The sequence below is a fragment of the Silene latifolia genome, chromosome 10 (assembly GCF_048544455.1).
Source record: "Silene latifolia isolate original U9 population chromosome 10, ASM4854445v1, whole genome shotgun sequence".
Taxonomy (NCBI): domain Eukaryota; kingdom Viridiplantae; phylum Streptophyta; class Magnoliopsida; order Caryophyllales; family Caryophyllaceae; genus Silene; species Silene latifolia.
Genome location: NC_133535.1, coordinates 153,422,764 through 153,686,675, shown reverse-complemented (window position 1 = coordinate 153,686,675; position 263,912 = coordinate 153,422,764). Strand labels below are relative to the sequence as shown.

General features: G+C 39.4%; 19 protein-coding genes and 5 long non-coding RNA genes across 46 annotated transcripts; all 24 read right to left on the bottom strand.

Moving 5' to 3' along the window:
* Positions 1-31,356: 31,356 nt before the first annotated feature.
* On the bottom strand, positions 31,357-32,175 carry LOC141608607 (F-box/kelch-repeat protein At3g23880-like). The gene has a single exon (XM_074427948.1). It carries the CDS (start codon positions 32,173-32,175, stop codon positions 31,357-31,359), a length of 819 nt encoding a protein of 272 aa, XP_074284049.1.
* Positions 32,176-33,145: 970 nt separating this feature from the next.
* Positions 33,146-51,591, bottom strand: LOC141606438 (F-box/kelch-repeat protein At3g23880-like). 6 transcript variants are annotated; one of them, XM_074425560.1, is made up of 7 exons: positions 49,114-51,589; positions 39,661-40,404; positions 38,725-38,789; positions 37,454-37,600; positions 36,229-37,350; positions 34,693-35,498; positions 33,146-34,583 (listed from the first exon to the last, which is right to left on the bottom strand). In XM_074425560.1, exon 1 carries the CDS (start codon positions 51,053-51,055, stop codon positions 49,694-49,696), a length of 1,362 nt encoding a protein of 453 aa, XP_074281661.1. In that variant the 5' UTR covers positions 51,056-51,589; the 3' UTR covers positions 33,146-34,583; positions 34,693-35,498; positions 36,229-37,350; positions 37,454-37,600; positions 38,725-38,789; positions 39,661-40,404; positions 49,114-49,693. The 6 variants fall into 6 exon arrangements, with proteins under 6 accessions (XP_074281661.1, XP_074281666.1, XP_074281663.1 ...); XM_074425565.1 differs by lacking the exons at positions 33,146-34,583; positions 34,693-35,498; positions 36,229-37,350; ... (1 more) ...; positions 38,725-38,789; positions 39,661-40,404 and adding an exon at positions 43,640-47,919 and having other exon boundaries at positions 49,114-50,607; positions 50,793-51,591; XM_074425562.1 differs by lacking the exons at positions 33,146-34,583; positions 34,693-35,498; positions 36,229-37,350; ... (1 more) ...; positions 38,725-38,789; positions 39,661-40,404 and adding exons at positions 44,049-44,972; positions 45,273-47,919.
* On the bottom strand, positions 38,797-154,853 carry LOC141606436 (F-box/kelch-repeat protein At3g06240-like). 14 transcript variants are annotated; one of them, XR_012526716.1, is made up of 5 exons: positions 152,495-154,853; positions 151,883-151,947; positions 150,586-150,730; positions 149,360-149,557; positions 148,087-148,627 (listed from the first exon to the last, which is right to left on the bottom strand). XR_012526716.1 is itself a non-coding variant. In XM_074425554.1 (5 exons), the coding sequence occupies exons 4-5, from the start codon at positions 150,726-150,728 to the stop codon at positions 148,519-148,521; spliced, it is 1,440 nt and encodes a 479-aa protein (XP_074281655.1). In that variant the 5' UTR covers positions 150,729-150,730; positions 151,883-151,947; positions 152,495-153,272; positions 154,723-154,853; the 3' UTR covers positions 148,087-148,518. The 14 variants fall into 14 exon arrangements, 8 of the variants coding, with proteins under 8 accessions (XP_074281655.1, XP_074281654.1, XP_074281653.1 ...); XR_012526718.1 differs by having other exon boundaries at positions 148,087-148,586; XR_012526717.1 differs by having other exon boundaries at positions 150,604-150,730.
* LOC141608606 (F-box/kelch-repeat protein At2g43270-like) lies at positions 46,742-47,344 on the bottom strand. The gene has a single exon (XM_074427947.1). It carries the CDS (start codon positions 47,342-47,344, stop codon positions 46,742-46,744), a length of 603 nt encoding a protein of 200 aa, XP_074284048.1.
* LOC141608605 (F-box/kelch-repeat protein At3g23880-like) lies at positions 52,995-54,158 on the bottom strand. The gene has a single exon (XM_074427946.1). The coding sequence runs from the start codon at positions 54,156-54,158 to the stop codon at positions 52,995-52,997; it is 1,164 nt and encodes a 387-aa protein (XP_074284047.1).
* On the bottom strand, positions 57,504-58,643 carry LOC141608604 (F-box/kelch-repeat protein At3g23880-like). The gene has a single exon (XM_074427945.1). It carries the CDS (start codon positions 58,641-58,643, stop codon positions 57,504-57,506), a length of 1,140 nt encoding a protein of 379 aa, XP_074284046.1.
* On the bottom strand, positions 71,403-72,867 carry LOC141609383 (uncharacterized). The gene is made up of 2 exons (XR_012527397.1): positions 72,746-72,867; positions 71,403-71,953 (listed from the first exon to the last, which is right to left on the bottom strand). It is a non-coding gene; the product is annotated as an uncharacterized LOC141609383 (long non-coding RNA).
* Positions 126,207-127,151, bottom strand: LOC141608603 (F-box/kelch-repeat protein At3g23880-like). The gene has a single exon (XM_074427943.1). The coding sequence runs from the start codon at positions 127,149-127,151 to the stop codon at positions 126,207-126,209; it is 945 nt and encodes a 314-aa protein (XP_074284044.1).
* LOC141608602 (putative F-box/kelch-repeat protein At1g13200) lies at positions 131,038-132,249 on the bottom strand. Its single transcript, XM_074427942.1, has 2 exons — positions 131,754-132,249; positions 131,038-131,645 (listed from the first exon to the last, which is right to left on the bottom strand). The coding sequence occupies exons 1-2, from the start codon at positions 132,247-132,249 to the stop codon at positions 131,038-131,040; spliced, it is 1,104 nt and encodes a 367-aa protein (XP_074284043.1).
* Positions 145,696-146,978, bottom strand: LOC141608601 (F-box/kelch-repeat protein At3g23880-like). Its single transcript, XM_074427941.1, has 2 exons — positions 146,638-146,978; positions 145,696-146,101 (listed from the first exon to the last, which is right to left on the bottom strand). The coding sequence occupies exons 1-2, from the start codon at positions 146,976-146,978 to the stop codon at positions 145,696-145,698; spliced, it is 747 nt and encodes a 248-aa protein (XP_074284042.1).
* A 6,463-nt stretch (positions 154,854-161,316) lies between the features above and the next one.
* Positions 161,317-162,465, bottom strand: LOC141608599 (F-box/kelch-repeat protein At3g23880-like). Its single transcript, XM_074427940.1, has one exon. It carries the CDS (start codon positions 162,463-162,465, stop codon positions 161,317-161,319), a length of 1,149 nt encoding a protein of 382 aa, XP_074284041.1.
* Positions 162,466-166,687: 4,222 nt separating this feature from the next.
* LOC141609381 (F-box/kelch-repeat protein At3g23880-like) lies at positions 166,688-167,971 on the bottom strand. The gene has a single exon (XM_074428448.1). The coding sequence runs from the start codon at positions 167,871-167,873 to the stop codon at positions 166,710-166,712; it is 1,164 nt and encodes a 387-aa protein (XP_074284549.1). The 5' UTR covers positions 167,874-167,971; the 3' UTR covers positions 166,688-166,709.
* Positions 167,972-172,130: 4,159 nt separating this feature from the next.
* LOC141608598 (F-box/kelch-repeat protein At3g23880-like) lies at positions 172,131-173,261 on the bottom strand. Its single transcript, XM_074427939.1, has one exon. The coding sequence runs from the start codon at positions 173,259-173,261 to the stop codon at positions 172,131-172,133; it is 1,131 nt and encodes a 376-aa protein (XP_074284040.1).
* Positions 173,262-187,396: 14,135 nt separating this feature from the next.
* On the bottom strand, positions 187,397-188,581 carry LOC141608597 (putative F-box protein At1g32420). The gene has a single exon (XM_074427938.1). The coding sequence runs from the start codon at positions 188,579-188,581 to the stop codon at positions 187,397-187,399; it is 1,185 nt and encodes a 394-aa protein (XP_074284039.1).
* Positions 188,582-189,631: 1,050 nt separating this feature from the next.
* Positions 189,632-190,563, bottom strand: LOC141609380 (uncharacterized). Of its 2 annotated transcripts, none has more exons than XR_012527395.1 (2): positions 189,983-190,563; positions 189,632-189,839 (listed from the first exon to the last, which is right to left on the bottom strand). It is a non-coding gene; the product is annotated as an uncharacterized LOC141609380 (long non-coding RNA). The 2 variants fall into 2 exon arrangements; XR_012527396.1 differs by having other exon boundaries at positions 190,330-190,563.
* A 762-nt stretch (positions 190,564-191,325) lies between these two features.
* Positions 191,326-192,210, bottom strand: LOC141608596 (F-box/kelch-repeat protein At3g23880-like). Its single transcript, XM_074427937.1, has one exon. It carries the CDS (start codon positions 192,208-192,210, stop codon positions 191,326-191,328), a length of 885 nt encoding a protein of 294 aa, XP_074284038.1.
* A 16,862-nt stretch (positions 192,211-209,072) lies between these two features.
* Positions 209,073-210,032, bottom strand: LOC141608595 (F-box protein CPR1-like). Its single transcript, XM_074427936.1, has one exon. The coding sequence runs from the start codon at positions 210,030-210,032 to the stop codon at positions 209,073-209,075; it is 960 nt and encodes a 319-aa protein (XP_074284037.1).
* A 1,052-nt stretch (positions 210,033-211,084) lies between these two features.
* LOC141609379 (uncharacterized) lies at positions 211,085-212,016 on the bottom strand. Of its 2 annotated transcripts, none has more exons than XR_012527393.1 (2): positions 211,436-212,016; positions 211,085-211,292 (listed from the first exon to the last, which is right to left on the bottom strand). It is a non-coding gene; the product is annotated as an uncharacterized LOC141609379 (long non-coding RNA). The 2 variants fall into 2 exon arrangements; XR_012527394.1 differs by having other exon boundaries at positions 211,783-212,016.
* A 762-nt stretch (positions 212,017-212,778) lies between these two features.
* On the bottom strand, positions 212,779-213,663 carry LOC141608594 (F-box/kelch-repeat protein At3g23880-like). Its single transcript, XM_074427935.1, has one exon. The coding sequence runs from the start codon at positions 213,661-213,663 to the stop codon at positions 212,779-212,781; it is 885 nt and encodes a 294-aa protein (XP_074284036.1).
* A 19,155-nt stretch (positions 213,664-232,818) lies between these two features.
* On the bottom strand, positions 232,819-234,003 carry LOC141608593 (F-box/kelch-repeat protein At3g23880-like). The gene has a single exon (XM_074427934.1). It carries the CDS (start codon positions 234,001-234,003, stop codon positions 232,819-232,821), a length of 1,185 nt encoding a protein of 394 aa, XP_074284035.1.
* A 1,050-nt stretch (positions 234,004-235,053) lies between these two features.
* On the bottom strand, positions 235,054-235,979 carry LOC141609378 (uncharacterized). 2 transcript variants are annotated; one of them, XR_012527391.1, is made up of 2 exons: positions 235,399-235,979; positions 235,054-235,261 (listed from the first exon to the last, which is right to left on the bottom strand). It is a non-coding gene; the product is annotated as an uncharacterized LOC141609378 (long non-coding RNA). The 2 variants fall into 2 exon arrangements; XR_012527392.1 differs by having other exon boundaries at positions 235,746-235,979.
* A 1,130-nt stretch (positions 235,980-237,109) lies between these two features.
* Positions 237,110-237,994, bottom strand: LOC141608592 (F-box/kelch-repeat protein At3g23880-like). Its single transcript, XM_074427933.1, has one exon. It carries the CDS (start codon positions 237,992-237,994, stop codon positions 237,110-237,112), a length of 885 nt encoding a protein of 294 aa, XP_074284034.1.
* Positions 237,995-254,071: 16,077 nt separating this feature from the next.
* LOC141608591 (putative F-box protein At1g32420) lies at positions 254,072-255,256 on the bottom strand. The gene has a single exon (XM_074427932.1). The coding sequence runs from the start codon at positions 255,254-255,256 to the stop codon at positions 254,072-254,074; it is 1,185 nt and encodes a 394-aa protein (XP_074284033.1).
* Positions 255,257-256,304: 1,048 nt separating this feature from the next.
* LOC141609377 (uncharacterized) lies at positions 256,305-257,236 on the bottom strand. Of its 2 annotated transcripts, none has more exons than XR_012527389.1 (2): positions 256,656-257,236; positions 256,305-256,512 (listed from the first exon to the last, which is right to left on the bottom strand). It is a non-coding gene; the product is annotated as an uncharacterized LOC141609377 (long non-coding RNA). The 2 variants fall into 2 exon arrangements; XR_012527390.1 differs by having other exon boundaries at positions 257,003-257,236.
* Between the last annotated feature and the right edge of the window lie 6,676 nt (positions 257,237-263,912).

The window sequence follows — 263,912 nt, the reverse complement described above, 5'->3', positions numbered from 1 at the left end:
AGAAATAAATGTATTTATTGTAAAGAAAAGTAAAAATAATGAAATATTGCAAGTTCCCATCAAATAATTCAAATCTTTATTAACTCAGAACCTAAAGAATAATTATTGTGTAAGATGGTATTACACCGTAACACCGTCTATTATTATGATCTCTTTATAATAATAGACTGTCTTACCGTCTGAGACAATCTTATTCAATAAATTGTGAATTGATTATGGTCACCTCGTTAATCTTATAGAGTAGTAATTAGATAAGAATACGGACCACATTAGAATTTGTGAACAATAATACACCATTAATACACCATTGGTAGAGTGGTAGGTACGTGATTGCAACCAAATGTCAACATTTTTTTTAATAGTTGGTATCTGTCGCTTGTTATGTACATTCCAAACTACAAATAAAAGTTGCAAAAAACAATTTGAAAAAAAAAAAAAAAGGTTACTTTTACTCATCCGTATTCTCGTCCTCGTCCTCGTCCTCATCCTCGGACATTCTTGTAACGACAATAGGTGAAATAAGACTTGCAGAATAACTAGTAATCTCCGACATTATCTCCAAAGACATTAACGGTGTGTGTTTCCACGGCCTTGAACTTAAGTCGATAACCCCTAATTGTGGTACATGACTACCATAATATTTCGTAAAAATCTTGTCACTTCCTTCGAACCCAATCACGTTCTTGCAGGCGGAGCTAACGACGTCCCTAGACAGAACAATTTGTTCCGTCTCTCCGTGACTTCTCAAGATAGTAATAACCCCTTCGCCATTTCTAACAAATCTACCATACTTCGAAAGGCACCCTTTTACGACACATAAGAATTCGTCCATACACTCCCCGGCCATGACCCATGTCGAAGGTGTACACACCTCGAGGTGTGCAAACGTGTTGAACACCTCGAGGGCTAAATCAAAGGAAAGAACTTTTCTATCCGACTCCTCCAGGATGGGTGGTACACCACCCATCCAATACAGAGTCTCATTAACCAGCACTCCTGGTCGATACAAGTGTTCAGTAGTCCTTAAATCGGAAAAATCATTAGAAGAATCATCGTCGATTCTTCTCCATTTATTTGACTTTATTGAAAAAATATGTACCTTAAAAGATTGACCCTTGACTTTTTTACATATTCGAACAATCTTGTAATCATCAACACCAGAAACATACCCGAAACCCCAAGTGACCATCCACCCTCTAGTTGAAAAGTTGGACATTTCAAGGTCCAAATATTTGCGAAAGTCACGGGTTATTGGATTCCATAAAATGAACAAATAACCCGAAATCGATCCTAAACAAACCAACCCATTATAGGTTCCAACCAAAACTAGAATTTCATTCCCTACATCAAAGTCAACCTCAAAGTTTACCAAGTCTAGACCAAGATTAGATTGATCACCATTTTCATAAGACAAAAAATGAAATTTGTTGTTAGATCTTATAAGCAAAGATTGTGTAGGAGAAAAGTAGGGAGATTTGAAATGGGAGTAAGCAAAATGAGGAGAAGAGAGAGTAGAATACCATTGTTTCGAAACTGACTTGAATTGAACAAGAGGTTTGATAGGTAATCTTGTTAATATGTTTTGAGTAATTAGATCATGTGGAAGCTCTCTTTGTTGTTCTACTACATCCTTTTCTTCATTGTATTGGCTTTTCATTTTGTTTTTTCCTCTATTTTCTCTACAATTCCTTTACTATTTTGGCAAGCTAGATATTGAGGGTGTGTGTCAATTATTTGTCATACTTCTACATTATAGAGAACATAGAGAAATACTTTAATGCTAGTGTACTTTTATTTTGTCAACATAAAATAGTTTAATGCTAGTGTACTTTTATTTTGTAGAGAACATACTAGTTTAATGCAAGTATGCTTTTACTATTTTGTTAACTTTATTGTCCCGATTTAAAAAGACTGATCGGAGAATCGAATTGACCCGAATGGTGAAATCGGAAATTTGATCAAAATACGAATTTAATCGACCCAACTCGAAGTTAGTTCGAGCTTTGTCTTACGCGAAACTGACCTGGCTCGAAGTGTCGCGATACGAAATCACTCGGCCCAATAATGACCGGATAATGAATAATTTGAATCGACCTAAAATAGTTTGAAATAAATAACCTGAAATTAAATATAAGTATTATCTACATTAAAATAAACAAGAAGTTGTCAAACTTAATCTATAAATAGGTAATTCTCTTCCGTTTCAAAAAAAATAAATAGGTAATTCTCGAAAACATAATTTCTTAGTCAAATTAAGTATTATAATCTATCTTAGTCAATGACCTAAAAATGACTTGACCCAACTGTTCTAAAATGACCGGACAAAATATACCCAAAATAGCCGACCCAAACTTGACTCGATTAGTCCATTAGTTAGGTTATATTTAGGAGTATATTGTATATACTCCCTCCTATTCACAATAAACTTCCCATTTCATTTTGACACAAAAATTAAGAAAACATACTACCCCATCATATAAATAAATTTGGACCACACAAATACACTACTCCACCATACAATTAAATTTGGATCACACAAACACTTACCAAAAAAGGAAATAGGAAAGTTATTGTGAATAGACGGAAAAGGAAATAAGAAAGTTTATAGAATGCATGGTTTTATAGAAATGACATTATCTTTAATAATGCTCATTTTAATATCAGCAAACTTATTACATTATGTAATAATAGCACTAAGACCTGGAATGAGACTAGACATAGGGATCTCAACAATCCTGAGAAAGACGAGTCAACTAGAAACATTCCTAGTAAGGAAAAAATCTGGTGGGAGAAACCTAGAAACGGTTTCCTAAAGCTAAATTTTGACGGATCGAGAATAGAAGGTAATAAAGTTGCGTTAGGATATTGTATAAGAGATCATAATGGTAAAGTCGTTGTGTTACGAGCAAAAAAGTGCGGATCTAATAGTATTCTTGTTGCGGAAACTCTCGCTTTAAAAGAAGGTGTTTTAGCCGCTAAATACTTAGGAATCTCAAAGTTAATTGTGGAGGGTGATAATTTATGTGTTATTAACTCACTTCGCAGTACTTGGCAAATTCCATGGGAAATCTCTAGTATTATCAAGGATGTGAAATTAAACCTTCATCTGTTCGATGAAGTGATAATTAAACATTGCTTTCGTGAAGCCAACAAGGTTGCTGACTTCATGGCTTCTGTTGGACATTCTTGTCCAACTATTTCGAGCTGGTTTGAAAGCCGGTGACTTCAACTTACCTCTCTCATTCGAAAGGATGAGATAGGTTGGTCCTACCCTAGAGGATCAACCTAGTTTTCTTACCTTATCAAAAAAAAAATATTGAATAAGAGGGAGTATTATTCAATTTAGTTAAGAGGAGGAAAAGTGAAAAAGACCGCGAGAAAAAAATTTGTTCATTAGTCCATCGCATTACTATCTACGCATTAAAATGAGTGTCTTTTTTTTTTTTTTACGATAACAAGTACCAAATGATTAATGAAGCACAAATTTTCATTTGTGACGGAGGTACCCGTCGCAAGCTTGTGACGGGTACCGTTTCCTCTCACAAAATACCCATTGAGAGGTGAGTGGGAAGCACATGAGGGGTGCCCTACCTTATCCCCTCTCTTTTTTGTGAGAGGTTACAAGCTTGTGACGGGATTAGCCCGTCACAAGCAAGACTAGCTGTTAATGAAGAGTCATTTGCGGCCACTACTAATAATAATAAACACAAATTCTCATTATAGACGGGGATATCCGTCTATAATAAGAGATGGTTCGGATCCCTTTCATAAAGAGGAAGTGGAAAATCAAGTGGGTTACCATTTGGCTTCCCACTTGCCTCTTTGTGAGAGGGATCCGACTCCGCGACCCGTCTCTCATTATAGACGGATATCCCCGTCTATAATGAGACTTGCCGAATAATAAAAGGTTACAAAAGATATTGTTAGATGTACACATGACCTGGGTTGCGCCCATCGAGGAGGAGAGTTTCCACTTTATAAGTCCAAAGAGGTTTTATCCCAAAACCAACCAATTGACATATCTCCTTGGTTTATTAAGTAGACCACACCTAGGTAGCACGGACATTTCTCTTAATCAGCCGTCTCGTGTCGGACACCGACACTCGTCGGACACACGCCTAAACGTGTCGGATACCTTTAAAGTGGTGTCTAACTTTCTACTTTTATATGGGCACATGTCCGACGCGTGTCCATGGTATTTGGGCACGTGTCCGGTGCGTGTCCTTGGTATTTCGACATCATTTGGGGGGTGAATGATGTTCTTTACACGAGAAATGAGCCGCCGAAATAGATTGATTAGAATATGGGTTTGGCTCGGAAATGAAAACGAGTTCTAATCAAGGGAAAGTTTTACTTTCACTTATTTAAATGTAATATCAAATACAAAAACAAAATCAAACGTTTATAACTAAAAAATATATATTTTATTAAATTTAAATAACGTGTCCCGTGTCCTAAATTTCATGGGATGTCGTGTCACGTGTCCGTGTCGTGTCCGTGTCCGTTTTGGTGCTACCTAGGACCACACTCCTCTATTTTTCCAATGTAAGAGACCAACATGTGACATCTTCACACGCCCCTCACACGCCTATTCAATGGGGTCGGGCTCGGGCTATGATACTTGTAACACATCTCTGTTCTTGGCCCGCTAGCTTAGTGGTGCGGTTTCTTGGCCTACACTGGCCCGACCACAAATGGGTCGACCATTTGAAACAAGTTGTACTTTTTTATATTAAATTTGGATTCAAATGTAATTGTATTTCCCCCAAAATTTGTTATATAAATACCAGTTACATTCAATCTAATTTCTTACACAGTTCTCTTCAATCTATTCTCTAGTCTACATCTTATTATTCTTCTAATTAATCTCAAATTATCAAGTTATTTCAAGTTTTGAAGTTATAAATTATAATCTAATGTTCTAATTCTCTCTTAATCTATCTTAATCTTTCCAATTCTCTCGTTCAAGTTGTGAAGTTATAAATTATAATCTCAACCCAGCCCGCTAGCCCACCACTCACCCGGGCCGGTTCAGGTGTAATACTACGGATTTTATAGGCTGGTACTCGACCGAGTATGGCCTACTTGGTCGAGTAGAGTGTGTCGTGTAGCCTGTTTGGCTACTGCCCAGGAACACTCGGCCGGGTATGCTGAATACTCGACCGAGTAGAGGGTACTCGGTCGAGTATACTCTATACTCGACCGAGTATCCGGTCTGACGGAGATTATTTCCGCGGTTTGATTAGAGACGGTTAGAGTTATAAATTAAGATTCATTGCTTCACTTGTTACGTTTGACAAAACCTAAAACATTATACGTAACTCTAATCCTCTCTAATATCTCCCAAGAGCATTGATGGTTCGGGAGTCCCTGTGCTTTTCTCTCTTGCGTCGATTTCATTGGTAAGTCTCTTATACCTTGTAATCAGTTAATAGGTTGTCTGTTAGGGTTTTGCCTAATTATTGTTTGGGTTAATTTGGGAGTTTAGGGTTCGGTCATCACATATGTGTTGATTGTTGGTTATCATTGTTGTAGGTGACGATGTGGTATTTGTTATGCATATTGTATGTGATGGGGCATATTCTGCACCGCTGACCAAGTCAAACATACTGAGCAAGGTCAAAAATGTCCACAGTAAGTCAACGACTTAGACAACCTAGCCGATGCCGCCCATCGGCCTGTCAACCTGGGTCCCGGCGTGACAACCTGCCAGCCGGGACACATATCCGCGTACTCATATCCAAGACCCCTCGGCGGTGAGTCAACAGGGCCCGCCGGCCTGCCATAGGTCCCTCAGCCGAGGGGTAGATCAGTCTTTCCACCTGCTAGCCACTTGGCCACTTGGCCACTACGTGGCAAAAGGTGAAGTCTATAAATACTCCTCAACCTTCATTGAGGAGGGGATCCAATCGAGAAATACACAACTTGACCTAAATACACTATTCATCTGGTATAATCTTCCTTACCTCTCTATAATATATTCCTAGCCAATTAGCATACAACTTATACATCTAAGTTTACTGACTTGGGCGTCGGAGTGGGTACGCTTGGCACAAAGCCAAGCCCTCAGTTCGTTCATTGTTGCAGGAGAGGCCGAGAGGAACGATTAAGACCAAGGGGGAATCCAACTCAAGACATCATTCAACGAGCCACGGGTGGTAACTATACTTGCTCTGGAATTACACCCGGAACAATTGGCGCCGTCTGTGGGAAAAGACACTAGAAGCTAGTCACATTCATTCCCAAACAAAAAAAAAACGACAAAAACCCACCCAAAAAGCTAAGAAGATGTCAAAAGAACAAGAGGTGTTCGTAACCGACGAGCCCCTCCACCCAGATGACACCTTCAACAATTCTGGAATCATGCAGCCCTCCACCGGCGGAGTAATCCAACCGGAGTTCGGGATGCCAATAACACCAGATGCGACGCTGCCCGCCAACCAAGTCACCCTCATGGGACATGTGGTCGACGTGGCATTGCTAAAGCAAACTCGGACCTCATCGGTAGGACGTCGGCTCACACCGTCACACCGACAAGAGCGGCGGGACCCGTCCAGAGACCAGGGCCTTAACGTGACTCAAGAGACTTGAACGGAGCACTGGAAGAGGTTGGCCCTGTTGAAACACCGGAGGAGCCCAGAATGCTAGTGATGGACATAAGTCCCGACCGCACTCGCGGGGACGAGCGTCACCGCAGCAGCCCACGAGGCCCACTCCGGAGGAATGAAAGAAGTCCGACCCATCGTAGTCGGAGAAGAAGAAGCCCGACTCGCCGCAGTCGGGAAGAAGTCCCTCCCGCTACGAGGAGAGGAGTCGGGCTAGGAATGCGAGGAGCCGATCGCCACGTGTCGTCCGGCATGTGATCGACAGACCCCTCGGCGCCACGTCCTAGAAGTCCGGTGCCGACTAAGCTCAAGTTGCCACCCATATCATACAAAGGGGAGGGTGATCCAGCCGACCACGCTGAGGCTTTCGAGTCTCACATGTCAGTATGGGAGCAGCCCGATGAAGTATGGTGCCGAGTTTTCCCAACAACATTGCATGGGATGGCTCAAAGTTGGTACAAGGGGCTCCCAGACGGCTCGGTATACTACTACGCCGACCTAAGGGACGCCTTTCTAGCCCAGTACTCTTGCAACAAGAGAAGGGCCGTGGAGACATCGGACCTCCTAACTATCAAACAGGAAGGAGGCGAGTCTCTACGAAGCTACATAAAGAGGTTCGACGGAAAGGTCCAACAGATCCGGGAGATTAATCCCGAACTGGCGGCCTTCGCGCTGATGAAAGGCCTCCCAAGGGGAGATTTGAAAAATGAGCTCATCAAGTGCGGGGGCCTGGGCTTGGATGCCGCCAGGAAGAAGGCTGACCAAGCCATCAAGGTAGAAGACTATCACAAGACGTGGCTAGGCCCGAGCGAGGCCGAGCACTCGAGAAAAAAGAAGAGCCGCGGGAGGACAACCCGCATGAAAGACGCCGTGACAACAACGGGTCACGGTCCGAAGAAAGACGCCGTGACAATAATAGGTCACGGCCCGACAATCTGCCGGGGAACGGGACTCGGCGGGCGCCGGTGGAGTTCGGGAACGTACCACCGAGGCGGTATAACGATAAAACCCCTCTCGTCGTATCGCCCGAAGTCTTCGCCCGAGCAAAAGCGAGGGCCGAAGTGGGAGAGACCCCAAAACCAAAAAGTGACGGTGACACGAGCCAAGATCGTGAGTACCACGGCCACACCGGCCATCTAACCAACGACTGCCGGCATCTGAAGAATGCCATTGAAGAGCTGATCCGGAAGGGGAGCCTCGGCAAGTACGTTGCCAAAAGCCAAAAGACCGACGCCGGTAGTTCAGAGAAGAAATCCGTCTTCGAACGGATAGGAGTGATCCACGTTGTCATCGGGGGCCACGAGAACGGAGGGTCCGCTCATGGGTACAAACGACACCTGAACGAACTCTATCAGGCCATCAACTTTGTGCCCAACACAGCCACCCCCTCTTCCAACATCCCCGACATAACTATCGGAAGAAAGGACTACGAAGGAGTCATCGCTCCTCACAGCGACCCACTTGTAGTCAATTTGGACATATCCAACCACCTGGTCAAGAGGTGCCTGATTGACACAGGCGCATACACGAATGTCATGTTCAGGGAGTGCTTCCTCAGCCTCGGCCTGAAGGTCAAGGACTTAAGCCCCTGCACCAGCCCGCTGTACAGTTTCTCTGGGGCCGGACTGGTACCACTGGGATCAGTCAGACTCCCGGTAACGTTCGGCGAAAGGAACGCGGCCAAGAACGTCCTAGCTGAGTTCGTGGTCATCAACGGCTCATCCGCCTACAACGTTCTCATAGGCCGCGTCACTCTGAGCGAGGCTGACGCAGTGATGTCCATCCGGGCCCTGACATTGATGTACGTCTCGGACCGGGGGGAAGCGCATAAGCTCGTCTCCAAAGACGAGAATGACGAGGTGGTGAACGCCCAGATAGCTGCCAGAGGATGCAACATGCAATCCCTCAAGGTGGCAAAGAAATCGGAGAAAGGGAAAGGTCTATCCTTACAACAGGAGAGCGACCTCATGGATGTAACTAGTGGCTAACTGGGGAGGTACGCCTTCAACGGGCCATTAGGACGCCGGAAAATCTCGGGAATACTCCATGTAGCGTCGGAGGTGTCCAAAACAGTTGTGGGCACCCCGACGCATGTTTTTACCTAAATGAAAAACCATCCAAGTCTTCCATCAGAATGTACGCTCTTCCCATAGTCACTAGGAAGGAGCAGACGCCGGCTCACACTGTCATACCGACAAGAGCGGCAGCCTTTATCAGGAAGCAACAGACGCCGGCTCACGCTGTCATACCGACAAGAGCGGCAATCACTATCAGTAAGCGGATGTCAGCTTCTTCCGGTCACACCGACAAGAGCGGCAGTGTCCTTCAAGAAACAGGCACCGTCGCAGTCACTCCAAGTAGTAGACGCCACGACAGTCACCCCAAGAGGTGTGACGCCGTCGCAGTCACTCCAAGTAGTAGACGCCACGGGAGTCTCCTTCAAGCAACAGGCACCGTCGCAGTCACTCCAAGTAGTAGACGCCACGGCAGTCACCCCAAGAGGTGTGACGCCGTCGCAGTCACTCCAAGTAGTAGACGCCACGGGAGTCTCCTTCAAGAAACAGGCACCGTCGCAGTCACTCCAAGTAGTAGACGCCACGACAGTCACCCCAAGAGGTGTGACGCCGTTAGATACTCCAAGTAGTAGACGCCATGGGAGTCTCCTTCAAGAAACAGGCACCGTCGCAGTCACTCCAAGTAGTAGACGCCACGACAGTCACCCCAAGAGGTGTGACGCCGTCGCAGTCACTCCAAGTAGTAGACGCCACGGCCGACGACGGCTCACACTGTCATACCGACAAGAGCGGCATGCACCCTACGGAAGCAGACACTGCGACGGTTATAACCAGCGCGGTTGATACTCGCTGAAACGATCAAGATGCCTTGGAAGCGTTAACACAATTGAGACACGCACTCTAGACTGCCTCGACCAAGCCGAGGCGGGAACATAAGAGATACTCAACTAATAACGGAAAGAGACAACCCGGACAGAGACGGAGACGCTAAAAGGACAGTCGAGGCTCGAGTACTAGCACAAGGAAAAGAAGTGAAGTAAAAACGAACTCTTATTAACTATATTCAACGAATCACTAGAAATTACAAGGATAAGCCAAAAGACAAAAAGTTACAAATGCTATCTCCCTATGTCCGTTGTTGCTCGCCATCAGCAGCGGCAGCGGCACTTCCTTCGATGGGTACCCCAGCAGCTCCCTTATCAGCCTCAGCTTTAGCCTCGGCAGCCTCAGCCGCCTTTGCCCGCTTGGCTTCCTCTTGGGCCTCCTTAGCCTTCTCAGCCAGAGCTGCCTTCTCAGCGGCCGCCTCCTTCTCTGCCTTCGCCCTCACCGCCTCTTTAGCCTTCTCCGCCACGGCTCGCTCCTTGGCTTCGAGCTTGTCATCAAGCAGCTTGTCATATCTGCCCCACGGAAAGGAACCATCAAGAGGGAAGAGCTCCTCAATCACTTCCCTAGCAGCTCCTTCGGCTAAATCCCGGAATTCAGCACACATGTTAGGGAGCATGACGGTTTGGAGCATCTCAATGTCCTTATCCTTTTGCCTAATGACGGCATCCCTGATCCGAACCACCTCCCCGGGCCTTAAACAGGTCCCCGGATTCATTCCCTCGCTTGAGGTAGAGGTCGGCGTGCCTCGAACGAGTGTACACTTCTCCAGCAGACTTAGCAGATTCACTGCCGCAGCCTCGGCCTTGGCTCTCTCGGCAAAGAAGGACCTCTTTCTCAACGTCCCGCCCGAGTTTTCTTTCACCAAGAGCGCCCTCTCGGCCTCTCCCCTAAGCCTCGCTCATTGAGAAGATCCTGCTTGGCCTTCGCGGCCACCTTCTTAGTGGCATTTAGCTCCAAGGTGGATTGAGCCACGACCTTCTCCTGCTCTACGATACGAGCACCGATAAGACTGTTCCACCTCGCCGACTCTTTGATCAGCTCCGTGCCTTCATCTATGAGCCGGGAGAAGGAAACCTTCCGGGATGAAGGGACAAAGTGGCGACATTTTTATCACCGGCCAGTAGCCGGGGAAGGAAACCTTCCGGGATGAAGAGTTCACGGTGACGTGTTGATCAACAGCCCAAGACAGAGATCCCCTCCACTTGCCGCCCAACCGGAGCGGCGGACGATCGGGGCCGATCTACAAAATTTAAAGCAAGCATAAGTATCGACATACGCAGACATGCCGAAGAGCATCACACAGCGGCGCCTAAGGAACCAGCTAAATCTGAAGCCACAGAAGGAACAATACCGTGCTTGGCCTTCTTGGCCAAAATGCGCGTCTCCTCGTCAGCAGCAGAATCAACGGTCGCGGTATGGGCCGTCTGTTTTCTTTTACGGACAAGGGGCGAGCCCTCCTCCTCGTCGGAGTCATCCCCGTTGGAGATACAAATGACCTCCACCGTCCCCTTCTCGAACGGGGGGATGGAAGGCGGAGCCGGTGTCGACGCCACCACCGCCGAGGACTTCGTTTTGCGCGTATGACGCGGCACGTTACTAACAACCTTCGCCTGGGTCTCCACCGCACTCAAGCTTTTCACCGCCGCTCTATGAGATCGTCGGCGACCTCCGCGGTCATTGGGGAGAGCTCGGGATGTAGGTTAGCAACGGTTTTATCTTTGTTCGATCCCATTCTCCGGAGGATATCCTCGCATGTGTCCGGTCCAAAATGGCCTGCGAAGGAAACGAAGCAAGAGTTAAGGACAAGAAATAAATCAAAATTCAAAGACACAACGAGAACGGTGATGGGCCTCACACCGACCCCACTCACCCTGCGCTAGGGCCGGTATGAGGCCGACATGGCAAAGCGGCTCATCCTGAAGAATGATCTGCGTCGGAGGAATCCATCTTTTCGGCAGCCCACCTTTGTCTACCTCAAAAAGCCGCATTGCCAACCTCTCGTCCTCCGAGAGAAGAACCCTGCCAGCATCCATTTTGAGTTTCTTCCGGGAGACCCATCTGTCATGCTCCGCCTTAGTCTCACACCGCAAGTTAACTTGATCTTTGAAAGGAGCGGGAAGCGGATAGTCGTTCGGCACCTTAACGTACACCCACCGACCCTGCCAGCCCTTGCAAGAGGAAAGTTTGTCAGCAGTGACATAACCCTTCTCCGTGTGCACGCTGAACCACCCGGCGCGGCCAGAGAATGACGGCTGGAGGTAGTGAAGTCGGCGAAATAAGTTCACCGTTGGGGCCTCCCCCTTGAAGAGACAAAGCCAGACAAACCCGATTATGGTCCTCATGGCCAACGGGTGCAATTGGGCAACGGCAACGTTCATGGCCTTAAGGATGGCCACAACATACCCATTCAGCGGAAACCGGAGCCCAAACTCCAAATGCCGCATATATACGCCGGTGTGGCCCGGTGGAGGGCAACAGACAGCCTGACCCTCCTCCGGGATAACGATTTCGTAGCCCTCACCGAAGAAGAAATGTTTCTCGAAAAATATCTCACCGAACAATGCGGGCTAACTTATGGGTCCAAGTACGGTCAAGACGGACTTTACAAGCGAGGCCGTGATCCATAACGTACTTCCTCACGTTATCAGGGCGAGCCTCCTCAAAGATCGTCACCAAAATCTTCGCATCATCATCGACATCGAATCATCCTCCCATTCCTCCGAATTTGAGGATCGACTTCGGGAGAAAGGGGACCTACGGCCCGGCTTACTAGGTCCCGTCGGCGCAGAAGACATGTTTACAATGAAATTACAAAATTAAAAATTGGAAAGTTTGTTTGTTTACCTTGAAGAAAACGCTCGCCGGAGTAACAACTCTGGAAATTAGAAGACAAAGACACCCTTGGGAGTTTAGAGAGAAGGAAATTTTGGAGAATGAAATTGGTGGCCAATTTTTCGGAGCAACTGCCCTATTTATAGGGCAAAGCCCATGAAGCAGGACCAATCAAAAAGCAAACAGACCCATGAAGCGTCAACCAATCAAAGATGCGGACACGTGTCGGACATGCAACCACGGAATGTCAATCGTTGCAACGATTGTGTCAATCAACAACAAGCGGTGACCAAACGTCTTCAACACGCCTATTCAAATCTCTCCGCCTATTCAACTTCCTCAAACAAATTCCCATGCACCTATTCTCCGCCGGCCACATGATCAACCAAGCTAGACACCGCCGGCCGGGGGCAATCAAAAATAACCGGCAGTCTCAACCCCGGTCTCGGCCAGCGTCCCTTTCTTTTCCACATCGGATGCCCGATACACATCCATGCGGAGGGGGGATATGGTACGGCCTAAAAAAGACTAGGCAGAGCAGAAGAAGCCGCCGCAGAAGAAGCCGATGCAGGAAAATTTTCTACAAACCACTTGCGCAGAATATACGCTCAGACGTACATCGAAGCCCATACCACGGCATAGACTACGCTGGGGGCAAATTGATGGGGCATATTCTGCACCGCTGACCAAGTCAAACATACTGAGCAAGGTCAAAAATGTCCACAGCAAGTCAACGACTTAGACAACCTAGCCGATGCCGCCCATCGGCCTGTCAACCTGGGTCCCGGCGTGACAACCTGCCAGCCGGGACACATATCCGCGTACTCATATCCAAGACCCCTCGGCGGTGAGTCAACAGGGCCCGCCGGCCTGCCATAGGTCCCTCAGCCGAGGGGTAGATCAGTCTTTCCACCTGCTAGCCACTTGGCCACTTGGCCACTACGTGGCAAAAGGTGAAGTCTATAAATACTCCTCAACCTTCATTGAGGAGGGGATCCAATCGAGAAATACACAACTTGACCTAAATACACTATTCATCTGGTATAATCTTCCTTACCTCTCTATAATATATTCCTAGCCAATTAGCATACAACTTATACATCTAAGTTTACTGACTTGGGCGTCGGAGTGGGTACGCTTGGCACAAAGCCAAGCCCTCAGTTCGTTCATTGTTGCAGGAGAGGCCGAGAGGAACGATTAAGACCAAGGGGGAATCCAACTCAAGACATCATTCAACGAGCCACGGGTGGTAACTATACTTGCTCTGGAATTACACCCGGAACAATATGATTGATTGCAGCATAGCGGATTGCGAAAAGGTAGGGTTTTCCTACTCAATTGTGTTTAATTAATTTGAGATGTTGTGATTGTACTGTGTATGATTGTTGTCTGCTGATCATCGGAGTGTTGATGTGGTGGTAGTGTGGTGGTTGTGATGGTTGTGGTGGAGTCACTTGCGGGAGTGGCTTCACACCCTAGTTCGCCCTCCGTAGAACCCGTCACGAGAGGGGATGTGCACATTAAGGGACAGGGTTATCGTTCGTTGATGAGTGGGATTTTGGTGGGGATTGGCTGCGGTCCCCCACAGGCGGCGTGGGCTACCTGTTGCAATGGGTAGTCTAGCAGGGCTACACACCTCGGTGTGTAGTCGGTTACTGTGTGAGATCGGGAGTCCGGGGACGGAGGATGATCAGCTGGTTACTTTATGCACTTGTCTTACTTTAATTATTCAGTAACTGACCCCGTTGTTGTTTTGTAAAATCTGCAGTGATCCATTCGGGGATGGTGAGCAGATTGTGACAGATGATGCAGTCGTTTAACTTTGGGGCAGTCATGGGGAGTCACCAGTACCACACAAGCTTAGCTTTCGCTGTCAAGAGTTTTAGTTGTCTTTTATAGTTGTTGATTTATAACAGCACTTTGGTTTGGGATTTCTTTGAGACAATGTAAACATTACTCTTCCTTACTTTAATAAATGTGTTTTGGATTGTTGCTTTTGATATACTAACCTCGGGCAACCGAGATGGTAACAGCCTTTCATGCTAGGGTAGTCCTTGGTAAGGTACCTTGGTATGAGGGGGTGTTACATCAGGGCCACAAATCTTAACCCAACTCGGTCCGCTTTTAGCCAGCCCTCACCCAACCCGTAATGTGGGCTCGGGCTCCCACCCCCAACCCAGCCCGGCCCGACCCCTACTGAATCGGCCCAAAGTGTAGTTCAATTTACATGTAAGGTCTCCTTTTCCGATCAATCGGGACAGGAACACTATTCTTTTCTAACCTATTTCGTCAGATGGGGAACGTCATCGCTTTTCGGACCGACAAATAAATGTTTTGTGAGTGAGAACGGTGTCGTTTTTCGAACTCGTCAATCCTCAATTAATAACCCAATTTCGCTTCACAACCTAAGTGTCACAGCTAGTGGCTCTAATACCATGTTAAATTCATATATGTGCCTGGGCTGCTCCCATCGAGAAGAAAAGAGTGTACACTTTACAAATAACAATTAGTCTTACTGAAGACGGGTCGGAGCAAGTGACGGATAATGCCACTTACAAAACGGATAGGGGGACAAGGTGGGGGCACCCCCATGTGCTTCCCTCTCTCCTCTATTTGGGTCATTTGTGAGGGAAAATGGTATCCGTCACTCCAAAGTAACGGATACGTGCCGTCACAAATGAGATTTTGTGTACAAATAAAAGGAAGTTTCATCTAAAACCAATTGACAATGGATGAGGTAACTCATTGGTTTATAAAATAGTCCACACTTCTTTATTTCTCCAATGTAGGAGAATAAGAAGATCACGTGACATCTTCACAGATACCTAAAAAAAATTGAAAATAGTCTCTCAATAACTTGTTGAGAGATCGTTTCTCTTAAGACTATTTATGACGCTGTTACACAAAAGTCAAAACATAAATATTTACCGTCTTTATAACTTCAGCAAATCAATTTCATAAGTATCATAAAAAAACACAAAAAAGGAGTTAAATATAGAAGAAGGACCTCAACTATCCATAAAAATGGATATAAGAACCTAAACTATAATTGAATAGCTATGGCCTATGAGACCTCTATTAACATCCGTTATGTTTTCCGTTAGTTTTGTACTCCGTATGGAGGGTTTCTCTCCATTTCCTAAAAAGAAATGGAGAGGTCATTTCCTTTCGGTGGTTCAGATCGTATTCTGGCACATCGAACGACTCAAAATTAATGGGTAAAAATAAAGAGATAATGAGGTTTGGTGGGAAAAATATTATTAAATGAGTTTAAGAGAGAAAATGGAGAGAAAGAAATGAAGAGGATCCATTTTGGTAATAATCATCCATTTTATCACCCTTTTCACTTAAAAAAACTTGCTTTTATGAGCAATTATTTTATTCAAAGCATTATCCCTTACTTGTCTTCTTTATCCATTATGAGACCTCATTGAGCCAATCTAATTAAACACATTATCTGGCAAGTGCAACACTACATGAAACAAAGCGTATTGCTTGTGACGGCCACTATCCGTTACAAGTTTGTGACGGATAGTGACCCTCTCGCAATATGCAAGTGGGAGGGTAAGTGGGGCGCTTCATATTCGTCCCACTTGCCCTCCCACTTACAATTGTGTGAGAGGGCCACTATCCGTAACAAGCTTGTGACGGATAGTGTCCGTCAGAAATGAGAAATTGTCATGCCCACTTGAAATGGCTTTACGACTCTATAGTGAATTAACTCGTTTACAGCTTGAACAATGAAAAAAAAGGAAAATTTACGTGGTATCCTTGAATATTGCCACTTTTCACTTTTCACTTGATATCCAATATTTTAAGTTTGTGTATATTATACCGTCCACATTTTATTTTCATGCTCAATATACTCTTTTTGTCGCTATAAAAAATTTTAATTAAGCATAACTCCTACATGGAAATTCGGAATCAACTACTTTTTTGTTCTAAAATAATTATCTTGTCATAATATACGATTTGAGATGAAAAAAAATAAGAATTTGTCGAGTTGCATTTTCTAGTTTTTTTTTTCCCGAGAATCTTAAATCGACCCATAATTTCGATCTTAAATTTCCGAATGACCGTTTTTCGTTTTATAAAATTATAGATCTCGAATAGATAATCAATCTTTAAAAAAAATTGGTCAATTCCGTTTTCTGATCTACGATTTATGCTCAATTGAAAATTTTAAGAACGATATAAAGGCACGTCATACTTAGCTTGAAAATCAAAGTTGAAGAGTATCATGTGCACAAACTTACAAAGTTGGAAACCACGTGCAAAATGACAAAACTTAGGGATACTACGTGAATTTCCCGAAGAAAAAAAACGCTCCTGCTCTTGAGCCACTACTACAAATATAGGCAATAACAACGCCCCATTAACAACGCATATTAACGCGTTATTTATAGTACCGTTGTTAATCATTTTTTTTTTTGGTACATTATAATACCGTTGTTAATCAGGTTAGTGTATTTTGGCGAAATTATGTGAAAAGTAATAACAACGATTTTTTACTTATAACGTTTGTTAATAGTCACTTTTAACAACGGTTTTTTTATATATAACCCTTGTTATTAATTTTAACGGTTTTTTTAAAAATAACCCTCGTTATTATTTTCGCACCAAAATATTATTCGCACTAGTCACTTCTTTTCCCAACGAATAACGCCAAATAACAACGGGTGTAAACCTTTGTTAATACTTTGCACAACGATTTTTTCTAAAAATAATAACCGTTGTTAAAACCTTTAACAACGGCCCGAACAATAATGCCCGGTTTTTTCTATAACAACGGTTAATAGCCGTTGTTGTCCCTTATATCTGTAGTAGTGAGCTCACCTAAATAAGATAAGTAAACTTACTTATGGCATGAACATAAAATAATTCGGTCCACAATTGAAAAAGATACATTGAAATGTCTCTTAATAATCCCAATACTAGACATGTATGTCTCAAACCGCAAGATGATATTGACCCGTCTCACTTTTGACGCGGACTTAAACCAATTGGAATTGTAAATAGGAATAGTGAAGGTAAATCTGTCGGTTAAAAGGAGAAAGTGGATAGAAGCCCTCTAAGAAAAAACATGTGAAACTAACAGAGTGACAGATGGAGTAGCGACGGTATATAGTAGATCCTTAAAGCTACATAATTATACATTAGGTCCGCATTGCTACCTATGTTGCATAGTTTGGGTCCTTATATGGAGTAGTTAACTCCACAAACAAGTGGTATATGAGTATATGACTTAATGACTATATGAGGTTCCTTGTCTTTCTTTCACAAAAAAAAAGGGTTTTGATATATACAAGTAATACAACTCGTTGAGTTCTTAAGATATGCATTAATTATATTGGGTTGTGTATAATTTAGTCTTGAATTCCTAACTTAATATCAAATATGGAAGATATTAAATGCTTAAATACAACCCAATGGATTGTATATATCAAAACCCGAAAAAAAGGGGTCTCTCTTGCCTTGTTATTCGCCTTGTGCAAACGTTGCGCTAGCAATTTTGCAAATGGAGAAGGTCAGCCTAAAAATTCAATTTCAAGGTTGGGCGTAAATTCTCATTTAAAACCGTACTATTTATTTTAATTTTAACTTAAATTAGTGTAGATCCCGTATAATTTGTACGGTTTTTTTAGATAGAATTGTTAGGGATTTTAACTATGGTGAATATATGACTATAATATAAAGTTAAGAATCCCCTTACAATTTCTACTGTTTTTTTAGATAAATAATTTGAGCAACTAACAAGTTAATCAATCTATATTTTCTTATGAAAGTCTAAGTAGGCTCTGTTTGGTAAAATAATTAACTGAAAAGGTAGCTGAAACCTGATAAGGTAGCTGAAAACTGAAAAGGTAACTGAAACCTGAAAAGGTAACTGATAATGTAGCCGAAAATTAGGAGCTGATAAGGTAACTGATTATATAAAAATGTGTTTGGCAAACTAGCTGAAAAGGTTGGTGATTCTGGTAAAATGACGTAAAAAGAAATGATAATTATTTAATATTACAAATTAAAAGGGTAAAAGATGGAAAATATCTCATTTCAGGTACCTTATTTCTCAAATGCTACCCGAGGTAACATTTCATTTCAGGTAGCTTATTTGGTCAAATACGCTACTTACCAAACACTTGTAAAAAAATCAGGTAGCTGAAATTTTGGTCAAATAAGCTACTTTGATCAAATAAGCTACCTAAAGAGTCTTACCAAACGGAGCGTTAGGCTCTGTTTGGTAGCGCATTTCAGGTACCTTTTTTCATCGAAATAGCTTTTTTTACAAAAATTTCAGGTAGCTTATTTTCTTGAACGCGTTTGGCAAGTAGCATTTTATAGCAAAAAAGGTACCTGAAATGAAATGCTACCTAGGGTAGCATTTGGGATTTCAAGTACCTGATTGTATTTTGCTTACCTTTTTTACCCTTCAACTTTTTATATATTACTCCAATATTATTATTTTTTATATTATGATCTCAAATAAACCCAATTAAATAGTTTTTACGGAAATGAAAAGCGTCCGTGATAATATCAATACTTTAATTTAGGGTGCAATTTAATTAACTATTTTTATGTATGGTTTAATAGAAAACTTACTTCGTATACATAAAATACATTTTTTTGATATACTGTGATATTTTTTTTTACGTTATCGTGATACTTTAATTATTGTTTCTTTCATTTTGAAACATGTTGAAGACTTGTGCAATTATAGTGAAAAAAATTGCATTTTTTTCTAATTACTAACAATGCCAACGGCAATAACACAATAATAATAATAAAAACATAAATGACAACAATAATAAGCCATGTCCTTTTACGTCATTTGACCAAATATCAGCTACCTTTTCAGCTAGTCTTCCAAACAGTTTTAATAAAAATCAGGTACATTTTCAGGTCATAATTTTCAGCTACCTTTTCAGTTACCTTTTCAGGTTTCAGCTACCTTTTCAGGTTTCAGGTAGCTTTTCAGGTTTCAGGTAGCTTTTCAGCTAGTTTTACCAAACGGAGCCTTAATCAAGCTGTACAGTTCTACTAGCAGCTTTTATATAAGTTAATCAATCTATCATTTTCTTTTGTTGACTATTGCATATTTGCATTGTTACTTTGTTAGACACATACCGTATATGAGACGATGAATTAGAGTAAATATATGTACCAAAAAAATGAATTACAGTAATTATTGAGCTGGTCTTATAATGTAAAAAGATAATACATTTATTAATATTTAACGAATAATCTTTTCATAAAGATGAGATGTTTTATAATGTAATTACCGTCATATTCTATAATTTGTGAATTGATTATGTAGGAATTTCAAAATTAATTGTTTAAAGTGATAATTTATGTATTATTAACTTAGTTCGTAGTACTTGGCAAATCTATTAAGAAATTTCTAATATTATCAAAGATGTAAAAATTAGACCTTCATTTTTTCGATGAGATAATTAAACATTGCTTTCGTGAAGCCAACAAAGTTACTGATTTTATGACTTCTATTGGATATTCATGTCCAACTCTTTCGAAATGGTTTGAAAGCTGGTGCCATCAACTTACATTACTCATTCAAAAAAATGAGATAAGTTGATCCTACCTCAGAAAATCAATATAATTTTTTGACCTTAAAAAAAAACGTCAATGTTATACTCCCTCCTATTCACCATTTTCTTCCCTATTTCCTTATTCGGATTATTCGGGTTTTCTTCCCTATTTCCTTTTTTGGGTTGATTTGTGTGGTCCAAATTAAATTACATGTGGGGTAGTGTTTTTGTGTGGTCCAAAATCGGTTTCTTATTCCTTGTGCAAAAAGGAAAGGGGAAGAATATAGTGAATAGGAGGGAGTAATTAAATAGGAGTACGGACCACATTAGGATTTGTGTACCATAATACACCATTGGTAGAGTGGTAGGTACCAAATGTAACACTTCTTTTAATAATATAGTTGGTATAGAATTTTATGTAACACCCCATACTCCAAGTGCCTTACCAGGACCACCTAAAGCATGGAAGTGCTACCATCTTGGTTACCCGAGGCAATGATAATTATAAGACAATAACGAAATGTACTTTATTAAATAAGTTTAAGTGATTACATAACAAAACCAACTGTAAAGTAAAATTACAACTGTTCTCAAACTATAAACCAACTAAACAAAACTGTCTTAACAAACACAGCGGAAGACTAAAGACTCTGACATGTGATGACTCCATCCCGACCCGGATCCTCGCGTATCCAAGATATACTGTCAAACAATCGCTCACCACCCCGAATGGATTACCACAAGTTTTTAAAACATTTAAACGGGTCAAGATACTAATCACACAATTTATATAATCCAACAACACAACAAACAACACAACTCAAACGGTCACACACACAATCACACCCACTCCAATCAATCTCCGTCACCGACTCATCCACTTTGGACCGACCCGCGATGGGGGACCGCAGCCGTACCCACCAAATCCCCGCTCATCATATAGAGCGATAACCCTGTCCCATTAATGTGCACATCCCCTCCCGTGGTGGGTTCCACGGAGGGCGAAACTAGGGCGTGAAGCCACTCCCGCAAGTGACTTCACTCAGCCGAGAACGCATCTCGAGAACCAGAGACAAACAATCACAACCATTAAACAACAATCACAACCAACAACCGTCACAATACGAATACGATAACATTCAACAATCACAAACACCAACAATGCATCATGGGACTAATACTGAGTAGGGAAACCCTACCTGGAACAGCAACACAATCAGACGGTCTCAACATCTGTATCAAAATTCCTCTTCTACGAATCCTCCTCCTAACATATAATCACATAATTACTAATAATCACAAAACTAACACAAATCCCCAAACCCCAAAATTAGGGTTTAACAATACTTAATTAAATATCACAAATTCGGTACGTAGATCTTACCCTCGACGCAAGGATCACAAAGATGTAAAGAATGATGCAATCCGACCTCTCGAACTCCGAGATTTGTCAATAACACGGATGAATGCGAAGAACGTAACTTGAATCTCCCTTTTAATGTTATTAGGTTTGTAAAAGTGTATTATGAAAGTGACGGAAAGATTTATATATTAATCCGTGTTATTAACAAAACCCGTCGAATTATCACCCGCTAACCGAGCTACTCGATCGAGTAACTGATGTACTCGATCAAGTGCCGCCTACTCGATCGAGTACCAAAGCTACTCGATCGAGTACCCTACAGGTCAGAAACTATTTTAAACGCAAAACACTCTTACTCGACAGAGTAAGGCCCACTCGATAGAGTACACAAAGGTTCATAAAACCGTAGTATTACATTTTAGACCTGGCAAAACGGGTCAGCGGATCGGGTTCGGGTCGGGCCAATTTGGATCGGGTCAATTCGAGTCTCTCATTGAGTTCGGGTTGATTCGGTCGAGACGGGTCTGTTTCGGGTTTGTTGTCGGGTCTGTTTTGGCTCAAGCGGGTCGGGTTGTTTCGGGTCGGGTCATTTTCGGGTCAATGAATAATAGAGAAATAGTCATTTCAAGTCTTTTCGGTTCAATTAGAGTTATATTTTGTCGGGTCATTTTCGGGTTTGGTGGTTTCGGATCGGGTCATTTTCGGGTCGTGTCAGTTAGGGTCAAGAAAATCGGGTCATGTTCGGGTCGGGTCGGGTCAATTTGGGTTTTCGGGTCACTTCGGGTCTTGGGCCAGGCTTTTCGGGGTCGGGTCATTCGGGTCGGGTTAATTACTTTTTCCAGGTCTAGTATAGATCTGTCGCTTGTGTTACGTACATTCAAAACTCCGAATACAAGGAGTTCATTTTCTCTCCATTTCCTAAAAAGAAATGGAGAGGTCATTTCCTCTCAACGGCCAAGATAGTATTTCGGTGCAATTTAAAGACTCTATATTTATGCATAAAAATAAAGGAACAAGAGAGGGTAAAGTACATTATATTATTTTATAATTGTTAGAGAGATAATGGACTCTCCATATCCTGAATCCTATCTCAAATAAAAGTTGTTGAAAACAATTTTAAAAAAAAGGCGTTGAAATTAACATCTACATAGTATAAAAGCCAAGTTTTTTCTTGGCTTCCCATTGGCTGATGGAATTGAACACACTTTTGTAGTAGGGACCTCCATGTTCATTGTAGCTATTTAATTACTCTCTCTCTCCTATATTCACTTTGTGTTTGTTTTGTATTTCTTTCTTTCTCTTTTTCAAGGGTGCACAACTGAGTTCATCGTATTTTGAGGAAAAAAATCGAAAAATCAAAAAAATATAAGTCACTTAAATACAAATATTTTAAAGAATTAGTAAAAAAATTTAAAAAAACATATAATTCAGACTTGATCTTATTAAGATAAACTCATTAATTAACTAGATTAATAAATACAACTCAGAAACAACCTAATTTTTCTTTATAATCAAATTAGTAAGACATAATAAGAAAATATTAAATACCATATTTATTCAAACCTTAGTGAAATAATGTGAATGAAATGAGATAGAAATGAGGAAATTAGAGTTTTCATCATTTAATAGAAAAATAAAGTTTAAAAAAATTATATTTATTCGTTAAAATTACTGAACCTGGAAAAAAAAATCTAAAAACCTGAAAATAAAGTAAATTTCCATAAATTTTTGAGATTTCAAATTAATGGTTAGAAAGAAAAAAATTAATTGTTAAAATTCGTTAAACATAAAAAAAAAACACAATTGTTTTGCTAAAAAAATAAAAAATTATTGAACCAGAAAAATATGGCCAAAAAAATTCACCCAAGTTTTTTTAAAATTGAAATCGAAGAATACAAGAAAAATTTATGAAGGATGAGAGAGAGAGAGAGAGAGAGAGAGAGAGAGAGAGAGAGAGAGAGAGAGAGAGAGAGAGAGAATTGGGAGATTAAGAGTTCAACTAGCGCACCAATAATCTTGAAGAGGCGATAGTGTTGAGGTGAGACAGAAGTGCGATGAGAAGCAGGTGAAATATAAGACGGCAGGATTTTGGCAGTGGTAGGGTTATATGTTTGACAATTTGAGGCAGCAAAATTTATGAAGAATGAGGGTACATGGTCACATGGAGGTTTATGAGTTACATAACTTATGAATATGGGAGGTTGTGGGTCAAATAATTGGGTTTATAATTTTTTCGGATAAATAAAATGCCGGTTTGGCCCATATTAGGAATGTTGACTAAGCCATTACTAACTAACATAATTTTTAGTCTCATTTTAAGTAATATAAAATGACTATTTGAAACATATTCATGCAATTTTTTTTTTTTTTTTTTTAATGTATGGTGAATGGTGTTAGGTTTGTCTTCAATTAGTCTTTCTTAAAATGAAAGTATCCCGCCTTAAGATTAAAACCAGTAAATACCATTTCATTTGAGCATATAAGACAAATCTAAATCTTTTACTTTTGACCAATTCTTATTACTCGACCCAGTAACCTTAAAATGGCGATACTCGGGCTAGATCGAGCAATTTGGATTTCACGTGTATTATTATATGGTTATTTCTGACAATTTTTTTTTAATATTGATTCACATCAAGTCGCCTATAAACGAGCTTAATCAATTTATTATGGTTGCATTCGGATTATGCAAGTCGGGTTAATTTAGATTACGTTAAACAGATTGGCCATGTCGAGATAAAATACGGGTAAAAGTGAATAGGGGTCGAATCATAGTTAGAATACGGGTTAAAAATAGTCTGAGACACATTTTGTTTACCAATTTTTACATTCTCTTAAAAATATGACTTATAGTCAAAAATTTTAAATATGCCATAATATAATACTTAATTGTGGATTTTCTGACAATAAAATATATGTTCAACAAATTTTATCAATGTAGACCGTGCAATTTCTGCACGGGCCTAAAACTAGTTACTTGTACAGCTAAATAACACAAATAGGATTATACGCCCAGTTGTACTATAAGCATGGTACAATCAAGATATAAGAATCCGAGCTTATATGTATTCTTTCTGAGCTAATTTAAAGTTCATGTTTTTAATGTGTAAATGGATGAACTGAATACTTTCTAATAAGGGATGGTGATAGGGCGCCACCGGGTGGCGCCGAATCTTGGCGCCACCGGTGGCGCCGAATCTCAGTTCCACCATAATTTATAAAAAAAAAATAAAAATAAAAAATAGAGTCTTATTTTCGTTTTTGCGCCAAATGTCAAGGATAGTTAAGTAATTTTGTAGCTATTCAATTAAAATCAAACTTTTAACTAAACCAATTTTCTAAATAATATTTTACACCAAAACAATTTATCATCATCGGTAATTACGTTTCTTCATCACTGAATTATGTTAATTCATCAACCTCGTTCATCTACTAAATTCTTCTCCTACAAGCCAACTAAAGCGGAAAAAAATTTAATATGACCTGAAAAAAATTGATCAGGTCGGATCAATTGTCGACGCACTTGACTGGTTAGCTTACCGGCCACACGGCCCCAACCTCTCTTAACTAATGAATTTGTCTTCTGTTATGGTATGTACTACTTCGTATGTAGTACTAATTTATGCGCATCATTTAGACTTGATCATATTCATGATCTAAATATCAGATGGTCTTGTTTGTTTTGATAAACAACTTAAAATTGCTAAAAATATGGGAAATCATAACTAATTAATTATACAATATTAGTTTCCTAAATTACCATTTTATTTTAATTAGTTTGAAATTCAAAATTGAAGGGAGAGAAGTGAAAATACATAAGAAATTTATTATTATGCCCCGGGTGGCGCCCAGTTTAAGTACCACCGGGTGGGGCCATCTCATTATTCTTCTAGTAAAGCTCATATTCTTTAACATAAAGCTCGAATACTTTATCACAAAGCTCAGATTCTACACCGTACAACATATACAACTGGTTGTATAGTCCATGAATTGGCTAAATAAAGTAGTCCCTATTTCGTACTATCAATCTTTTCTATTTCCCTTCTCATTCTATTTTCCGATCTTTTACTTTTTTTTTTATTATCTTTTATTAATTCTTTATACACCATCTCTCCTTAAAAGTAAACATTTTCACTACTTTATTCATTCTTTATTATTTTATATCTCCCCAACTTTCACTAGTGAAGACTCTAAAAAGTTGAGGGAGTAGTAGATAGCAACACTGCATGGTACGATGAAGCAGAGAACAAAGCTAAGGTTACTTGTTCTCTTCTATATCCTCATCCTCATCCTCATCCTCATCCTCATCCTCGTCCTCGTACGTTCTGGAAACAATACTAGGTGAAATAAGACTTGCAGAATAACTAGTAATCTCCGACATTATCTCAAGGGACATCAACGGTGTGTGTTTCCACGGCCTTGAACTTAAGTCGATAACTCCTAATTGTGGTACATGACTACCGTAATATTTTGTAAAAATCTTGTCACTTCCTTCGTACCCGATCACGTTCTTGTAGGCGGAGCTAACTACGTCCCTAGACAGATGAATTTGTTCGGTCTCTCCGAGACTTCTCAAGATAGTTATAACCCCTTCACCATTTCTAACAAGTCTACCATACTTCGAAAGGCACCCTTTTACAACACATAGGAACTCGTCCATACACTCCCCGACCATGACCCATGTCGAAGGTGTACACACCTCGAGGTGTGGAAACGTGTTGAACACCTCGAGGGCTAAGTCAAAGGAAAGAACTTTTCTATCTGACTCTTCGAGGATGGGTGGTACGCCACCCATCCAATACAGAGTCTCATTAACCAACACCCCTGATCGATACAAGTGTTCAGTAGTCCTTAAATCGGAAAAATCATTGGAAGAATCATCGTTGATTCTTCTCCATTTATTTGACTTTATTGAAAAAACATGTACCTTAAAAGATTGACCTTTAACTTTTTTACATATCCGAACAATCTTGTAATCATCAACATTAGAAACATACCCAAAACCCCAAGTGACCATCCACCCTCTAGTTGAAAAGTTGGACATCTCAAGGTCCAAATATTTTCGAAATTCCCGGGTTATTGGATTCCATACAACGAACAAACAACCAGAAATTGATCCTAAACAAACCAACCCATTACAAGTGCTAACCAAAACAAGAATTTCATTCCCTACATCAAAGTCAACCTCAAAGTTAACCAAGTTTATACCATGATTAGATTTATTATCATTTTCATAAGACAAAAAATGAAATTTGTTGTTAGATCTAATAAGCAAGGATTGTGTAGGTAAAAAATGTGGAGATTTGAAGTGTGTGTAAGCAAAATGAGGAGAAGAGAGAGTAGAATACCATTGTTTCGAAACTGATTTGAATCGAACAAGAGGTTTGATAGGTAATCTTGTTAATATGTTTTGAGTAATTACATCATGTGGTAGTTCTCTTTGTTGTTGTATTACTACATCTTTTTGACTTTTCATTATTTCTGTATTCTCTTCTAATTTCTCTACAATTTTTTTACTATTTTTGTTTTGTAGGTATTGAGAGTGTTCATCTAAATACTACTATTTGTAGAAATGAGTGAGTCCACGTAGAAAAAATGCATCATTTCCTTTTAAATGTGGAATACTTTTATTAAAATACTGTTTGCAAAATGAAAAGGGCATGTTGATAGAGATGGACAGATGGCCGGTGCCATAGATTATACGGAGTATCTTCAATAGCTCTTGTTTTGAAGTACTTAGGATGCTTTAGGCTAACCGTAAGTCTTCTTTAAAATGTTACTATCCATCTTAAATTTAAAACGGGTTAAGTACATAATACTTGTAAATATAAACATGCATAGAGAAAACCATGGGAAAAGGACTTCAACACACACGGCAAATGCAACTGAAACAGAATAGGGCAGTTCAATATCAAGCTACTTCAAGATTTTATCTTTGTATTGTGTTCAAAGACATGGGAATGTTGGATTTGGATTTCTATTAGTCGGTTTTCTTATTTGTGAAAATGGGTTGAATTGATCAGTAAAGTCCACTACAGTTATAGATCCGTTGAGCATAGGTCTGTCTCAGTCAGTATTATTAAGTACATAGTGTGATGATAGTACTAATAAGTGTAGGACCTGCTTAATATAAAGTGGGGAATCTGATGGGGGCCCAAATACCGTTCTATTATGGCTAAGTTTCTCTACCTTTTCTAGAATAGTATTATCTCTAACTTATATAAATAGATTATTGGGATAACATGTCACACTGATTGTCATCATAAAGAAATCCAAAAGACGGAGGAGAATATCTTAATATACTAATCATTATTATAATATATTATATTACGCATTTGAGAGGATCTGGTTATGACTTCCGCTAAAGATATTTAGCCTATACGGTGATCCTTAATAATTATCTTACGGAGAAATCAGCAATGATCCTTAATAGTTCTGTACTTTATTCATCTCTATTCCGTTCGATTTTCTTATTTGATGCACTTTGCTTTCCGATGCGGTGTTCGGTTGTCGCCTTTGGCACATGTCTTCTTTTTCTTCATATCTTTCTATTCAAGCAACCATTGTGATTATATTTAACCATAAATAATCCTTAATAATACTTGTTGTACCATTGTGATTACATCTAACTATAAAATGATCATATATGTCCGTTTAAAGCTTTAGACGGAAAATGACCATCTGAAACCTATTTTCGATATTAAAAAGTGGACCCTATTTACTTTAAAAGATACTCCGTAACTTTTTGTGACGTTGCGATGTAGCGTGGAATTTGCGGTATCTGAATCTCAAGGTCTTGAATTATCTTCCTATTTTTGAACAATAGGTCTTGGTATAGATGAGTGGGGCGAACAGACGGGTAAAGACCTCTAATAAAATGGGTAGGGGGGACAAGGTGGGGCACCCCCATGTGCTTCCCACTTTATGCCAAATGAGTATTTGGTGAGGGAAAATGGTATCCGTCTATACGTATAGATGGATAGTGTCCGTCTATAATGAGAATTTGTGATTTTTGAATGACTCGGAATCCAAGTTATTTTCTAAGTTTGGATAACTACATAACAACGACAATTACCAACTACTTCCTCCATTCAACTCCACTCTACCATATTACCATTTTCATCCATTCAACTCCACTCTACCACTTTCCAAAAAAAAGCATGAAAAATTACCCTTTTATCCTTATTACAATCTCTTATTTACATACTTTGCCACTACTTGGCCCACTAAAATCAACACTCATTTGTACTTTTATTATTTAATAAACCATCTTTCACACACCCATTTGTACATCTATTACTTGTTTAATTACCTCCTTAATATTTGTGCATTTTACAATATGGTAGAGTGGAGTTGAATGGAGGAAGTATATTATTAAATAAAGTGTTGACATTTGGTTGCAATCGCCCTACGCCCCTACCACTCTACCAAATTGTACACAAATTCTAATGTGATCTTTTCTCCTATTTAATTACTCGTATAACATCGATGGGTTGACCTTACATAATAGGTGAAATAGGATAAGATGGTCTTACATTGTAAGACGATTCATTTTTATAAAAAATAAGATTATTTATTTAACGGTAATAAATGAGTTGTCTTTCGATATAATGGGACCGTTTTAACAATGTGAAACCGTTTCAAACAAATGACCGGGGAGGGGGTAATAGTTTAGGGGAAAGATAACGAAACTACACTTTTTACTAATGTCACGGTAAGTTATACAATAACTTATAAGGATGACCCTGTCCTGGTCATTTGTTAATGCCACTACACTTAGTTATAAGCTCATTTTTTCCTTCAAAATGAAGATGATCTTTACACAGTTATAATTGAAGTTATATATTATAGATTATTCTATCTAGTTGTAAGAGGAAAAGATTGAAAACGACCCTGTCTATCAGTCAAACGCATTACTCAAAACTCAAATATTCACGGTCTTAATTATTTTACCAAGTTAATTTATAAAAGTACCTTAAAAATCAACAAAGAAAGGTTCCATTTTCAATGTTGGGGGGCAACCATATTTATTAACAAGAAATTTGGGGGCTGGTTATTGAGAGACCACTTTTTCACGTTACGTAGTTTTCATATTTTTTATTGATGATCGTGACTCGTGACTCAAAGCCGCTCTTTACTTTCATATACATATTTTCACACTACACTTAGTCTTGCTGAAGACGGGTCGGAGCAAGTGACGGGTAATACCACTCACAAAATGAATAGGGGGGACAAGGTGGGGGCACCCCCATGTGATTCCCTCTCTCCTCTATTTGGGTCATTTGTGAGAGGAAATGGTATCCGTCACTCCAAAGTGACGGATACGTGCCGTCTTCAATGAGATTTTGTGTTCACACTATGCGCATTCCTTTTATCTTTAATCGTGCTTTTAGGTTTTAACCTGTTTATTACATAGGGTATCTATTTTTATAGTAAAATGTAACTATTTAATGACAAAATATTATAACTAGTATTTGTCGTTTAGGTAATTTTTTTTGTCAAAAAGCGGTCATATTTGACTGTAAATGGGTCACATATGGTCGTCTGAGAAAGGAGATCTGCTGGTATTCAAAACTTAAATATCCACGGTCTTAATTATTTCACCAGAGTTGTTATTGCGTAAGAGGTCTCACAGTGTAAGACGGTCTCATCATATAAAAAAATAACCTATTTATTAGCAATAAATGAACAACTTTTTCATAAAAGAGAGCCATCTTACGTATACTCTAATTTGTGATTTTTCACCAAGTCAATTTACCAGAGTACCTTAAAAGAAACAACCTTAAAACGAAACACAAACAAATGTAGTTCAACGAGGGTCCCTTGTCTTTGGTATTCGCCTTCTGCAAACAGTTCGCTTGCAAATGGTGAAATGGAGAGGTCAACCGGTCAGCCTAAAAGTTCCCATTTTCAATGTTGGGGGGCTACCATTTTTATTACAATTACTCTCATTATAAACGGATATATCCGTCTAAAAATTTAAACGGATTTAATATATCACCACTTTCATAATAAAAGAACCCATACCATCTCACTTATTGTTTGTCTTATTATCAAAGTGGTGTCATATTTAACCTGTTTACAACCTTAAACGGATAATATCCGTCTAAAGTGAGATTTTGTGTTTTTAATAACACAAAAGAAACATGGGGTCTGGCTATTAAAGAGACACAAAAGAAACATGGGGTCTGGCTATTTTTTTTTGGTCTAAACCATCCGGTAATCCGAACCACATTGGGCCGACTAATCCGGATTTCGGGGTGTGTCCAAGGATTACGGTATTTAAATACCTCCCAATCGCAGTTGTGGGGGATCGATCCGTAGACCTCCCTACCAAGCGCAACCCCATGCTACCACTACGCCAACCAAGGATCGGTGGGTCTGGCTATTAAAGAGATCACATTCTACATCATTTTACGTAGTTTTCATGTCCTTTTATTGGTGGTCGTGACTCAAAGCGGCTCTATACTTTCACACATATTTTAATACTATGCGGGGTTCCTTTTATCTTTAACCGTGCTTCAAACCTGTTTATTACGTAGGGTACCCATTTTGTTTAAAGTTGTAAAATGATCTCACGGTAAATTTGTGAGACCATCTCTAGAGACAGATTATAAAATCTTAAATTTCTCGGCCTCATGATTTAGAGTTGATTTCATTAAGATGACAACACATTTTTATACAAACCTTTGAGAACCAAAACGAAATACAATTACACCCCCACAGTCAAATAGGATAAATTCTTAGTTCTTCGGCTTCTCGTCCTCGTCCTCATCCTTTGGTGTCCCTCTAATGACGGACGAAATAAGACTTGCAGAGTAACTAGTAATCTCCGACATTATTTCAAGGGACATTTAACGGTGTGTGCTTCCATGGCCGTGAACTTAAGTCGACAACTCCTAATTGTGGTTCATGATTACCATAATATTTTGTAAAACTCTTGTCACTTCCTCTGTATCAGATCAAGTTCTTTCACGCCGAGCTAACAATTCGTTCCGTCTCTCCGGAACCTTTAAACACAGTTATAACCCCTTCACCATTTCTAACATGTCTACCATACTTCGAAAGACACCCTTTTACGACACATAAAAACTCGTCTATACACTCTTCACCTACCAGGCTACCACCCATGTCGAAGGTGTGCTCACCTTGAGGCGTGGAAAGGTGTTGAACACTTCTAGGGCTAAATCAAAGGACATAATTTTTCTTTCTGACTCTTCGTGGATGGGTGGTACGCCACCCATCCAATATAGAGTCTCATTAACCAACACCCCTGATCGATACAAGTGTTCAGTTGTCATCAAACCAGAAAAATCATTAGAAGAATCATCGTCGATTCTTCTCCATTTATCTGACTTTATTGAAAAAACACGTACCTTAAAAGATTGACCCTTGACGTTTTTACATATCCGAACAATCTTGTAATCACCAACAGCAGAAACATACCCGAAACCCCAAGTGACCATCCACCCTCTAGTAGAAAAGTTGGACATCTCAAGGTCCAAATATTTGCGAAAGTCACGGGTTATTGGATTCCATAAAATGAACAAATAACTCGAAATCGATCCTAAACAAACCAACCCATTACAACTGCCAACCAAAACTAGAATCTCATTCCCTACATCAAAATCAACCTCAAAATTGACCAACTTCACATCAAATTGTTCATCATTTTCACAAGACAAAAAATAGAATTCATCATTAGATCGGATAAGCAAAGATAGTGTAGGTGAAGGGTGATGAAATTTGAAGTGGGTGTTACCAAATTTAGAAGAAGAAAGAGTAGAATACCACAGTTTCGAAACTAACTTGAATTGAATAACGGATTTGATAGGCAATCTTGTTAATATGTTTTGAGTTATTAGATCATCAAAGGGAAGCTCTCTATGTTGTACCACTTCTTCTTCATCATCCTTGATATGACTTCCCATCTTAGTTTTTTTTTCCTCTACCTCTTCACAATTTCTTCACTTTTTAGTTTTGCTAGTTATTATTCAGGGTTCATTATTACTTTATTTAAATTTGTCCGGGATTAAATTACTTGAAGAAATCATAATATAATAATTAAATACCTATAGAATAATATGTTCATTATAGTATTCTAAATTTCTAATCATTCATTTGCTGACATTTATGCCATAATATTATATTGCTGAGAACATATTAGGTAAGATATGGGAAAGTAGGTTAAAGGAGTTGTTTATCATGCTTCTTAATAAAATAAGAGATGTTAATTAGTCTCAAGCTTCTTAGACATGCTGTAGATTGTGTCAAAACTGCTGCTTTGTGACTAAATTATTTATTCTGCAGTACAATACAATTCCGTCAACCCATACTATACCGTCTCTCCTAAGATTTTGCGTTTACCTTAGAAAGGACACTAAGATGCATATTTCGCTCATTTAAATCAAATAAGCCAATCCAAATGATGACTAAAAGGTTATTAATATGAGCAAACTCACACTTTTATCTTGAGAAAGGGATGCATTTGAACATTATAAGATGCAATGACGCAAGTATACGAACTAATTGAACATCATATACAGGCAATCTTACGAACTGTAGTAGAAGACTGACTGCACCTAAATGACAGCAAACAGATACGGAGTAGTATTTCACACAATAAATCAATGTGCAACCTCTAGCAGCATGTTCCAAATCAGTAAGAAGAGTACATGAGAATATGACATATTAGTTCAGTGTTACCTTGATGACTACGGATCCTTCTGTGCTAGCTCTGAATCGTTCATGACGATGGAACACGTGCTGATCCTGATGGTCCCCGGAAATAAGGACAAGGGCCTGAACTAGAGCAAAACATTCCAAACAAACACAAATACATGTGCACTAATTTTGGTTAAAATGCCCTAAAACAGACCCGGTGCAAATAAATAACCAAGGTGGAGTCAAATTTAGAAAATTAGTTGTCAATACTATTCCGAAAAGTACAACAAAGCCACTTAAAATACTTCAAGCGATTCAGATTTTCGATACACCTTCTTAACTGCATCTTTCGATACGCAGCCACTTTAGTGAGCCATTTTGATTTATTCTATTATAATCCATAACCAAAGAGTAATGAGTCTTTGGCTTCATTGAAAATATGGAAAACTCCAAATCCTTCATAATGATGCAGAATATATAACGTCTTCTAACAGGACAAGGAGCTATGCAACAAGAACTGTATCTATGCATCCAACAGCTCCTGATAGGGAAAAGGCGAGACTAGGCTCGGAATATACCTTGCAATAGTAATTGGCTGATTGAACGTCAACAGCGTCACGTACAGCATAGGTTTTGTAACTGTGTCAACTAACCCCAGCGTTGCTCGATGATCCCTTGGCCATAGATGCATCCCTACATCATCATTGTCGGCAACTGATGCTGTCACAAAAAACTTGCCACTCCTCGTAAACCCAATCATTTCCGAGAAAACGTTTAATTTCAACTCCTTTGGTAAACCAATAGATTTCACTATTGTCGGAGATTCCAATATGTGGATTAAATTGACACTCCTATTTCCGCTACTAGAATTGCACTTGATCAAAGCCCCACCCATGACTCCTACGCAGACAAAGCATCCCACGTCGAACTCAATTATCTCAAACCTCTCAACCCCCAAATCAAAGCTAACCACCGAATTACCAGCATGCCAATATAATTTTTCGCTTATAAGCATTGCTTGTCCATTAAAAGACAGATATTCTTGACCAAAATTAATTTGTCTCCACTTATTTTCGCGGCAAGAGAAGACATGAACAATAGCAGTTATTGAACTTTCCCCAACCTCCAGCGTTATTCGAACAAATTTGTAGTCATCAATAGAGTATCCATACCCAAATCCGTGAGCTACGAAAAAACTAGGTCTAAGCTTTGAACACCCATCTGAGCTAAATTTGTGCAGCTTACGGGTAGCCGGGTTCCATAGAATGAAGTATTCAACATAAACCGGGGTTAAACAAATCAACCCATTGCAGGATCCCGTAAGTTGAACATTATAACTGGCCCCAAAGTCAAAGTCAAAGTCAAAGTCAAAGTCAAGGTACAGTTTAACCAAATTATCTTCAAAATTACCAGAAATTTGATAAACAACGTATTAACAGGAGCGGAAGGGTAAGCCAACGGGGATTTGATAAGGTGGGCCTTGGCGAAATCGGAGGAAGAAAGAGTAGAATACCATTGTTTGGAAACTGATTTAAATCGAAGAATGGATTTAACGGGTAATCTTGCAAGTATTTCTTCAATTATTAGATCATCAGAGAGATAGTTCTGTTGCAGAATCACTTGTTTCTTCATAGCATTAATTGGGTATTTGTCTCCCATTTACTTTTCTACAAATCTGATACATGTGAAGAATAAATGACAAAAATTAAAGGATGTAAATTAAGTTTTTCCCCAAAGTGAATGCAAAAGTATAAATCATGGAACCCTAAAAAAATGGTGCAAACCTGAAATCAGCAGCTGCAGCAGCAGCAGCAGCAGCAGCAGGACGAGGAGGAGGAGGTAAGTGGTTATATCACCATTTTCTATTAATTTGTGCTTTGTGTTATTTTTGGGTCTAACCATCTTTGGATTAACAAATTTATCGGTACTTAGGCTAGTTGGTCATTTGAAAGACTTATAAGACGTACTTGGTGGTGATTTGTAAAACTCTTTATTTTAGTGGAAGTAATATGTAAAACTCTTTGACCATTTTAATTTATGTGTTTAAATGTTACGAAATGTGATTGAACGTTAAGCAATTTGTTTGTTACTCTATTTGTTGAAATGAGCATTATACTGTATATCATTAACACAAAAGCCTCGAAATTCATACTTGACAGCACATCGTCTTAGAACATTACAAACTTGACAACATCGTCTTAAAACATTACTACTTCATCTTCATGCTACCTAAATGAATGCCTTAATTATTAATGGTACTAATACACAAGCAAAAGCATCCCAATAAAAGTGCATAACATAGAATTACCACCCAATTAAATTGTTCTACGCTTCTACGGAAATTATCTTGTTCAACCAACTCTTGTATGTTCCTGAGTTTCAACACTTCATTTTCGCCTACAACTTTTTGAAACCGATCAATGATAAAGGACCTACTAGTAACGGCACTCATAAAACCATTTTCCATCTTCGCCTTCGCATCTATGAGTTGTTCAATTGCATCCTTTTGCCATTCTGTTTCATCTTCTTCAGTCCAACCAAGTCGGCTACTGCTATTCTTGTAAATTACAAATATTTTCAGATACTAATCCTACAAATGAAAAAAATTTAAAAATCCGGAACGAAAAACTGACTATTTCACGAAAATCTGGGACGGAATTATGTACAAACACTGATCAACACACCCTAAAGTAGCTAATTTGTTGTTTGTGGAGGGTATGTTAGTGTAAACTTAATGAAGGTAGTTTTGGTATTTTATGTAAATCGTCACTTAACAAGTCGGGAAATAAGAGAAACAATGTTCGGGGTAAAAATACGGGGGTAATTGGGGAATATACGTTAAAGTTTGGAGGTTATTTGTAAAAACGCAAATACGGGTGGTAATTTGTAAAAAAATCGCAAATACGAGATTGTTATTTGTAATTTATCCATAAATAAATAAATAAGGCACCAGTTACCATATCCTAGAAATTAAGTGTATAATAGGGTATAGATTAAAAAACAAAACCATAGTGATCGCTAAACCCAAAAATGCAAAAGGAAGTAAAAGTTAGAAGTTCGAATCCTCACTCTCGGGCGGCCTTGTAATATGAGCATTAGATAAAATAAGACTTGCAGAAATGCACAATAACTAACAATCTCACATTTGGACTCTCCTACTCAACAGATTTTTTTACGTTTTATTAAACTATTTCTCATAAGAGAACACTAACGTAAAGAACGTGTTGAGTTAGAGCGGAGTGAGTAGTATGACAGTATAAACCAAAACCATGGTATAGCTAAACATACAAAAAGTAAAAGTTAGATATTGGAATCCTCACCCTTGTGCGTCACGGGCGACTCTGTTTTTCTTTTTGATGTAAAACAGGGTGTCCACCATCGACAACAGTGTATAATCCCCTTGTCGCGAGTGCTCTCTGGAAGAGGTAAACGGCTGGCCGAAGAGTTTGCTCCATTCCAATGGACAAGGATCGTACCCCTGACCTCATGGTTAAGGGATGAAGTGATCTCGGGCGATTCTGTAACATGAGACCTAATTGAAATAAGACTTGCACAATAACTAACAATCTCAAATTTGGGCCCTCTATCAAGGTTCATCAACGACGTATAATTCCAAGGCTGCGAAGTTATATCGAAAACTCCTAAACGTACAGCATAATCATCATAATATTGTGCAAAGATCTTATCACCTCCAACGGAGCCAACTAAGTTTTCGTAATGCATCCAACTAGCCAAAACGTTAGAAAGAACAATTTCTTCTTTCACTCCGGGACTTTTCAACACCGTTATGACATCCTTGCCACTTGTGAGACGTCTACCGTACTTGGATAAACGTCCATTTACAACACATAGTAACTTATCAAAACATTCATCGTTATCTGAACCATATAGCAAAGACGGTGTGTTCACCTCAAGGTGAGGAAATGTGTCAAGTGTGTCAGATGCTAAATCGAAGGAAATAATTTTCCTTAGTAACCCATCGAGCATGTGTGGCATGCCGCCCATCCAATACAAAGTCTCATTAACCAATACCCCTGGTTTGCGTAAGCGCTCTGCTACTCTCAAACCAAAGAAATTATCAGAAGTATTGTTGTCGTCGATTCTTTGCATTTTATCAAACCTTGTCGAGTAAACGTGAACCCTTATCGAATCCTTACACACTTTTTTGCATAGCCTGACAATCTTATAGTCATCAACAGCACAAACATACCCAAATCCCCAAGTGACCATACACCCTTCGGTAGTGAAGTTGGAGATTTCCGAGTCCAAGTATTTGTCAAATTCGCCGGTTATTGGATTCCATATAATGAACAAAAAACAGAAGTTGATCCTAAACCAACCAGCCCATTACAACTGCCGACCAAGACCATATTCTCATCACCTACATCAAAGTCAACCTCCCCGTTGACTAAGTCAATTTTGCCATTTTCGTAAGACAAAATCTGGAATTTGTTGCCATTTCGAATGATCAAGGATTCTATGGATAAAGGGTTGGGAAATTGTAATTGGGCAAACGCGAAACGAGAAGAAGAGAGAGTAGAATACCAGAGTTTGGAAACGGACTTGAACCGAAGAATGGATTTGATAGGCAATCTTGTTAATATCATCTCAGATATTAAACCATGTGGCAGCTCTCTTTGATCTGTTTGATGTATTGGATCTTCATCATCCTTGCTTTGACTTTCCATCTCTCTGATAAAAATTTCCCAAATGATATTCCTTCACTTCTTTTTGTTAGTTTATACTTTATTCTTTATTCTTGGCATTACTTTAAAGTTTATATATACTCCCTCCTATTCTATATATTCTTCCCTATTTCCTAAAACGGATTATTCAGGTTTTCTTCCTCTTTCTTATTTTGGAAACTTTTACTCTTATTTTATTCATTTCTCTCTCCTATCACCAAACCCCACCCAACTCTTTTACTCATATTTTATTACTTTCCTTAATGTTTTGGCCCCACCATTTCTTATTTAACTCATAATTATTCATCCCTCTCTCCAACTACCAAACCCCACCCAACTTTTTACTCTTATTTTATTCTTCTCCTTAATTCACGTGCCCACAAACAAGGGAAGAATACATAGAATTGGAGGGAGTATAATATTGTAGAAGATGATAACCTTATAATATAGGACAATAAGCTTTGACTTTTGACAAGGTCATCAGTGGCGGAGCGAGAGAACTACAGTAAGTATTGTAGTCCTCTCTAATGCGTAGTGCGTAATCCTGACACCGCCACTGAAGGTCACGTATCTAACGCAATATGTTGGCCATGGGTAAAAACTTGACTTTGCATCGGTAAATTACATACTGTGTAAATTAGAATAACCTAAGATATTTTCTTTTTAAGACTCAGTTCAAGCTCTTTCGTTTTCATGTTATTCATAGTCTAATGCTCATACTCGTAAAAAGTCTTTAAAACAATATAGAGGACCCACTATCTACCCACATTTTACTATTCATCATGGATAATTTGCCTCTAAGATCAACTGATCAAGTACATTTTGAACAAACCATTGTTATTCCCTTAAATAGGGTTGGAGCTTTGTTAATTGGCTTTTGACAAGTCATATTAGTATTTTCAGGTTGAGTTGGTTTATTTCATCATCTATACAGACTTCTGCTAGCCATAATTGGAATTTTTTTTTTTCTTAGATGGCGCTTTAAATGAAAATATTTACAAAAATGGCGCTTTAAATGAAAATAGAATGGTTACGTGGACCCATTCCGTGTAAATAGTTTGGAATGAGCTCCATTTTTTAAAATATTTTTATTTATAATGCCATTTATTAAAGAACAATGAGAGAACATACCTCAAACTCTCGGAAGATCCGACCAAACAGCGTGTCATGCAGATATAAGCTCATAGTTTAGCTCCCTGTCAATTTTCAAAGGACATGTAATGTCACAAAGATTGCTCTGCAGCATTAAAATTGTTTTCACTGATCCATAACATTAAAAAAAAAAAAAAAAAAAAAACACATTTATTTTCAAGGGACATGTAATGTCACAACCAAAATGATCCAAAGTTGAGGGCGTCCATATCTCACAGACCCTTTAGCAACAGGAATCAGAATAACAAATCCAGCAATAAATCAACAAGCAAGGATACCAGTAGCAAGTATAGCTATCCACAATTATAATAATGTACAACTTAAATGCAGACTAATAAGAAACCATAAAATCTAAAAACATTTCATCGTGAAAAGACAGTTTCACGAAATCTTTTCAAAATATTATCACATATAGTATTTGATCCATTTTAAATCATACATTACTGATATAACAAGCATGCCAGAAACAACAAACCGGTTGAAAGCAAAAATATATTGTCAAGCAGATCAATATAAAGAAAAACAACCGTTTCATATGAAATGCATGATGCTAAATGCGACATTCAAGATGTTGACTGAAAAGGACTGAGCTATAATCGCAGAACTAGTTGTTGCATTAACAAATCAAATGTAGAAACTTGAGTACTTTAAGAGCATATGCCAAAAATCCTTGCTCATAGATTCCATACAGCATAAACAAGATTCTCATTACACGTTTTCTGTTCACAAAAGCTTACATGAGACAATCTACATGTGAAACCAAGTCGTTAACCTCGTAATTTAAGGAAATTACATACGGATCACATGTGAGACCGTCTCACACAAGATTTATTGCTTTCTATTAAGTGTTTTTTTCTGCTTGTTACAGGGGAGGGGATGGATAATTGAAACTGAGTGGAGTATACAAATGCTTACAGGTTTACAACATGCTCTAGGAAGTGATTGATGCATCTATCCCATATCACACAACTATCACGAATTTACTTATATCATAGCTGTAACTTCTGCTTTACCATTTCATTGTAGTCATTCTGTTCCACTAGAACATTCAAAGTAAGGGAGAAACAGCACTCCGAACGAAACCCACTGTCTCAATATCACCCAAATCTTTCACCAACGGACTTATATTTTACCGGGCTTTGATTAGGGTCAGCTAGCAAAATACTTCCATTATTTGTCTGCAATAAAACCTTCCCACCCTCAATCCATCCACAAAAACTACGCAAACCCGGAATAATATCAAATTTGAACAACTTCACCCAAGACTCCCATGCCCCATACTCTTTCAACATCCAAATTTCCACAACCCCGTTCACATCCACATTCCAAGCACCTAAACAACCATTAATGTCACACAACTTGAAACCCAAAAACTAGACAATTTGCAGTCATGATCCGCTTGTCCTTCTCCTTGACTCCTCAAGCCGATTGATGAAAAGCAATAACAAACAATGTGAGATCGTGCTTCAAACATAGTTCACTACAACCTTTATCAGCTCGGTCGTCCAAAGTTATAGGAACAGTACATTACATATTAGTTCAATGTCAATTGATGCATTCGGATTCATGTGCCATGGCCCATGTGTGCTAGCTCCAGATCCAACAAAATGACGAAACATTTAGTGATCATGATGAGTCCCGCCAGCCAAGGACAAAGGCCTAAACTAGAGCAAAAAATTCCATGGAACACAAATTCATTTTTTGTTGGTCCGGAGATAAAAAATAGCTAAACAGCCTTACTAGAGACCTAGTGCAAGTAAATGAAGATGGAACCAAATGTAAGGAAATATTCTTAAGGATACAACACTGTCTGACTGTTACATAGAGTTGTACAAGCAATTTATAAAAAGCATACAATTGATTGCATCTATGCCTCCAATGGCTCAACCATGGGAAAAGGCGAAACTAGGCTTGGGAAATATCTTGCAATATTAAACAACGTATCAAACCTCAAAAGTGTTGTGTATTGCACCGGTTTTGTACCCGTGTCAACTAACCCTAGTGTTCTGCTCCCGGAACTCCCATCATCCCTTAATGGCCCCGTCACAAAAAACTTGTCAGCCTTTGTGAACCCGACCATTTCAGAGAACCTGTCTAACCTCAACCGCCTTGGTAGACATATAGATTTTAGTATTGAAGCAGGTTCCAATATATGCATTATCTTGTCACCTCTATAGTTGCACTTGCTCAAACACCCTCCCATGACTCCTAAGACTTCCGTTTCAACCCAATTGATCTTACTTATGTCAAACCTCTCATTCCACAAATAGGATTATACATCCAGTTGTACCATAAGCATGGTACAACCAAGTATAAGAATCCGAGCTTATGTGTATTCTTTCTGAGCTAATTTAAAGTTCATGTTTTTAATGTCTAGATGGATGAACTCAATACTTTCTAATAAAGCTCATATTCTTTAATATAAAGCTCGGATACCTTGACACAAAGCTCAGATTCTACACGGTACAACATATACAACTGGTTGTATAGTCCATGAATTGCTCTCATTCCCTAAATCAAAGCTAATAACTAAATCACCAGCTTGGCTACTATTAGCAGCCCAATATATTTTTTCATTACAAGCAGTGGGTGTCTATAAATTACGAGAGGATCATGACCAAATTCAAAGCTAATAACTAAAAAAGGTAATTTTCATTACGATAATGGACAAGCAGGGTGTTAACAGGAGCAGAAGGGCGAGAAAAGGGGGATTTCTTAAGGTGGGCATTCGCAAAATTGGAAGAAGAAAGAGTAGAATACCATTGTTTCGAAACTGATTTAAATCGAAGAACGGATTTAATGGGCAATCTAGTAAGTATTTCTTCAATTATAAGATCATCAGAGAGGTAACTTTGTTGCGGAATCACATGCTTCTTCCTAATCTTTGTCATTGACGAACTAAGATATAATTACAATGATTACGAAACACAAAATTGAAAATTTCCCCCAAATCAATCAATGTATGAATAAAGCATGGAACCCTAAAATCAATCAATAGGATGCAAACCTGGAATTAGCAGAAGGCTCCCATTTGAATGTGGGCCGAGTGTTTCAATTAGAGTGACGGAGTGAAGAGAAGCACTTCAGCGGATTATGTGATTGAGTGATAGGCTCTGTTTGGTAAAACTAACTGAAAAGTTAGGTGAAACCAAAAAAAAATTTAAAAGCGAAAAGTTAATCAAACCTCGAAAAAGGAATCGATAAGGTAGGAAATTGGAAATTAGTGAATCGATAAGGAAAGTGATTATATAAAAAAAGTGTTTGGCAAACTAACTGAAAAGTTAACTGATTTTGATAAAATGACGTAAAAGGATGTGATAATTATTTAATAGTATAAATTTAAGGGGTAAAAACGGAAAATCAAAACAAATCAGGTACCTGAAATCACAAATGCTACTCTAGGTAGCATTTCATTTCAGGTAACTTATTTGGTTAAATAAACTACTTACCAAACGCTTACAAAAAAATAAGGTACCTGAAATTTTGGTCAAATAAGCTACTTTGACCAAATCAGGTACCTGAAATGTCTTGCCAAACGGAGCCATAGACCCACGAAATGGGCTCAAACGGTTCGGGTTTTAGATTGGGTTAAATTTGATCGGTATAGTTGCTTTTGGGGTAAATGTAGAGCTGATCAAGTGCGGGCCGACCCGTTTGGCCCAGTCCGTTCGGCCCGCTAAAATAGCGGGCTTTGACAAGAAAAATCAAAAATTAAACAGATAACAGACAAGAAAACTAGGCCCGCTAGAATAAATGGACGGGCTTGGACTAATCAAAATTGCCCATGGGCGACCCGCTAGGCCCGCTATTAATAGTAACCTCATAAAAACCCTCAATCCTTGAACGTTTTCTGCTCATTTCATTTGCAATTTGTACACTCTAAGCCAATTAGGCAAGCGCAAATGAATACTTATACCTTACGTATAAGTGGGACTGTGGGAGATTGTCAGTATTTACACTTGTCGTAGAAAGATTCTCCAAGAATGGACATGCTAACGAGATTGTTGTATAAATATACTATCTTTCAAGTATTTACACGGGAGTGTATGTAACCGCTAACAGTGTTGCACAAATACCGAGGAAAAATGAACTTTTGATGTTTGTAGTATAACATTGTCAAACTTGTGTTTTTTCCAAAATCTAGTAAACTTATCGTTTGAAAATTAGTATATTTTTTTAAGGGTAAGTTTTTAAAGACAATTGTTAAGATTTAGGGGATGTAGCGATAACAAACTCGTGTTTTAATAGAAAAACTAATTTTTTTATTTTATTTTAGTCAGGCCCGCTGGCCGACCCGCACTCTTGCAGTGGGCGGGTACGGACAATGAAAAATGGCCCGCTGAGCGGGCTCGGGCTATAAAATACAGCCCGTCGGACACTTTTTTAGCAGCTAGGCCCGACCCATGTCCAGTCCAAGCCCGCTTTTGATTAGCTCTAGGTAAATGCTTCTTTTTAAAACACAATGTTCTTATTTTTTTGGTAACGAGGTCCCTCGCAGCTACTGCCATAGTTGCGCTTTGGGGTAAATTCGCGAGTATACGTGATAGTCTACAAACCACATATATCAGGTAAGTCACCCGAAAGTAACAGACCGAAAGCTTGAAGGTATAGGATCAGGCCATAAATAATCCACAATATTGCTCTTGGGATTTTAAAGCACAATGTGTGTAATATTGTTGTAAATAGAAAGTCTTGTTTAAGACTGATCAAATAGTACTACATGTTGGTAATAAAAACAAAAAAAAATTGGCATTTCCTAAACAACAAGTGGGGCGATTTGGTATGTATTTGACCCGTTTTAAGCTTAAAACGGATTAAATGAGAATTTGTGATGTGTAAAAATGAATGATAACTGTATAAAATACGCGTAATTCAAACAAAATATTCACTCACAATAATGTTACAGTGTAAAACAAAACCATGATACAGCAAAACAAACAATAAGAAGTTACAACATAGTTGAAATTAGAAAACAGGTCTAGTACCAAACACAAAAGAAAACAAAAGGTTAGATGTTCGAATCCTCATCCTTGAGCATCCTTATAAGTTATAAAACGGATATATTAGGTGGAATAAGACTCGTACAATAATTAACAATCTCACTTTTCCCGCTTCTTTCAAGGTCCATCAATGGTGTGATATTCAAAGGCTGCTGCGTTAGATCAATAACCCCTAAACATGCCATATATTGTGTAAAGATCTTGTCACTTCGGGTGAATCCGATTAAATTTCCGCCATGATGCATAGACTTAGCTAAATCCTTAGGAACAATCATTTGTTCAATCACCTCTGAACTCTTCATAATAGTTAAAATATTCATAAAAGTTATAATATCACCACCTCTAATAAGAGTACCATACATAGATAAGCATCCATTTACGACAAATAACAACTTATCGACATACTCGTCATCACTGGTGGTAACATATGACAATGATGGGCTCGTCTCGAGGTAAGGAAACGCTTCCAGCTTCTCAGACGCTAAATTGAAGGAAAAATTTGTCCCTGGCATCCTCCAATATAATGCCTCGTTAACAAACACCCCTGATATACATATGAACACTGGATTCCTCAAATGAGACGTATCATCATAAGCATCGTTTTTAATTATTCTCCATGTATCTAATCTAATCGAGCAGACGTGAACTGTTAAAGAATCATTGTCCATATTCTTACATACCCGAACAATTTTGTAGTCATCAACATATCCAAATCCCCAGTAGACCAAACATCGGCTGGTAAACGAGTTAGAGATTTCAAAGTCCCAGTATTTGTGAAATTTGCGGGTTATTGGATTCCAGATAATGGACAAGCGACCAGAAGATGATCCTAAACAAACCAACCCATTACAAGTGCCCACCAAATCCATTTTCTCATCACCTACATCAAAGTCAACCTCCACGTTGACCAAGTCAATTTCACCATTTTCATAAGACATAATCTGGAATCTTTTGCCATTTCGAATGAGCAAAGATTCTGTGGGTGAAGGGTTGGGGAACTTGAGGTGGGCAAAAGCGAAACGAGAAGAAGAGAGAGTAGAATACCAGAGTTTGGAAACGGACCTGAACCGAAGAATGGATTTGATAGGCAATCTTGTTAATATCATCTCACTTATCAAATCATGTGGCAGCTCTCTTTGCTCAGTTTGCTGTATTAGATCTTTCTCATCCTTGCTTTGACTTTCCATCTCTTGTTTTTTACTCTCTACGACGGCTGGCATTCCTTTACTGGTATTTGTTGCCAGTATACTTTGAACATTTCATAGTATTGTTTTTTTTTTTTGAGAAATAATAAGATAATACTAACAAGCTCATTTGTGACAAGGTCATGTATATAATGGACTTCATAGTTCATACAGTGTCAAGGAGCAACGGAACGATAGGTTAATTATACACAATGCACCGTCTGTGTGGCTATGACGACTCCTAAATGGGAAAAAGGCGAGGCTAGGCTGGGAACATATGTTACAAAATTAATCGGCTCATTGAACAACTTCAAAAGCGTTGTGTATTGAATAGGTAACATACCTGTGTCAACCAACCACGGCATTCTACACCAAAGCTGCCTCCCTGCCACAAAAAACCTGTCTAATGACTAATCTCATCTCTGTTGGTTAAGCAGTAGATTTCTCCATCATAGATTGTGGTAAATTCCCGAATGTGCATTACTCACATGATCCCCATATCTGTGCTATCTGTGTTGGACTTGCTCAAACACCCTCCTACGACTTCTAAGTTGACGAAGAGCACCAAGTTGAACTTAATTATGTTAACTTCTCTAGCCCCAAATCTAGCAAACGTGTGCCCAAGATAACGTTTCAGTAATAAACATCAATACATGATGATCAAAATCAATTTGCCGAAAGCAGTGTCAAAATTTGAATATATTTAGTCATCAATACAAAAGAGGCCGCATACCCAAATCCACGCGCTACAACAGGGTAATTTAAGGCAGAAAGAAACTTGTGATTACATTTTCGGATTATAAATACTCTTAAAAGACCTCTGAAGCAATATGCAATAATCTTAAGAATTACACTGAGCAAGCATAAGTTATTGACGAATGATGAGGAAACAAACCTCGGAAATTGTCCTTCATAAGGACTAATAGGAAACCATAAAATTATAAAAGCAAATCATCAGAGAATGGTATTGCACATGAATTTGTTTAACCGAAAGTTACGGTTTTAACCGAATGTTCTGGTAAATATTAATATTCCAGGGTCATGTGTCATGGAAATAAAAGCAGTTCCAATTACAGCACCATGCTGAATGTCATTCACCACAGAGCAAACAGGGCAGCAAAACGGAACGAAATTACACGATCTAATGGTCTTACCGTCTTAGTATCAGCTCCAATATTGCATCAACAAAACTGAAAAATAACAAATTTGTGCTACAAACTAACTTACCTAAACCATTCATAAACCAAATAATATGGAGTAATTGACCAGTAAAGGTCACATAACATTTCAAACAAAGTTCACGGGATGGACTTAATTTAACAAGGATTGAAGGCTCGCTGCTCACCTGAAAGGCTGAAAGTCTGGTAGCAAATTAGTCTAACTAACATAGCTTTCGCTTAATGTTTTTGGTTACAGACAGCAAACAGAGGGCAAATGACACAACTCACTTGAGCCTAATGTTTCTCCGACTCATCTTACTCACTCACATACATACACTGATTGTTACTTCTAAACGAGTCTAACTAACATAGCTTTCGCCTAATCATCATACTGCAAATATCCTATAAACTGGTGAAATCAAATTGAGAAGGTAGATCACTAAGCGACACATCAGCCTGTTGTTCTAAAGATACAAGAAAAGTATATTACGGAGTACATATTAGTTCAGTGTTTAATTAATGTCTGGATCCATCTACACTAACATTCCTAACAAACCCATCACCAAACACACATCATGTAGAAGCATCTGACAATAAGAGCTACAACACAGACAGCTAGAATACTACAAGCAATGTAGTTTTTCATAAGTCTTCAGCTTACAATGTCTTCAGACAGTTCAAGGAGCAAAGGAACAATATAGTTATTCGGACAGTCTGGACCGTCAGCAAGAGCAAGACAGCTATTTGGAATCGACTCTTTAAACATCAAAAGACTACAACATTGAATAGTTTCCAAGTCCAAGTATTTGCGAAATTCACGGGTTATTGGATTCCATATAATGGACAAACGACCAGAAGATGATCCTAAACAAACCAAACCATTACAAGTGCCCACCAAATCCATATTCTCGTCACCTACATCAAAGTCAACCTCCACGTTGACCAAGTCAATTTCACCATTTTTGTAAGACATAATCTGGAATCTTTTGCCATTTCGAATGAGCAAAGATTCTGTGAGTGAAGGGTTGGGGAACTTGAGGTGGGCAAAAGCGAAAAGAGAAGAAGAGAGAGTAGAATACCAGAGTTTGGAAACGGATCTGAACCGAAGAATAGATTTGATAGGCAATCTTGTTAATATCATCTCACTTATCAAATCATGTGGCAGCTCTCTTTGCTTAGTTTGCTGTATTAGATCTTTCTCATCCTTGCTTTGACTTTCCATCTCTTGTTTTTTACTCTCTACGACGGCTGGCATTCCTTTACTGGTATTTGTTGCCAGTATACTTTGAACATTTCATAGTATTGTTTTTTTTTTTGAGAAATAATAAGATAATGCTACTAACAAGCTCATTTGTGACAAGGTCATGTATACAATGACTTCATAGTTCATACAGTGTCAAGGAGCAAAGGAACGATAGGTTAAACATACACAATGCACCGTCTGTCTGTGTGCCTATGACGACTCCTAAATGGGAAAAGGGCGAGGCTAGGCTGGGAACATATGTTACAAAATTAATCGGCTCATTGAACAACTTGAAAAGCGTTGTGTATTGAATAGGTACCATACCTGTGTCAACCAACCACGGCATTCTACACCAAAGCTGCCTCCCTGCCACAAAAAACCTGTCTAATGACTAATCTCATCTCTGTTGGTTAAGCAGTAGATTTCTCCATCATAGATTGTGGTAAATTCCCGAATGTGCATTACTCACATGATCCCCATATCTGTGCTATCCGTGTTGGACTTGCTCAAACACCCTCCTACGACTTCTAAGTTGACGAAGAGCACCAAGTTGAACTTAATTATGTTGAACTTCTCTAGCCCCAAATCTAGCAAACGTGTGCCCGAGATAACGTTTCAGTAATAAGCACAATTTGTCCATAAGGAACGACACATCAATACATCATGATCAAAATCAATTTGCCGAAAGCAGTGTCAAAATTTGAATATATTTAGTCATCAATACAAAAGAGGCCGCATACCCAAATCCACGCGCTACAACAGGGTAATTTAATGCATCAAAACACTTTAAATGTGGTATCTACATTGAGTGTTGACAGAGCATAACTGCATAAGCAACACATTCCAAACAAACACAAGTACACCCAATTTAGAGTTTATACTGCACGCAATTTAGAGTTTAACAAGCCAAAGAGCACGGGAACAACATAGTGCATCTATGCCCTCGACAGCTCCCCAAAGAGAAAAGATGAAACTAGGCTTGGAACATAATTTGCAAAAGCAAACTTAGCCTTTTGTAGACTTATTTTTTTGAAACTAATTTTTTTGGTTGAATGTAGAGTGATCTTGAATCGGATAGTTATAAAGTCCAACAAATTTTAAGTCGATTAGAGGTCAAGTCATGTCAGGTCCGTTTGGTTTTTTAGGTTCTTCTCGGGTTATTGGGCCAGGTTCTTCGGGTTGGGTTAATTGAGTTAAGCCTGTTATAGGTGGTATACACATATAAGGCAGAAAGAAACTTGTGATTACATTTTCGGATTATAAATACTCTTAAAAGACCTCTGAAGCAATATGCAATAATCTTAAGAATTACACTGAGCAAGCATAAGTGTTATTGACGAATGATGAGGAAACAAACCTCGGAAATTGTCTTTCATATGGACTAATAGGAAACCATAAAATTATAAAAGCAAATCATCAGAGAATGGTATTGCACATGAATTTGTTTAACCGAAAGTTCTGGTAAATACTAATATTCCAGGGTCATGTGTCATGGAAATAAAAGCAGTTCCAATTACAGCACCATGCTGAATGTCATTCACCACAGAGCAAACAGGGCAGCAAAACGGAACAAAATTACACGATCTAATGGTCTTACCGTCTTAGTATCAGCTCCAATATTGCATCAACAAAACTGAAAAATAACAAATTTGTGCTACAAACTAACTTACCTAAACCATTCATAAACCAAATAATATGGAGTAATTGACCAGTAAAGGTCACATAACATTTCAAACAAAGTTCACGGGATGGACTTAATTTAACGAGGATTGAAGGCTCACCTGAAAATTTAGAAAGTCAAGGTGCAAATATCCACCATGGAGTTCATCGCCGTCGTTGGGGCATTTGCCTCGATGACTGGCAGCCATGTAAGAGTAAACCCGAAAGTCTGATAGAACAGTTGATGACTTGATGCAGTATAAGACACGATAAGTAAAGTGGTCTTATGGGAAATGAACAAAATAAATAAAATACCCTCTCCATTTACATTCGGTGTTGACAGACATGACAGTAGATCATACATAAGCAACACATTCCAAACAAACACACATTCACAATCAAGGCGCGAAGGGTTAATCGACATTACTAGAGACCTGGTGCAAGTACAAGCATAAGATGGGATCTAAGAAATACAACAAAGACACAGTCAGTTAGAATACTACACACAATTTAGATTTAAGAAAAGCATACAATGTCGTCAGACAAGCCAATAAGCATAGGGACAACGTAGTGCATCTATGGCCTCGAGAGCTCCTCAATGGGAAAAGGTGAAACTAGGCTTGGAACATACTCCCTCTGTCCCGGTCATTTGTTGTCCTTTTCCATATTGGGGTGTCTCACTCATTTGTTATCCTTTCTATTTTAAGAATGAACTTGATGAGCAATTTGATCATTCACACTCAATTTGTTCCACTTGTCATTTATTAATTGGCTCATTCCTCTTTCCTTGGTCTTTGTGCCAAAACCAAAGGACAACAATTGACCGGGACGGAGGGAGTATCTTGCAATATTAATCATCTCATCAAACCTGAAAAGCGTTGTGTATTGCATAGGTTTAGTAGCTGTGTCGACTATCCCCAGGCTTCTACACTCTGAATCCCATGTCCCATCATTTAATGGCCCTGTGACAAAAAACTTGGCGGTCCTAGTAAACCCGATCATTTGAGAGGCCATGCCTATTCTCAAACCCTCTGGTACACCAATGGATTTCACTATTACCCCAGGAGACTCAGACTCAGACTCAAATATGTGCATCAACATTTCACCTGTATTCGCGTAACTAGAATTGCACGTGCTCAAACACCCACCCATGACTCCTAAGCATTCCATGGAATCCAAGTTAACTCTATCAAACCTCTCAACACCCAAATCAAAGCTAATCATACTAACACCAACTTGATGACAAAGGGCAGGCCAATGTAATACTATTTCATTTATAAGCACTGGTGGATTATCAGAAATGAAGGCAGTATAATCAAAATCAAGGCTTCTCCAATTATTTTCCCTTAAAGAGAAGATATGAACAATATTATGACACTTTCCAAATCTCAAACCCGTCATCGAAAGTTGAACATATTTATAGTCATCAACAGAGGATGCATACCCAAAACCACTAACAAAAGGAGAAATCTTAATAAACCAGTGTGTCTCATACTTGTGCATTTTACGAGTAGCCGGGTTCCATAAAATGAAGTATTCACCATTAAGCGAGGTTAAGCAAATCAACCCATTGCAACACCCTGTAAGATTAAGCTCACCTTTCTGGCCCCAAAACTCTGAAAGGTCAAGTTTTACCAAATTATCTTCAAAATTACCGCAAATTTGATCATCATTATAAGAGAAAAGGTAACAATTGGAATCAGACTGGACAAACAAAGTGTTAATAGGAGCAGAAGGGTGAGAAAAGGGGGATTTCATAAGGTAGTCATTGACAAAATTGTGAGAAGAAAGAGTAGAATACCATTGTTTAGAAACTGATTTAAATCGAAGAATGGATTTGATGGGCAATCTTGTAAGAATCTCTTCAATTATGAAATCATCAAAGTGGTAGCTTTGTTGCTCAATAACTTGTTCCATCTCAGAAATTAGGTCTTGGTCGCCCATTTTCTGCAGTAAATTGTGAGGCGGAGGCACTGAAGCAGTGATTTGAGTTAAACGCCAGGCTTTTAAGAGGTTAAGTTTACCCCTACGTTTTCTCGAACAATAGGTCGTGCTTAAAACCATCTCAAGTTAAGACCTCTCACAACTTAGTGAACTCACAACCTTCATTTTATTTTTACCTTATTTAAATTAGGATCCTCAAAAAAAATGGAGGTTGTATTATAGTATAAGACGGTTTTACATCGTAAGAACGTCCAGTTTTGTAAAGAAGTTGTTCATTTTTTATTTATAAATAGAGTTTCTTTTTACATAATGGGACCGTCCCACAGTATGAGACCGTCTTATGCAATAAGTACTCTTATTTTTTTAGGAAATGAGGACGATTCAAACTCGTAGTGAAGTAGTGATTGACACCCGGCTTTTGAGAGGTCTAGTACTCTAGTCTACTCCATGTTTGTCCAAATTTTATATAAGGAGTAGTAATACGGAGAAAAATGATGGTATAGATGTACTATCTCACATTTAATGACTTTTTGAGTTTTTCTGTATTTTTTTTTAGTTTTATAAAGTTTATAAATTACATTTTAGTTTTATGATGTTAAAAATCAAATTTTTCTGAGCTTATACGTAATTTTTTCGAGTTATAATGTAACTTTATGAAATTAATGTTTAAATAAATGAACTCAAAAACTTTATAATAAAACTCAAAAAATTTAAATTAAAACTCAAAAAATTTAAATTAAAACTCAAAAACTTTATCTTAATGCTCAAAAACTACACCATCTGATGTACTACATCAGATGTATAATCCACTTACTAACAATACCATTTGATGTACTACATAAAATGCATAATCCACATACTGTACTCTATAATTCCATGTGGTATAGTGCTGCGTTTTTTTTTTCATTTTTGTAAGTTTTTAAAAAAAATATTTGACTGACTATAAGTCTATAACTCACGATCACCAGTTTTCCGAAAGTGACAATCAATTTGGAAAAAAAAAGTTGAATTCAAAACTCGTCACAAAGAGGTATGGACGTATTTACATACAAGATAAATGATGAAAGATGAAACGGAATTCAATTGTGCTAGCTCCGAATCCTTCAAGATGATGAAGCACTTGCTGATCATGATGAGTCCCCAAACCATGGACAAAAGCTTGAACACAAATTCATGTACACTACCGTTTGATAATCACATTTCCTGTAATCGTGGCGATAAATATCAAATAGTATCACATCTATGCCTAAGCTTTACACAAACTCTTGTGCAAGACCGCATTACGCCGTTACACAAGTTTTATTTAACCGGTTTTTTCAAAATAAAACCAGTTAAACAAAAATAGTTATAGTTTTCATGGTTGTGTATCTGTTTTACACAATAATAGCTTAAAACGGCCTTATAAGAGACTAACTAAAGAGTCTAAGACAACTCCTTAACGGGTTAAAGGGGATAAATAAAGGTTAACCGTAGCACAATGAACTCTGTACATGCCATAGACAACTACTCAACGGGAAATAGACGAAACCATGCTAGGAACATATCTTGCAATATTAACCGACTCTTCAAACCACATAAGCACCAAGCCACCAAGTACTCCAACTATTTTCAAATTCAAACAGCCAAGTGCTATAGACTAACACAACCAAGACCGGAAATAAACTTGCTTCCATAAACCAAATTGGTCAATAGAGGTCACATAACATTTCAAGACAAAGTTTCAACTTTATAGAAAGAGTACATTACATATTGGTGAAATCAAACTTGGAAGGGTGATCCGCTATGCAACCTTTGTCAGCTTGTTCCGAAGTTACAGGAAGAGAACATAACATATTAGTTCAATGTTTAATCGAAGAATTTGGATCCATGTGTGCTAGCATTGAATCCTTCAAGATTTCAAAACACTTGCCAAATCCTGATGTACGCTAGATCTGATAATATTCATACTTTCTTGGTCTGCCGATATATTAGGGTTAAACAACCTTACTAAGAATACTACAAGTGATTTAGCTTCATGGACTTCAAACAAGACAAGGAGCAAGGGAACAATGTATTTAATCTATGCCTCTGAAGGCTTTTCAATAGGAAAGGGCGAAACAAGGCTTGGAACATATTTGACAATGTTACTAAACTTATTGAACCTCAAAAGCACTCTGTATTGCATAGGTTTCGTACATGTGTCAACTATTCCCAGTGTTCTTCTACGTACGAAATCCCCTGTCTCGTCACTCAATGATCCCGTCACAAAAAACTTGTCAGTCTTGGTAAACCCGATCATTTGAGAAAACCAGTCTAGTTTCAACTCCTTGGGTAAAACAATAGATTTCACTATTACCGGAGGTTCCATAATGTGCAGTAATTTATCACCCGTAAATGTCTCACTAAAGTTGCACTTGCTCAAACAGCCTCCCATAACTCCTAATAAGTCGAACTTGTCCCAGTCGATGTTAATTACGTCAAACCTCTCCACCGTTAAATCAAAGCTAACAAGTAAATAACCAGCTTGTTTACTATAAGCTTTCCAATATAATTTGTCACTAACAAGCAGTCCTGGCCTAAAAGGAACGAGATGATCGTGAAAATGATCAATATTTCTCCACCTATTTTCCCTCAAAGAGAAGATATGAATAATAGTACTTTTTGTGTTTCCTTGAACTACTGACAATATTCCAACAAATTTATAGTCATCAACAGAGGATGCATATCCAAATCCACAAGTTATACTAACATGATTAGCTTCATCAGGACACTTAAAATACCCATGTGACGGATATTTGTGCAGCTTACGGGTAGCTGGGTTCCATATAATGAAGTATTCATCCGAAGCTGAGGTTAAACAAACCAACCCATTGCAGCAACCTGTAAGTCTAAGATGATCTTTTCCGACACCAAAGTCGACGTCTAGCTTAACCAAATTATCTTCAAAATTACCAGAAATTTGATCATCATCATCATAAGAGAAAATGTAATAATTCTTATCATTTTCTATAAGCAAGGTGTCTACAGGAGCAGAAGGGTGAGAAAAGAGGGATTTGATAAGGTGGGCATTGGCGAAATCGGAAGAAGAAAGAGTAGAATACCATTGTTTCGAAACTGATTTAAATCGAAGAATGGATTTGATGGGCAATCTTGTAAGAATTTCTTCAATTATAAGATCATCAAAGTGGTAGATTTGTTGCTCAATCACTTGTTTCTTCTCAGAATTTGAGTCTTTGTCGCTCATTTTCTACGATTTCCAACTGTAAATTGAGAAATGAAGAGACGGTGAAGTGGAGAAAGAAGGTAGTGATTGAGTTAACACTAGGGTTTGTTCCTCCGAAGTTGAAAAAATTGGGATTATTTTTCCCTCGTTAGTCACAACTAGTATAGATTAGGGCTGGTCAAAAGTGCGGGTTGACCCGGCCTGTTCCGTCACCCAACCCGGCCCGTTCCGGCCCATATCCGGGCCGCTTATGTGTCACCAAATCTCAAGCTTGACCCGTCCCAACCCGGATCCGCCCTAAACCCGCCTCACGGGCCACCTTTAACCCGACCCACCTTTATCTTGGGCCGGATCCGCCCTAAACCAGCCTCGCGAGTCTCCCAAGTCAAACCCGGCCCGCCCCGGATACGGCCGACCAGCCCTAGTATGGATCCATGTGTGTTACACGGTTTTCTAGATTGTGTTTTATAAAAAAGCAAATATTTAAGAGCATAACTATCTACCTTATCTTCTCACAACCGATTAAAATACCCATATATTTTGCTCCAGCTACTTTCCATCCGACCCCACACGATATATACTAATTTAATCGGTTGTTAGAGGAAAAAGGGAGAAGGTTGGAGAGAAAGTCGAAAGGAGAAGGTACTTCATTGCACTTATATCCACGGTACTTCATTGCATTTCAAATTGAACGTTAAAATCAACATCCCCTATTTACTAAATAAATAGGTGAATTCACAAATTTTCCCTCCAAAAAGCATCTTTTTAGATAAGGAAGCTATTGATAATTTAATTGTATTCACTAATAAATGTAATTAATAATTAAAAAAATGTAATTTCATTATATAATTATTTTCATTAAAGTTAATCTTTTCTTCAAATTATATAATTTTCACTAAATACTAAAATATAATATTTTATTTAAAATGTAAATAATATAAAATTTTAAACTATTAAATCTTTTATTAATGTTATTATTTGAGAATGATTTGACTCATACTATTCATGCTATGTATAAACAAAAATATAAATCGTTTTGATTACTTTTATAACAAAAAAATTGAGAGAATTTATAAATTGGAATCAATAGCTTTGTGGTATAAAAAATACTTTAAAAAAAAAAAAAATTAGCACATTACTCAATTATATTGAATAATTTTTTTTTATATTTAGTTTTTTTTATTTTGCTCGAAACAAAATACAATAACGAGAAAAATGAACAATTAATGAGATACCCCTATTATTTGACAGTTCAATTTTACTCAGTTTTCTTTGTTACGGTTCAATTTTTTTTTCTCATATCAAAATATAACATGAAATATGAAAAATTAATGGGGTGTTAATTTAGCTTGATTAAATAATACAAAAATAAAAACTCTAAAAATACCGCGCATTTATTGCGCAGGATCTAAACTAGTTGTTAATATATAATATTAAGATGTAGATACTTTAATCCGAATAAGGTCTTGTTCTATATAACCTACTTTGTTCATCATAGACATTATTGACGTGTAACTTTAAGAGGTTAGAAAAGAGAAAATTTTCAAATATGATTAAATGAAAGTATTTTTGCAAACTTGTTTATAGAAAATAATATTATATCTTTACTTTTACTAATAATTCATAAATTTAAAATACAACTAAATTAGATACGAAATATGAGAAGATAACAATATATTTAAGATAGATTGTATATGAGAAAGTAGTCGAAAAAATATAAAAATATATATAAATGATAATATTAATATTATATTTTAAAGAATATACGGCGAGTACATTATTGTAGCCTAACAAAATATTATATTTTGACTTATATGTGGTGAAAATTTTAGGCTAACACAACATCAAATAATAATAAAATGTAATATTTAAGATATTATGTAGGTAGTATAAGCATGTGTAAGACAGTAAGAGGTTTGCATTTTTAAGGAATCATTAATGTTGGGTCTAAAAAGTTTCATTTGAGGCCTCGTTTGGTTCATACCGGAATTGAATTGATGTGTTAATCTGCAATGTACGTGATTTAAACTCCTACATCGAAATTCACATGAATTGCAATAATATGTTTGGTTGCTCATACTGGAGTTTATTTCCTAGGAGTTTCCAATAACCATGAGGGAGGTAGGTAGTTCAATTCCCCCATCATGTAGGAGTTGAAAACTCCTCTGAAGTTTGAAACTCCCCCATTTTATAAAATATGGGGCAACCAAACAATCTCCCAAAACCACAATTCATGGAATTTTAGAATTCCCATGAATTGGGTGGGCAACAAAACGAGGCCTGAGTGGGAAAATTTGAGCATGACTTATTCTTTTGGTTAATAGGAGACTAGTGTTGGCAAAGGTGACCTGAGCTCGACTTAAGATCGGAAATGCTTTTAAATTTAATTGAATAGACTCGATGGAAAAGTGACCCGAGATAATCTAATAGCCCAATATGACTTAGGTAACACAATTCTCATTTGTAGCGTCTCACAAATTTATGACGTCTACCAATCGTTGGTTGGCGCAGTGGTAGCATGGGGCTGCCCTTGATAGGGAGGTCTGCGGATCGATCCCCCACAACTGCGATTGGGAGGGGTTTAAATACCGTAATCCTTGGACACGCCCCAAAATCCGGATTAGTCGGCCCAATGTGGTTCGGATTTACCGGATGACCCTACATGACCCTCCATGCCCTCGCTCTTATATTTGGGCGGTGTTTTTGCTTTGTTTTGGAGCGACTGATTGAAAGGATAAGATTGAACCTGGCCGGATAGCCTCGGTCCGAGACCAGACCAAAGATCGAAACTTAAAAAAAAAAAGTGAGGATCAAAGCCCAAACCGAATAATCCAAATAGCGATTTGACTATGTCTGCTTATTTATAAGTATAACTACTGTATTAAGATTTCAGCTATGGACGACTATGGTATTGTCGAATTTCATCGGATTATGGTATTGTAAGCCAACCAGGCATCCCCCCTCTAACAGCACAACCGCAACCACAACCACAATCATCATATCTTTGTCTATCATCTGTACAAATATTAGCATTCTCGTTACCGTTATCATTATTACTATAGTGATTGTTAATTATTTAGAGTAATTGTAAGGAATAGAAAACCAAAGCAAACAGATGACGGGATTTATTCTCGTTACCATCAAATAATAATCAGACTTTGCATGGTCTGACGATAATTATGGACTTATCGTTAAGAAGCTTAAGATACAGTGAGCTCAATTATTTGATGAAGATAGAACTAATTAAATGTCTAATTGATGAATCCAGATCCGTGTGCCATGCGTGCTAGTTCCAAATCCTTCAAGATGACGAAGCATGTAGTGATCCTGATGAGTCTCGTCAACCAAGGACAAAGGCGATAGTATCTATGCCCACGAAGGCTCTCCCATGGGAAAAGGCGAAACTACGCTTGGGAAATATCTTGCAATTTCAAGTGTCATATTAAACCTCCAAAGTGCTGTGTATTGCATAGGTTTTCTGCGTGTGTCAACTAACCCTAGTGTTCTACACGCGGAATTCTCATGACCACTTGATGGCACCGTCACAAAAAACTTGTCAGCCTTTGTAAATCCGACCATTTCAGAGAACATGTCTAAACAAAGCCCCTTTGGTAGACAAATAGATTTTAGTATTGAGGGAGGTTCCAATATATGCATTATCTTGTCACCTCTATAGTTGCACTTGCTCAAACGCCCTCCCATAACTCCTAAGACGTCCGTTTCAACCCAGTTCATCTTAATTATGTCAAATCTCCCGTTCCCTAAATCAAAACTAACAACAACATTTTCAAGTTGGCTACTTTTAGCAGTCCAATATAATTTTTCATTATCAAGCCCCACGTGTTTATAAATAAGGAGAGGATCATGACCGAAATCAATTTTTCTCCACTTATTTTCCCTGAGAGAGAAAATATGAACAATAATTACGCTTTCCCAATACAATGTCAAAATCTGAACATATTTGTAGTCATCAACAGCGGATGCATACCCAAATCCAGAGGATACACGAACATAAGGGCGACTTTGTGCATCAAAACGCTTCAAATATCTATCTGACTCATATTTCTTTTGCTTACGGGTAGCAGGGTTCCATAAAACGAAGTAATTATCAAAAATTTGGGTTAAACAAACTAACCCATTGCAGCATCCTGTAATCTTCAGATATTGTTTCTTGCCAAAGTCTAGTTTAACCAAATTATTTTCAAAACTTCCCGAAACTCGATCATCATCATCATCATCATCATCATCATTATAGGAGAAAAGGTAACTTTTATTACGATAATTGTCACGGATAAACAAGGTGTTAACAGGGGCAGAAGGGTGAGCAAAGGGGGATTTGGTAAGGTGGGCATTGGCGAAAGCGGAAGAAGAAATAGTAGAATACCATTGTTTCGAAACTGACATACATCGAAGAATGTATTTAATGGGTAATCTTGCAATTATTTCTTGAAATATCAAATCATCAAAGAGGTAGGTTTGTTGCTTCTTCTTCTTACACTTTGTCATTGAATTGAAGAACTAAGATGCAATTAAATTAACTAGAATGATTAAGAAACACAAAATTGAAGATTTTCTCCAAATAAATAAAGCATGAAACCCTAAAATCTGTAGCAAACCTGGAATTAGCAGCAGGTAGTAGTTGCTTGCCGATTGTATATTGTATTCCGTATGTGTTTCGCTGGTAATGTACTAATGTGTGTTTTGGAGTGATATAGGAAAGAGCAAAGAGGTGATCATGGGCCGGGCCGGGTTTGGGCCGAGCCCAAACATTAAATTAAGCCCAAGTGCGCGGGTTGGGTCGGGCCGGGCTACAAGTGCTGACCTATTTTGTCGGCCCAAACCCGGCTCATACTGGCTTAAGCGGGCTTTCGGGCCGATTCGGGTCAATTCGGGCTAAATATTTTTCCTCTTGAAATAAGTTTAGAAATCCCCATTATGAAGTTATAATACTTTGTGTATTTGTTATCAAAAATTTCGTATAGAATTGTGTGATTTTTTTCGAGTATTGTAATTAGAAGTAGTAACCTAATGTAGCTTTTATGAACGTACTGCTTGAGGTGACTCATACAAACTAAATGCACAATTTTTAGTAGTATAATAATATATTTTAGTGCGGTGCTCACTGGTATGTTGTTGTGCACGCCGATAATGGTTAACAATTTATCGGCACTAGTATGATACAAAATCATTAGCTCTTTTTTTTGTCATATAAATACTGGTGAAGGAAAATACTAAGCCTTATCAGACTAATACATGTAAACAAGTTATTACGGCTTATTTACATTACAATAATTGATTGGTTAATTATTTTACTTAATGCTTATTAACATTCTTAAATTGTACATATTCGTAAATTTTTCAATGTTCGGGTCGGGTCGGGGCAAAATTCGGGCCGTAAAGGCGGCCCAAACCCGGCCCTATTATATTGAATCAGGCCATGGGCTTCGGGCTGTGGGCTTTTCGGGCCTAAAATCGAGGCCCAAGCCCGGGGAAAATCGGGCTGGGCCAGGTCAGGCTAGCGGGCCTGGGCCATATGATCAGCTCTAAAGGTTTGATTGCTTATGTGAGTTAGGTTAGACCTCGTACATGGGTCAAGCTAGTCGAGTCGGTTCAATTGTGTTCTTTTCGGGTTTAACTGAATTTGGGTCAGATAAATTTGGATCTTATTATTAAATTATTAAGGAATAATTGATTATGGTGGAACAATTAATATTCCGGTCAAGTCATATTAATTGAGGCAATTTGAGTTACAGACTTACAGGTCAATTTGAAGTCCTTATTTCAGAAGTAAGGCCGGATATGGTTCGAGTCAAGTCAATTATACCACGTCTACATTATGTACTCATATTCGTATATTTTTAGGATACAGTGCCCTTTAATGGTGGGGAGCTGAACAAGTGTGGTCAAACTAAATTTTTGAGCTTACGTAATGAATACTGGATAAAAAATTTCGGGATTACAACCTTAGGAGTTAGGCCTCTTTAGAGAAGGCCAAGAGCGGGAGTCATCTTATTCAACCCAATATATCTCATTTTATTCCGAAACTTTTGACAAGAAAAATACCCTAAAACAGTTTCTGTATAGTCAAATTGAACTTTTACTTGATCATAATCCAGCCTAAATTCAAACCATACCTAATAATTAAATGTTCACCTTTTAGCTATGGTAATTCCACACAATGGACTCGGCATCCAATCCGATTGAAGGGACGGTATGGTACAAATTTCTTCCTCAAAAAATCAATTAGGTTTGAGATTTTTTTTTTTTTTTTTTTTTTATAAGGTAAGAAAACTGGGTTAATCCTCTAATATAGAACCAATCTATCTCATGATTTCAAATGAGTGAGATAAATTTTTTATTAGCATATCTTTTAGGTACAATTTAGCATACAAAGAAAAAAAATTTTAACACAAAAATCTTAGAGACAAATTTTAAATAAGGGATTATATCAAAATAAGAGATTTTATCAAAATAAAAAATGTGCTTTAGGCGGGAAAACTTGAAACTTTTCCTATTTTTTAATATACAGGGGATTATTTATACATATGATATGATAAAATTTTTTACTGTTATTATTTTTAAAATTAAACATGATGGCTACTAGACCTGGCAAAAATATACCGAATCCGAAAAACCGATCGAAAATACCTGAATCGACACCTGACCGTGCATCCGAAAGGTAAAACTTGAACTTTATCCGAAACCCGAATCAACTCGAATTGATTCGAAACTGAACCGAATTTGTAATATCCGAAATAGACCCAAAATTGTATGAACCTGAACTGTTTCAACCTGAACTATTTTGATCCGAACCGAAACATACCCGAACCGATTTCAACTTGTAAAATGATAAGTAAAACTCAACATTGCAACCCGAAATGACCCGAATGTAATGATTGAAAAAAAAAAAAAAAAACTACTTAATCATATATTCATATTAGTTTACTCTTTTTTTATATATTAGTACGAAAGTTACTTAGAGTTGAATATCCAACGTTTTACCACCCATTATTCATGAAGTACACGTCAGACCACAAGCGTCGAAGGAGTTTAAATTATTACTGATGGGGCATATTCTGCACCGCTGACCAAGTCAACATATTGAGCAAGGTCAAAGATATCCACAGCAAGTCAACGGTTTAGGCAGCCTAGCCGATGCAGCCCATCTACTGTGTCACTGGTCTCGGCATGGCAACTTGCCAGCCGGGGCACATACCCGCGTACCCACATCCAAGACCCCTCGGCGGTGAGTCAACAGGGCCCGCCGGCCTGCCATAGGTCCCTCGGCCGAGGGGTAGATCAGTCTTTCCACCTGCTAGCCACTTGGCCACTTGGCCACTACGTGACAAAAGGTGAAAGTCTATAAATACTCCTCAACCTTCATTGAGGAGAGGATCCACAACTTAACCTAAGAAACACTATTCATCTGGTATAATCTTCCTTATCTCTCTACAATATACATTTAGCCAAGGAACAACTTATCCCCTAAGTTACTGACTTGAGCGTCGGAGTGAGTACGCTGGCACAAAGCCAAGCCCTCGCCTTCGTTCATTGTTGCAGGAGAGGCCGAGAGGAACGATAAAGACCAGAAGGATTCAACCAAGGACATCATTCTACAAGCAACGGGTGGTAACGAATATCTGCTCTGGGATTACACCCGGAACAATTGGCGCCGTCTGTGGGGATACGCTACTAGAAGCTAGTCACATTCGTTCCCAAACAAAAAAAAAACAACAAAAACCCACCCAAAAAGCTAAGAAGATGTCGAAACAACAAGACGCAGTCGTGACCGACGAAACCGCATTCTACCAAGATGATACCTTCAACAGTGAGTCGTGCGGCCCTCCACGGCGGAGTAATCCAACCGGAGTTCGGGATGCCAATAATACCGGACACGCCGCTGCCCGACCAACAGTGTCACCATCATGGGACATGTGGTTGACATAGCAAAGCGAAAATGGTCCTGGACCTAATTAGTAATACGCCTGCTCACCTTTGTCACGCCGACAAGAGCGGCGGAAACCGTCCAGGAGACCAGGGCCCAAAATGTGACTCCGAGAAATTTGAACGGAGCACTAGGAGAAGCTGACCCAGTCAAGTCGCCAGGGGAGCCCAAAGTGGGCGTGGTAGACCTAAGGCCTTCCCGCGCTCATGGGAGGACAGTGTCCCCGCAGCACGAACGAGGCTTACCCCAAAGGAGCCAGAGGAGTCCGACTCAGCAGAGTTGGAGAAGAAGTCCGAGTCGAGGAAGGAGTCCTTCCCGCTACGAGGAGAGGAGCCGGATTAGGAATGCGAGGAGTCGATCGCCGCGTGTCGTTCGACACGTGGTCGACGACCCCTCAACGCCACGTCCTAGAAGTCCGGTGCCAACTAAGCTCAAGTTGCCACCCCTATCATACAAAGGAGATAGTGATCCAGCCGACCACGCTGAGGCTTTCGAGTCTTACATGTCGGTATGGGAGCAGCCCGATGAGGTCTGGTGCCGAGTTTTCCCAACAACTTTGCATGGGATGGCTCAAAGTTGGTACAAAGGGCTTCCCGACGGCTCGGTATACTATTACGCCGACCTAAGAGACGCTTTTCTAGCCCAGTACTCTTGCAACAAGAGAAGGGCCGTGGAGACATCGGACCTCCTAACTATCAAACAGGAGGGGGGCGAGTCTCTACGAAGCTATGTGAAGAGGTTCGATGGAAAGGTCCAGCAGATTCGAGAAATTAATCCCGAACTGGCGGCCTTCGCGCTGATGAAGGGCCTCCCAAGGGGAGACTTAAAAAACGAGCTCATCAAGTGCGGAGGCCTGGGCTTGGATGCCGCAAGGAAGATGGCTGACCAAGCAATCAAGGTAGAAGACTATCACAAAACCTGGGTAGGCCCCAGTGAGGCCGAGCACTCAGACAAGAAGAGCCACCGGGAGGACAACCCGGATGAAAGACGCCGTGACAACAACGGGTCACGGCCCGATGAAAGACGCCGTGAGAATAATAGGTCACGGTCGGACAAATCTGCCAGGAAACAGGACTCGATGGGCGCCGGGTGGAGTTCAGGAACGTACCACCAGAGGCGGTATAATGATAAAACCCCTCTCGTCGTATCAGCCGCCGAGGTCTTCGCCCTGAGCAAAAACGAGGGCCAGAAGTGGGAGAGACCCCCAAACCAAAAAGTGACGGTGACACGAGCCGATCTTGTGAGTACCACGGCCACACCGACCATTTAACCAACTCCCGCATGATCTCGAAGAATGCCATTGAAGAGCTGATCCGGAAGGGGAGCCTCGGCAAGTACGTTGCCAAAGGCCAAAAGACTGACGCCGACAGTTCAGGTAAGAAATCCGTCTTCGAACGGATAGGAGTGATCCATGTTGTCATCGGGGGCAACGAGAACGGAGGGTCCGCTTATGGGCACAAACGGCACCTGAACGAGCTATATCAGGCCATCAACTTCGTGCCCAACACAGCGATCCCTGCTTCCAACATCCCCGATATAACCATTGGAAGGAAGGACTACGAAGGAGTCATCGCTCCTCCTCACAAACGACCCACTTGTAGTCAATTTGGACATATCCAACCACCTGGTCAAGAGGTGCCGATTGACACAGCGCGTACACGAACATCATGTTCGGGAGTGCTTCCTCGGCCTCGGCACGAAAGTCAAGGACTTGAGCCCCTGCACCAACCCACTATACAGCTTCTCTGGGGCCGGCCTGGTACCACTGGGATCAATCAGACTCCCGATGACGTTCGGCGAAAAGAACGCGGCTAAGAATGTCCTAGCTGAGTTCGTGGTCATCGACGGCTCGTCCGCCTACAACGTTCTCATAGGCCGAGTCACCCTGAGCGAGGCTGATGCAGTGATGTCCATCCGGGCCCTAACACTGATGTATGTCTCGGACCGGGGGGAAGCGCATAAGCTCGTCTCCAAAGACGAGAATGACGAGGTGGTCAACATCCAGATAGCTGCCAGAGGATGCAACATGCAATCCCTCAAAGTAGCAAAGAAATCAGAGAAAGGGAAAAGTCTATCCTTACAACAGGAGGGCGACCTCATGGATGTAACTAGCCGACTAGGACGGTGTGCCTTTGATAGGCCATTAGGACGCTGGTAATCTCGGGAATACTCTATGTAGCGGCGGAGGTGTCCAAAACAGCTGTGGGCACCCCGACGCATGTTTTTACCTAATGAAAAATCGTCCAAGTCTTCCATCAAAATGTTCATTTTCCCCCTAGTCACTAGGAAGCAGCAGACGCCGGCTCACACTGTCATACCGACAAGAGCGATAGTCTTTATCGAGCGAGATGTCGGCTCACACTTTGTCATACCGACAAGAGCGGCAGCTCTCCATGAAGAAATAGCGCCGTCGCAGATCACCCCAAGTAGTAGACGCCACGGCGATCACCCCAAGAGGTTTGACGCCGTCGCAGTCACTCCAAGTGGTAGACGCCACGGCAGTCTCCATGAAGAAATAGGCGCCGTCGCAGTCACCCCAAGTAGTAGACGCCACGGCAGTCACCCCAAGAGGTTTGACGCCGTCGCAGTCACTCCAAGTGGTAGACGCCACGGCAGTCTCCATGAAGAAATAGGCGCCGTCGCAGTCACCCCAAGTAGTAGACGCCACGGCAGTCATCCCAAGAGGTTTGACGCCGTCGCAGTCACTCCAAGTGGTAGACGTCACGGCAGTCTCCATGAAGAAATAGGCGCCGTCGCAGTCACCTCAAGTAGTAGACGCCACGGCAGTCACCCCAAGAGGTTTAACGCCGTCGCAGTCACTCCAAGTGGTAGACGCCACGGCAGTCTCCATGAAGAAATAGGCGTCGTCGCAGTCACCCCAAGTAGTAGACGCCACGGCAGTCACCCCAAGAGGTTTGACGCCGTCGCAGTCACTCCAAGTGGTAGACGCCACGACAGTCTCCATGAAGAAATAGGCGCCGTCGCAGTCACTCCAAGTGGTAGACGCCACGGCAGTCAATAACAAGAAGCAGATGCTGGCTCACACTGTCACACACCGACAAGAGCGGCAATCACCACCAGGAAGCAGACACCTCGATGGTAACGACCAGCGCAGGTGATACTCGCAAAGCGTTCAAAATGCCTCAGAAGCGTTAACACAATTGAGATACGCACTCTAGACCGCCTCGGCCAAGCCGAGGCGGAAACAAAAGAGACACTCAATTAATAACGTAAGGAGACAACCCAGACGAAGACAAAGACGCTAAAGTACAGTTGAGACGCTCAAATACTAGCGCGAGAAAAAGAAGTGAGGTAAAAACCTCGGCCAGGCCGGAGGCAGAAGAAACGAACTCTTATTAAAAATGTTCAACGAATTACAAGAAATTACAAGGATAAGCCAAAAGACAAAAGGTTACAGATATCATCTCCCTATGTCTGTTGTTGCTCGCCATCAGCAGCGGTAGCAGCACCTTCTTCGATGGGCAACCCGGCAAATAGTTCCCTTAGCGGCCTCGGCTTCGGGCGGCCTCGGCCTTAGCCTCGGCCCTCGTTTGCCCTTGCCCACTCGGCTTCCTCCTTGGCCGCCTTAGCCTTCTCAAGAAGAGCTGCGCCTCCTCGGCCGCCTCTTGCTCTATCTTCACCCTCACCGCCTCCTTGGCCTTCTCCTCCACGGCCTTCTCCTTAGCTTCGAGCTTGTCGTCAAACAGCTCGTCGAATTTGCTCCACGGAAAGGAACCTTCAAGAGGGAAAAGCTCCTCAATTACTTCCCTGGCAGCGTCTTCGGCCGGATCCCGGGTCGGAGCACATGTCGGGAGCATTTTGGTTTGGAGCATCTCAATGTCGTCCTCCTTTTGCCTGATGATGGCCTCCTTGCTCTGAATCACCTTCCCCGGATCTCGAAACGTTCCTCGAATTCATTCCTCTGCTTGGAAATAGAGGTCGGCGTGCCTCGAACAAGGTCGCACTTCGCCGGCTGACTTTTCAACTTCGGCCGCAGCAGTCTCGGCCTTGGCTCTCTCAAAGAAGGACCTCCTTTTCGGCGTCCTCCCCGAGCTTTCTCTCGGCCCAAGAGCGCCTTCTCGGCCTCCCCTAAGCCTCTCGCTCATTGAGAAGATCCGGCTTCGCCTTCGCGGCCACCTTCTTAGTGGCATTAAGCTCAAAAGCGGATCGAGCCACGGCCTTCTCCTGCTCCATGATACGAGCACCGGTCGCCTCGTTCCACCTCGCCGATCTCTTGATCAACCTCGCTTTCCGCTACAAGCTGAGAGGGGGAAGCCTTCTGGGATGAAGAGTCAATGGCGACGTCATGATCACCAGCCTGCGGTCGGGAAAGGGAAACCTTTTGGGATGAAGAGTCAATGGCGACGTCATGATCACCAGCCTGCGCGGGTTTCTCCTCCACTTGCTGCTCAACAAGAGTGGCGGCCGACAGCGGCTGATCTACAAAATTTAAACTAAGCATCAGTATCAACATACATAGACATGTCGGAGAGCCTGTCACCGGCAGCGCCTAATGAACCGGCTAAGTCTGAGCCACAGGATAGATCAATACCGTGCTTGGCCTTCTTGGCCGAAGGGCGCATTTCCTCGTCAGCAGCAGAAGCAACGGCAGCGGTAAAGGCTGTCTGTTTTCTTTTACGGACAAGGGGAGACCCCTCCTCCTCATCGGAGTCATCCCCATTGGAGATGTAAACGATCTCCACCGTCTCCTTCTGAACAGGGGGGATGGAAGGCGGAGCCGATGTCGACGCCATCACCGCCGAAGGCTTTATTTTTCGAGTGTGGCGCGGCATGTTGCTTACAACCTTCGCCTGGGCCTCCACCACATTCAAACTTTTCAGCTGCTGGTCCATAAGATCATTCGGCGACGTCCTACGGTCATGGGTCAGAGCCTTGGGATGCAAGTTAGCAACGGTTTTGTCTTTGTGCCCCATTTCTCCGGAGGATATCCTCGACAAATCCGGTCCAAAGTAGTCTGCGAAAGAAATAAAAGCAAGAATTAAGTAGAAGAAATAAATCGAAGTTCGAAAAAACAGGAACATTAAGAGCGGTGATGGGCCTCATACCGACCCCACTCACCCTGTGCTAGGGCCGGTATGAGGCCGACATGGCAGAGCGGCTCATCCTGAAGAATGATCTGCGTTGGGGGAATCCATTTTTTCGGCACCCCACCCTTGTCCGCCTCAAAAAGCCTCATCGCCAGCTTCTCATCCTCTTTAAGAAGGACCTTGCTGGCATCCATCTTGAGCTTCTTCCGGCTGACCCATCTGTCATGCTCCGCCTTAGTCTCACACCGCAAATTCACTTGGTCTTTGAAAGGAGAGGGGGCGGATAGTCATCCGGCACCTTAACATACACCCACCGATCTCTCCAGTCTTTGCAAGAATTAAGTTTGTCAACAGAGACATAACCTTTCTCCGTGTGCACATTGTACCAACCGACGCGCCGAGAGATTGACGGCTGGAGATAATGAAGCCGGCGGAATAAATTCACCGTCGGGGCCTCCCCCTTGAAGAGACAAAGCCACACAAAGCCGACTATCGTCCTCATGGCCAACGGATGCAGTTGGGCCACAGCGACGTTCATAGCTTTAATGATGGCCATGACGTACTCATTCAGCGGAAACCGGAGCCCGTACTCCAAGTGTCGCATGTATACGCCGGTATGGCCCGGCGGAGGGCAACAGACGGCCTGACCCTCCTCAGGGATAACAATCTTGTATCCCCTGCCAAAGAAGAAATGGCCCTCGAAAAATTTCTCACCGGAACAACTGGCCAACTTATGGGTCCAAGCTCGGTCAACGCGTACCTTGCAGACGTCACCGTGATCCATAACGTACTGCCTCCCCTCTTTGGGACGAGCCTTTTCAGCATCATCACCAAAATCGTCTGCGTCATCATCGACATCGAGTCATCCTCCCATTCCTCCAAAATCCGAGGATCGACTTCGGGAGAAGGAGACCTAGGGCCCCTGTGCCTTATCGGGAGGGCGTCCAACTTCTCCTCCTCATCAAGACGCGACGGGGAACCCCCCGGCGCCGGTTTACTAGGCCCGGCATCAGCAGAAGACATGTTTACAATAAAAACTTACAAAGTTAAGAAGTTGGAAAGTTTGTTTGTTTACCTTGAAGAAAAACACTCGCCGGAGTAACAACTCTGAAAATTAGAAGACAATGAAACCCTTGAAAGTTTAGAGAGGAAAATTTTGGAGAATGAAATTGGTGGCCAATTTCACGGAATAACTGCCCTATTTATAGGGAAAAGCCCATGAAGAAGGACCAATCAGAGAACGGCCCATGAAGCGTCAACCAATCGGCGTGCGAGACACGTGTCGGACATGCAACCACGGGATGTCAATCGTTGCAACAATGATCGAACGTCAATCAATGCAACAGTGACCAAGCGTCTTCAACACGCCCATTCGTATCTCTCCGCCTATTCACCTTCCTCAACAAATTCCCAAGCATCTGTTTCTCCGCCGGCCACATGATCAACCAAGCTAAGTAGCGCGGCCGGGGCAATCAAAAACAACCGGCTCTCTCAACCCTGGTCTCGGCCGGCGTCACTTTCTTTTCCACATCGGATGCCCTTTACGCATCCATGCGGAGGGGGATATGGTACGGCCTAAGAAAAGACCAGGCCGAGGTAAAAGAAGCCGCCCTTGAAGAAGCCGTCTGAGAAAATTTTTTACAAATTACTTGCAGAATATACGCTCAAACGTACATCGGAGCCCATACCACGGCATAGACTACGCTGGGGCAAATTGATGGGGCATATTCTGCACCGCTGACCAAGTCAACATATTGAGCAAGGTCAAAGATATCCACAAAGAAGTCAACGGTTTAGGCGACCTAGCCGATGCAGACCCATCGGCTGTCGGCTGGTCTCGGCATGGCAACTTGCCGGCCGGGGCACATACCCGCGTACCCACATCCAAGACCCCTCGGCGGTGAGTCAACAGGGCCCGCCGGCCTGCCATACGTCCCTCGGCCGAGGGGTAGATCAGTCTTTCCACCTGCTAGCCACTTGGCCACTACGTGACAAAAGGTGAAAGTCTATAAATACTCCTCAACCTTCATTGAGGAGAGGATCCACAACTTAACCTAAGAAACACTATTCATCTGGTATAATCTTCCTTATCTCTCTACAATATACATTTAGCCAAGGAACAACTTATCCCCTAAGTTACTGACTTGAGCGTCGGAGTGAGTACGCTTGGCACAAAGCCAAGCCCTCAGTTCGTTCATTGTTGCAGGAGAGGCCGAGAGGAACGATAAAGACCAAAAGGATTCAACCAAGGACATCATTCTACAAGCAACGGGTGGTAACGAATATCTGCTCTGGGATTACACCCGGAACAATTACCATAACCAAGTTTAATTTTAGATATCTTTTATAATAGTACGAAAATTACTTACATAAGTTAGGTAATATATATCCAAGTAGACCATTTAGGCCATGTTCTTTTGGACTTAAAGTTGCTGAATTTAACTTAATTTTTCTGAACTTAACTTAATTTTGTTGAACTTAACTTATTTTTGCTGAACTTTTCTGAACTTAATTTTTCTGAACTTAATTTTGCTGAACTTTTCTGAACTTAATTTTGCTGAACTTAACTTATAATAGCTTAACTTTTCTAAATTAAAATAATCTTACTTAAATTAACTTAATTTAATTTCACTTAATAAGTGCACTACTACTACTACTACTACTACTACTACTACTACTACTACTACTACTACTACTACTAATAATAATAATAATAATAATAATAATAATAATTCCCTTCAAAAATAATAATAATAATAATATTTAATATTTAATAATAATAATAATAATAATAATAATAATAATAATAATAATAATAATAATAATAATAATAATAAAGAAATATAACTAAAAACAAAAATAAAGATTATAAAATACTTTATTTATATAAGTTAATATTTTCGTACACATTACCTAATACATAAAAATAAAAAGTAAATCACATTACTTTTTTTTCTTTCTAATCATCGAGTTCCATATTATCATCTTCCTCGTCACTTTCTTCATCTTCATTTGAGCTCACCCCGTCAAATCCATTGCCTCGCCAAATGTTCTTGACTATGTTATTTCGCACCTTGTACATAGCTTTTTTCCGCTTCTTATCAAACATGCCTAAATCTTTTGTCCCTAGAACGTTCTCATGTTCTATAACAGGTATCCCATGAGTGTGCATCCGTATAAAATTATGAAGTGTGAAATTAGAAACAATAATGGACATTTGATACTTAGGTGACATTTGAGGCATAACTTTTAACACCTTCCACCTTTTTTTCAATTGACCAAATGTCATTTCAACTTTTATTCTCAATGACGAATGTCGGTAATTAAAATGCTCTAACATACCTTCGGGGGATAGGTAAGAATTCGGCTTTAAATAAATGTTTTTTTTTTTTGAAAAAATTATATAGAATAATAATTAATCTCGGATTGTTTATACAACCGATTTGAATGAAAATTGTATCTATTTTTTAAAACTCGTCAATATTATGAAACTTATTATTCTGCTTAACTTTTCTGAACTTAATTTTGCTGAACTTTTCTGAACTTAATTTTACTGAACTTTTCTGAACTTAATTTTGCTGAACTTAACTTAACTTAATTTTGCTGAACTTTTCTGAACTTAACTTAATTTTGCTGAACTTAACTTATAGAGAGTGACTTTAAGTCCAAAAGAACAGGGCCTTAATAGTGCATACAGCATAGTTCATAAAATTAACATTTTTTTGTACCTATAAGAACCTAATGTATGTAAATTGTATAGCCCCAAAAAATCTAAGTATAACAAATCCCAAATATTTAATCCGTATGTCTCATCATTCACTAACAACAGACAAAGATTAAGAGAGTAGAAGACTTGCATTTTTGAGGACCATTTTCAAGGTGGTCATAACTCATACCTATAACTCGTTAATATCTATTAAAAAAGCAGAACATGGAGAACTGGAGAAGACTGAATGAGTTCCAAAAATGAAAATTTTATTGCATTCATAATAGTTACGATTTTAGGAAGTTGTTGGTGTATGGGGGGTATAGGAAGTAGAGTGGAGATTAGTTGTTTGTTTAGTTGATTAGTTGAAGGTTGATTAGTTGGAGTTTAGTTTAAAGGAATTAGTTTGTGTATTGATTTGTTGTGAATTTGTTTGGATACACTTGGTTCACTTGGGTTCATTGAAATGGGACAGGAGGTCCTCTATTTATAGAGCTCCTCCTCCTTCTCCTACATCCTAAGAACACTCTAGAATAGGACATTCTAGAGTGGCCTACACACGAAACTCTCTAGAGTTCCTTACCACTTATATACATGTCTAGAAGGTTCTAGGTTGTTCTACATAAATCTAGAACATACATGACTCTTTTAGATTCTTCTAGACTCTTCTAGATATTTCTACATTATTCTAGCACATTCCGGATAAATCTAGAATATTTCGGAAACTTTTAGAATACACTAAAAGTCTCATACTTCAACAGAAGTTCACAAAACTAGAAAAAAAAAAAAGACAGTAGAAACTAGAAAATAAAAAACTACATCAGAATTCATGTAAAACCGCCGGCAAAGTGCGTTTAAAAGCTTTATATTTTTCAAGATGGTTTTTTGCATTGGTTGTCCCGTATTTCGATTCCGCTCTCAGATTTGTATTCTTGCAGTGCTTGCACAAAGCTCTCAATTTGTTATCTTTAGTTTTTTCTTCTGGGATTCGCCAATATTCTTTCCACACCGGGCTCCTTCTATATTCAAAATCAGTGAAATCAGTAATCTCCATGATGGAGGTTATATTTTCAACTTGACAGTCATCACTAGGTGTAGCCGTAAATTCCATAACGTCCTGGAGTTCGAAAGAAAAGAAAGTTAGGGATTAATTAATTATAATATGGTTTTACATTTAATAAACTGGTTTGAAACTATATTCTTGACATTAAAGTTTCAAAAGTCAGAAACAAGTCGATCAACTAAAAAAACATAGATTTGTAAATAAATTTAGTATGACATATTCTTAATTCTTCCCTTTAGTTGATTAGAAATAGATACACATCGACAATAGACAAACATGATTGAATATAAACATTGAAACATTAAAATACGCAAATTTGATCATACAATATGATGAAGTAAAATTTGTATTACAAAAATACGCCTAATAAAATCAGCAATCAACTCTAAAATAAGGCATTATTAAAGATTGAACCTTACCAATAAAAAGTGTTAAAACTAATCAACAAGACGATATTGTATTTTGTAAGAGACGATAATTGATTTGATTTGAAGATGAGTTCAAAGCACATAAGATGATGTATATATAGCCACAATTTAGGTGGTAAAATAAATCATTCTCGTCTTCATTTTGGCGGGTGAAATGATGGTTGGCGGTAATATAATTCGAGAATCTCCGATTTTTCGAGGCAAAATATAATTAAGTAGGGATGTTCAATGAACTGAAAGGAAGGAAATCAATCTTTTTCACCATAATTGACTGCGATTTTAACGAAAATGATTAAAAATAATTTGATAGAAGAGATTCAGATGAACAAAATAACTAATCAAAGGGCGAAATCCGAAAAATTTTCAGATCTGAAAAATAATTTATTAATTAATTAGGGATAATTAAAGATTTCCTTACCAAAATGAGATGTGCTTTCCATCTTTACGAAAAATATGGCGGTAGCCACGAGCCATTGCAAATTTCCATTGATGTGCGCGCCCAAGAATCAATTGCAATTGTTTTTCTGATTTTTGTGATTGGATTGAGATTTGTGAAGATGAGGAGGCTTAAAAGAGAACAAAGATGTAGAATTTAGAAAAGGAAAGTAGTCCACGTGCAGTGTTATTGTATCGATGATAGAGATTTGATAAATGATGATAATCAGTAATCACTAATCACTTACTCCCTATTTGATAAACACAAATTCTTGTTTGTGACGGCACATATTCATCACTCTTGAGTGACGGATACCATTTTACCTTACAAAGTACCCACTTTTTCTCTTTCTGCAACACTATTTATGTGGTCCCCTTTCTCCACTAACCCATTTTGTTACCATTTTAACTCACAAAATATCCGCCACAAATGGTAACCTGTCACAAGGGAGACCAATTGTTTGATAAATGATGTAGAATTTCACTTGAGACCAGACCTGTCAAACGGGTCAGGCGGGTCGGGTCCCGGGTCGGGTCATAATACGGGTCGGGTCAAATACGGGTCGGGTCATACGGGTCGCGGGTCGGATTAGGGTCAGAATACGGGTCAAGAAATAATTTTTAACGCCTTTTTTAAACGATTTTTTTTAATTTTAAAAATTAAAATATGTTTTAAATTATTATTTTAGTCATATTCATCATATACAATAATTATATTGATATAATTATTAAAATAAAGTTTTTTTAATAATTATTTTATTATTAAATATTATAAAAGTTATATAAAATTGACTTTTTAGTTGAATTTTTAATTTTAAGTAATAAAAAAATAATTTTTTAACTATATTTTCAAATATAATATATAAATAATAATATTTTTAATAAAATTTATGATTTTCCCTTGACCCAACGGGTCTAACCCGTTAGTCGGGTCTCGACCCTAAAATATCGGGTCATTTCGGGTTCGGGTCAAACGGGTCGCGGGTCGAAAAAACCCGGGTTTGTAACCCTAAGAAAACGGGTCGGGTCGGGTCGAGTTTTGACAGGTCTACTTAAGACCATTTAATTTTTCATTTGCTACATTTTTTGTTTTTTACTTTTTACTTTTTTATTTAGTTACTTCCCTTATTCCCTATTTGGTATTAAAGGATTAATTATATTAAGTTAAATATGCTTATTTCATTATTTGGTCTATCTTTAAAAAAAAAAATTATAAATTGTTAGGTTTATTATAACTTATAAGCACTCTGTCTCGGTCATTTGTTTACCTTTGTTTTGAAATCAAAGAAATATATAAGGGGTCAATTATTGAATGACAAGTGAGGCAAATTGAGCGTGGAGGATCAAAATGTTAAATACCATTAAAGGCAATTTCATTATGAGTAAAAGTGTTGAACCTTCTCTATTCTACCTCTTAACATAATTTTTCTTCAAGTTATAATGTTACCCACCTATTGTAATTAGGTTTTTACCTCTAATATAAAACATTACTATAGTAAATTTTATAGTTAAATTACAAATGAATTTAAACCGGTGGTATAAATTTTCTAATATTTCTATTTAAAAAACTCCGCATTCGCGCGGAATCTATACTAATATAAACTATAAAGTTAATGTTATGTACATATGACCCTTTTGTGTGACAATTTGTTGGAGGCCGTAAGGCACATGGATAACGTTGTTTAATGTATTCCGCACAAAATAATAAGTAACTAAGGAACCATATATATAAATTAGATGGAATACTAAACAAAATTTGCTAAAAGAAACGGAAGGATGCTTTAAATCCTTTAATGAATAGGATAAAAGTAGCAAGGGATAACACTCGCTATCCTCAATTTAAAAAAAAAAAAAAAAAAAAAAAAAGTTAAAATTATGGATTACTTCTATCCGATTTCGTCCAAAATAATACGGAGTAACAAGGACTCGAGTGAAGCAAACAAAGTGTTAACCATGATAGCGCGCAATAATGCATGTATCGTCTCTATGACTTAGATTACTCCTCAACTGGAAAAGTCGAAGCAAGGCTTGGAACATATTTTGCAATATTAAACCCCCCAACAAACGTCATAAGTATTGAGGGTTGCATGGGTTTTCTACGTGTGTCAAGTACGCACGGTGTTCTCGGCAACCCCTTCTTAGGTACTTCCGAGACATCATCACTAGTCCTACCGAATGGTCCCGTCACAAAGATTTTGCCAGTTCTCGTAAACCCAATCATTTTGTAGAAAACGTCTATAAGCAACCCTTTTTGAGACAAATAGACTTCACTCCTTTATGTGATTCCAATATGTGCATTACCTTGTCATCTGTAGTTGTCCTACTATAGTACCACTGCCTCAAACGCCCTCCCGTGACTCCTAATAATAAGGAATCGAATTGATTCAAGTTGAACGGAATTATGTCAAACCGCTCAAGATTCAAATCAAAGCTAACAATTACATGAGCATTTTGGGTCAAGCTAAAAACAGCCCAATGTAATCTTTCATCAACAAGCACTACTCCTCCTCTAAGAAAGAAGGTATCAAGATTTAATTCAATTTTTCTCCACTTTTTTTCCCTAAGAGAGAAGATATGAACAATATTAGTAACGTTTTCCCTCGCCCAAAGCCCTGTCGTAATTTGAACATATTTATAGTCATCAATAGAGGATGCATACCCAAATCCTCGAGCTACCAAAGGGCGGTCAACACCACGAAAATCCTTTAAATAACCATCTGACTCATATTTGTGCACTTTTCGAGTAGCAGGGTTCCATATAATGAAGTATTTCTCATCACAACTTTGATAATTATTTGAAGGATAAACTAAGTCCGGGTTACAAAATATAGTTAAACAAATCAACCCATTGCAAGAGCCTGTAAGTTCAGCATTATATTTCTGGACCCCAAAGTCAACATCTAATTTAACCAAATTATCTTCAAAATTACGTGAAAATTGATCATCATTATCATCGTAAGAAAAAAGATAATAATTATTACAATTCTTGATAAACAAGGTGTTAGGCGAGAAAAGAGGGATTTCTTAAGGTAGGCATTGACGAAATTGGAAGAAGAAAGAGTAGAGTACCAATGTTTGGAAACTGACTTAAATCTAAGAACAGATCTGACGGGTAATCTTGTAAGAATTTCTTGAATAATTAAATCATCAAAGAGGTAACTTTGTTGCTCAATAATAACTTGTTTCTTCTTAGCATTAAATGGATGTTTGTCTCCCATATTCTACGTCTTCTTAGCAATTAAGTAAAAGGCAGAAGGGAGGTAGTGATTTGTGGTTATGCTAGCTAGGGTTTGTTTATATAATAAGATTACTGGATTTTGCCATATAATTAAGATTACCATACTTGGGAAAACACACCAAAATATGCTATTTTTTTCATAAAAATAAACGAGTCCGATACTTATAAGTAATATCATCATTTTGTAAACAAACAATGTCTTTAGTCTTTTACGGCCTCGACAACTCCACAATAGGAAAAGGTGAAACTAGGCTTGGAACATATCTTGCAATAGTAACCGTCTCATTGAACGTCAAAAGCCTTGTATATTGCACAGGTTTTGTACTTGCGTCAAAAATCCCAAGCGTTTTACTTCGGATATGCCCTACCTCATCTTCGGATGACCCTGTCGCAAAAAACTTGCCAGTTCTCGTAAACCCTATCATATGAGAGGACATGCCAAATATCAACTCATTTGGAAGACTAATAGATTTCACTAGTGCATGAGATTCAAATATATGCATTACCATGTCATCTTCTCTAAAAGAGTTGCACTTGCTCAAACATCCTCCCATGACTCCTAGGTGGAAGCCTCCGCCTTTAATTACCTCAACCGTCTCAACCCTAAAATCAAAGCTAAGAGTAACCGGACCAGCTTGGGAACAATGAGCAACACAATATAATTTTTCATTTACAATCACTGGTCGTCCAATCTGAAAGATAACATTATGATCAAAATCAATTTTTCTCCACTTATTTTCCCTAAGAGAGAAGATATAAACACCACTATTACATTGTTCAAGTCCAAAATCTTGAACAATATGAACATATTTATAGTCATCAACAGACGAAGCATACCCAAATCCATTAATAACACTACCGGAAAGATTTAAACACCCATCAGACTGATAGTTGTGCATTTTGCGGGTAGCCGGGTTCCATATAATGAAGTATTTCATAGAAATTGATGTTAAGCAAACCAATCCATTGCAGCACCCTGTAAGTACAAGACGTTCGTTTTCAACCCATAACTCGGAGTCCAGTTTAACCAAATTATCTTCAAAATTACCAGAAATTGGATCGTCCGTGTAAGAAAGGTAAGAATTCTTACCAGATTTGATAAACAAGGTGTTAACAGGAGCGAAAGGGTGGAAAAAGGGTGATTTGTTAAGGTGGGTATTGGCGAAATCGGAAGAAGAAAGAGTAGTATACCTGTTCCGGGTGTAATTCCAGAGCAGATGTTTGTTACCACTCGTAGCTAGTAGAATGATGTCCTTGCTTGAATCCTCCTTGCGGTCTCCTGAAACGATGAACAAACTGAGGGCTCGGCTTTGGCCGAGCGTACTCACTCCGACGCTCAAGTCAGTGAACTTAGAGAGAGGTTGTTGTAACTTGGCTAAGAGTATATTGTAGAGAGATAAGGAAGATATTACCAGATGAATAGTGGTTATTAGGTCAATTTGTGGATCCTTTCCTCAATGAAGGTTGAGGAGTATTTATAGGCATTCACCTTTTGTCACGTAGTGGCCAAGTGGCTATCAGGTGAAAAGACCGTTATACCCTCGGCCGATGGACCTGTGGCAGGCTCGCCGAGGGTCTTGGATATGAGTACGCGGATTTGTGTCCCGGCTGGCGAGTTTGTTTGGCCGAGACCCAGGTGACAGGCCGATGGGCTTCACCGGCTAGACTGTCTAAGTCGTTGACTTTGCTGTGGATACCCTTGACCTTGCTCAATGTGTTGACTTGGTCAGCGGTGCAGAATATGCCCCATCAATTTGCCCCCAGCGTAGTCTATGCCGTGGTATGGGCTTCGATGTATGTGAACGTATATTCTGCGTAAGTATTTTTGCAAAATTTAAGTATCGGCTTCTTCAAGCATCGGCGTGGTTCTTGTTAGGCCGTACCATATCCCCCTCCACATGGATGCGTAAAGGGCATCCGATGTGGAAAAGGAAGTGACGCTGGCCGAGACCGGGGCCGAGAGTGCCGGTTCTTTTTGATTGCCCTGGCCGGTGCTTCCGGCCTGGTCGATCATGCGGCCGGCGGAGAGCAGGTGCCTAGGAATTTGTTGAGGGAGATGAACAGGCGAAGGGATGTGAATGGGCGTGTTGAATATGCTTGGTAACTGTAGCATTGTGATACGTGCCTAATGTATAGTCTTTTTGGCCTATTTCAGCACGTATTTCTATGCAATTATATACTGTTTTTATAGTATTTTGCCCCGAATTGGCTACTTTGGTGTATTTTGTCCTTTTTGTAGGGATAATCGCGGGAGTAGCGGAACCATGCTCTTTTCTGTCCTTTTGCATGCATTTAGAGGAGACGGGACCATCCCAGAGTGAGATGCTGCACTCAGAAGTGTCGTTGCACGCTTTACGAGGCATTTTGGTGAAGACGTGAGCTGAATTGAAGACCCAGGTGGTCTATCGAGCTGTTTGGTGGTCTATCGAGTGATTCCTAAGCTTCCCAAGACTCGATCGAGCTACGATTACTCGATCGAGTGATCCACACATGACGGTCCTCGATCGAGTCCCCGAAGGTCGATCGAGGAGTTCCCCGAAGTGATGGTCGATCGAGTAGTCTAATCTACTCGATCGAGAGGCTTTTTGATTTGTGGGCTTTAATTAGCCGTGTTTGGTTTATTTTGCAAGAACACTTAGACTTTTCCTATTTAACCAAGGATTACTAGGTTAATGAGGTATCACTTTTTACTCTGAGACTATCTCTTTTTACTATCATTCATATTGGAAAAACCTACTGTTACTTTTTACGTTGCTTTCACCTTGGGATTATTGGACTCGGATTTCGTCGTTCTTTACGCCGGATTGCTCAGATTGTAATCACCTCCTTCTCTTAATATTAATTAACCTTCTTGTTGCCTTTAATTATTGTTTATGCATTTGTTCTTCCTTGCCCTAATTTCTGTCATCGCGTTTAATCATTATTTCATTATGTCTTCTCTTTGGAATATTATGTCTTTGTTAGATTAGATATGAATATGAGTAGCTAAACCTCTTCATGTTGGGGTTAGGGGATCTGCGGTAGAATAATGACGACGTAGTAAATGAATTAGACGAACCGATTTAAGAGACTCTGTCACTATAGCAATATAACTGTAATCACCGACCTAGTTGAGTGCACGCTTCTATGTCACCTATTAAACTGGCTACAATTAACCCTGGATCGAAAGATTGGATTAAATAGGCCTGCTATAAACAGTAGACTATCCTAATGAGGACGAAAGTTAAGTTAGTGGTATTTTAGGGTGGGAAGTGGACCGAAAGGACCTTCTAATATCCGTCTCACAGTTAGTTCGTCTGAGTCATTTACTGCTAAGTTGTTAAACTACCGTTGTGAACCGAAGTCCCGACATGCCTCTCTCTTATTGATAGTTTGATTCATTTTCCTGCTTATCTGCTTTCCTCTTTATTTCTCTTCCTTCAAACTCCGTAGTTAGAAACCAAAATTTAATCATACCCAATTGTTACCTTAGAATTAGAAATAGATAGCTGTAGTTACATTCCTCCCTGTGGATTCGATACTCGACTGCCTCTACTACATATTTAGTTGAGACCGTTAGGTTTTATTTTTGACAGGTACGCGACAGACGTGTCAAATTTTGGCGCCGTTGCCGGGGAGGCAATTGTTCCAATTACTAGCTGTTTTATTTTTAATTCTCCTTTTTAGTTTAAGGAACATCGTTCCTTAAACTATTCTCATATCTTGTCTTTAGTTTCGTCTTATGCGCAGGTCGCAGGGTGGTCCACTACTACCTTTTGATCCCGAGATTGAGAGATCTCTACGCGTAAAAAGGAGACTATTATTCGAGCAACAGGCTGAGGAAGAGTCTAGTTCTCGCAGTAGCTTTTACGAGAACGAGCTTTTCGTGGCCAATCCACCATCTTCTCCAGTCTCTAATTCGTCAGCTGAATCTACCACTTTCCCAGAATTTCCCGAAATGGCCGAGGAAGCTACCATTGCTAGTCACTCCGAGCCCACCGCTGACAATCTTTATAAGGGGTTCGAATCGCCGGAGATGCTAGGAAGTTCGAGCCTAAGCCTTCTTACATTAGCATGGTCGAGAAAAATCAGTTCGGGAGTGCGAAGGAAGACGCGCCCAAAGATATGGAGACCTTCATAGATTACTGCCGCTCCATACCTCCTCCCGGGCGTGGTGATCGATCAAAGAAACGATGTTCATTTTCTCACTCCGCGATCTTGCGCGGGAGTGGTACAGGATTTGGACAAAGCTGCTCACGGCATAACAGATTGGAATTCGCTAGCATTGGCGTTTTATAAGAAATATTTCTCTGCTTCGAGAACCATAGCCATCAGAGCTCAGATAACCAGTTTCAAGCAGGGTCCCGACGAGAACTTTCACGAGGCATGGCTTCGTTTTAAGAAATTGGTGCGGACCATACCACACCACGGTTTCGAGAAATGGAGTTTATGCAACCATTTTTACAATGGTTTATATGATGATCAGAGGGCTATATTAGATGCAGCGGCCAACGGTCGATTTTCTGACAACTTGGGGCCGACGAAAGGTTGGAAAATAATAGATGATTTAGCCACTCATAGGGCTGAATACGGGAATTCAAGGGGAAACCAAAGGAGAGCTGCTGAGTCCTCTTCAGTGGCTGCGTTAGAGGCCCTTACTGCTAGATTCGACAAGTACGAACTAGGGGGAGCTCTAAAGCCAGGGATGTACCAGGTTAATGCTATGACAGACGGTCCTTTCGTCTGTACGAGATGTGGGGTAGACGGACATGTCGCTGATTATTGTCCTAGTCCTTATGAGCAATGTGCTGCCTTTCAACATTACAGGCAAAACAACACTCATTATGAGCCGAATATCCACCCCAATCTGAGGTGGAGCAACCAGAATAATGTGCTTAACCCCACCGCTCCTCCGAACCAGCAGCAGCAGCCTTATATTCCGCCACATCAGAAGCAACAAGGCTACCAGAAGCCTCCGTCCTTTAACCCACCTAGCCACGGTTCATCTTCAAGTGGAGTGAGCGAAATGGGCGAGTTAAAATCTATGATGCAAGCCATTACAAAGCAGCTCCATGCAAGTGATCAACAAAGAAGCACAAATGATCGGCGAGACGCGACCATAAAGGCACTTGAGACTCAAGTCGCCCAACTCGCCGCGAATCAATCCTCGAGGAAGCCAGGTCATCTACCGACTCAAAATGAGAAGAACCCGAATGAGACGGTACATTTGATACAGTTGAGAAGCGGTCTTTCTTATGAAGGACCAGAAATGACGAAATCAGACCCAAGGGAGGTTGTCGCTGATAATGAACAGTGTTCTGGTAAGAGGAAAGGACTCACGACACAAGAGTTACTCGATCGACTGAAGACTAGTGCTGAAACAGCTCGATCGAGGGGAATGGGTGAAGAATCTGGTCGATCGAGTGGAGGTTCTGCTCGATCGAGTGAACTGGAAATTGAAGGTGGTCGATCGAGTAGTCACTCTGCTCGATCGAGTGAAGTTGCTGAAGAAAGTGCTCGATCGAGTGGACACATTGCTCGATCGAGTGATATTACTGACGGGAAGCTTATTCGAGAGCCTGCTAGTGCTCGTTTAAGCGAGGAATCACCGGAAAGACCTCGTTTGAGAGGTAAGAAGCGCCCAAAGAATACCGAACTCGCTCCGGAAGATACTTTGGAAGCGAGGAACAAGGGACTTGAGATTCCAATTACAGTTCCCTTCCCGAGGCGGCTGCAGAATACCAAGATTAATCAACAGTTCAGCAAATTTGTTGAGCTTTTGAAGAGTTTGGAAGTTTCCGTGCCGTTCACTGAATTGCTTATGAAGGTACCCTCTTATTTACGATTTATGAAAGATATTTTAGCACGTAAGAGGACCATTAATGATAATGAGACAGTAGCCTTGACTGAGGTGGGGTCACCCTTATCTCAAAATAAGCTACCTCTAAAGCAATCAGACCCGGGTAGTTTTTCGATCCCCTGTCACATAGGTATGAGTTTTATTGATAATGCGCTATGCGATTTAGGCGCTAGCGTAAGTGTTCTACCTTTGTCTCTAGCTAAGAGACTTGGTGTGACAAAGCTGAGTTGCACCAATATGACTGTCCAGATGGCCGACCGTAGTCTATCACGGCCACTAGGTGTAGCGGAAGACGTACCTGTTAGGATCGGGAAGTTCTTTATTCCCGTTGATTTTGTCGTCCTAGATATCCCCGAAGATGTGCACACCCCTATCATTTTAGGGAGACCATTTTTTTTGTCCACCGCCCGTGCAAAGTGATAGATGTCGGGGAAGACTTTGACCTTCCAGGTAGGGGATGAGGAGTTGACTTTTCGTCAGTCCCAATTCCGGAGGGCCCCATGCAAGCTCGGCCTTGCAATGCCCTCTCTTCGTTGACCCTATTATTGACACTCCGGATGAAAGTTTGGAGAATATTGCTATTATTGCTAACCCTCCGCCTCGGTCGAGAGCAACAAGGAGGAAAATTCGTCTCATTGTCCTGTCCTTGCTGCAGGTGCAGGATGAAGGCAAGAAAGGAGCAATTAAGGGACAGGTGGAATCATTGTCATTCAAACTGGAGCCAAGGAAGCCAAGGAAGGCGACAGAGCGACGAGAACAAAGACGATTCGAACCTACATAGATTCGAACTATGTTCCTCCTCCTCTTAGAAATTCAAGTTCATGGAAGTCAAAAAGGACAGTCAAGATCGCGAAGTGCGTCCTCGATCAAGCCCACGAAGGGGCTACGACACTGATGGGAATTAAACGGGAAATGCCCCGTGTAACAAAGTGTAATAGACAAGTTTTGAATTTCCTTTGAATTGATTTATTTACGTTTTTAATTAGGACAATTAGCTTAGACATTCTTTTTAGCGTAGAATAAGACTATAGACTTTTTGTTCTTTGCATATTTGGTATTTTTGGGATATGTTTTATGCAGGTTCGGGGAAATGTCACGCATTCCGAGGAGGAAAAGATGGAAATTCAAAGAAATATACACGAGGAAGTCCTCGATCGAGTACTTTTGTACTCAATCGAATGGAAATTGGTTCGATCGAGTTTGCTGTCTACTCGATCGAGGAAGGCCACAAAAGGACAGGTCGATCGAAAGGATGATCACTCGATCGAGTAAGGGGACATCAACAAGTCCTCGATCGAGTGACCTCAAACCACTCGATCGAGTGGAATGAACAGGGACCGAGGGAGTTTTTCTAGCTTAAACTCTTTAATTCCTTAATCTTATTTCATTTCATCTATAACTTCCGTCTAACCTCCCCTAATTGCGATTGATTTCCCTCCCAAATCCCCATTTCTTGCCCAAAAATCACCTAATCAAACACCTACATTTTCTTCCTAGTTAATTAATCCTCCATAGCCCCTTGTTTTCCCCCTATTTTGTGTTCGTTTTCACGGTTTTCCAAGGGGATTAGGGTTTGCGGTTTTGTCGATCAAAATTCCGCCATTGTTGCTTGTTTTTGAGGTTTAATTGCTTTTTGTAGGTTAATCATCATCAAGTAAGTATTTATATCACTCTCTTTGCATTTTCTCTTGATTCAATTCGAATTTTTGAGGTGATATTGAATTAAGGGCTTGAAAATTCCATGTCTAGTTGAATTTATTCAATTAAATTGTGTTTAATTGCCCTTGTTTAGCTTGATGATGATATTTTGGCATCTCCTCACTATTTTTGCATGATGAATTCGAATTTTGCGCGATTTCCGCGATTAGGGTTCCTGTGAGTCGGAAATTTCATTGTCGGGACGGTTGTTTTGCTTTGTAATTGCGGTTATCGCCTTCGTATTCTTGATATTAACCGTTAATCGCTCTCCGTCCCCTATCGCCATTACATGCTTTGAATTATTAGGAATTTCATGTTGTGAGTAGGTTATTTTCGATCGCCCAGTCATACATGCCCCATTTTTGGTTTCATGCTGTTTTAGCCCCTTGGCAGTCACTGCTTCATCATTTATTCACCGCTCACATGCTGTTTCTCGAAAATTTTTGAGGAATTGCTTAGTTTTGTATGCTGTACGTCGATTGTTTCGACTGATAGGGCTTCATATCTGCTGTCACATGTTGGTTAGCGGGTTGTTTTAACCACGGTTAGCAAGATATTTTCTTATTCATGCCCTTTTGACACTTTGCGGGATGGACGCGAGCTCTCTTTCTTCTACTAGTACGTCCTCCGGCTCTTCGTGAGCGAGCAAGTGGCCCTGCTGCCGCCACTAGCTCTACCTTGGTCACCACTACAAAGACTGCTTTTGTTTTCCTTGTCTCACTGCAGGGGACGGTGTACGGCGCACCTAGCTCGGCGGGAGCTCGGTTCGAGCCTCACAGCCATCACCACTACCAGGCCTTTCTCTTTTTCGGATCGTGGACGGACGCCCGTTCAGCAGCACTGGTATCCGCCACCGAGACCACACCAGCAGCTAGCAGCCTAGCCCTCACTTCCACCCGTCCGAGGTCGTTGTTATTCGGAGAGGGCGCTATCGCACTGCATCGAAGATGCCCACGATGACGTTTCACTTCGAGGCCCACCGGACACGGTTAGTTTCTTTACTTCGTTGCCCCCTCTCCTCTACCCGTTTCCTTTGCAGATCGACCTAGAGACCCTAGGCATTTACGAGGAGGTCCGTAGTTTGTTGAACGGGACGGGTATGTCGGGTCTGATTACCATGCGGGAGGCTACCATTCGTACCCTTACGTACGAGTTCTTTAGCTCCTATTCCTTTGACACCGACTCTTACGCCGCTGACCACTCCAGCTCCCCGCATTCACTTTCGACTCGCAATGAGTCGCACGTGGTCTTTGGCCAAGTTTGGCCAGGTTTTAGGCCTAGTCAGTGACGGTCCCACCGCCCCACCTCGAGACCTCCTTCAGCCACTTTGGGCTGCGCTTACTCACACTCCCTTCCACTCACGGAAGGGAGCTCACATTCACTTACCTGCGCCCCGTTACTACTTGCGTCTGTTAGGAGAGACCATCTTTGGGCGCCCTGAGTCCAACAACGTGACCAACACTGAGCTAGCGATTCTCGCGGGGTACCTCAACATTGACTATGGTACCCCGTTTGTTCTAAACATTGCCTATCTGGTAGCTCAGCATTGGAACGGGATTGGGACTCGGGTCAAGACCGCTATTGTCTGCGGCGGGCTAGTGACTAGGATCGCCCGCGACCTTTACCCCACTGACTCTTCACTCACTGCACCTGCTGAGGTGGATCAGCTTGACCTGGACGCCATGGCTGTCTTGACCTGGTTCCCAAAGGCGAAGGGGAGCGCGAGGACGTGGAAGATCTGTGGTTCCACGTCTGTTACCTTGCCGTGCTCTACCCTTCCGCCACTTTTACCGCTCCCTACTGCTGCTGAGGGAGCGAGGCCACCTCCACCTACCTACCACCTTACCTTCACCCCTCCCTCTTCTTCCTCTAAGAAGAGGAAGCGGGAGGCCGGAGCGTCTTCTAGCTCCCAGGCCCCGACTCAGGCCCAGGCTCAGGCTGGACCGACACCCACGCCTCAGCCTACACCTTCACTCACTCCACCCCCACTTGACCCTCCTTCCGGTTCGGCTTTTCCGCCAATTTTGTCCGCCCTCCCGCTTTAGAGAGGCGCCCGAGGATATGTGCGGTACCTTATCGAGATGAGGCGGGATATGGCTTTAGCCGTATTCCCGCTTTACGAGTTCCATATCCGAGCCCGGCGACCGATTCCATAGGGGTGGCCGCATCCTTCCTTCTACCGATACCCGGCGGACGGTACCCTCCGTCTTCTTCGACTCGGAGGAGGAGCCGGAGGAGGCAATGGTAGCACGAGAGGTGCGGATTACAGGCAGAAGAGCGGCGAGAGCGCCAGAGAGGAGGCGAGTGATCCCCGTTCGCACCCAACCCGGAGGACTGGTTGGAGGTGACGACCGAGTCTCCCCCTTGTTTGTTCTTTGGTTTGGGGAGACTGTTTTGTTGAGTCGGAGTCCCGAGAGACGGCGGTGCCGACGACGAGTAGCTCTTGGTCTACTCACTTCCCGTTTTAAAATTTGGTTTGGGGAAGTTCGTGCTTGTATGTTTTCTTACTCTTTTTATTTCGTCTCCCTTATTTTTATTTTTATTGGTTGTATACCCCCATCCCCCATTTTTCTGCTGGTGTATGCTGGAGGACAACGAGGGCGTTGTCCGTTTTGGTTTGGGGAGGGTGTTGCATCCTTTTGAGTCTGCATCCGCATTTGTTTTGCATTCACGTTTCATTTTTCAGTTTGCATTTGTTATTTATTTTCAAAAATCAAAAAAATTAGAAAATGTTAAAAATTCAAAAAAAATTTCACGTTTATTTTTGCATTTAGGTTGAGTCGGAACGGTAGATTCCCGTGATGAAATTGCACTATAGCTTGTCATATTACTTGAGCCTTGCACTTTCATTGATAGTTATTAGCTTTGTCATACGCATAGTCTACGAATTTCTGTTCAAATAATAGCTGACTGTTTAGACTTGACCTGATAAACTGGCAAACTACTTAAAAATTCTGAGTTTTTAGAGCCATAACTGGTGACATTCATGACCAGTTCATTAGGAATTTTGAGAGTAGTACTCCTTGCATAGCATGTTTGTCTCATTTGCACATTTATGACATTCAATTTCTCGTCAAATGCACATATTCGGGTTTGCGGTTGGTGTCACATGCAGGGAGGGTCTTGCAATTCCCCTTCTTTACATCTTACACCCATTTAGCTCCACATTGACCAAAACTTGCCTTTTGACCCATTAGCCACATTCCAAACTAAGCCTGCCTAGTCAAGCTAGTTAGTCTGTCCTTTTGTGGTATGTTTCCGTTGCAGTTTGGTCCGTAATTCCCGTTGGAGTTGGTGTCTGTATTAAGGAAGGAGGAAGTGAAAAGAAAAAAAAAGTATTGAAAAAAAAAAAAGAAAAAACGTGAAGTAAGAAAGAAAAAAAAAAAAAGAAAAAAAAAAAATGAAAAGATGATGAGAATCACGTGAAACAAAAGAAGAAAAAAATTGTAAAAATTGTCCCCTCTTGTCAGAGTTGAGAAGATGTTTGAAGATGTACAATCGACAAGAGGGTTGGTTGTTTCAGTTAGTTGTCTCAGACGGTGTTTAAAAAAGGGAACTTTGTGACCGTCTAACTCCTCCACTCCTATTCTATATTTTTTGAGGAGATTGTGCTTTCAGTCTAGTGAGTTTTGTGCCAAGTGAAGGGCACCTGTGTTAGTCTTTCAGTCAGTTTGAGATCCGGATGGTTTATTATGGTCCTGTTAGGAACTAGCTTGACGCTTTTACCTCCACATTTCCATAACTTGTTTTGCCCTTTCTCACCTGAACCTCACTATTCCCATATTTTTGCAAACCTCTACTGTGACGGACATTATTGGTTGGAATTTGTGCATTAGTACTTGAATTGTCTTTCATTTTTGTTGCATGCATGCTATGTAGGTCGCGGTTAGGTGAGTGACTGTCTTTTCTTCTCTCTTTTACATATAACATTTGCCCTTTGCTTCATGAGAGAAGAGTGACCACGTGAGAGTCCGGTTTTGTTGGTCTTGCAAGGTCGATAGGTCAACTTTATTTATGAACGACTTATAATTCGTTTTGCGTATTGATTGCCTAGCTTTAGCTTTAATCACGATTTTTGCATTAAAGTGGTTCAAGTAGACAAGTTAAGCTAGCTCAGAGTTATCATTTCCGTTCCATTAGTTTAGTTTTGAGTTTACTCGAGGGCGAGTAAAGGTTTGGTTTGGGAAGATTTGATACGTGCCTAATGTATAGTCTTTTTGGCCTATTTCAAAGACGTATTTCTATGCAATTATATACTGTTTTTATAGTATTTTGCCCCGAATTGGCTACTTTGGTGTATTTTGTCCTTTTTGTAGGGATAATCGCGGGAGTAGCGGAACCATGCTCTTTTCTGTCCTTTTGCATGCATTTAGAGGAGACGGGACCATCCCAGAGTGAGATGCTGCACTCAGAAGTGTCGTTGCACGCTTTACGAGGCATTTTGGTGAAGACGTGAGCTGAATTGAAGACCCAGGTGGTCTATCGAGCTGTTTGGTGGTCTATCGAGTGATTCCTAAGCTTCCCAAGACTCGATCGAGCTACTGATTACTCGATCGAGTGATCCACACATGACCAGTCCTCGATCGAGTCCCCTGAAGGTCGATCGAGGAGTTTCCCCTGAGCTGATGGTCGATCGAGTAGTCTAATCTACTCGATCGAGAGGCTTTTTGACGCTGTGGGCTTTAATTAGCCGTGTTTGGTTTATTTTGCAAGAACACTTAGACTTTTCCTATTTAACCAAGGATTACTAGGTTAATGAGGTATCACTTTTTACTCTGAGACTATCTCTTTTTACTATCATTCATATTGGAAAAACCTACTGTTACTTTTTACGTTGCTTTCACCTTGGGATTATTGGACTCGGATTTCGTCGTTCTTTACGCCGGATTGCTCAGATTGTAATCACCTCCTTCTCTTAATATTAATTAACCTTCTTGTTGCCTTTAATTATTGTTTATGCATTTGTTCTTCCTTGCCCTAATTTCTGTCATCGCGTTTAATCATTATTTCATTATGTCTTCTGCTGGAATATTATGTGCTGTTAGATTAGATATGAATATGAGTAGCTAAACCTCTTCATGTTGGGGTTAGGGGATCTGCGGTAGAATAATGACGACGTAGTAAATGAATTAGACGAACCGATTTAAGAGACTCTGTCACTATAGCAATATAACTGTAATCACCGACCTAGTTGAGTGCACGCTTCTATGTCACCTATTAAACTGGCTACAATTAACCCTGGATCGAAAGATTGGATTAAATAGGCCTGCTATAAACAGTAGACTATCCTAATGAGGACGAAAGTTAAGTTAGTGGTATTTTAGGGTGGGAAGTGGACCGAAAGGACCTTCTAATATCCGTCTCACAGTTAGTTCGTCTGAGTCATTTACTGCTAAGTTGTTAAACTACCGTTGTGAACCGAAGTCCCGACATGCCTCTCTCTTATTGATAGTTTGATTCATTTTCCTGCTTATCTGCTTTCCTCTTTATTTCTCTTCCTTCAAACTCCGTAGTTAGAAACCAAAATTTAATCATACCCAATTGTTACCTTAGAATTAGAAATAGATAGCTGTAGTTACATTCCTCCCTGTGGATTCGATACTCGACTGCCTCTACTACATATTAGTTGAGACCGTTAGGTTTTATTTTTGACAGGTACGCGACAGACGTGTCACATTGATTGACATTTAACTGTTGCGTCGATTGACATTCCGTGGTTGCATGTCTGACACGTGTCTGCTTGCTGATTGGTTGACGCTTCATGGGCTGTGTCCTGATTGGTCCTTCTTCATGGGCTTTTCCCTATAAATAGGGCAGTTATTCCGTGATTTTGGCCATTACTTTCATTTCCTCAAATTTTCCAAAATTTTCCCCCAAAATCTTCCTCTTTAAACTTTCAAGGGCTTTCTTTTCTTCCAATCTTCGGTCTTCGATCCGGCGAGTGTATTTCTTCAAGGTAATCAAACAAATTTTCTTTTATTTCGTTTGTAGTTTGTTGTGAACATGTCTTCTGCTGATCTTTGGACCTAGTAAACCCGCGTCGGGGGCCCTAGGTCTCCTTCTCTGAAGTTGATCCTCAAATTCTTGAGGAATGGGAGGACTCTGATTCCTATGGCGATTTTGGTGATGATTTCGGTGATGAAGAGGAAAGGCCTCGTCCTAACGAAGGGAGGCAGTATGTTATGGATCACGGCGACACCTGTAAGGTCCGTTCTGACCGTGCTTGGACTCATAAGCTCGCCAGTTGTTCAAGCGAGAAATTTTTCGAGGGCCATTTTTTCTTCGGTAGGGGATACAAAATTGTTATCCCTGAGGAGGGTCAGGCCGTCTGTTGCCCTCCACCGGGCCACACCGGCGTGTATATGCGGCATTTGGAGTATGGGCTCCGGTTTCCGTTGAATGAGCACGTTATGGCCATTATTAGAGCCATGAACGTTGCCGTTGCACAACTGCACCCGTTGGCTATGAGGGCCATAATTGGCTTTGTCTGGCTCTGTCTCTTCAAGGGAGAGGCCCCAACGGTAAATTTATTCCGCCGGCTTCACCATCTCAAACCATTTTCTGGCCGCGTCGGATGGTACAGTGTGGAGATGGAGCCGGGTTATGTCTCTGTCAACAAACTTTCTTCTTGCAAGGACTGGCAAGGCCGGTGGGTGTACGTTAAGGTGCCGGATGACTATCCCGCCCTCGCTTTTTCCAAAGACCGAGTTAACTTGCGGTGTGAGACTCGGGCGAGCACGATAGATGGGTTTCCGGAAGAAGCTCAAAATGGATGCCAGCAGTGTCTATCTGCGGGGAGGATGAGAGAGGCGGCAATGAGGCTCTTTGAGGTGGACAAGAGTGGGGTGCCGAAAAGATGGATTCCCCGACGAGATCATCCTTCAGGATGAGCCGCTCTGCCATGTCGGCCTCATACCGGCCCTAGCACGGGGTGAGTGGGGTCGGTGTGAGGCCCATCGCCGTTCTTAGTGCTCTTGCTCCTCGAATTTCGGTTTATTTCCTCTACTTAACTCTTGCTTTGTTTCTTTCGCAGACCACTTTGGATCGGGCTTGTCTGAGGATATTCTCCGGAGAATGGGGCTGCACAAAGATGGAACCGTTGCCAACTTGCATCCCAAGGCTCAAACCCACGACCGTAGGAAGTCGCCGAGCGATCTTATGGAGCAGCGGCTGAAGGGCTTGAGCGTGGAGGAGGCTCAGGCGAAAGTTGTTAGCGGCGTTGTGCGTCGGACGCGGAAAACAATGTCTTCGGCGGCGAGGGCGTCGACGCGCGATTGCAACTCCCACCCCCTCCTAAAAAGGAGACGGTGGAGGTGGTTGATATTCCTTCTGAGGGGGACTCCGATGCGGAGGAATCTCCCTTTATCCGAAAGAGGAAGGAGGCGACTTCTACCGTTGGCAAGGAAGTGCCTCCTCCGGCCAAGAAGGCGAAGCACGGTACCTATTCATTCCGTGGCTTAAATTTAGCCGAGTCATTGGGTGCTCGATGACGAGCTTCCCGACATGTCGATATACGTTGATACCGACGTCTTTATTAAATTTTTGTAGGCCGGCCGGCCCGGCTTCGCTCTCGTTGGGCGGCGGGCGGAGGGGACCTCTCGCGAGTTGGTGATCAAGGTGTCACCGTCAACCCTTCATCCTGAAGGCTTCCTCCTCCCGGCCGCAGGTTGGGGTCAAATTGTTACCACCGTCCCTTCATCCCAGAAGGCTTCTGTCTCCCAGCTTATAGAGGAAGGCACGAAGCTAATTAGGGAGCTTGCAAGGTGGAACGTGGTTACCGCTGCTCGTCTCATGGAGCAGGAGAAGGCCGTGGCTCGAGCTGTTCATGAGCGTAATGCCGCTAAGCAGGTGGCTGCGTCGGCAAAGCTGGGTCTTCTCAATGAGCGGAAGCTTAGGGGAGATGCCGAGAAGGCGCTCTTGGCTGAGAGAAAACTCAGGGAGGACGCTGAAAAAGAGGTCCTTGCTGAGAGAGCCAAGGCCGAGGCTGCGGCAGCCGAGGCTGCGAAGCTGCTGGAGAAGTGTAACCATGTTCAGGGGCGTGCTGACCTCTATCTCCAGCAGAGGAACGAATCCGAGGGCCTGTTTAAGGCCCAGGCGGAGGTGGTTCGGGGCAAAAAGGCCATCATCAAGCAGAAGGAGGCGGACATTGAGATGCTCCAAACTGTCATGCTCCCCAATCTGTGCGCTGAATTCCGGGATTTGGCCGAAGGAGCTGCTAGGGAAGTGATCGAGGAGCTTTTCCCTCTTGATGGTTCCTTTCCGGCGGATATGACAAGTCGCTTGATGACAAGCTTGAGGCTAAGGAGAACGCCATGGTGGAGAAGGCCAAGGAGGCGGTGAGGGCGAAGATTGAGACGGAGGCGGCCGCGGAGAAAGCAGCTCTTGCTGAGAGGGCTAAGGTGGCCAAGGAGGAAGCTGAGAAAATGAGGGCGGCTGATGACGCCGAGGCCAAAGCTGAGGCTGCTAGGAAAGCTGCTGGGTTGCCTATTGAAGAAAATGCGGCTATCGCTACTGACGGTAAGCGGCACCAGGCATAGGTTGCTTGATGAGAACAAGTTTACAGCAGATCTGCTTCAGCTCCTCACATACCATCATGTGCTGCTTGATGAGAACAAGTTTACAGCAGATCTGCTTCAGCTGTTCGGGGGCCGATCATTAAGCCCTTCCTCCCCGTCATCCTTTGGTGCCTCAAATGACATAATTGTAGCTTTTGCTTTTCTCCTTGTACTTTGTATCCTTTGGTAGGTTGTGTTTTGGTTTATCCCGACGGGGACGGCTGTTATCTCCATTTTTTTCGCCTGTAAACTGTTATTATTAATAAGAGTTCGTTTCTTTTGCCTTCGGCATGGCCGAGGTCTTTACCTTATTTCTTTTGAGCGTCTCAACGGTATTTAGTGTTTCCACTTTGCCTCTGGCTTGGCCGAGGTCTTTTCCCGTTTTTGTCTGAGTTGTCCTCTTACGTTATTAATTGAGCGTTTCTTTTTGTTCGAGCCTTGGTTTGGCCGAGGCAGTTTAGAGTGTGCGTCTCAACTGTTTTTAACGCTTTTAAGGCATTTTGATTTGTTTATCAATCGCGCGGCCGCGATCGTCGGTGTTCGTTTTCGATGGAGATAGCGCCGCTCTTGTCGATGACAAGAAGAGTCGGCGCCTGGATAGCGTGTTACGCGGCGTCTACCACTTTAAGTGATCGCCGAAGCGTCTACTATTTGGGGTGACCGCCACAAAGACTACATTTCTTCATGGGGACCACCGCTCTTGTCTATGACAAAGTGTGAGTGGCGTCCGGATAGCGTGTTACGCGGCGTCTACCACTTTAAGTGATCGCCAAGCGTCTACTATTTGGGGTGATCGCCACAGCGCTACATTTCTTCATAACGATCGCCGCTCTTGAATCGAATCGACAGTATGAGAGGCGTCGGCTTCTTTTTAACGATGCCGCTCTTGTCGAATCGACAGATGAGACGGCGTCGGCTTCTTTAACGGCGCCGCTCTTGTCGAATCGACAGTATGAGACAGCGTCGGCTTCATAACGATCGCCGCTCTTGTCGAATCGACAGATGAGACGGCGTCGGCTTCATAACGACGCCGCTCTTGTCGAATCGACAGTATGAGACGGCGTCGGCTTTTTAACGATCGCCGCTCTTGTCGAATCGACAGATGAGACGGCGTCGCTTCTTTAACGACTGCCGCTCTTGTCGAATCGACAGTATGAGACGGCGTCGGCTTTTTTAACGACTGCCGCTCTTGTCGAATCGACAGTATGAGACGGCGTCGGCTTCTTTAACGACTGCCGCTCTTGTCGAATCGACAGTATGAGACGGCGTCGGCTTCTTTCTTCTGCCCGGTGATTTATGGGGAAAATGGACATCTTCATGGGAGACTAGGTCGATTTTACATTCGATATTTAACATGCGTCGGGGTGCCCACAGCTGTTTTGGACACCTCCGGCGCTATACAAGGTCTATCAGTTTCCTAATGCCTCATTAGAGGCGCTGTTCCCCCGTCAGCCATCGGTTGCATCCATAAAGTCGCCCTTCGGTTGTGAGGATGAGCTTTTCCCCTTCTCCGATCGCTTCGCCACTTTGAGGATTGCATATTGCATCCCTGGCGAGATATCGGATGTTGACCACCTCGTCCTTCTCGTCTTTGGAGACGAGCTTATCGCTTCCCGGTCCGAGACATACATTAGTGTCGGGGCCGGATGGACATCCTGCGTCGGCATCGCTCGGAGTAACTCGGCCTATCGGGCGTTATAGGCGGACGAGCCGTTAATGACGATGAACTCGGCTAGGACATTCTTGGCCGCATTCCCCTCGCCGAACATCACCGGTAGTCCGATTGAACCTGGGGTACCAGGCCGACCCCGGAGAAGTCAGTATAGCGGATGGGTGCGGGGGCTCAAGTCCTTGATTCTCGGCCGAGGTGTGGAAGCACTCCGAACATGATGTTCGTGTAGGCGCTGTGTCTATCGACATCTCTTCACTAGGTGGTTGGATATGTCCAAGTTGACTACGAGTGGGTCGCTGTGAGGGGCGATGACTCCCTCGTAGTCCTTCCCTCCAATAGTCATATCGGGAATCTTTGGAGGCGGGGGTTGCTGCGTTGGGCACAAAGTTGATGGCCCGACAGCTCGTTCGGTGTCGTTTGTGCCCATGAGCCGACCCACCGTTCTCGTTACCTCCGATGACTACATGGATAACTCCTATCCGTTGAAAAACGGATTTCTTATCCGAGCCATTGGCGTCGGTCTTGGCCTTTGGCCACATACTTGTCGAGGCTCCCCTTCCGGATTAGCTCTTCAATGGCATTCTTGAATGCCGGATTGTCGATGAGGTGGCGGGCGCAGCCGTGGTACTCGCAGATCGGTTCGAGTCACCGTCTCCTTTTTGGCTTGGGAGGCCGTTCCCACTTCGGCCCTCGCCGCTTAGGCGAAGACCTTGGCGGCCGATGCGACGAGAGGGGTTTTGTCATGGTAATGCCTTTGGTAAAACATTCCCGAACTATCGCCGGCGCCCGTCGAGGCCTGTTTCTTGCGGATCTATCGACCGTGACTGTTATTGTCACGGCGTTTATCATCGGATCGTGACTGTTATTGTCACGGCGCCTCTCATCCGGCTATCATCCCGGCGGCTTTTTTCTCTCCGAGGGCTCGGCCTCGCTGGGGCCTACCAGGTCTTGTGGTAATCTTCCACCTTGATGGCCTGGTCGGCCATCTTCCTCGCGGCGTCTAGGCCCAGGCCCCTGTGCTTGATGAGCTCGTCTTTTAAGTTTCCCTTTGGGAGGCCCTTCATCGGTCGAAGCCGCGATTCGGGATTGATTTCCCGAATCTGCTGGACCTTGCCGTCGAACCTCTTCATATAGCCTCGTAGAGACTCGCCCTCCTCCTGCTTGATAGTTAGGAGGTCCGACGTCTCCACGACCGTCCTTTTGTTGCAAGAGTCTTGGGTTAAGAAGGCGTCCTTTAGGTCGGCAAAACAAGATACCGAACCGTCGGAAGCCCCTTGTACCAGTTTTGAGCCATCCCATGCAGAGTCGTTGGGAAAACTCGGCACCAGACCTCATCGGGCTGCTCCCATACCGACATGTAAGACTCGAAAGCCTCGGCGTGGTCGGTTGGGTCATTGTCTCCTTTGTATGTGAACGCCGGCAACTTGACTTGGTTGGCACGGCGGTGTCAGGACATAATCACCGAGGGGTGTTTGACCACGTGTCGGATGACACGCGGCGACCGACTCCTCGCATTCCTAGTCCGGCTTCTCTCCTCGTAGCGAGAAGGACTTCTTCTCCGGCTCGGGCTTCTTCTCCGACTCTCTTGAGTCGGGCTTCGCTGGTTCTCCCGGGGTGTGCCTCGTCGGTGTTGCGGCGGCGATGTCCTCTCCCGAGTGCGAGAAGGACTTACGTTTACCACGACCACTTTGGGCTCCTCCGGCGTCTTGGTAGGGTCCGCTTCTCCCGAGGTGCTCGTTCAAGTTTCTTGGAGTCACGTTCGGGCCCCGGCCTCCGGGACGGCTTCCGCCGCTCGTGTCGGCGTGCCTATGTGAGCTGGTGTACTCCCAATTAGGTCCAGGAGTGTCTTGATTTTGCTACGTCAACCACCCGTCCCATGATGGTGACTGGTTTGGCGGCGGTGTGTCCGTGATATGCTCGGCATTCCGAATTCCGGTTGGACTACTCCGCCGGTGGAGGGTTGCACTACTCCAGAATGGTGAAATGTGTCATCTTGGTGTAGCTCGGTTTCATCGGTCACGACTACTTGTTGTTTCGACATCTTAGCTCTTTTGGGTGGGTTTTTTTTTGTTTTTGTTTTTGTTGTTTGGGAATGAATGTGACTAGCTTCTAGTTTGCCTTCCCCACAGACGGCGCCAATTGTTCCGGGTGTAATTCCAGAGCAGATGTTTGTTACCACTCGTAGCTAGTAGAATGATGTCCTTGCTTGAATCCTCCTTGCGGTCTCCTGAAACGATGAACAAACTGAGGGCTCGGCTTTGGCCGAGCGTACTCACTCCGACGCTCAAGTCAGTGAACTTAGAGAGAGGTTGTTGTAACTTGGCTAAGAGTATATTGTAGAGAGATAAGGAAGATATTACCAGATGAATAGTGGTTATTAGGTCAATTTGTGGATCCTTTCCTCAATGAAGGTTGAGGAGTATTTATAGGCATTCACCTTTTGTCACGTAGTGGCCAAGTGGCTATCAGGTGAAAAGACCGTTATACCCTCGGCCGATGGACCTGTGGCAGGCTCGCCGAGGGTCTTGGATATGAGTACGCGGATTTGTGTCCCGGCTGGCGAGTTTGTTTGGCCGAGACCCAGGTGACAGGCCGATGGGCTTCACCGGCTAGACTGTCTAAGTCGTTGACTTTGCTGTGGATACCCTTGACCTTGCTCAATGTGTTGACTTGGTCAGCGGTGCAGAATATGCCCCATCAATACCATTGTTTAGAAACGGACTTAAATCGAAGAACGGATTTGACGGGCAATCTTGTAAGAATTTCTTCGATAATTAAATCATCAGAGATGTAGGTTAGTAGCTCAGTAACTTGTTTCTTCTTGCTAGCAATAGGTGGTTGTTTGTGTCTCATATTCAATAATCGTAAACGGAAGCAATGTAGTAAAGAGAAAAGGTGTTAAGCAAGTTGTGCTAGGGTTTGTTCATACGGAGTATAATTTATTAAAATTTTGAAGTTCAAGGATTTGGATTAGGATTTTGAAGTTCAAGGATTGTTAAGCAAGTTCTGCTAGGGTTTCTTCTTCCTAGCAATAGGTGGCTGTTTGGGTTGATCAGGAGTATCCCTACCGACAGCTGGGACAATTATCAACAACTATCATTCAAAGCACATATTTATAGATATTGAAAGCAAAAAATTTTAAGACGGCAGATCATATGAAGACTATCAATTTGGAAAAAAAATCTAGTATATTATATTACATATCTATCTATCTATATTATTAAAGGAAGCTTTTTTCGAGCGATTACAAAGAGTCCAACTTTTTAAAACTACCTAAACTAATTTTTAATAAAAATATATCCAAATAGAATTACAAAAAATATAAAATTGATTATATATTTGAAGAGATAAAATTTTATCACATTGTGATAAACCAACTGTACCATAAGTGGAGAGGTAGTCAAATTCTATTATCATGTAAAGTTTAAATCACACCAAACACTTCCTAATAACTATCGTCCAATAATGCAAAAATATTTGGTGTATATAAACTCCACAAAGAATCACTTCAACCTTTGGATACCCAATCCCCATAAATTTATTCTAGAGCATATACATCACATTAATTTTGTGAACCTGATACACTTTTATCCTATGAGATCTAATTTTATGCTTTTTATTTTTATTTTACAAGGAACAGTAAAGGAAGTTCATTTTTTTTTGGAAAAAGTAAGGAAAGTCATTTGAAGACGAGGAATTGATTCAATGCAATGTCAATAGTAAAATTACTACGGACTAGATATTACGGAATATATCTTACTATGACAATAATGATATTAATGGTAAGAAAGTAACTAACCTCTTATTATTTTGAATATTCATTGTAGTCTTACGTCATTTGATTTTTGTATCACTATACGGAGTATAAAGTTGTATAATGCTTTAGTGATTAGTATCATAAATTTTTTGTTTGAACATAGGATGATTTTGCGTAAATCAAATTTACTACTAAGGGCAACTACATCGTTGTGGTTTAAAGACCATTATTAATATAGAGTCACTCCTTACTTATTTAAGATACATATAAAGAGAAATATAACATTATTATTAATACTCTTCTTTTGATCAAGTCTAACAAGACAATACCATGGCTGCCACTCTGCTATGAGAAGTTGGATTTTATGAAGAAGGATTTATCAAGTCTATCTTATAGTTCAAGGAATTGGAAGCTAATATTGATGGTCTTATTACATGATCAAAAAAAGTTGATTATATGTATAAGTTTGTGAGAATGAAATCTGACTACCAACATACATGTGGATTTTGTAAGTATCTCATAGTTCAAAGGATTGGCATGATATTTGTCATCTAAATACAAGATTTTCTACCAATGTAACTTAAGTATTGTTTCCTCCTTTCGTTCCAATATTTGTTTACTTTTCTTTTTTTAAAGAATATTCTAATTAAAAGTAAACCAATAATAGAGACAGAAGTACTGAACTCAAACACCGCATTTGTTAACTAAATTTTGTTGTTGCATTGACGTAACTTCTACAACTATTTCAAATCAACGAAATTTGTACACTGTTAAGAACTTAGGATAGCTTAGGATATGAAATGGAATATGTGTATTATGACACAAATGTTTATATTACCGTAAGTTATACTCTGTATAACGCAACTATCATAGTATCTTCATTGGTTATGTATCAGAGCATATGTAATGTTTGTCTCCATAATATTAACTTTTTTTGTTGATGAGTTTACACATGCTTGAAAACATTACTCTGTATAAAATAGTAACAATGCTTTACGCAATTAGGGTTTCAAAACTTATCATGAGCAGGGTTATTCTACCAAAGATTGGGTTGTGAGCACTGAAAATAGAGTTATTTTGGAACCTTTATCATTATTTTGTGAAAAACAAACAAACAAATGCTTAACTTACAAAATATAGAGTTACTTCTTAAATTGATGAAAAGTTATTGTTCACATGTATTCCTGAGTATTGTTGTGTACTTTGGGACTGGAATATAGTAAAATATTTATACGAGTATAATACTTAAAAACTAAAAATGAGAACCAAACGATGTCACCTTTTCTATGAATAAATTTTAAATTAGTTGACCAAGAGTCCAGGACATTATTAATCCCTTCACGAGTTGAGCATTATACGAACAAAGTAACTCATAGTTTCTATCATACACCATTTTTCAATTTCTAATTATATATGATAGAGTATTATAAATAGGCCCGTGCATCGCACTGGCATTAAATCTAGTATATATATAAAAGAGAGTTTTTTCGAGCGATTCTAGAGCGTCCACATCATCAAAAATTAATTTTGGAAAGTTTCATAAATAATATTTTCTACATAAAAAATAAAGTGGAGAATCTTTTAACTATTATAATATGTATATTTCCTATTTTGTATTCATGAGAAGTTTCTAATTTTTATATAAAAATTTTGACATTTCATTTGGCAAAAAAATGTTGTTATAAAAATTATGAAGATAATATAATTAGATTCGTGGTAAAAAATGCTTTCATTAGAGTATAGATTTCATATGATTTGCACATACGAGTATTAAAGATGGTGTACTTCTTAATATATTATATGTCCCACATTGAAAAACAATGTTGGTGTGGTGATTATAATACGTATAAATTATAGAATTGTCCCACATCGAAAGATTAACATAAGGTGGGTGATTCTATGATTATAAATAGGAGTCATCATTGGAGCCTATATGCCAACCAAAAACCTTTTGAGTCTCTTAAGTATTGTTTTGGAGAGCTCTTAAGAGTTTATATCATTATCTTCACAACATGATTGTTCCGGGTGTAATTCCGGAGCAGGATTATGACCACTTGAACTTGTAGAATGATGTCTTTGCTTGTCTCTTCCTTTCACTCTTTCCTGTTTAAGATGAACAAACTGAGGGCTCGGCTTGGTACCGAGCGTACTCACTCCGACGCTCAAGTCAGTAAACTTAAAGAGATAAGTTGTGTGTTAACTTGGCAAAGTATATTGTAGAGAGATAAGGGAGTTTATACCAGATTATTAGTGAGTTTCTGGGATAGTTTTTCGGATCGTTTTCTCAATGAGAATTGAGGAGTATTTATAGACTTTCACCTTTTGTCACGTAGTGGCCAAGTGGCCAAGTGGCTAGCAGGTGGAAAGACTGTTCTACCCTCGGCCGAGGGGCCCATGCCGGGCCGGCAGGCCTGGTTGACTCCATGCCGAGGGGACTGGATGTGAGTACGTGGATATGCCTCCCGGCTGGCTAGTTGCCTAGCCGAGACCCAAGTGACAGGCCGACAGGCTGCGTCGGTTAGGCTGTCTAATACGTTGACTTGCTGTCTTTTGGCTTTGACCTTGCTCAATATGTTGACTCGGTCAGCGGGTGCAGAATATGCCCCATCAATTTGCCCCCAGCGTAGTCTATGCCGTGGTATGGACCTTCGATGAGTGTTGAGCGTATTCTGCGCAAGTTGAACTTCTTCCCCGGCTTCTTCTTCCTCGGCTTGGTTCTGTTCAGGCCGTACCATATCCCCCCTCCAGATGGTTGTGTAATGGACATCCGATGTGGAAAAGAAAATGGCGCTGGCCGAGACCAAGGTTGAGAGTGCCGTGTGCTTTTGATTGCCCCCGGCCGGTGCTGCCAAGCTTGGATGATCAGCTGGCTGGTGGTAAGTAGATACCAAAAAGCGTGTCGAAGAAGATTGGTAACTGTATGTCGATTGACATTCCGTGGCTGCATGCTTGACACGTGGCTTGGCATTGATTGGTGGACGTTTCATGGGCTTTGCTCTGATTGGTCCACTGAATGGGTTTTGCTCTATAAATAGAGCAGTTATCCCCTCATTTTGGCCATCAAACTTCATTTTCTCAAAAAATTTCATCTCTCTTAGCTTTTTCGAAGAAATTTCTCTCTAGTCTTCAAAGCGTTACTCGGCGTAACACTTTCTTCCAAGGTAAACAAAAAATTTTTTCCCAACTTTTTACTTGTTTAAATAATTGTTGTCACCATGTCTTCTGCTGATGCTCAACCCAGTACCTCTGCGCCGGGGGGCGAACCGTCGCGTCCTGATGAACAGGAGCCACTAGTTGTCACCCCGATAGGGTTTGGGGGTCCTAAGTCGCCTTCTCCTGAAATTGAGGAGAAATTTTTGGAGGGTTTCGATGATGATGATGATGAAGAGACCCAATCCGACTCAGAGAGGCCGCGTTATTCGTGGCACGGCGAAGCCTGCTCGATCAATCCTGATCGTGTTTGGACGAATAAGTTCGCTAGTTGTTCCGGTCCTGATCTTTTTGAAGACCATTACTCCTTCGGCAGGGGGTATATAATTGTTGTCCCTGAGGGTGATCGGGCAGTCTGTTGCCCTCCCGAAGGCTGTATCGGCGTGTACATCAGACATCTGGAGTATGGGCTCCGATTTCCTCTTAATGAACACGTCGCCGCCATAATCAAAGCCATGAACGTCGCCGTGGCACAACTGCATCCGTTGGCCATTAAGACTATTATTGGCTTCGTGTGGCTTTGTCTCTTTAAGGGGGAGGCCCCAACGGTTAACCTGTTCCGCCGGCTTCATCATCTTCGGCAGACTACCCTAGGTGGCACGGGGTGGTACAGCGTGCAGACGGAGCCGGGTTACGTGACCGTCTCTAAGCTGACCTCTTACAAGGACTGGAAGGGGCGGTGGGTATATGTTGAGGTGCCGGAGGACTATCCACTGCCCCGGTCCTTCCAGAGCCGCGTCAACTTGCGGTGTGAGAGTCAGGGGAGCATGATAGATATGTCTCCCGGAATAAGCTTAAGATGGACGCCAACAAGGTCTATCTTCAGGAGGACGAAGAGCGGGCAATGAGCCTGTTCGAGGCTGAGAAGGATGGCACGCCGAAGGGATGGATGCCCCCGACGCAGATCGTCCTTCAAGATGAGCTGCTTTGCCACGTCGGCCTCATACCGGCCCTCGGCCAGGGTGAGTGGGGTCGGTGTGAGGCCCACTTTTGCTTTTTATGCTTCTGTATTTGCCCCGGTTTACTTCTTTTACTTAACTCTTGCTTTGTTTCTTGCAGATCGATTCGGCCGGGATCTCTCCGTATCTATCCTAAAAAGGTTGGGACTTGACCAGGGCGGGAGAGTTGTTGAGCTGCATCCTAAGGCCGCGCCACGTGATCGCAGACCGGCCCCGCACGAGCTTATAGAGCAGGCGATGAAGGCAATGGATGTGGCGGCGGCTCGAGCGGAGATCGGCGGTAACGTGCCGCGCCGGAGACCAAAAACAACGTCTACGGCGGCAACGGCGTCAACTCCAGCTCAATATTCAATCCCCGTAGTCCAAAAGGAGCAGGTGGTCGTCGATGTTGAAGAGGAGGTCACCGTTGTGGAGGGTCCTCCTCCTTCAAATAAGAGGAAGGAAAAGGCGCCTGCTGCTGCTGTTACCGAGGCAGGGAAAGAGAAGGGGTCAGCCGGCCCTCTGCCCAAGAAGGCTAGGACCGGTACGGATCTAACCCATGGCTCGGATTTAGCAGGTTCCCTAGGCGTCCCCGATGACAAGCTTTCGATATGTCGATGAATGTTGACATGGATGCTTTGTCTGGATTTTTTGTAGATCAGCCGCCGCCGGTGTCGTTCGTTCTCACCGAACGGCAATTGGAGAAGCGGCTGTGCCAAGACGGGCGATAGAAATGTCACCGTCGACTCCTCATCCCAGAAGGTTTCCCCCGCTCAGCTTACGGCGGAAGGCATAAGGTTGTCCAAGAGGCTGGTGAAGTGGGCTGAACTAGCCGGCGCTCATATTATGGAGCAAGAAAAGGTCATGGCTCGAGCTGCCCCTGCGCTTGAACGGCTTAGGCTCGAGCTTGCCGCTGCTAAGAAGGAGGCCGAGAGGTCGAGGGAGGACTTCCAGGCCGCCATGAAGGACCTCCTCGCTGAGCGAAAGCTTAGGGAGGACGCTGAAAAGGCGGTCCTAGCCGAGAGAGCCAAGGTTGAGGCTGCGGAGGCTGACGCTGTTAAGCTGCGGGAGGAGAAAGACAAATTTGAGGGTGGCTATAAGGCCGTGGTTGAGCAGAAGGAGAGATGGAAGACTCTGCATTCGGCTGAGGCGAAGGAGCATAGGAACACCAAGGCTATCCTTGCTCAGAGGGAGAAGGACATTGAGACGCTGAAGACCGTCATCATCCCTGACATGTGTGCCCAGTACCGGGACCAAGCTGAAGATGCTACCAGGGATGCAATTAAAGAGCTCGTTCCTGAAGGCTCCTTCCCGTGGCAAGATTTTGACCGGCTTCTGGATGAGAAGGTCGCTGCTGCGGAGGCCAAGGCCGCGAATGAGGCGAAGGCGGCGAAGGCCGCTCAGGAGGCTGCGGAGAAGGCGGCCCGGGATGCTAAGGTGAAGGAGGCCAGAAAGGAGGCTGAGAGAGCAAAGGCAAGTGAAGCTGCCAAGCTTTCCTCTGGGCCGCCCACCGTTGGTGATGCTGCTACTGCTGCCGGTTGCGAGCAGCAACAAGCATAGGGAGACGGGCGGTCGTCACCAAATTCACCCGGCCCTTCTGACAGCTTCAGCTGTTCGGGGGCCAACTATTGAGCCTTTCCTCCCTGCCATCCTTTTGGCGCTTCAAGTCTTATGTTTGTAACCTTTTGTTGTACCTTTTGTTTTTGTTAAACTTTGGTAGGTCGTGTTTAGGCTATCCCTATGGGGACGGCCGTCGACTTTTTCTTGTCTTACTTGTAAACATTTTTAATAAAGTCTGTTTATTTGCCCTCGGCTTGGCCGGGGCTTTGATCTCAATCTCCATTCAGTTGTCTCCTTACGTTTTTAAACATATTGAGCGCTTTTTTTCGTTTTTACCTTCGGCTTGGCCGAGGCAGTTAGAATGCGTATCTCAACTGTACTTAAACGTTTTTAAACACGTTGGCATGTCGGTCGCTTCCTCCTCCACTCCCGGTCTTAGCCGAGGCGGTCAGATTTGCGCTTCCCAACCGCTGTTGTAAACATGTTTTTAAACATGTTGGCATGTCGGTCGCTTCCTCCTCCACTCCCGGTCTTAGCCGAGGCGGTCACATTTGCGCTTCCCAACTGCCGTTGTGAACATGTTAGCGTATCGGTCGTTGTTTCCCCGTCACTCCCGGCTTTAGCCGAGGCAATCGAGGTTACGGCTCGACAGCGTTCGTATCTGTAGACATATTGATCGCTTCCTCTGCAACTCCCGGATTGGCCGAGGCGGTCAGATTTGCGTTTCTCAACTGTACTTATACGTTCCTAAGCATGTTGGTCGCTTTCGCGAGTATCAACTGCCATTGTAGTGATCGCCGCTTTGGCCGTGGCGTCTACTCGTGACTGCCCGGCTTTGGCCGCGGCGTCTACCTTGGTACGACTACGGAGGGGACGAGTATTTTGATGGAAAACTTGGATCATTCTTCATAAGATATAATCACGCGTTGGGGTGCCCACAACGGTCTCGGACACCTCCGCCGCTATACAAAATACTTCCTAAGGTTGTCTGTGTTCCAATGGCTCATTAGAGGAACACCCTCCATGTCTGTCAGTTGGTATGTCCCCGGCCTCATTTCTTCAACCACCTTGTAGGGTCCTTCCCAGTTGGTCGTCATTTTACCATGGATGTTTCCTTTGTTTGTTGCGGCCGACTTTCTTAGGACTAGATCTCCTACTCTTAAGTCCCTTTTTTGGACCCTACGGTTGTATGCTCTTCTCATTCGGTTTTGATATACTGCCAAGTTGAGCCGTGCCGTATCTCGACTTTCTTCGACTAGGTCTAGGGAGGCTCTCAGGCCTTCCTCATTTTCGACTGGGTCAAAGGTTTGCGTTCTAAATGTCGGCACCGCTGCTTCAATTGGCAGGACGGCCTCAGACCCATAGACTAGGTGGAATGGATCCACCGTTGCTTCTTTTTTCCGTGGTTCGAAGTGACCACAGGACGCCGGGTAGTTCATCAGCCCATCTTCCCTTTAGATCTTCAACCTTCTTTTTCAACCCGTTCAATATTGTTTTATTAGCTGCCTCCGCCTGCCCGTTGCTCTGAGGGTGGCAGACGGAGGAGTATGCGAATTTGATACCGAGCTCTTCCAGCCAGTTCATCACCATGTCACTCCAAAACTCTCGGCCGTGGTCAAATACCATGACTTGGGGTAACCCAAAACGAGTTATGATGTTCTCCCAAATCACCTTTTCTTACGCCGTGGTCTTGGCAGGTACCGCGACAGCCTCGACCCATTTGGTGAAGTAGTCAACGGCGACGATCAGGTACTTCTTTCCTCCGGAGGCCGTCGGAAATGGTCCTAGTAAATCCATCCCCCATTGTGCGAATGGTAGGGGACTAAGTACCGGTTGCAGGTCTCGGGAAGGTTCATGTATTACCGGAGCATGCATCTGACAATTCTTGCATTTCTTGGTCTTTGTTCTGGAATCTTTCAGCATGGTCGGCCAGAAGTAACCGGCTCGGAGAGCTTTGTGGGCTAACGTTCTCGCTCCCATGTGGTGTCCACAGATGCCTTCGTGAATCTCTGTCAGTATAAGCTCCGCGTCGGCTGGGACGACACATTTCAAGAGTGGTCTTATCACGGACCTTCTGTATAACTCTCCTTCGAACACCAAGTGCCTTGCGGCGACCCTTCTTATCTTCTGAGAGAGACTGCGGTCCTCCGGTAACTCTTTTGTCAGTTTGTATTTCATTATCGGAGTCATCCACGTTGTCTCGGCTTCGATGTCGCCCACCATGCCGACGGTCTCAGTGATGCTTTTAGCATTTTCGATATCCACCAAGACGGTTCGTTGACATTCTTGATGCTTGAACTGGCAAGTTTTGAGAGAGCGTCGGCTCGGTTGTTCTCGGACACTGGGACGACCGTATTTGGAAAGATTTCAATTTTGCGGTGTCGGCTTTTACCCTTTCCAGGTACCTCACCATCCCGTCGTCTCGAGCCTCATACTCTCCTCTGATTTGATTAGTCACTAAGAGTGAATCTGTCTTTAACACAATATGCTCTGCCCCGGCAGCTCTAACTAACTCGACTCCAGTTATCACCGCCTCATATTCAGATTCGTTGTTTGAGGCCGAGAAGGTAAACTTCAAGGCGTACTCAAGCTCGTCCCCGTTAGGGCTGGTGATAAGGATGCCGGCTCCTGAGCTGTTCGCCGTGGAGGACCCGTCGGTATACACTTCCCATACGACGGGATGTGATTCTTCTTGATATGTGCACTCAGCCAGGAAGTCCGCAAGTGCTTGCCCCTTTATCGAAGAACTCGGCTTGTACTGAATGCCAAAGCCGGAGAGCTCCACTGCCCATTTGATAAGTCTGCCGGATTTTTCGAATTTTTCTAACGCTTTCTCCAATGGCTGGTCGGTTAAGACCGTCACGGGATGCGCGTCGAAGTAGGGTTTCAGTTTCCTTGCGGCAACGACGACGGCGAGGGCTGCTTTTTCGATAAGTGGATAATTTCTTTCGGCGGCCAGCAGTGTATGGCTGATAAAGTAGATTGGGTGTTGCTGCTTGTTTTCTTCCCTGACGATTACGGCACTGACCGTGGCCGAGGTAACTGCTAAGTATAGATATAGCGTCTCCCCCAGCGTCGGCCTGGACAGGGTCGGTAGTGTCAGAAGGTGAGCTTTCAGTTGCCTGAAAGCTGTGCTCTGTTCCTCCCCCCAGCTGAAATCTTTATTCCCTTTTAGCACTTTAAAGAACGGAGTGCTCTTGTCGGCCGACCGAGAGATGAAGCGGGCGAGGGCCGCCATCCTACCGGTCAGCATCATAACCTCTTTTCGATTTCTCGGCTCCGGCAGGTCTAGTATTGCTTGGACTTTCTCTGGATTGGCATCAATTCCCCTGGCGCTGACAAGCACGCCGAGGAACTTGCCGGCCCGGACACCGAAGTTGCATTTCATTGGGTTAAGCTTCATCTTATATTTCCTTAGTGAACAAAATGTCTCGCTCAAATCGGCCAAGTGCTCGCTGTCAGACTTGCTTTTTACAATAGCATCGTCGACGTAAGCCTCGATGTTTCGCCCTTTTTTATCTTGAAACACTTTGTCCACCAGCCTAGTGTAAGTTGCGCCAGCGTTCTTCAAACCGAACGGCATCATTTTATACATGTATGTGCCGTTATCGGTGATGAATGCGCACTTAGGCATGTCTTCTTCGGCCATAAACACCTGATGATACCCTGAGAAGGCGTCTAGCAGGCTTAGCATGGTGTAGCCTACCGTTGCATCAATTAAACTATCTATTCGAGGCAAGGGATAACAATCTTTAGGGCACGCTTTATTAAGATTGGTAAAATCAACACACATCCTCCACGCCCCTGACGATTTCCTCACCATTACAACATTGGCTAGCCACTCAGGGTAAGTACAAGGCATGATAAAGCCCGCCGCTAATAGTTTGTCTACTTCAGCTTTGATGGCCTCATCCTTCTCGGCCGAGGAGTTCCTCATCTTCGCTTGACGGGCGAGCGATGGAGAGTACGTTGACTTGTGAACGATCACCTCCCGGCTCACGCCGGCATCTCGGCGGCGAGTATGCGAAGACATCTTTGTTCTTCCTCGCAGGTCTAGGAGATCGGATCGAATTTTGGCTCCGGACGACACCGGCGATTACGATGCGCCCGGGTCAATTTCCACTTCCTCGGTCTCGGCTCCTTCGACCATGCCGACGTTGGTGTGCATCGGATCACCCTCCTGCTGTAAGGATGGGCTCTTCCCTTTCTCTGATTTTTTCGCCACTTTGAGGGATTGCAGGTTGCACCCCCTGGCAGATACTTGGACATTGACTATTTCGTCTCTTTCGTCCTTTGAGACGAGTTTTTGCGCTTCCCCCCCGGTCCGAGACATACATCAATGTCAGGGCCCGGATGGACATCACTGCATCGGCCTCGCTCAAAGTGACTCGGCCTATGAGAACATTGTAGGCAGACGAACCATCAATGACCATGAACTCAGATAAAACATTCTTGGCCGCATCGGCTTGGCCAAACATCACCGTAGATCTGATTGACCCTGGGGTACCGGGGACGGCCCGGAGAAGTCAGTATAGCGGGTTGGTGTAGGGTTCGGGTCTTCAATCTTCGACCGAGATTGAGAAAGCACTCCCCGAACATGATGTTTGTGTAGGCGCTGTGTCAATCAGGCACCTTTTGACCAAGTGGTTGGCTATATCCAGGTGGACTACAAGCGGGTCATTTTGTGCGGAGCGATGACTCCCTCGTAGTCCTTCTTCCCAATGGTTATATCGGGGATTGTGGAAGCGGGGATCGCTTTTTTGGGCACAAAGTTGATGGCTTGGTATAGCTCATTCAGGTGCCGTTTGTGCCCATTATCTGACCCACCGTTCTCGTTCCCCCCGATGACAACCTGGATCACTCCCATTCGTTGGAATCTTGATTTTCTATTCGCCCCGTCGGAGCTTGTTTCTGGGCCTCCAGCTACATACTTGCTGAGGGCCTCCTTTCGGATTAGCTCCTCGATGGCGTTCCTCAGATGCCGACAGTTGTCGGTCTTATGGCCGGCTTGGCCGTGGTAATCGGAAAACTGGCTAAGGTCGCCGTCCCCCCTCGCCTTGGAGGGCCTTGCCCATTTCTGCCCTTCATTCTTGCTTAGGGCAAAGACCTCGGCCGGTGATTTGACCAGGGGGGTGAGCGCATCACCGCTTCTGGGTGTATGGTCCCGAACTCCCCCCGGCGCCCGCCGAGTTCTGTTTCCTATTAAATCTCTCAGGCCGTGACCTATTCACGTCACGACGACCTTCATCAACGTTGTCCCGGCGGCGCTTACTCTCTGGGTGCCCAGATTCACTGTGGCCTACCCAGGTCTTGTGATAGTCCTCCACCTTTACGGCTCGATCGGCCATCTTTCTGGCGGTGTCTAGGTTGAGGTCCTCTCACTTGATCAGCTCGTTTTTGAACTCACCTTTCGGGAGGCCTTTCATCAGTGCGAAGGCCGCCAGTTCGGTGTTCAGCTCACGGATCTGCTGAACTTTTGCGTCGAACCTCTTCACATAGCTTCGGAGGGACTCGTCCTCCCCCTGTCGTATAGTGAGTAGATCCGATGTCTCCACGGCCCTTCTCTTGTTGCAAGCATACTGGGCTATGAAGTTGTCTCTCAGGTCGGCATAGCAGTATACCGAGCCATTAGGTAGCCCCTTGTACCAACTCTGGGCCATCCCATGAAGGGTTGTTGGGAAGACTCGGCACCATACCTCATCAGGCTGCTCCCATACCGACATGTATGACTCGAAAGCCTCGGCATGGTCGGTTGGGTCGCTATCCCCTTTGTATGATAGGGGCGGCAGCTTCAGTTTAGTCGGTACAGAGACTTCGAGGACATAGGCACTGAGGGGCTGTCTGACCACGTGTCGAATGACACGCGGCGATCGGCTCCTCGCAACCTTAGTCCGGCTTCCCTCCATCTGGCGGGAATGGCTTCTTGTTGTCCGACTTTGGAGAGTCGGACTTCTTTCATTTTTTCGGGGCGGGCCTCGTTGTTGCCGCGGCGACGCTGTCCTCCCGCGAGTGGGGGAAGGACTTTGGTCTGCCACTGGCACCACGGGCTCCGCCGGCGTCCTAGCATGCCCAGCTCCTTGTATTACTCCGGTCAAGTTGTTCGGAGTCACTTTATGGGCCCTGGTCACCTGTGGAGGCGCTGCCGCCCCTGTCGTCGTGACAGGGGTAACCGGCGTACCACCCATCAGGTCCAGGAATAGCTTCAATTTGGCCGCATCGACCACATGTCCCATGACAGTGACTTGGCCGGTCGGCAGCGGTGTTTCTGGCTCTCTTGGCATCCCGTACTTCACCGGCTCAATGACTCGGCCGGTGGGGGACTGCCCGATCTCAGAATTAGGGAACGCGTCATCCTGGTAGAATGCAGTTTCGTCACTCACAATTATTTCTTGTTGTTTTGACATCTTCTTAGCTCTTTGAATGGTTTTTGGTTTGTTTTGTTTCTTTTTTTTTGTAAGGGAGGTGACTAGCTTTTAGTATCTTCCTCACAGACGGCGCCAATTGTTCCGGGTGTAATTCCGGAGCAGGATTATGACCACTTGAACTTGTAGAATGATGTCTTTGCTTGTCTCTTCCTTTCACTCTTTCCTGTTTAAGATGAACAAACTGAGGGCTCGGCTTGGTACCGAGCGTACTCACTCCGACGCTCAAGTCAGTAAACTTAAAGAGATAAGTTGTGTGTTAACTTGGCAAAGTATATTGTAGAGAGATAAGGGAGTTTATACCAGATTATTAGTGAGTTTCTGGGATAGTTTTTCGGATCGTTTTCTCAATGAGAATTGAGGAGTATTTATAGACTTTCACCTTTTGTCACGTAGTGGCCAAGTGACCAAGTGGCTAGCAGGTGGAAAGACTGTTCTACCCTCGGCCGAGGGGCCCATGCCGGGCCGGCAGGCCTGGTTGACTCATGCCGAGGGGACTGGATGTGAGTACGCGGATATGCCTCCCGGTTGGCTAGTTGCCTAGCCGAGACCCAAGTGACAGGCCGGCAGGCTGCGTCGGTTAGGCTGTCTAATACGTTGACTTGCTGTCTTTTGGTTTTGACCTTGCTCAATATATTGACTCGGTCAGCGGGTGCAGAATATGCCCCATCAATGATATATATACATATCTTTTCTATATTATGTATTATATTAAAGTGATGTTTATAATATTTATATAAAAACTTATACATCTCATTTGCCAAAAAAAGTACTCTAAAAAAAACGTACGAATATTAATAAATAGTATTCCCTCCATTCAGGACCAAATACAACATTTTCATTTACACACTTGGCAAGACACAAATTACAGCGTAAATATCTTTAAGTTTACATTATAAAAAATTTAAAAATTTGATATTCTCATTGTACTTTATAGGTGAATCAAATAAGATCCCACATGACCATATTTTGTCTTACATATTGTAAGAAATCGTAAAGATTCGATTTGTTCATGAATAGTGTAAAAAAAAGAATGTTGTATTTGGTCTTGAATCGAGGGAGTATAGTATTTGCTCATTATTATTAACCTGGATTAGATGTCGAATTATGTGCGAAAAAGAGGGTGTATTTCTAAGTATTTTATTTGTCCCACATTGAAAAACATGTTGGTATGGTGAATATATTACGTATAAATAATAGAATTGTCCCACATCGAAAGTTTAGCATATGGTGGGTGATCATATGATTATAAATAGAAAGCGTCCTTAGAACCTAAATACCAACCCAAAACCTTCTGAGTCTCTTAAACATTGTCTTGGAGAGCTCTTAAGAGTTTATATCATTATCTCCATGATATGATATATATATTTTTTATATTATGTCCAAGTGATTTTTATAATTTTTATTTAGAAACTTATACATCTCATTTAGCAAAAAATTAACATATTTTTTTAAAAAAAAAATTATATAATTAGATTCGTGGTAAATAAATGCTAGCATTAGAATACAATATCATATTATTTGAACATATTGTAATTATGATAAGAAGTTACAAAAAAAATTGTACTATACGAATATTAATAAATAATATTTTATTTACTTATTATTACAGAGTATTAAATTGGGTTAGATGTCGAATTAGGTGCGAAAAAATGGTGTATTTCTAAGTATATTGTTTGCCCCACATTGAAAAATAATGTAGGTGTGGTAAATATACTACATATAAATAGTTGAATTGTCCCACATTAGAAGATTATCATAAGGTGAGGTATCATATATGATTATAAATATGAGTCATATTTGAAACTTAGGGGTATCAACCCAAAATCTTTTGAATCGCTTAAAAATTATCTTAGAGAGTTCTTATAAGAGTTTGTATTAACGGCAAACCTTAGTTACAACAATACCATACAAATATTAATCACGTAAATATTTAAAAAGCGACTATATATTATGATTTTTTGATAACTTATACCTCGAATAACTCACTTTTTCAAATCTTATATCTAAGATAACATTCGTTAAAATCTTATACCTAAAATAACATTTTCTTTCAAACTTGATACCAAATCTTAAAAAAAGCCCTAAATTGACGAATTTGTCTTTACTAATTTGAGGGTTTTTAATGGTGGTAATTGTAGATGTGTGGGTTAATAGGTGGGGGAAGGATGATGATGTTTTATTAATAAGGACAGGATCGACAATTAAGGGCTTTTTTTGAGATTTGGTATTAAGTTTGGAAGAAAATGTAATTTTAGGTATAAGATTTTAACGAATGTTATCTTAGATATAAGATTTGAAAAAGTGAGTTATTCGAGGTATAAGTTATCTAAAAACCCTATATATTACTATATTACTGATATTATAATGTTTATTTTAAGACAATCGATAGTATAATAACTTTACTTAAGACAAAATCATAATTAAAAAATAAAATGGGTGCTAAATATACATAAATTGGTTATTAATGTGTCATATAATGATAATCTCTGCACTAAAATAGAAAATTTATGAGTTATAATAAAATCAAGTGTTGCATAAAAAAATCTTGAATCCACAAACAAATCAATAATGAGCTTTTATACTTTGACAAATAGTAGAATTAAATCTTTTTAACTTTCAAATATAGGTAATTATTATGCCTCATTACATTTGAGTAACTAAAAGACATCATAATTTTTAACCATTAATCAAAATCGCACCAGAAAAAGAAAATATTTTGCATTTGTTTATACATTTTATTGCTCCCTCAATTACATCTTAAAAGTCGTGTTAGGAAATGTAATTTAAATCATATCATTTGTACATATTTTAACTATAACAAAAAATGGAAAAAAATGTTGGGGTTGGTGTCCTTAACAGTTAGTGCAAGGACTTATAAACCTCTAAAAGGATCAAAGGGCATACTTTTGGTATTATTATCAGTTGATCCACGTTTATCAATAACGGTTGGCTTGCTAGATAAGTTTGACGTTATTGTCATACAGATGGCGGTGATCAACTGGTCCCTAAAAGTCACACCTATAGGATACGTTCGAGAGACGTGACGGTATGAAAATACAGTCATGTAGATGCCAAAATTGACTAACCAGTTAGTCCGAGTTATTTGACTAGTAATTAGTCAAATATGTGATGTTGAGATATTATATTTAATACGGATTAAATATCATGGGCTAAGGCGAATTAACCAGTTAATTCGTGAAATTAAATATACGTGATTTATATTTAATTAAATGTATATTAAAAATAATTATACAATACTGTTTTGTCGGACACGTATTAATAATTCAGCTAACCCGTATTATTAGCTGATGCCTTAATTTCCGATAACCGATAACAGTTTATAATACAAACCCGTCATATACATTTTAGTATTTAACGAACCGGACCTCGAGTTAAAACCAAGAGGAAGTGGAAGCCCACTTCCCCTTGTGGGTCACGGTTTTGGCCGAAATAGGAGAACAAAAGGAGACCTCCTCCTTCGGTTAAACCTAATCATCATTTGAAACAAAAATTAGGGTTTTGAAGAGTATTCTTTCTCGAAAAACCCGAGATCTCTCATCTCGACAAAACTCACATCAGTTCTCCCTATATTGCAAGGCAATCGGAGAACACCGTACTAAGCACAAGGGCATATCTCGGACAGAGTCTTGGGTGTAACGATTAGGAGGAAATCTGCTTTGATTTCTGTTCTTTACGCCACAATTTAAAGGACCCGAGGTTATTTCTTGTTCCTTATCGTTTCTATTGTTTTTATGTTTTATGACAATATTCGCATGTCTAAATTTACGTTATAGTCCTGCAATTTAAGGGGTAGTATACGGATATTAACCCACAAGTGGTATCAGAGCGAGGCCACGTGAATTTTTCATGTGTTTTTCATAAAACGTTTTTGAAACGATGATTTTCTGCTTTGAAAACCGTGCCTAGTATACACGGCGATTTTTTTTTCAAACCGTGTCATGTATTACACGGTAATTTCATGTTTTTTCGATTTGGTTTTTGCATATTGTTGTTTTATACAGAGATTATAACAATATGTCATGTTTTGTCAATTGTCAAATTTGTTTTAATGCGTTTTTGATCGAATTTGCAATTGATTTTGTCTCGAAATATGTTTTCACGAGGGTTTTGAATTTTCCAGAGATTTTAGCACTCGATCGACCATGTTTTTAATCGATCGAGTGGCTTTTCAGTATTTTTTGCTCGATCGAGTCCCCGCTGTACTCGATCGACCCTCATTCCAAAATTTTTTGCTCGATCGAGTCCTCTTGCACTCGATCGACCGACTTTCAAAACCCCTCTGCTCGATCGAGTTGTCCTCGTACTCGATCGAGCAGATTTGCTGATATAGGTACTCGATCGACCTCCAGGTTAGTCGATCGAGTACTCCCTGATTAGCATACCCCTCGATCGACTTGCAGTTCAGTCGATCGAGCCATTTTGTTCCTCGATCGAGCACTTATGTCCCTGGATCGAGGGATTTTGCCTTTAACAGCTTTGAAAATTTGTTTCTTTTGATTTAAATTTTCTTTTGGCTTCAATATGTACTTTATACGGATATAGTACACTCGCTTAATAGTGAATCGGTTCACTCACGTACCATATAGTTGTTTTAAAGCGTCTTTAAAATGACGGATTATAATGGATTAAAATTAAATGATAGAAGCGATTTTATCACATGAATTTTAATCATTAAAAGGTGGTTTGGATAAATTTAACATAATTACGGAATTATGTCACGAATGAATTTGTTTTAGTTGATGCATTTTATTTATCGTTAATTATGAATGCCGTGAATGCCTTTTATTACGTATTTAATTTTGCAATCAGTTGTAACTTAGTGTGGCCTTAGTAGAACGTGTTACCGTAATGATGGAACACGGTCTTGGTTGTATTTTGAGATCTTGTATCTCCGTTTTGGATTTTTCACTTGTAATTACAGTTTTAATTAGAATGTAAATAGGTTTATATTTTGTAATTATAAATTTGTAATTTTTGAGAAGACCAAAGATGGAGACCAGATGCTCACTCCCGCTACTTGGATCAAGATGAAACATCAAGACAAGCTTTTCGGGTCCAATGGTGGATTCCAAAGTTGTATTATGTTCTTTTACTAGGATAGGCCACACTAGGAAATTTTTATTTACGTATTGCATTACTTTATTTATTCATTGTTACGATAATTTGCATCATTTTCCGCCTAAAAACCAAACCACCTAATTATTACATGAAAACTGACACATATAGAGGTCACGAGTTAGTTTTCTTTGACATTCGTATGTCACACGATCATGTTAAGCCATCACCCAAATTAATTCATTCACGCAGACGCTAGTTATTCGTTCACTTAAAATGAATTATAATTTAGTTGATGGGATCTTCCTCGTATAAACAAAAATTGAGAACAGTCTTTATAGGTCAAACTCCAATGAGTCCCTTCTTCGTCGGTAGGCATACTATGACCCCTTCTACGTCGGGTAAGTTGGAACCGATTGACCTATTTTATCTCAACACTATGGTCACTCGTACGATCCTGTGATCATGGTGGACTATAGATAGGATTTACAGAAATCTATCGACCAAGAGTTCTTCCGGAAGAATTAGCTAAACAGTTGGCTTATCAGTTTACAGAAATTGAGTCTTGGGATCACTTGTATCATTCTTGAGGGAGATCAATTATGCAAGTGGGAGAGTCTACATGTTTAAAATGAATTTTAAAATAGACTTAAATCACCTCGATGAGTTGCTTATTTCGTTTTGTTTTTCTTCTTTTTCAGTGTAGATCACGTATTAAACTGCTAAACAACAAATGGCTGGTTCAAGTGATAACCCAATGCCAAGTGCCACATTGGACCGTGAGTCCTGGCTTAGGATCTTCATGAGTCGGATGAATCGGTCTACTCGATGAAGAATGACGGATCCAACTTCTGGATCGGGAGGCAAAGATTACGGAATCTTGCCGCCGCGACGGAAAGCTCGGATATCGCTTGAGCCCATGCCGTTAAACCCAGGCCCCACGGCCGGAATAAACGAGATCGACAAGTATAACGATTTCGCTTTAGAAGCGGGTGCGGTAAAGAACGTACTTATTTTTGCAATGGAACCCAATTTGCAGAAACGCTTCATAGCCCATGGTGCAAACAAGATTTTCACCACGCTCACCAAGGAATTCTCGAAAGCACCGAGAATCGTGACCTATGAGCATACCACTCGCTTCTTTGATGCGAGACTCGAGAAGGGCCAACCGGTTAGCCCACACATTCTCAAGACGATTGAGAATGTCGAGAAACCGGAGACCTTTAATCGTAACATCGCGAGAATATTGTTATCGACCGTATTCTTCACTCACTCCACGATGGTTATTCGCAATTCAGAGCGAATTACTATATGAATGATTTGAAGAAAACTCCCATGAATTGCACTCCTCCTCGCATACAGACCGAGAAGGACATGAAGTTCGGTGGGAGTTCGAAACAGGATGTTCTCGTTGTGTCAAACAAAGGGAAAGGTAAGGGCAAAGCTCAGGCAAACCTAACAAAGAGGTAAGGCGAAGTTCAAGAAGTCGGGTTCAGGTAAGAGTGGTCCTGGTGAGGCGAGTAACTCATCAGGCATGACAAAGAGCAAGAGTGAAAACATGGAATGCCACCATTGCCACATGACTGGGCATTGGAGACGCACATGTCCTGTTTATCATGAGGACTTAAAGGCAGGTCGTGTTAAACCCGTTGGTATGTCTTCTCTCTCTTCTACTTTTATTCACATGATTGAGATTAACCACGCAAGTTACGGAACTTGGGTACTTGATACTGGTTGTGGTTCTCATCTGTGTAATCATGTGCGGGGGCTCCGAAACATCGAACCCCTCGTAAAGGGTGAGGTGGACTGCGTGTTGGGAATGGAGCAAGAGTATTTGCCATCTCCAAGGGGACATATGTGATCCACTTCCAAGCGGATTTGAGTTGTCATTATATGACTGCTATTATGTACCTAGTCTTTCCAAAAACATTATTTCGGGGCCGCGCTTGATAAACTTGGTTTTTCATTTGTAATAGAAAACAATGCTTGCATTTTCTCATTACACGATATGATTTACAAGCAAGGCGTTTCCATGAACGGAATTTATGTTTTAGATCGACCTCGGAAATATTACACGTAATGAATAAAAAGTTAAAGGTTGGTGACAAAGATCAAACGTATCTATGGCACTCCCGTATGGGACACATTAATGAGAAACGCGAAAATGTGACTCATCAAACATGGAGCTATCTCGGCCTTTGATTTTCAATCATTTGGCACGTGTGAATCATGTCTCATCGGTAAGATGACTCGGATTTCCTTCAAAGGTGTTGGAATGCGCTGCCGACCTATTAGGACTCATACACACGGATGTATGTGGCCCTATGTCAATCACCGCACGAGACGGCTATAGGTATTTCATCACTTTCACGGACGATTTGAGTAGATATGGCTATGTCTACTTAATGAAGCACAAAAGTGAATCCTTTGAGAAATTCAAGGAATACCGAGAATAGGTACTGAGAACCTATTGGGTAGAAAGATAAAAACACTGCGTTCGGATCGTGGTGGCGAGTATCTTTCTCACGAGTTTGATCAACACCTAAAGGATTGTGGGATTGCCCTACGATTAACTCCACCGGAACACCTCATTTGAATGGTGTGTCCGAACGGAGAAATCGAACACTACTTGATATGGTTCGATCCATGATGAGTCACACGGTTTTACCTGATTCATTATGGGGTTATGCTCTTTTGTCAGCCGCTCTAATACTTAACCGAAGTCCGTCTAAAGCTGTTGACAAGACTCCATATGAACTATGGAAGGGAACGGTCCCTAACTTGTCCTTTATACGGGTTTGGGGCTGCGAGGCTTATGTCAAGTGGAGACCTGAAGATAAGCTCGGCCCGCGATCGGTCAAGACATACTTTATAGGTTATCCTAAAGGATCACGTGGTCATTACTTCTATTCGCCAACCGAACAACGTGTTTTTGTTGCGGCTAGTGCGACATTCTTAGAGAAGGAATTTCTCGAGAATGCAAAGAGTGATAGAACCTTCGACCTGTCGGAGATTCCAGAACCAAACACCGAGCAACCATTGGAGGAACCTATTCCTTCAATCCCGGCTGCGGTGAACATTCCTGAGGAACCTAGGAGGTCGGGAAGAGTCTCTATTCCTCCGGACAGATACATTGGTATGGTCGAGGAACATGACATAGATGACGTTCTACTCTTAACGAGTAGTGAACCCGCAACCTATAAAGGTGCCATGACCAGTTCTGACTCAAAGCTATGGCTTGAGGCCATGCAATCCGAGATGGACTCCATGTATGAGAACAACGTGTGGGATCTTGTTGACTTACCTGCTAAGGTTCGTCCCCTTCAATGCAAATGGCTTTACAAGATAAAGCATTCGTGGAAGGTCGCAAGAAGACATCTACAAAGCACGACTAGTTGCAAAAGGTTTCACCCAAGTGCCAGGTTTGCACTACGATGAGATTTTTGCACCCGTAGTTATGCTGCGTTCCATTCGGATTATCTTAGCGATCGCCGCTTTTCATGACTATGAAATTTGGCAAATGGACGTGAAAACCGCCTTCTTAAACGGCTTTTTGGAGGAAGAGTTGTACATGGTACAACCCGAAGGTTTCATCGATCCAGAACATCCTAAGAAAGTATGCAAGCTTAAGCGTTCCATTTATGGACTTAAGCAAGCATCACGGAGTTGGAATCATCGCTTCGACCAAGTGATAAAAGAAAATGGATTTACTCGATCTGTCGAGGAACCATGTCTATATATCAAGTCGAGTGGGAGCAAGATTGTCTTCCTAATATTGTATGTTGACGACATACTCCCGATTGGGAATGACATACCTCTCTTAACTTCGGTGAAAGTATGGTTGAAAAACCATTTCCAGATGAAAGATCTGGGAGAGGCACAGAGAATTCTAGGCATCCGTATCTATCGAGATAGATCACGACGGATGTTATCTCTCAGTCAGGAGTCTTACATAGACAAAGTCCTAGAGAGATTCAGCATGACTAACTCCAAGAAGGGGTTTCTTCCTATGACTGTGGGTGCATTTGAGCAAGTCTCAGGCACCGGAGACACCGGAAGAGAAAGAGCGCATGACACGGATTCCTTATGCTTCGGCTATAGGATCAATCATGTATGCCATGATATGCACACGTCCGGACGTGGCATATGCATTGAGTATGACAAGTCGATTCCAACAAAGAACCAGGTGAACCACATTGGTTGGCTGTCAAGAACATTCTTAAGTACCTCCAGAGGACTAAAGATTGGGCATTGACTTATGGAGGCTCTCAAACGCTATGCGCAACCGATTCTGTGCAGATGCTAGCTTCCAAACGGATCGTGATGACTCGAAATCTCGTCAGGATTCGTTTTTACTCTTAATGGCGCTGCAGTCACTGGAAGAGTTCGAAACAAAAACTGTTACAAGAGATTCTACGACCGAGTCCGAGTACTATGCCGCGTCCGAAGCTACAAAGGAAGCGATATGGATGCGTCAATTCTTACATGGGCTATCTGTAGTGCCTAGTTCGAATGACCCGATCACCATCTATTGCGACAATAGTGGTGCCATCTTCCAAGCTAAGGAGCCTAAGTCTAGCAACAAGTCTAGACATGTACAACGGAAAGCTCATCTAATCCGGATTACGTGGAGCAAAAGACGAGAGTGATAGAAAAGATTGCTACGAGATGACAACATAGCAGATCCTCTCACTAAAGCATTACGACAAGATAAGCATGAAGGGCACGTTAATTCCATGGGAATTAAACGTGTTCCTAAGTTGTAGTACTCTTTTATGGATCTGATTCATCCTCTCTTGTACTCTATACGACATCATCGTTTTGATATTTTATATATATATTTTGTTTTTCATGTGGAATTGTACGACGATTTTGAACACCACAAAGTGAACTGAACAAACATCATATCTTGTTAGTCCTTAATTGCCCACATGAGCTGATAACTCTGGCAATTATTTTGTGACGTTGGTTGATGGTGGGTTCAACGAGCCATAAGTCAACCGGTTGACTGACCAATCACAGAGGCGATTTATACGGATATTTCGTAGGACACCATTGTGACATCGACGTGGAGTCCTAAATGTTTTATAACATTCGTTGCCCGGTCGTGGATAGGACTTCCATGGTGATCCTTAGAGTCGAATCTCTTGACTATCGACTGTCTCTTGAGACTACGGCAGATTTTGGGTGACTTTGGTTTCTTTCTCACGGTCATCCGTAATAAGGGGCCAAGTAGTTTTTTTTCGGGTCATTTCATGTCGTGCTTAGATCGGAAGGAGTCGAGTTGAAGGAAATATTCAGCCTTTATCGGGTACTCGATATTTCTCAGGGCCACTCGAGGAGTCAGAATCTGAAATGCATGGCCATGCTCGGATACGGATTCGTTTTATCAGTTAAGTTACTCTCTAGTCGGGAAACCACTCTAGATACGGATCGATTGTAAAATACGACCTTTGTGGATCCAGATCCGCAAATTGTTTTACATTGAGTGGGAGAAATTTTTAAATGAATATGAGAATCGGTTATCGCACATACACTTGTACGGACAAGTGGGAGTTTGTTGGAGCTTGTGTCCTCCGGTTAGTGCGGATAACGTCATTGCACATACACTTGTACGGACAAGTGGGAGCTTGTTGGGGTTGGTGTCCTTAATGATTAGTGCAAGGACTTATAAACCTCTAAAAGGATCAAAGGGCATACTTTTGGTATTATTATCGGTTGATCCACGTTTATCAATAACGGTTGGCTTGCTAGATAAGTTTGACGTTATTGTCATACGGATGGCGGTGATCAACTGGTCCCTAAAAGTCACACCTATAGGATACGTTCGAGAGACGTGACGGTATGAAAATACAGTCATGTAGATGCAAAATTTGACTAACCAGTTAGTCCGAGTTATTTGACTAGTAATTAGTCAAATATGTGATGTTGAGATATTATATTTAATACGGATTAAATATCATGGGCTAAGGCGAATTAACAGATTAATTCGTGAAATTAAATATACGTGATTTATATTTAATTAAATGTATATTAAAAATAATTATACAATATTTGTTTTGTCGGACACGTATTAATAATTCAACTAACCCGTATTATTAGCCGATGCCTTAATTTCCGATAACCGATAACAGTTTATAATACAAACCCGTCATATACATTTTAGTATTTAACTAACCAGGACCTCGAGTTAAAACCAAGAGGAAGTGGAAGCCCACTTCCCCTTGTGGGTCACGGTTTTGGCCGAAATAGGAGAACAAAAGGAGACCTCCTCCTTCGGTTAAACCTAATCATCATTTGAAACAAAAATTAGGGTTTTGAAGAGTATTCTTCTCGAAAAACCGGAGATCTCTCATCTCGACAAAACTCACATCAGTTCTCCCTATATTGCAAGGCAATCGGAGAACACCGTTCTAGCACAAGGGCATATCTCGGACAAAGTCTTGGGTGTAACGATTAGGAGGAAATCGCTTTGATTTTTTCTTTACGCCACAATTTAAAGGACCCGAGGTTATTTCTTGTTCCTTATCGTTTCTATTGTTTTTATGTTTTATGACAATATTCGCATGTCTAAATTTACGTTATAGTCCTGCAATTTAAGGGGTAGTATACGGATATTAACCCACAAAAAACATACGAATATAAATAGATAGTATAATATTTTCTCATTATTAAATCGGGTTGGATATTGATATAGGTGCAAAAAAGATGGTATACTTTTTCGTGTGTTATTTGTCCCATATTGAAAAATAATGTAGGTGTGGTAAATATACTACATATAAATAGTTGAATTGTCCCACATCAGAAAATTATCATAAGGTGGGGGTGATCTTAAAAATTAATTAGGAAAGTATCATAAATAATATTTTTTGATGTAAAAAATAAAGTGGAGAATCTTTTAATTATTATAATATTTATTTCCTATATTATATTCAAGTGATGTTTCTAATTTTTATATAAAAAATTTACATTTCATTTGGCAAAAAAATATCGTTAAGAAAATTATGAAAATAACATAATTTGATTCGTGGTAAAAATGATATCATTGGCGTATAGATTTCATACAATTTGTACATATATAAAATTGTGTGCTTCTTAGTATGTTATATGTCCACATTGAAAAATAATGTAGGATTATATAAAAATAATAGAATTGTCCCACATCGAAAGATTAACATAAGATGTAGTTGTCTTATGATTATAAATATGTGGCATCCTTGGAACTTAGATATCAACCTAACATCTTTTGCGTCTCTTAAATAAGATATTTAGACTTTTGATCATATCTAAATAAATGATTAGACATAAGAGGTAAATATTAAGACATTATAACCTATTTTTTTTACTAAGTTAATTACCCCGTTACAACGCACGGGCATCCAAACTAGTAATCTAATATTTTGAACTCCAGACCAGGAGATATAGTCTATCAAAATTTATTTAGTTAAAAACTTCTGACTAACCATTACTTTTGTAATAAGTTAGGCCCTAGTCTTTTGGACTTAATTTTAGTTCTAAAAAGTTCAGTTCAGTTCAGTTCAGTTCAGTTCAGTTCAGTTTAGCACTATTAAGTTCAGTTCAGTTCAGTTCAGATCAGTGTAGTTTAGTTCAGTCCAGAGTAGTTTATTTCAACATTATTATTATTATTATTATTATTATTATTATTATTATTATTATTTTATATTCTTATTCTTATCATTATTATTATATTAATTTATTTACTATTGTTATTATTTTATTAAATTTTATTTTTAATATTTATTATATTACTATTTATATTTATTATATTTAATTATTATTATATTATTGTTGTTAATGGAAATATTAGGATATTAATATTTATTATTATTATTATTATTATTATTATTATATTAATATTATTATTATATTATATTTATTATTTTATTAATATATTCATTTTTATTAATATTATTATTTATTGCTATTATATTAATTAGTTATTATATTACATCTATTATTATTTTACTAATTATATAAATTATTATTATTTATAATATTTATATTATCTTATCATATTTGTTTTTTAGTTATTATTAATATAATATATTATTTAATATATTATATTATTATTAATAATATTATTTGTATTACTATTATTATTATTATTATTATTATTATTATTATTATTATATTTCTATTTTATTTTTTATGTTACTTATTTGATTATTATTATATTATATTGATATTTTATTAATAATAATAATAATAATAATAATGAATAATATTATTATAACATTTATTATTATTATTGGTATTATTATTATTATAATAATACTTCCTCCGTTCTAAAATAATTGACGTTTTTAACTTACAAGGTGAGCCTTTGAATTCAATTTATACAAAAATCTTGATCGGAAAATTATAAAAATTACACCATAAAATTCCTTACGAATAGAGCTTTAATATGAGTATACATTTCAACATATTTAGTCATATATTTTGAGAGATATTGAAGAGAGAAGTGAATGTCTCGAAAAGTGAGAGCGACAATTAAAAAAAACAGAGGGGGTAATAATAATTATTATTATTATCTTTTTATTTTTATTTTTATTTTTATTTTATTTCAGTTCAGTTCAGTTCAGTTCTCTTAAGTTCAGTTCAGCTCTATTAAGTAATTTAAGTTCAGTTCAGTTCAGACAATTTCAGTCCAAAAGAACAGGGTCTTAAAGCGGTGATATCTTTTTTCCAAATCGAAGGTCACGTAAAGACATCTTTTTTCCAACATGTTAGATACTTTCTTCTCACAGGTCTTGTTTGGTAATTGGTATAAGCAAATATTTTTATAACGGAAAACATAAGCAATATATCGTTCACAAGTTTATACTGGGAAACATTATCAATACATCGTTAACATATTTTAGTCACATATCTACCAAAGTTGGCTGGTGTGAGTGGTAAGGACTTTCATTTTTTAAACAAGTGGTGAGAGGGATCAACCCATTAAATTGTCTTCAGTATCTCGAAGGAGATTGCCCCATCAATCGGTAGGGATACTCCTGATCAACAACAAAAAATATTTTAGTCACATATTCAACATCTTAAACTATAATTCCTCCGATTCAATCCAATGCAATCATTTACTTTTCGGTGGTTTTCGAGCCTGACACTTTTAACTGTACTTTTCATCTTCCTACATAACATTTTTCACAAAAAACTACTATTATTTTAGAGTAAATTAGATTTTACTCCCTTTTGAAACACGTTTTGCTAAAATTACTCCCTTTTAAAACAATTTGCTAAAATTACTCCCATAACTTCACCTCAGGCAAGAAATTGCTCCCAAAACCCAACTCGCGCCAAATATTTCGTCTTTTTTTGAATTTTTCCGCCTTTTTTCTATTTTCATGACCAATTTGCCCCTGAAATCCCTTCAACTTTATGTATCGATTTCGCCTCCGTGGTTGTTGTGCCGCCATGCCCGTCATCCACCTCGTGCCCCGGACAATCCAACCGCCACCTCTTTTCCGATCACCCTCCCTCCTTCCTCACTCATTCTATTGACTTTTGATAAGGCCGCTACAATCATACCTTCATTGAATTTTCAAACTCGAAAGCAATCTTTATAGCACTAAGAGACGATCTTTTGGGCAAAACCCATCAACAATGTCCCCAAATTTGACTGAGAAAATTTTGATTTTGTAACTCATTCCATTTCGAATCGCTATTAATAACATCATCCATTCGTTTCCTGAGAGTGGGAAATCGCTGCAGTTCATTAACTAGACAACGATGGTGGGTGACGCTGAGCGGCGTGCGTGGTGGGTGACAGACTGACAGCAAGCCTTTCGGTGGGTGATGATGAGCGGCGTGCGTGGTGGGTGACAGCAAGCCTTTCGGCGGGTGACGATGAGTGGCGTAGTGGGTGATGTGAGGATGAGAAAGGAATATAACATGGTGAAGGGATTTCAAGGGCAAACTGGTCATAAATTCAAAAAAAGACGGAATATTAGGCCTGAGTTGGCTTTTGGGAGCAATTTCTTGCCTGAGGTAAAGATATGGGAGTAATTTTAGCAAATCGTTTTAAAAGGGAGTAATTTTAGCAAAACGTGTTTTAAAAGGGAGTAAAATCTAATTTACTCATTATTTTATGAAAGATATTTTCATAACAAAGCTAAATACTCCGTTCCGTATGTTAGATTGATACTCCGTATTTTTTTAATGAATTAACAGTCAAAGTCTTCAATGTTTGACTTCCAATAGATAAATGGATGCATTGGATTTGATTGGGTTGGAGGAGTATAAGTTTTAGGGGCCGGAATAAAGCTAATATAGACGAATAAAGCTCACATAACATTTCGACCAAAGTTCAGGGGATGAAATCCATTTAAGACAATCAAAAGCTCAGCTCTCACCAGAAAATACGGACATTCGAGTGCAAATTTCCGGCATAGAACAATAGGACGTATTTGATTTACACAAGTGGTGACAGACTCACATTTTACCTTAGGTGTTATCAGTAAGGGCACCCCCAATACTAAAAGACACTCGTTTTATTCCAATCATTTGTTTACCTTTTTTATTCTTTGGGAGTATTTTAATCAAAGTGAACAAACGAAGAGTACTCCGTACTCCTGAACACAATGGACCATCTCTATGCCTCGGATAAATCCTCAACTGGAAAAGGCGAAGCAAGGCTTGGAACATATTTTGCGATATCAACCCTCCCATTGAACGTCATGAGTATCGAGTGTTGCATGGGTTTTGTACTTCTGTCAACTACACACAATGTTCTCCGGAAATCCCTTGATGGGGGGCAGTCGTTGTAAACCCGGAATGGTACTGTCACAAAGATGTTGCTAGTCCTCGTAAACCCGATCATTTGAGAGAACGCGTCTATAAACAACCCCTTTGGTAGAAAAATACACTTCTCTTGCTTATTTAATTCTAATATCTCCATTACCACTTCTCTCTTTGTCCAAATAGGGTACAACCTGCTCAAACACCCTCCTATGACTCCTAATAAGGAATTGCGGCGGTACGTGTTCAACTGAATTATGTCAAATCGCTCGTCCTTCAAATCAAACCTAACAATTACAAAAGGATCTTGCAATTGTGACATGCTAAAAGCAACCCAATGCAATTTTTCATCAACAAGGTGTTAACACGAGCAGAGGGGTGAGAAAAGGGAGATTTCTTTAGATCGGATTAAATTAAGTAGATTGGTATTATTCAGTTTGACTTTAGTTTCTTATTCTTGTTCGATTCCAATCGGTTTGTGCTATTTTGGGTTCATTACGAAACGAGTCTGATTAATCTCAAATTAGGTAAATAGTTTTCTTGACTTGGGTGTAAATAATGGCGAAACTAAGCTTGGAACACATTTTAGTCAGTCATTCATAGCGGATGCATACTATGTTTAGTCTGGTGATAAATCTTGGTTAAACAATCTTACAAGAGACCTCGCGCAAGTAGATGATAAGATAAAACCTTAGTATAAAACCGAATGTAAACCCGGTCAAGGAGCTAGGAAATAATTATTGCATCTATCTTCCGACGGCTCCTCTATTTGAAATGGCATAACTAGGCTTGGAACATATCTTGCAATCTCAATGTACTCATTAAACCTTGAAAGTATTCTGTATTGCATAGGTCTAGCACGCGTGTCAACTATCCCCAAAATTCTACTTGGGAATATTATCGTTCCCTTGTAATTGAATGGCAAAGTCACAAAATACTTGTCAGTCTTCGTAAATCCGATTATTTGAGAGAATATTTCAAATGTCAACCCATTTGGTATACCTATAGATTTCACCACTGCAGGAGGTTCCAATATATGTATTAACTTGTCGCCTTTGTTATACTTGCACTCGCCCAAACACCCTCCCATAACTCCTAAGAAGTCCGACATATTCCGTTTGACCTTAATCATGTCAAACCTCTCAACCGCTAAATCAAAAATAATTAGTAAACCACCAGCTTGGTTACTATATGCACGCCAATATAGTTTTTCAGTAACAAGCACTCCTTGTCCAAAAAGAAAATAAGGGTTATGACCTAAGTCAATATTTCTCCACCTATTTTCCCTCAAAGAGAAGATACAACCAATGGTAGTTTGTACGTTCCCTTGACGTATTGTCAAAATTCCAATAAATTTGTAGTCGTCAACAGATGATACATACCCAAATCCAGAAGTTGTGAAATAGGTAGTGGCTTTATTAAAACGCTTTAAATACTCATCTGAAGCATACTTGTGAAACTTACGGGTAGCCGGATTCCATAAAATAAAGTAATTACAAGTAAGTGAGGTTAAGCAAACCAACCCATTGCAGGATCCTGTAAGTTGAAGACGATCATCGTTTTCAACCGAAAACCTCGGGTCGAGTTTAACCAAATTATCTTCAAGATTGCCAGAAAGTTGATCATCATCGTAAGAAAAAACGTAAAAATTCATAAGATCCATAATAAACAAGGTGTGTGGAGTGAAGGGTGAGAAAAGGGGGATTTAATAAGGTGAACATTGACAAAATTGGAAGAAGAAAGAGTAGAATACCATTGTTTCGAAATTGACTTAAATCGAAGAATTGATTTGACGGGTAATCTAGTAAGAATTTCTTGAATATCAAATCGTCAGAGAGGTAACTTAGTTGCTCAATCAGTTGTTCCTTCTTAGAAGTATGCGGGTGTATGTTTCCCATTTTCTCAGATTTAATTGTAAATTGTAAAGAATGACAGTGAAGTGAATTGTAGAATTAGGGTTTGTTCATGTGAATTGTGAAGTTAATTAATATATTTATTCTATTAAGATATGGCAAATTTAACAAAAATACTCCAACCTTTCTGATCTCCAATTTCCTATATATCTCTTAGTCACCACATATAATAAGATTACTAAGAGTATTACCATAATTAGGTAAACTCATATTCACGTCACGTAGGAGGTTTGAATGCGCGATCCCTCAAGGGTTTTGATCCCGCATTTCGAAGGATCAAATATTTTCTTCGCCAAGCCCAGGGGTGTTAACGAGCCGAGCCGAGCCCGAGTTTGGCCTTGCTCGGCTTGTGCTCAAGAACTAAAACTCGAGCTTGACCCGATATCGAGCTTATCTGAGTTATGTGCTCGTTATCAAGCTTGCTAGCTTTAATGCGAGCTCGAGTCCGATATTTTCAATAAGAAGGCTCGAAGATTATACGTAAAAATATTTGGCAAATCAGTGAGATATTTTGTATGTGTGATACAAATATATAATCATGATAGAATATTTTTATAACATATGAGCAATATATTATTTAATCACACAAGTTCGAGCCGATCAAGAGCTTTTCGAGTTGAGCCAGCGTATGCTGGGCTTGACTCGTTAAGCTCTAGAGCCGATCCCGAGCCCAAGTCGAGCTCGCACGAGCCGATCTTTGACCGAGCCAATCTCGAGTTGTTCGTGAGCTGTCTCGTCTCATTATCACCCTTAGCCAAGTAATTGCACGTTTGAATAGTAATCTAGACAAAATTACAAGCCGATATAGTAATAAGCACTATGTAGGGTAATGATTAATGAATACATGCGTGAAAGCCCATAAATTCAGGTAAAGCTTAGAGAGGAACTAATGAAAGACGGTAAAATTACAGAACAACAATTATTTAAAGAGGTAGAGATAATTACTAATTAAGCAAGAGGTAGAGATAAAATTACATTCAAATTAAACTAACAAAAAAACTACCATGTTTCCTACTATGAGAAGCCCAATACAATTTTTCATCAATATTTATTGCTTCAAAATTGAAAAGTGGTCTTATATGGTTTAAATTACCGTCCCCGACCCCATATTTGTACACTTTGCGGGTAGCTACGTTCCATTCAAGAAAACATTTACACGAAGGCGCCACGGCTATATGAAACGACCCATTGAAGAATCCTACTAGTTGAAGGCAACAATAATCATTGTTGTCAACGCCAAAGTCGGCTTCAATTTTTACCAAATTATCTTTAGGATTACGAGTAATTTGATCATATTCATAAGAAAAAAGGTAGTAATTCTTGCCAGATTTGACGAACAAGGTGTAAATCCCAGGAGCATAAGGGTGAGAGTAGATTAATTTGATAAGGTAGGCATTGATAAATTCACGAGAAGAAAGAGTAGAGTATCATTGTCTTGAAACCGACTTAAATCTAAGAATAGATTTAATGGGTAATTTTGTAAGTATTTCAGTTATTAAATCATCAGAGAGGTACCTTTGGTTCTCCCCTCTTCGCCTAAATCTGACTTGGCCTCGTCTACCTTTTCGACGAACATTATTTGGCACTTTGTCTCTCATTGTCTCATAGAAGAATAGGGAAGAATAGGGAAGGGCTTGTTATTTATATACTCACTCCTATTCTAAATAACTTTCCATCTTTCTTTTTCCATCTATTTACAATATTTTTCCTCTTTTCTTATTTAGTAAAGTTTTATATTTTCCTTTTTCTAATCACATCATCGGACAACAATACCCCACAATATCATATTTATCTTATTTTAACCACCTTACCCCACAATCAATCAATCAATACTATATATTAATTTCAGAAATCAAGGGATTTCAATGTAATTAAAGAAATTTATACAAATTAAATATAACATATAGTTTTAAATCGATAGCACCGTAAAATGGACCTGATAAAGGGACTCACGAAAATATTTTATTTATTTAAATACAAGCCGGATAAAATTAATGGGAATAATGAATTTAACAAAAAAAAGGAATTAGTACAAGAAATAATAGTTACCACGGGAGTAGTGAAAGTAATGATATTAACAAAGAATGTTAATAGTGGGGTAATGAATGTGTCTCATAATTAGAAAATAAATTTTACATTTCATCATAATTATAAGATATGGCATAGAAAAATATATTACTAATAGTAAACGTGTGTGTTAGATAACTCCAACATAGTTTATTTCATTGAAAATAAAATTTAACGGTAAATAGAGGTAGCCCGGGCGAAGCCAGGCACTAAACCTGGTAATACTTATTTTAATTACCTTACTCTGCAATATCTTCTCTCTCTCCAATTACATCACCCTACCACAATACTATATCCTTAATTCTCGTGTCATCCATAAATAAGGAGAGTTATTCTGAATAGGAGAGAGTATACGGGTTTGGCTTAATAATTATATATGGGTTTGAATTAGTAACAAGGGATGGTATGTAGTAGAGTTGGCAACCCGGGCCATGGCACAACGGACGGCCCAGGTAGGGGACGAGAACATCCCGACCAACAGAGTCTTGGGTTCTGTAGCGAGCCGGCCCGAGCACTGTACAGCCACGACGCGAGGTTTGATAAAAAGTCAGACCTAGGCACAACACAGCAAGCCCGACAGCCCGGCCCTAAAGTTGGCCCTAGATATGTGTATTGTTGGGGAATTATACCAATTACTACTATAAACATTAGTATAATGTTGTTCTTTGTAATTTACTTTGGAGCTTTAAGTTGCATAGCATCACAATAAACACATCACTTTAATCATTTATAAAAAAAACAAATTAAGTCATTGGGCCGGCCCACGGGCCAGGTACGGCCCGAACACGACTTTGACAGTGGGGGACCGCACGACACGGCCCGTTAGCACGATTAACTCTGACTGAACCGGGCCAAAATTTCGGCTGGGCACGACGGACCGGCACCTGGGCCGTCACGACTCACGACATGACCCATTGCTAACTCTAGATGGTAATATGGTACCGACTAACGAGATTTGAGACTAGTTTCACCCTCTTACTTAAGACATGTACCATACATAGACAATTACAAGTTTTGTGCGTATTCCTCATTGTTGGTAACATTTGACAATGGTGTCTTCATGACCTCGAGGTGTGGGAATGTGTCGAGCTTCTCAGACCCGGGTCACACCATAGCTAACAAGGCATTGAATTTCTATAATAAGGCAGTATCACTTTAAGAATATATTATGTCGAGGTTGAAATAATGCTTTCTAAACTCCGTTATTCCCTTTATTTTCTTTATTTTCGGCTAAATACTTCGCTTATGTTACATAACCTATTGTAAAATTTAATTGATTCTTTAGAATTTCAGATCCTATCAAACAAGCTAAAGTTCTACAATAATACTAATAAGTACAATCTAATAATAAGCATATTATAACGGGTATAACGATATACTTCAATCAACTGTTTTGCAAGAGACTTAATATCTTAATCCAAGTAAATAATGATGAATATAAATTATGTCAAATTGCCTTAAAAAAACTTAACTTTTCAGTACATCATACCAATGTCTTTATACTGGCCAAGGAGCAAGAGAACAATGGGTTAATCATACCAGATACCACGGTGGCACGGCCTACTGTCTTTATGCCTCCGACAACTCCTCAATGGGAATAGGCGATAACAGGCTTGGGACATAGCTGATAAAATTAAGCGGCGCATTATTGAACTTCAAAAGCGTTTTGCATTGCATAGGTTTCATAACTGAGTCAACTAACCACAGCATTCTACTCTCAGCCCGCTTAACTTCGACCCCATCGTTGGATTTCCCCGTTGCAAAAAAACCGCCGGTCCTCGTGTACCCAATCACTTGAGAGTCCATGTCTAATATCATCTCCTTTGGTAGATCAATAGATCTATCTATTATAGTAGATCCCAATATTTGAATTATTAAATCAATACCTGGATTTGTGCTATCATATTTGGACTCGCTCAAAGGCGCTCCCATGACTCCTAAGTAGGAGAAGCGGACCAAGTTCAACTTAATTACATCAAACTTCTCTAGCACGAAATCAAAGCAAACAATTACAGGGGTAATTTGTACACTATAACCAACCCAATATATTTTTTCATTAAGAAGCATTGGCTTTCCATAAGGAAAAACAACATCATGATTAAAATCAATTTTTCTCCACTTATTTTCCCAAAAAGAGAAGATATGAGCAATATTACTAATTTGTTCACTTCCCCATCCTATTGTCGAAATTCGAACATATTTATAGTCATCAACAGATGATACCTACCCAAATCCAGGAGCTACAAAAGGGATACCAACATTATTAATACCCATTAAACACCCACCTGACTCATATTTGTGCAGCTTACGGGTAGCCGGGTTCCATAAACAAAAGTATTCACCAAAAGGTTTACTTAAACAAACTAACCCATTGCAGCATCCTGCAAGTATAAGATAATCTTTTTCGCCAAAGTCGATGTCTAGTTTATCCAAATTATCTTCTAAGTTACCAGAGATTTGATCATCATCATAAGAAAATAGGTAACAATCCTTATCACTCATGATAAACAAGGTGTTTACCGGAGCACATGGGTGAGAGAAGGGGGATTTGGCAAGATTAAAACTTGCAAATTTGGAAGAGGAGAGAGTACAGTACCATTGTTTTGAAACTGACTTAAATCGAATAATGGATTTAACGGGTAATCTTGTAAGAATTTCGTGAATAATAAGATCATCAGAGAGGTAACTACGTTGCTCAATAACATCATTCTCCTTACTCTCCGTCATGGAATCCAAGCTCTTGGGCATACGTGAAAGCAAACACGGGAGACAGTTGCCCATCTTGTATTTCTTCTATGTGTGTAAAACAAGGGTTTTATTTTTGGTTTTAATAAAGCCAAACTTATTTACAAGGGTGGTTTGGTTAGCAAACTTATAGACTCTATACTTACCATCTATACTACTTGTTACTAATGAGTAATGAGTAATATGCTGTTGTAAAACATTTTAACCTAGAAATACAGCCCTAGTAGAAATGGCTTGGATCCGCCCCTTCCTCCGACAACTCCTCAATGGGAAAAGGCGAAACCAGGCTTGGAACATATTTGACAATATCAAGATTATCAACCGGTTCCTCAAACTTCATAAGCGCTTTGTATTGCACGGGTTTCATACCTGATTCAACTAACCACAACGTTGTTTCGCTGAGTCGTTCTTCCTCGACAATGAAATTCCCCGTCACAAAAAAACCGCCAGTCCTCGTGTACCCAATTATTTCGCATAGGTCGAATATTGTCTCCTTTGGGAAAACAAAAGATTTTTGTACTACAGTAGATTCCATTATTTGCATTATTAACTCGTCACATGTACTTGTGCAATTAAAGTTGAACCCGCTCAAACACCCTCCCATGACTCCTTTGCCAACGAAGTCGTCCCCGCTCAACTTAATTATGTCAAACTTCTCTAGCTCCAAATCAAAGCGAACAAAAAATTCCAAATTTTCTCCCCAATTTTTCGTTTAGCTTGTTTATAATGACCACCCCAATATAATTTTTCGTCAACAAGAACTGCTCGTCTATAAAGAATAACAACATCATCATCGTCGAACTCAATTTTTCTCCACTTATTTTCTCTAAGAGAGAAGACATGAACAATATAACTTGGTTGTGTAGTTTCCAAAATTCGAACATATTTATAGTCATCATCAGATGATGTATACCCAAATCCATGAGCCATAAAAAGGTAATCGTGCCAATCAAAACGCATTAAACACTCGTCTGAAGCATATTTGAACCATTTGCGTGTAGCCGGGTTCCATAAAATGAAATATTCACAACCAAGAGAGTTCAAACAAATCAACCCATTGCAGCACCCAGTAAATATAAGTGTTCCGGGTGTAATTCCAGAGCAATTATATGTTACCACCCGTGCTTGTAGAATGACGTCTTTAGTTGAATCCTCCTTGCGGTCTCCTGAAACGATGAACAAACTGAGGGCTCGGCTTTGGGCCGAGCGAACTCACTCCGACGCTCAAGTCAGTAACTTAGAGAGGTAAGTTGTTGTTACTTGGCAAAGTACGTATTGTAGAGAGATAAGGAAGATATTACCAGATGAATAGTGATTCTTAGGTTAAATTGTGGATCCTTTACTCAATGAGAGTAGAGGAGTATTTATAGACTTTCACCTTTTGTCACGTAGTGGCCAAGTGGCCAAGTGGCTAGCAGGTGGAAAGACTGATCTACCCTCGGCCGAGGGACCCACGGCAGGCCGACGGGCCCTGTTGGCTCACCGCCGAGGGGTCTTGGATATGAGTTCGCGGATGTGTGCCCCGACCGGCTGGTTTTCCCGGCCGGGACCCATCTGACAGGCCGACAGGCCTCGTCGGTTAGGCTGTCTAAGCCGTTGACTTGCTGTGGATATCTTTGACCTTGCTCAATATGTTGACTGGTCAGCGGGTGCAGAATATGCCCCATCAATTTGCCCCCAGCGTAGTCTATGCCGTGGTATGGGCTGCGATGTATGTTGAGCGTTTATTCTGCGCAAGACAAAATTTTATGCCCCGGCTTCTTCTACCTCGGCGTGGCTCTGCTTAGGCCGTACCATATCCCCCCTCCACATGGTTGTGTAATGGACATCCGATGTGGAAAAGGCAATGACTCTGGCTGAGACCAGGGTGGAGAGTGCCGGTTGTTTCTGATTGCCCCATGGCCGGTGCTTTCTGGCTTGGTTGATCATGTGGCCGGCGGAGAAACGGATACTTAGGAATTTGTTGAGGAAGATGAACAGGCAGAGAGATATGAAGGGGCGTGTTGAAGACGCTTGGTCACTGTTGCATTGATTGACATTCAACTGTTGCAACGATTGACATTCCGTGGTTGCATGTCCGACACGTGTCTGTTTGTTGATTGGCTGACGTTTCATGGGCTGAGCCCTGATTGGTCCTTCTTCATGGGCTTTCCCCTATAAATAGGGCAGTTAATCCCTGAAATTGGGCACCAATTTCATTTTCTCAAAAATTTTCTTCTTTCTAGCCCTTGTGACGAAACCTCTCTCTAGCTTTCAGAATCATTACTCCGGCGTGGCATTTTTCTTCAAGGTAAACAAATAAATTCTCTTTTTAACTCGTAAGTTTTGTTGTAACATGTCTTCTGCTGGTGCTGGACCTAGTAAGCCTGCGCCGGGGGGTTCCCCGTCGCGTCTTGATGAGGAGGAGATACTAAACGCCATCCCGATAAGGTTTGGGGGCCCTAGGTCTCCGTCTCTTGAAGTCGATCCAAAAGCTCCGGAGGGTGGGGAGGATGATGATCTTGATGATGACTGTGAGGAAGGGATCCCTTCTGGTGAAGAGAGGCCGCATATCCTGGACCACGGCGAGCGTGCATGATCGGTCTCGACCGTGCCTGGACAATAAATTCGCCGATTGTTCCGGTGGAACTCTTTTCGAGGGTCATTTCTACTTCGGTGAGGGGTACAAAATTGTTATCCCTGGGAAGGGTCAGGCGGTCTGTTGCCCTCCTCCGGGTCATATCGGCGTATATATCAGGCATCTGGAGTATGGCCTCCGGTTTCCTTTGAATAAATACGGCACGGCCATCATCAAAGCTAAGAACGTCGCCGTGGCTCAACTGCATCCGTTGGCCATTAGGACGATAGTTGGCTTCGTGTGGCTCTGTCTTTTCAAGGGGGAGGTACCTACAGTTAACTTATTCCGCCGGCTTAATCATCTTCGGGTATCGACCCCCGGTAAGGTGGGGTGGTACAGCATGCAGATGGAGCCGGGCGTCCTCTCTGTTGATAAGCTTTCTTCCTGCAAGGACTGGAAGGGGCGGTGGGTGTATGTCCAAGTGCCGGATGACTATCCGTTGCCCCGGTCCTTCCAGCACCAAGTCAACTTACGGTGCGAGAGCAAAAGGGAGCGTGAAAAATGGGTCTCCTAGAGTAAGCACAAGATGGATGCCAGCAAGGTTCCTCTTGGTCGACGAGGAGCGAGCGATCTGTTGTTTGATCTTTGAGAAGGGATGGGTGCCCCCGACTCAGATTATTCTTCAGGATGAGCTGCTTTGCCGCGTCGGCCTCATACCGGCCCTCAACCAGGGTGAGTAGGGTCGGTGTGAGGCCCATCTTTGCTTATTACGCTCCTGTTTTTAGAGCTTTGTTTTACTTCTTTTATGTAACTCTTGTCTAGTTTCTTGCAGACCGGTTTGGCCAGGATCTGTCTGAGGATACCTTGAAGAGGTTGGGGCTTGATAAGGACGGGAACGTCGTTGAGCGGCACCCTCAGGCCGACGCGCGTGATCGTAGATTGGCTCCCAACGAACTTATGGACAAGCAGCTGAAGGCACTGGACCAGGCGGCGGCTCAAGCACGGGTTCTCGGGGGCGTGCCGAAGAGAACATTAAAGGCAAGGTCTAGGTCGGCGACGTTGTCGATCCCAACTCCCTCTTCAACCCCAACGGTCCAGAAGGAGCATGTGGAGGTCATCGATGTCTCAGGAGATGGTGGCCGTTGCGAGAGGGCCCTCCTCCTCCCAAGAAGAGAAAAGAGCCCGGCTTCCTGCCGCCGGGAAAAGAGTGATTCACCCGGTCCTCCAACTAAGAGGGTCTAGACTGGTACGGACCTAACTTTGTGGTTGGACTTAGCTGGTTCATTATGCATTCCCGATGACGAGACTCTCGATGTGTCGATGAATGTTGACATGGATCGTTGTGTAAATTTTTTGTAGATAGCCGTCGGCGGCCGTTCGTTCTTCGATCGGCAATTAGACAAGCAGCCTGAGAAGGCGGGTGATAGGAATGTCACCGTTGACTCCGCACTCCAGAAGGTTCCCCCCGCCGAGCTTGTGGCAGAGGGTGCAAAAATATCCAAGAGGCTGGCGAAGTGGACTCAACTGGCCGGCTCCTATATTATGGAGCAAGAACAGGCCATGGCCCAGGCTGGGCCGCTGATCCAACGGCTCAAGCTTGATCTCTCCGCTGCAAAGGGAGAAGCCGGGAAGGCTAAGCTTGACCTCCTGGCTGCTCGGAAGCGTGCGGAGGAAGTTGAGAAGCGCTCTTCGGCCGAGAAGGCCAAAGTTGAGGCTCGCTGATGCCACCTCCGCCCGATTCTTTGGAGGAGCGGGACAGGTATAAGGGTGGCTACGACGCCGTTGTTGCCAAAAGGGAAGAATGGAGGGGGATGTATGAGGCTCAGTCGGAGGCACTCGCGGACACTAGGGTTGTTCTTGCCCAAAGGGAGAAAGACATTGAGGTGCTTCAAGATAAGATCCTCCCTGACCTGTGCGCTCAATTCCGGGATCAGGCCGAGGAAGCGACCAGGGAGGCAATCAAGAGGCTCATTCCTGAAGACTCCTTCCCGTGGGAGAAATTTGAACAGACTTACGGGACGAGATGGCGATCCGCGGAAAAGGCGGGCTGCGGAAAAAGAGGAGGCGGCGAAGGCGACTCAGATAGCCGAGGCCAAGGCGGCCTATGATGCAAAGGTGAAGGAGGCCGAAGAGGAGGCTGAAAGGCTGAAAACATGTGGAGATGACAAGCTTCCCTCTGGGCCGGCCACCGAAGTTGACGCTGCTGCTGCCGATGGTGGGCAGCATCAAGCGTATGGAGACGGGCGGTCGTCACCAGACTCACCCGGCGTCTCGGATAGCTTTAGCTGTTCGGGGGCCAACTACTGAGCCTTTCCTCCCTGCCATCTTTTGGCGCTTCAAATATCATGTCTGTAATCTTTTGCTTTTCTTTTCCTTGTTTATGTAAAACTTTGGTAGGTTGCATTTTGGCTTATCCCTATGGGGACGGCCGTCGTCTGCATTCTTCTCGTTTGTAATCTGTTGTCATCAATGAAGGTTTGCTTGTTTTGCCTCTGGCTTGGCCGAGGTCTTTTCTTGTCTTCTTGCGTTATTAATTGAGCGCTTTTTTATTTTTACCTTCAGCTTAGCCGAGGCAGCTAGAATGCGTATCTCAACTGCGTTGAACGTCTTTTTCTTGAACATGTTAGCGTATCGACCGTTGTGTCCCCTGCCAGGCCTTCGGTTGGTCGAGGCGACTAGGGGTTACGACGCGACAGCGTATGCTAGCGTATCGATCGTTGTGTCCCCTGCCGGGCCTTCGGTTGGCCGAGGCGGCTAGGGGTTACGACGCGACACCGTAAGTTGGCGTATCGATCGTTGTGTCCCCTGCCAGGCCTTCGGCGGCCGAGGCGGCTAGGGGTTACGACGCGACAGCGTAAGTTGGCGTATCGATCGTTGTGTCCCCTGCCAGGCTTTCGGCGGGCCGAGGCGGCTAGGGGTTACGACGCGACAGCGTAAGTTGGCGTATCGATCGTTGTGTCCCCTGCCAGGCCTTCGGTTGGCCGAGGCGACTAGGGGTTACGACGCGACAGCGTAAGTTGGCGTATCGATCGTTGTGTCCCCTGCCAGGCCTTCGGTTGGCCGAGGCGACTAGGGGTTACGACGCGACAGCGTATGTTGGCGTATCGACCGTTGTCCCCTGTCAGGGCCTTCGGCGGGCCGAGGCGACTAGGGGTTCTGCGCGACAAAGACATTCTTGGGGTGACCCGGAGGGGATAAACACTTTGATGGAAAAATTGGGCGATTCTTCATTAGATGTAAACATGCGTTGGGGTGCCAACAACTGTTTTGGACACCTCCGCCGCTACACAAAGTATTTCCTGAGATTGTCAGTGTTCCAATGGCTCATTAGAGGCACACCCTCCATGTCGGTCAGCCGATATGTACCCGGCCTCATTTCTTCAACCACTTTGTAGGGACCCTCCCAGTTGGCCGTTAGTTTACCATGAATGTTTCCCTTGTTGGTGGCGACCGACTTTCTTAGGACTAGATCCCCTACTTTCAAGTCCCTTTTGTGGACTCTTCGGTTGTAAGCTCTTCTCATTCGGTTTTGGTATACCGCCAAGTTGAGGCGTGCTTGTATTCGGCTTTCTTCAACTAGGTTTAGGGAGGTTCTTAAGCCTTCCTCATTTTCAACCGGGTTAAAGGTGGCCGTTCTGAATGTTGGCACCGTTGCTTCAATTGGCGGGGATCGCCGGACCCGTAGACTAAGTGGAACAATTTGTACCCGTTGCTTCTTTCTCCGTGGTTCGCAGGGACCATAGGACGCCGGGTAGTTCATCGGCCCATCTTCCCTTTAGGTCTTCAACTGTCTTCTTCAAACCATTGAGGATTGTTTTATTGGCCGCCTCCGCCTGTCCGTTGCTCTGTGGGTGACAGACGGAGGAGTACGCAAACTTGATACCGAGTTCTTCCAGCCAGCTCATTATTGTGTCACTCCAAAACTCTCGGCCGTGGTCGAATACCATGACTTGGGGTAACCCAAAACGAGTTATGACATTTTCCCAGATTACCTTTCTTACGGCTGCCGTCGTTTTTGTAGGTACTGCTACAGCTTCAACCCATTTGGTGAAGTAGTCGACGGCGACAATCAAGAACTTTCTCCCGCCGGATGCCGTTGGAAATGACCCTAGTAGATCCATCCCCCACTGTGCGAAAGGAAGGGGATTGAGTACCGGCTGCAGGTCTCGGGATGGCGCATGTATCACCGGAGCATGCATTTGGCAGTTGTTGCACTTTTTGGTCTTGGCTCTGGAATCCGCAAGCATGGTGGGCCAGAAGTAGCCGGCTCGGAGAGCTTTGTAGGCTAGTGTTCTTGCCCCCATGTGATGGCCGCAGATGCCTTCGTGGATCTCTGTCAGTATTAGCTCCGCGTCGGCTGGACCGACGCACTTTAAGAGTGGCCTCGTCACGGACCTCCTGTACAATTCCCCTTCAAACACCAAGTACCTTGCTGCGATCCTCTTTATTTTCTTCGAGAGACTGCGGTCCTCCGGTAGTTCGTTTGTCAATTTGTATTTCATTATCGGAGTCATCCACGTTGTCTCGGTCTCTACGTTACCCACCATGCCGACGGCCTCAGTAATGCTCTTGGCATTCCTGATGTCCACCAGCACGGTTCGGCTGACATTCTTGATGGTCGAACTGGCGAGTTTTGAGAGAGCGTCGGCTCGGTTGTTCTCAGACCTGGGAATGCATTGTATCTGAAAAGATTTCAACTTTGAGGTGTCAGCTTTTACCCTTTCCAGGTATCTTACTATTCCGTCGTCTCGAGTCTCGTACTCTCCTCTGATTTGATTAGCTACCAAAAGTGAATCTGTTTTCAAAATGATGTGCTCTGCCCCTGCGGCCCTAGCTAGCTCGACTCCGGTTATCACCGCCTCGTATTCGGATTCGTTGTTTGAGGCCGAGAAGGTAAATTTCAAGGCGTACTCGAACTCGTCCCCGTTTGGGCTGATGATAAGTATGCCGGCTCCTGAGCTGTTCGTCGTGGAGGACCCGTCGGTGTATACCTCCCATACTCCGGGGTTTTGCTCTTCTTGGTATGTGCATTCGGCTAGGAAATCTGCCAGTGCCTGTCCTTTTATCGAGGGCCTCGGCTTGTATTGAATGCCGAAGCCGGATAGCTCTACTGCCCATTTGATGAGCCTGCCGGATTGCTCAAATTTTTCCAATGCTTTCTCCAACGGCTGGTCGGTTAGGACCGTCACGGGGTGTGCGTCGAAGTAGGGTTTCAGTTTCCTTGCAGCGACGACGACGACAAAGAAAGGCGCTTTTTCAATCGGCGGGTAATTTCTCTCGGCGGGCAACAATGTATGGTGACAAAGTAGATTGGGTCTGTTGCTTGTCCTCTTCTACGACGATCACGGCAGCGACCGTGGCCGAGGTAAGCTTGCTATGTACAGTCGGTGTTTCCCCAAAGACATCGGCACAGACGGGGTTGGGAGAGTACGAAGATGAGCTTTCGATTGTTTGAAATTTGTGCCCTGCTCCTCCCCCCAGCCGAAGTCTTTATTCCCCTTCAACACCTTGAAGAATGGGGTGCTCTTGTCGGCTGACCGAGAGATGAAACGGGCTAGAGCCGCCATCCTCCCGGTCAGCATCATGACCTCCTTTCGGTTCCTCGGCTCCGACAGGTCTAGGATCGCCCGGACTTTATCTGGATTGGCGTCAATTCCCCTGGAACTGACAAGTACGCCGAGGAATTTACCTGCCCGGACACCAAAGTTGCATTTCATTGGGTTGAGCTTCATCTTGTACTTCCTTAGTGAACAAAATGTCTCGTGTAAATCGGCTAAGTGCTCGCTGTCGGACTTGCTTTTTACAATAGCATCGTCGACGTAAGCCTCAATGTTTCGCCCTTTTTTATTTTGGAACACTTTGTCCAACAGTCTTGTGTAAGTCGCCCCGGCGTTCTTTAAACCAAACGGCATCATTTTGTACATGTATGTGCCGTTAGCGGTGATGAATGCGCATTTAGGCATGTCTTCCTCGGCCATGAACACCTGATGATACCCCGAGAAGGCGTCCAGCAGGCTCAGCATAGTGTAGCCTGTCGTCGCGTCGATTAAGCTATCTATTCGAGGCAAGGGATAGCAATCTTTGGGGCACGCTTTATTAAGATTGGTAAAATCTACACACATCCTCCATGCCCCCGACGATTTTCTCACCATTACAACATTAGCTAACCATTCAGGATAGGTACAAGGCATGATGAACTGCGCGATAATTTATCTACCTCGGCTTTGATGGCCTCATCTTTCTCGGTTGAGGAGTTCCTCATCCTTTGCTTAACAGGGCGGCGGTGGGGAGTACGTTTGCTTTGTGAACAATTACCTCCCGGCTCACGCCTGGCATCTCGGCCGCCGAGTAGGCGAAGACGTCTTTGTTTCTCCTCGGCGAGATCTAGGAGGCGGCTCTCGAACTTTGGCTCCAGGTTAACACCGATAGTTACGGTGTGGCACGGGTCAATCTCCACCTCTTCGGTCTCCGCTCCTCTACCATGCCGACGGTGGTATTCCGTGTGCTTGCCCTCCGTTGCAAGGATGGGCTCTTCCCCTTCTCTGACTCCTTCGCCACTTTGAAGGATTGCATGTTGCACCCTCTGGCGGACACTTGGACATTGACCACTTCGTTCTTTTCGTTCTTTGAGACGAGCTTATGCACTTCCCCCCGATCCGAGACATACATCAATGTCGAGCCCGATGGACATTACCGCATCGGCCGCTCGGGGTGACTCGGCCTATGAGAACGTTGTAGGCGGACGAGCCGTCGATGACCACGAACTCGGACATAACGTTCTTGGCCGCACTTCCCTCGCCGACCCCCCGAGCGGCTGATTGACCCAAGGGGTACCGGTAGAAGCTCGAAAAAAGCTGTACAACGGGTTGGTGCGGGGCTCAAGTCTTCAACTTTCGGACCGAGGTTGAGAAAGCATTCATTTTGTACATAACGTTTGTGTAGGCGCTGTGTCAATCGGGCACCTCTTCACCAGGTGGTTGGCTATGTCCAAGTGGATTACGAGTGGGTCGTTGTGGCGCGATGACTCCCTCGTAATCCTTCTTCCCAATAGTTATATCGGGGATGTTGGGCGGGAGTATTTGTGTTGGGCACAAAGTTGATGGCACGATACGGCTCGTTCGGGTGCCGTTTGTGCCCATGAACGGACCCACCGCTCTCGTTGCCCCCGATGACGACATGGATTACTCCTATCCGTTCGAAGGCGGATTTCTTATCTGGACCGTCGGCATCAGTCTTTTGGCCTTTGGCAACATATTTGCCGAGGCTCCCTTTCCGGATCAGTTCTTCAATGGCATTCTTGAGATGCCGACGATTTGTCGATAAGGTGACCAGGGTGTGGCCGTGGTACTCATCAAGATGGCTCGTGTCACCGTCACTCCTCTACCGGGAGGCCTCTCCCACTTCTAACCCTCGCTCTTGCTCGGGCGAAAACCTCGGCGCAGACACGGCCGGGGGTGTGATCATTGTACCGCCTCGGCGGTTCGTTCCCGAACTCCCCGGCGTCCGCCGAGTTACGCTCTGGTGGACTGTCGAGACCGTGACCTATTATCGTCACGGCGTCTTTCATCCGGGTTGTCCTCCCGGCGGCTTTTCTTTTACGAGTGCTCGGCCTCGCTGGGGCTGCCCGAGGTTTTGTGGTAGTCCTCCACCTTAATGGCTTGATCGGCCATTTTCTGGCGAGTCTAATCTCTTGGCCGCCGCACTTGATGAGCTCATTCTTTAGGTCTCCTCTCGGGAGGCCTTTTATCGCCGAAGGCTGCCCGGTTCATTGTTCACTCACGAATCTGCTTGAACCTTGGCGTCGAACCTCTTCACATAACCGGAGAGATTCGCCTCCTTCTGTCGATAGTCGGGAGGTCCGAGGTCTCCACGGCCCTCCTCTTGTTACGGGAATGCGGGCTAGGAACGTGTCCTTTAGGTCGGCGTAATAAAGTATACCGACCGTCGGGTAGCCCCTTGTACCAACTTTGTGCCATCCCATGCAGTGTCGTTGGGAAGATTCGGCACCAAACCTCATCGGGTTGCTCCCATGCGACATGTGAGACTCGTAAGCCTCGCGTGGTCGGTTGGGTCGCCTTCTCCTTTGTATGCTATAGGTGGCAACTTCAGCTTAGTCGGCACCAGGGGTATCTAGGGACGAGGCGGCGAGGGGTGTCGACCACGTGTCGAATGCCACGCGGCGATCGGCTCCTCGCATCCCTAGTCCGGCTCCTCTCCCCGTGGCGGGAAGGGCTTCTTCTCCGACTACGGTGAGTTGGGCTTCTTCTCCGACTCGGTGAGTCGGACTTCTTTCACTCCTGCAGGGGGTGCCTCGTCGGCGCTGCGGCGCGCCATCCTCCCGCGAGTGCGGGAAGGACTAAGGTCTACCACTAGCGCTCTGGGCTCCCCGGCGTCTTGACGGGCCGGCTTCTTCCAGTGCTCCATTCAAGTCTCTTGGAGTCACATTTTGGGCCCTGGTCTCCTGGACGGGTTCCGCCGCTCTTGTCGGTGTGACGGTGTGAGCGCGTACTAGCAATTATGTCCGGGAGTAGCTTGACTTTCTTTGCATCAACCACATGTCCCATGACGGTGACTTGGTCGGCGGGCAGCGGCATATCTTGTTCCTTTGGCGTCCCGTTCGTCGTATCGGTGATACGGTAGGTGGGGGCTGCCCGATTTACGAGTTGTGGAATGTGTCGTCTTGGTAGAATTTGTTTTCCACCAACACCTTCTCTGGTTGTTTCGACATCTTCTTAGCTTTTTGGGTGGGTTTTTGTTTTGTTTCTTTTTTTTTTTGTTTGGGAATGAATGTGACTAGCTTCTAGTATCTTTTCCCACAGACGGCGCCAATTGTTCCGGGTGTAATTCCAGGCTTGATTATATGTTACCACCCATGCTTGTAGAATAGCGTCTTTAGTTGAATCCTCCTTGCGGTCTCTGAAACGATGAACAAGCGGGGCTCGGCTTTGGGCGAGCGAACTCACTCCGACGCTCAAGTCGGTAACTTAGAGAGGTAAGTTGTTGTTACTTGGCAAAGTACGTATTGTAGAGAGATAAGGAAGATATTACCAGATGAATAGTGATTCTTAGGTTAAATTGTGGATCCTTTACTCAATGAGAGTAGAGGAGTATTTATAGACTTTCACCTTTTGTCACGTAGTGGCCAAGTGGCTAGCGGTGGAAAGGCGATCTACCCTCGGCCGAGGGACCCACGGCAGCCGACGGCCCCCTGTTGGCTCACCGAGGGGTCTTGGATATGAGTTCGCGGATGTGTGCCCGCCGGTGGTTGCCCGGCCGGGACCCATCTGACAGGCCGACAGGCCTCGTCGGTTAGGCTGTCTAAGCCGTTGACTTGCTGTGGATATCTTTGACCTTGCTCAATATGTTGACTGGTCAGCGGGTGCAGAATATGCCCCATCAATAAGATAATATTTCACCCCAAACATGACGTCGTCTCCTAGTTTAACCAAATTATCTTCGAAGTTACCAGACTTCTGATCATCATAAGAGAATAGGTACCGATCCTTCCAACTCTCAATAAACAAGCTGTTTACCGGCGCAGAAGGGCGAAACAAGGGAAATTTCATAAGGTGAAATCTAGCAAATTTGGGAGAAGAAAGAGTAGAGTACCATAGTTTTGAGACGGACTTAAACCGAAGAATGGATTTAACCGGTAATCTTGTAAGAATTTCGTGAATAATAAGATCATCGGAGAGGTACCTTCGTTGTGCAATAACATCGTCTTTCTTGTTAGTCTCTGTCATGGAATCCAAACTCTGGTGCAAACGTGAATTCAGCCGCGCGGCAGGAAACAGTCTCCCTCTTCTTTTTCTTTTTTTTTTTTCTTTTTATAAGGGTTTTTCTAATGTGTACCTAAGAGTACACGTTAATAAATCAAATATGTAAAGATTTACAACAAATTCTCATGATAAATTCAATTATAAACTTAGTTTTACCATAATTACTGAGAATATTATATAAATCTTTCCTTATTTAATTTATTAATGTGTGTCATTAGAAAAACCCTTTCTATAAACCCTAAAGAATTTTGTTATATCTGTGATGTACCAAAATTCCAAATTAAAGAATTTCTCTAAGAGCATCCCATTTAAGAATACTTTATGTCCACGGGTTAAGAATTCTATACCCAGTACAGCTTAAGAAGGATACTATTCTTCTTAAGTTTAGGACAAACGGGTCAAAATGTCAAATATTACCACATGCCGGTAATAAAGTAAATTTTTTCTTAAATCAGGTTTAAATTCAAAATAATTACAAAAATACGGCTACTTTCAAATTATTTATAAGAAGAAATGAGTCCACGTCATCAATGGAGGAATTTTTTATTTTAAATTTTAAATTTTTTTTGGGTGAAGAGAAGCGGGAACAAGCCCAAAAAAAAAGAGAGCAAAACAAAAGAACGATGCTATGAAACTACAAAAACACAAAAACTAAACAACATGAGTCGGGACAAGTCGAGGCCACGCAACTCCTCGCACATCTGGCTGAGATAATTTGAACAACTGGTTCGGCACATTCGATAAATCAAATCGAGTCAACTGCTGCATTTGAGTCACCCCATAATTCGCCAGCCAATTCACACAAGCATTAGCTTCCCGATATGTATGATGCATCTCCACCCTACATGGGGAATCACGAATAAAAGATTGACATATATTAATCATATGAATATGTGCCATCGGAACATTGAGCTCGGATTCCATGAAATCAACAATTACCTCTGAGTCAGACTGAGTAATAAGACGAGGTATTTGACGCTCCAAATCTATACAAAATGTACTATAATCATTGTACCTCTATTGAAACAGAATGGTTTCATGTTCTTTCATCGATTGGTTATTTTTCTTCGTTCGTAAATTCTAAAACTACGAAATCAACTGCTTTCACACCGGGTCTCCAATTAACAACAAATTTTAGATGTTCAACTATTCGTCCCCGGGCGTCCTCCTAACACGAGCATCAGGTGTGCTTACCTCGAGATGAGGAAATGTGCCGAACATCTCGGTTGCTAAATCGAACGAAAGAATTTCCCTTGGCAACCCATTCATCAAGGATGGGATCTTTGGGGCGTTATCCATCCAATATAGAGTTTCATTAACCAACACCCCAGGATTAACCAAGTTGTTTGTTTTCCTCAAACCAGAGAAATTATGGGAATCATCGTTGTTGTCGATTATTTTCAATTTACCAAACCTTGTTGAGTAGACATAAACTCTCATAAAATCACATATACCATCTCTACATATCCGAACAACTTTGTAGTCATCAACAGAAGAAACATACCCAAATCCCCAAGTGACCAAAAGGCCCCCGCGAGCAACCTTAGACCATCTTTATCAATGAAAGGTCATGACCTAGGTCACAGTTACAAATATTACTTTTATATTCATGACCACCTTATTTGACCTACACCATTTATTTGATGTTTATCAATGACCACCTTAACCTACCGTCTCTCTCTTACTTTTTACTCAATTTTAATATGCCACATGCCCACATGCCAAACTATTATTGGGCTAATTTGTTTTTATTATTTCTTTTTATTTAAAAGGTGCTACTATCCACTTATTTTTTGACACATGGCGGTCACCAAAGTGGGCATGAATTGTGGTCATGCAGGTTGTCAGAAGGCCATATTCTTCTATGTTTTGCTGAACGGTCGCACACTTATATTTACTTTTCTTTTTTTTTTGCTCTTTAATTGTCATGAACGGTCAAGAATTTCTTTGATAATGATAGTCTTAGAGATCTCAGAATCTCGGTATTTGAAAAATTCGTGAGTTATTGGATTCCATATAATGAATAAACAACCCGAAGTTGATCCTAAACAAACCAAACCATTACAACTCCCCACCAAATGCACATACTCTTTCCCTACATCAAAGTCAACCTTCTCGTTGACCCAGTCAATTTCACATTTGTTATCCATTTGGCTACTTTGACCACCATCTTCATAGGACAAAATTTTGAATTTGTTTTCAAACACAGATTGAATGAACAAGGACTGTGTGGTTGAAGGGTTGAACATTTTCAAATGGGCATAAGCAAAACGAGGAGACGAGAGAGTAGAATACCAGAGTTTGGAAACAGACTTGAATCGAACAACGGATTTGATAGGCAATCTTGTTAATATCATCTCGTTTATTACATCAAATGGCAGCTCACTTTCTTGTATTGGACGTTTCTCATCCTTGCTTTGAAATTCCATCTCTATTTTTTTTCCTCTGTTTTGCATTTGAAATTTGGTTCAAATTTTTTGTTGGTTGAATATTGAATGTCAACTAATACTATCTATCAAGCAACTTTGAATATTTCATTGTAATTATTTTGTAACAACATGATAATTTAATACTAATGGCAGAACTACCGTGAATGGCAAGGTCATGCGTAAAAATATGCCAATTTGCTGCTTTAAATTATGGAAAAGGACACCAAACTTGCTGTTTTAACTTGTGTAAAAATATTTTAAATTACGTAAATTATGTAAAAATATGCCAATTTGCTGCTTTAAATTATGGAAAAGGCTGGCTCAACTCGAAAAGCTCGCGAGCGGCTCGAACTTGTGTGATTACATAAGATATTGCTCATATTTTATAAAAATATTTTATCATGATTATATTTTTGTATCACATATCAAAAGTCTTACTGATTTGTCAAATATTTTTTCATATAACCTTCGAGCCTTGTTATTGAAAATATCGAAAGAACAAAAAAAAAAAAAAGAAAAATGTTTTATGGAAGACCTCCGACTAATTCAACTTAGGTCAAGGCTGCAAAGAAGAAAAGTGATGCGAAGAAGGCAAAGACAGCACATGATCAAACCATTTTGAGCCAAACTGGAAGCCAACCATCTTTGGATTAACAAATTTATCGGTACTTAGGCTAGTTGGTCATTTGTAAGACTGAGCCAAATTGGGAGTCAGCCATCTTTGGATTAACAAATTTATCGATACTTAGGCTAGTTGGTCATTTAAAAGACTTATAAGACGTACTTGGTGGTAATTTGTAAAACTCTTTATTTTAGTGGAAGTAATTTGTAACACTCTTTAACCATTTCAATTTGTGTTTAAATGTTCAATTAGTCTTGCTGAAGACGGGTTGGAGCAAGTGACGGATAATGCCACTCACAAAACGGATATGGGGGACAAGGTGGGGGCACCCCCATATGTTTCCCTCTCTCCTCTATTTGGGTCATTTGTGAGGGAAAATGGTATCCGTCACTCCAAAGTGACGGCTACGTGCCGTCACAAATGAGATTTTGTGTTAAATGTTACGAAATGTGATTGAACGCTAGTAGCAATTTGTTTGTTACTCTATTTGTTGAAATAAGCATATCATTAACGCCAAAAGCCTTGAAATTCATACTTGACAACACGTCGTCTTAGAACATTACAAACTTGACAACATCGTCTTAAAACATTACAACTTCATCTTCATGCTACCTAAATGAATGCCTTAATTATTAATGGTACTAATACACAAGCAAAAGCATCCAAATAAAAGTGCATAACATAGAATTACCACCCAATTAAATTGTTCTACGCTTCTACGGAAATTATCTTGTTCAACCAACTCTTGTATGTTCCTGAGTTTCAACCCTTCATTTTCGCCTACAACTTTTTGAAACCGATCAATGATAAAGGACCTCAACACTTCATTTTCGCCTACAACTTTTTGAAACCGATCAATGATAAAGGACCTACTAGTAACGGCACTCATAAAACCATTTTCCATCTTCGCCTTCGCATTTATGAGTTGTTCAATTGCATCCTTTTGCCATTCTGTTTCATCTTCTTCAGTCCAACCAAGTCGGCTACTGCTATTCTTGTAAATTACAAATATTTTCAGATACTAATCCTACAAATGAAAAAAATTTAAAAATCCGGAACGAAAAACTGACTATTTCACGAAAATCTGGGACGGAATTATGTACAAACACTGATCAACACACCCTAAAGTAGCTAATTTGTTGTTTGTGGAGGGTATGTTGGTGTAAACTTAATGAAGGTAGTTTTGGTATTTTATGTAAATCGTCACTTAACAAGTCGGGAAATAAGAGAAACAATGTTCGGGGTAAAAATACGGGGGTGATTGGGGAATATACGTTAAAGTTTGGAGGTTATTTGTAAAAACGCAAATACGGGTGGTAATTTGTAAAAAAATCGCAAATACGAGATTGTTATTTGTAATTTATCCATAAATAAATAAATAAGGCACCAGTTACCATATCCTAGAAATTAAGTGTATAATACGGTATAGATTAAAAAACAAAACCATAGTGATCGCTAAACCAAAAAATGCAAAAGGAAGTAAAAGTTAGAAGTTCGAATCCTCACTCTCGGGCGGGGCCTTGTAATATGAGCATTAGATAAAATAAAACTTGCAGAAATGCACAATAACTAACAATCTCACATTTGGACTCTCCTACTCAACAGATTTTTTTACGTTTTATTAAACTATTTCTCATAAGAGAACACTAACGTAAAGAACGTGTTGAGTTAGAGCGGAGTGAGTAGTATGACAGTATAAACCAAAACCATGGTATAGATAAACATACAAAAAGTAAAAGTTAGATATTGGAATCCTCACCCTTGTGCGTCTCGGGCGACTCTGTTTTTCTTTTTGATGTAAAACGGGGTGTCCACCATCGACAACAGCGTATAATCCCCTTGTCGTGAGTGCTCTCAGGAAGAGGTAAACGGCTGGCCGAAGAGTTTGCTCCATTCCAATGGGCAAGGATCGTACCCCTGACCTCATGGTTAAGGGATGAAGTGATCTCGGACGACTCTGTAACATGAGAATTAATTGAAATAAGACTTGGACAATAACTAACAATCTCAAATTTAGGCCCTCTATCAAGGTTCATCAACGACGTATAATTCCAAGGCTGCGAAGTTATATCGAAAACTCCTAAATGTAGAGCATAATTATCATAATATTGTGTAAAGATCTTGTCACCTCCAACGGAGCCAATTAAGTTTTCGTAATGCATCCAACTAGCCAAAACCTTAGAAAGAACAATTTCTTCTTTCACTCCCGGACTTTTCAACACCGTTATGACATCCTCGCCACTTGTGAGACGTCTACCGTACTTGGATAAACGTCCATTTACAACACATAGTAACTTATCAAAACATTCATCGTTATCTGAACCATATAGCAAAGACGGTGTGCTCACCTCAAGGTGAGGAAATGTGTCAAGTGTGTCAGATGCTAAATCGAAGGAAATAATTTTCCTTAGTAACCCATCGAGCATGTGTGGCATGCCGCCCATCCAATACAAAGTCTCATTAACCAATACCCCTGGTTTGCGTAAGCGCTCTGCTATTCTCAAACCAAAGAAATTATCAGAAGTATTGTTGTCGTCGATTCTTTGCATTTTATCAAACCTTGTCGAGTAAACGTGAACCCTTATCGAATCCTTAAACACTTTTTTGCATAGCCTGACAATCTTATAGTCATCAACAGCACAAACATACCCAAATCCCCAAGTGACCATACACCCTTCGGTAGTGAAGTTGGAGATTTCCGAGTCCAAGTATTTGTCAAATTCGCCGGTCATTGGATTCCATATAATGAACAAACAACCAGAAGTTGATCCTAAACCAACCAGCCCATTACAACTGCCGACCAAGACCATATTCTCATCACCTACGTCAAAGTCAACTTCCCCGTTGACTAAGTCAATTTTGCCATTTTCGTAAAACAAAATCTGGAATTTGTTGCCATTTCGAATGATCAAGGATTCTATGGATAAAGGGTTGGGAAATTGTAAGTGGGCAAATGCGAAACGAGAAGAAGAGAGAGTAGAATACCAGAGTTTGGAAACGGACCTAAACCGAAGAATGGATTTGATAGGCAATCTTGTTAATATCATCTCACTTATTAAACCATGTGGCAGCTCTGTTTGATCTGTTTGATGTATTGGATCTTCATCATCCTTGCTTTGACTTTCCATCTCTGATAAAAATTTCCCAAATGATATTCCTTCACTTCTTTTTGTTAGTTTATACTTTATTCTTTATTCTTGGCATTACTTCTAAAGTTTATATATATAATATTGTAGAAGATGATAACCTTATAATATAGGACAATAAGCTTTGACTTTTGACAAGGTCATCAGTGGCGGAGCGAGAGAACTACAGTAAGTATTGTAATCCTTTCTAATGCGTAATGCGTAATCCTGACACTGCCACTGAAGGTCACGTATCTAACGCAATATGTTGGCCATGGGTAAAAACTTGACTTTGCATTGGTAAATTACCTACTGTGTAAATTAGAATAACCTATGATATTTTCTTTTTACGACTCAGTTCAATCTCTTTTGTTTTCATGTTATTCGTAGTCTAATGCTCATACTCGTAAAAAGTCTTTAAAACAATACTCCCTCTGTCCCGGTCGTTTGTTGTCCTTTTCCATTTTTGGGTGTCTCAGTCATTTGTTGTCCTTTCTATTTTAAGAATGAACTTGATGAGTAATTTGATCATTCTCATTCAATTTGTTCCACTTGTCATTTAGGGTCCGTTTGGATACAATTTTAGGAGGGAAAGGGAGGGGAGGGGGAGTGAGGGGAGGTGAAGGGAGGGGAGAGAAGGGGAGGGCAAATGGGATTTGGGTGTTTGGATAACAAAAATTATGAAGGGAAATGGAAGGGGAGGAAGGAGGGAGATGAAGAATGGATGGAGGATTGAAGGATGTTGGTGGTATAATTAGAGTCCAAATAATGTTTTCTTTCCAAATCTTGCCACCCTTGGAAAGATTATAATTTGTTCTATAGGGGGGAAAATAAGTCCTCTCATTTCTCTCCCCTTCCATTTCCTTTCTCCCATATTTTTTATCCAAACAAAGGAAATTAAATCCCTCCCTTTCCCTTCCCTCCCCTTCTCTCCAATTCCTTCAATCCAAACGGACCCTTAGTTATTGGCCTTTTCCTCATTCCTTGGTCTTTGTGCCAAAACGAAAGGACAACAATTGACCGGGACGGAGGGAGTATAACGGAACCACTATATACCCACATTTCACTATTCATCATGGATAATTTGCCTCTAAGATCAACTGATCAATTACATTTTGAACAAACAATTGTTATTAAAGAACAATGAGAAAACATACCTCAAACTTTCAGAAGACCCGACCAAACAGCGTGTCATGCAGATATAAGCTCATAGTTTAGCTCCCTGTCAATTTTCAAAGGACATGTAATGTCACAAAGATTGTTCTGCAGCATTAAAATTGTTTCTACTGATCCATAACATTAAAAAAAACAAAAACAAAAAAAAACACCTTATTTATTTTTAAGGGACATGTAATGTCTGATCCAAAGTTATGAAATACCAAGACTCAAGAGGGCGTCGATATCTCACAGACCCTTTAGCAACAGGAAGCAAACTAAAAAAATCCAGCAATAAATCAACAAGCAAGGATAATAATGCACAACTTAAATGCAGACTAATAAGAAACCATAAAATCTAAAAACATTTCATCGTGAAAAGACAGTTTCACGAAATCATTTCAAAATATTATCACATATAGTATTTGATCCATTTAAAATCATGATTTGTATCCGTATAAAATAACGTAAAAACCACCTAGCAGAGAATGACACAAAATACATTACTGATATAACAAGCATGCCAAAAACAACAAACCAGTTGAAAGCAAAAATATATTGTTACAGGGGAGGGGATGGATAATTGAAACTGAGTGGAGTATACAAATGCTTACAGGTTTACAACATGCTCTAGGAAGTGATTGATGGCTTGATGCATCTATCCCATATCATTTGCGGAAATAAAAGAAATAAAAATCCACACAACTATCACGAATTTACTTATATCATAGCTGTAACTTCTGCTTTACCATTTCATTGTAGTCATTCTGTTCCACTAGAACATTCAAAGTAAGGGAGAAACAGCATTCCGAACGAAACCCACTGTCTCAATATCACCCAAATCTTTCACCAATGGACTAATATTTTACCGGGCTTTGATTAGGTCAGCTAGCAAAATACTTCTATCATTTGTCTGCAGTAAAACCTTCCCACTCTCAATCCATCCACAAAAACTACACAAACCCGGAACAATATCAAATTTAAACAACTTCACCCAAGACTCCCATGCGGCCATGCTCTTTCAACATCCAAATTTCCACAACCCCATTCACATCCACATTCCAAGCATCTAAACAACCATTAATCCCACACAATTTGAAACCCAAAAACTACACAATTTGCAGTCATGATCCGCTTGTCCTTCTCCTTGACTCCTCAAGCCGATCGATGAAACGCAATAACAAAAAATGTGAGATCGCGCTTCAAACATAGCTCACTACAACCTCTATCAGCTTGGTCGTCCAAAGTTATACGAACAGTACATTACATATTAGTTCAATGTCAATTGATGCATTCGGATTCATGTGCCATGTGTGCTAGCCCAAATCCTTCAAGATGATGAAACATTTAGTGATCCTGATGAGTCCCGCCAGCCAAGGACAAAGGCCTAAACTAGAGCAAAAAATTCCATGGAACACAAATTCATATTTGTGGTCCGGTGATAAAAAAAATAGTTAAACAGCCTTACTAGAGACCTAGTGCAAGTAAATGAAAATGGAACCAAATGTAAGGAAATATTCTTAAGGATACAACACTGTCTGACTGTCACATAGAGTTCTACAAGCAATTTATAAAAAGCATACAATTGATTGCATCTATGCCTCCAACGGCTCAACCATGGGAAAAGGCGAAACTAGGCTTGGGAAATATCTTGCAATATTAAACAACGTATCAAACCTCAAAAGTGTTGTGTATTGCACCAGTTTTGTACCCGTGTCAACTAACCCTAGTGTTCTGCTCCCGGAACTCACATCATCACTTAAGGGCCCCGTCACAAAAAACTTGTCAGCCTTTGTGAACCCGACCATTTCAGATAAGCTGTCTAACCTCAACCCCTTTGGTAGACATATAGATTTTAGTATTGAAGTGGGTTTCAATATATGCATTACCTTGTCAACTTTATAGTTGCACTTTCTCAAACGCCCTCCCATGACTCCTAAGACTTCCGTTTCATCCCAATTGATCTTACTTATGTCAAACCTCTCATTCCCTAAATCAAAGCTAATAAATAAATCACCAGCTTGGCTACTATTAGCAGCCCAATATATTTTTTCATTAACAAGCAATGCGTGTCTATAAATTACGAGAGGATCATGACCAAATTCAATTTTTCTCCACTTATTTTCCCTTAGAGAGAAGATATGAACAATATTTACACTACCCCTATCCTCCGTCAAAATTCGAACATATTTGTAGTCATCAATAGAAGACGCATACCCAAATCCAGAGGATATGCAAGGGCGTTTCTGACCATCAAAACGCTTTAAATATCCATCTGACTCATATTTGTGCAGGTTACGGGTAGCCGGATTCCATAAAACGAAGTATTTACCAAAACGTTCAGTTAAACAAATTAACCCATTGCAGAATCCTGTAAGCCTCAAATAATGTTCCACGCCAAAGTCGACTTCTAGTTTAACCAAATTATCTTTAAAATTACCCAAAACTTGATCATCATCATTATCATCATAGGAAAAAAGGTAATTTTCATTACGATAATGGACAAGCAGGGTGTTAACAGGAGCAGAAGGGCGAGAAAAGGGGGATTTCTTAAGGTGGGCATTCGCAAAATTGGAAGAAGAAAGAGTAGAATACCATTGTTTCGAAACTGATTTAAATCGAAGAACGGATTTAATGGGCAATCTAGTAAGTATTTCTTCAATCATAAGATCATCAGAGAGGTAACTTTGTTGCGGAATCACATGCTTCTTCCTAATCTTTGTCATTGACGAACTAAGATATAATTACAATGATTACGAAACACAAAATTGAAAATTTCCCCCAAATCAATCAATGTATGAATAAAGCATGGAACCCTAAAATCAATCAATAGGATACAAACCTGGAATTAGCAGAAGGCTCCCACTTGAATGTGTGCCGAGTGTTTCAATTAGAGTGACGGAGTGAAGAGAAGCACTTCAGCGGATTATGTGATTGAGTGATAGACCCACGAAATGGGCTCAAACGGTTCGGGTTTTAGATTGGGTTAAATTTGATCGGTATAGTTGCGCTTTGGGGTAAATGCTTCTTTTTAAAACACAACTAGTGTAGATCCCGCGCAAATGCGCGGTAAATATAGGTCTTTTAAATTTTAATGTATTAGTTATAGATTTTAGATTTATTTCTCGTGAATTTTTATAAAAAATAACTAATATTAAAATTAATCAAAAGAATTGAATAATTCCATGAATTGTGTTTTTTTATGAAAATATTTTAACTACATCAAATTTTTTTTAAAAATCTTTTTTCGTCACGAAGTTAATAATAAGAGACACGGTTTTTATGTATAGATTATTTTAAATGGAAAATTAGTTTAATAAATGAAAATCTAATTTGTTTCCATATATAAGTTTGAGCACTTAGGATGGAAACTTTAGAGAAGTTGTATTCTCTTAGTACATAGGAGGAATTATACTTTTAAAACTTGCACCTCATTAATATTTATCAGTTCACTCCATTGTATTTTGATATGAAACAAAAAAAATTGAAATGGAAAACTAATAAAAAAATTTATTTAAGTTGTGAATTTTTTTAGTGAATGTTTTTTTGTCACGAAGCTAATAGTAAGCATGTGTCAAGTTATTCTCTACAGTAATAATCATTGCATTACTGAAAAATTTAACAACTTATATTTTATAATTTAATACCAATTTTATTTTATTTTAATGAAAAAAACATAATTATGAATTTATTTAAAAAGTTAGAGTTTATTTATAAGAATATATTTATTGAAAAGATAATAATGTAATGAAAGAAAATTTTATTTATTACCTTATTTAGCTAGATGCTTTTTGGAGGGAAAACTAAGAGAATTTTTATTCTCTTAGTAGTAGGGGGATGTTCTTATTTTTTTGGTAACGAGGTCCCTCGCAGCTACTGCCATAGTTGCGCTTTGGGGTAAATCCTCGAGTATACGTGATAGCCTACAAACCACGTATATCAGGTAAGACACCCGAGAGTAACAGGCCGAAAGCTTGAAGGTATTGGCATTTCCTAAACAACAAGTGGAGCGATTTGGTATGTATTCGACCCGTTTTAAACTTAAAACGGATTAAATGAGAATTTGTGATGTGTAAAAATGCGAATGGTAACTGTATAAAATACACGTAATTCAAACAAAATATTCACAATAATGTTAGTGTAAAACAAAACCATGATACAGCAAAACAAACAATAAGAAGTTACACAATGGTAGAAATTAGAAAACAGGTCTAGTGCCAAACACAAAAGAAAACAAAAGGTTAGATGTTCGAGTCCTCATCCTTGAGCATCCTTATAACACGGATATATTAGGTGGAATAAGACTCGCACAATAATTAACAATCTCACTTTTCCCGCTTCGTTCAAGGTCCATCAATGGTGTGATATTCAAAGGCTGCGGGTGAATATATTGTGTAAAGATCTTGTCACTTCGGGTGAATCCTAAACATGCCATATATTGTGTAAAGATCTTGTCACTTCGGGTGAATCCGATTAAATTTCCGCCATGATGCATAGACTTAGCTAAATCCTTAGGAACAATCATTTGTTCAATCACCTCTGAACTCTTCATAATAGTTAAAATATTCATAAAAGTTATAATATCACCACCTCTAATAAGATTACCATACATAGATAAGCATCCATTTACGACAAATAACAACTTATCGACATATTCGTCATCACTGGTGGTAACATATGACAATGATGGGCTCTTCTCGAGGTAAGGAAACGCTTCCAGCTTCTCAGACGCTAAATTGAAGGAAAAATTAGTCCCTGGTAACCTCCAATATAATGTCTCATTAACCAACACCCCTGATATACGTACGAACACTGGATTCCTCAAATGAGAGGTATCATCATAAGCATCGTTTTTTATTATTCTCCATGTATCTAATCTAATTGAGCAGACGTGAACTGTTAAAGAACCATTGTCCATATTCTTACATACCCGAACAATTTTGTAGTCATCAATAATAGAAACATATCCAAATCCCCAGTAGACCAAACATCGGCTGGTAAACGAGTTAGAGATTTCAAAGTCCCAGTATTTGTGAAATTTGCGGGTTATTGGATTCCAGATAATGGACAAACGACCAAAAGATGATCCTAAACAAACCAACCCATTACAAGTGCCCACCAAATCCATATTCTCATCACCTACATCAAAGTCAACCTCCACGTTGACCAAGTCAATTTCACCATTTTTGTAAGACATAATCTGGAATCTTTTGCCATTTCGAATGAGCAAAGATTCTGTGGGTGAAGGGTTGGGGAACTTGAGGTGGGCAAAAGCGAAACGAGAAGAAGAGAGAGTAGAATACCAGAGTTTGGAAACAGACTTGAACCGAAGAATGGATTTGATAGGCAATCTTGTTAATATCATCTCACTTATCAAATCATGTGGCAGCTCTCTTTGCTCAGTTTGCTGTATTAGATCTTTCTCATCCTTGCTGTGACTTTCCATCTCTTGTTTTTTACTCTCTACGACGGCTGGCATTCCTTTACTGGTATTTGTTGCCAGTATACTTTGAACATTTCATAGTATTGTTTTTTTTTTTTTGAGAAATAATAAGATAATACTAACAAGCTCATTTGTGACAAGGTCATGTATATAATGGACTTCATAGTTCATACAGTGTCAAGGAGCAACGGAACGATAGGTTAATTATACACAATGCACCGTCTGTGTGCCTATGACGACTCCTAAATGGGAAAAAGGCGAGGCTAGGCTGGGAACATATCTTACAAAATTAATCGGCTCATTGAACAACTTCAAAAGCGTTGTGTATTGAATAGGTACCATACCTGTGTCAACCAACCACGGCATTCTACACCAAAGCTGCCTCCCTGCCACAAAAAACCTGTCTAATGACTAATCTCATCTCTTTTGGTTAAGCAGTAGATTTCTCCATCATAGATTGTGGTAAATTCCCGTATGTGCATTACTCACATGATCCCCATATCTGTGCTATCCGTGTTGGACTTGCTCAAACACCCTCCTACGACTTCTAAGTTGACGAAGAGCACCAAGTTGAACTTAATTATGTTAAACTTCTCTAGCCCCAAATCTAGCAAACGTGTGCCCAAGATAACGATTCAGTAATAAGCACAATTTGTCCATAAGGAACGACACATCAATACATCATGATCAAAATCAATTTGCCGAAAGCAGTGTCAAAATTTGAATATATTTAGTCATCAATACAAAAGAGGCCGCATACCCAAATCCACGCGCTACAACAGGGTAATTTAATGCATCAAAACACTTTAAATGTGGTATCTACATTGAGTGTTGACAGAGCATAACTGCATAAGCAACACATTCCAAACATTCACAAGTACACCCAATTTAGAGTTTATACTGCACGCAATTTAGAATTAAGGAAAACATACATTGTCTTTAACAAGCCAAAGAGCACGGGAACAACATAGTGCATCTATGCCCTCGACAGCTCCCCAAAGAGAAAAGATGAAACTATATAAGGCAGAAAGAAACTTCTGATTACATTTTCGGATTATAAATACTCTTAAAAGACCTCTGAAGCAATATGCAATAATCTTAAGAATTACACTGAGCAAGCATAAGTTATTGACGAATGATGAGGAAACAAACCTCGGAAATTGTCTTTCATATGGACTAATAGGAAACCATAAAATTATAAAAGCAAATCATCAGAGAATGGTATTGCACATGAATTTGTTTAACCGAATGTTCTGGTAAATACTAATATTCCAGGGTCATGTGTCATGGAAATAAAAGCAGTTCCAATTACAACACCATGCTGAATGTCATTCACCACAGAGCAAACAGGGCAGCAAACCGGAATGAAATGAACAAAATTAACAAAATTAAAAAAATACAAACATGACAGTAGAACATAAGCAACACATTCCAGACAAACACACATTCACAGTCAAGGCGCAAAGGGTTAATCGGCATTACTAGAGACCTGGTGCAAGTACAAGCATAAGATGGGATCTAAGAAATACAACAAAGACACAGTCAGTTAGAATACTACACACAATTTAGATTTAAGAAAAGCATACAATGTCGTCATACAAGCCAATGAGCGAGCGTAGGAAAAACGTAGTGCATCTATGCCCTCGAGAGCTCCTCAATGGGAAAAGGTGAAACTAGGCTTGGAACATATCTTGCAATATTAATCATCTCATCAAACCTGAAAAGCGTTGTGTATTGCATAGGTTTTGTAGCTGTATCGACTATCCCCAGCCTTCTACACTCTGAATCCCATGTCCCATCATTTAATGGCCCTGTGACAAAAAACTTGCCGGTCCTAGTAAACCCGATCATTTGAGAGGCCATGCCTATTCTCAAACCCTCTGGTACACCAATGGATTTCACTAATACCCCAGGAGACTCAGACTCAGACTCAAATATGTGCATCAACATTTCACCTGTATTCGCGTAACTAGAATTGCACGTGCTCAAACACCCACCCATGACTCCTAAGCATTCCATGGAATCCAAGTTAACTCTATCAAACCTCTCAACACCCAAATCAAAGCTAATCATACTAATCATACTATCACCAACTTGAAGACAAAGAGCAGGCCAATGTAATACTATTTCATTTATAAGCACTGGTGGATTATCAGAAATGAAGGCAGTATAATCAAAATCAAGGCTTCTCCAATTATTTTCCCTTAAAGAGAAGATATGAACAATATTATGATACTTTCCAAATCCCAAACCCGTCATCGAAAGTTGAACATATTTATAGTCATCAACAGAGGATGCATACCCAAAACCACTAACAAAAGGAGAAATCTTAATATACCAATGTGTCTCATACTTGTGTATTTTACGAGTAGCCGGGTTCCATAAAATGAAGTATTCACCAGTAAGCGAGGTTAAGCAAATCAACCCATTGCAACACCCTGTAAGTTTAAGCTCACCTTTCTGGCCACAAAACTCGGAAAACTCAAGTTTTACCAAATTATCTTCAAAATTACCGCAAATTTGATCATCATTATAAGAGAAAAGGTAACAATTGGAATCAGAGTGGACAAACAAAGTGTTAATAGGAGCAGAAGGGTGAGAAAAGGGGGATTTCATAAGGTAGTCATTGACAAATTTGCGAGAAGAAAGAGTAGAATACCATTGTTTCGAAACTGATTTAAATCGAAGAATGGATTTGATGGGCAATCTTGTAAGAATCTCTTCAATTATGAAATCATCAAAGTGGTAGCTTTGTTGCTCAATAACTTGTTCCATCTCAGAAACTAGGTCTTGGTCGCCCATTTTCTACAGTAAATTGTGAAGCGGAGGCACTGAAGTAGAAGAGAGAGAAGGGGGGAGGCTTTTAATAGGTCTTGCTTAAAACCGTCTCAAGTTGACCTCTCATAAGTCACAACTTTGTTTGATTTTTACCTTATTCACAGCTCATACGTAAAAGAGCCATCCTGATCCAATTGGCCGGTGTGGGTGCTTAGTTGAACATTGGCTACAATCTTAATCGACTTACATCAATCCTTGTCATCAGACATCAATGAATGACAGCCACCACCAAAGACCAACTGCATTCTTCATATACACACAGTTTGACAAACTCACAGCAAAGACCGGGGCAGATTACACAACTATAAGGAGATATGGAAATATCTAATAGTATCACATCTATGCCTAAGCTTTACACAAACTCTTGTGCAAGACCGCATCACGCCGTTACACAAGTTTTATTTAACCGGTTTTTTCAAAATAAAACCAGTTAAACAAAAATAGTTATAGTTTTCATGGTTGTGTATCTGTTTTACACAATAATAGCTTAAAACGGCCTTATAAGAGACTAACTAAAGAGTCTAAGACAACTCCTTAACGGGTTAAAGATAAATAAAGGTTAACCGCAGCACAATGAACTCTGTACATGCCATAGACAACTACTCAACGGGAAATAGACGAAACCATGCTAGGAACATATCTTGCAATATTAACCGACTCTTCAAACCACATAAGCACCAAGCCACCAAGTACTCCAACTATTTTCAAATTCAAACAGCCAAGTGCTATAGACTAACACAACCAAGACCAGAAATAAACTTGAGTCCATAAACCAAATTCGTCAATAGAGGTCACATAACATTTCAAGACAAAGTTTCAACTTTATAGAAAGAGTACATTACATATTGGTGAAATCAAACTTGGAAGGGTGATCCGCTACGCAACCTTTATCAGCTTGTTCCGAAGTTACAGGAAGAGAACATAACATATTAGTTCAATGTTTAATCGAAGAATTTGGATCCATGTGTGCTAGCATTGAATCCTTCAAGATGACAAAACACTTGCCAAATCCTGATGTACGCTAGATCTGATAATATTCATACTTTCTTGGTCTGCCGATATATTATGGTTAAACAACCTTACTAAGAATACTACAAGAGATTTAGCTTCATGGACTTCAAACAAGCCAAGGAGCAAGGGAACAATGTATTTCGTCTATGCGTCTGAAGGCTTATCAATAGGAAAGGGTGAAACAAGGCTTGGAACATATCTGACAATATTAATAAACTTATTGAACCTCAAAAGCACTCTGTATTGCATAGGTTTCGTACATGTGTCAACTATTCCCAGTGTTCTTCTACTTGGGAAATCCCCTGTCTCGTCACTAAATGACCCTGTTAAAAAAAACTTGTCAGTCTTGGTAAAACCGATCATTTCAGAGAAACAGTCTAGTTTCAACCCCTTGGGTAAACCAATAGATTTCACTATTAACGGAGGTTCCATAATGTGCAGTACTCTATCACCCGTAAATGCCTCACTATACTTGCACTTACTCAAACACCCTCTCATAACTCCTAAGAAGTCGGACTTGTCCCAGTCGATGTTAATTACGTCAAACCTCTCCACCACTAAATCAAATCTAACAAATAAATAACCAGCTTGTTTACTATAAGCAGACCAATATAATTTGTCACTAACAAACATTCCTAGGTTTAAAATAAATAAAGGATCATGACCAAATTCAATATTTCTCCACCTATTTTCCCTCATAGAGAAGACATGAACAATAATACTTGTTGGTGTGCTCCCTTCAATTACTGACAATATTCCAACAAATTTATAGTCATCAACAGAGGATGCATATCCAAATCCACAAGTTATACTAACATTATTAGCTTCATCAGGACACTTAAAATACCCATGTGACGGATATTTGTGCAGCTTACGGGTAGCTGGGTTCCATATAATCAAGTATTCATCCGAAGCTGGGGTTAAACAAACCAACCCATTGCCGCAACCTCTAAATCTAAGATGATCTTTTCCGACACCAAAGTCGACGTCTAGCTTAACCAAATTATCTTCAAAATTACCAGAAATTTGATCATCATCATCATAAGAGAAAAGGTAACAACAATTATAATGATCCATGATAAATAAGGAGTTAACAGGAGCGGAAGGGTGAGAAAAGGGGGATTTAATAAGGTGGGCATTGGCGAAATCGGAAGAAGAAAGAGTAGAATACCATTGTTTCGAAACTGACTTAAATCGAAGAATGGATTTAACGGGTAATCTTGTAAGTATTTCTTGAGTTATTAAATCATCAGAGAGGTAGCTTTGTAATTGCTTATTCTTAATCTCTGACATTATTGACGTATTAAGATAGACAAAATTAAATATCTAAATTAATTTTATTCAAATGAATGAATGGAATTAAATCTGCCGCAAACCTCAAAGCATCAATGCTCGCCGGTTTCCTCTACTGTTGCCGGTCGACGTTCAGTTCTGGTCTCCGGTCACTTTAGGTCTTCCTCTTGTATTTTGTGATGTGGGTGTTTCTTTTGCAGTAACAGTGGGAAGAGAAAACGGTTTGGTTGATTATTTTTAGAGTAAATTATCAATTACACCCACGTCAAATGCACATTTTTACATTAACTCCCACGTCAATTTTTTTTTTAAATTACACCCAAATTAATAGCTCAGGTTATAAATTGCACCCAACCCCATTTTCCGGCGAAAAAATTATGAAATGACAATTTTGCCCCCAAGTCTATTAGTCTGATTTTTGTGACTTTTGAGTTACTTCCCTTATTTCATCTTCTCAACCTAATTTTCCCTCAATTTTCCCCAAATATTTGCCTCAAATATCTGTCATAATCAAGCAATTGAAGAAGATGAAGAACCAATTGAAAACCTAATTGAACAATTCACTAGAGTTCCCTGCTGTACCACTTCTGTTACCTCACATGTCATCCCATGAATGTACGATAGGCGGGTTCAATGTCCCATGTGGCACTATGTTGCTGACTAATGTATGGGCTGTTACTGCCCTTTGGTTTGGTAGAAGGAGTTGTCCTGGAGCCAGCTTGGGAACCCGAATGGCCGGGTTAGTGCACGTGTATCGTCCTCAAACTCATACTTAAAGTACCAAGGCTGAAAATTCAAAACCGGAATGGACGACCAAGCACCATACCACTTCTTAGACAATACGCTAGCGCGACCCGCCTCTTTAGTATCAAGCATTGTGAGAATAGTATGCAGTATAAAATCCGGAAGCTCTGAAATTCTATCAACTATACCCCTTTGCTTCTTCGCTACATTTTCCCCAACCTCCATGATTTTCTCACAAGAATTTCGTCAAACAGTTGGTATGCACTATTTCAAATTTGCAAATTCCTAATAATTGAATATAGTGCGTTGAGCAGTTGTATATAACTGGTTGTAGAGGCTATTTGGGTAAATATAAGGTGGTTTTATATTACTAATATTTGCGTAAAACCGTCTCACATAATGCATGTCTACTTCAACCCTGGCTTTTCTTCGATCCTTTATGTCATCTGATTAACTTTGAAGTATCTTGATTTTCTTTGAGTTTCCCATGTGTTCAATTGATTCAAGCCCATCCGGTATGATATACTCTTTTATGTGACCTAATCTGCCATTTTTTTTGATCGATTATGCTGCATAACTGTAGCCCATTCTGGAATACATTGTTGTTTGAGAAGGATGAAGAGGCAATGAAGGAGGAGGAAACACTATCAACTTAATAAAGGAATGAAGGAGGGCAAAGTCGTCCAAATTTTAATATTTTACCCAGAAAATTTGAAAATTGACGGAAATTTGGCCGGATTCCGATATTGGGTGCAATTTGTAAACTGAGCTATTAACTTGGGTGTAATTTAATAAAAAAATTTGACGTGGGAGTAAATGTAAAAATGTGTATTTGACGTGGGTGTAATTGATAATTTACTCTTATTTTTATGGTGGTCAAATGAATCCGGAGGGCATAATTTGGGATTCGAACCTTATTATCCACTAAACCTAGATTTGTCAAATTTGACCCGGTTTGAATAACGTGATCGAAATTTGATTTGAACCCAAATTTAGGATCTGAATTTGATCCAAAATCCGAATTCACTTGTTCTATTCAATCCTACACAAATGTTTATTATCGCAAACAGACCGTCTTCCCAAATAACTTTATAACAACTCATCCGAATAAAGCACAAACCAGTAATAATATGACTCGATCTGGCTCGAGTTCTTGCAAACTCGAACCTCAAATTGACTCGACCTGAACCTAACCCGATTGATTTGTTTGTCAGATCTAACTATATCTCTATCTTACACACTAAGTATTCTTTCATGTTGATTATTTGAGTGATTGAGTTATGTACTTAAGACGAGATGAAAATGGGTCGTGTTGGGTCGTGCCTTGTGCTGGTCTATCGTGCCTGGAGAAGAAAATAACAAGACTCGGGCCCGCGAATATATGTGGCCTTTGTGTCGTGTCGGAGAGATGAAATGGTGGCCAGACACAACCCACAGCGTGTTGTGTCGTGTCGTATTTGAGCTTGTCTAGGCAATACCTCCACTTAAACGTTATTTCTTTGTATGGGCGTGTCCAAGCCTGGAGAGGTGGGTCGTGTCGTGCTCGGGCTAGACAACCCCTTTTCTCGAACTTCTGCTCATTATCATGTCGAGCTGGATCGTGTCAATCTCGTATCCTGTTAAAAAAAAATTTCCTTGACTTTAGACAATGCTTCCAGTAATGATACGACACAAGATTATTTGAAGGCTACACTTAATGGGTGGGGGTGTTTAGTTAATGACTGGAAATTTTTTCATGTTAGATGTGTTGCACATGTCCTGAATCTTATTGTTAAGGATGGACTTAAGGTAATTGAGCAATCCATTTCTAAGATAAGAGAAAGTGTGAAACACGTGAAAGGATCTGAGGCAAAAAAACTACACTTTCGAAGTGCCTTCGAGCAAGCAGGGGTAAAGGAGACTAAGGCACTCTGGCTTGATGTGCCTACTAGGTGGAACTCTACCTATAAAATGCTTGATAGGGTCTTATATACCGGGATGCGTTTAATAAATTGAACCTAGTTGATAAGACTTTCATACATTGTCTAGATGCTTTTGAATGGGAAACGGTCGAGAAAATAAGGGATGTCTTAGGGCCATTTTATGATATAACTGAGCTATTTTCTGGTAATGACTATCCTGTAATGCACACAATTCATTACACTACCGTTTGATAATCACATTTCCTGTAATCGTGGCGATAAATGAATGGTTAAACGACCTAACAAAAGACTTGCTGAAATGGGAACCAAATGCTACGCTGAACAAATACAACAGTTACATATAAACAGCAATTTCCAACCTTTCATCAAATATCCAAGATAAAGCTAAAAAAAAACCTATCTTCTTGCATCCAAGATGACCAAATACTGAAAGTATGAGCCATCTAATGCACACAATTTGCAATAATTCACTGCTCATGCGTAAAAGAGCCATCCTGATCCAATTGGCCGGTGTGGGTGCTTAGTTGAACATTGGCTACAATCTTAATCGACTTACATCAATCCTTGTCATCAAACATCAATGAATGACACAGCCACCACCAATGACCAACTGCATTCTTCACATACACACAGTTTGACAAACTCACAGCAAAGACCGGGGCAGATTACACAACAACTATAAGGAGATATGGAAATATCTAATAGTATCACATCTATGCCTAAGCTTTACACAAACTCTTGTGCAAGACCGCATTACGCCGTTACACAAGTTTTATTTAACCGGTTTTTTCAAAATAAAACCAGTTAAAACAAAAATAGTTATAGTTTTCATGCTTGTGTATCTGTTTTACACAATAATAGCTTAAAACGGCCTTATAAGAGACTAACTAAAGAGTCTAAGACAACTCCTTAACGGGTTAAAGGGGATAAATAAAGGTTAACCGTAGCACAATGAACTCTGTACATGCCATAGACAACTACTCAACGGGAAATAGACGAAACCATGCTAGGAACATATCTTGCAATATTAACCGACTCTTCAAACCACATAAGCACCAAGCCACCAAGTACTCCAACTATTTTCAAATTCAAACAACCAAGTGCTATAGACTAACACAACCAAGACCAGAAATAAACTTGAGTCCATAAACCAAATTGGTCAATAAACGTCACATAACATTTCAAGACAAAGTTTCAACTTTATAGAAAGAGTACATTACATATTGGTGAAATCAAACTTGGAAGGGTGATCCGCTATGCAACCTTTATCAGCTTGTTCCGAAGTTACAGGAAGAGAACATAACATATTAGTTCAATGTTTAATCAAAGAATTTGGATCCGTGTGTGCTAGCATTGAATCCTTCAAGATGACAAAACACTTGCCAAATCCTGATGTACGCTAGATCTGATAATACTCATACTTTGCTTGGTCTGCCGATATAATATGGTTAAACAACCTTACTAGAGACCAGGTGCAAGTAGATGATAAGATACCAATATAGTCACTAAGATTACTACAAGTGATTTAGCTTCATCGACTTCAAACAAGACAAGGAGCAAGGGAACAATGTATTTAATCTATGCCTCTGAAGGCTTTTCAATAGGAAAGGGCGAAAAAAGGCTTGGAACATATTTGACAATCTTACTAAACTTATTGAACCTCAAAAGCACTCTGTATTGCATAGGTTTCGTACATGTGTCAACTATTCCCAGTGTTCTTCTATGTACGAAATCTCTTGTCTCATCACTAAATGACCCCGTTACAAAAAACTTGTCAGTCTTGGTAAACCCGATCATTTGAGAGAACCAGTCTAGTTTCAACTCCTTGGGTAAAACAATAGATTTCACTATTACCGGAGGTTCCATAATGTGCAGTAATTTATCACCCGTAAATGTCTCACTAAAGTTGCACTTGCTCAAACAGCCTCCCATAACTGCTAAGAAGTCGAACTCGTCCCAGTCGATGTTAATTACGTCAAACCTCTCCACCGCTAAATCAAAGCTAACAAGTAAATAACCAGCTTGTTTACTATAAGCTTTCCAATATAATTTGTCACTAACAAGCAGTCCTGGCCTATAAGGAACGAGATGATCGTGAAAATGATCAATATTTCTCCACCTATTTTCCCTCAAAGAGAAGATATGAATAATAGTACTTTTTGTGTTTCCTTGAACTACTGACAATATTCCAACAAATTTATAGTCATCAACAGAGGATGCATATCCAAATCCACAAGTTATACTAACATGATTAGCTTCATCAGGACACTTAAAATACCCATGTGACGGATATTTGTGCAGCTTACGGGTAGCTGGGTTCCATATAATGAAGTATTCATCCGAAGCTGAGGTTAAACAAACCAACCCATTGCAGCAACCTGTAAGTCTAAGATGATCTTTTCCGACACCAAAGTCGACGTCTAGCTTAACCAAATTATCTTCAAAATTACCAGAAATTTGATCATCATCATCATAAGAGAAAATGTAATAATTCTTATCATTTTCTATAAGCAAGGTGTCTACAGGAGCAGAAGGGTGAGAAAAGGGGGATTTGATAAGGTGGGCATTGGCGAAATCGGAAGAAGAAAGAGTAGAATACCATTGTTTCGAAACTGATTTAAATCGAAGAATGGATTTGATGGGCAATCTTGTAAGAATTTCTTCAATTATAAGATCATCAAAGTGGTATATTTGTTGCTCAATCACTTGTTTCTTCTCAGAATTTGAGTCTTTGTCGCTCATTTTCTACGATTTCCAACTGTAAATTGAGAAATGAAGAGACGGTGAAGTGGAGAAAGAAGGTAGTGATTGAGTTAACACTAGGGTTTGTTCCTCCGAAGTTGAAAAAATTGGGATTATTTTTCCCTCGTTAGTCACAACTAGTATAGATTAGGGCTGGTCAAAAGTGCGGGTTGACCCGGCCTGTTCCATCACCCAACCCGGCCCGTTCCGGCCCATATCCGGGCCGCTTATGTGTCACCAAATCTCAAGCTTGACCCGTCCCAACCCGGATCCTCCCTAAACCCGCCTCACGGGCCACCTTTAACCCGACCCGCCTTTATCTTGGGCCGGATCCGCCCTAAACCAGCCTCGCGAGTCTCCCAAGTCAAACCCGGCCCGCCCCGGATACGGCCGACCTGCACCATTGACCAGCCCTAGTATGGATCCATGTGTGTTACACGGTTTTCTAGATTGTGTTTTATATAGAAGCAAATATTTAAGAGCATAACTATCTACCTTATCTTCTCACAACCGATTAAAATACCCATATATTTTGCTCCCGCTACTTTCCATCCGACCCCACACGATATATACTAATTTAATCGGTTGTTAGAGGAAAAAGGGAGAAGGTTGGAGAGAAAGTCGAAAGGAGAAGGTACTTCATTGCACTTATACCCACGGTACTTCATTGCATTTCAAATTGAACGTTAAAATAAACATCCCCTATTTACTAAATGAATAGGTGAATTCACAAATTTTCCCTCCAAAAAGCATCTTTTTAGATAAGGAAGCTATTGATAATTTAATTGTATTCACTAATAAATGTAATTAATAATTAAAAAAATGTAATTTCATTATATAATTATTTTCATTAAAGTTAATCTTTTCTTCAAATTATATAATTTTCACTAAATACTAAAATATAATATTTTATTTAAAATGTAAATAATATAAAATTTTAAACTATTAAATCTTTTATTAATGTTATTATTTGAGAATGATTTGACTCATACTATTCATGCTATGTATAAACAAAAATATAAATCGTTTTGATTACTTTTATAACAAAAAAAATTGAGAGAATTTATAAATTGGAATCAATAGCTTTGTGGTATAAAAAATACTTTTTAAAAAAAAAATTTAGCACATTACTCAATTATATTGAATAATTTTTTTTTATTTTTAGTTTTTTTATTTTGCTCGAAACAAAATACAATAACGAGAAAAGTTTAATATTTAAGATATTATGTAGGTAGTATAAGCATGTGTAAGACAGTAAGAGGTTTGCATTTTTAAGGAATCATTAATGTTGGGTCTAAAAAGTTTCATTTGAGGCCTCGTTTGGTTCATACCGGAATTGAATTGATGTGTTAATCTGCAATGTACGTGATTTAAACTCCTACATCGAAATTCACATGAATTGCAATAATATGTTTGGTTGCTCATACTGGAGTTTATTTCCTAGGAGTTTCCAATGACCATGAGGAGGGTAGGTAGTTCAATTCCCCCATCATGTATGAGTTGAAAACTCCTCTGAAGTTTGAAACTCCCCCATTTTATAAAATATGGGGTAACCAAACAATCTCCCAAAACCACAATTCATGGGATTTTAGAATTCTCATGAATTGGGTGGGCAACAAAACGAGGCCGGAGTGGGAAAATTTGAGCATGACTTATTCTTTTGGTTAATAGGAGACTAGTGTTGGCAAAGGTGACCTGAGCTCGACTTAAGATCGGAAATGCTTTTAAATTTAATTGAATAGACTTGATGGAAAAGTGACCCGAGATAATCTAATAGCCCAATATGACTTAGGTAACACAATTCTCATTTGTAGCGTCTCACAAATTTATGACGTCTACCAATCGTTGGTTAACGCAGTGGTAGCATGGGGCTGCGCTTGATAGGGAGATCTGCGAATCGATCCCCCACAACTGCGATTGGGAGGGGTTTAAATACCGTAATCCTTGGACACGCCCCGAAATCCGGATTAGTCGGCCCAATGTGGTTCGGATTACCGGATGGTTTAGACAAAAAAAAAACAAATTTATGACGTCTCACAACCGGTTTAAATAACAATGAGAAATAAAAAAGGGAAGGTGGTTGTAGATGTCAGAAATATCTTTTTGTTACAAGCAAGTATAACCGCCGGCTACCGCTTCTTAAAGGAAATATTCTGATCCAAGATAACTCCAAACAACCTGACACGACATCACCGACCTAAAAATGACCCTCACCAAACCTGAGTCCGGACTAACCCATTTGAAAAATCTAGTCACAACTAACCTTACTACATTAGCCAGGGTAGGGCATGTCGGGCACGATACACCTTAAATCGACATGTGCCAGAAGGTGAGTTGGGCTACCTTTGGCAAACCAAAAACAGGCCAGTGGCTGCCTGGCTGGACTAAGCAGAGTTTGACTATTGGATTTATCGCAAGTTTTACATCTCATGTTTTCTTGTCAATTTGTGATCAAATAAGATACCATGTTATACTCTCATGACTTGCAATTGATATCTTAAGCAAAAATGAGTAATCCCTTTAAATCAATATGAGTACTTTTTAAAATAACTTAAATGTTCTCTTTTCCCCTTTTAATTTTTTAGTTCATCAATTTCAATTGATATCTTAAGCAAAAATTTGACGAAAATATATTTTTAGTTTTTACCTAATCGTAAAACATAACTTATTTACCAAAGTTTACTGTAAAATAACAGGAACAAGAATGTATGACCCAAAATGAAAATGTGGCTTATTACCAAACAGAGAAGTTGAGTTTATATCTCTCATAGAGAAGTTAAGACTCCAAATGAAAATTGGTACCGAGTACATAGCCCGATAAACCAAGATTATCCGTGCTAACTCCGAACCCAAAATGACTACAGATCACTTGCCACTCCTTGTGTCGATAGTCCTACCGGTCGACAAAAAGACCTTTTCTCTGAATCACAAGATATGCTAATGGATTCATCTCCGTCGAGTCGTTACAAAATGCCTTGGATTAAACGCAGACAAATAGACTTCACTCTAATAGGAATATTTATAATAGTTGGACCTCAACCATCACCTTAAGGTGATTCCTATTACACTCCTTTATGTGATTCCAATATGTGCATTATCTTGTCATCTGTAGTTGTCCTACTATAGTACCACTGCCTCAAACACCCTTCCGTGACTCCTAATAATAAGGAATCGAATTGATTCAAGTTGAACGGAATTATGTCAAACCGCTCAAGATTCAAATCAAAGCTAACAATTACATGAGCATTTTGGGTCAAGCTAAAAACAGCCCAATGTAATCTTTCATCAACAAGCACTACTCCTCCTCTAAGAAAGAAGGTATCAAGATTTAATTCAATTTTTCTCCACTTTTTTTCCCTAAGAGAGAAGATATGAACATCATTAGTAACGTTTTCCCTCGCCCAAAGCCCTGTCGTAATTTGAACATATTTATAGTCATCAATAGAGGATGCATACCCAAATCCTCGAGCTACCAAAGGGCAGTCAACACCACGAAAATCCTTTAAATAACCATCTGACTCATATTTGTGCACTTTTCGAGTAGCAGGGTTCCATATAATGAAGTATTTCTCATCACAACTTTGATAATTATTTGAAGGATAAACTAAGTCCGGGTTACAAAATATAGTTAAACAAATCAACCCATTGCAAGAGCCCCAAGTTCAAACATTATAATTACGGACCCCAAAGTCAACGTCTAATTTAACCAAATTATCTTCAAAATTACTTGAAATTTGATCATCGTTATCATCATAAGAAAATAGGTAATAATTATTACAATTCTTGATAAACAAGGTGTTAATAGGAGCAGAAGGGCTAGAAAAGGGGGATTTCTTAAGGTAGGCATTGACGAAATTGGAAGAAGAAAGAGTAAAGTACCATTGTTTGGAAACTGACTTAAATCTAAGAACGGATTTGACTGGTAACCTTGTAAGAATTTCTTGAATAATTAAATCATCAAAGAGGTAACTTTGTTGCTCAATAATAACTTGTTTCTTCTTAGCATTAAATGGATGTTTGTCTCCCATATTCTACGTCTTCTTAGCAATGAAGTAAAAGGCAGAAGGGAGGTAGTGATTTGTGGTTATGCTAGCTAGGGTTTGTTTATATAATAAGATTACTTGATTTTGCCATATAATTAAGATTACCATACTTGGGTAAACAAACCAAAATATGCTATTTTTTTCATAAAAATAAACGAGTCTGATCCTTATAAGTAATATCATCATTTTGTAACTAAGCAATGTCTTTAGTCTTTTATGGCCTCGACATCTCCATAATAGGAAACGGTGAAACTAGGCTTGGAACATATCTTGCAATAGTAACCGTCTCATTGAACGTCAAAAGCCTTGTATATTGCACAGGTTTTGTACTTGCGTCAAAAATCCCAAGCGTTTTACTTCGGATATGCCCTACCTCATCTTCGGATGACCCTGTCGCAAAAAACTTGCCAGTTCTCGTAAACCCGATCATATGAGAGGACATGCCAAATATCAACTCCTTTGGAAGACTAATAGATTTCACTAGTGCATGAGATTCAAATATATGCATTACCATGTCATCTTCTCTAAAAGAGTTGCACTTGCTCAAACATCCTCCCATGACTCCTAGGTGGAAGCCTCCGCCTTTAATTACCCCAACCGTCTCAACCTCGAAATCAAAGCAAAGAGTAACAGGACCAGCTTGCGAACAATGAGCAACACAATATAATTTTTCATTTAAAATCACCGGTCGTCCAATCTGAAAGATAACATTATGATCAAAATCAATTTTTCTCCACTTATTTTCCCTAAGAGAGAAGATATAAACACCACTATTACATTGTTCAATTCTAAAATCTTGAACAATATGAACATATTTATAGTCATCAACAGACGAAGCATATCCAAATCCATTAATAACACTACCGGAAAGATTTAAACACCCATCAGACTGATATTTGTGCATTTTGCGGGTAGCCGGGTTCCATATAATGAAGTATTTCATAGAAATTGCGGTTAAGCAAACCAATCCATTGCAGCACCCTGTAAGTACAAGACGTTCGTTTTCAACCCATAACTCGGAGTCCAGTTTAACCAAATTATCTTCAAAATTACCAGAAATTGGATCGTCCGTGTAAGAAAGGTAAGAATTCTTACCAGATTTGATAAACAAGGTGTTAACAGGAGCGGAAGGGGGGAAAAAGGGTGATTTGATAAGGTGGGCATTGGCGAAATCGGAAGAAGAAAGAGTAGTATACCATTGTTTAGAAACTGACTTAAATCGAAGAACGGATTTGACGGGCAATCTTGTAAGTATTTCTTCGATAATTAAATCATCGGAGATGTAGGTTAGTAGCTCAATAACTTGTTTCTTCTTCCTAGCAATAGGCGGCTGTTTGTGTTTCATATTCGATAATCGTAAACGAAAGCAATGTAGTACAGAGAAAAGGTGTTAAGCAAGTTGTGTTAGGGTTTGTTCATACGGAGTATAATTTATTAAAATTTTGAAGTTCAAGGGATTAGGATTTTTTTAATTTTTTTAATTTTTGTGTTGATCAAGAATATCCCTACCGACAGCTGGGACAATTTTCAACAACTTGCATTCTCGATATTTATAGATAGTGAAAGCAAAAAATTTTAAGACGGAAGATCATATGAAGACCATCAATTTGGAAAAAAAATAATCGTAACTTTTTAAACTCGTGACCAGGAGATATAGATTATAGTCCGTCAAAATTTATTAGGTTAAAAACGTTTGACTAACCATTACTTTTGTAATAAGTTAAAGCGATGATATCTTTTTTTCCAAATCGAAGATCACTTAAAGACATCTTTTTTCCAAAATCAATTTACATTGTTTGGCAAAAGTAAATTTTCAAATTTTCAATTTAATTCCCCTGTTTAGGGGATGTGAATATTGATCCAAACTTATCTTTTAAGCAGATATATAAAACAAAATATTCAACTTAGACAATTAGAAAAAAAAAATATCATGAAAGAATAACTAATAAGTTTTATCATCATCATCTAAAATTAAATCTTCAAAGCTAGAACTTACAATTGTTAACAACAAACACCATCAGAGAGTGTTTGGCAACGAGAATTTAATTTGAAATGCCTCTGATGGGGCATATTCTGCACCGCTGACCAAGTCAACATATTGAGCAAGGTCAAAGATATCCACAGCAAGTCAACGACTTAGATAGCCTAGCCGATGCAGCCCATCGGCCAGTCAGCCTGGGTCTCGGCATGACAACCTGCCAGCCGGGACACATACCCGCGTACTCATATCCAAGACCCCTTGGCGGTGAGTCAACAGGGCCCGCCGGCCTGCCATAGAAACCTCGGCCGAGGGGTAGATCAGTCTTTCCACCTCCTAGCCACTTGGCCACTTGGCCACTACGTGACAAAAGGTGAAAGCCTATAAATACTCCTCAACCTTCATTGAGGAAAGGATCCAACAAATACACAACTAAACCTAAATACACTATTCATCTGGTAATATCTTCCTTATCTCTCTACAATATACATTCAGCCAAGTAACAACTTATCCCTTAAGTTTACTGACTTGGGCGTCGGAGTGAGTACACTTGGCACAAAGCCAAGCCCTCAGTTCGTTCATTGTTGCAGGAGAAGCCGAGAGGAACGATTAAGACCAAAGGAGAATCCAACTCAAGACATCATTCAACAAGCCACGGGTGGTAACTATACTTGCTCTGGAATTACACCCGGAACAATTGGCGCCGTCTGTGGGGATAGACACTAGAAGCTAGTCACATTCATTCCCAAACAACAAAAAAAAAAAAACAACAAAAACCCACCCAAAAAGCTAAGATTTCAAAACAACAAGACGCAGTCGTGACCGACGAAACCGCATTCTACCACGATGATACTTTCAACAATTCTGGAGTCGTGCAGCCCTCCACCGGCGGAGTAATCCAACCGGAGTTCGGGATGCCAATAATGCCGGACACGCCGCGCGACCAACCAGGTCACCATCATGGGACATGTGGTTGACATAGCAAAACTGAAAATGGTCCTGGACCTAATTAGTAATACGCCTGCTCACACTGTCACGCCGACAAGAGCGGCGGAAACCGCCCAGGAGACCAGGGCCCAAAACGTGACTCCGAGAAATTTGAACGGAGCACTGGGAGAAGCTGACCCAGCCAAGTCGCCGGGGGAGCCCAAAGTGGGCGTGGTAGACCTAAGTCCTTCCCGCACTCATGGGAGGACAGTGTCCCCGCAACACGAACGGGGCTTACCCCAAAGGAACCAGAGGAGTCCGACTCAGCAGAGTTGGAGAAGAAGCCCGAGTCGAAGAAGGAGTCCTTCCCGCTACGAGGAGAGGAGCCGGATTAGGAATGCGAGGAGCCGATCGCCGCGTGTCGTTCGACACGTGGTCGACGACCCCTCAACGCCACGTCCTAGAAGTCCGGTGCCAACTAAGCTCAAGTTGCCACCCCTATCATACAAAGGAGATAGTGATCCGATCGACCACGCGAGGCTTTCGAGTCTTACATGTCGGTATGGGAGCAGCCCGATGAGGTGCAGTGCCGAGTCTTCCCAACAACTTTGCATGGGATGGCTCAAAGTTGGTACAAAGGGCTTCCCGACGGCTCGGTATACTATTACGCCGACCTAAGAGACGCCTTTCTAGCCCAAGTACTCTTTGCAACAAGAGAAGGGCCGTGGAGACATCGGACCTCCTAACTATCAAACGGGAGGGAGGCGAGTCTCTACGAAGCTATGTGAAGAGGTTCGATGGAAAGGTCCAGCAGATTCGAGAAATTAATCCCGGCGGCGGCCTTCGCACGATGAAGGGCCTCCCAAGGGGAGACTTAAAAAATGAGCTCATCAAGTGCGGAGGCCTGAGCTTGGATGCCGCCAGGAGGATGGCCGACCAGGCCATCAAGGTAGAAGACTATCACAAGACATGGGTTGGTCCCAGCGAGGCCGAGCCCTCCGAAAAGAAGAGCCACCGGGAGGACAACCCGGATGAAAGACGCCGTGGCAACAACGGGTCACGGTCCGATGAAAGACGCCGTGAGAATAATAGGTCACGGTCGGACAAATCTGCTAGGAAACAGAACTCGGCGGATGCCGGGGGGAGCTCGGGAACGTATTACAAAAAACGGTACGATGATCACACCCCCCTAGTCGTATCGGCCGCCGAGGTCTTCGCGTTGAGCAAGAACGAGGGCCGGAAGTGGGAAAGACCCCCTAGGCCGAGGAGTGACGGTGACACGAGCCAGTACTGTGAGTACCACGGCCACACCGGTCACTTAACCAACGACTGCCGACATCTGAAGAATGCCATTGAGGAACTGATCCGAAAGGGGAGCCTCGGCAAATATGTTGCCGGAGGCCAAAAACCAGATGCCGGCGGGTCGCATAGCAAGTCCGTCTTTGAACGGATAGGAGTAATCCATGCTATCATCGAGGGCAACGATAATGGTGGGTCCGCTCATGGGCACAAACGGCACCTGAATGAACCGTGTCAGGCCATCAACTTTGTGCCCAACACAGCCACCCCCGCTTCCAATATCCCCGATATGACCATTGGGAAGAAGGACTACGAGGGAGTCGTCGCTCTTCACAGCGACCCACTTACGGTCCACCTGGACATAGCCAACCACTTGGTGAAGAGGTGCCTGATTGACACAGGCGCCTACACAAACATTATGTACAGAGAATGCTTTCTCGGCCTCGGCCCGAGAGTCGAAGATTTGAGCCCTCGCACCAACCCGCTGACATGCTTTTTTCGGGGTCGGCCTGGTACCCCCGGGGTCGGTCGACCGCCGGTGAGGTTCGGCGAGGGAACTGCAACCGGGAATGTTATGTCCGAATTTATAGTTATCGGCACGTCCGCCCACAACGTGCTCATAGGCCGGGTCACTTTGAGTGAAACCGACGCCGTAATTTCCATCCGGGCCTTGACATTGATATACGTCTCGGACCGGGGGGAAGCACATAAGCTCGCCTCGAAGAACGAGAAGGAACCCGGCGTATGGGAGATACACACCAACGACCCTTCCAAGACGGATAGCTCGAAGGCCAGCATCGTTGTTCTTAGCCCAAACGGAGACGTGTTCGAGCACGCCTTGAAGCTTACCTCCTTGACCTCAAACAACGAATCCAAGTACGAGGCAGTGATAACCGGAGTCGCTAGCGAAGCCGCCGGGGCGGAGCATGTCGTGGTGAAAACAGATTCGCTCTTATTGACCAACCAGATCAAAGGAGAGCACGAGGCTCGGGACCATAGGACGACAAGGTATCTAGAGAGGGTGAGAGTCGTCGCTTCAAAATTAAAATCCTTCCAGATACAGCACACTCCCAGGTCCGAGAACGACCGAACCATCAGCATGGTTGAAGGAGTAGAGACAGAGGAGGTGGAGATTGACCCAGGCCGCACCGTGACCGTCGGTGTCAACTCGGAACCAAAATTGAGCCGAACTCCTGGACTCGCTAAGGAAAAATAAGGACGTCTTCGCCTACTCGGCGGCCGAGATGCCGGGCGTGAGCCGGAGGTGATTATTCACAAGTCGAACGTACTCCCCACCGCTCACCCTGTCAAGCAAAGGATGAGGAACTCCTCAGTCGAGAAAGATGAGGCCATCAAAGCCGAGGTAGATAAACTACTGACGGCGGGCTTTATTATGCCTTGCACTTACCCTGAGTGGTTAGCCAATGTTGTGATGGTAAAGAAATCATCGGGGGCATGGAGAATGTGTGTAGACTTTACCCAACTTAATAAAGCATGCCCCAAAGATTGTTACCCTTTGCCTCGAATAGATAGCTTGATCGACGCCACGGCAGGATACACCATGCTGAGCCTGCTAGACGCCTTCTCGGGGTATCACCGGTATTCATGGTGAGGAAGACATGCCTAAATGCGCATTCATCACCGCTAACGGCACATACATGTACAAAATGATGCCGTTTGGTTTGAAAAACGCCGGCGCAACGTATACAAGGCTGGTGGACAAAGTGTTTCAAAATCAAAAAGGGCGAAACATTGAGGCCTACGTCGACGATGCTATTGTGAAAAGCAAGTCCGACAGCGAGCACCTGGCCGATTTACACGAAACATTTTGTTCACTAAGGAAATACAAGATGAAGCTCAACCCAATGAAATGCAACTTCGGTGTCCGGGCAGGTAAATTCCTCGGTGTACTTGTCAGTGTCAGGGGCATTGATGCAAATCCAGACAAAATCCAAGCAATCCTAGACCTACCGGAACCAAGGAATCGAAAAGAGGTTATGATGCTAACCGGGAGAATGGCGGCTCTCGCCCGTTTCATCTCTCGGTCAGCCGACAAGAGCACCCCATTCTTCAAAGTGTTGAAGGGGAATAAAGACTTCAGCTGGGGGGAGGAACAGAGCACAGCTTTCAGGCAACTGAAAGCTCACCTTCAGACTCTCCCAACTCGGTCCAGCCGATCATGGGGAGACGCTATACCTATACATAGCATTTACCTCGGCCACGGTCGTCTGCCGTGATCGTCGAGAGAAGAGGACAAGCAACAAAGACCCAATCTACTTTGTCACCATACGCTGTTACCCGCCGAGAGAAATTACCCACTAATTGAAAAAACCTTCGCGTCGTCGTTGCCACGAGGAAGTTAAAACCCTACTTCGACGCACACCCCGTGACGGTCCTAACCGATCAGCCATTAGAGAAAGCTTTGGAAAAATTCGAACAATCCGGCAGGCTCATCAAATGGGCAGTGGAACTCTCTGGCTTCGGCATTCAGTACAAACCAAGGCCTTCGATAAAGGGGCAAGCACTTGCAGATTTCCTGGCCGAATGCAGATATCAAGAAAAGCCAAACCCAGGCGTATGGGAGGTTTACACCGACGGCTCCTCCACGACGAACAGCTCAGGAGCCGGCATCCTTATCATCAGCCCAAACGGGGACGAGTTTGAGTACGCCTTGAAATTCACCTTCTCGGCCTCGAACAACGAATCCGAATACGAGGCGGTGATAACCGGAGTCGAGCTAGCTAGGGTCACGGAGCGAGAACACATTGTGTTGAAGATGGACTCACCGTTGGTTACTAACCAAATCAGAGGGGAGTTTGAGGCTCGGGACGACGGAATGGTAAGGTACCTAGAGAGGGTAAAGGCCGACATAGCGAAATTGAAATCTTTCCAAATCCAATGTGTTCCCAGATCCGAGAACAACCGGGCCGACGCTCTCTCCAAACTTGCCAGCTCAACCATCAAGAATGTCACCAACCGTCTTTGGTAGATATCAGGAATGCGAAGAGCATCACTGAGACCGTCGGCATGGTGGGAAACATAGAGGCCGAGACAACGTGGATGACTCCGATAATGAAATACAAACTTACAGGTGAATTGCCAGAGGGCCGCAATCCCTCGGCCAAAATAAAAAGGATCGCCGCCAGTGTACTTGGTGTTCGAAGGGGAAGCGTACGGAAGATCCGTAATAAGACCACTCTTGAAGTGTGTCGGTCCCGACGCAGAATCGACATCGACAGAGATTCACGAAGGCATCTGTGGACACCACATGGGGGCAAGAACACTAGCCCACAAAGCTCTCCGCGCCGGCTACTTCTGGCCCACCATGCTTCAAGATTCCAGAACAAAGACCAAGAAGTGCACGAACCTGTCGATGCATGCCCCGGTGATACACGCACCCTCCAGAGACCTACAACCGGTGCTTAGTCCCCTTCCTTTCGCACAGTGGGGGATGGACATGCTAGGGCCATTCCCAACGGCCTCCGGAGGAAGGAAGTTCTTGATCGTCGCCGTTGATTACTTCACCAAATGGGTTGAAGCTGTAGCAGTACCAACGAAGACCACAGCGGCCGTCAGAAAGGTAATTTGGGAAAATGTTATAATTCGCTTCGGATTACCCCAAGTCATGGTATTTGACCACGGCCGAGAGTTTTGGAGCGACACGATAATGAACTGGTTAGAAGAGCTTGGCATCAAGTTTGCGTACTCCTCCGTCTGCCACCCACAGAGCAACGGGCGGCGGAGGCCCAATAAAACAATCCTCAACGGTTTGAAGAAGACAGTTGAAGACCTTAAGGGAAGGTGGGCCGATGAACTACCGGCGTCTGTGGTCCCTTCGGACCACGGAGAAAGAAGCAACGGGTACACCCCTTCCACCTAGTCTACGGTTCCGGCGTCCTACCAATTGAAGCAACGGTGCCAACATTCGGAACGGCTACCTTTAACCCGATTGAAAACGAGGAAGGCACGAAAGCTTCCCCTAGACTGGTCGAAGAAAGCCGAGATACAAAGCACGCCTCAACTTGGCCGTATATCAAAACCGGATGAGAAGAGCCTACAACCGAAGAGTCCACAAAAGGGACTTAAAAGTGGGAGACCTAGTCCTAAGGAAGTCGGCTGCCACCAACAAAGGAAATATTCATGGTAAACTGACGGCCAATTGGGAGGGTCCCTACAAAGTGGCCGAAGAGATGAGGTCGGGTACGTACCGGCTGACAGACATGGGAGGTGTGCCTTTGATGAGCCATTGGAACACCGATAACTTAAGAAAATACTTTGTATAGCGGCGGAGGTGTCCAAACCCATTGTGGACACCCGAACGCACGATCATAACAAACAAATGAATCACCCAAGTTCTCCATCGAAGTGTTTGTCTCCTCCATAATTGCCACCAGGCGGGCACTCAAAGAGAAGAAATGCTATCGAGCCATAACCCCGATTACCTCGGCCTTAGCCGAGAGCGACGGGGACACAATGACCGATACGCCAGAAGAAATGCTATCGAGCCATAACCCCGATTACCTCGGCCTTAGCCGAGAGCGACGGGGACACAATGACCGATACGCCAGAAGAAATGCTATCGAGCCATAACCCCGATTACCTCGGCCTTAGCCGAGAGCGACGGGGACACAATGACCGATACGCCAGAAGAAATGCTATCGAGCCATAACCCCGATTACCTCGGCCTTAGCCGAGAGCGACGGGGACACAATGACCGATACGCTAGAAGAATTGCTAAAGACGTTACGCAGTTGAGATATGCATTCTAACTGACTCGGCCCTGCCGACGGTAAAAAACGAAGGCACTCAATTAATAACGCAAGATAAGTAATGGTTCGTGATCAAAGCCCCGGCCAAGCCGAGGACCAAAAAGATAAAACTCTATTGAAAATGATTGCAAGGAGAGTACAGACGACGGCCGTCCCCTTAGGGATAGCCTAAACTCTACCTACCAAAGCTTTACAAAAGCTAGGAAACAAAAAACAAAAGGTTACAGACTTGGGATCAGTGGCGCAGCTTGGGCCATGGTTTTCTCCTGCTCCGTGATGTAGGAGCCGGCTTGTTGGGTCCACTTCGCCAGCCTCTTATACAATTTCACACCCTCTGCCACAAGCTCGGAGGCAGGAATCTTCTGAGCTGAGGAGTCAACGATGACATTTCTGTCACCCGCCTTCTCAATAGCCTTCTCAGGCTGCTTCCCTGATTGCCGTTCAGTAAGAACGGCGGTTGCCGAGGGAGGATCTACAAAAAATTTACACAGAGCATCCATGTCACCTTGCATTGACACATCAGAAAGCCGGTCATCTGGGATGTCCAGCGAACCAGCTAAATCCGAACCACAAGTTAGATCCGTACCAGTTTGGACCCTCTTCGTTCGAGGGCCGGCTGAGTCAGTTTTCTCCCCGACAACGGTGGAAGCAGACGGTGGCTCTTTCCTCTTCTCCCCGGCAACGGTGGAAGCAAGCGGTGGCTCCTTAGCAACGGTCACCGACCCCCCAGTAATATCAATGACCTCCACAGGCTCCTTCGAACCACCTGGGGTCGAAGAGGGAGTCGACCCAGACGCCTTCGCCAGCCTGGACGCTGCCTTCTTTGCTCTCTTCGGCACGCCACCTAGAACCCGCGCTTGGGCCGCCGTCAGATCTAGTGACTTCAGCTGCTTGTCCATAAGCTCGTTGGGAGCCGGTCTACGATCACTTTTTTCAGCCGTAGGATGATCTTTGCTCAACGACCTTCCCGTCCTTGTCAAGGCCTAACCTCTTCAAGGTACTCTCGGACAGATCCTGGCCAAACCGGTCTGCAAGAAACCAAACAAGAATTACATGAGAAATAAAACATAGCTCTAAAAACAGGAGCATAACAGGCAAAGATGGGCCTCACACCGACCCCACTCACCCCGGGCCGAGGGCCGGTATGAGGCCGACGTGGAGAGCGGCTCATCTCGAAGAATGATCCGAGTCGGGGCGCCATCCCTTCTCACATCAAACAAGTTGACGCCCGCTTCTCGTCCTCGCAAGAGGGACCATCGAAGCGTCCATTTTAACTTTACCCCGGGAGGTACACCCCTCATACTCTTCCCGGTTCTCACACCGCAAGTAAACGGGGCTCGAAAAAAGACCGGGGCAATGGGTAGTCCTCCGGCACTTGGACGTACACCCACCGCCGTTGCGCGTCTTTTCAAGAAGTAAGCTTGTTCACGGAGACATAGCTCGGCTCCGTCATGTACGCCGTACCACCCCACTTTACCGGCAATTGACGGCCGAAGACTATGAAGTCGGCGGAATAAGTTGACTGTCGGGATCTCCCCCCTAAAGAGACAGAGCCACACAAAGCCAACTACTGTCCTCATGGCCAGCGGATGAAGTTGAGCCACAGCGACGTTCATAGCTTTGATGATGGCCATGACGTATTTATTCAGAGGAAACCGCAACCCATACTCCAGATGCCTGAGGTACACGCCGGTGTGACCCGGTGGAGGGCAACAGACCGCCTGACCCTTCTTAGGGATAACGATCTTGTACCCCTCACCGAAGGAGAAATGGCCTCCGAAAAGTGTCTCGCCGGAACAACTGGCGAACTTATGGGACCAAGCACGGTCAAGACCAGTCGTGCAGGGCTCGCCATGATCCGGGATAGACAGCCTCCCACCATCAGAAGGAGTCCCCTCACCCTCATCAGCATCGTCGTCCTCATCCTCCCGTCCCCCCAAAGTTGGTGGATCGGCTACGGGAGAAGGAGACCTAGGGCCACCAAACCTTATCGGGATGGCGTCTAGTATCCCCTCCCCATCAAGACGCGAAGGGGAACCCTCCGGCACAGAAGTGCTAGTCCCGGCGTCAGCAGAAGACATAATAGCAATAATTATTTAACAAAATAAAAAGAAGAAATTTGTTTGTTTACCTTGAAGAAAAATACTCGCCGGAATAACAACTCTGAAAATTAGAAGACAAAGAAGCCTTTGAAAGTTTAGAGAGAAGAAAATTTTGGAGAATGAAATTGGTGGCCAATTTCACGGGATAACTGCCCTATTTATAGGGAAAAGCCCATGAAGAAGGACCAATCAGAGAACAGCCCATGAAGCGTCAACCAATCAGCGTGCAGACACGTGTCGGACATGCAACCACGGGATGTCAATCGTTGCAACAGTCAAACGTCAATCAATGCAACAGTGACCAAACGTCTTCAACACGCCTATTCATATCTCTCCGCCTATTCACCTTCCTCAACAAATTCCCAAGCATCTGCTCTCCGCCGGCAACATGATCAACCAAGTTAAGTAGCGCCGGTCGGGGGCAATCAAAAACAACCGTCTCTCTCAACCCTGGTCTCGGCCAGCGTCAGTTCCTTTTCCACATCGGATGCCCTTTACACATCCATGTGGAGGGGGGATATGGTACGGCCTAAGAAAGACCGGGCCGAGGTAAAAGAAGCCGCCGCAGAAGAAGCCGATGCAGGAAATTTTTTACAAATTGCGCATAATATACGCTCAAGCATACATCGGAGCCCATACCACGGCATAGACTACGCTGGGGGCAAATTGATGGGGCATATTCTGCACCGCTGACCAAGTCAACATATTGAGCAAGGTCAAAGATATCCACAGCAAGTCAACGACTTAGATAGCCTAACCGATGCAGCCCATCGGCCGGTCAACCTGGGTCTCGGCATGACAACCTGCCAGCCGGGACACATACCCGCGTACTCATATCCAAGACCCCTCGGCGGTGAGTCAACAGGGCCCGCCGGCCTGCCATAGAAACCTCGGCCGAGGGGTAGATCAGTCTTTCCACCTCCTAGCCACTTGGCCACTTGGCCACTACGTGACAAAAGGTGAAAGCCTATAAATACTCCTCAACCTTCATTGAGGAAAGGATCCAACAAATACACAACTAAACCTAAATACACTATTCATCTGGTAATATCTTCCTTATCTCTCTACAATATACATTCAGCCAAGTAACAACTTATCCCTTAAGTTTACTGACTTGGGCGTCGGAGTGAGTACGCTTGGCACAAAGCCAAGCCCTCAGTTCGTTCATTGTTGCAGGAGAAGCCGAGAGGAACGATTAAGACCAAAGGAGAATCCAACTCAAGACATCATTCAACAAGCCACGGGTGGTAACTATACTTGCTCTGGAATTACACCCGGAACAGCCTCATTTTCAATTTAGCAAAGTGAAATAAAGATTTTGAAATGAGGGGGGTTAGGGAGTGGATTTCAAATGGGTTTATTTTAGCCTTACTCGGATTTGGGAGGGATATGGAAATCCAAATCCAATAGGTTTGCCAAACATGCAAATTGGTCCAAATCTAAATTTGAGAATACAATCTTGGTTCCCAAACACACCATCATATCATTTAATCATTGAGTACCATCCAACAATTTGTTGTTCTAGCAGTAATTTGGTGCGAGCAAAATCGTAAGTAACGAGTTACGATGATCAAAATCTTTTGGAGTATGAGCTTTGGAGCAAAATCGTAATTTGAGATCTTTGGAGTGCGAGCAAAATCGTAAGAACTCTAATCTTAAATTAATGGCATCATAATTCAATTGTTTCAAACTTTGAAGATGGTGAATTTGGGTTAGCAATTAGTAGGTAGGTAGAGGAGATGGTGTACAGGGATATGGATTTGGAAAGAGGGGATTAAGACGATCAAAAGCTCAGCTCTCACCAGAAAATACGGACATTCGAGTACAAATTTCCGGCATAGAACATTAGGACGTATTTGATTTACACAAGTGGTGAGAGGCTCACATTTTACCTTAAGTGTTATCACTGAGTAACAAGGAGGCACCCCCAAGACTAAAAGACACCAATCATTTGTTTAGTTTTTTATTCTTTGGGGTATTTTAATCAAAGTCAAACAAATCATTGGGACGGTAGGAGTACTCCGTACTTCGTATTAGAATAGGCAGAACTAACGACATTGAAAATCAATCTGTTTTCTAATCTCTATGGCTGAACACAAAGTACCATCTCTATGCCTCGGATAACTCCTCAACTGGAAAAGGCGAAGCAAGGCTTGGAACATATTTTGCGATATCAACACTCCCATTGAACGTCATGAGCATTGAGTGTTGCATGGGTTTTCTACTTCTGTCAACTACACACAATGTTCTCCGGGAATCCCATGATGGGCAGTCGTTGTAAACCCGGAATGGTACTGTCACAAAGATGTTGCCAGTCCTCGTAAACCCGATCATTTGAGAGAACTTCTCTTGTTTATTTAATTCTAATATCTCAATTACCACTTTTTTTTTTTTCCAAATAGGGTACCACCTGATCAAACACCCTCCTATGACTCCTAATAAGGAATTGCGGCGGTTCGTGTTGAACTGAATTATGTCAAATCGCTCATCCTTCAAATCAAAGCTAACAATTACAAAAGGATCTTGCAATTGTGACATGCTAAAAGCAACCCAATGCATTTTTTTGTCAACAAGGTGTTAAAAGGAGTAGAGGGGTGAGAAAAGAGAGATTTCTTAAAGTAGGCATTGGCAAAAGCGGAAGAGGAAAGAGTAGTAGAATACCATTGTTTGGAAATCGACTTAAATTTAACAATGGATTCGACGGGTAATCTTGTAAGAATTTCTTCAATAATCAAATCATCAGAGAGGTAGGTTTGTTGCTCAATAACTTGTTTCTTCTCAGCATTAGTTGGATGTTTGTCTCCCATATTTTCCGGTATTGCTTGAGGTTGTGCTAGGGTTTATTTATATAATACTCTCTCCTATTCTAAATAACTGTCTCATTTGCCATTTTCGTTTATTCATATAACTGTCCTATTTGCCATATTTGGACATGGTTTTTTACTTTTCTACCCTTAGCTCTTTTCTTTATTTACCACCCAACTACCCATAAGGCCATAACCCATCATATTCAATATTTTCATTATTTAACTCATATATTCTTACCCCTATACAATAATTTTCATTATTTTAACTATATTCCTAAATTTCCGTGCCATTGTCGAAATGGGACACTTATTCGGAATAGGAGGGAGTATAAATTTTACTTGGGTTTTTCTAACCTATGCCTACTAGGCGTAGACATAGGATAATAAAACAAAAAGAAAGGAAATAAATAAATGTATTTATGGTAAAGAAAAGTAAAAGTAATAGGATATTCCAATTTTCCATAAAAAAATACTCCCTCCCATCCATCCTTTTTTTCCTCTTTGAAGTGGGCACGGAGATTAAGGGTGAGGAGTATAATATTGATAAATATATGAGTGGGGTTTGGTAATTGGAGAGAGGTGTGAATAATTATAATTAAATATTAATAAAGGAGATGAGTGGGGTTTGGTTATTGGAGAGAGGTAGAAATAATTAGAATTAAATATTAATAAAGTATATAGTGGGGTTTGATGAGTGGAAAGAGGTAAGAGTATAATATTAATAAAAACTTTCTCAAAAAGGAAAGGGGAAGAAAACCTGAATAATCCGTTTTAGAAAATAGGGAAGAAAAGAGTGGATAGGAGGGAGTATAAATTAATTCTTTCCTTTTTTTTGTGTTCTTATCCTATGTCTAGTGCGCATAGATTAAAGGTGAAACTAGGCTTGGAAAATATCTTGAAATGTTAAACCCCATATTAAACCTCAAAAGTGTTGTGTATTTCATATGTTTCGTATCCATGTCAACTAGCCCTAGTGTTGTAATCCAGCAACCCTCCTCATCACTTAACGGCCCCGTCACACAATACTAGTCCGCCTTAGTAAACCCGACGAATTGAGAGGACATGTCTAATATGAGCTTCTTTGGTAGACAAATAGATTTAAGTATTGAGGGGCTTTCTAATATTTGCATTAACTTGTCACCTTTATAGTTTCACTTGATATCTGATCAAGTAATGAACTAAACTCTAAAAACAATAGAAAATATATATCTGAATTGATATCTGATCGAAAATCCAATGTGAGTGCCTTAAATAGTATACGAAATCCGACTCAATCTAAATCAAACATAATTTGACATAACAAGTCACTCCAAAGATTCGATGAGATTAGATTAGACAGTACGTCATTGAATTATAAATCTGTTTTTAAAAAGTACTCCGTATATAGGCAATTAAACAAGCCGGGAATGAGTTAATCATAGCACATACTCCATTCTCAAAGGCGAAACTAAGCTTGGAACACATTTTAGTCAGTCATTCATAGCGGATGCATACTATGTTTAGTCTGGTGATAAATCTTGGTTAAACAATCTTACAAGAGACCTCGCGCAAGTAGATGATAAGATAAAACCTTAGTATAAAACCGAATGTAAACCCGGTCAAGGAGCTGGGAAATAATTATTGCATCTATCCTCCGACGGCTCCTCTATTCGAAACGACATAACTAGGCTTGGAACATATCTTGCAATCTCAATGTACTCATTAAACCTTAAAATTATTCTGTATTGCATAGGTCTAGCACACGTGTCAACTATCCCCAAAATTCTACTTGGGAAAATTATCGTTCCCTTGTAATTGAATGGCAAAGTCACAAAATACTTGTCAGTCTTCGTAAATCCGATTATTTGAGAGAATACTTCTAATGTCAACCCATTTGGTATACCTATAGATTTCACCACTGCAGGAGGTTCCAATATATGTATTAACTTGTCGCCTTTGTTATACTTGCACTCGCCCAAACACCCTCCCATGACTCCTAAGAAGTCCGACATATTCCGTTCGACCTTAATCATGTCAAACCTCTCAACCGCTAAATCAAAAATAATTAGTAAACCACCAGCTTGGTTACTATATGCACGCCAATATAGTTTTTCACTAACAAGCACTCCTTGTCCAAAAAGAAAATAAGGGTTATGACCTAAGTCAATATTTCTCCACCTATTTTCCCTCAAAGAGAAGATACAACCAATAGTAGTTTGTACGTTCCCTTGACGTATTGTCAAAATTCCAATAAATTTGTAGTCGTCAACAGATGATACATACCCAAATCCAGAAGTTGTGAAATAGGTAGTGGCTTTATTAAAACGCTTTAAATACTCATCTGAAGCATACTTGTGAAACTCACGGGTAGCCGGATTCCATAAAATAAAGTAATTACGAGTAAGTGAGGTTAAGCAAACCAACCCATTGCGGGATCCCGTAAGTTGAAGACCATCATCGTTTTCAACCGAAAACCTCGGGTCGAGTTTAACCAAATTATCTTCAAGATTGCCAGAAAGTTGATCATCATCGTAAGAAAAAACGTAAAAATTCATAAGATCCATAATAAACAAGGTGTTAACAGGAGCTGAAGGGTGAGAAAAGGGGGATTTAATAAGGTGAGCATTGACGAAATTGGAAGAAGAAAGAGTAGAATACCATTGTTTCGAAATTGACTTAAATCGAAGAATCGATTTGACGGGTAATCTAGTAAGAATTTCTTGAAATATCAAATCGTCAGAGAGGTAACTTCGTTGCCCAATCACTTGTTCCTTCTTAGAAGTATGCGGGTGTATGTTTTCCATTTTCTCAGATTTAATTGTAAATTGTAAAGAATGACCGTGAAGTGAATTGTAGAATTAGGGTTTGTTCATGTGAATTGTGAAGTTAATTAATATATTCATTCTGTTAATATATGAAAAATTTAACAAAAATACTCCAACCTTTTTAATCTCCTATTTTCTATATACGAGTATTATCTAAACTAAGGATTGGGAGTAATTTGGTCACCACATATAATAAGATTATTATTAAGAGTCTTACTATAATTAGGTAAACTCGTATTCACGTCACGTAGGAGGTTTGAACGCGATCCCTCAAGGGTTTTGATCCCGCATTTCGAAGGATCAAATATTTTCTTCGCCAAACCTAGGGGTGTTAACGAGCTGAGCCGAGCCCGAGATTGGCCTTGCAAACTCGAGCTTGAGCCAATATCAAGCTTATCCGAGCTTGAAAAAAATGGGTTCGTTATCAAGCTTGTTAGCTTTAATGAGAGCTCGAGTCCGATATTTTCAATAAGAAGGCTCGAAGATTATACATAAAAATATTTGGCAAATCAGTGAGATATTCTGTATGTGTGATACAAATATATAATCATGATAGAATATTTTTAACATATGAGCAATATATTATCTAATCACACAAGTTCGAGCCGATCGAGAGCTTTTCGAGTCGAGTCAGCGTATGCTCGGCTTGACTCGTTAAGCTCTAGAGCCGATCCCGAGCCCGAGCCGAGCTTTGACCGAGCCGATCTCGAATTGTTCGTGAGCTGTCTCGTCTCATTATCGTCCTAGCCAAGTAATTGCACGTTTGAATAGTAGTCTAGACAAAATTACAAGCCGATATGATTAATGAATACACGCGTGAAAGCCCATAAATTCAGGTAAAGCTTAGAGAGGAACTAATGAAAGACGGTAAAAATGACACCTGAATATTTGGGTTCCAAAGCCTCTAAACTTCATTGGGAATAAACCACCGTTAACTCGTTAAGGAGCAAAATTTGAAGAAAAGGCGAAACTAAGCGAGGAACATATCTTACAATATTAACCACACTCTTCAAATCACAGACGAGGCGATTGAAAAATAATTCTCAAGTATATTTCGCAAAGACGATATGTTCCTCGTCTCTGAAATCACTCTTGTTCTCACCGGTTTTGACGGAAGACAAAATTGAAAGATTACCTACCAGAATTTTCATAAACTTATACCCATAAACCAAACCGAAATTAAGTCATAGCAAATCTGATGCGAAATAGGCCGAAATCCAAGCGGTCCACCTCGTACCTGAACAAGTAGTCATAACATTCAAATTAAAGTAACAAAAATACTACCATGTTTATGTTTCCTACTATGAGAAGCGTAATATAATTTGTCATCATTATTTATTGCTTCAAAATTGAAATTTGGTTGAACAGTGTTTAAATTACCATCCTCGTAGTCGTCTTCATATTTGTGCACTTTGCGGGTAGCTACGTTCCATACAAGGGAATATTTAGACCAAGGCGACACAGCTATATCAATAAACCCATTAAAGAATCCTAGTAGTTGAAGGTAACAATAATAATTGTTGTGAATGCCAAAGTCGACTTCAATTTGTACCAAATTATCTTCAGAATTACGAGTAATTATTTGATCATATTCATAAGAGAAAATGTAGTAATTCTTGCCAGATTTGATAAACAAGGTGTAAATCCCAGGAGCATAAGGGTGAGAATAGATGAATTTGATAAGGTAGGCATTCATAATAAATTCACGAGAAGAAAGAGTAGTGTACCATTGTCTCGAAACCGACTTAAATCTAAGAACGGATTTAATGGGTAATCTTGTAAGTATTTCTTCAGTTATTAAATCATCAGAGAGGTACCTTTGGTTCTCCCCTCTTCACCTAAATCTGACTTGGCCTCGTCTACCTTTTCGACTAACATCATTTGGCACTTTGTCTCTCATTGTCTGGTAGAAGAATAGGGAAGGGCGGCACACGAATCGAGAGAGAAAGGGACGTAGTGATATGAAGTACGGCTAGGGCTTTGTTATTTTAATTTTAATATATATATATATGGGTTTGGATTAATAATATACGGATTTGACAACGGACAGCCCAGGAAGGGGACGAGCACGGCCCGACCGGCACAGTCTTGGGTACTGTAGTGGGCCGGCCTGAGCACTGTACAGTGGGCGGCCCACGGCACGATATTTGGTAAAAAGTCGGATCTAGGCACAACACGGCAAGCACGGCCACCTGACTCTAAAGTCGGCCTTAGATATGTGTAATGTTGGGGAATTATACGAATTACTACTGTAAACATTTTAGTAGTGTTGTACTTTGTAACTTACTTTGTAGCTTTATGTTGCATAGCGTCACAATAAACACATTACTTTAATCATTTAAAAAAAAAAAAACAAATTAAGTCATTGGGCCGGCCCATAGGCCATGGACGTCCCGAACACAACTATGACAGGGCCAAGGGCGGGCCACAGTGGGGGGCACGACACGGCCCATTAGCACGATTCACCGTGCCTGGACCGAGCCAAAATTTTAATCTGGACACGACGGGCCGAGACCCGAGCCGGTACGACATGACCCATTGCCAACTCTAGATGGTAATATGGTACCGACTATCCAGATTCGAGACTATAGTTTCACCCTCTTACGGTCTTACTTAAGACATGTACCATACATAGACAATTACAAGTTTTGTGCGTATTCCTCATTGTTGGCACTACAAGAAAAACACTACTTAGCAACCAACGTGTGCGACCAACAATATACTTAAACATTCTTATAAGACAGAGATTTAGGTGAAATAAGACTTGTACAATAACTAACAGCCTCAGTTACCCCCCTTCCTCCAAGTTTCATCAATGGTGTGAGATTCAAAGGATGTAAACTTAGATCAATAACCCCTAAACGACGTCTTGAATATTGTGTAAAGATCTTGTCACTTCGGGTGAATCCAATTAAAATTCCGGCATAAGGCATCAACCCAGCTACATCCTTAGGAACAATGATTTGTTCAACAACCTCCGGGCTTTTCAAAATAGTAAAAATATGATCATTACCTCTACGGCATGGACCATACGTAGATAAGCACCCATTTACGACAAATAACATGTTACTAAACGTAACATATGACAATGGTGTGTTGATCATGACCTCGAGGTGTGGTGGGAATATATCGAGCTTCTCAGACTCTAAATTGAAGGAACAAATTGCCTCGGGCAACCTCCAATATAATGTCCCATTGACGAAGAGTCCTGATGTACGTATCAACATTGGATAGCTCATATTAGAGATATCATAAGCATCGTTGTTGATTACTCTCCATGTATCTAACCTAATCGAGTAGACGTGAACTGTCAAAGAATGACTAGACGTATTCATACATAACCGAACAATCTTGTAGTCATCACCAGTAGAAACATACCCAAATCCCCAATAGACCAAACATTTTGGTCCGAAAGAGTTGGAGATTTCAGTTTCCAAGTATTTTCGAAATTCACGGGTTATTGGATTCCATACAATGGACAAACGACCAGAATGTGATCCTAAACAAACCAACCCATTACAAGTGCCCACCAAATCCATTTTCTCATCACCTACATCAAAGTCAACCTCCATGTTGACCAAGTCAATTTCGACATTTTTGTAAGACATAATTTGGAATTTGTTGCCATTTCGAATGAGAAAGGATTCTATGGGTAAAGGGTTGGGAAATTTCAAATGTGCAGAAGCGAAATGAGAAGAAGAGAGAGTAGAATACCAGAGTTTGGAAACGGACTTGAATCGAAAAATGGATTTCATATGCAATCTTGTTAATATCATTTCTCTTAATTCTATTTGTTGTATTGGATCTTTCTCATCCTTGTTTTGACCTTCTCTCTCTTCTTTTCTTTTTTGTTGGTTACATGTTGATTGCCAAGCGATCAAGCATTACTTTGAAGTTTTCATAGTATTTAGTTTGTGGAGAATATGCTAGTTTTATAACATTTGGAAAATAAATACATTAGGTCATGTATGCCATAAATAATTACGAGTAACGGGTGGCACGGTCATGTGTACCTCAACCTTTACGGCGAAAAATAGTACTCAATATAAAATATGTACAAATTGAAGTCCGACCTTTCCCAGGTTGTGTCAATTGGTTCACATTATTTAAGAGTTGTAATTTTCGGGTCATACTGCTCGATACTGGATTTATGCCGCGCCAATTTGGTCAGGTCCATGTGGCGCCACTAAGACAATGAATTTCTATAATAAGGCAGTATCACTTTTAAGAATATATTATGTCGAGGTTGAAATAATGCTTTCTAAACTCCGTTATTCCCTTTATTTTCTTTATTTTCGGCTAAATACTTCGCTTATGTTACATAACCTATTGTGAAATTTAATTGATTCTTTAGAATTTCAGATCCTATCAAACAAGCTGAAGTTCTACAATACTGATCAGTACAATCTAATAATAAGCAGATTTTAACGGGTATAACGATATATTTTAATCAACGGTTTTACAAAAGACTTAATATAAATTATGTCAAATTGCCTTAAAAAAACTTAACTTTTCAGTACATCATACCAATGTCTTTATACTGGCCAAGGAGCAAGATAACAATGGGTTAATCATACCACGGTGACACGGCCTATAGTCTTTATGCTTCCAACAGCTCCTCAATGGGAAAAGACGATAACAGGCTTGGGACATAGCTGATAATATTAAGCGGCGCATTATTGAACTTCAAAAGCGTTTTGCATTGCATAGGTTTCATAACTGACTCAACTAACCACACCATTCTACTCTCAGCCCGCCTAACTTCGACCCCATCGTTGGATTTCCCCGTTGCAAAAAAACCGCCGGTCCTCGTGTACCCAATCACTTGAGAATCCATGTCTAATATTATCTCCTTTGGTAGATCAATAGATCTATCTATTATAGTAGATCCCAGTATTGAATTATTAAATCGTCACCTGGATTTGTACTATCATATTTGGACTCGCTCAAAGGCGCTCCCATGACTCCTAAGTAGGAGAAGCGGACCAAGTTCAACTTAATTACATCAAACTTCTCTAGCACGAAATCAAAGCAAACAATTACAGGGGTAATTTGTACACTATAACCAACCCAATATATTTTTTCATTAAGAAGCATTGGCTTTCCGTAAGGAAAAACAACATCATGATTAAATTCAATTTTTCTCCACTTATTTTCCCGAAAAGAGAAGATATGAGCAATATTACTAACTTGTGCACTTCCCCATCCTATTGTCGAAATTCGAACATATTTATAGTCATCAAGAGATGATACATACCCAAATCCAGGAGCTACAAAAGGGATACCAACATTATCAATACCCATTAAACACCCACCTGACTCATATTTGTGCAGCTTACGGGTAGCCGGGTTCCATAAACAAAAGTATTCACCAAAAGGTTAGAGATAACCGATTTGTAGTGACGTGGTATGAGAGCCACTGCCTTGAAAACTATATTTAGAAGACGACCGTGGTGGCGATCAGCAGATGACCGGTAGTTCCCCAAGGATTTACACTACTGCACTTAGGCACGCCCACTCGAGACTGAGAGCATTGGAACGACATAATTTTCTTTACCCAGAAATTATATAGAGGAAGAATAAGACGAGAAGAAGAGAAGAGTGTTGTTGTATATTTCTGAAGTGAAAGGAAGGTCATATTTATAGGAGAAATGGAGCAGGAGAGGAGCCAAAAATGTCTCCACATTTACAGCAGTCAAACACAATTAAGGGGGCATTAACACAAAAGATTCAAAGCTCTTTAATTGATTGCGTCTCGGCCCAAAAAGATAGGCACGCCGCCGCGGCGATTGCCAAATCCCAAATCCCGATCCGGGGTAGGGCTCGAGCACGCACGCGCGTGTGCGAGCTGAATTAAGCACCTCGCAAGGCTTCCACAAAAGCCTCCCATGACCCACTAGTGATATGGTATGATAAGGGTTGTTATATAAACACAAGTATCCCGTGCAAAAAATGCACGGGTTGTTACTAAAATTCTAATACAAAAAGGGGTTTTTCTATCATGAGCACATGTTAAGGAGCCATTTAAGGAAAGAATTAAAACAATATCTCATGAAATTTTGAATTATGATGTGATAATTACCACATTTAGAGGATTAATGGTGTAATTCCTTCTTTAAATGACTCCTTAACATGTGACATGATAAAAACCCAAAAAAAAAAAAAAATTAATTAATACTCATTTTGTTTGTTTATAAATGTGTTATTCTCACTTTTAGATACATTTCATTTTCTCTTAAATGTCTATTATTCTATTAAAAATATGAGAAAAAAATGTCATGAAATGTATACTATCTCCAAGAGCAAAATCTTGTGAAGCATTCTTGGCTCGAGTCTATGTCTAACAGACTTTCAAGTATGTCACCCTCGATACCTAGTATACGTGGTTTGCGAGGTTATCACGTACACCGGGGTTTACCCTTTGCGCACCAAAGATAGCGGCTGCGGTTTCACTCGTCACCAAAAAAAAAATGTATACTCATATAAAAACCATTTTATAAGGAATTTAATGATGTGGTTTTATAATTTTTGGACTACTAAATCTTTGTAAAAATTTAAGTTAAAGGGACACTTAGAAAAACAAAAACGTCGTATTTACCAAAATGGAGGAAGTACGGATATAATAAAATGTATTGTTCTCAATTAATAATTATTTGATACGATGTGTACATCTTCAACAACAAATTTTAACAAAGAGTTTAGTATTTTAAAGTTTTTAAGGTAATAGAGATAATAAACATCTGTATATCTTCTACGATAGTTTTAGAATTCCTCACCGATGTAAAAATTTACGGTAAAGGTTATTTTATGTATTGGAATCTCATTAAATAAAAGTGTTAAAACATAAAACATACTCGTATTTAACTTAGGCTTCGTTTGGCAAGACATTTCAGTTTACCCGATTTGGTCAAAGTATTTTATTTGACCAAAATTTGTACCTTTTTTTTGTAAGCGTTTGGCAAGTAGCTCATTTAACCAAATAAGCTACTTGAAATGAAATGCTACCTAGAGTAACATTTGAGATTTCAGTAATCGATGTGGTTTGATTTTCCGTTTTACCCTTTAAATAGATACAATTAAATAATTATCATATCCTTTTACGTCATTTATCAAAATCGCTTATCGTTTGATTAATTTGCCAAACATTTTTTTATATAATCATCTATCTTATCAGTTTCTAATTTTCAGCTACAAAAATAAATAATTTTAAAGTCACTAAAATGATACGAAGCATTAAAATAAATTAATAATAATAATAAACTAATAATAGTAGTATTCTCAACCCAAATTTAAATGGGCTAATTCACTATTTTACGATGTCTATATGTCTTATTTGTGCAAGAAAGCCCAAATGAAACATTGTATTTAAGCCAAGCTAATAACCTAATTAACTACTTATATTTGCATTACATTACCTAAAACCTATTTTTGGATCACCTTGCCGCTTCAACTTCATATTTCACCACCACCTCCCTTTACTAACAACACAAACACTTATGTGGCCTCCCACCACAACCTCCTTCCATACAAAAATACACCACCACCTTTCTCATCACACTCAATAAAACACCACACCTTCATATTTTTCCGACTCATCAATATTCTTTAAATAGAAGCTTGCATGCCTCTTTTGATGGCTAAATAATGGTTAAAGTTTCAAGAAGAGCAGCTAAATGAAAAAAAGTTAATTGTTTTTCTCAAAGATCAATTTTTGTCCTTCAAGTATTGACAAAGTGTGGTAGATTGTCCGGCATATATATTTTTGCATTTTTTTATTTATTTTATAACAAACTTTTAAATTATTTACTTAATAAACTTCAATTTTTCTCATAATAAACTTTTAGTTTATTTTTTTATTAAAGTTGTGCTTTTTTGGAGTGTTTTGCAATTCTGATTTAATGTACATTTCTTTTAGTTTTTGTATATGGAAAAAAAAATTATGATTATTTTTGCATAAATTATTGGAATATACTTATTTTATTATGAGGATTTATATTTTTAAGATTTGAAAAAGAAAAAAGCTTTTTTGCTAAATTCTGCATTTTTCTTTAACATTATGGAATTATGAATTATAATTATATGATTCAGCTTTAATTCTAACTAGTATTGGTGCCCGGCTTCGCCCGTGCTACCTCTACTTACCATTATTTTTTTTTTCATTAAATAAAGTTACTTAAAATTGCATAACTCATAAATTTATCATTAATATATTTTTTATAACATATTCTAAAATTACGATGAAATTAATTTTGAGACAAATTCACTACTCCCGCTATTAATATTTTACTCTTATTAACGAAACAATAGTAATAACATTTCACTACTTGCCCGTAATCGTTGTTACTTTCACTACTCCCGTCGTAATTATTGTTCTTTTGTCACATCGCCGCATTAATATTGATAATTTAACTACTCCGCCGTAATTATTGTTACTTTCACTATTGCCGCATTAATATTGATTATTTTACTACTCCCGTTGTTGTTTCCACCACTCTCATTAATCTCGTTGATAATATTGTTACTTTTACTATTCAAATGAGTGCTTACTATCATATAACTATATCCAATGTTACTACAATTCTTTTCTTTACTGACGAAATTACTTTTACTACTTAGGCATGCAATTTTAAGAGAATTATATATTTTTATACATATATTACATACATGCATTAAATCAAATCTAACTTGAATTATTTATAACCTACTTATTATATTTTTGTATGTTAAATAATTGACATCTCTATACATCTAATAAACTATAAAGTTTAATAAAATTGCATAGATTTTAAATTTAATATATAATTTTATGATGATGATAATTAATACCATAAGTGTGCATGTTTATACTAATTAATTATTTAATTTTAAGGAAATTGATCATCTTCTAGTATTTTATAAATATTTAGGAAAATTGTCAGGCATCTTCTTTCTTTTAGACTCCTTAAAATTGACCATCTTAATTAATTATTTTATTTTAAGGAAATTGACCATTTTAATTAATTATTTTATTTTAAGGAAATTGACTATGTTTAGGAAAATTACCAAGCTTCTATATAATTTAATTTTAATCCAAACTATATAATATTTGCATTGAGATCCCTTAATCGGGTCTACCACACGGTGCTATTGATTTAAAACTATATAGTATAATTAATTTGTATAACTTTCTTTAATTACATTGAAATCCCTTGGTTTCCGGATTTAATATATAGTATTGATTGATTATGACTTGTATATTTTTTGTGTACATTATTTTGCTGTATAAGTATGATATTATAATGTTAACAAATTACAATTTTATAATTTTTTGTATTAGAAACATTTATTCATTTATTTATTTATTCATTCAAACAAATGGATAAGGTTAACAAATTCAGATTTTGTAATTTTTTTACATTACAAATATTTATTGCAACAAATGTATACATAATGTTTGGGAAATTTATAAGGTATGGTTTTACACTAAAACTTGGGAGAGACGGTCTCTCGCTAAGTTATTGAGAGACCAATCTTTCGTACCCTTTTATTTGTATTTTGTACCTTTTTATTGTTGATCGTGACATAGTAATTTCGTACTTAATTACATAATAAATGTACCCGTTTTATCATTAATCATGATTTGTACCTATTTTATTACCTTTAGTGCCACTTTTTCTTAAAATTGTACAATGGTTTATTAATAAAGCTTATTAAGAGACCGTCTCTCAGGAGACATACTCATGGTTTTATCACTGAAATTATACTTGATCATCTATTCATCTTTTATGAAATGCACAAGAAAAGTAATTAAATAGTACAATAGAACGTGGGTCTGTACAACCAAAAAAAAAAAAAAACTCCTATAAATAAGGGACCAGTTAAAAAGCTTTAAAAAACCTAGCTTTTATACTAGGTAGATGTGGGACAAATGAAAAATACTCAAGCCATAAAAAAAGCCCCTATTTTCCAACAAGTATGTCACCCCAACTTTCATTATTGGACAGGTTAGAGTACTTGGGAGTTGGGGTATCCTCTCCGGTTATTTGTATCTCTTAACCGAAAATTTTGTGTAGGCGTTTTGTTTAACATTTGGTGCGGCTTTCAAAATACTTGTAATCGGAGACTCAATGAACTTACGTTTGCTCGAGATGAGCAGTGTAGTATACTAATCTCTATGCCTCCGCCAACTCTGTAATGGGATGAGACGGAATTAAGCTTGGAACTTATCTTGCAATATTAACTGTCTCTTGCCAGACCAGACCCACTCGCCTTTTTCCCTTTCCGAGTACATACAAGATGTGACTTTATGATCATTAAAGACGCCGTCACAAAGAACTTGTCAGTCCTGGTAAACCCGATTATTTTAGAGAACATGTCTAAACGTATAATACACAATGTAATAATACTGTATCTATTATAAATATAGATCTCATGTATTTTCCTTTTATTATTACTTTCATCACAACATACAATTCATTCAATAATACAAGAGTACATACAGGAACTGTCGGGTATTTGTGCTACCACGCGTAGTTATATACTTGCTCGAACATTCTCCCAGTACAAAATCAATTCAAGTAGTACAAATTCAACTCAATTACGGAGTATTTCAAACTTAGCGAGTCCAAAATCAAAGCTACTATTGATATATATTGTCAAAATCAACATAAGTAGCCAAATATAATTTTCCATAAGGAATGAATAACATTATCATGATTCATATTTTCAAAAGGTGTCTTCTGTTGGATTACATGATCCAAAATATTTAGCAAAAATTAGTTTCCTAATTCTTAGATGGTTGTTCCTAAAGACTAGGGTAGTTGGTCAATAACTTGTGTATTTAGTGGATTGTTGTTGTGATACAAGTCGTGGGATTGCTCCCCACTACTTCCTAGTTTGTAGAGCTTGTTTGTTTAGGATTCATGCCTATTTAAAGGCTTGAGTTGTATTTGGTTTATTTGAGTCAGTTTACGATAACTTTCTCCTTATATTTCACACTTTTCTCTTATTTTTAGTCTATCATCTTCTTGGTATAAAATTTTGATAAAAAGTGCCTTAAATATTTTAAAACGTAGTATTTTCAAAAAAAAAAAAAATCTATACAAAATGTACTATAATCAATTTCTCCAAGTAACAACAAATTTTAGATGTTCAACTATGTTGAATTTCAGATTATGATGAATTCTGGTAAATGTAAATTATTGATCAGTTGAAATGATGAACAGCAACGGTAAATAAGGTTCTGATTTTATTAATCAAAAGCTTAACGTACAAGTATTTACATGTGTATTTATATATAAGTAAGCAAAATATCTGTAACTAACTCTAACAGACTGTCAATACATATGTGGATGCTCAATTGATGAGGGAGTAACTCAAGCCTTGTATCAAGCATTGCACAGGTGGAGCGAACAAGACCCAACTTGGCATTAAGATCAGGGCCGTCTGGGAGATTTCGGCGGCCCTGTGCGAAATGCCCGAAAAGGGGCCCTAACTAATACGACTATTAATACGTATACTTTTTTTCTAAAAGAATATATATATTTTTCACGATTATAAAAAAAAAGAAAAAAACTAAATCGGGACCTTAATCATTACCAAAATATTTGGAATATTGTTTGAAGAGTAAATGGTTAAACCACATGATCGACAAATAAATTATCAAAAACAGACAAATTGCGCAAATTCTTGTTTGACGATCTATTAAAATCCGAAATAAATAAGACGGAGTTTTGTGACTATTTTATGGTCAAATGTAATCACAATGATCAAGTTAGTGTTACAGCTTATGGTATTTTATTTTTCAAAAATGGTCACATTTGACAGAAAATAATATCAAACTTCGTTTTATTACTTCCGACCAAAATGACATGTAAAGAGAGACGACGAAATTATACCAATTATTGATAAAACGACGAAATTACATTTGATATGTGCAAATTACGATCCATAGAAGTCGAACGATGAAGGGATTGATTAGGTTAAGAGAGAGAAGTCCTTTTTATTCTTTAGATTTCTTTGTTATTCAGTTTTTTTTTTCAAAGGGCAAATATGAAAAATTAGGGTAAAATGTGTAGGATTTAGCAAAAGCGGGGGCGGACCGAGAAATTTATCTATGGTGTAGCAAAAATTATAATGTTATTAAAAATAACCAATGATTGGAATGTTATCTATTGGACAACCAACTCGTTATTCGTCATTTCTATTCAGGTTCTCGGGTCGGGTCAAAATTAAAACATATCATTATAGCAAATCCGTCATTACTATTTTGTTTGTGTTTTTAATATTATTTTTATATACTCACATATTTATATGAATCAAAATGAAAAACCAAAGACAATACCTAGTTAGATAAATACTTCATAGTACAAAATTATATATCTAGTATACAAGTATGTTGTTTGAAACAATCAAAAATTAACAGCATTAATGTTAAACCCCACGATTTGGGGAGTTGGGAGTGTAGATTTCCAAAGTGAGCAGTAAATTTGCATTCAGTTTTAGAAGTTGATTAATTACTTGCACCAAATAAGCATACAATTAAAAAGTTGATTAATTACTTAGCCTTAAATGTGTAATTATGGTGTAGCAAGTTTAATTTTTCTCACATTAATTTTTTTTTTTGGTGTAGCATTTGCTACACCATGCTTAGCAGTGGGTCCGCCCCTGCAAACAGGTGTGCGGGATTTAGCATATACGTATTCCCATATAACTCGGGTTTTAAAACTTTTCATCACGTGGTATGAATGCTTTCGCTCGAGAGTTTTGGTCTGATTCCGCTTTTCATAGGGTCAAATTTTTCTTCCCCAAGCCTATGTAATTGTACGTTTGAATAATCACGATAATATTACAAGCCGACCTCGTAATTATAATTAATGGAAATATTTTTAAGTCAAGTCGGTTTTCCATCTTATTAGACTTTTCTAATGTCTTTACATTTTTTAATTGTGAATATTTGTATTAGATTTGAAAATACTTATGTGAAAATTGTATTTTCATAAGAGCAAGTCTAATGGTAGGCTAGTTGCAACTAGTTTATCATTGTCATATCGCTTTTTACACAGATTCTTATTTCAGACCGCCATTTCCCCTCACAAAAACTCCATTTGGGGTGTGAGTGGGAAAGCACATGGGGGTGTCCCACCACCCATGTACTTCTCACTTATGAGAGGTCTTATTGCGGTCTGAAATAAGGCGGTCTGAAGCGAGATGGACTGCACTTTTTAAGCTAATTTAATTTTATCCTACAAATTTATTTCAATGGTTTAGCTTACATTTTAACTAGCTTGACCCAAATTTTAATAAATCAATTAATTTCTATTGGTTGTATTTTAGTGGTAGGGCCAATTAAGCTACTAGTTTAATGAAATTAGTTGCTTGGTTTAAGCTATCCTACATGGAGTTGTCCAATGGTCTAGCCACTAGCTTGCAATTTCTTAAAATTGCAACCAAGTCCCTAAGGCAAACCATTGGACTTGCTCTAAGTTAGATTAGGAAATACTCATGTGAATATTTTATTTGCATAAGTTAGATTAGGACCAAAGTTGACTGGTGTGAATGGTAAGGGCTTTCATCTTTTAATCAAGTGGTCATGGGTTTGATATCTGACTCTTACGAATGAAAAATCCAAACTTGGGAGGAGTCAAACCATTGGGGTGTTTGGTTGGACATATTGGAATGGAATGAAATGGATTTGATCCATTCCATTGTTTGGTTGGGGTGATTTGGAATGGAGTTAGATACCCAATGGATTCTAACTCCACCCCAACCCCTTGGAATCTCATATCCACCCTCCTCCCTTGGATTCAAACTCCATTCCCTCTTTCTATAATTTATGATGAACCAAACAAGATTAGACAAGTATGGATTTAGAACCCCATACCACCATACTATCAAACTTCATTCCATTCCATTCCGACTTGTTAAACCAAACGACCCCACGTGTATGCAGCAGCGCGTAAGGGTAATGATTGCGCAAGAGCGCATATATTCAAATAAAGATTTAGAGAGAAAGTACCCTAAAAGCAAAGGTAAGAAGCAGCAAATACGTTCCGACCAACACCAACTGTGAAGAAATAAAAACAAAATCACTCTTGCCCTGAGGGGTGTAGGTGAAAAACTAGAATTCCAAGGTCATGTGCCATGGAAGTAAAAGCAACGCATGCTTAATGTCTATCACCACTGTCAAGCAAATAGGGCAGCAAAATACAAGGAATTTACACATGTTGTATCCGGAACATTTTTAGCAAGGAACGCAAAAATTTGTATGCCATGGTCGTAGTTGTACCAAGACATGTGTAAGGCATATAGGCACAACGTCTCTATCTTTAAGGCGTAAAATCAAGATGTTTCTACGCCTTAAAGCACTATGTTGTACAAATATATACGACCGTCGCTCAAAAGATGTACTGAGCAAGGAATAAAAACTACCCCCAACAACATTATCTCAAAGGACACCATGATTAATGAGTTACACAATCTGATGATCTTAGACTTTTAGTATCAGCTCCAATATTGCATAAACACAACAAAATTGAATGTTAACAAAGTACTCCGACTATTTTCTAATTCAAACAAATTAGTGTGTTATAAACTAACACATCTAAGACCACTGATAAACTGTCTTAATGAGTTAACCAAAGTACATAGTGCACTGTCAGACTGTCTTGAATCTCTATTCATCAAGACAGCTCCATATGGGAATAGAGGCAAAACGAACAATGTACTGCATCTACGCTGTCGAGAGCTCCTCCACAATAGGAAAAGGTGAAACTAGGCTTGGAACATATCTTGCAATAGTAACCGTCTCATTGAACGTCAAAAGCCTTGTATATTGCACAGGTTTTGCATTTGCGTCAACTATCCCAACCGTTGTAGTTCCGATATGCTCTACCTCATCTTCGGATGACCATGTCGCAAAAAACTTGCCAGTTCTCGTAAACCCTATCATATTAGAGGACATGTCAAATATCAACTCCTTTGGAAGACTAATAGATTTCACTAGTGCATGAGATTCAAATATATGCATTACCATGTCATCTTCTCTAAAAGAGTTGCACTTGCTCAAACATCCTCCCATCACTCCTAGGTGGAAGCCTCCGCCTTTAATTACCTCAACCGTCTCAACCCCCAAATCAAAGCTAAGCGTAACAGACCAGCTTGGGAACAACGGGCAACAAAATATAATTTTTCATTTAAAATCACCGGTCGTCCAATCCGAAAGATAACATTATAATCAAAATCAATTTTTCTCCACTTATTTTCCCTAAGGGAGAAGATATAAACACCACTATTATTACATTGTTCGGTTCCAAAATCTCGAACAATATGAACATATTTATAGTCATCAACAGACGAAGCATACCCAAATCCATTAATAACACTACCGGAAAGATTTAGACACCCATCAGACTGATATTTGTGCATTTTGCGGGTAGCCGGGTTCCATATAATGAAGTATTTCATAGAAATTGCTGTTAAGCAAACCAATCCATTGCAGCACCCTGTAAGTACAAGACGTTCGTTTTCAACCCATAACTCGGAGTCCAGTTTAACCAAATTATCTTCAAAATTACCAGAAATTGGATCGTCCGTGTAAGAAAGGTAATAATTGTTACCAGATTTGATAAACAAGGTGTTAAGAGGTGCGGAAGGGGGGAAAAAGGGTGATTTGATAAGGTGGGCATTGGCGAAATCGGAAGAAGAAAGAGTAGTATACCATTGTTTAGAAACTGACTTAAATCTAAGAACGGATTTGACGGGCAATCTTGTAAGAATTTCTTGGATTATTAAATCATCAGAGATGTAGCTTAGTAGCTCAATAACTTGTTTCTTCTTGCTAGCAATAGGCGGCTGTTTGTGTATCATATTCGATAATCGTAAACGGAAGCAATGTAGTAAAGAGAAAAGGTGTTAAGCAAGTTGTGTTAGGGTTTGTTCATACGGAGTATAATTTATTAAAATTTTGAAGTTCAAGGGATTAGGATTTTTTTTATTTTTTTTTATTTTTGTGTTGATCAGGAATATCCCTACCGACAGCTGGGACAATTTTCAACAACTTGCATTCACGATATTTATAGATAGTGAAAGCAAAAAATTTTAAGATGGAAGATCATATGAAGACCATCAATTTGGAAAAAAAATAATCGTAACTTTTTAAACTCGTGACCAGGAGATATAGTCCGTCAAAATTTATTAGGTTAAAAACGTTTGAGTAACCATTACTTTTGTAATAAGTTAAAGCGATGATATCTTTTTTTCCAAATCGAATATCACTTAAAGACATCTTTTTTCCAAAATCAATTTACATTGTTTGGCAAAGGAAAATTTTCAAATTTTCAATTTAATTCCCCTGTTTAGGGGATGTGAATATTGATCCAAACTTATCTTTTAAGCAGATATATAAAACAAAATATTCAACTTAGACAATTAGAAAAAAAAAATATCATGAAAGAATAACTAATAAGTTTTATCATCATCATCTAAAATTAAATCTTCAAAGCTAGAACTTACAATTGTTAACAACAAACACCATCAGAGAGTGTTTGGCAACAAGAATTTAATTTGAAATGCTTCATTTTCAATTTAGCAAAGTGAAATAAAGATTTTGAAATGAGGGGGTTAGGGAGTGGATTTCAAATGGGTTTATTTTAGCCTTACTCGGATTTGGGAGGGATTTGGAAATCCAAATCCAATAGGTTTGCCAAACATGCAAATTGGTCCAGATCTAAATTTGAGAATACAATCTTGGTTCCCAAACACACCATCAGATCATTTAATCATTGAGTACCATCCAACAATTTGTTGTTCTAGCAGTAATTTGGTGCGAGCAAAATCGTAAGTAACGAGTTACAATGATCAAAATCTTTTGGAGTATGAGCTTTGGAGCAAAATCGTAATTTGAGATTTTTGAAGTGCGAGCAAAATCGTAAGAACTCTAATCTCAAATTAATGGCATCATAATTCATTTGTTTCAAACTTTGAAGATGGTGAATTTGGGTTAGCAACTAGTAGGTAGGTAGAGGAGATAGTGTAGAGGGATATGGATTTGGAAATGGGGGGGGCTCCGATAAAGGGGTCCTCAAATCCGATTTCTAAATGAAATCTAGGTTGCCAAACAGACCATTAAGACGATTAAAAGCTCAGCTCTCACCAGAAAATACGGACATTCGAGTACAAATTTCCGGCATAGAACATTAGGACGTATTTGATTTACACAAGTGGTGACAGGCTCACATTTACTTTAGCTTTTTTATTCTTTGGGGCATTTTAATCAAAGTCAAACAAATAATTGGGACGGAAGGAGTACTCCGTACTTCGTATTAGAATAGGCAGAACTAACGACATTGAAAATCAATCTGTTTTCCAATCTCTATGGTTGGACACAAAGTACCATCTCTATGCCTCGGATAACTCCTCAACTGGAAAAGGCGAAGCAAGGCTTGGAACATATTTTGCCATATCAACACTCCCATTGAACGTCATGAGTATTGAGTGTTGCATGGGTTTTCTACTTCATCAACTACACACAATGTTCTCAGGAATCCCATGATGGGCGATTGTTGAAAACCCGGAATGGTACTCATCACAAAGATGTTGCCGAGTCCTCGTAAACCCGATCATTTGAGAGAACGCGTCTATAAACAACCCCTTTGGCAAAATAATACACTTCTCTTGTTTATTTAATTCTAATATCTCCATTACCACTTCTTTCTTTGTCCAAATAAGGTACAACCTGCTCAAACACCCTCCTATGACTCCTAATAAGGAATTGCGGCAGTTCGTCTTGAACTGAATTAGGTCAAATCGCTCGTCCTTCAAATCAAAGCTAACAATTACAAAAGGATCTTGCAATTCTGACATGCTAAAAGCAACCCAGTGCAATTTTTCATCAACGAGTACTGCTCTTCCATTAGGATTAAACTTATTAAAATCAAATCCGAATTTTCTCCACCGTTTTTCCCTAAGAGAGAAGATATGAACAATACTAGTACCATTTGCACTCACCCATCGTGTCGTAATTCGAACATATTTATAGTCATTAACAGAGGATACATACCCGAATCCATGAGCTACCAAAGGGGATATAATATCATGTTGACAATTTAAATAAATGTCTGACTCATAGTTTTGCACTTTTCGAGTAGCCGGATTCCATATAATGAAGTGTTTATCATCAGTAACATAAGAGTACGGGTTAGAATATACAGTTAAACAAATTAATCCATTGCAGGAGCCCGTAAGTTTAGCATGATAATTCTCGAGGACCCCAAAGTCCACGTTTAGTTTAACCAAATTATCTTCAAAATTACTCGAACTTTGATCATCATCATAAGAAAAAAGGTAATAATTGTTACAATTCTTGATAAACAAGGTGTTAACAGGAGCGGAAGGGTGAGGAAAGGGGGATTTCTTAAGGTGGGCATTAGCAAAAGCGGAAGAGGAAAGAGTAGAATACCATTATTTGGAAACCGACTTAAATCTAAGAACCGATTTGACGGGTTATCTTGTAAGAATTTCTTCAATAATCAAATCATCAGAAAGGTAGGTTTGTTGGTCAATAACTGTAAAGGGAAGCAATGAAGTGAAAAAGAAGGGAGGTATTGCTAGAGGTTGTGCTAGGGTTTATTTATATAATATAAACTAGTTTAGCTCCCGTGTATATATGCACGGTATATATATAGAGTTTTACTTTTTTTTTAGTGTATTATATTTATGAAATTTAAATTAACTAACTTCTTTTTTACGTTTCTCATCGTTATATTTTGATTTGAAAAATCAAAGTCAAAATCGTATTAATCATTAAATGAGCATTATAATGAAAGTTTTTCCTATTACCGAGAGATTAATGGTGTTATTTTATAAAATTTTACTGATAATATATTTTTAGCTTCAACTTTTTATCATAGAAAATCAATGAATTTTTTTTCGTATGATTCTTTAAACAAACAAAATTACTTTTTATATCATAAAAAGATTGGAGATAATTTTGTGTAAAATGTAAAATACTAAACGACATAAATATATAAATCTGAAAGATTATGTATATTATATCCCACCATACTTATAGAATATGCTAAAATAACTAAATTTTATTTTAGGAAATATGCTTAGGTGGAAAAATTTGGAGTTTCGCCTATTCTTTTAGTAAATAGGGGATTTTAATTGGGTTTTTCTAACTTGGGTCCTCCGGGAGGACAATAAATGCGTCCTCCTTAGCCAATAAGAAGCTTGCATTTCTAGTATTTCCTATATTTACCTTTACATTTATATAATTTTTAATGAAAATAAAGCCTCTTATTGGCTAAGGAGGACGCATTTATTGTCCTCCCGGAGGACCCAAGAATTTTTCTCTAACCTATACCTACTAGGCGTAGACATATAGGATAAGAAAACAAAAAAAGGAAAGAAATAAATGTATTTATGGTAAAGAAAAGTAAAAGTAATAAGATATTCCAATTTTCCATAAAAAAAATATAAATTAATTCTTTCCTTTTTTTTTTTTGTGTTCTTATTCTATGTCTAGTGCGCATAGGTTAAAGGCGAAACAAGGCTTGGAAAATACCTTGAAATGTTAAACCCCATATTAAACCTCAAAAGTGTTGTGTATTTCATATGTTTGGTACCCATGTCAACTAGCCCTAGTGTTGTAATCCAGCAACCCTCGTCATCACATAACGGCCCCGTCACAAAATAATTGTCCGCCTTAGTAAACCCGACGAATTGAGAGGACATGTCTAATCTGAGCTTCTTTGGTAGACAAATAGATTTAAGTATTGAGGGGCTTTCTAATATTTGCATGAACTTGTCACCTTTATAGTTTCACTTGATATCTGATCAAGTAATGAACTAAACTCTAAAAATGATAGAAAATATATATCTGAATTGATATCTGATCGAAAATCCAATGTGAGTGCCTTAAATAGTATACGAAATCCGATTCAATCTAAATCAAACATAATTTGACATAACAAGTCACTCCAAAGACTCGATGATATTAGATTAGACAATACGTCATTGAATTATAAATCTGTTTTTAAAAAGTACTCCGTATATAGGCAATTAAACAAGCCGGCAATGAGTTAATCATAGCACATACTCCATTCTCAAAGGCGAAACTAAGCTTGGAACACATTTTAGTCAGTTATTCATAGAGGATGCATACTATGTTTAGTCTGGTGATAAATCTTGGTTAAACAATCTTACAAGAGACCTCGCGCAAGTAGATGATAAGATAAAACCTTAGTATAAAACCGAATGTAAACCCGGTCAAGGAGCAGGGAAATAATTATTGCATCTATCCTCCGACGGCTCCTCTATTCGAAATGGCATAACAAGGCTTGGAACATATCTTGCAATCTCAATGTACTCATTAAACTCTAAAATTATTCTATATTGCATAGGTCTAGCACGCGTGTCAACTGTCCCCAAAATTCTACTTGGGAATATTATCGTTCCCTTGTAATTGAATGGCAAAGTCACAAAATACTTGTCAGTCTTCAGAACCGATTATTTGAGAGAATACTTCTAATGTCAACCCATTTGGTATACCTATAGATTTCACCACTGCAGGAGGTTCCAATATATGTATTAACTTGTCGCCTTTGTTATACTTGCACTCGCCCAAACACCCTCCCATGACTCCTAAGAAGTCCGACATATTCCGTTCGACCTTAATCATGTCAAACCTCTCAACCGCTAAATCAAAAATAATTAGTAAACCACCAGCTTGGTTACTATATGCACGCCAATATAGTTTTTCACTAACAAGCACTCCTTGTCCAAAAAGAAAATAAGGGTTATGACCTAAGTCAATATTTCTCCACCTATTTTCCCTCAAAGAGAAGATACAACCAATAGTAGTTTGTACGTTCCCTTGACGTATTGTCAAAATTCCAATAAATTTGTAGTCGTCAACAGATGATACATACCCAAATCCAGAAGTTGTGAAATAGGTAGTGGCTTTATTAAAACGCTTTAAATACTCATCTGAAGCATACTTGTGAAACTCACGGGTAGCCGGATTCCATAAAATAAAGTAATTACGAGTAAGTGAGGTTAAGCAAACCAACCCATTGCAGGATCCTGTAAGTTGAAGACCATCATCGTTTTCAACCGAAAACCTCGGGTCGAGTTTAACCAAATTATCTTCAAGATTGCCAGAAAGTTGATCATCATCGTAAGAAAAAACGTAAAAATTCATAAGATCCATAATAAACAAGGTGTTAACAGGAGCTGAAGGGTGAGAAAAGGGGGATTTAATAAGGTGAGCATTGACGAAATTGGAAGAAGAAAGAGTAGAATACCATTGTTTCGAAATTGACTTAAATCGAAGAATCGATTTGACGGGTAATCTAGTAAGAATTTCTTGAAATATCAAATCGTCAGAGAGGTAACTTCGTTGCCCAATCACTTGTTCCTTCTTAGAAGTATGCGGGTGTATGTTTTCCATTTTCTCAGATTTAATTGTAAATTGTAAAGAATGACCGTGAAGTGAATTGTAGAATTAGGGTTTGTTCATGTGAATTGTGAAGTTAATTAATATATTCATTCTGTTAATATATGAAAAATTTAACAAAAATACTCCAACCTTTTTAATCTCCTATTTTCTATATACGAGTATTATCTAAACTAAGGATTGGGAGTAATTTGGTCACCACATATAATAAGATTATTATTAAGAGTCTTACTATAATTAGGTAAACTCGTATTCACGTCACGTAGGAGGTTTGAACGCGATCCCTCAAGGGTTTTGATCCCGCATTTCGAAGGATCAAATATTTTCTTCGCCAAACCTAGGGGTGTTAACGAGCTGAGCCGAGCCCGAGATTGGCCTTGCAAACTCGAGCTTGAGCCAATATCAAGCTTATCCGAGCTTGAAAAAAATGGGTTCGTTATCAAGCTTGTTAGCTTTAATGAGAGCTCGAGTCCGATATTTTCAATAAGAAGGCTCGAAGATTATACATAAAAATATTTGGCAAATCAAAGTGAGATATTACGTATGTGTGATACAAATATATAATCATGATAGAATATTTTTAACATATGAGCAATATATTATCTAATCACACAAGTTCGAGCCGATCGAGAGCTTTTCGAGTCGAGTCAGCGTATGCTCGGCTTGACTCGTTAAGCTCTAGAGCCGATCCCGAGCCCGAGCCGAGCTTTGACCGAGCCGATCTCGAATTGTTCGTGAGCTGTCTCGTCTCATTATCGTCCTAGCCAAGTAATTGCACGTTTGAATAGTAGTCTAGACAAAATTACAAGCCGATATGATTAATGAATACACGCGTGAAAGCCCATAAATTCAGGTAAAGCTTAGAGAGGAACTAATGAAAGACGGTAAAAATGACACCTGAATATTTGGGTTCCAAAGCCTCTAAACTTCATTGGGAATAAACCACCGTTAACTCGTTAAGGAGCAAAATTTGAAGAAAAGGCGAAACTAAGCGAGGAACATATCTTACAATATTAACCACACTCTTCAAATCACAGACGAGGCGATTGAAAAATAATTCTCAAGTATATTTCGCAAAGACGATATGTTCCTCGTCTCTGAAATCACTCTTGTTCTCACCGGTTTTGACGGAAGACAAAATTGAAAGATTACCTACCAGAATTTTCATAAACTTATACCCATAAACCAAACCGAAATTAAGTCATAGCAAATCTGATGCGAAATAGGCCGAAATCCAAGCGGTCCACCTCGTACCTGAACAAGTAGTCATAACATTCAAATTAAAGTAACAAAAATACTACCATGTTTATGTTTCCTACTATGAGAAGCGTAATATAATTTGTCATCATTATTTATTGCTTCAAAATTGAAATTTGGTTGAACAGTGTTTAAATTACCATCCTCGTAGTCGTCTTCATATTTGTGCACTTTGCGGGTAGCTACGTTCCATACAAGGGAATATTTAGACCAAGGCGACACAGCTATATCAATAAACCCATTAAAGAATCCTAGTAGTTGAAGGTAACAATAATAATTGTTGTGAATGCCAAAGTCGACTTCAATTTGTACCAAATTATCTTCAGAATTACGAGTAATTATTTGATCATATTCATAAGAGAAAATGTAGTAATTCTTGCCAGATTTGATAAACAAGGTGTAAATCCCAGGAGCATAAGGGTGAGAATAGATGAATTTGATAAGGTAGGCATTCATAATAAATTCACGAGAAGAAAGAGTAGTGTACCATTGTCTCGAAACCGACTTAAATCTAAGAACGGATTTAATGGGTAATCTTGTAAGTATTTCTTCAGTTATTAAATCATCAGAGAGGTACCTTTGGTTCTCCCCTCTTCACCTAAATCTGACTTGGCCTCGTCTACCTTTTCGACTAACATCATTTGGCACTTTGTCTCTCATTGTCTGGTAGAAGAATAGGGAAGGGCGGCACACGAATCGAGAGAGAAAGGGACGTAGTGATATGAAGTACGGCTAGGGCTTTGTTATTTTAATTTTAATATATATATATATGGGTTTGGATTAATAATATACGGATTTGACAACGGACAGCCCAGGAAGGGGACGAGCACGGCCCGACCGGCACAGTCTTGGGTACTGTAGTGGGCCGGCCTGAGCACTGTACAGTGGGCGGCCCACGGCACGATATTTGGTAAAAAGTCGGATCTAGGCACAACACGGCAAGCACGGCCACCTGACTCTAAAGTCGGCCTTAGATATGTGTAATGTTGGGGAATTATACGAATTACTACTGTAAACATTTTAGTAGTGTTGTACTTTGTAACTTACTTTGTAGCTTTATGTTGCATAGCGTCACAATAAACACATTACTTTAATCATTTAAAAAAAAAAAAACAAATTAAGTCATTGGGCCGGCCCATAGGCCATGGACGTCCCGAACACAACTATGACAGGGCCAAGGGCGGGCCACAGTGGGGGGCACGACACGGCCCATTAGCACGATTCACCGTGCCTGGACCGAGCCAAAATTTTAATCTGGACACGACGGGCCGAGACCCGAGCCGGTACGACATGACCCATTGCCAACTCTAGATGGTAATATGGTACCGACTATCCAGATTCGAGACTATAGTTTCACCCTCTTACGGTCTTACTTAAGACATGTACCATACATAGACAATTACAAGTTTTGTGCGTATTCCTCATTGTTGGCACTACAAGAAAAACACTACTTAGCAACCAACGTGTGCGACCAACAATATACTTAAACATTCTTATAAGACAGAGATTTAGGTGAAATAAGACTTGTACAATAACTAACAGCCTCAGTTACCCCCCTTCCTCCAAGTTTCATCAATGGTGTGAGATTCAAAGGATGTAAACTTAGATCAATAACCCCTAAACGACGTCTTGAATATTGTGTAAAGATCTTGTCACTTCGGGTGAATCCAATTAAAATTCCGGCATAAGGCATCAACCCAGCTACATCCTTAGGAACAATGATTTGTTCAACAACCTCCGGGCTTTTCAAAATAGTAAAAATATGATCATTACCTCTACGGCATGGACCATACGTAGATAAGCACCCATTTACGACAAATAACATGTTACTAAACGTAACATATGACAATGGTGTGTTGATCATGACCTCGAGGTGTGGTGGGAATATATCGAGCTTCTCAGACTCTAAATTGAAGGAACAAATTGCCTCGGGCAACCTCCAATATAATGTCCCATTGACGAAGAGTCCTGATGTACGTATCAACATTGGATAGCTCATATTAGAGATATCATAAGCATCGTTGTTGATTACTCTCCATGTATCTAACCTAATCGAGTAGACGTGAACTGTCAAAGAATGACTAGACGTATTCATACATAACCGAACAATCTTGTAGTCATCACCAGTAGAAACATACCCAAATCCCCAATAGACCAAACATTTTGGTCCGAAAGAGTTGGAGATTTCAGTTTCCAAGTATTTTCGAAATTCACGGGTTATTGGATTCCATACAATGGACAAACGACCAGAATGTGATCCTAAACAAACCAACCCATTACAAGTGCCCACCAAATCCATTTTCTCATCACCTACATCAAAGTCAACCTCCATGTTGACCAAGTCAATTTCGACATTTTTGTAAGACATAATTTGGAATTTGTTGCCATTTCGAATGAGAAAGGATTCTATGGGTAAAGGGTTGGGAAATTTCAAATGTGCAGAAGCGAAATGAGAAGAAGAGAGAGTAGAATACCAGAGTTTGGAAACGGACTTGAATCGAAAAATGGATTTCATATGCAATCTTGTTAATATCATTTCTCTTAATTCTATTTGTTGTATTGGATCTTTCTCATCCTTGTTTTGACCTTCTCTCTCTTCTTTTCTTTTTTGTTGGTTACATGTTGATTGCCAAGCGATCAAGCATTACTTTGAAGTTTTCATAGTATTTAGTTTGTGGAGAATATGCTAGTTTTATAACATTTGGAAAATAAATACATTAGGTCATGTATGCCATAAATAATTACGAGTAACGGGTGGCACGGTCATGTGTACCTCAACCTTTACGGCGAAAAATAGTACTCAATATAAAATATGTACAAATTGAAGTCCGACCTTTCCCAGGTTGTGTCAATTGGTTCACATTATTTAAGAGTTGTAATTTTCGGGTCATACTGCTCGATACTGGATTTATGCCGCGCCAATTTGGTCAGGTCCATGTGGCGCCACTAAGACAATGAATTTCTATAATAAGGCAGTATCACTTTTAAGAATATATTATGTCGAGGTTGAAATAATGCTTTCTAAACTCCGTTATTCCCTTTATTTTCTTTATTTTCGGCTAAATACTTCGCTTATGTTACATAACCTATTGTGAAATTTAATTGATTCTTTAGAATTTCAGATCCTATCAAACAAGCTGAAGTTCTACAATACTGATCAGTACAATCTAATAATAAGCAGATTTTAACGGGTATAACGATATATTTTAATCAACGGTTTTACAAAAGACTTAATATAAATTATGTCAAATTGCCTTAAAAAAACTTAACTTTTCAGTACATCATACCAATGTCTTTATACTGGCCAAGGAGCAAGATAACAATGGGTTAATCATACCACGGTGACACGGCCTATAGTCTTTATGCTTCCAACAGCTCCTCAATGGGAAAAGACGATAACAGGCTTGGGACATAGCTTGATAATATTAAGCGGCGCATTATTGAACTTCAAAAGCGTTTTGCATTGCATAGGTTTCATAACTGACTCAACTAACCACACCATTCTACTCTCAGCCCGCCTAACTTCGACCCCATCGTTGGATTTCCCCGTTGCAAAAAAACCGCCGGTCCTCGTGTACCCAATCACTTGAGAATCCATGTCTAATATTATCTCCTTTGGTAGATCAATAGATCTATCTATTATAGTAGATCCCAGTATTGAATTATTAAATCGTCACCTGGATTTGTACTATCATATTTGGACTCGCTCAAAGGCGCTCCCATGACTCCTAAGTAGGAGAAGCGGACCAAGTTCAACTTAATTACATCAAACTTCTCTAGCACGAAATCAAAGCAAACAATTACAGGGGTAATTTGTACACTATAACCAACCCAATATATTTTTTCATTAAGAAGCATTGGCTTTCCGTAAGGAAAAACAACATCATGATTAAATTCAATTTTTCTCCACTTATTTTCCCGAAAAGAGAAGATATGAGCAATATTACTAACTTGTGCACTTCCCCATCCTATTGTCGAAATTCGAACATATTTATAGTCATCAAGAGATGATACATACCCAAATCCAGGAGCTACAAAAGGGATACCAACATTATCAATACCCATTAAACACCCACCTGACTCATATTTGTGCAGCTTACGGGTAGCCGGGTTCCATAAACAAAAGTATTCACCAAAAGGTTAGAGATAACCGATTTGTAGTGACGTGGTATGAGAGTCACTGCCTTGAAAACTATATTTCCGGTACGACCGTGGTGGCGATCAGCAGATGACCGGTAGTTCCCCAAGGATTTACACTACTGCACTTAGGCACGCCCACTCGAGACTGAGAGCATTGGAACGACATAATTTTCTTTACCCAGAAATTATATAGAGGAAGAATAAGACGAGAAGAAGAGAAGAGTGTTGTTGTATATTTCTGAAGTGAAAGGAAGGTCATATTTATAGGAGAAATGGAGCAGGAGAGGAGCCAAAAATGTCTCCACATTTACAGCAGTCAAACACAATTAAGGGGGCATTAACACAAAAGATTCAGCTCTTAATTGCATTTACGCGTCTCGGCCCAAAAAGATAGGCACGGACCCGCCGCGGCGTGCCAAATCCCAAATCCCGATCTGGGGGCCGGGCTCGAGCACGCGCGCGTGTGCGAGCTGAATTAAGCACCTCGCAAGGCTTCCACAAAAGCCTCCCATGACCCACTAGTGATATGGTATGATAAGGGTTGTTATATAAACACAAGTATCCCGTGCAAAAAATGCACGGGTTGTTACTAAAATTCTAATACAAAAAGGGGTTTTTCTATCATGAGCACATGTTAAGGAGCCATTTAAGGAAAGAATTAAAACAATATCTCATGAAATTTTGAATTATGATGTGATAATTACCACATTTAGAGGATTAATGGTGTAATTCCTTCTTTAAATGACTCCTTAACATGTGACATGATAAAAACCCAAAAAAAAAAAAAAAAAAAAAATTAATTAATACTCATTTTGTTTGTTTATAAATGTGTTATTCTCACTTTTAGATACATTTCATTTTCTCTTAAATGTCTATTATTCTATTAAAAATATGAGAAAAAAATGTCATGAAATGTATACTATCTCCAAGAGCAAAATCTTGTGAAGCATTCTTGGCCTGAGTCTATGTCTAATGAGACTTTCAAGTATGTCACCCTCGATACCTAGTATACGTGGTTTGCGAGGTTATCACGTACACCGGGGTTTACCCACTGCGCACCAAAGATAGCGGCTGCGGTTTCACTCGTCACCAAAAAAAAAATGTATACTCATATAAAAACCATTTTATAAGGAATTTAATGATGTGGTTTTATAATTTTTGGACTACTAAATCTTTGTAAAAATTTAAGTTAAAGGGACACTTAGAAAAACAAAAACGTCGTATTTACCAAAATGGAGGAAGTACGGATATAATAAAATGTATTGTTCTCAATTAATAATTATTTGATACGATGTGTACATCTTCAACAACAAATTTTAACAAAGAGTTTAGTATTTTAAAGTTTTTAAGGTAATAGAGATAATAAACATCTGTATATCTTCTACGATAGTTTTAGAATTCCTCACCGATGTAAAAATTTACGGTAAAGGTTATTTTATGTATTGGAATCTCATTAAATAAAAGTGTTAAAACATAAAACATACTCGTATTTAACTTAGGCTTCGTTTGGCAAGACATTTCAGCTACCTGATTTGGTCAAAGTATTTTATTTGACCAAAATTTCAGGTACCTTATTTTTTTTGTAAGCGTTTGGCAAGTAGCTCATTTAACCAAATAAGCTACTTGAAATGAAATGCTACCTAGAGTAACATTTGAGATTTCAGGTAACTGATGTGGTTTGATTTTCCGTTTTTACCCTTTAAATAGATACAATTAAATAATTATCATATCCTTTTACGTCATTTATCAAAATCAGTTATCGTTTCAGTTAATTTGCCAAACATTTTTTTATATAATCATCTATCTTATCAGTTTCTAATTTTCAGCTACAAAAATAAATAATTTTAAAGTCACTAAAATGATACGAAGCATTAAAATAAATTAATAATAATAATAAACTAATAATAGTAGTATTCTCAACCCAAATTTAAATGGGCTAATTCACTATTTTACGATGTCTATATGTCTTATTTGTGCAAGAAAGCCCAAATGAAACATTGTATTTAAGCCAAGCTAATAACCTAATTAACTACTTATATTTGCATTACATTACCTAAAACCTATTTTTGGATCACCTTGCCGCTTCAACTTCATATTTCACCACCACCTCCCTTTACTAACAACACAAACACTTATGTGGCCTCCCACCACAACCTCCTTCCATACAAAAATACACCACCACCTTTCTCATCACACTCAATAAAACACCACACCTTCATATTTTTCCGACTCATCAATATTCTTTAAATAGAAGCTTGCATGCCTCTTTTGATGGCTAAATAATGGTTAAAGTTTCAAGAAGAGCAGCTAAATGAAAAAAAGTTAATTGTTTTTCTCAAAGATCAATTTTTGTCCTTCAAGTATTGACAGTGTGGTAGATTGTCTGGCATATATATTTTTGCATTTTTTTATTTATTTTATAACAAACTTTTAAATTATTTACTTAATAAACTTCAATTTTTCTCATAATAAACTTTTAGTTTATTTTTTTATTAAAGTTGTGCTTTTTTGGAGTGTTTTGCAATTCTGATTTAATGTACATTTCTTTTAGTTTTTGTATATGGAAAAAAAAATTATGATTATTTTTGCATAAATTATTGGAATATACTTATTTTATTATGAGGATTTATATTTTTAAGATTTGAAAAAGAAAAAAGCTTTTTTGCTAAATTCTGCATTTTTCTTTAACATTATGGAATTATGAATTATAATTATATGATTCAGCTTTAATTCTAACTAGTATTGGTGCCGGCTTACCCGTGCTACCTCTACTTACCATTATTTTTTTTTTCATTAAATAAAGTTACTTAAAATTGCATAACTCATAAATTTATCATTAATATATTTTTTATAACATATTCTAAAATTACGATGAAATTAATTTTGAGACAAATTCACTACTCCCGCTATTAATATTTTACTCTTATTAACGAAACAATAGTAATAACATTTCACTACTTGCCCGTAATCGTTGTTACTTTCACTACTCCCGTCGTAATTATTGTTACTGTCACTACTGCCGCATTAATATTGATAATTTAACTACTCCTGCCGTAATTATTGTTACTTTCACTATTGCCGCATTAATATTGATTATTTTACTACTCCCGTTGTTGTTTCCACCACTCTCATTAATCTCGTTGATAATATTGTTACTTTTACTATTCAAATGAGTGCTTACTATCATATAACTATATCCAATGTTACTACAATTCTTTTCTTTACTGACGAAATTACTTTTACTACTTAGGCATGCAATTTTAAGAGAATTATATATTTTTATACATATATTACATACATGCATTAAATCAAATCTAACTTGAATTATTTATAACCTACTTATTATATTTTTGTATGTTAAATAATTGACATCTCTATACATCTAATAAACTATAAAGTTTAATAAAATTGCATAGATTTTAAATTTAATATATAATTTTATGATGATGATAATTAATACCATAAGTGTGCATGTTTATACTAATTAATTATTTAATTTTAAGGAAATTGATCATCTTCTAGTATTTTATAAATATTTAGGAAAATTGTCAGGCATCTTCTTTCTTTTAGACTCCTTAAAATTGACCATCTTAATTAATTATTTTATTTTAAGGAAATTGACCATTTTAATTAATTATTTTATTTTAAGGAAATTGACTATGTTTAGGAAAATTACCAAGCTTCTATATAATTTAATTTTAATCCAAACTATATAATATTTGCATTGAGATCCCTTAATCGGGTCTACCACACGGTGCTATTGATTTAAAACTATATAGTATAATTAATTTGTATAACTTTCTTTAATTACATTGAAATCCCTTGGTTTCTGGATTTAATATATAGTATTGATTGATTATGACTTGTATATTTTTTGTGTACATTATTTTTCTTTGTATAAGTATGATATTATAATGTTAACAAATTACAATTTTATAATTTTTTGTATTAGAAACATTTATTCATTTATTTATTTATTCATTCAAACAAATGGATAAGGTTAACAAATTCAGATTTTGTAATTTTTTTACATTACAAATATTTATTGCAACAAATGTATACATAATGTTTGGGAAATTTATAAGGTATGGTTTTACACTAAAACTTGGGAGAGACGGTCTCTCGCTAAGTTATTGAGAGACCAATCTTTCGTACCCTTTTATTTGTATTTCGTACCCTTTTTATTGTTGATCGTGACATAGTAATTTCGTACTTAATTACATAATAAATGTACCCGTTTTATCATTAATCATGATTTGTACCTATTTTATTACCTTTAGTGCCACTTTTTCTTAAAATTGTACAATGGTTTATTAATAAAGCTTATTAAGAGACCGTCTCTCAGGAGACATACTCATGGTTTTATCACTGAAATTATACTTGATCATCTATTCATCTTTTATGAAATGCACAAGAAAAGTAATTAAATAGTACAATAGAACGTGGGTCTGTACAACCAAAAAAAAAAAAAAACTCCTATAAATAAGGGACCAGTTAAAAAGCTTTAAAAAACCTAGCTTTTATACTAGGTAGATGTGGGACAAATGAAAAATACTCAAGCCATAAAAAAAGCCCCTATTTTCCAACAAGTATGTCACCCCAACTTTCATTATTGGACAGGTTAGAGTACTTGGGAGTTGGGGTATCCTCTCCGGTTATTTGTATCTCTTAACCGAAAATTTTGTGTAGGCGTTTTGTTTAACATTTGGTGCGGCTTTCAAAATACTTGTAATCGGAGACTCAATGAACTTACGTTTGCTCGAGATGAGCAGTGTAGTATACTAATCTCTATGCCTCCGCCAACTCTGTAATGGGATGAGACGGAATTAAGCTTGGAACTTATCTTGCAATATTAACTGTCTCTTGCCAGACCAGACCCACTCGCCTTTTTCCCTTTCCGAGTACATACAAGATGTGACTTTATGATCATTAAAGACGCCGTCACAAAGAACTTGTCAGTCCTGGTAAACCCGATTATTTTAGAGAACATGTCTAAACGTATAATACACAATGTAATAATACTGTATCTATTATAAATATAGATCTCATGTATTTTCCTTTTATTATTACTTTCATCACAACATACAATTCATTCAATAATACAAGAGTACATACAGGAACCTGTCGCGGGTATTTGTGCTACCACGCGTAGTTATATACTTGCTCGAACATTCTCCCAGTACAAAATCAATTCAAGTAGTACAAATTCAACTCAATTACGGAGTATTTCAAACTTAGCGAGTCCAAAATCAAAGCTACTATTGATATATATTGTCAAAATCAACATAAGTAGCCAAATATAATTTTCCATAAGGAATGAATAACATTATCATGATTCATATTTTCAAAAGGTGTCTTCTGTTGGATTACATGATCCAAAATATTTAGCAAAAATTAGTTTCCTAATTCTTAGATGGTTGTTCCTAAAGACTAGGGTAGTTGGTCAATAACTTGTGTATTTAGTGGATTGTTGTTGTGATACAAGTCGTGGGATTGCTCCCCACTACTTCCTAGTTTGTAGAGCTTGTTTGTTTAGGATTCATGCCTATTTAAAGGCTTGAGTTGTATTTGGTTTATTTGAGTCAGTTTACGATAACTTTCTCCTTATATTTCACACTTTTCTCTTATTTTTAGTCTATCATCTTCTTGGTATAAAATTTTGATAAAAAGTGCCTTAAATATTTTAAAACGTAGTATTTTCAAAAAAAAAAAAATCTATACAAAATGTACTATAATCAATTTCTCCAAGTAACAACAAATTTTAGATGTTCAACTATGTTGAATTTCAGATTATGATGAATTCTGGTAAATGTAAATTATTGATCAGTTGAAATGATGAACAGCAACGGTAAATAAGGTTCTGATTTTATTAATCAAAAGCTTAACGTACAAGTATTTACATGTGTATTTATATATAAGTAAGCAAAATATCTGTAACTAACTCTAAGCAGATGTCAATACATATGTGGATGCTCAATTGATGAGGGAGTAACTCAAGCCTTGTATCAAGCATTGCACAGGTGGAGCGAACAAGACCCAACTTGGCATTAAGATCAGGGCCGTCTGGGAGATTTTCGTGCCCTGTGCGAAATGCCCGAAAAGGGGCCCTAACTAATACGACTATTAATACGTATACTTTTTTTCTAAAAGAATATATATATTTTTCACGATTATAAAAAAAAAGAAAAAAACTAAATCGGGACCTTAATCATTACCAAAATATTTGGAATATTGTTTGAAGAGTAAATGGTTAAACCACATGATCGACAAATAAATTATCAAAAACAGACAAATTGCGCAAATTCTTGTTTGACGATCTATTTAAATTCGAAATAAATAAGACGGAGTTTTGTGACTATTTTATGGTCAAATGTAATCACAATGATCAAGTTAGTGTTACGACTTATGGTATTTTATTTTTCAAAAATGGTCACATTTGTGAAAAATAATATCAAACTTCGTTTTATTACTTCCGACCAAAATGACATGTAAAGAGAGACGACGAAATTATACCAATTATTGATAAAACGACGAAATTACATTTGATATGTGCAAATTACGATCCATAGAAGTCGAACGATGAAGGGATTGATTAGGTTAAGAGAGAGAAGTCCTTTTTATTCTTTAGATTTCTTTGTTATTCAGTTTTTTTTTTTTCAAAGGGCAAATATGAAAAATTAGGGTAAAATGTGTAGGATTTAGCAAACAGGTGTGCGGGATTTAGCATATACGTATTCCCATATAACTCGGGTTTTAAAACTTTTCATCACGTGGTATGAATGCTTTCGCTCGAGAGTTTTGGTCTGATTCCGCTTTTCATAGGGTCAAATTTTTCTTCCCCAAGCCTATGTAATTGTACGTTTGAATAATCACGATAATATTACAAGCCGACCTCGTAATTATAATTAATGGAAATATTTTTAAGTCAAGTCGGTTTTCCATCTTATTAGACTTTTCTAATGTCTTTACATTTTTTAATTGTGAATATTTGTATTAGATTTGAAAATACTTATGTGAAAATTGTATTTTCATAAGAGCAAGTCTAATGGTAGGCTAGTTGCAACTAGTTTATCATTGTCATATCGCTTTTTACACAGATTCTTATTTCAGACCGCCATTTCCCCTCACAAAAACTCCATTTGGGGTGTGAGTGGGAAAGCACATGGGGGTGTCCCACCACCCATGTACTTCTCACTTATGAGAGGTCTTATTGCGGTCTGAAATAAGGCGGTCTGAAGCGAGATGGACTGCACTTTTTAAGCTAATTTAATTTTATCCTACAAATTTATTTCAATGGTTTAGCTTACATTTTAACTAGCTTGACCCAAATTTTAATAAATCAATTAATTTCTATTGGTTGTATTTTAGTGGTAGGGCCAATTAAGCTACTAGTTTAATGAAATTAGTTGCTTGGTTTAAGCTATCCTACATGGAGTTGTCCAATGGTCTAGCCACTAGCTTGCAATTTCTTAAAATTGCAACCAAGTCCCTAAGGCAAACCATTGGACTTGCTCTAAGTTAGATTAGGAAATACTCATGTGAATATTTTATTTGCATAAGTTAGATTAGGACCAAAGTTGACTGGTGTGAATGGTAAGGGCTTTCATCTTTTAATCAAGTGGTCATGGGTTTGATATCTGACTCTTACGAATGAAAAATCCAAACTTGGGAGGAGTCAAACCATTGGGGTGTTTGGTTGGACATATTGGAATGGAATGAAATGGATTTGATCCATTCCATTGTTTGGTTGGGGTGATTTGGAATGGAGTTAGATACCCAATGGATTCTAACTCCACCCCAACCCCTTGGAATCTCATATCCACCCTCCTCCCTTGGATTCAAACTCCATTCCCTCTTTCTATAATTTATGATGAACCAAACAAGATTAGACAAGTATGGATTTAGAACCCCATACCACCATACTATCAAACTTCATTCCATTCCATTCCGACTTGTTAAACCAAACGACCCCACGTGTATGCAGCAGCGCGTAAGGGTAATGATTGCGCAAGAGCGCATATATTCAAATAAAGATTTAGAGAGAAAGTACCCTAAAAGCAAAGGTAAGAAGCAGCAAATACGTTCCGACCAACACCAACTGTGAAGAAATAAAAAACAAAATCACTCTTGCCCTGAGGGGTGTAGGTGAAAAACTAGAATTCCAAGGTCATGTGCCATGGAAGTAAAAGCAACGCATGCTTAATGTCTATCACCTTGTCAAGCAAATAGGGCAGCAAAATACAAGGAATTTACACATGTTGTATCCGGAACATTTTTAGCAAGGAACGCAAAAATTTGTATGCCATGGTCGTAGTTGTACCAAGACATGTGTAAGGCATATAGGCACAACGTCTCTATCTTTAAGGCGTAAAATCAAGATGTTTCTACGCCTTAAAGCACTATGTTGTACAAATATATACGACCGTCGCTCAAAAGATGTCTTGAGCAAGGAATAAAAACTACCCCCAACAACATTATCTCAAAGGACACCATGATTAATGAGTTACACAATCTGATGATCTTAGACTTTTAGTATCGGCTCAATATTGCATAAACACAACAAAATTGAATGTTAACAAAGTACTCCGACTATTTTCTAATTCAAACAAATTAGTGTGTTATAAACTAACACATCTAAGACCACTGATAAACTGTCTTAATGAGTTAACCAAAGTACATAGTGCCTTTGTCAGACTGTCTTGAATCTCTATTCATCGAGACTGACTCCATATGGGAATAGAGGCAAAACGAACAATGTATGCATCTACGCTGTCGAGAGCTCCTCCACAATAGGAAAAGGTGAAACTAGGCTTGGAACATATCTTGCAATAGTAACTAGTCTCATTGAACGTCAAAAGCCTTGTATATTGCACGGGTTTTGCATTTGCGTCAACTATCCCAACCGTTGTAGTTCCGATATGCTCTACCTCATCTTCGGATGACCATGTCGCAAAAAACTTGCCAGTTCTCGTAAACCCTATCATATTAGAGGACATGTCAAATATCAACTCCTTTGGAAGACTAATAGATTTCACTAGTGCATGAGATTCAAATATATGCATTACCATGTCATCTTCTCTAAAAGAGTTGCACTTGCTCAAACATCCTCCCATCACTCCTAGGTGGAAGCCTCCGCCTTTAATTACCTCAACCGTCTCAACCCCCAAATCAAAGCTAAGCGTAACAGACCGACTTGGGAACAACGGGCAACAAAATATAATTTTTCATTTAAAATCACCGGTCGTCCAATCCGAAAGATAACATTATAATCAAAATCAATTTTTCTCCACTTATTTTCCCTAAGGGAGAAGATATAAACACCACTATTATTACATTGTTCGGTTCCAAAATCTCGAACAATATGAACATATTTATAGTCATCAATGACGAAGCATACCCAAATCCATTAATAACACTACCGGAAAGATTTAGACACCCATCAGACTGATATTTGTGCATTTTGCGGGTAGCCGGGTTCCATATAATGAAGTATTTCATAGAAATTGCTGTTAAGCAAACCAATCCATTGCAGCACCCTGTAAGTACAAGACGTTCGTTTTCAACCCATAACTCGGAGTCCAGTTTAACCAAATTATCTTCAAAATTACCAGAAATTGGATCGTCCGTGTAAGAAAGGTAATAATTGTTACCAGATTTGATAAACAAGGTGTTAAGAGGTGCGGAAGGGGGGAAAAAGGGTGATTTGATAAGGTGGGCATTGGCGAAATCGGAAGAAGAAAGAGTAGTATACCATTGTTTAGAAACTGACTTAAATCTAAGAACGGATTTGACGGGCAATCTTGTAAGAATTTCTTGGATTATTAAATCATCAGAGATGTAGCTTAGTAGCTCAATAACTTGTTTCTTCTTGCTAGCAATAGGTATTTGTTTGTGTATCATATTCGATAATCGTAAACGGAAGCAATGTAGTAAAGAGAAAAGGTGTTAAGCAAGTTGTGTTAGGGTTTGTTCATACGGAGTATAATTTATTAAAATTTTGAAGTTCAAGGGATTAGGATTTTTTTATTTTTTTATTTTTGTGTTGATCGGGAATATCCCTACCGACAAATTTGGGACAATTTTCAACAACTTGCATTCACGATATTTATAGATAGTGAAAGCAAAAAATTTTAAGATGGAAGATCATATGAAGACCATCAATTTGGAAAAAAAATAATCGTAACTTTTTAAACTCGTGACCAGGAGATATAGTCCGTCAAAATTTATTAGGTTAAAAACGTTTGAGTAACCATTACTTTTGTAATAAGTTAAAGCGATGATATCTTTTTTTCCAAATCGAATATCACTTAAAGACATCTTTTTTCCAAAATCAATTTACATTGTTTGGCAAAGGAAAATTTTCAAATTTTCAATTTAATTCCCCTGTTTAGGGGATGTGAATATTGATCCAAACTTATCTTTTAGCGAGATATATAAAACAAAATATTCAACTTAGACAATTAGAAAAAAAAAATATCATGAAAGAATAACTAATAAGTTTTATCATCATCATCTAAAATTAAATCTTCAAAGCTAGAACTTACAATTGTTAACAACAAACACCATCAGAGAGTGTTTGGCAACAAGAATTTAATTTGAAATGCTTCATTTTCAATTTAGCAAAGTGAAATAAAGATTTTGAAATGAGGGGGTTAGGGAGTGGATTTCAAATGGGTTTATTTTAGCCTTACTCGGATTTGGGAGGGATTTGGAAATCCAAATCCAATAGGTTTGCCAAACATGCAAATTGGTCCAGATCTAAATTTGAGAATACAATCTTGGTTCCCAAACACACCATCAGATCATTTAATCATTGAGTACCATCCAACAATTTGTTGTTCTATGAGTAATTTGGTGCGAGCAAAATCGTAAGTAACGAGTTACAATGATCAAAATCTTTTGGAGTATGAGCTTTGGAGCAAAATCGTAATTTGAGATTTTTGAAGTGCGAGCAAAATCGTAAGAACTCTAATCTCAAATTAATGGCATCATAATTCATTTGTTTCAAACTTTGAAGATGGTGAATTTGGGTTAGCAACTAGTAGGTAGGTAGAGGAGATAGTGTAGAGGGATATGGATTTGGAAATGGGGGGGGGGGATGGGGGGGGGCTCCGATAAAGGGGTCCCCCGAAATCCAGATTTCTAAATGAAATCTAGGTTGCCAAACAGACCATTAAGACGATTAAAAGCTCAGCTCTCACCAGAAAATACGGACATTCGAGTACAAATTTCCGGCATAGAACATTAGGACGTATTTGATTTACACAAGTGGTGACAGGGTCACATTTACTTTAGCTTTTTTATTCTTTGGGGCATTTTAATCAAAGTCAAACAAATAATTGGGACGGAAGGAGTACTCCGTACTTCGTATTAGAATAGGCAGAACTAACGACCACTAGTACAAAAATGACATATGGCCACGGTTAAAATGGACATAAGGCTACGGTTGTACAACCGTAGCAAATCAGGGGGTAGCCTTAAGTGGAGAAGAAAAGGCTACGGTTGTGAACCGTAGCCATAAGTAACTTATGGCAACGGTTATTAATAGGAACCGTAGCCTAAAGTGACTTATGGCTACGGTTATTAATAGGAACCGTAGCCTAAAGTGACTTATGGCTACGGTTATTAAGATAACAACCGTAGCCATTTCTCGATTAAATTTTAAAAAAAAAAATTCCATTAATATTTTTGTTAAATGTAAAGTTTTTATTAAGATAATAATTAATTGCAAGACCAATCTTAAACATAGAATATTAGAATTGTCATTACAAATCAACATTAAGTCTCAAAGCTAAACAAAATAACACATCTAATACAAAACCGATATCAAATAAAAGTTGAGAAATCTGTTACTACCAACACATGTTTGCATGAAAATCAAAGCACCTGGTGCTATAGGGGCTTGGGTACGACATCTGCAAAACACCCGTCTTGAGGAGTCAAGTGATCATTACCACATTGTCCCACATCTGCCTCAGCTTCTGGAACAGGTGCACTACTGTAGGGGCCACTTCCGGCTTGACTTGATGGGTCCAACTGAGTCTGGATTGATATCACCACATGAGCCTGGTGTCCATACCCACTTGGCAGTGCCACCGTCTTTTCATATGAGGAACGAGTTGGGACTGGGCATGCATACTTGGCTGTCCATAGGTAGGAATAATCTGAGTCTAGGCACCCGCCTGTCCATTAGGTTGGTCTCGTATTCCTGGCCACAAGAGCACGCATCATATTGATTAACTCTAAATCTAGAATGCTCCATGTATACAAACTTGCTATGATATCAAACATATGGAGTATTGGAGTTTATTAATAAAAACTCATTCAAATAAAATATTGAAACAAGCAAATCAATATACTCACATTTGCAGCACATCAAAAAGATATCATTTTCTCTGCTCTTAAAGCAAGTAAGCTGCCATCATCCTGGCCGACTAGCATAACCAAAAACAACTGCATTTCTGCGCAAAAGTTGAGTAGTAGATCCACCTGCAATAAAACCAACAATACTATATTAAACCTTTATAGAAACAATATAATCATATATGTTTTAGATTAATTTTTCATTGCATAAGACAAGCAATCGAACAAGTAAGACAACCACCTTTGGTTGAGCATATATGACAATGCTAATAGATATAAGATCAGTCCATAGTTATTTGAAATCCATCATATATAACAGATATAACTCCAGTTACGAAATTGTCTTCATCACAACACTAAATAAATTCACACAGCCAGAGATATTACGTTCTACCAAAGCAATTCCTGATTTTAATTCATGATGCAACTAATATTATTAAAAAAATATGCCCAACAATAAACCATCGAGTACTCAAATCTCGATATCATTAGAGAAATAGCGCCAGACCTGGTGCTAGCTCGATGCTCAGCTTGAAACCGGCAGGGACTCCCATCTCCCATCACCAATACAAGCCCCTTCGAAAACATCATCAAGCACAAAATTAATTGATCAAAAGCAAAAAAAAAATGTTTTGAACAATGAAAAGGATGCCAAAGAAATAGAACAAAAGTAATAGATTTCAGGAGTATATTCAAGATAGCATTAGAATTAAGATTAATTGGGGGGTATTGTATTCACGAAAGGACTAACGGGTGATTATAAATTATAATAAAACTATACAAACCCCAATCTTGCAGAACTGGAGTAAAGCTACACACTCTTGAAATCATTTGGCAGTTTGCTAGTTTACTACTATATCCTAAAGTGATTAAAAATCCATCCATGGTCAATTAAGTTATGATTAGAAATTGATGATTCCATTACAAAGGATATACACATTAGTAGTTAGTCTCCTTCAGTGGAGAAGCACATGACACTTGATGTCATAAACAAAGTTAAGGCAAAATAACTAAGGCTATATGACTACAATACTTTTCAAGCAGTTACGTAACACTGATGACATTGTTATCTGCGTGCTTATCTCCATTATAAATTTCATTAGAATGCTGAACTGAACAAAAAAAAACGAATTAATAAAGCCTAAACAAAAAAATGTACAGAGGTGTTACTCTTTACTTATTAAACAATTTATATAACTTTCTCATTAACACAAACATAAAACAATGGTATTCAAACTCTGTGATGAACATGTAACACTACATATACCCAAGTCAGATGCCTAGTTTATTTATCAAAAATAAACACTGTGCTTAACCTCGCAGGCCAGCCTTAACATTTGTCCGCCTCTCAAATTTTATCAATTCAATTTCACTATAACAAGGAAATCTATAGAATTCCCTTCTCCAAGGATTGCTAGAATACATCCCACAAATAAATCGATTAAAACGATCCATATCCCAATTGAACTGAAGTTTAATTGAAAGGCCTAACCCTAATACTTAATTGTACCCTAATAAAAAAAAAAATCCAATCCATAAACACTAGATGACAAAAAAAAAACCTAAATTCGGTTATTAATTGAAAACAAATGAGGAAAAGCAAAGAATTTAAGAAACAGATTGATAAAATACCAGCATGATTGAGAATTGCATGTGAACTAGCTGACGAAGTGCTGCCGGAAGTAACAAGGTGGGTCACGAGGTCAGTGTCGGAAATGACGAGATGTTGTGGGTGACGATATGGCTACCGGCGTTCTGCGTCGAGGTGAGTAAAAATGAGGTAGTTTGGTGTTGAAGGATGAGGCAGATGGAATCATCAGAATTAAAAAGACAGTGAGAGGGTTTAGGTGGTAACTGGGTAAGGTATATTTTGAGGAATGGGTATTAATGGCATCGGTTTAGAATTAAGTTAATTAACTGTTGCCTTTTCTTGTCATCTGGCTACGGTTTAATGCTAGAACCGTAGTTTTTTTTCCTAATCTGCATTTATGGCTACGGTTGTTGGAACATAACCGTAGCCATTTATAAACGGCTACGGTTATTTTCAACGACCGTGGCCTTATATGCTTGCCTAATGTCATTTTTCTACTAGTGGACATTGAAAATCAATCTGTTTTCCAATCTCTATGGTTGGACACAAAGTACCATCTCTATGCCTCGGATAACTCCTCAACTGGAAAAGGCGAAGCAAGGCTTGGAACATATTTTGCCATATCAACACTCCCATTGAACGTCATGAGTATTGAGTGTTGCATGGGTTTTCTACTTCTGTCAACTACACACAATGTTCTCCGGGAATCCCATGATGGGCAGTTGTTGAAAACCCGGAATGGTACTGTCACAAAGATGTTGCCAGTCCTCGTAAACCCGATCATTTGAGAGAACGCGTCTATAAACAACCCCTTTGGCAAAATAATACACTTCTCTTGTTTATTTAATTCTAATATCTCCATTACCACTTCTTTCTTTGTCCAAATAAGGTACAACCTGCTCAAACACCCTCCTATGACTCCTAATAAGGAATTGCGGCAGTTCGTCTTGAACTGAATTAGGTCAAATCGCTCGTCCTTCAAATCAAAGCTAACAATTACAAAAGGATCTTGCAATTCTGACATGCTAAAAGCAACCCAGTGCAATTTTTCATCAACGAATCTTTGCTCTTCCATTAGGATTAAACTTATTAAAATCAAATCCGAATTTTCTCCACCGTTTTTCCCTAAGAGAGAAGATATGAACAATACTAGTACCATTTGCACTCACCCATCGTGTCGTAATTCGAACATATTTATAGTCATTAACAGAGGATACATACCCGAATCCATGAGCTACCAAAGGGGATATAGTATCATGTTGACAATTTAAATAAATGTCTGACTCATAGTTTTGCACTTTTCGAGTAGCCGGATTCCATATAATGAAGTGTTTATCATCAGTAACATAAGAGTACGGGTTAGAATATACAGTTAAACAAATTAATCCATTGCAGGAGCCCGTAAGTTTAGCATGATAATTCTCGAGGACCCCAAAGTCCACGTTTAGTTTAACCAAATTATCTTCAAAATTACTCGAACTTTGATCATCATCATAAGAAAAAAGGTAATAATTGTTACAATTCTTGATAAACAAGGTGTTAACAGGAGCGGAAGGGTGAGGAAAGGGGGATTTCTTAAGGTGGGCATTAGCAAAAGCGGAAGAGGAAAGAGTAGAATACCATTATTTGGAAACCGACTTAAATCTAAGAACCGATTTGTGGGTTATCTTGTAAGAATTTCTTCAATAATCAAATCATCAGAAAGGTAGGTTTGTTGGTCAATAACTGTAAAGGGAAGCAATGAAGTGAAAACAGAAGGGAGGTATTGCTTGAGGTTGTGCTAGGGTTTATTTATATAATATAAACTAGTTTAGCTCCCGTGTATATATGCACGGTATATATATAGAGTTTTACTTTTTTTTTAGTGTATTATATTTATGAAATTTAAATTAACTAACTTCTTTTTTACGTTTCTCATCGTTATATTTTGATTTGAAAAATCAAAGTCAAAATCGTATTAATCATTAAATGAGCATTATAATGAAAGTTTTTCCTATTACCGAGAGATTAATGGTGTTATTTTATAAAATTTTTTCGATAATATATTTTTAGCTTCAACTTTTTATCATAGAAAATCAATGAATTTTTTTTCGTATGATTCTTTAAACAAACAAAATTACTTTTTATATCATAAAAAGATTGGAGATAATTTTGTGTAAAATGTAAAATACTAAACGACATAAATATATAAATCTGAAAGATTATGTATATTATATCCCACCATACTTATAGAATATGCTAAAATAACTAAATTTTATTTTAGGAAATATGCTTAGGTGGAAAAATTTGGAGTTTCGCCTATTCTTTTAGTAAATAGGGGATTTTAATTGGGTTTTTCTAACTTGGGTCCTCCGGGAGGACAATAAATGCGTCCTCCTTAGCCAATAAGAAGCTTGCATTTCTAGTATTTCCTATATTTACCTTTACATTTATATAATTTTTAATGAAAATAAAGCCTCTTATTGGCTAAGGAGGACGCATTTATTGTCCTCCCGGAGGACCCAAGAATTTTTCTCTAACCTATACCTACTAGGCGTAGACATATAGGATAAGAAAACAAAAAAAGTAAAGAAATAAATGTATTTATGGTAAAGAAAAGTAAAAGTAATAAGATATTCCAATTTTCCATAAAAAAAATATAAATTAATTCTTTCCTTTTTTTTTTTTGTGTTCTTATTCTATGTCTAGTGCGCATAGGTTAAAGGCGAAACAAGGCTTGGAAAATACCTTGAAATGTTAAACCCCATATTAAACCTCAAAAGTGTTGTGTATTTCATATGTTTGGTACCCATGTCAACTAGCCCTAGTGTTGTAATCCAGCAACCCTCGTCATCACATAACGGCCCCGTCACAAAATAATTGTCCGCCTTAGTAAACCCGACGAATTGAGAGGACATGTCTAATCTGAGCTTCTTTGGTAGACAAATAGATTTAAGTATTGAGGGGCTTTCTAATATTTGCATGAACTTGTCACCTTTATAGTTTCACTTGATATCTGATCAAGTAATGAACTAAACTCTAAAAATGATAGAAAATATATATCGAATTGATATCGATCGAAAATCCAATGTGAGTGCCTTAAATAGTATACGAAATCCGATTCAATCTAAATCAAACATAATTTGACATAACAAGTCACTCCAAAGACTCGATGATATTAGATTAGACAAGTCGTCATTGAATTATAAATCTGTTTTTAAAAAGTACTCCGTATATAGGCAATTAAACAAGCCGGCAATGAGTTAATCATAGCACATACTCCATTCTCAAAGGCGAAACTAAGCTTGGAACACATTTTAGTCAGTTATTCATAGAGGATGCATACTATGTTTAGTCTGGTGATAAATCTTGGTTAAACAATCTTACAAGAGACCTCGCGCAAGTAGATGATAAGATAAAACCTTAGTATAAAACCGAATGTAAACCCGGTCAAGGAGCAGGGAAATAATTATTGCATCTATCCTCCGACGGCTCCTCTATTCGAAATGGCATAACAAGGCTTGGAACATATCTTGCAATCTCAATGTACTCATTAAACTCTAAAATTATTCTATATTGCATAGGTCTAGCACGCGTGTCAACTGTCCCCAAAATTCTACTTGGGAATATTATCGTTCCCTTGTAATTGAATGGCAAAGTCACAAAATACTTGTCAGTCTTCGTAAATCCGATTATTTGAGAGAATACTTCTAATGTCAACCCATTTGGTATACCTATAGATTTCACCACTGCAGGAGGTTCCAATATATGTATTAACTTGTCGCCTTTGTTATACTTGCACTCGCCCAAACACCCTCCCATGACTCCTAAGAAGTCCGACATATTCCGTTCGACCTTAATCATGTCAAACCTCTCAACCGCTAAATCAAAAATAATTAGTAAACCACCAGCTTGGTTACTATATGCACGCCAATATAGTTTTTCACTAACAAGCACTCCTTGTCCAAAAAGAAAATAAGGGTTATGACCTAAGTCAATATTTCTCCACCTATTTTCCCTCAAAGAGAAGATACAACCAATAGTAGTTTGTACGTTCCCTTGAAGTATTGTCAAAATTCCAATAAATTTGTAGTCGTCAACAGATGATACATACCCAAATCCAGAAGTTGTGAAATAGGTAGTGGCTTTATTAAAACGCTTTAAATACTCATCTGAAGCATACTTGTGAAACTCACGGGTAGCCGGATTCCATAAAATAAAGTAATTACGAGTAAGTGAGGTTAAGCAAACCAACCCATTGCAGGATCCTGTAAGTTGAAGACCATCATCGTTTTCAACCGAAAACCTCGGGTCGAGTTTAACCAAATTATCTTCAAGATTGCCAGAAAGTTGATCATCATCGTAAGAAAAAACGTAAAAATTCATAAGATCCATAATAAACAAGGTGTTAACGGGAGAGTGAAGGGTGAGAAAAGGGGATTTAATAAGGTGAGCATTGACGAAATTGGAAGAAGAAAGAGTAGAATACCATTGTTTCGAAATTGACTTAAATCGAAGAATCGATTTGACGGGTAATCTAGTAAGAATTTCTTGAAATATCAAATCGTCAGAGAGGTAACTTCGTTGCCCAATCACTTGTTCCTTCTTAGAAGTATGCGGGTGTATGTTTTCCATTTTCTCAGATTTAATTGTAAATTGTAAAGAATGACCGTGAAGTGAATTGTAGAATTAGGGTTTGTTCATGTGAATTGTGAAGTTAATTAATATATTCATTCTGTTAATATATGAAAAATTTAACAAAAATACTCCAACCTTTTTAATCTCCTATTTTCTATATACGAGTATTATCTAAACTAAGGATTGGGAGTAATTTGGTCACCACATATAATAAGATTATTATTAAGAGTCTTACTATAATTAGGTAAACTCGTATTCACGTCACGTAGGAGGTTTGAACGCGATCCCTCAAGGGTTTTGATCCCGCATTTCGAAGGATCAAATATTTTCTTCGCCAAACCTAGGGGTGTTAACGAGCTGAGCCGAGCCCGAGATTGGCCTTGCAAACTCGAGCTTGAGCCAATATCAAGCTTATCCGAGCTTGAAAAAAATGGGTTCGTTATCAAGCTTGTTAGCTTTAATGAGAGCTCGAGTCCGATATTTTCAATAAGAAGGCTCGAAGATTATACATAAAAATATTTGGCAAATCGGTGAGATATTACGTATGTGTGATACAAATATATAATCATGATAGAATATTTTTAACATATGAGCAATATATTATCTAATCACACAAGTTCGAGCCGATCGAGAGCTTTTCGAGTCGAGTCAGCGTATGCTCGGCTTGACTCGTTAAGCTCTAGAGCCGATCCCGAGCCCGAGCCGAGCTTTGACCGAGCCGATCTCGAATTGTTCGTGAGCTGTCTCGTCTCATTATCGTCCTAGCCAAGTAATTGCACGTTTGAATAGTAGTCTAGACAAAATTACAAGCCGATATGATTAATGAATACACGCGTGAAAGCCCATAAATTCAGGTAAAGCTTAGAGAGGAACTAATGAAAGACGGTAAAAATGACACCTGAATATTTGGGTTCCAAAGCCTCTAAACTTCATTGGGAATAAACCACCGTTAACTCGTTAAGGAGCAAAATTTGAAGAAAAGGCGAAACTAAGCGAGGAACATATCTTACAATATTAACCACACTCTTCAAATCACAGACGAGGCGATTGAAAAATAATTCTCAAGTATATTTCGCAAAGACGATATGTTCCTCGTCTCTGAAATCACTCTTGTTCTCACCGGTTTTGACGGAAGACAAAATTGAAAGATTACCTACCAGAATTTTCATAAACTTATACCCATAAACCAAACCGAAATTAAGTCATAGCAAATCTGATGCGAAATAGGCCGAAATCCAAGCGGTCCACCTCGTACCTGAACAAGTAGTCATAACATTCAAATTAAAGTAACAAAAATACTACCATGTTTCCTACTATGAGAAGCGTAATATAATTTGTCATCATTATTTATTGCTTCAAAATTGAAATTTGGTTGAACAGTGTTTAAATTACCATCCTCGTAGTCGTCTTCATATTTGTGCACTTTGCGGGTAGCTACGTTCCATACAAGGGAATATTTAGACCAAGGCGACACAGCTATATCAATAAACCCATTAAAGAATCCTAGTAGTTGAAGGTAACAATAATAATTGTTGTGAATGCCAAAGTCGACTTCAATTTGTACCAAATTATCTTCAGAATTACGAGTAATTATTTGATCATATTCATAAGAGAAAATGTAGTAATTCTTGCCAGATTTGATAAACAAGGTGTAAATCCCAGGAGCATAAGGGTGAGAATAGATGAATTTGATAAGGTAGGCATTCATAATAAATTCACGAGAAGAAAGAGTAGTGTACCATTGTCTCGAAACCGACTTAAATCTAAGAACGGATTTAATGGGTAATCTTGTAAGTATTTCTTCAGTTATTAAATCATCAGAGAGGTACCTTTGGTTCTCCCCTCTTCACCTAAATCTGACTTGGCCTCGTCTACCTTTTCGACTAACATCATTTGGCACTTTGTCTCTCATTGTCTGGTAGAAGAATAGGGAAGGGCGGCACACGAATCGAGAGAGAAAGGGACGTAGTGATATGAAGTACGGCTAGGGCTTTGTTATTTTAATTTTAATATATATATATATGGGTTTGGATTAATAATATACGGATTTGACAACGGACAGCCCAGGAAGGGGACGAGCACGGCCCGACCGGCACAGTCTTGGGTACTGTAGTGGGCCGGCCTGAGCACTGTACAGTGGGCGGCCCACGGCACGATATTTGGTAAAAAGTCGGATCTAGGCACAACACGGCAAGCACGGCCACCTGACTCTAAAGTCGGCCTTAGATATGTGTAATGTTGGGGAATTATACGAATTACTACTGTAAACATTAGAGCATCCACATTGAAGAGGATGAACCATCCTCTTAGTACTCTCTTTCATCTAAGAGGATGTCCTCTTCAATGTGGGTATATCCTCTTAACATCCTCTTTGAAGAGGAAGAGGAAGACTTCCTCTATTTATAGAGGATGTTCTTACCTTGGCCCTTGTGCCAAATAAGAGATAAAAATTGTAGTGGGTTTACTTTAAAGGTAAAAGAGGAGAGGAAGTTTGCATCCTCTTTGATGTGGACAAAATTAGAGGAAGAGGAAGAAGATAGTGGAAAGTGAGGTAGATGAAAGAGGGTATGATGTGTCAAAAATATAGAATGAAAGAGAGGAAATAAGAGGATCAAACTATCCTCTTCAATGTACATGCTCTTAGTAGTGTTGTACTTTGTAACTTACTTTGTAGCTTTATGTTGCATAGCGTCACAATAAACACATTACTTTAATCATTTAAAAAAAAAAAAACAAATTAAGTCATTGGGCCGGCCCATAGGCCATGGACGTCCCGAACACAACTATGACAGGGCCAAGGGCGGGCCACAGTGGGGGGCACGACACGGCCCATTAGCACGATTCACCGTGCCTGGACCGAGCCAAAATTTTAATCTGGACACGACGGGCCGAGACCCGAGCCGGTACGACATGACCCATTGCCAACTCTAGATGGTAATATGGTACCGACTATCCAGATTCGAGACTATAGTTTCACCCTCTTACGGTCTTACTTAAGACATGTACCATACATAGACAATTACAAGTTTTGTGCGTATTCCTCATTGTTGGCACTACAAGAAAAACACTACTTAGCAACCAACGTGTGCGACCAACAATATACTTAAACATTCTTATAAGACAGAGATTTAGGTGAAATAAGACTTGTACAATAACTAACAGCCTCAGTTACCCCCCTTCCTCCAAGTTTCATCAATGGTGTGAGATTCAAAGGATGTAAACTTAGATCAATAACCCCTAAACGACGTCTTGAATATTGTGTAAAGATCTTGTCACTTCGGGTGAATCCAATTAAAATTCCGGCATAAGGCATCAACCCAGCTACATCCTTAGGAACAATGATTTGTTCAACAACCTCCGGGCTTTTCAAAATAGTAAAAATATGATCATTACCTCTACGGCATGGACCATACGTAGATAAGCACCCATTTACGACAAATAACATGTTACTAAACGTAACATATGACAATGGTGTGTTGATCATGACCTCGAGGTGTGGTGGGAATATATCGAGCTTCTCAGACTCTAAATTGAAGGAACAAATTGCCTCGGGCAACCTCCAATATAATGTCCCATTGACGAAGAGTCCTGATGTACGTATCAACATTGGATAGCTCATATTAGAGATATCATAAGCATCGTTGTTGATTACTCTCCATGTATCTAACCTAATCGAGTAGACGTGAACTGTCAAAGAATGACTAGACGTATTCATACATAACCGAACAATCTTGTAGTCATCACCAGTAGAAACATACCCAAATCCCCAATAGACCAAACATTTTGGTCCGAAAGAGTTGGAGATTTCAGTTTCCAAGTATTTTCGAAATTCACGGGTTATTGGATTCCATACAATGGACAAACGACCAGAATGTGATCCTAAACAAACCAACCCATTACAAGTGCCCACCAAATCCATTTTCTCATCACCTACATCAAAGTCAACCTCCATGTTGACCAAGTCAATTTCGACATTTTTGTAAGACATAATTTGGAATTTGTTGCCATTTCGAATGAGAAAGGATTCTATGGGTAAAGGGTTGGGAAATTTCAAATGTGCAGAAGCGAAATGAGAAGAAGAGAGAGTAGAATACCAGAGTTTGGAAACGGACTTGAATCGAAAAATGGATTTCATATGCAATCTTGTTAATATCATTTCTCTTAATTCTATTTGTTGTATTGGATCTTTCTCATCCTTGTTTTGACCTTCTCTCTCTTCTTTTCTTTTTTGTTGGTTACATGTTGATTGCCAAGCGATCAAGCATTACTTTGAAGTTTTCATAGTATTTAGTTTGTGGAGAATATGCTAGTTTTATAACATTTGGAAAATAAATACATTAGGTCATGTATGCCATAAATAATTACGAGTAACGGGTGGCACGGTCATGTGTACCTCAACCTTTACGGCGAAAAATAGTACTCAATATAAAATATGTACAAATTGAAGTCCGACCTTTCCCAGGTTGTGTCAATTGGTTCACATTATTTAAGAGTTGTAATTTTCGGGTCATACTGCTCGATACTGGATTTATGCCGCGCCAATTTGGTCAGGTCCATGTGGCGCCACTAAGACAATGAATTTCTATAATAAGGCAGTATCACTTTTAAGAATATATTATGTCGAGGTTGAAATAATGCTTTCTAAACTCCGTTATTCCCTTTATTTTCTTTATTTTCGGCTAAATACTTCGCTTATGTTACATAACCTATTGTGAAATTTAATTGATTCTTTAGAATTTCAGATCCTATCAAACAAGCTGAAGTTCTACAATACTGATCAGTACAATCTAATAATAAGCAGATTTTAACGGGTATAACGATATATTTTAATCAACGGTTTTACAAAAGACTTAATATAAATTATGTCAAATTGCCTTAAAAAAACTTAACTTTTCAGTACATCATACCAATGTCTTTATTTGGCCAAGGAGCAAGATAACAATGGGTTAATCATACCACGGTGACACGGCCTATAGTCTTTATGCTTCCAAATGACTCCTCAATGGGAAAAGACGATAACGGGCTTGGGACATAGCTGATAATATTAAGCGGCGCATTATTGAACTTCAAAAGCGTTTTGCATTGCATAGGTTTCATAACTGACTCAACTAACCACACCATTCTACTCTCACCCGCCTAACTCTCGACCCCATCGTTGGATTTCCCGTTGCAAAAAAACCGCCGGTCCTCGTGTACCCAATCACTTGAGAATCCATGTCTAATATTATCTCCTTTGGTAGATCAATAGATCTATCTATTATAGTAGATCCCAGTATTGAATTATTAAATCGTCACCTGGATTTGTACTATCATATTTGGACTCGCTCAAAGGCGCTCCCATGACTCCTAAGTAGGAGAAGCGGACCAAGTTCAACTTAATTACATCAAACTTCTCTAGCACGAAATCAAAGCAAACAATTACAGGGGTAATTTGTACACTATAACCAACCCAATATATTTTTTCATTAAGAAGCATTGGCTTTCCGTAAGGAAAAACAACATCATGATTAAATTCAATTTTTCTCCACTTATTTTCCCGAAAAGAGAAGATATGAGCAATATTACTAACTTGTGCACTTCCCCATCCTATTGTCGAAATTCGAACATATTTATAGTCATCAAGAGATGATACATACCCAAATCCAGGAGCTACAAAAGGGATACCAACATTATCAATACCCATTAAACACCCACCTGACTCATATTTGTGCAAACTTACGGGTAGCGGGTTCCATAAACAAAAGTATTCACCAAAAGGTTAGAGATAACCGATTTGTAGTGACGTGGTATGAGAGTCACTGCCTTGAAAACTATATTTCCGGTACGACCGTGGTGGCGATCAGCAGATGACCGGTAGTTCCCCAAGGATTTACACTACTGCACTTAGGCACGCCCACTCGAGACTGAGAGCATTGGAACGACATAATTTTCTTTACCCAGAAATTATATAGAGGAAGAATAAGACGAGAAGAAGAGAAGAGTGTTGTTGTATATTTCTGAAGTGAAAGGAAGGTCATATTTATAGGAGAAATGGAGCAGGAGAGGAGCCAAAAATGTCTCCACATTTACAGCAGTCAAACACAATTAAGGGGGCATTAACACAAAAGATTCAGCTCTTAATTGCATTTACGCGTCTCTGGCCCAAAAAGATAGGCACAGCCCGCCGCGGGCGATTGCCAAATCCCAAATCCCGATCTGGGCCGGGCTCGAGCACGCGCGCGTGTGCGAGCTGAATTAAGCACCTCGCAAGGCTTCCACAAAAGCCTCCCATGACCCACTAGTGATATGGTATGATAAGGGTTGTTATATAAACACAAGTATCCCGTGCAAAAAATGCACGGGTTGTTACTAAAATTCTAATACAAAAAGGGGTTTTTCTATCATGAGCACATGTTAAGGAGCCATTTAAGGAAAGAATTAAAACAATATCTCATGAAATTTTGAATTATGATGTGATAATTACCACATTTAGAGGATTAATGGTGTAATTCCTTCTTTAAATGACTCCTTAACATGTGACATGATAAAAACCCAAAAAAAAAAAAAAATTAATTAATACTCATTTTGTTTGTTTATAAATGTGTTATTCTCACTTTTAGATACATTTCATTTTCTCTTAAATGTCTATTATTCTATTAAAAATATGAGAAAAAAATGTCATGAAATGTATACTATCTCCAAGAGCAAAATCTTGTGAAGCATTCTTGGCCTGAGTCTATGTCTAACAGACTTTCAGTATGTCACCCTCGATACCTAGTATACGTGGTTTGCAGGTTATCACGTACACCCGGGGGTTTACCCACTGCGCACCAAAGATAGCGGCTGCGGTTTCACTCGTCACCAAAAAAAAAATGTATACTCATATAAAAACCATTTTATAAGGAATTTAATGATGTGGTTTTATAATTTTTGGACTACTAAATCTTTGTAAAAATTTAAGTTAAAGGGACACTTAGAAAAACAAAAACGTCGTATTTACCAAAATGGAGGAAGTACGGATATAATAAAATGTATTGTTCTCAATTAATAATTATTTGATACGATGTGTACATCTTCAATAACAAATTTTAACAAAGAGTTTAGTATTTTAAAGTTTTTAAGGTAATAGAGATAATAAACATCTGTATATCTTCTACGATAGTTTTAGAATTCCTCACCGATGTAAAAATTTACGGTAAAGGTTATTTTATGTATTGGAATCTCATTAAATAAAAGTGTTAAAACATAAAACATACTCGTATTTAACTTAGGCTTCGTTTGGCAAGACATTTCAGCTACCTGATTTGGTCAAAGTATTTTATTTGACCAAAATTTCAAGTACCTTATTTTTTTTGTAAGCGTTTGGCAAGTAGCTCATTTAACCAAATAAGCTACTTGAAATGAAATGCTACCTAGAGTAACATTTGAGATTTCAGGTAACTGATGTGGTTTGATTTTCCGTTTTTACCCTTTAAATAGATACAATTAAATAATTATCATATCCTTTTACGTCATTTATCAAAATCGTTATCGTTTGATTAATTTGCCAAACATTTTTTTATATAATCATCTATCTTATCAGTTTCTAATTTTCAGCTACAAAAATAAATAATTTTAAAGTCACTAAAATGATACGAAGCATTAAAATAAATTAATAATAATAATAAACTAATAATAGTAGTATTCTCAACCCAAATTTAAATGGGCTAATTCACTATTTTACGATGTCTATATGTCTTATTTGTGCAAGAAAGCCCAAATGAAACATTGTATTTAAGCCAAGCTAATAACCTAATTAACTACTTATATTTGCATTACATTACCTAAAACCTATTTTTGGATCACCTTGCCGCTTCAACTTCATATTTCACCACCACCTCCCTTTACTAACAACACAAACACTTATGTGGCCTCCCACCACAACCTCCTTCCATACAAAAATACACCACCACCTTTCTCATCACACTCAATAAAACACCACACCTTCATATTTTTCCGACTCATCAATATTCTTTAAATAGAAGCTTGCATGCCTCTTTTGATGGCTAAATAATGGTTAAAGTTTCAAGAAAGAGCTAAATGAAAAAAAGTTAATTGTTTTTCTCAAAGATCAATTTTTGTCCTTCAAGTATTGACAGTGTGGTAGATTGTCTGGCATATATATTTTTGCATTTTTTTATTTATTTTATAACAAACTTTTAAATTATTTACTTAATAAACTTCAATTTTTCTCATAATAAACTTTTAGTTTATTTTTTTATTAAAGTTGTGCTTTTTTGGAGTGTTTTGCAATTCTGATTTAATGTACATTTCTTTTAGTTTTTGTATATGGAAAAAAAAATTATGATTATTTTTGCATAAATTATTGGAATATACTTATTTTATTATGAGGATTTATATTTTTAAGATTTGAAAAAGAAAAAGCTTTTTGCTAAATTCTGCATTTTTCTTTAACATTATGGAATTATGAATTATAATTATATGATTCAGCTTTAATTCTAACTAGTATTGGTGCCGAAACGCCCGTGCTACCTCTACTTACCATTATTTTTTTTTTCATTAAATAAAGTTACTTAAAATTGCATAACTCATAAATTTATCATTAATATATTTTTTATAACATATTCTAAAATTACGATGAAATTAATTTTGAGACAAATTCACTACTCCCGCTATTAATATTTTACTCTTATTAACGAAACAATAGTAATAACATTTCACTACTTGCCCGTAATCGTTGTTACTTTCACTACTCCCGTCGTAATTATTATTATGTCACTCTTTCGCCGCATTAATATTGATAATTTAACTACTCCTGCCGTAATTATTGTTACTTTCACTATTGCCGCATTAATATTGATTATTTTACTACTCCCGTTGTTGTTTCCACCACTCTCATTAATCTCGTTGATAATATTGTTACTTTTACTATTCAAATGAGTGCTTACTATCATATAACTATATCCAATGTTACTACAATTCTTTTCTTTACTGACGAAATTACTTTTACTACTTAGGCATGCAATTTTAAGAGAATTATATATTTTTATACATATATTACATACATGCATTAAATCAAATCTAACTTGAATTATTTATAACCTACTTATTATATTTTTGTATGTTAAATAATTGACATCTCTATACATCTAATAAACTATAAAGTTTAATAAAATTGCATAGATTTTAAATTTAATATATAATTTTATGATGATGATAATTAATACCATAAGTGTGCATGTTTATACTAATTAATTATTTAATTTTAAGGAAATTGATCATCTTCTAGTATTTTATAAATATTTAGGAAAATTGTCAGGCATCTTCTTTCTTTTAGACTCCTTAAAATTGACCATCTTAATTAATTATTTTATTTTAAGGAAATTGACCATTTTAATTAATTATTTTATTTTAAGGAAATTGACTATGTTTAGGAAAATTACCAAGCTTCTATATAATTTAATTTTAATCCAAACTATATAATATTTGCATTGAGATCCCTTAATCGGGTCTACCACACGGTGCTATTGATTTAAAACTATATAGTATAATTAATTTGTATAACTTTCTTTAATTACATTGAAATCCCTTGGTTTATGGATTTAATATATAGTATTGATTGATTATGACTTGTATATTTTTTGTGTACATTATTTTGCTGTATAAGTATGATATTATAATGTTAACAAATTACAATTTTATAATTTTTTGTATTAGAAACATTTATTCATTTATTTATTTATTCATTCAAACAAATGGATAAGGTTAACAAATTCAGATTTTGTAATTTTTTTACATTACAAATATTTATTGCAACAAATGTATACATAATGTTTGGGAAATTTATAAGGTATGGTTTTACACTAAAACTTGGGAGAGACGGTCTCTCGCTAAGTTATTGAGAGACCAATCTTTCGTACCCTTTTATTTGTATTTCGTACCCTTTTTATTGTTGATCGTGACATAGTAATTTCGTACTTAATTACATAATAAATGTACCCGTTTTATCATTAATCATGATTTGTACCTATTTTATTACCTTTAGTGCCACTTTTTCTTAAAATTGTACAATGGTTTATTAATAAAGCTTATTAAGAGACCGTCTCTCAGGAGACATACTCATGGTTTTATCACTGAAATTATACTTGATCATCTATTCATCTTTTATGAAATGCACAAGAAAAGTAATTAAATAGTACAATAGAACGTGGGTCTGTACAACCAAAAAAAAAAAAAAACTCCTATAAATAAGGGACCAGTTAAAAAGCTTTAAAAAACCTAGCTTTTATACTAGGTAGATGTGGGACAAATGAAAAATACTCAAGCCATAAAAAAAGCCCCTATTTTCCAACAAGTATGTCACCCCAACTTTCATTATTGGACAGGTTAGAGTACTTGGGAGTTGGGGTATCCTCTCCGGTTATTTGTATCTCTTAACCGAAAATTTTGTGTAGGCGTTTTGTTTAACATTTGGTGCGGCTTTCAAAATACTTGTAATCGGAGACTCAATGAACTTACGTTTGCTCGAGATGAGCAGTGTAGTATACTAATCTCTATGCCTCCGCCAACTCTGTAATGGGATGAGACGGAATTAAGCTTGGAACTTATCTTGCAATATTAACTGTCTCTTGCCAGACCAGACCCACTCGCCTTTTTCCCTTTCCGAGTACATACAAGATGTGACTTTATGATCATTAAAGACGCCGTCACAAAGAACTTGTCGATCCTGGTAAACCCGATTATTTTAGAGAACATGTCTAAACGTATAATACACAATGTAATAATACTGTATCTATTATAAATATAGATCTCATGTATTTTCCTTTTATTATTACTTTCATCACAACATACAATTCATTCAATAATACAAGAGTACATACAGGAACCTGTCGCGGGTATTTGTGCTACCACGCGTAGTTATATACTTGCTCGAACATTCTCCCAGTACAAAATCAATTCAAGTAGTACAAATTCAACTCAATTACGGAGTATTTCAAACTTAGCGAGTCCAAAATCAAAGCTACTATTGATATATATTGTCAAAATCAACATAAGTAGCCAAATATAATTTTCCATAAGGAATGAATAACATTATCATGATTCATATTTTCAAAAGGTGTCTTCTGTTGGATTACATGATCCAAAATATTTAGCAAAAATTAGTTTCCTAATTCTTAGATGGTTGTTCCTAAAGACTAGGGTAGTTGGTCAATAACTTGTGTATTTAGTGGATTGTTGTTGTGATACAAGTCGTGGGATTGCTCCCCACTACTTCCTAGTTTGTAGAGCTTGTTTGTTTAGGATTCATGCCTATTTAAAGGCTTGAGTTGTATTTGGTTTATTTGAGTCAGTTTACGATAACTTTCTCCTTATATTTCACACTTTTCTCTTATTTTTAGTCTATCATCTTCTTGGTATAAAATTTTGATAAAAAGTGCCTTAAATATTTTAAAACGTAGTATTTTCAAAAAAAAAAAAAATCTATACAAAATGTACTATAATCAATTTCTCCAAGTAACAACAAATTTTAGATGTTCAACTATGTTGAATTTCAGATTATGATGAATTACGGTAAATGTAAATTATTGATCAGTTGAAATGATGAACAAAGAACGGTAAATAAGGTTCTGATTTTATTAATCAAAAGCTTAACGTACAAGTATTTACATGTGTATTTATATATAAGTAAGCAAAATATCTCAGAACTAACTCTAACAGATTTGTCAATACATATGTGGATGCTCAATTGATGAGGAGTAACTCAAGCCTTGTATCAAGCATTGCACAGTGGAGCGAACAAGACCCAACTTGGCATTAAGATCGGGGCCGTCCTGGGAGATTTTGGCGGCCTGTGCGAAATGCCCGAAAAAGGGGCCCTAACTAATACGACTATTAATACGTATACTTTTTTTCTAAAAGAATATATATATTTTTCACGATTATAAAAAAAAAGAAAAAAACTAAATCGGGACCTTAATCATTACCAAAATATTTGGAATATTGTTTGAAGAGTAAATGGTTAAACCACATGATCGACAAATAAATTATCAAAAACAGACAAATTGCGCAAATTCTTGTTTGACGATCTATTTCGTCTGAAATAAATAAGACGGAGTTTTGTGACTATTTTATGGTCAAATGTAATCACAATGATCAAGTTAGTGTTACAGCTTATGGTATTTTATTTTTCAAAAATGGTCACATTTGACAGAAAATAATATCAAACTTCGTTTTATTACTTCCGACCAAAATGACATGTAAAGAGAGACGACGAAATTATACCAATTATTGATAAAACGACGAAATTACATTTGATATGTGCAAATTACGATCCATAGAAGTTAACGATGAAGGGATTGATTAGGTTAAGAGAGAGAAGTCCTTTTTATTCTTTAGATTTCTTTGTTATTCAGTTTTTTTTTTTTCAAAGGGCAAATATGAAAAATTAGGGTAAAATGTGTAGGATTTAGCAAACAGGTGTGCGGGATTTAGCATATACGTATTCCCATATAACTCGGGTTTTAAAACTTTTCATCACGTGGTATGAATGCTTTCGCTCGAGAGTTTTGGTCTGATTCCGCTTTTCATAGGGTCAAATTTTTCTTCCCCAAGCCTATGTAATTGTACGTTTGAATAATCACGATAATATTACAAGCCGACCTCGTAATTATAATTAATGGAAATATTTTTAAGTCAAGTCGGTTTTCCATCTTATTAGACTTTTCTAATGTCTTTACATTTTTTAATTGTGAATATTTGTATTAGATTTGAAAATACTTATGTGAAAATTGTATTTTCATAAGAGCAAGTCTAATGGTAGGCTAGTTGCAACTAGTTTATCATTGTCATATCGCTTTTTACACAGATTCTTATTTCGGACCGCCATTTCCCCTCACAAAAACTCCATTTGGGGTGTGAGTGGGAAAGCACATGGGGGTGTCCCACCACCCATGTACTTCTCACTTATGAGAGGTCTTATTGCGGTGCGAAATAAGGCGGTCAAGCGAGATGGACCGCACTTTTTAAGCTAATTTAATTTTATCCTACAAATTTATTTCAATGGTTTAGCTTACATTTTAACTAGCTTGACCCAAATTTTAATAAATCAATTAATTTCTATTGGTTGTATTTTAGTGGTAGGGCCAATTAAGCTACTAGTTTAATGAAATTAGTTGCTTGGTTTAAGCTATCCTACATGGAGTTGTCCAATGGTCTAGCCACTAGCTTGCAATTTCTTAAAATTGCAACCAAGTCCCTAAGGCAAACCATTGGACTTGCTCTAAGTTAGATTAGGAAATACTCATGTGAATATTTTATTTGCATAAGTTAGATTAGGACCAAAGTTGACTGGTGTGAATGGTAAGGGCTTTCATCTTTTAATCAAGTGGTCATGGGTTTGATATCTGACTCTTACGAATGAAAAATCCAAACTTGGGAGGAGTCAAACCATTGGGGTGTTTGGTTGGACATATTGGAATGGAATGAAATGGATTTGATCCATTCCATTGTTTGGTTGGGGTGATTTGGAATGGAGTTAGATACCCAATGGATTCTAACTCCACCCCAACCCCTTGGAATCTCATATCCACCCTCCTCCCTTGGATTCAAACTCCATTCCCTCTTTCTATAATTTATGATGAACCAAACAAGATTAGACAAGTATGGATTTAGAACCCCATACCACCATACTATCAAACTTCATTCCATTCCATTCCGACTTGTTAAACCAAACGACCCCACGTGTATGCGGCCAGTACGTAAGGGTAATGATTGCAAGAGCGCATATATTCAAATAAAGATTTAGAGAGAAAGTACCCTAAAAGCAAAGGTAAGAAGCAGCAAATACGTTCGACCAACACCAATGTGAAGAAATAAAAAACAAAATCACTCTTGCCCCGAGGGGTGTAGGTGAAAAACTAGAATTCCAAGGTCATGTGCCATGGAAGTAAAAGCAACGCATGCTTAATGTCTATCACCACTGTCAAGCAAATAGGGCAGCAAAATACAAGGAATTTACACATGTTGTATCCGGAACATTTTTAGCAAGGAACGCAAAAATTTGTATGCCATGGTCGTAGTTGTACCAAGACATGTGTAAGGCATATAGGCACAACGTCTCTATCTTTAAGGCGTAAAATCAAGATGTTTCTACGCCTTAAAGCACTATGTTGTACAAATATATACGACCGTCGCTCAAAAGATGTCTTGAGCAAGGAATAAAAACTACCCCCAACAACATTATCTCAAAGGACACCATGATTAATGAGTTACACAATCTGATGATCTTAGACTTTTAGTATCAGCTCCAATATTGCATAAACACAACAAAATTGAATGTTAACAAAGTACTCCGACTATTTTCTAATTCAAACAAATTAGTGTGTTATAAACTAACACATCTAAGACCACTGATAAACTGTCTTAATGAGTTAACCAAAGTACATAGTGCACTTTGTCGGACTGTCTTGAATCTCTATTCATCGAAATGACTCCATATGGGAATAGAGGCAAAACGAACAATGTACTGCATCTACGCTGTCGAGAGCTCCTCCACAATAGGAAAAGGTGAAACTAGGCTTGGAACATATCTTGCAATAGTAACCGTCTCATTGAACGTCAAAAGCCTTGTATATTGCACAGGTTTTGCATTTGCGTCAACTATCCCAACCGTTGTAGTTCCGATATGCTCTACCTCATCTTCGGATGACCATGTCGCAAAAAACTTGCCAGTTCTCGTAAACCCTATCATATTAGAGGACATGTCAAATATCAACTCCTTTGGAAGACTAATAGATTTCACTAGTGCATGAGATTCAAATATATGCATTACCATGTCATCTTCTCTAAAAGAGTTGCACTTGCTCAAACATCCTCCCATCACTCCTAGGTGGAAGCCTCCGCCTTTAATTACCTCAACCGTCTCAACCCCCAAATCAAAGCTAAGCGTAACAGGACCAGCTTGGGAACAACGGGCAACAAAATATAATTTTTCATTTAAAATCACCGGTCGTCCAATCCGAAAGATAACATTATAATCAAAATCAATTTTTCTCCACTTATTTTCCCTAAGGGAGAAGATATAAACACCACTATTATTACATTGTTCGGTTCCAAAATCTCGAACAATATGAACATATTTATAGTCATCAACGAATGAAGCATACCCAAATCCATTAATAACACTACCGGAAAGATTTAGACACCCATCGATGATATTTGTGCATTTTGCGGGTAGCGGGTTCCATATAATGAAGTATTTCATAGAAATTGTTGTTAAGCAAACCAATCCATTGCGGCAAGACCGTAAGTACAAGACGTTCGTTTTCAACCCATAACTCGGAGTCCAGTTTAACCAAATTATCTTCAAAATTACCAGAAATTGGATCGTCCGTGTAAGAAAGGTAATAATTGTTACCAGATTTGATAAACAAGGTGTTAAGAGGTGCGGAAGGGGGGAAAAAGGGTGATTTGATAAGGTGGGCATTGGCGAAATCGGAAGAAGAAAGAGTAGTATACCATTGTTTAGAAACTGACTTAAATCTAAGAACGGATTTGACGGGCAATCTTGTAAGAATTTCTTGGATTATTAAATCATCAGAGATGTAGCTTAGTAGCTCAATAACTTGTTTCTTCTTGCTAGCAATAGGCGTAATTTGTTTGTGTATCATATTCGATAATCGTAAACGGAAGCAATGTAGTAAAGAGAAAAGGTGTTAAGCAAGTTGTGTTAGGGTTTGTTCATACGGAGTATAATTTATTAAAATTTTGAAGTTCAAGGGATTAGGATTTTTTTATTTTTTTTTTTTTGTGTTGATCGGAATATCCCGACAAATTTGGGACAATTTTCAACAACTTGCATTCACGATATTTATAGATAGTGAAAGCAAAAAATTTTAAGATGGAAGATCATATGAAGACCATCAATTTGGAAAAAAAATAATCGTAACTTTTTAAACTCGTGACCAGGAGATATAGTCCGTCAAAATTTATTAGGTTAAAAACGTTTGAGTAACCATTACTTTTGTAATAAGTTAAAGCGATGATATCTTTTTTTCCAAATCGAATATCACTTAAAGACATCTTTTTTCCAAAATCAATTTACATTGTTTGGCAAAGGAAAATTTTCAAATTTTCAATTTAATTCCCCTGTTTAGGGGATGTGAATATTGATCCAAACTTATCTTTTAAGCAGATATATAAAACAAAATATTCAACTTAGACAATTAGAAAAAAAAAATATCATGAAAGAATAACTAATAAGTTTTATCATCATCATCTAAAATTAAATCTTCAAAGCTAGAACTTACAATTGTTAACAACAAACACCATCAGAGAGTGTTTGGCAACAAGAATTTAATTTGAAATGCTTCATTTTCAATTTAGCAAAGTGAAATAAAGATTTTGAAATGAGGGGGTTAGGGAGTGGATTTCAAATGGGTTTATTTTAGCCTTACTCGGATTTGGGAGGGATTTGGAAATCCAAATCCAATAGGTTTGCCAAACATGCAAATTGGTCCAGATCTAAATTTGAGAATACAATCTTGGTTCCCAAACACACCATCAGATCATTTAATCATTGAGTACCATCCAACAATTTGTTGTTCTAGCAGTAATTTGGTGCGAGCAAAATCGTAAGTAACGAGTTACAATGATCAAAATCTTTTGGAGTATGAGCTTTGGAGCAAAATCGTAATTTGAGATTTTTGAAGTGCGAGCAAAATCGTAAGAACTCTAATCTCAAATTAATGGCATCATAATTCATTTGTTTCAAACTTTGAAGATGGTGAATTTGGGTTAGCAACTAGTAGGTAGGTAGAGGAGATAGTGTAGAGGGATATGGATTTGGAAATGGGGGGGGGGGGGGGGGGGGGGGGGGGGGCTCCGATAAAGGGGTCCCCCGAAATCCAGATTTCTAAATGAAATCTAGGTTGCCAAACAGACCATTAAGACGATTAAAAGCTCAGCTCTCACCAGAAAATACGGACATTCGAGTACAAATTTCCGGCATAGAACATTAGGACGTATTTGATTTACACAAGTGGTGACAGGGTCACATTTACTTTAGCTTTTTTATTCTTTGGGGCATTTTAATCAAAGTCAAACAAATAATTGGGACGGAAGGAGTACTCCGTACTTCGTATTAGAATAGGCAGAACTAACGACATTGAAAATCAATCTGTTTTCCAATCTCTATGGTTGGACACAAAGTACCATCTCTATGCCTCGGATAACTCCTCAACTGGAAAAGGCGAAGCAAGGCTTGGAACATATTTTGCCATATCAACACTCCCATTGAACGTCATGAGTATTGAGTGTTGCATGGGTTTTCTACTTCTGTCAACTACACACAATGTTCTCCGGGAATCCCATGATGGGCAGTTGTTGAAAACCCGGAATGGTACTGTCACAAAGATGTTGCCAGTCCTCGTAAACCCGATCATTTGAGAGAACGCGTCTATAAACAACCCCTTTGGCAAAATAATACACTTCTCTTGTTTATTTAATTCTAATATCTCCATTACCACTTCTTTCTTTGTCCAAATAAGGTACAACCTGCTCAAACACCCTCCTATGACTCCTAATAAGGAATTGCGGGCAGTTCGTCTTGAACTGAATTAGGTCAAATCGCTCGTCCTTCAAATCAAAGCTAACAATTACAAAAGGATCTTGCAATTCTGACATGCTAAAAGCAACCCAGTGCAATTTTTCATCAACGAGTACTGCTCTTCCATTAGGATTAAACTTATTAAAATCAAATCCGAATTTTCTCCACCGTTTTTCCCTAAGAGAGAAGATATGAACAATACTAGTACCATTTGCACTCACCCATCGTGTCGTAATTCGAACATATTTATAGTCATTAACAGAGGATACATACCCGAATCCATGAGCTACCAAAGGGGATATAGTATCATGTTGACAATTTAAATAAATGTCTGACTCATAGTTTTGCACTTTTCGAGTAGCCGGATTCCATATAATGAAGTGTTTATCATCAGTAACATAAGAGTACGGGTTAGAATATACAGTTAAACAAATTAATCCATTGCAGGAGCCCGTAAGTTTAGCATGATAATTCTCGAGGACCCCAAAGTCCACGTTTAGTTTAACCAAATTATCTTCAAAATTACTCGAACTTTGATCATCATCATAAGAAAAAAGGTAATAATTGTTACAATTCTTGATAAACAAGGTGTTAACAGGAGCGGAAGGGTGAGGAAAGGGGGATTTCTTAAGGTGGGCATTAGCAAAAGCGGAAGAGGAAAGAGTAGAATACCATTATTTGGAAACCGACTTAAATCTAAGAACCGATTTGACGGGTTATCTTGTAAGAATTTCTTCAATAATCAAATCATCAGAAAGGTAGGTTTGTTGGTCAATAACTGTAAAGGGAAGCAATGAAGTGAAAACAGAAGGGAGGTATTGCTTGAGGTTGTGCTAGGGTTTATTTATATAATATAAACTAGTTTAGCTCCCGTGTATATATGCACGGTATATATATAGAGTTTTACTTTTTTTTTAGTGTATTATATTTATGAAATTTAAATTAACTAACTTCTTTTTTACGTTTCTCATCGTTATATTTTGATTTGAAAAATCAAAGTCAAAATCGTATTAATCATTAAATGAGCATTATAATGAAAGTTTTTCCTATTAAGAGAGATTAATGGTGTTATTTTATAAAATTTTCTGATAATATATTTTTAGCTTCAACTTTTTATCATAGAAAATCAATGAATTTTTTTTCGTATGATTCTTTAAACAAACAAAATTACTTTTTATATCATAAAAAGATTGGAGATAATTTTGTGTAAAATGTAAAATACTAAACGACATAAATATATAAATCTGAAAGATTATGTATATTATATCCCACCATACTTATAGAATATGCTAAAATAACTAAATTTTATTTTAGGAAATATGCTTAGGTGGAAAAATTTGGAGTTTCGCCTATTCTTTTAGTAAATAGGGGATTTTAATTGGGTTTTTCTAACTTGGGTCCTCCGGGAGGACAATAAATGCGTCCTCCTTAGCCAATAAGAAGCTTGCATTTCTAGTATTTCCTATATTTACCTTTACATTTATATAATTTTTAATGAAAATAAAGCCTCTTATTGGCTAAGGAGGACGCATTTATTGTCCTCCCGGAGGACCCAAGAATTTTTCTCTAACCTATACCTACTAGGCGTAGACATATAGGATAAGAAAACAAAAAAAGTAAAGAAATAAATGTATTTATGGTAAAGAAAAGTAAAAGTAATAAGATATTCCAATTTTCCATAAAAAAAATATAAATTAATTCTTTCCTTTTTTTTTTTGTGTTCTTATTCTATGTCTAGTGCGCATAGGTTAAAGGCGAAACAAGGCTTGGAAAATACCTTGAAATGTTAAACCCCATATTAAACCTCAAAAGTGTTGTGTATTTCATATGTTTGGTACCCATGTCAACTAGCCCTAGTGTTGTAATCCAGCAACCCTCGTCATCACATAACGGCCCCGTCACAAAATAATTGTCCGCCTTAGTAAACCCGACGAATTGAGAGGACATGTCTAATCTGAGCTTCTTTGGTAGACAAATAGATTTAAGTATTGAGGGGCTTTCTAATATTTGCATGAACTTGTCACCTTTATAGTTTCACTTGATATCTGATCAAGTAATGAACTAAACTCTAAAAATGATAGAAAATATATATCTGAATTGATATCTGATCGAAAATCCAATGTGAGTGCCTTAAATAGTATACGAAATCCGATTCAATCTAAATCAAACATAATTTGACATAACAAGTCACTCCAAAGACTCGATGATATTAGATTAGACAATACGTCATTGAATTATAAATCTGTTTTTAAAAAGTACTCCGTATATAGGCAATTAAACAAGCCGGCAATGAGTTAATCATAGCACATACTCCATTCTCAAAGGCGAAACTAAGCTTGGAACACATTTTAGTCAGTTATTCATAGAGGATGCATACTATGTTTAGTCTGGTGATAAATCTTGGTTAAACAATCTTACAAGAGACCTCGCGCAAGTAGATGATAAGATAAAACCTTAGTATAAAACCGAATGTAAACCCGGTCAAGGAGCAGGGAAATAATTATTGCATCTATCCTCCGACGGCTCCTCTATTCGAAATGGCATAACAAGGCTTGGAACATATCTTGCAATCTCAATGTACTCATTAAACTCTAAAATTATTCTATATTGCATAGGTCTAGCACGCGTGTCAACTGTCCCCAAAATTCTACTTGGGAATATTATCGTTCCCTTGTAATTGAATGGCAAAGTCACAAAATACTTGTCAGTCTTCGTAAATCCGATTATTTGAGAGAATACTTCTAATGTCAACCCATTTGGTATACCTATAGATTTCACCACTGCAGGAGGTTCCAATATATGTATTAACTTGTCGCCTTTGTTATACTTGCACTCGCCCAAACACCCTCCCATGACTCCTAAGAAGTCCGACATATTCCGTTCGACCTTAATCATGTCAAACCTCTCAACCGCTAAATCAAAAATAATTAGTAAACCACCAGCTTGGTTACTATATGCACGCCAATATAGTTTTTCACTAACAAGCACTCCTTGTCCAAAAAGAAAATAAGGGTTATGACCTAAGTCAATATTTCTCCACCTATTTTCCCTCAAAGAGAAGATACAACCAATAGTAGTTTGTACGTTCCCTTGACGTATTGTCAAAATTCCAATAAATTTGTAGTCGTCAACAGATGATACATACCCAAATCCAGAAGTTGTGAAATAGGTAGTGGCTTTATTAAAACGCTTTAAATACTCATCTGAAGCATACTTGTGAAACTCACGGGTAGCCGGATTCCATAAAATAAAGTAATTACGAGTAAGTGAGGTTAAGCAAACCAACCCATTGCAGGATCCTGTAAGTTGAAGACCATCATCGTTTTCAACCGAAAACCTCGGGTCGAGTTTAACCAAATTATCTTCAAGATTGCCAGAAAGTTGATCATCATCGTAAGAAAAAACGTAAAAATTCATAAGATCCATAATAAACAAGGTGTTAACAGGAGCTGAAGGGTGAGAAAAGGGGGATTTAATAAGGTGAGCATTGACGAAATTGGAAGAAGAAAGAGTAGAATACCATTGTTTCGAAATTGACTTAAATCGAAGAATCGATTTGACGGGTAATCTAGTAAGAATTTCTTGAAATATCAAATCGTCAGAGAGGTAACTTCGTTGCCCAATCACTTGTTCCTTCTTAGAAGTATGCGGGTGTATGTTTTCCATTTTCTCAGATTTAATTGTAAATTGTAAAGAATGACCGTGAAGTGAATTGTAGAATTAGGGTTTGTTCATGTGAATTGTGAAGTTAATTAATATATTCATTCTGTTAATATATGAAAAATTTAACAAAAATACTCCAACCTTTTTAATCTCCTATTTTCTATATACGAGTATTATCTAAACTAAGGATTGGGAGTAATTTGGTCACCACATATAATAAGATTATTATTAAGAGTCTTACTATAATTAGGTAAACTCGTATTCACGTCACGTAGGAGGTTTGAACGCGATCCCTCAAGGGTTTTGATCCCGCATTTCGAAGGATCAAATATTTTCTTCGCCAAACCTAGGGGTGTTAACGTTTGAGCGAGCCCGAGATTGGCCTTGCAAACTCGAGCTTGAGCCAATATCAAGCTTATCCGAGCTTGAAAAAATGGGTTAGATTATCAAGCTTGTTAGCTTTAATGAGAGCTCGAGTCCGATATTTTCAATAAGAAGGCTCGAAGATTATACATAAAAATATTTGGCAAATCAGTGAGATATCTCGTATGTGTGATACAAATATATAATCATGATAGAATATTTTTAACATATGAGCAATATATTATCTAATCACACAAGTTCGAGCCGATCGAGAGCTTTTCGAGTCGAGTCAGCGTATGCTCGGCTTGACTCGTTAAGCTCTAGAGCCGATCCCGAGCCCGAGCCGAGCTTTGACCGAGCCGATCTCGAATTGTTCGTGAGCTGTCTCGTCTCATTATCGTCCTAGCCAAGTAATTGCACGTTTGAATAGTAGTCTAGACAAAATTACAAGCCGATATGATTAATGAATACACGCGTGAAAGCCCATAAATTCAGGTAAAGCTTAGAGAGGAACTAATGAAAGACGGTAAAAATGACACCTGAATATTTGGGTTCCAAAGCCTCTAAACTTCATTGGGAATAAACCACCGTTAACTCGTTAAGGAGCAAAATTTGAAGAAAAGGCGAAACTAAGCGAGGAACATATCTTACAATATTAACCACACTCTTCAAATCACAGACGAGGCGATTGAAAAATAATTCTCAAGTATATTTCGCAAAGACGATATGTTCCTCGTCTCTGAAATCACTCTTGTTCTCACCGGTTTTGACGGAAGACAAAATTGAAAGATTACCTACCAGAATTTTCATAAACTTATACCCATAAACCAAACCGAAATTAAGTCATAGCAAATCTGATGCGAAATAGGCCGAAATCCAAGCGGTCCACCTCGTACCTGAACAAGTAGTCATAACATTCAAATTAAAGTAACAAAAATACTACCATGTTTATGTTTCCTACTATGAGAAGCGTAATATAATTTGTCATCATTATTTATTGCTTCAAAATTGAAATTTGGTTGAACAGTGTTTAAATTACCATCCTCGTAGTCGTCTTCATATTTGTGCACTTTGCGGGTAGCTACGTTCCATACAAGGGAATATTTAGACCAAGGCGACACAGCTATATCAATAAACCCATTAAAGAATCCTAGTAGTTGAAGGTAACAATAATAATTGTTGTGAATGCCAAAGTCGACTTCAATTTGTACCAAATTATCTTCAGAATTACGAGTAATTATTTGATCATATTCATAAGAGAAAATGTAGTAATTCTTGCCAGATTTGATAAACAAGGTGTAAATCCCAGGAGCATAAGGGTGAGAATAGATGAATTTGATAAGGTAGGCATTCATAATAAATTCACGAGAAGAAAGAGTAGTGTACCATTGTCTCGAAACCGACTTAAATCTAAGAACGGATTTAATGGGTAATCTTGTAAGTATTTCTTCAGTTATTAAATCATCAGAGAGGTACCTTTGGTTCTCCCCTCTTCACCTAAATCTGACTTGGCCTCGTCTACCTTTTCGACTAACATCATTTGGCACTTTGTCTCTCATTGTCTGGTAGAAGAATAGGGAAGGGCGGCACACGAATCGAGAGAGAAAGGGACGTAGTGATATGAAGTACGGCTAGGGCTTTGTTATTTTAATTTTAATATATATATATATGGGTTTGGATTAATAATATACGGATTTGACAACGGACAGCCCAGGAAGGGGACGAGCACGGCCCGACCGGCACAGTCTTGGGTACTGTAGTGGGCCGGCCTGAGCACTGTACAGTGGGCGGCCCACGGCACGATATTTGGTAAAAAGTCGGATCTAGGCACAACACGGCAAGCACGGCCACCTGACTCTAAAGTCGGCCTTAGATATGTGTAATGTTGGGGAATTATACGAATTACTCAGAAACATTAAAGCATCCACATTGAAGAGGATGAACCATCCTCTTAGACTTTCTCTTTCATCTAAGAGGATGTCCTCTTCAATGTGGGTATATCCTCTTAACATCCTCTTTGAAGAGGAAGAGGAAGACTTCCTCTATTTATAGAGGATGTTCTTACCTTGGCCCTTGTGCCAAATAAGAGATAAAAATTGTAGTGGGTTTACTTTAAAGGTAAAAGAGGAGAGGAAGTTTGCATCCTCTTTGATGTGGACAAAATTAGAGGAAGAGGAAGAAGATAGTGGAAAGTGAGGTAGATGAAAGAGGGTATGATGTGTCAAAAATATAGAATGAAAGAGAGGAAATAAGAGGATCAAACTATCCTCTTCAATGTACATGCTCTTAGTAGTGTTGTACTTTGTAACTTACTTTGTAGCTTTATGTTGCATAGCGTCACAATAAACACATTACTTTAATCATTTAAAAAAAAAAAAACAAATTAAGTCATTGGGCCGGCCCATAGGCCATGGACGTCCCGAACACAACTATGACGGGGGCCAAGGGCGGGCCACAGTGGGGGGCACGACACGGCCCATTAGCACGATTCACCGTGCCTGGACCGAGCCAAAATTTTAATCTGGACACGACGGGCCGAGACCCGAGCGATACGACATGACCCATTGCCAACTCTAGATGGTAATATGGTACCGACTATCCAGATTCGAGACTATAGTTTCACCCTCTTACGGTCTTACTTAAGACATGTACCATACATAGACAATTACAAGTTTTGTGCGTATTCCTCATTGTTGGCACTACAAGAAAAACACTACTTAGCAACCAACGTGTGCGACCAACAATATACTTAAACATTCTTATAAGACAGAGATTTAGGTGAAATAAGACTTGTACAATAACTAACAGCCTCAGTTACCCCCCTTCCTCCAAGTTTCATCAATGGTGTGAGATTCAAAGGATGTAAACTTAGATCAATAACCCCTAAACGACGTCTTGAATATTGTGTAAAGATCTTGTCACTTCGGGTGAATCCAATTAAAATTCCGGCATAAGGCATCAACCCAGCTACATCCTTAGGAACAATGATTTGTTCAACAACCTCCGGGCTTTTCAAAATAGTAAAAATATGATCATTACCTCTACGGCATGGACCATACGTAGATAAGCACCCATTTACGACAAATAACATGTTACTAAACGTAACATATGACAATGGTGTGTTGATCATGACCTCGAGGTGTGGTGGGAATATATCGAGCTTCTCAGACTCTAAATTGAAGGAACAAATTGCCTCGGGCAACCTCCAATATAATGTCCCATTGACGAAGAGTCCACGATGTACGTATCAACATTGGATAGCTCATATTAGAGATATCATAAGCATCGTTGTTGATTACTCTCCATGTATCTAACCTAATCGAGTAGACGTGAACTGTCAAAGAATGACTAGACGTATTCATACATAACCGAACAATCTTGTAGTCATCACCAGTAGAAACATACCCAAATCCCCAATAGACCAAACATTTTGGTCCGAAAGAGTTGGAGATTTCAGTTTCCAAGTATTTTTAAATTCACGGGTTATTGGATTCCATACAATGGACAAACGACCAGAATGTGATCCTAAACAAACCAACCCATTACAAGTGCCCACCAAATCCATTTTCTCATCACCTACATCAAAGTCAACCTCCATGTTGACCAAGTCAATTTCGACATTTTTGTAAGACATAATTTGGAATTTGTTGCCATTTCGAATGAGAAAGGATTCTATGGGTAAAGGGTTGGGAAATTTCAAATGTGCAGAAGCGAAATGAGAAGAAGAGAGAGTAGAATACCAGAGTTTGGAAACGGACTTGAATCGAAAAATGGATTTCATATGCAATCTTGTTAATATCATTTCTCTTAATTCTATTTGTTGTATTGGATCTTTCTCATCCTTGTTTTGACCTTCTCTCTCTTCTTTTCTTTTTTGTTGGTTACATGTTGATTGCCAAGCGATCAAGCATTACTTTGAAGTTTTCATAGTATTTAGTTTGTGGAGAATATGCTAGTTTTATAACATTTGGAAAATAAATACATTAGGTCATGTATGCCATAAATAATTACGAGTAACGGGTGGCACGGTCATGTGTACCTCAACCTTTACGGCGAAAAATAGTACTCAATATAAAATATGTACAAATTGAAGTCCGACCTTTCCCAGGTTGTGTCAATTGGTTCACATTATTTAAGAGTTGTAATTTTCGGGTCATACTGCTCGATACTGGATTTATGCCGCGCCAATTTGGTCAGGTCCATGTGGCGCCACTAAGACAATGAATTTCTATAATAAGGCAGTATCACTTTTAAGAATATATTATGTCGAGGTTGAAATAATGCTTTCTAAACTCCGTTATTCCCTTTATTTTCTTTATTTTCGGCTAAATACTTCGCTTATGTTACATAACCTATTGTGAAATTTAATTGATTCTTTAGAATTTCAGATCCTATCAAACAAGTCAAGAAGTTCTACAATACTTCGATCAAGTACAATCTAATAATAAGCGATTTTAACGGGTATAACGATATATTTTAATCAACGGTTTTACAAAAGACTTAATATAAATTATGTCAAATTGCCTTAAAAAACTTAACTTTTCAAGACATCATACCAATGTCTTTATCGGCCAAGGAGCAAGATAACAATGGGTTAATCATACCACGGTGACACGGCCTATAGTCTTTATGCTTCCAAAATGGCTCCTCAATGGGAAAAGACGATAACGGGCTTGGGACATAGTGATAATATTAAGCGGCGCATTATTGAACTTCAAAAGCGTTTTGCATTGCATAGGTTTCATAATCGACTCAACTAACCACACCATTCTACTCTCGACCCGCCTAACCTCGACCCCATCGTTGGATTTCCCCGTTGCAAAAAAACCGCCGGTCCTCGTGTACCCAATCACTTGAGAATCCATGTCTAATATTATCTCCTTTGGTAGATCAATAGATCTATCTATTATAGTAGATCCCAGTATTGAATTATTAAATCGTCACCTGGATTTGTACTATCATATTTGGACTCGCTCAAAGGCGCTCCCATGACTCCTAAGTAGGAGAAGCGGACCAAGTTCAACTTAATTACATCAAACTTCTCTAGCACGAAATCAAAGCAAACAATTACAGGGGTAATTTGTACACTATAACCAACCCAATATATTTTTTCATTAAGAAGCATTGGCTTTCCGTAAGGAAAAACAACATCATGATTAAATTCAATTTTTCTCCACTTATTTTCCCGAAAAGAGAAGATATGAGCAATATTACTAACTTGTGCACTTCCCCATCCTATTGTCGAAATTCGAACATATTTATAGTCATCAAGAGATGATACATACCCAAATCCAGGAGCTACAAAAGGGATACCAACATTATCAATACCCATTAAACACCCACCTGACTCATATTTGTGCGACTTACGGGTAGCCAGGGTTCCATAAACAAAAGTATTCACCAAAAGGTTAGAGATAACCGATTTGTAGTGACGTGGTATGAGAGCCACTGCCTTGAAAACTATATTTCCGGCACGACCGTGGTGGCGATCAGCAGATGACCGGTAGTTCCCCAAGGATTTACACTCTCGCACTTAGGCACGCCCACTCGAGACCGAGAGCATTGGAACGACATAATTTTCTTTAGAGTAAATTATATAGAGGAAGAATAAGACGAGAAGAAGAGAAGAGTGTTGTTGTATATTTCTGAAGTGAAAGGAAGGTCATATTTATAGGAGAAATGGAGCAGGAGAGGAGCCAAAAATGTCTCCACATTTACGTGATCAAACACAATTAAGGGGCATTAACACAAAAGATTCAGCTCTTAATTGCATTGACGCGTCTCTGGCCCAAAAAGATAGGCACACCGCCCGCGGCTTATTGCCAAATCCCAAATCCCGATCGGGTCGGGCTCGAGCACGCGCGTGTGCGATTTGAATTTACACCTCGCAAGGCTTCCACAAAAGCCTCCCATGACCCACTAGTGATATGGTATGATAAGGGTTGTTATATAAACACAAGTATCCCGTGCAAAAAATGCACGGGTTGTTACTAAAATTCTAATACAAAAAGGGGTTTTTCTATCATGAGCACATGTTAAGGAGCCATTTAAGGAAAGAATTAAAACAATATCTCATGAAATTTTGAATTATGATGTGATAATTACCACATTTAGAGGATTAATGGTGTAATTCCTTCTTTAAATGACTCCTTAACATGTGACATGATAAAAACCCAAAAAAAAAAAAAAATTAATTAATACTCATTTTGTTTGTTTATAAATGTGTTATTCTCACTTTTAGATACATTTCATTTTCTCTTAAATGTCTATTATTCTATTAAAAATATGAGAAAAAAATGTCATGAAATGTATACTATCTCCAAGAGCAAAATCTTGTGAAGCATTCTTGGCCTGAGTCTATGTCTAATGGACTTTCAAAGTATGTCACCCTCGATACCTAGTATACGTGGTTTGCGAGGTTATCACGTACACCGGGGTTTACCCATCTGCGCACCAAAGATAGCGGTCGGTTTCACTCGTCACCAAAAAAAAAATGTATACTCATATAAAAACCATTTTATAAGGAATTTAATGATGTGGTTTTATAATTTTTGGACTACTAAATCTTTGTAAAAATTTAAGTTAAAGGGACACTTAGAAAAACAAAAACGTCGTATTTACCAAAATGGAGGAAGTACGGATATAATAAAATGTATTGTTCTCAATTAATAATTATTTGATACGATGTGTACATCTTCAACAACAAATTTTAACAAAGAGTTTAGTATTTTAAAGTTTTTAAGGTAATAGAGATAATAAACATCTCAGATATCTTCTACGATAGTTTTAGAATTCCTCACCGATGTAAAAATTTACGGTAAAGGTTATTTTATGTATTGGAATCTCATTAAATAAAAGTGTTAAAACATAAAACATACTCGTATTTAACTTAGGCTTCGTTTGGCAAGACATTTCAAACTACTGATTTGGTCAAAGTATTTTATTTGACCAAAATTTGTACCTTATTTTTTTTGTAAGCGTTTGGCAAGTAGCTCATTTAACCAAATAAGCTACTTGAAATGAAATGCTACCTAGAGTAACATTTGAGATTTTGTGTAAGCGATGTGGTTTGATTTTCCGTTTTTACCCTTTAAATAGATACAATTAAATAATTATCATATCCTTTTACGTCATTTATCAAAATCGATTATCGTTTGATTAATTTGCCAAACATTTTTTTATATAATCATCTATCTTATCAGTTTCTAATTTTCAGCTACAAAAATAAATAATTTTAAAGTCACTAAAATGATACGAAGCATTAAAATAAATTAATAATAATAATAAACTAATAATAGTAGTATTCTCAACCCAAATTTAAATGGGCTAATTCACTATTTTACGATGTCTATATGTCTTATTTGTGCAAGAAAGCCCAAATGAAACATTGTATTTAAGCCAAGCTAATAACCTAATTAACTACTTATATTTGCATTACATTACCTAAAACCTATTTTTGGATCACCTTGCCGCTTCAACTTCATATTTCACCACCACCTCCCTTTACTAACAACACAAACACTTATGTGGCCTCCCACCACAACCTCCTTCCATACAAAAATACACCACCACCTTTCTCATCACACTCAATAAAACACCACACCTTCATATTTTTCCGACTCATCAATATTCTTTAAATAGAAGCTTGCATGCCTCTTTTGATGGCTAAATAATGGTTAAAGTTTCAAGAAGAAAGCGACTAAATGAAAAAAAGTTAATTGTTTTTCTCAAAGATCAATTTTTGTCCTTCAAGTATTGTGAGTGTGGTAGATTGTCCGGCATATATATTTTTGCATTTTTTATTTATTTTATAACAAACTTTTAAATTATTTACTTAATAAACTTCAATTTTTCTCATAATAAACTTTTAGTTTATTTTTTTATTAAAGTTGTGCTTTTTTGGAGTGTTTTGCAATTCTGATTTAATGTACATTTCTTTTAGTTTTTGTATATGGAAAAAAAAATTATGATTATTTTTGCATAAATTATTGGAATATACTTATTTTATTATGAGGATTTATATTTTTAAGATTTGAAAAAGAAAAAGCTTTTTGCTAAATTCTGCATTTTTCTTTAACATTATGGAATTATGAATTATAATTATATGATTCAGCTTTAATTCTAACTAGTATTGGTGCCGGCCGCCCGTGCTACCTCTACTTACCATTATTTTTTTTTTCATTAAATAAAGTTACTTAAAATTGCATAACTCATAAATTTATCATTAATATATTTTTTATAACATATTCTAAAATTACGATGAAATTAATTTTGAGACAAATTCACTACTCCCGCT

What these genes read in the sequence shown, in the direction of transcription:
- LOC141608602 (XM_074427942.1), bottom strand. Translation starts at nt 132,249, where the DNA reads ATGGGCAACTGTCTCCCGTGTTTGCTTTCACGTATGCCCAAGAGCTTG. An exon ending in GCTGCACAAATATGAGTCAG is followed by an intron (nt 131,646 to 131,753) that starts GTGGGTGTTTAA and finishes TTTCGACAATAG; the next exon opens with GATGGGGAAGTGAACAAATT.
- LOC141608606 (XM_074427947.1), bottom strand. Translation starts at nt 47,344, where the DNA reads ATGCCAGCCGTCGTAGAGAGTAAAAAACAAGAGATGGAAAGTCAAAGC.
- LOC141608599 (XM_074427940.1), bottom strand. Translation starts at nt 162,465, where the DNA reads ATGTCAGAGATTAAGAATAAGCAATTACAAAGCTACCTCTCTGATGAT.
- LOC141608605 (XM_074427946.1), bottom strand. Translation starts at nt 54,158, where the DNA reads ATGAGCGACAAAGACTCAAATTCTGAGAAGAAACAAGTGATTGAGCAA.
- LOC141608597 (XM_074427938.1), bottom strand. Translation starts at nt 188,581, where the DNA reads ATGGAAAACATACACCCGCATACTTCTAAGAAGGAACAAGTGATTGGG.
- LOC141608594 (XM_074427935.1), bottom strand. Translation starts at nt 213,663, where the DNA reads ATGTCTTACAAAAATGTCGAAATTGACTTGGTCAACATGGAGGTTGAC.
- LOC141608598 (XM_074427939.1), bottom strand. Translation starts at nt 173,261, where the DNA reads ATGAAACACAAACAGCCGCCTATTGCTAGGAAGAAGAAACAAGTTATT.
- LOC141608601 (XM_074427941.1), bottom strand. Translation starts at nt 146,978, where the DNA reads ATGGAATTTCAAAGCAAGGATGAGAAACGTCCAATACAAGAAAGTGAG. An exon ending in GACTTTGATGTAGGGAAAGA is followed by an intron (nt 146,102 to 146,637) that starts GTATGTGCATTT and finishes TCATTGATAAAG; the next exon opens with ATGGTCTAAGGTTGCTCGCG.
- LOC141608607 (XM_074427948.1), bottom strand. Translation starts at nt 32,175, where the DNA reads ATGGGAAGTCATATCAAGGATGATGAAGAAGAAGTGGTACAACATAGA.
- LOC141609381 (XM_074428448.1), bottom strand. Translation starts at nt 167,873, where the DNA reads ATGAGCGACAAAGACTCAAATTCTGAGAAGAAACAAGTGATTGAGCAA.
- LOC141608604 (XM_074427945.1), bottom strand. Translation starts at nt 58,643, where the DNA reads ATGACAAAGTGTAAGAAGAAGAAGCAACAAACCTACCTCTTTGATGAT.
- LOC141608603 (XM_074427943.1), bottom strand. Translation starts at nt 127,151, where the DNA reads ATGGATCTTATGAATTTTTACGTTTTTTCTTACGATGATGATCAACTT.
- LOC141608595 (XM_074427936.1), bottom strand. Translation starts at nt 210,032, where the DNA reads ATGGAAAACATACACCCGCATACTTCTAAGAAGGAACAAGTGATTGGG.
- LOC141606436 (XM_074425552.1), bottom strand. Translation starts at nt 150,728, where the DNA reads ATGGAAAGTCAAAGCAAGGATGATGAAGATCCAATACATCAAACAGAT. An exon ending in GTCGCCCGAGACGCACAAGG is followed by an intron (nt 148,590 to 149,359) that starts GTGAGGATTCCA and finishes TTACAAGAATAG; the next exon opens with CAGTAGCCGACTTGGTTGGA.
- LOC141606438 (XM_074425560.1), bottom strand. Translation starts at nt 51,055, where the DNA reads ATGGTTTTAAGCACGACCTATTGTTCGAGAAAACGTAGGGGTAAACTT.
- LOC141608593 (XM_074427934.1), bottom strand. Translation starts at nt 234,003, where the DNA reads ATGGAAAACATACACCCGCATACTTCTAAGAAGGAACAAGTGATTGGG.
- LOC141608596 (XM_074427937.1), bottom strand. Translation starts at nt 192,210, where the DNA reads ATGTCTTACAAAAATGTCGAAATTGACTTGGTCAACATGGAGGTTGAC.
- LOC141608591 (XM_074427932.1), bottom strand. Translation starts at nt 255,256, where the DNA reads ATGGAAAACATACACCCGCATACTTCTAAGAAGGAACAAGTGATTGGG.
- LOC141608592 (XM_074427933.1), bottom strand. Translation starts at nt 237,994, where the DNA reads ATGTCTTACAAAAATGTCGAAATTGACTTGGTCAACATGGAGGTTGAC.